The sequence below is a fragment of the Mastigoproctus giganteus genome, chromosome 4 (genome assembly GCF_048544385.1).
Source record: "Mastigoproctus giganteus isolate SK-2022 chromosome 4, ASM4854438v1, whole genome shotgun sequence".
In the NCBI taxonomy this organism is placed as follows: domain Eukaryota; kingdom Metazoa; phylum Arthropoda; class Arachnida; order Uropygi; family Thelyphonidae; genus Mastigoproctus; species Mastigoproctus giganteus.
Genome location: NC_143578.1, coordinates 51,916,119 through 52,204,476, shown reverse-complemented (window position 1 = coordinate 52,204,476; position 288,358 = coordinate 51,916,119). Strand labels below are relative to the sequence as shown.

General features: G+C 37.4%; 1 protein-coding gene across 1 annotated transcript; it reads left to right on the top strand.

Annotated features, from left to right (window-relative positions):
* Positions 1–73,497: 73,497 nt before the first annotated feature.
* Positions 73,498–205,201, top strand: und (methionyl aminopeptidase und). Its single transcript, XM_090372732.1, has 12 exons — positions 73,498–73,653; positions 100,743–100,850; positions 128,306–128,371; positions 135,190–135,301; positions 146,233–146,338; positions 153,002–153,057; positions 158,897–159,078; positions 168,585–168,679; positions 177,935–178,031; positions 185,180–185,283; positions 198,872–198,987; positions 204,120–205,201. Exons 1-12 carry the CDS (start codon positions 73,506–73,508, stop codon positions 204,370–204,372), a joined length of 1,443 nt encoding a protein of 480 aa, XP_090228858.1. The 5' UTR covers positions 73,498–73,505; the 3' UTR covers positions 204,373–205,201.
* The last annotated feature ends 83,157 nt before the right edge of the window (positions 205,202–288,358 follow it).

Below are 288,358 nucleotides of genomic sequence, written 5' to 3'. Positions count from 1 at the left end.
CAATTTTTTCGTTTATGAAAACACCCAAATATGAGGGGATTAGAACCTATAGTACTTAGTACAGTGCAAGATAAAAGAAGATATTTGTTGACATTACTTCTCTAGATTGACTTGAATTTCTCTAGATTGTAATTTTCCGTTCCAGAAAACGAAAGTTCAATGAATAAATGAGGAATAAGAAAAATTGGTTCTGTGAGTTGGCAGTAAAAGGACGTTGACTGATTGCAGCACGTGTTCGGACTACTTTGGAAGAGAGAGAGCAGGAATTATGCAAGCCAATTATAGAAGCCAATTCAGAAGAGCAGTGCCCATGGAAGAATCTACAGAAAAGGAATGTAGCAGAAACAGAACGACAATGAAACAGAGAGTGGAGTAACTCCGTTAGAGATAGGTTATTAGTTTTAGGGGCATCGCCCAAGATGTAGGAACAATATTCCATGGTAGGCGGATTTGCGATTTGTACAGAGTAAATAGCTCCTTGGAAGAAAAGTAACGCCGAGAGCAAAAGAGAAAACCACGTTTAGATGTAGAAGAAGCAGTATTTGTAATGTGCTCATGCCAAGAGAGAGAGATTAGAAGTCAGGGTTTCATCGAAGTTTGGAGTGTCATCGAAGACAAGCATAGGAGCAGAGGAATCCTTTTTGCGAAATATAAGACAAGACTGAGTTTTAGAAGGATTGAAATCATCTAAGTTAACTTTTCCCTACTGAAGAATTAACTGGAGATAGCATTTAAGCAATTAGCAGTGGATATTCGAGAAATTGAAGCTGATTGAACGGGGCAAGATTTCTCAAACTGGATGGTGGAATGGAATATGCTATCATCAGCAAAACTATGGATAGGATTTCCAGTCAGTGGAAGAAAGTCATTAATATACAAGAGCAAAATAGTGGGGGAAAGAACTGGACCTTGGGGAACACCAGCATTAGTGGAGAAGTTAGAAGACAGAGAGCCATCTACCATCACTTACAGTGGGTTGTCGGAGAGAAAACTGGATACCCATTTACAACAAAACAGTTGGCAAGCCATAAGATGGAAGCTTATTTAGAAGGCCTTTCTGCCAAACACGATCACAGGCCTTTGAAATGTCAAGAGCAACTGCTTCAGTTTCACCAAACCTTTCCACTGAATTTGTCCGTAGATGGGCTACATAAGCCAGAATATCACCAGTGGATCGACACTGACGGAATCCATACTGGTGATCGTTGATCAGACGGAAGGTTTCTAGGTAGTTTAAGAGTTGGCGGTTAATTGATTTCTCCATTACTTTAGAAAGAGTATAAGTAAGTGCAATGGGATGATAATTGGATTTATAATTGGGATTTATCACCCTTTTTAGGAATTGGTTGGATATGAGCAAATTTCCAAACAGAAGGAAAAACACCTTCGGAATAAGAAAGTGAAAAAAGGCGGCAAAGAATAGGAGTAAGTTCAGGAGCACAGGTTTTGAGAACAAGTGGAGAAATACCATCGGGACCTGGAACTTTCTTAGCATCAAGATTCGTCAAAATCCTTCTGACATCCTTTTGACGGAAGACCACAGGAGGCATTGAATGGAGCGTACTGGTAATGGTGGGAGGTGAGTTATCATGGTCATTAATACACGATTTGGAAGAAAAATAGGATGCTACAATCTGATTTTATTCATCCCAGAGTTAAGAGCAGAGAATGGGCAAAAGTTGCAGCCAACAGCTTTGACAAGAGACCAGAATTCTCTACTACTATCTGGACATGATGCAAGTTTTCTACCCTTAGTCTGTTTGAAATCTAGTTTGCACTGATTAATAACTGCTTTACAATTGTTGCGCGCTTTGTCAAAATAGCTTACCTGGTTAGTTAAACATGATTTTTCGCTTAACAACATGACTTAGTTAAGGTAAAATCAAGTTTAACTAACCTGGTAAACTATTTTGACACAGTTAATCATGAGTGGGATGTAGGGAATAATTTCTACATACTTTATTTGGATTTTAGCAGGGCATTTGACTCAGTTCCTCATGGGAGGTTACTATCTAAGTTGGATCATATTGGGACTACTGGAAAGATCCTAAGGTGGATTGAATGGTGACTGCAAGATAGAAATCAGAGGGCTATGATTAAGTGATATTCGCCAGATTGGTGAAAGTCAGAAATAAGATTCCCCAGATTGGTGAAAGTCAGAAATAAGATTATAAGGGATAAAGGGGTGATGTCAAAATTTGTTGACGACGTAAAAGTTGGGAGAGTCATTATGATCAGTGCTTCTTCTGGATGATTTGAACAGGCTTCACGAATGGTCAGAGGAGTGGCAGCTATGTTTTTGTGCAGCAAAAAGGCCTTCCATCGAAGGTCTTTGAAATGGAAGGCACTTGGGAATAGCTGTTGTTGTTGTAGGGTTTTTAGGCGCGTCAGCGACTAAGGCCATATTGCTCCATGTATATTGTCAAAAAATTGTATGTGTTCTGTGGCCGAATTTGTGTTTTCTGGTCGAAAAATCCGAGTTTCCGGGAGAAAATCATGCTACCCTCCCCCGAGACTGACCAATTCAGCCACTTTATGAAAAAAAAAAAAGGCTATAAAAATTTCCCAAGTCACCGAGGCTCAAACTCAGATCTTTTCCACTCGGTGTGGGAAGGACAGTGATTTTACCGACTGTGCTGTCCACGAGGACTTAGGGAATAGCAATCCCCAAATAAATTATACACTTGGTGGGGTTGAATTAAAAATACGTAGTACAGAAAGGAAGGTTATGGAGTTACAAAACTGGCAGATATTAGGTTTTCTGAGCAGCGTCAACAAGCGGCCAGTAAAGCCCATGGTGTCCTATCGATGATCTATCGAACAATATCGTGTAGAGATAGGAAGTCATAATCCCATTGTATAAGAACTGTGTCCAAATATGGAGACCTCATTTGAAAACAGATATTGAGATCCTTGAAAGAGCCCAAAGACTAGCAACTGACCGTTGGAGCAACCATAAGAGGAAAGATCCAGATTGTGTGGCCGGGGGCTACAGAGCTTGGTGTAAGAGTAGATCTTACATGATCTGGTGTATTTGAGTCTCGGCGAGAGAAAGTGTAATTAAAGAAGATTTAATTTAGCATCAACGAAAATGTTAGTACAAATTTAAGTGTTCTAAGTGACATTGTCACTTAGAACACTTAACCCGATGAATTTGTGTTAATTAAAAGGATAAGGTAAAGTTGCGACTAACGTTAGGGAGAGCAGAGTCAGTTAATGCTTTATAGCAGGGAAATTTTACGTAAATTAAGAAACCTGACACTTATGGAAAGAAGATCACAGCTTGTTACACATCTCTAGCCAATATCTTAAGGGTATTTAGAAATAGGATAAGTGGATTTTGTATTAAACTGAATTGGAATGGCTTCAAGAGTAGAAGATTCCCAAAATGGAATCATTTTGGGAATGAAATTCCCTTTCAAGAAATTCAAAGGTCAACTGGATAGTTATTATCTAGCTGGACAAAACTAACAACAAAAACGATTTCATGAATATTTTATTGTGAATAGTGTCACCGAAGGCGAATATTGATATTAGAGGCATCCTGGCACGCAATTTTCGAGTAGCCAATAGAAATCGTTCCACCACTGACTTGCACATTATGCAAATTATTTCATGCCTATAAAAACACAGATTGCGAACAGATCACTTCATTTCTCAGTGGGACAGTCACATCTCCAGTACTCAAGATGGCAAGTCATCGCCCTTTAGATGAGTTTTTGAGACCGAAGCCCGTTGGATGACTTGAAGCCGGGCAATTGCAGGCGGAGGTGGCACGTTGTGGCACTTAAAGTGTCACGCAGTGTCGCCGCGACACTATGAAAGCAGTTTCAGGAGACAGGAACCATTAAAAGGAGAACTGGCCAAGGTCACCCAAGGGCTACGTCAACCAGAACAGACCGCTGTCTGTCTCTAATAGCAAGACGGAACTCTACGATGTCCTGTAATCAACTGTCTCTTGAGGTTGCTTCAGCCACAGGTGAAAACATTTCCAACTGGACTGTGTTAAGTCCGGTTAGCTCAATTCAATTGGACTCTACGCAAGAAAGCCAATGGTTTGTATCCCATTAACCCCGAACCACCGTAGAGCTCGTCAAAACTGGTGCCATGAACATGTGACTTGGAGCCCTGACAAGTGGGGTACAGTTCTGTTCTCTGATGATTCCCGTTATTGCGTACAAACAGATTCTAGATGCTATTTTATCTGGAGACCACGAAGAATATAGTACCACGACTTCAACATCAGAGAAAAGACACCAACGGTGGACGCGATATGCTCTTGTGCGGCGAAATAATGATCAAGGCCGCACCCCTCTTCATGTTTTTGATAGGGGTACTGTAACTGCGCTGGTGGAAGAATGGGATTTGTTGCCACAGAATCTTACAGACACCCTTATATCGAGCATGGCTCATCTCTGTCAGGTCTGTTTGGCCATTGAAGGGGATCATACGCCGTACTGATGTCATGTGACCATAATTTTTGAGCATCTTGTATCGACTTCTGTAATGCGCCTTTTTTGGTAATTCTAATACAATCTCTAAATGTCTTATATCTCTCCGAAGTTTCTCGCTGTCTCCTTATTTCATCGTTATTCTGTGGTACACCACCACCATACCAAATTTTGTTCGGCTTCCTCGCAAGCTGTACGAGTTAACCACATTTTCTACGTGTTCTGTTAATTTTGTCGAGCAGTGTACACTTTCGCTGATTACTAGAAAATTCAATAATACAATAAACTCTTTAAAATCCGTCTCCCTCGACTACTGGGGATGTGTTTAAAATATTCCGGATTTTGGAGGGGTATACCTAGTGGTTGAACAGTCTTGGACAAGCACGTTTCAATGAATGAGCAGTGAAAAACTGAACTTATTTACATATGTACACGTTTATAACGTCTAAAAGCCAGGTGATAGTAGTTAAACTGTTAATAACGGTTCAGTAAACACGTGCTTAAATATCACGTGTATGAATTGCATGATTTTTGATTGCATTTTCAAGCAAGATTGTGAATGTGGCTTTAAAAATAATTGCAATCAACATCTCCTGGAAACTATATACTCCATGGAAAATGGTTTGGTTAACAACAGTGATTAACGAGGATTAACGTGGATTAACGAGTTCCTGGATGGGATTTTTGACAACAGATTAGTTTATAATTGCTTTCGTGAGGTGTATGGCAAAGGACTGGATTGACTTCCAATGTCGTTTGATTTAAACCCATGCGATTTTTTTCTCTGTAGTTAGCTCAAAGGCTTGTTTCCGAAGAATCCAAGAACCATTAATGCACTGTAGAAAGCGACTGAAGATGAAAATTTCCTCCTTGTTGGAGGATACCGAAACATATTCTTTGCAACTTATTGTTCCGACTATGACACATTGAACATGTTATTTCATGAATTTCCGAACGCTGCTAAATATAGTTAGTGTTTATTATTATTTTTTTTTTCTATACAATATTTTATGTTTTTCAGATGAATAAAATGGTATTGATGGCGAATGACATCGTTATTTGAATAGCTCATACTGTGCATTCGTTCATAAAGGGGAAAAGAAAAAAAAATACAAGAGGAGGAGAGAATAGAAGGTACAGAAGAGGGAGAAATAGGAAAAATATGAGAGAAATGAGAAACACGGTGAACAGGAGAAATACGAAAGAGAAGAAGAAACTGGATGAGAAAAGTAGGAAATGGGGAACACTGAATTAGGACTGACAAGAAAAGAGGAGTGGTATGGATCCGAGCGATAAGAAGAGAAAAAGGAGAAATAAATGGAAAAATAGAAGAGGAGAAGCGAATGAGAACAAGGAAGTCTTGTCTTGAAAAAAATAAAGGGGAGGAGAAAAAATAGGAGAGGGAAAGAGATAAGAAAGGAGAGTGGAGCGAAGGAAAAATAAGAGAGAGAGAGAAATAGGGAGAAATGGGAGAGGAGAAAAGAGAAGAGAAATAGGAGAGGAAGAAAGAGAAAGGAGAATTGGGATAGAGAAATGGAAAAAGAGGAATAGGAGAAAGGAAAGAAATATAAACCGAGGAAAAATGGGAGAGATAAAGCGAAATAGGAAAGAGAGAAAGAGAGGAGAGTGAAACAAAGAGAGAGAGGGAATAATAGGAGAGAGAAACAGAACGAGAGGAAAAGGAGAGGGAAATATAAAGAGAAGAAAATGGGAGAGACGAGGAGAAATAGAGAGAGGAAAAGGGCGGTCATGGAGAAACAGAGAGAGAAAGAGAGTTCATGGAGAAATACAAAAGAGAGGTAATTGGGAAACAGGAGAGGGGAAATACGCAGAGTTAATGTGGAAATGAGAGAAGGGAAATATAAAGAAAAAAGGAGAAATAGAAGGCGGAAACAGAGAGAGGGGGGGAGAGAAAGGGTGTAATGGGAATTGGAGAGATAGGTTTAGTTCTCGCTTGTTTCTGTTCATTCTATCTTGCAGATGGCGCACCTACTGCATGGTGAGTTCATACATTACAATGTATGAACTCACCACAAGGTGGACCGCACATTCCGTTCAGGACTATGGATTTAAAAAGTTTCTGTAGCACACGCATTGCTCTCCTGCAGACACTGATTGATTCGGTATGGCACATGCGTGCCTATTTATACGCAATTTGTGTATTGTGATCATTCGTCATGACCTTAGCTATTTTAAAACTTTCACTTCAAGAATCATTGGCGGCAGCTGCACAAGGGCACAAGTTTTTCCCATTACTGCTCACAGCCATTTCTGGGGGAGGGGGGGAGGGGGGAAATGGCAATTACGGAATGAACGCGGGGTCTGGTAACTTCCTTCTTTATCTACTGCAACTAATTGTCTAACCTAGATATTAATATTTGTGTGAGGATTTGTTGCTTATTTGATCGCACACACAAAGTGTCTCTCGAATCCCCTTTTTTTGTGGGTGTTTTCCCTTTTAAAGTAATCAAACCGTTGGTAAATATTTGCTAATGGGCCAATTTCCAGCCACCTTGTTTACAATCGTTCCAAATGTTACTAATCCTTAAAGCCTTTTTTTTTCAGGATATCATTGTCTGTCTGCGTGTAAGTCAATTTGAATAAAGGAAAAGAAAGTCAAGCAATGGAAACCAGCGAGGCATTCTCCAAGAATGAAGTCCTACACGGTTAATAGTTATTTAAAAAAAAGGAAAAATCCAAGGTTTCTCCTTCACGTGTCAGGCAAAAAAAATAAAATAAAATAAACAACAGTTTTTGACGGGATTACACAATGTTATTCGCAGGGATGAATCGACACGTATATGTCGAAAAATAGGAAGTAAAATCTGAAAAACCTTCAGTCTATTTGCTTGTATACAGTATATCTACTTCAAATTTCTCTTTTTTGCTCAATAAAGTGTCGGGGTGGTATTAAAAGTTTATATTTAATAATAAATGTTTTTGCAAACATAAAGATAAGCTTTTAATAGAAAAACATGGCATTTTTTATTAAACATCGAAAATAATATATAAATTTATTTTTTTAGAATTATTTAATTAGTAATTTAAAATTTATTAAAACACCTTTTCTTTTTTTAAATAAGGTGACCGGAGTGGTAGTGACAATCTTTCTACCAAAAGCATTGTGGGAAGTGCTATTTGAACAAAGTGAAAAGCATTCTGACCAAGTGCTATTTGATAATCTGCTCACGAAAGCATTGTGAAATTCGAGTAAAGATAACAATAACGTGAAGAATTTGCTATAGAGAATTCATTGTGAAATACCAAATAACCTTAACCTTTATAGTCCATGGAGATAATTCTAAAGAAGATTACAAGATCAAAAAATCTTGAATTTATTCCAGTTGCCAAAATAACAAACGAATCACAGTGCCCATTCGATCATCAAGCACTTCACGGTATAAATTAGTCCTTGACTGAACTGTCAATAATTTTTAATACATATTTGTATACTATATACCTTTAAAATATTTTTAAATTTTAATAGTTATTTGATTTATTAAATATATTTATTTTTAAAATGTATGAAATTTTATAAATCCTTTAAATGACTGCGAAAATAGTATTGCTTTTAAGGAACGTTTTAAAAATTAACTTCGAAATTTTTATATATGTATTTTTTAAAAAGAAGTTATAAAAAGTGATTTATGACTTGAGACTCAAAATTATTCTGCTCGTAAAAGGAACGAAAATCATGAGCTTTTTAAATGAGCATGACATTACCAAAATAAGTGATTGTCTTTATGAGCATAGACAACTTTGACAATGTCAAGAGAATGGAAGCTGGGTATATAATTCATATTTTAAATTTAATCGAGTTTAAAAATAAATTATATTAATAGAAAATTTCAAATTAAAAACATAAATGTATTTTAGGTTATTTTTTATAAATTTAATTTGAAGTGTTTAATAAATTAAATTTTTGAATTTTTAAAACCATATAAGAAAAACAATTTGAAATATATTAGAACTGCTTTCTGAACACAGCTATTTTTTTATTAAATAAAACGCTTAGTTTCATGTTGTTTTTTTGTGATTATCATTTATTTTTTTTCTGACCTGGATGTTTATCCTGTAGATCAAAACACAGGTCTCTTAGATGAGAAGCTGTCAGTCAAGATCTGTTTAAGTTATGAGTTATCTCACATCTGAAATATTTTAAAAGGGTTCTTCAACTGCCGAATATAGAAACAAAAATAAGGTTTTTCGCAAAAAAACACAATGAATCATTTTGTGCAAGGTTCAATTCACCTAAGAACAGAAACTATGACTTATATAGGCGTTCCTTACGCATGAGTAATGGCGATGAAATCACTATGGTTATGCACTTGTTTCTCATCCATCCATCTGTCGTCAGCATGGAAGCTCGTTGTGGTGGTAACCATGGGGTGATATGAAAACCCGAGACTTAGTGTTTGAGCATCTTTACAAAATCTAAAAAAAAAAAATACCATCAGTTTATTCAATTTTAAGGTTCAAGCTTTTTCCCTGAAGGCACGCAGGCCAGAAGGGCCATATTATTAAGATATGCGTTTTATAGAAATTTATTTAACTTATTTTTTAAAAAATTTGTATCCAACATATTTCTGAAAATCTATCTTTTTGGATGTTAAATACTTCATTTCCCTTGATGTGTTATTCTGTTACATCCATTGGATCGGTCAAAAAAACATTACTGCGTTGTTAGCTGGTCATTTTATAATTTTACAGATGCATGATTTCATTTGTAGCCCTAGTAACAGGAAGTTGATTCGAATCTTTCATGGTCATGGTTACGTTTAATTGCCATCTCTTCAATGACAGGGAACAGCCCACCAAGGAAGTACCTCCTTTCTTTGGTACCGAACCAATTGTTTTGTAAGATCTGGTTACTGTGGAAGACTTAAAACAGATATTGGCCTATGGCCAAAGAGTTTTATTGGAAGCACGAATCAGTGGACACCTGCAACTGTCTCTGAGTCTTCGAACAAACTTAAAAATGATGGATCATTTATTTGTTTATTAATAAGGAAAGTGTTTAACTTCATTATTGGTTACTGGACTATAAAAATTTGTTTGGCGTATTGCCGCGGATATCTCCACGAAAGTGCAATTAAGGCTTTGGGACAACCTCCAAGACATTTTGCTTTTAATAAGGTAAAGCCCAAATACCCTTACACAGAAACGATTGCTGAAATATTCAGTTTAAAAATATTATAGAGCATTTCAAAACATATCAGTATAATTTGAAAGAGCAACTTTCTTAGGAGAAAGGATTGGTTAGCTTTCAAGAGTATTGTGGAAAACGTTTTAGGCATTTATAAATAAGAAGATTACCAGGAGATTGTCAAAAACATGCTGGTTACTCTTAGCTTCAAAAAATTAAGGTGCAACACGAGTGTGAAGATTCGTTTACTGCACTGCCAACAAGGGTACTCTCCACAGAATTAATTAGCCTTTCTCATTTTAGCACTGAACTGCCCAGGTAGAGCATCCATGTGTATATACCCACCTGCTTTATATGCATGGTATTGCATATAAAGAAGTACTCCGCTGAATTAAAAGGATTAAACTCAAGTCTTTTGCACCCGGTGCAAGGATCAGGTGATTATAATTACTGTGCTGCTCCCGAATACAGTTTTCGGGAATTCACTAATTGCCTCACGAGATCCGTCTGAATATTGGTTATGTGGAAGACTACTAAAGCATGTTTTCTGCTCAATGGTCCCTCGAGTTCTGTCACTTTTGTCGAGTAGATGGCCAACGCAGAATTGTGTACAGCAACTTAGGACCATGCAGAACAGTACCGAAATCATTTTTATCGACTGGTGACTACAAATAACACCTGAATTCGCAATTTTTTGACCCCAAAACATTCTAAACAGTAAAAACAGTTTCAACCCATGAAGAAAGATGTTAGCATCTACTTTCAGACGTAGTGAGAACCCTTGTCTTGAAATGAACGCCAGCATCACTGGAATATATTATTCAAACCTTCTGTTCAAGTCGCCGGCAGTCCTCGATAAAAACCAGGAACATTGATTGAAAATCTGCTGTTGTTCCGCAATCGTATCTTCTACACACAATTCATGTTATTATATGAATGGAAAGCCATGTGGATATTTGCTGCGTCCCCTGAATTTTCCTGACTTTGCCTGTTCAGATTTCTTTCTCCTTCATTCCGTGTGGGTAGCACAGTTGGTTTAATCACCGTCTTCCTCATATCAGATGAAAAGACCTGAGTTCAGATCCAGTAAAATGACGAGAGGAATTTTTGTTGGCCTTTTTTCACAATGTGGCTGAGTTAACTCAGTCTCAGGCGAGGGTAGTATGGTTTTCTATCTTGGAAACTCGGGGTTTTCCTCCAGTAAACAGCAAACCGACCTCAGAACACACGCAGTATAAAGATAAATTATATATCGTGCAATGGCCTAAGTTGTTGTTGTTGTTGTTTGGTTTTTAGGAGCATTAGCAACTAAGGCCATATTGCTCGGGGATATGCGGTGGTCATTCCCTGACCTTTCCGCATCCCATATTTGGTGGTGACGGGCTCGAACCCCGGTCTAATCAAGAAGCGTGTGCTACGCACTGCTGCTCCTTCCCACCTGGCTACGGAGGCCCTAAGTTGTTTATGGGCCTAAAATCCTAAAACAACAACACCAATCCCTTGTTGCGCGTGCATCGACTGTGTCAGTCTTCTGTTTTAATACTCCAGCTTAAACCTGAAGTAGTTCCTAAATAATATTGATGCATTGATGAATATCAATACATTAATATTATAATCTGTTCACCACGACAGAGTAGGCCTCATACTGCTCTGTCCCGTTCATCGACTTTGCAGCGATTTCATTTGGAGTTCCAAAGAAACTCTTCTGTCATCGAAGATTGCTGTAAGGAAGCGCTCCATTCAAACATAGGTCAAGGTCACCGTACTTCCCGTCGTAAACTTCGCAAGTAGCCTAGTCACCCCAAAAGCATTCTTTCAGCTATTCACCAATGAAGGTTGGTGAATAGCTGAAAGTGAATATCACTTGTAATTATGTACATTACTTTTGTCTTTCTATACTAAGAGCCCTTATCTACATTAGTGACACATCTTGCCTGCCGGAAATACAACAAAAATATGCCCAACAAAACGGAGAGCTGCAATAAATCTGTCAGCATCTGGATAGCTACAGGCACCATTCAGCAAACTTTTTATGGAATTTGTAACAATTTAAAAGATTTGAAACCCCCCGAGCTCTTCTATTCGCTTGAAATGGCAGTGTATTGCCTGCAAAAAATCCGATTATGTAAGCGAATCTCTCATTTCCTCATAGCAGCCCCCTCTCGATCAGCCATCAACCAGGTTAGCGTTAGTGGAAGCAACAGTCGGTCCATTCAAATTACTGAATGCCAATTACATATACAATCCAGTAAAATTAAATCAAAGCACGCAATATATGCCTCATTCTGGATCGAAATTTCCACCAGAGATATCTAACGATGCCTTAGACAAGAGCTGTTTCCAACAGGGATCCTTCTCATGCTTTACTATGACACCATGAAATCCAGTGCAACATTTACTTTGTCAGGAACACTGACTAACTCTTTGGATTCATAGCTACAAACTCACTAGTCAATATCGGAATAGCCTCTATCGTTTAATATACATCAAAACGTGAAACCTATCATGTCAATCTCTATACCAATTTCAACCTCTATGTACCGAAAGTACGAAAACTTAACAATAAATTGTCTGCCCTACTTGCAATGCTGACTAACGCAGCCAACCAGATCATCTGTCTTGTCGAAACCAGGACAAATCTGCGTTCGAAGACGCTCTGCTTCTAAGTAAACCAACTCAACTACTGCTCCCCTTCCTCACGTCATGTAAATCTCGTAAAGGAGTAAGAGTAAGATCTGCAATCTTCATTAAAATCGATCTCACTATGGGAACATTAGCGACTCTGGCCATAGTGCTCTGTATACATTGTCTGTAAATTGCGTGTGTTCTGTGGTCGATTTTTTGTTTTGCTGGACGAAAACCCCTCAGTTTGCATTATAAAAAACCATGCCACCCTCGCCTGACACCGACTAACTCGGCCACGTTGTGAAAAAGACCCATAAAAATTCCTAATCACTGACCGCAATCGAACTCAGGTATTTTCCACCCGATGTGGGAGGACAGTGATTATAGCAACTGTACTAACAACGATGGCCACTTACATGTCTTGGAGCATGCCCTTTCCAGCTCTGGAATTTATAGAACTAAGACTCCATTTACCAGAAAAAAAACTAAATTCTTAACTTATCTTTGCAAACGTCACCAGTATATACAACGCAGATCTTCACTAAGTTCAAATCAGACCATAACCAATTGGAACTTGAAGCCATCTTATGACCTATCAAAAGAAGCCCTTCCATCGCAAGTAAATTAAAGTTAATTGCATCGCCAAATTTTCTTAATAAAGACAAGATGCTGGAACTTTTAAAATTCTATTCCAAGGATTTTCTGAACAACTTTTACATTCATCAAGCAACTCAACTCTTAATAAAATGGATTTAGATCGCCTGATCTAAAGTTATATTTCAAAAGCAAACAGAAAAGTCACAAGGAATGGAAGAAAAGAAGAACATCCACCTCATTATTAAACTTCAAGAAAAACAGAGCACTCTTCCAATTCAAAGAAAACAAAAAAGAAATGCAGGCATATAAGATCTTCATCTTTAACAGAATCCAGAGCAATAAGCGGACTTTCACTAAAGAAACTACACCCTACCTCGATCCCATTGAAGTCACCAGCCTGGTTTCAAACAACATCTGCAAATCTCAGCCCCAGAACTTTCTGCTTAAAGAAAATAAACAAAACCAGTGTCCACTCTTAAATTGGCTGATCAATCAGTCTACCGCTCAACAAATAATAAATTCTCTGAAACAAGACACATCCAGCGCAGACGGTATACCAACCTTTGGTATAATGTATTTTTGGAAAAGACTTTATTGACTGTATTTTTCGCAATAAATGATTATTTGTTAATATCAAAGTCCCTTTGAGTGGAAAACATTTCCTAATGATGACGTACTAATTTCTTAGACATTCGTGATTTCAAGAGTAAACAGAACTGCTCAGAGGACTTTTCAAACTGAAGACTTCTTTGTAAACAACCTTTTTGCCTATCGAAGTGAACATCTTATTGGCTTACCATTCAATAAGTCATCCGATCTTTTCTGCCTTCGAGACTCAGCTGAAATCATTTTGGATTCAAATATGTTGAATTCTAATAAAAATATTCAAGTTCAACAAATTTGCCATTGTTTCCGTAATCTTTGGAATTAAGACTATTTTAGGATTTTTTTTAGCAACATGGCCGAGTTAGTCGGTATCGGGCAAGAAAGCCAACTAAGACTATACGTTGTCGATAGATCCCGCCAGTAAATACTGTTATTCCATGCTGGATGAAAAACCCAAGTTCCTTTAATAAAATTGAAATAGAATACAGTAAGAAAAAATATTATTACAAGATCATTTAAGCTTTATCTTCAACATCGACATTCTGGTAATCACAAGAAACACTAAAAACAACAAAATCCATGCTCCAAAGTACAGACGTCTTTCAAAACTGCTCTTTTATAGAATTAGCTACAGCAACGGGGAATTAAGAATGGTTATGTGATTGTCATGGGAAACACGCAATCGTAATTTTAATAGATACACTGTATCTGATGGTAATAACTTCCCAGAATCCATTTGATATTATTGCTTGCATAACTCGTTCTATCCTTTTATGCGTCGACCCTGAATCGATTCTGATTATGATCTCAATACTTTATCATCATATAATTGTGCAGTCAAGATAAAAGGACTGTCTCTTTGTTCCTTGGTGTTTAATCATCATGTCCCCTCCCTTATACCTACGTCCTCCTCCTGTGGAATGTCTAAAACTTTTGCCTTAACACAGAAATGACCTAAATAAGGATCTCGAAAAGAGAACAAACCTCGTTCTACAGATAGTGGACAGAATAATGGAAACATTTGGGCGCTAGAGAACCTCTATCTAGAAAGTTGACTCCTTCGCACAGAACCATAACTGCTGTTGAAGAGGTCGATTGATCATAAGTCCACAACATCATGTCCAACTGAAGCTTTTGTCCTTTGTGTGAGGCATCGCACTTAACCCATCTTTGCTGATCTCTATGAGATTTCGCCTTAAAACCCTTCAGATATTTCAATAACAAAAGCCATCAAAGGCAAACTGCGATATTGGGGTTGGGGAGGATAAGGTCTTGACAGCGAGCGATCATATTAATATTAATATAATAATTATCTTGTGAACTAAGAGCGATTAGACTTTTTTCTAGGTTTTGCGCTCTCTTATGATTTTTGAACTTAAGAAACAGTTTGCTTCTTATGGGGAATAAAGAGATTGAGATCTGTCGTAATGAAAGGATGTACCTCCAAGCACATGCTCGACAAATGCTGATAACAAAAGATCTGCAAGCATGTTCCCTTCATTGTAAACCTCGAGTTTTCAATTAGGGATCTAGTTATCGTAAAGGCTGAATGTGAGTAACATTTTTTACAGTGAAGATAGGTGGACCGAAACTAGGGTTTTCCAGGAGCAATAAATGATGTTGGCAACAGTTGACAGATTTTAAGGGGTGTGAAGGGAGCATTATTATTCATATGGGAACCAGCGATGTTAGAGGAACACGAGCTAACAATTTGCTGGATAAATATACGACCATGGTGAAATGCATCGAGTTAGGTCAGGATATCTGTCTGAAATTCTACAGACTCAACGTGAGACATTATATGATGAAAGCCTTGTGAAATAACCCAAGACTTAAGGGATTTCGCAAGGTTTTAGGGAAGAAATTTTTATTAACGTTACCGCACTAGGAGGTAGATTGTTGTTGTTGGGTTTTAGGAGTATCGATGATTAAGGCAACGTTGCACCGTGTATATTGTCTGTAAATTGCGTGTGTTCTGAGATCGATTTTCTGCTTGCTCTACGAAGAACCTGAGTTTCCAGGAGAAAAAAAAACATGGTACCCTCGCCTGAGACCGACTAACTCAGTGACCTCGTAAAAAAGGTTCATAAAAATTCCTTCCGTCATCAACGTATCTTAAACTCAGCTGTTTTCCACCCAGTGTGGGGAGGACAGCGATCCTACCGACTGTTCTATCCACGGGGGGTAGCACTGAAATATAGCATCTAGTATACAGGAGGTGACCACCCAAGTGTGGACCAAGGTAAGCAGAAGTTGAGATGTGGCATTCACACCAACAGAGAAATGCCTCCTCTTTATTTTTAGTCTCCAGACCAAAGCTCCAGCAAGCCCCCCCCCCCTTCCATTTCTTCCATATTGCAGTATGACTGATGTATTTTGAGGTTATGATGAACATCATGGCGAGAGCCAATCTTCCTTACATTTCAAGGGTAAAGCTCTAAAACGATGTTCGCAGACCGGCCGCTATGTAGTCCCCAGGACCTTACCTATTGGTAACCCTCTAGGAGGCTTCCGGATCAGCTAGTGTATAATCTTACTACCTCTACCCTACCAGATAGTGACTATAGTGACTGGAGGGAGTCCGAGTACTGTGTATGCGGGGGTAGGGAAATGTCGAGGCCACGTTATGTCAAGAAGCTGGATATATTTTTGCTGTGTACATGCCATATTCAAAAATTACATTCTTCATACAAGATGTCTCCCACACATCGTTTTTCTACTGAAAACATCATCAAGCTAATGTCGAGGCCACGTTATGTCAAGAACCAGCATGCTTGATCATCAACCAACATGCTTGATCTTTTCCTCAGAAACAATCTTTCGAGAGCACAGTCGAGGTGAGTGGTCCTCTAGGCACCGCAGATCACAACTTGGTGATTGTCTCTTCTCCATTGGAGCCTTTCTCTCGCGGCCATTGTCAACTTATGTTATCTGGCATTACAAGAATGAAAAATGGGTTGTTCTTCGAGATTTGTTTTCTTCTTTCCCTCAGTCTGGTTACTGTTTCAAATCTTCTGATGTCAACGTTGCTCAGATAGTGTCAGTGAAATTCTTCTCGTAGGAATGAAATCCTTCTTTCCACACTCCACTTTAAAATCTCGTCGTTTTTCCAGTAAATGTGCTATGGCTGTTCAAGATAAGAATGTTGCATATCGCAACTTACTTGCATTCAAAACTCCAGCTTCATTGTCTGCCCATACCGAAGTTCGCAAAAATTGTAAAACAGTTATTAATCAGTCCAAACTGGATTTCGAACAGGCTGAGAGTAGAAAACTTTCTTCTTACCCAGATGATAGTCGAGTATTCTGACCTCTTGACACAGCTATTGGCCGCAACCTTTTCCCATTTCTATTTCGACCTCCGTCAAAACCAGATGGTTCTATTGCCACTTCAACCAAAGATAAAGCTGATCTGTTAGCATCCTACTTTTCTTCCAACTCGTGTACTGATGACCTTGGTAAACCACTTACATTGCTAGTACACTCCATTCAATACCTGCTGTGGTCTTCCGTCAAAGGACGTCAGATAGATTTTGAATAATCTTGATGCTAAGAAAGCTGTAGGTCCTGACGGTATTTATCCACTAGTTCTCAAAACCTCTACTCCTGAGCTTACTCCTGTTCTGTATCCAGCGAGTTCCTAAAAAGGCTGACGAATCCCTCACATTCAATTATCTTCCCATTGCACTTCTACGCTTTCTAAAGCAATGGAGAAATCAATTAGCCGCCAACTCTTAAACTATCTAGAAATCTTCCATCTTATCAATGATCGCCAGTAGGGATCCCATCAGTGGTGATATTCTGGCTTATGCTACCCATCTATGGGCAAATTCAATGGAAAATTTGTTGAGAAACTCAACCAAACAAGCAGAGGCTCTTGACATTTCAAAGACTTTTGGCATAAAGGTCTTCTAAATAAACTTCAAACCTATGGTTTGCTAAATATTTTTTTGTAATTGGGTAACCAGTTTTCTCTCTGATCGCTCACTGCTGGCGATGGTAGACGGCTCTCTAGCTTCTAACTTGTCTACTAATGTTGGTATTCCCCAAGGTTCACTTCTTTTTCCCTCTCTTTTCCTCTTGTGTATTAATTATCTTCTTTCAATAACTGGAAAATCCCAATCATATTTTTGCTCATGGTAGCAAATTGCATTCCACCTTCTAGTTTCAGAAACCTCGCCCTGCACAAACAGTTTTAACTTCCTGAATATCCATTACCACCTTAAATGCTAATCTCCAGGTAATATTACAGTGGGGCAAAGATAACTTTGTTACAGTAGTTTCAATCCTTTTAAAACTAAGTACTAAATATTGTTTTGTCTGCATGCAAAAAACTATTATTCTCTTTCACTCTTCACGTTACTCTTCTGCTTAACAATTTTACTGTGTAAAAAATTTAAATCCTCTGGACCATTAAATATTGTTGCCACATGTGTGGTGGTGCTTCCAAACCTCTCTCAAGCTGCTTGACTCCAATAAAAAGAAGTTAATTATTGGCAGTGAGGTTAATTAAAGACCAGTCTCTTACAAATTCTCTGCACTCTCTGTTTCATAGACGTTCTCTTTCTGCTGCATGTCGATTTTGTAGATACCTCCATGGGCACTGTTCTTCTGAATTAGCTTCAGCAATTCCTCCTTTCAAATCAGTCCGTGAAAAGGTGCATTAGCCAATTAACATCCATTTAACATCCAGGCGGGGATGTTAGTTAGCTAACATCCAGGCGGACAAAGAGTGCATTGAACCACTGAGGTTAATTATTAAGGCCTCATTGGAAATGGAAGAGTTCCTTGGATTCCCCTGGAGAAGCTGGTAGTTTTTTTAGTAAATAACATGTTTCACAAATCTGTAGTACACCATTTTGATGGTTTCAGCATACATTTTGAGGGTTTTTCTCCAGATATAAGATACATATTCTAGTCTAAGCGGCATCAGATTGTTATGTAGTTTAATTAGAACACAGTAATTAGTGAAGTAATGGAAATACATCTTAATGAACAAGCAATGTGACTACATATTTAATAGTTCTAACAAGCGCTAATAGAATTACCACCCGATTGGAACGGAACGTCAAATCTTCCATACTATAGACTTCAGAAGGGTGTTCTCAGTGTTATAATTGTGGTTGCACTGTTTCGCTTTTGTACACAAACGAAGCTGATATTGACGCAATTGATAATATTGAGCTGCAGCTTCCAATTCTTACTCCAGGAAACGAGCCCATTGAGCGATCCCTACAAAACGTCACCATGATCTTTCTCAGTAGCTCGGGCAAAGACTTTTACATCATCAGCAAAAAGAAGATAGTGCACTCCAGTGTAGTGGTGTAGTAGGAAATCATTGAAGAAAACAGGGTTCCGGGAAAATCCTGAGGCACATAGGATTATCTTATCACAGAGCAGTGCTGTTTGGCTAAAGTCCCAAAGATAGCATTAGCCATCTACGTTCAAGGGTTGGATGACATTTGGTAGTTTTCAAGATTTCTGGGAAAGTTCCAGAATCTAGCTGTTTTTGCTGAAACTGTATTGCTCATTACTTCAAGGAGGTATAGAAGACACTGAAGCGTTCATTAAACGTTACGGCAAGAGGTCAAGCAAATGCACCTTGTACGTTGACACCACGAACGATGAACACTACCTGAAGATGCTTAACATCTAGTGACAACCATTTGACAACGAGAAAATGTGAACAACTCATGCCAGACAGTTCCCGGTACATTTGAACATGCGCAGAATCTCCTCTAACTTGCAGTCAACTTTCTTTGCTTAAAATTCTGGCAAATGAGAAGAGAGTCCTGTTAATTTCTATCAAACCGAGTGTCCTACATTATTAATAGATTTAATATTACCATTGTGTGATCCACAACCATTCTTACTGGCGCTTTTCCAACCTCATTAGTTGTATTCCCAGTCTGTTTAAAAGGTTCCTGTAGCTAATTAACAACTCCCAAATCAACTTCGTTTTTAAATCTTCCAATCAAAATCGTACGTCTGTGTTTAGAGGATGTAAGTGAATATTTTGTCCGATCATATCGCTTTAAGGGAAAAAAAGAAAGTTAGAAAGCAGCAAAGAAAAAAAAAAGGAAACTGAGCCTTGGAAGACAGTTGAGTGTACATTCCGGAGATACGACGTGCCTTGTAAATCTATTTGCTACAACCTGCCCATACGACCTTCGTACCTCCATACTAGATGTCACGGCTGGCTCTGAGCGTAGTTGATAATCAGAACACAACGCAAAATCAGTTAATCCAGTCCAACAACTGAGCATATATCGCTAAAGATGTTACCAAATTTTCATAACTTCTTTTATTTAATTAATTATCGAAACCAAACAAAAAAAAAGTTGTTTACTGTAGCCCAGTTTGTTTAATTACTGTACACATAGGCAGAATAATTTTTTCCTTAATTAGAATGACGAAAGTAAACAACTTTTTCCCCCTCACCAAACTCTAAGGGTATTTCTTGCGAAGAAACGTTTAAAAAAAATAAAAATAACATTAAATGGTTTTAATACAACAGATTAATGAATAATCAGTTAACTCTAATCTTATATTGATCATGTTTAAGCTTATAATTTTACATCCCGTTATGGTTCTAAATCTTTTAACAATGAGCAGATGTAAAACTTTCTGGAAGGGTTCCAACTAATCGTTACCAGCTGCAACTCTTATAATCTTCAATCTCTAATACAAGGCGAGCAACTTGGGTTTGTTTCCTTATCTGATACAAGTTTTCTGAATACGATGTCTTATGTCAGTACATTTTTTTTTATAATTTATTAAACCTACACAGCTTTATCCAACCCATGTTACGTCACTTGGAGATGGAATTAGAAAGGTTCATTTTTATTTGAAAATGCTTTTGAAATATGAGTTGTTTCTATTTCAAGGTCTAATAAATTATCAACAGTACTTTTAGTAACCGTGTTGGTAAATGTTCAAAGTCCATGGTCTTAACAAAGACAGCAAAGTTTTAAATCTCCTTATTTTTGATATATTAAGTGTACAATGTATTTCTAAACAAAAGGAGTAACTTTTGTAGTTTTTCGTTATATAGAACCCCTCAGACGTCTTGGCAAGTTCGCTGACTTTACTGAGAGAAAGGGGACCTTATGATGACCAAACTAAGAGCATCAAAGACATGCTCTACTAAACTTAGCTCTGGGGATTTTATTCGCCAATTTATTCAGCTGCAATTTATACAGGCAATTATGGCTACAGGCCTGTAAACATGATAGCAGGGATTCCATTAGGTGGTAAAGGATATTCAGATCCACATTGACCATTCTTTCATTAGGATATTTGTCAGTTACTGTATTGTGGTCGGTTATGAATTGCAAAGCCAAACTGCCCTTTCAAACATATCTCAGGTATAATTTTTGTATGATGGACAGTTGGGTTGTCCTCTTTAACGAATTCCACTGCACTCCAGGTAAAAATGAAGCATGGTAGGTTGAAGTTTGTCAAATAGCGTTCAAAATTAAGACCACTGCATTATCTATGTAGCTTAAATCAAGCTGGCCGATAAACAGATTAAAGGATAAGATAGTCTGGCAAACATCTTATAAGGAGAGTAATGTCATCCTGTTCTACACGGATTCTTAAAAGTTATCATAAATATATTCAAACAAAAAATTAATAGATATGTGCTATTAACTAAACACATTATTAATAACAAAATTAGTTTATTTATTTTATTATAATTAGTACTTTTGTGATAATGTCATGGAAATAGATTTGTATGGAGTTGAAATCTTTGTGGATGTTTAGTCAGAGATTTATGACGTCAAACAAAAGGCTCAATTTTGAGTGGGTGTAACAAATTGTTGTATTGGCAAAAGCCAACGTAAAAACCCAACTGATACGCACTATTTCTAAGAATAATAGTTTCGATATCTCTCACCATTAAAAGAAATCTTAAAGGAGAAGACGTTTTTTCTTTTTCCATTCCATTTGTGGAGCTGCTCATGGAGGCTTTTTTTATCTCTGCTTAAGAGAAAGGAGAATCAGACAACTGTGATAATAGATTCTATGCAATTTTTTATCCAGCTCAGCGGGAAATAAGAGAATTAATTGGCTCATTAAAGGTATAAAAAATAATTAATAATTTCATGAAAGTATCGTTAATTGTGCTTGTTAGTTTGAATGCCGTTTATAAGTGTTATTTATGTGTTGTGTTCCAATATATATCCGTGTTTAATTATAACATTTGACTTTTATATAAAGTCGTACGTAAATGGTATCTATATACTGTCCAAAAATTTAGAAACCTTTGTTCTGTATCTAGTAGGACCACCTTTTGTCCGAATTACGGATTCCACTATGTGTCCGAGGGAGTCTAGTGCCAGATTTGACCATTCTTCCATCAGATTATTTGTCAGCTGCTCTATTATGGTCCGCAAAGCCGATCTGTCCAATCCAATCCAACACATTCCCATTCCAGACATTCTAATCTGCATCCATATCTCCAGAATTAGGCAGCCAGGGATATTCGAAATCTTGGGACTGTTCCACGAACTATTCAGACAGTTTTTGCAAACGTTGTCGTCTTGAAAGAATTCGCCACAATCTGGTAAAAAGGGTTCAGTTCTGTGATGCTAATGCATTTTGATTACGTTACTGAATTCGTTGTTGACCTAAGGAGTCTTAGATTTGATAATCGTGGCGTTCTTCAGATCTTCTACCCTCTTGCTTGCTTTCCAGCTCCTAGATCTCATCAAACTCCTACAAGGTGCATTTTCTATGTTCATAAACAACCAATTCCCTCATTGAAGACTATTGTGTTGTAATCTGATCTCCTCCATCTCAACTGTTTAATTTTCTTATTCGCAGGAGAACACTTGACTTCGCAATTTGCATTTGAATGATGTGATTAAATCCTTACTTGAGCAAATACACATCACATTATCATTAGTTACCTTTGAGTACACATCCATAGCACACCATTATCATTATGTCTTCTATGATAGACATTTATTTTGGTTTTTTTTTTTAGTAGTTACGCTATAAGGAAAAACTCTGTTTCTCCTTATACCGAATAACTAGAAACACATTATTTTTGAAGTCACACTCGAAGAGTTGAGAAATCATTTGATCATAGTTAAAAGATCATTTTCATTCAATTAAAGTATTTCAATAGAATGATAACATCGTTTATAAGATGCTGGGACATCACCCAGGTATTTTGTATGTACGAAAACATTATTTCCTTATAAATATTATTTCCTCAAAGGTTTTTTCTAAGTTGTTCTTGAAGAGACTGTCCAAAATTAAATAAAACCTGTTTCACTGAGAAATCTCATCAGGATTAAAAGCTAATTTAAGCGATAACTTTATTTGCATATTTTAATTATTAAAACTATAATGTCTTAAGAAATTCAAACCGATTTAATCACACGATAATAAATGACAAAGAAATTTTTAATTCAGATATTTATGTTATAGCTTGAGATGAAATCTGGGAGTCAGTGAAAGAGAAAAGAGGAAGCGATGCATGAGTATTATATTTTTAGCAATCTTACCTTTATGTTAAGTCTAGTATAAACAAGCTAATTAAGTACAAATGCATTGTCCTTGTACCAACATCAGTGTGTGTCCTAAGAAAACGTGACTTGACTAAGATATCAATCTTCGCGATTGTTTTGACTCCTACATGTTAGGGTTCTTTGAACGATGTTATATAATTGTGAATTTGGATGAGCATAGATCAACGGATGCTTGTAATCATTTTGTCTTTGATTAACCCCCAATTTATTAAATCTACCAACATTTATCAAGGTAAAGTTTTAGATTTGTCATATATAGAGAATGGAGGACAAATTTTTTGGCAACCAAGGTTAGACAATGTTCCGCTTCATACTAGTGTGTAATTTATCAAATATGAGACAGTCAGAACATTAATTATGATATGAATCATTGTACAGAACCTTAGTCACGCCAGTTCAATACAACCTTTCAATGTTATTTATTTATTTTTTGGTGTTGTCAAAAGCACATGGTCACCAAACTGTGGTATTGTTAGTCTAACTACTGAGGATTTCTGGAGTTCATAAAGAACTGACCATATCCTAAAACTACCAGCTACTATATGCGTAATCCTCATATAGCGACTTGACTCCAAGTTGAGAAAATTCCATGAAAGATTTGAAAAATATTTGTCGAGCGATTCCAAATTTCATTAAAACCGGACCAATAGAAACTCAAAACTTATTATTTCTTTGTCCGTCCGTCCGCACGAAATAACTCGATTATCAGTGGATAGATTCTTATTTAATTTTATATATAGTCCTTAAAGAAAGATTTGTAGAGCTGTACCAAATTTCATTAAAATTAGACCAATAGAAATACGACAATTATTATTTTTTGGAGGATAGATTTTTAGGTACCATAAAATTTGGTCTCCCTTGGTCAAGTTCTGATTTTGACCGCAGATGGCTAAACTGTACCACTGGAGAGACCAAATTGTACCACTCTCTCTCTCTCTCTCTCTCTCTCTCTCTCTCTCTCTCTGCATTGGTACAGTTTGTAATTTAAATTAATTCGGTTGCTATAAAATTATAAATTCAATATCTACAAACAACGTAAGGGCACCCAGAGATCAGCGAATATTCTAAGCAGCATATAACAAGACACATATAATAATCGCATTAAAATAAATGTTTAATATTAAAATAATTTTTTTCGGTATAATTTATTGATGTCATTTGATTTTAATGAAACTGTGGAATATTTAAACTGGTACAAGATTTGGCGGATATTGTGGGTAAGCGCAAACATAAAAGACAAAAATCAAATGTCATTGTCTTAAAAGGAGCTTTTACTCTTTCGAATGCACAAAAAGAAACTTCAAATGTCTGTGTTTACCTCTTTTAACACAAGCATTCATTTGAACACCTGCGTTACCTTTTTGACATATGTCCCGCCCAAGTCAAGTGTCTGCCTGACACTGTCCTCGGAGCAAATCGCACCAGGTTACGGAAACCGGGCACTCACACTTGATTTGTGTACCTGGAGGGTTCCTCTCCACTTCATCGACTCAGTTAAGAAACAATGAAAGTAGTAGTCGGTATAATTGATCAGCAGCTACTAGTTGACCAATACTAAACGTAACTTCACTTGGCCAAAATGAAGTCAACCTTAAAAAGGATCTTCCCTCTTTGCTTATTCTAGAAGAGCTCCTTCATTTGCCTGTGATTAAATCGCGAAGGATTACTCTATCAGGAAATTATTGAACTTCAGACACCTGTAAGTCATGTCCAATGCTTTTGGAAACTTTCATTCTGCTATGTTGAAATAATCGGGACAATTATGCTACTTTCCCTTGCAAGGATGGAAGCAGGTGGTTTAGGCCACTTGTCATTTAAATTAAGTGCAGTGTAAATTATTATTTTTTTACATTTTAGTAGATTGTGGAATGGACAGAATTTCGCTTCCATAACTTGGTTGTCTACTTTCATCCTATCTTTGCTCCACTCTTTGCTGAAAGAATCTTCCAAGACTTAAATCACTTCATCTTTTGTCGTTAATATAGCATATTATGATTTTTTGAGGTGCTTTTTGATCCTCAGCGCCTATAAATTGTGTATTCTGCAGTAAGCTTATCTTTCTTTCGGGATGAAAAGCTGCAATACCGGGAACGGAAACCATGCAACACTCAAACAGCATGTTGGATTCTTTCAGCATATAGAAAACTTAAATTTGAATAGCAGTTAATTTGCCCTATTTTTAATTAACGTCAAGGTAATTCAGGATACAAGGTGTCGGTGAACGGCGTCTGTAAATTACTTGTATTCTACAGGTTGATTTATCTGTTTTTAGAGGTGAAAAACTGGATTTCCTAGGTAGGCGAACTTCAAACGAGACGACATTGGATCCAAAACTCAGGGGAAAAACTTCATCCCATCATTTACGCTACTGACTCCAAACGTTTCCTCTTAGCAATGCAGTGGCTAATGATTAGTTCGCCGAAGCCATTGGCCATCAGCCAAAAGATGTTAAATCGATCTCGCCTCGGTTAACTGACTCGTTATTTTTATTCTTAAATGGTGTTGTATAATAACTTATACATCCGATCAATTACAGCGTGTTAAACACTCAATAAAATTTAAATGTACTGTACAATGTTTGTCCGAAGAGTGATACTAATCAAAACACTATAATCTTCCTAGATGGAAATCGTAGTATGAATTGTAGCATAAAGTATCAATCTTTTTTAATATACTAGTCAATCAACTGAGTAATTAAAAATTCTTAGACAATTCATATTAAAGAGCATGTTTAAAATCATTTTACAATCTTTAAATTTAATTTAAGTTATTATTGTTTAAAATTCATTGAAAGGCAGGAAATTATGTTTTTAAGTATTTATTTCATCAAGCACAATAATTACAATTGTTTTCCATAGTGTAAAAAAACGCCTGGGTTCGAATCCCGTGAGGACCTGAGGAATTTTGATGGCTTTTGACACCGTGGTGGAGTTAGTCGGTCTCGAGCTAGGGCTTTGTACGTTTTCCTCTGGAAATTTGGGTTTATTCATCAAGTAAAACACACAAACTCATAGAATACATGCAATTTACAGCCACAATACACCAACGCTTCATAACATGCATATAATTTCTAAAAATCTGCCTTGTAAATATTCAGTTATCAGTTATTTCTCATTTTATTTTACCATCCTGAAAGAAATGCAGCAGAAAGTTGACACACATTGGTCTTTTCTATAATAATCGTCCTCTCCACATTATAGCTATAATTTAAATATGCTTTGTACACACACTGGCCAAAAAATTCGAATTATTTTTTCTTTGTATTAAGACAGTCAAAGACAGAAGAAATAAAAAATAAATGCAAATGGACCCAAATAAAACTGTGACGGGAGGTGGGTGATGATGTCTTGCCTCGTTGAGTATAAAGACAGACTGTTAGATTGCAGTAATCTGAAACCAGAATGGGGAAACGCGTGATCCATCAGGCTCTGGAAACTGTCTTATTGTGGGTGTATATTTAGCTGGAGCTGCGATTCAAGAAACGAAAGACGTAACTGGTTTCTCAAGGGTATCCATCTCAAAGGTTTTTAATGAGTGGAGTAAATACTTCAAGAGCGAATTCATTGTACTTTAAGGAGGATTGTAAGGAAAAATAGGACATCCATGTGCAGCAAATAATATCTGAATTCAACCAAGCGCAGAACTGCCCTATTTCAACCCGTACCATTTTCAGGGAATTGAAGAAATTGGGTATTGGCAGCCTTCTGCCTTTTCGGAAGCCACTTGTTTCAGAGAAAAACAATAAAATCCGCTTGCAATGGTGCCGAGAACGTTACGATTGGAAAGCGAAACAATGGAAGGAAGCCATGCGGTCAGACGAATCACGATACACTTTGTTTTGCACTGATGGTAAGCAGAGAGTGCGGTGAGAACTTCACGAAACGACGGACCCTGCTTGCCTTGTTAGACAACCCAAGCATTTAGAGGTGGCATCATGGTATAGGGAATGTTTTGTTGGCACGGGCTGGGTCCGTTGATGCCGGTGGAAGATAGAATGTCATCCACGGAGTACCTAAATTTTGGATCTACCACCCTGCAATGTTACACTTTTATCCCGAAGGTGATAGCCACTTTATGGATGGCAATGCAATCCATAAAGTGGCCATAAGATGTTGATTGCCACTACATTCCCTGTTCTCCACATTCGTCTGATCTCAGTCCTGTTGAGAATGTGTAGGATATGGTGGAGAGTTATTCGACAACGAAGTCCTCTTTCTTGGACTTTGTCGGAGCTACGCGATATTTGGAACAATGGTTACAATTAGACCAAAACGCACTAAAACACCTTTTAGAATCCATGCCACGCCACGCACTTGCTATTATTCGAAACAAAGGTGGCCCGATTCAATGCTGAATAAAGGTTGTTTTTTTTAATATATTTATTAATTTTTTTTGGCCATTGCGTGTAGTAAAAACATGTTAACCGATACATACAAGTGTGTCAAGGTGGGGCTACCGGCCAGTTATTTGCTAAGTTTTGGATCATCGATGTTTCGGATAATCGAAGCTCCATTCTTATCGTAATGACTGAAACAAAACAATATATGATTTATCATTATAGCTAATACACTCACTGTTCAAAAAATGTAAACCCGTTGAAGTTACCGTCAGCAGGTAATTAAACGTACTTTATGTAAATATAACTTATTACATGGAATGATCAAAGTTCTTTAGTATCAGATAAATACTGTGCGCGTTCCTGGGGCTTCTTATTCAATCCATTCATGAGAAGGCAGGCGATCTTTCCGATTTTCAGAAAGGTGGTGGTGTTGTTGGAGCACATTTACCAAGATCTACAATTGAGAAAACAAGGGAAATCAGTGATGTGTCTGAAGCAAGATCACCTGTACCTGCACATCTCAAAACTGTAAGACGAAATAACAAAGGAGATTTCATCACAATGAGTGGAAGACGAAAGGAAAATGATGCTGTAAAAAGGAGAAAAGCAACAGAAAGTCGGTATCTTAAGGACGAGACGGCAACAATATAAAGCGAATTGTGCTTCCGAATCGAAGGTCGAAAGGAAAGAAAGTGTAAAATTCCATGTAGGCAAAAAAAGATCCATTTCCAACCGAACTATGCGGTGTAGTGGAATAATCTTGGGTTTAGTAGTTATATGCTACTAAAGCTACTTCTTTCTGTAAAATATCGAAAGATTCGGCTGGAGTGGTGTCGCCAGTATCAACAGTGGAAAAGATCATGTGGTCTAACGAGTCTCGACTTTTTTGCACCAATAGTAGAGTGAAAGCATGGCGTGAACTTCATGAAGCCATGCACCTAGACTCTCTCATGTCCACCACTCAAGCAGCTATCATGGTATGGGGTCTGTTCTGTTTGTACAGAGTGGTTTTGGTCAAATTGTTACAAGGTCGTGTTACATCCAATGAATATCTTTCTATCGTATCGGACTATCTTCACCTCGCAGTGATTAATGTTTACCCAGATTGCGATGGATACTTTCCAGACAACAATGCATCCTATCCACTGTGCAAAAACTGTATTCGAATGGTTCACGGAATAGTCCCAAGATTTCCAACGTCCACCTTTGCATCGTAATTCTCCAGATCTGAATCCAATTGGGAATGTCTAGGATATGTTGGAGAGTGCAATTTGGCTTCGCAGTTATCTGCTGACCACAGTAAAACAGTTGACAAATCCTACTAATAGTTACTAGTTACTAATAATGAGTATTGTTAATAGTACATAACTGAAGAACTTTGAATGATTTTGAAGAAATCATCTTTTATTTGAATAAATTTATGATAACTGCTTTATTCCGTTAGAGGGCGTAAGTCATGAGAAATATTATTTTCTGTACTTGAATAATTATTTAGAATTATTTTATGGAATCTATGAAATTAATTTTTAATATAATAGAAATATTTAATATAAAATAAATATTAGAAATATAATAGAAATATTTAATATAAAATAACTATTAGAAATATAATAGAAATATTTAATATAAAATAAATATTAGAAATATAATAGAAATGTTTCAATTAAATATAATATTTAATAGAAATTAATTATTTTAATTTTTTCATGATAACGGCCTTATTCCGTTAGAGGGCGTAAGTCATGAGAAATACTATTTTATGTACTTGAATAATTATTTGGAATTATTTTATGGAATCTATGAAATTAATTTTTAATATAATAGAAATATTTAATATAAAATAAATATTAGAAATATAATAGAAATATTAGAAATATAATAGAAATGTTTCAATTAAATATAATATTTAATAGAAATTAATTATTTTAATTATTTCATGATGACGGCTTTAATCCGTTAGAGGGCGTAACATTAACAAATTCTGTATCATTTTAAGTATTTAGGTAATTGCCATTTTATTTTAATACTGTAATCTTTGTAAAATACGCTACTTTGCAATCCAGAATTCTTTTAAATATGACACATATTATTTTAAAAAAAAAATCAACATTTCTTAATCCGGAAATATTCATAAATTGGTCCTAATATCAATGATTGCATTTACCTTTAAGAAGTCTTAATTTTCACAGTAAAACGAACTTTCCTTTGTAACGAGTTCCCTGGTATTGCACTACTTTCAAGATAATGGCCTAGAGAAGACTAATCGATCATTTGCTTAAAAGATGAGATTGCTATGACTCTGTCTTAGGACTAACTGGTCGCTCATGCTAGCTGGATGAAACAGGATGTCATAGCAGTCTCATCTTTTAAACAAATGCCAATAAACCTTTTGGCCAGGTCGCTTGTTTAAAAAGTAGTGTAATACCAGGACAACTCATTACGTAGGTAAGTTTGCTTCGAAAATTAAAACCATTGCATTATCAGTACAGTTTAAAGCCTGCTAAATGCAAAAACAGGTGGAATCTCAAGGTATTTCTGTAGACATTTGATAGTTTCTCTAGAGAAAAGACAGCTAACTAATGACCTTTCACCCCTTATAGAATCTCTCCACTATAGAACTATCTTCTAGTCAATATATAACATATGTGGACATGTGTTGTGTTTTATGTGCGGGGGCACCTAAACGTTAGTTCAACTCCGCCATAGTACAAAGTGATGAGTACAGAGGAAAAACATATACAGTCAATGATGGTAGCTGAAATCACAATTAAGTTATAAAACAGATATCCTGATAGTAAGGAAGCCGGTTAGCTGGCGACGTCTGTTAAAAATTTCTTTTGCAAATTCTTGGAAGATTTCCAGTTTCCTTATTTGTAATCAAATCGTGTTCGTTTCCAGGAGCAAAGTGATGAGATTTAGTTGAGATCTGTTGCCGAAGGTCTTGGTAAATTGGGCAAGAGTAAATTACGTGTTGCCAGTCCTCGATGCAACCGGAGAAGTAAGAATCTGTAGTGGTCAGATTAAACTGTAAGAGCTTCGCATTCAATAATCCATGACCCGTTAATAAGTAAGATGTGCAGAGACTGGGGAAGAACCATTTCTGTACAGTGTTGGAAGAGGTAAATGAGATGTCAAGTATAAACGACTTGGTTACAATACCTTTAGTAGAATAGGACCACCTGGATTGCCAACGGTTGGTTAGAAGATTCCAGCATTTCTCTTTTTCTTTCTTTGGGTCAGCAGCTGGATCGACAGTAATATTAAGGATGGTAATAGGGATTCCTTTCTTAATATAATAGCAGAGACCTTTATAAATAACATGCAGGTCAGCGGGTAAAGTGCCTGCAATAGCTTGTAGGGCCGGTGTGAAGACTGTACAGCATGTTCGAAGCAGCGTCAAGAGAAAAGACTTTTGCATAGTATCCAGTTGAGATTTTATGGCAAGAAGGCTGGCACTTTGAAACCAAATACAGGATAGAAGAGCATTGATGTAAAGTTCTTAATCTTTTTAGAGAGATGCTGTAAGTGTGATGAGGAGGCCAGACGGTCATCTAGGAGAACACCAAGGTGTTTGTGTGTGGAGACTAGAGAAAGTGAATTTCCTTGATAGTTTATTACTGGAGGCCTACCATAATTTAGTCTTCCCTTTAAAGATCATCATTTTGTTTTTGTCACTGAAACGGTGAGCTTGTTTTGCGTGGCCCAGTCGGATAGTCTGGAGAGAATATTATTTGCAGAAGTTTCTAGATCCCTTCTGGAATTTCCTTGCACAAGAATGGATAGGTCATCGGCGTAAGATATTGTATTTATATTAGTCAGGTCATTATTGAGGAGAAGCCAATCATTTAGGACTAAGTTCCACATTAGGGGTCCAAGAATAGACCCTTGGGGGCAGCCATGAGTAATATGTTTGGATATAGACTGGTGTTTAGTTTGCATTAAGACAGAGCGATTACTAAAATAGTCCTTTATGAGAAGTTATAATAACTGAGGGCAATTTGCAACTCTAAGACAACGAAGGACACTCCCCCACCATAGTTTATCGAAAGCACCTTCGAAGTTTTTAAATAAAATTAGAGTATATTTAAGTGTGTGACATCTCGGAAAAATTTTAAAATTCAGCGCCAACTCAATCCCCAAGGATGCTGAATTTTAAGGCGCTTACTGTGTTTTTTTATGATGACTCCTTTGTTCCATTAGAGGACGTGGGCAACTAAGAATGCCATTTCATAATATTTTCATAGACTTTTTGAAAACTGAATTAAAATTTCGAAACAGTAATCAACTAATGAAGTTTTCGTAATCGAAAACAAGACTATCATTCTAAAAATCTGGCTAAAATATGTACGTCATCATTTTTTGCATATTAAACTATTCAATTCGGTGGTTGTTGTTGTTATTATTGGGTTTTAGGAGCATTAGCAACTAAAGCCAAGTTACTCCGTACATACTGCCTATAAATTGCGTGTGTTCTGAGGTCGATTTTCTGTTTGCTGTACGAAAAACCCAAGTTTCCGGGAGAAAAATCCATGCTACCTTCTCCTGAGACCGACTAACTCAACCATGTTTTGAAAAAGGCCCATAAAAATTCCTCTCATCATCGAGAGGACACGAATCCAGGTCTTTCCCACCTAGTTTGGGGAAGACGGCGATTCTACCAACTGTGCTACCCACGATTGCTAATTTGGTGGATATGTACTAATCATTAGTCTAGATTGAGTTACTTAACACTTGACTTAAATCATACTTATTGTAATTACGCCAAAACAAATACAAATTTGTATAATATAACTTAAACATCCAATAGTTTATCAAGATTAGAACAAGGTTGAAACTGGTAATTATGACATAATTAATATCGTGTATAATCAGATGTTCACTGTCCAAATTCATTGGTGGGTAGCGAAATCAGTGACTGGCTCACTGAGAAGTGGAACAAAGCAGCTATTACAATCATCTTAAGCCAATTAAAATTTTTGCGTAGACCTTTTGACAAGGCTTCATTAAGAATACTTCTTGACATGCGTAGAATTAGGTCATTTTGAGAGACTGTTGTTACTAACAAAGTCCTATCGGAATATTTACACGCTTGTAAATATTGATAACATATTTTAAAATAGTGCGAGAATTTTGGAATAATCTGTGTCCTATTTTATACATTTAGAATTGAAATTGGCTCGTTTCTAGGAAAATGCGATTTAGATGTTAAATGATAAAATAATGTGTCCTTAATAGTTTTCAAGGTGTCTTAATTCTTCACGACTGATGATAAAAGTGCACTCGTGGGTAGTTCAGTTGGTAAAATCTCTGTCCTTTCCACAACAGGTGGAAAAAGACCTGAGTTCGAGTCCCGTCGACAACGTGAGGAATTCTTATGGGCCGTTTTCACAAAGTAGTTGAGTTAGTCGGTCTCAGCAAGGATAGCACGGTTTTTTCCTCCCGGAAACTTGGGTTTTTCATCCAGCAAAACAGAAAATCGACCACAGAACACACGCAATTAATAGACAATATAATACTGAGCAACGTAACCTTAGTCTCTAATGCTCCTAAAACTCTAGTACAATAACAAAACCAACTAATAAAAGTACGGTAACTATATGTAGGAGTAGGAACTGGTCTTCTACGTAAGTTGATGTTGGACGTGAACCAACAGAGTTGGCGAAAATAATAAATAAATAAAAACATAAGAATTAAAGCTCACATTTAATAAATGTTAAATGATCATATCAATCAAATATTAGTGAAATCCAAGGTCCTTTCGTGCATTTTCCAGACAGTTCGTGACCATATCATGAAGGAACCTTATCATCAGACACAATGGGAGGATTGGTTATATGCATAATTGTCTAGTCTTGTTATTGCACAGTTTTTTGTTTCTTTGTTGTAGTGTTCTTAAGGTGCATCTGCGACTTAGGGCCACATTGAGCTATATATATAGATAGATAGATTTGCCTGTTTTCTGGACAAGAAACCCAGTCTCTGGGAAGAAAAACCGTACAACCCTCGCCTGAGACGGACTAACTCAGCCACGTTATGAAAAAGGCGCATAAAAATTCCTCTTGTCATTGACGGGATTCGAACTCGGATCTTTTCTAGCCCAGTGTGAGGTGGTTGTAGGAGGGTTTAGAAGCATCAGCGATTAAGGCCATATTGCTAAGTGTTTATTGTCTGTAAATTGCGTGCGTTCTGATTTTATGTTTGCTGAACGAAAAATCCGCGTTTTCGGGGAAAAAAACCATGTCACCCTCGCCTAAGACCGGTGAACTCAGCCAAGTTGTGAAAGAGGCCATGAAAATTCCTGACATCATCGACTGGACTCGAACTGAGGTCTTTTCCACCCCGTGTGTGGACGGCGATCCTATTAATTGTACTACCCACGAGGGAAGGACTTAGGATGGACGGCGATGATGGACCTCAGGCACTATAATCATTGTCTGCTCCACACCCACTAGAAGTAATGTTATTCAAAAGGGTACCAGCAAAAATCCCGCACCCATAGCTGCTCAGACTAATGGAAATTTTAAAGTCCAGATCAGGACCTTGTAGTCGTATTTTGAATTTGTGTTGTAGAAGTACCAGGAAGTAGTAATTTTTTTTTGTTGAAAACTTCAGCAGAGAATTGCTGTAGAACTTGAGAGTAAACAGTGCTTTCAATAAAAACTGATTCATTACCTTCAGAATAACCTATCACCAAATTTTGTAAACAATTTCTTGAATCAGAATAAATCTCCTAACAGGATTCAGGATCCATAAACTTTAAGTTTATGGATCCGAATCTTGTTAGGAGACAAAGGACGATACTGTTCTGCAAGTCCCAAGCATGGCAAGAAGCGTGAATCGCTGTCTGGAGATCAGTTTAGCTTGTAGTTTTACAAGGGTAACCCTGTGGAACCAGGCCGCGGACGCAGAGGAAACAATCGGAATGAATCCCACATTATAATAAAGAAGCAATATTTTCCTGTTCAGGCCACACTCGGTATACAGATAATTCTCATAACAGCAGCTGCAAATTTCTTGTTCTTTATAATAAGATTGTTAATATGTGGTGTAAAATTTAGGTGATCATTCAGGAGGACGGTACTTTAGCTGTAGAACTAATGGAAGATTTGTTTACCTTCAATTTTGATATTTACGACTTGCCCAATTAATCATATTATAAAACATGTTGTTGGCTCCCTGCTCAAGATCTAGGCGAGACCTGCCAGGAAAGGGAAGAACCAGGTCGTCAGCATATGCAATGGTAGTGGTGTAGTCAAGTTGACGAAGAGGAACCACAGAACTGAACCCTGGGACTCACTTCTATGTTCTTGTTTAGGTGCAACCTGGATGAACCTTTGCTAAAAGCAGTTACGAATAACCTTGTACGGTAATTGCATAGCGTAGACAATAGAGGATGCTTTAGCACCAAAGGGAGTCAAAAGCGCCATCGAAGTTAATAAATATAGCTAGTTCATAGATAGCCCTTGAGTTAAAAATGTAGTCTCAATGTATAAAAAGAAACGATTTATTAAAGTTGTCTATGTAAGATGATTGGTCGGTTGTTTAGAATTAAAGCCAAGGCATATAAGGTCACCAGAAGTCTGTTATATTATGTCTGTAAAGCGTGTGTATTCAATGATCGGTTTGTCTGTTTTGCTGGATGAAACAACGAAGTTTCCTAGAGGAGGAAAAATCATACAAAACAGGACAGTTCACGTGGTAAGGGGAGCTGTACAGAAATTGCGTAGGGTGATTTTTTCACCTCTCTTCCCCCACCAAGCTCCATTCATTTCGACCATAACGTAATAAATTAAACGTTGCTCAGTCTTCAGATGTTCCACTACGTAGCTTCAAAAAATGGTTAGCACTTAAAGCGCATAACGTAAGGCCACTTTGCAACTACCAGATATTCTTCTGCCCTCTACCGACAGTTCGCAGAAACTTTAGTGGTTGTACGGTGGCGCTGCCATTGTCGAATTAAATGATCGCCTCTGTACATTCGTGATAAGGTAATTAATTTAAAATATTAACGACTCGAATATCAGATAAAATAGTCATATTATTTGAATTGTTTATTGGTGAGAAATAGATGAAATTATTACAACTTGTGCATAATCGGTGTGAATTAGATTCTTAAGTTAATTGTGTTAAATAACTATTGGAAATTAATCATATTTTGATGTGGAAAACTTGTGTTATTCTATATATAAGTGGAGCTCACAATTTTAGCTAGCTGATCACTAAAACGCATTTTTGTGTGCCATTAATTTTGACTTGTCCTAAATGTTCTTATAATTACAATTCGTTGGAATATGATTAGTTTAATTTTTTATCAAGAGATGGTGCTGGCGACTACTTTCGTATTTTAATATGACCATTGTTTTGAAGTAAGTGTTGGAGTACGTGTTTGGTGATGTTTATTAAAATTGTTTCTTTTGAGCTCTGTAGTCGCGACAGTGAGTTACTGAACTTTCATTGTACTGTATTGTGTTTGTAGTAAATATGCGTATGGTATTTATCTGCTTTACTGGATGAAAACCCGGATTTCCTGAGAGGAAGACGATTCTTAGAAAAGCACTCAAAACTATTTCAACCACTGTGTGAATAAAGCCATTAAATTCCTCTTGTTTTGACGAGATTCCAACCCAGACTTTTTCTGAACAGTGTGGACAGCGGTCTTGACCACTCGTGTATATTGTCTGTAAATTGTGTGTGTTCAGAGGTAGATAGATTTTCTGTTTGCTGGAAGAACAACCTGAGTTTCCAGGAGAAAAAACCATGCTACTCTCGCTTGAGATCGACTAACTCAGTCACGTTCTGAAAAAGGCCCATAAAAATTCCTCACGTCATCGACAGGACTCGAACCCAGGTCTTTTACACGTGGTGTGGGAGGATGGCGAACGTACCAACTGTGCTACCCACGAGGACACATAAATAGCAATAGATGATGTACTAATACACCGATGAGCCAAAACATTATGACCAGGGAGTAGTTATGCAAATCAGAGCAACTGCAGGTGAACTACGGGGTGCGACACGGTATAAAAAACGCCTGATACTGAGCTCCGTTAATCAGTGTTACTCTTGTTCTTCAGATGGGAAAGGCAGTGGACTTAAGCGAGTTTGACAAAGGCTAAATTGTAATGACCAGACAACAGGGTCAGAACATATCCGAAATGGCACGTCTGGTGGGATGCTCACGCTCAGCCGTGGTTAGGACCTACTGAAAGTGGTGCGAGGAGAGAAAACCTACGAACCGCCGGCGAGGTGTTGGACGACCACAGCTCATCGATGCTCGAGGTGAGCGAAGGCTCTCCCGGATGATACGTCGCAACAGAAGGGCGACTGTGGCGCAATTCGCTGGTAATTGGAATGCTGGTGATGGGAGTAATGTGTCACAACATCGAACTCTGCTGAAAATGGGACTGCTTAGTCGCAGGCCGCTCCGAGTGCCCATGCTAACCACGGTTCACCGGCGACAGTGCCTGTAATGTGTAGGCGAGCATCGAAACTGGACCTTGAGTGATTGGAAGAAGGTTGTCTGGTTCGATGCGTCACGTTTCTTGTTGGACTATGTGGACGGCCGAGTACGTGTGCCTGGGGAAATGATGGCGCCTGGGTGCACCGTGGGACGAAAACAAGCCGGTGGTGGCGGTGTCATGCTTTGGGTGATGGTTTGCTGGGATACCCTGGGTCCAGTCATCCATTTGCCTGGCACTCTGACGTCTCCACCTACCTAAACATCATAGTCTGCGCTACCATAGTGGTATCGTCACCGTCCTCCCCACACCGAGTGGAAAAGGCCCGGGTTCGAATCCCATCGATGACGCGAGGAACTTTAATGGGCTTTTTTCACATTTCGTGGCTGAGTTAGTCGGTATCAGGCATAGATAACAAAGTTTTCCCCCCCGGAAACTCGGGTTTTTTGCCCAACAAAACAGGCATATCGACCCGAGAACACACGCAATTTACAGACATAATACATAATGCACGGCAAAAGAATTTAATTATTTGGGTGACCTAAAAATAATAGTTTTTTTTTTACCTAAACATCACTGTTGACCAGGTACACCATCTCATGGTAACGGTCTTCCCCTCTGGCGGTGTCGTCTTTCAGCAGGATAATGCTCCACGCCACACCGCCCGGATTGTTCGAGACTGGTTCGCGGAACATGATGAAGACTTCCAGGTATTTCCTGGCCTCCAAATTCCCCAGACATCAATCCCATCGAGCATCTGTGGTTTTTGTTGGAACAGCATCTCTGATCTGCTGCATCTCAACCACGGGCCAGATCCTCAACAGGAGTTGAAGGATCTGCTGGTTACGTATCGGTACCAGATACCACAAGACACATTTAGAAATCTTGTAGCATCCATGCCTCGCCGGGTATGAGCTGTTTTGGCTGCAACTGGAGGACCAACATCATATTAGGTAGGTGGTCATAATGTTTTGCCTCATCGGTGTATATACTCAATCGTGATGGAAGTAATCGTCAAGTAATAAGAGTTATTAAATAAATGGAATCTTTAAAAACAATTTATCCAATAAACGTCTAACCGGATCATTTTTTGATCTAATAATCGGATTTCAGAATGGTTGCACCACATATAATACTTAACGTCATTGTATATGTGATCATGTGTGCGTGAAAATCAAAACACGAAGATTATAATGTACCTGGTTGGCAACATTTTCTTCTCAAGTCAAGCGGAAAAATATTGTCCAGCCACCATTAAGTATTCTACGTGCACCCAATGCATTCAATGACACATGTTTATTTAATTTGGAGTAACTGGAAATCAGTATTTGAGTGTGACCTTTTAAAATGAGCTTATTTTACGTCCTCATGCGATAAGCAGAAGCTGGAATATGACAAAGACCAAAAAATTCCCACTGATTCATTTTTCCATGTAATTTTTCAGAAAATTTTCCATTTTCCTGTTTACCATAAACTCAACTAGAATTTCCTTGTGTGTATTGCTGTGCAGAGTTATGCTACGATAGAGAAATCCAGTGATAAGCAAAACTTAAAGTAGGTCAACATTGTCATTGTATGGCCTCTGTCATAATGTCACAGATTACTGACGAGGATTATTACACAAATGACTGATATTTGCATATTCATTGTGTGGTAATTCTAATGGCACTAATTAGTTCTAAGTCCCAATTAAAACGTAACTGATGCAGAAAGCTGTCAAATATTATAAATTGGGTATGGCTAGGATTTAATAAAATTATTATTTGTATGAATTAACTAGATTAGCCGTATTGTTTTATTTAAACTTCCAATTACGTGCAATTTGTGATCGGTTCCACCTATCAGTTTCCCTTTCTGGAGAAGATTGGGAGGGGTTTTTACATGGATTTATCCAGTGGTGCATCATTATAAGCTTGAGATCTGTTGCAAGATAATTTACCCTCAGGTCTTTTTTCATTTTCCACTACCCTGAGTGTAACACACCACCCAGTTGGTACATTGCTCTGGGGTTACGTAACCCAAATGCAGTACTTTACAATTGTCAATGTTAAACTACATTTGCCCCCCCTCAGCTCATCTGCCCAGCTTTTCTAGATCCTATTTCAGTAGCGTACTGTCATTAGTGTCCTTAAAAACCCTGCCAACCTTCGTATCGTCAGCAAACTTAGACATTAAGCCTGATATACCATCATCAATATCATTGATGATAGCATGGGTCCAACACCCAATATATCAACTCTGGAGTGTTATAAGAGCCACCATGTTTGAGAGTAATTCGGTTACTCATTATCCACTTGGAAAGGTCCAGTTCTGATTCTGCTAGTAGCATAAGCGACCTTTCAAGTCGATTCAGTTTTCTAAGATTAAAATAAGGAAAATGTTTGCAGGTGTTTCATCCCGAAATCATAAAAGCCATCCTCTGCAGCTATCTAATTATATTTTCTCTTGGTATAATCACCGGTCGTCTCTACACTGGTTGCAAAAGACCCGAGTTCGAATCCCGTCAATGAATACAGGAATACTGTTAGCGAAGTCTTCGGGGATGAATTCTTTCTAGGAGCAAATAAACAAATTATTATTGTCCCACATGCTATTTCTGAAAAGGTTCTCAGAGGCCAATTGGAGCTGGATTTTGAAGTACTTATAGCTGACGATTACGAAAATGGTATTTCAATAGAAAGAAAGAAACCCCCTCTTGGGTAGCACAGTTGGTAGAATCGCCGTCCTCCCCACACCAGGTGGAAAAGAACTGAGTTCGAGTCTCGTCAATGACGTGAGGAATTTTTATGGGCCTTTTTCACAACGTGGCTGAGTTAGTCGGTCTCAGGCGAGGAAGCAGGCTTTTTTATCCCGGAAACTCGGGTTTTTCGTCCAGCAAACAGAAAATCGACCATACGGATAGTATACAAGGAGCAATATGGCCTAAGTTGCTGATGTTTCTAAACCCCACTACAACAACAATAGAAAGAAAATGTCTCTTGTTCATCTATGCATATTTTCGAATGGCATAATGAAAATTAAAAACATATTCCTTTACTTCCGGAAAGCAGCTTTTTCCCCATAAACGGTACTAAACCAGTTTACAAGGATTTTAAATAATAGTTAGCAACTAAATTTGACATTAAGAAGGTTCTAACAATTCCAGTTTAATAGTTAACATAAGAGCAAGGTAACAAAATCTATTTATAAAGTAAGGTTATGCACATCGTGATAACAAGAGTTTTACTACAAGTGTAGGTTCAAAACAAAGTGGCAAGGTAAATGCGAGGGTCATCAGCCATTGTTTTCTCCTTCGCTACCACTCATTATTCGTGAAGTACGCCTACGTTTCATGTTGATCCACCCAAGATAGTCATCATCCGTTTTGACCACTTTATTACGAGTAACGTTTTTCAAACAAGTTTTGCATAAAGGACTCTTTTAGCAGTCATCAGGAGAAACAAGCCAGTTCAGTGATAAAGAAGACAATTGTAAAACTATAATTCAGAGAGCAATCCCCATTGAAGAAAGTTAGCATTAAGCAGTTTTCCTTGAGTTGCTTATCAGTAGAACTCTTAATTTAAAAAAAAAAAATCTCTGATTTCAATGAAAACGGTAGAATTCAAATGAATGCGGATTTTTTCAAAAGCTTGGGTCAACAGACTTTCCTCTAGCAGAAACTCAAGAGTCTTTTGAGATAAGATCTTTTGAGATGATCTCCAAACGCTGAGAGAGTCTCAGCCATTTAAAAATAATAAGCAATACATTTTTACCATCTTATAGTAGACATGCCATTTTTTTTTTAAATACGATTACTTGGGCCAATTTGCCTTGGGCCAAGACAATTGGCCTTTCACCTGGAGGTTTAGTTGGCCTTTCACCTGGAGGTTACTGTTCCTGTTCACAGTTTTCAAATTACAGACTTCTTGAGATTCTCTTGTATTGGTTTTTCGTTAATGTTCTATTATTTGTTTTGCTTAAGATTTGGGTAACAATACTTCAGTTAAGTCATTTCCATTTTGAATTACTCTTTGTTGTTAATATTCAGTCAGCTGACACATAGCGCCATCTGTTACACAAGTTTTAAACTACATTTGATTTTCAACTAAATATTCCATATCTTTCGTGTCATTTCGCGGTATACTTTTCGAAGAAAGATTTATTATGAACTATTTATAGTTTTTTTTTTTTTTTCAGAGGATATTGCGTTATGTTCAAGAATGATTTTACAGCCTTATTTTCTTAAAATTCCTTTAATTCTGAAGATGTCAGCCACTCCAGAAAAACAGAAGCATCCCCAAATCCTGATGGAACGACTACCGTGCTCGACTGTAGACACTAAACAATGTGGTACCATTTTCACTCCAGTTGATCGTCTCACATAAACTTTATGCTTGGATTCAAAAATTTCAAATTTGGATTCATCCCTCCACGTTTTTCCACTCTTCAATTGTCCAATGCTTATGACTCTTAGACCAAAGCAACCATTTCTTTCGCTTTTCCGATTCTAATAAGAGTTTTCGGACCGCTACACGACCATGAAGTCCTGCTTGTTTAAAACGAAGTTTTATAATGGATGTGGACTCGAAAGTTTCTCAGTTCCTTTTGGACTCAGCTCAGATTACACCAAACACTCTTTCTGAATGATGGGTGTTCGATTTTAAGAGTTACAGCTCTTACTCCTTAATTTATATTATTTAAAAACACTAGAATCATCTACAATCTTCTATAATTTTGAAACAATACTCCCATTTTCTACAATATTCTAGAATCATCTACAAAGATTTACCACATTCAGGAATCTTCTACAACTTTCTGGAATATTCTAGAAAATTTCTTCAATTTTGTACTTCATAGAAAATATTTTAATAAAAATTTGTAAATAAGTTGGTTCTATTTTAATAAAAACATTGAAAATTAAGAAAAATTAAATGTGATTCGAAACTTTTTAGGTGGGAGTGTATACACATACACGCAGTATATGCGAGTGAGACTATCTGTAGTTTAGAGTCATTAGTTGAATAATCAACACTTCGGATAATCGATTTCCTGCTGAAATTTAAAATCATTTCCTGAAGGGAGTGGATAGAAAGGCTTTAAATAAAATTTTATAATCTTAAAATGTTTAAATTTAAAAAAAATATATTTAATATGGCAAAATATATAATTATATTTGATATAAATAAAATCGGTGTTTAATTTAGCTATTTTTGTCTTTGTTTATGAAATCTTTAATAGTCAGATTTGAAAATCACTCCCTTACACATTGATGCTTTATTTAGAATCTTTTAAGGAAATTCAATTTCCTCTTTTCAATATCAGGAAGTTCTATAAAAAGACTATCGTAAACAACTTTCAAATGGCTTTCGAAAAACCGATTTGCACTTTCATAAACACGTGCTATAAGTAGGTAAAAAGTTAGGTACACACTGCGTTTACATTTTAGGTAAGTTCAAATTTATTTTCTTTAAAATAATAATTATTTTAATTACTTTTATATGCATATTTCTAAATAGATGTATTGTATTATGGAATTTCATTATTATCAGATGAATATAAACCGAGATATGATTAAAAAAAATTAAATAATTAACCGCAGATCTGCGTTAACAAATAGCAATAATACATGATTTAACATAACGAAATACGTGATGGTGTGACAAATCTTTCTAAAAGAGCCAAATATAAAATTTTGCGAAAAGCCATCCATTAGGAGCGAGTTATTACATGCGGACGGACAAACTGACATAATGTGGATAATAGGAGTGCTACACATATATACTAAGCATCGTCAAGTTATTTACACTTTCGTTAGGTGTCGAATTTATTTATCTATTTAAAGGAATAGTTTTTGAAATAAACGAATTATTGAAAGTATTTAGAGTCCATTTTTAGTTTCCTAGAGAAGTTCATATAAAATGTAAAAAAAATAATTATTGCTATAGCATAGCAATGCCATAATATGAGCTACTTACATAGTTTATGGCCTTGGACACAAGTACGATAATGACTACCAGTTCTGTGATTCTTAGAGATTTATTTAGTTTTTCAAAGAAAGGCACCGCCCATATTGGCAAGTTTCCCATTTAGTTAAGACAATTTATTTATTTATTTTTATTTTTTCACCAGGTGCAAAACTACAGGTGATATAAATTAATTTTTGATGGTGGGAAATTTCATTCTCCTGGATTAACAGTAGTATAACATCATCTTCTCTACGTTACAAGCTGCAAAATGATCAAAACCCAACATATTTACATGTAAGTTCTTGAAAATATAATTATTAAATAAGAATAAAATGTAATTAGGAGCTTGTATATTTTGAAACTCAGATTAACCTTCATTTTTGATAGAATATCTGTAATGTCTGACTAATCGCAAGGCCTTGACAGCATCTACCAGTGGTGAAAAACTTCAGGGTCATGTCGGAAGAATTGGACAGTTGCAAACAATAAAAAAAAAAAAATGTCACGTTTTGGCTTCGGTTGGATTTGGCACCAATGAGAAACTTTTTATTTATTTATTATTATTATTATTTTATTTATTATTATTTTTTTTTGTCACATCAGTCCGCTCAGATAAAAATCCATGTCCCTCCTTACATCGTTCCCTAATGAAATTTAGTACAGTGGGGGCTTTTGAAAAAAAAAATTCACTTCTGGTCTGCATTTCACAATTTGTTTAGTGATGCGAATATAAAAAACAAAATGGTCGATCTGCGTAAAAACGTTGGGAATATAATCATTTCAAAAAAGGATTCTCATTAACAGTTTATTCACGTTCCGATTTTTAAACAAGGACATAAGGGATAGATATATCACTACACTGGGATATATTCTCCACCCAAAAAGGTATAGTGATATTTTCAATTTTAGTATAATAATTTTTATTTTCAGCTTTTTTTAAATATTTGTCACTTAACGATATAATCAGGGACGTTCCTAGGGTAATTTCGCACCCCCCCCCCTCTCCTTTAAAATTTCCTTCACATGTTTAAACAGTTTTCGGATAGCGATTGCATTTTAAAATGCTAACTTATGTATCTCTCAAAAAGGCTTTATGTATTTAATATAAAAATAAAAATAAATTAATTAAAAGGTAGTTTTATATTTCTTCCAAATATTAATTAAATAAACAGAATTTTGCTAAAACTATTTTATTTCTTAATTTTAAATTTCATATACTTTATATTTATATAGGAAAAAGTAGATTTTTATGTTAAAAATTACATTTTTTTTTCGTAGTTAACATTTTGGTAAATGATTTTAATTTTACATTTCATTAATTTAAAATTCATACAGTTGGAGTTGTATATAATGACCTACCCCAAGGGAATAAGGAAACGGTCGTTATATCGGAAGGATGCTATATCGATTGTTCTTAAATTGCATTAGGTTAATGAGAAATTGGCCTGGACCACATAGGGCGTTATAACGTGTGGGACGTTAAAAAGAGGGTCGCTATAAAGAGCTTCCACTGCATATTTACAGTTAAATTTCAGTTTATTATATATTGACTGTAGATTTGAAGCAAAGTTAATGGCCAACGGAATTGTTTAAAATACAAAATAAAATCTGAATTTCTATGGGTGCAAGTAATTTTTACCCCCTTTTTTAAGGCGCGTTTGCATCAGTGCCTAATGTAATCTCAAAGTCTGTTCGTCCGTCCGCATGTAACAGAGGGAGAGATTTTCATGAAATTTTAAATAAAATGAATAAAAGTTCTTGTTTATACTCCGGCACAACCACCAGGTCAGTGGAGTTTGCAATAAAACATTAATGTCTCTCTCTTTCTCCCTCTCCTCCCTCCCATCACAAAAATTGGCATAAAATAAAAGAATTTTTTTCGCATTAATCGACAAGAAAAATGCTGATTACTACCAGATTTTCAAAATATGTTCTGTATGATTATTTGTTAATCTTAGTTGAAAGATTAGACGAGCATGAAATGTAACGCATGCGTACATTACCTTGTTTAAAGGAAACTGAGAAAGGAAACAAAACAAAATTGTATTCACTCGCTAATTTTATTATTACGGATAATTTTAGTAGTTACGGTTAATGCTTGTCTTCTGAATAGCTGTGACTAATTACTTCAAATATTTTCCTTTTTTTTTTCCTCTCTCTGTTTTTTTTTTTTTTTTTTTTCTCTCTCTGTTTTTTTTTTTTTTTTTTTTTTTCTTTTTAAATGACATAATTGACTGCTGGCAATTTTGAATTTTCCAAGAAACTGATAGTGCTAAAATTATAAAAAAAAAAAAAATTGGATTTATTAAAATATAAGAAAAATTCAGACTCGTTTTCATAATAGCTATTTATTTTTTATTATTACTATTATTAAATTTATCCTTGGTCTTAGCGTATTAGCGTATTAGAACGCTTACACTAAATGGACACTTTATTAGGCACACACGTGCCCTTTTCCAGAAGGATAAAAACGCCATTGGATATAAAGTAGGCAGGCAGTTGTGTAGGGATGCAAAGAGATCCATATGAGTGATATCCGAAGAACGAGGAGGCCATGGAATGGAACCATCCACGTCAATCCATCGGTTAGGAAATTTTTTTATTGAGGAAATCGCGCACGTGCAAGTTCCAGTGTGGTGGTGGTGCCCCATCTTGCTGATAGAACACATGTGGCTGCACCTCAGCACAGGATATAGATTTTGTAAGACTTCGGGTAAACACTTGCTGAATCTTTATCTGCAGATACACTAGGCCTACTTGCTCCTTTCTAGTGCAACTACTTCCCGTTTCTTGAAAATGTTTCAACCATCGCCTAATGGTTGTTCCGTGGATGGATCTTTGTGAAATTCCAGCTGAAAACGTCTCTTTATAATCACTGGAGAATTCGTATCCCACAGCCATAACACTCACATTGCTTTCTCCTGCACTGTCGCCATTTTAATGATGTATCGTCGCAATGCATGCTGGGATCAAGGGTGCCAAAACAAATGAGAAAAAACTTACTGAGTTGCTTTGATAACTGCAGAAAACCATTTTAAGATACTTATTAAAAGAAAATTTTAATTGCTCTTCTTAATCGGGTGAATAATTTATAGACACTCCTGTATTTTTATTTAAAATTGATGTTATAAATTAAAATTTAAATAAATTAATAAACAATAATAATTTGTCACTGGCAAATTGGAATTCAGCTCAGTTGATGTAGGTAACTTCCCTTGAAAGAAAAATTGGCCATTCAAAAATAAGTAAAGCGCTTCTTTTCTTCGTCATGCTGTCCGTCCGTCCGTCCTCATGTAACAATTGATTTCCAGTGGACAAATTTTCATGAAATTTTAGAATTGGATTTATTAGAAAGATTTGTCGAGGCATCCCATAAAAATTCAACTTTTGTTTATTTTCCATGAAATTCGAGTTATACAGAATATCCTGTACGTCAGCTACCAGATGAAAATCATTTGACAGAACACAGAACAGTGGATGGCAGAAAGGTTGTTGCAAATCATAGGTCGTTAATTTTCCTTCTTTCATTTTTGGATAATTTGCTAAATATGGACTCTCCTATTGAAGCGGACTTATGGAACACCCTGTATATAAATGGAAATATATTTTGGATTTGGTATTACACGAAAATTTACATGGACACCACACTTTTATCGATGTCATACAATACCATTGCATATAATTTATACATCGAACGGTGCGCTGATTAACTGTGTGAAAATTAAAATCTTTTATCTCTTTCTAGAGTTAACCATAATATATCATGGAAATCCGTCCAATGGAAGTCGAGTTGTTACATGAGGACGGACAGACAACAGCTTTCAGCTTGTCTGCATGTAGTTTGGTGTATTGAAGTTAAATAAGAAACTAAATACGAACTCTCCGAGTAACTTTTAGATGTGGTCCATAGACTGCTGGGACGGGGGGGGGAGGGGCAGGATGGTCTGGAATAATCGAAATTTCAAATAAATGTTTAAAAATTTAAAGATTTTTTTTTTTTAGCATAGGAATCGGGGATTTTTTCAAGTTAAAAGAGGGTCCTCAGTCTCTAAAGTTTACGAATCAACCAGGGCCGCATTTAGACATTCTTTTTCATTTTCTTTTTCTCTGGAGGGGGATGTGCTTATGAAAGCAGGAATGTTTGCCAACTTAAAAAGTAAACGATGTGTGATACTGTTGAGACATCGGTAGTGGTGAGTTATATCCTTCAGATACGAATAAAACTGTGGAGAAAACAAAATGGATGTTAGTGAGTCAGAGATAAATTTTACCTTGCAGCACGCGAATACGAGCAATGATTTATCCACACGTGAAAGACCTGCGAGACTTTGGGTCACTTATAACGATTCTGTCATTATTATGGATATTATTCATATATGCAGGGCTCACCCTGTTTTTAAGATAGAATTAATGCCAGCGTATCATGAAGGAAAAAAGAAGTGTTCATGACCCAAGTTGTACTGGACTGAAGACCAGAAATCAAAAATATCAAGGTTAAAGATCAATAAATTTATATCTGAGAATATAATAAAAAAAGTAGAAAGAAATAAGACATCACAAATAGCTTTAAAGGGGAACGAGGTCAATCTTAAAAAAAGCGGTAAACAAACACCAAGAAGTAAAAATATAGAACTGTCACCTACATACGAGATAGCTTTTTAAAAAAGTCGTCTATGAAGTATTGACCATCACTCAACTTGTTTGTATACTTGATAAAGGCAAATGGAAGCAGTCCTTAAATGCGAAATGTAAGGGAAAAAATACACTACTTGACAAAAGTAATAGAACGCTTAAAAATGTGGTGTAACCCGTGCAGTTTGCGATGAAGGGGGACAAAATTTGATATGGATGAAATGAGGAGACAGCGAGAAACCCCGGACAGGTAAAAGGGACATTTATAAGGGTTGTACAAGAATTATCAAAAAAATCACATTGCAGAAGATGCTCGAAAATATGGTTACATTACATCAGTACGGTGTATGATCCTCTCCAACGGTTAAACAGGTCTGATAGTGTTGAACCATGATCGATATAATGGTGTCTATAAGGTTCTGTGGCAACAAATCCCATTCTTCCATCAGCGCAGACCTTAGCTCACCAAGTGACCGAGGAGTTGGTTGTCGGCGAGCAGTGCGACGCCCAAAGGCGTCCCACACATGTTCGATCGGGTTTAAGTCTGCTGATCATGCTGGCCACGGCAGTCGTTGGATATCTTCAGTTTCAAGATATTCCTCCACCACTTTAGTTCTTGAAATGAGGAGACACCGAGAAACTTCGGACATATAAGGACATTTATAGAGATTGTATAAGAATTACCAGAAAGGTCTCATTACAGAAATCGATAAAAGATGCTCGAAAATATGGTCACATGACATAAGTACTGCGTAGATCCTCTCCAACAGCTAAAGAGGCCTGACTGCGCTGAATCATGCTCGATATAAGGGTGTTTATAAGATGATTCTGTGGCAACATATCCCATTCTTCCACCATTCTTCCTTATCTCACCTCTAGCAGTGGATATTGAAGTTATCATAGACCTGATGATGAATTATACGAAAACTGAAATCGGTAAAAATATAAACTAAATACACTCGAGTATATTCCTAAGACTTGAGCTTATTAGCAGGTAAGATTCTTAAATGCGTATGAATTACCTATCCGATATCCGAACACCTTCAAAATTAAATTCCTCAAAAGGTGTACAGCAAAGTTACAAAGCAAAATTAATGCTCTTACCAAAAGACCATTCATTTCGAAAGTTCCCAATGATTCTTAGAAACGAACCTAAGTTAAATATATATTGAAACACCAACTAATATTACACGAACATATTCTACTTTACTCCTGTTCAATAGACCATTTAAATTAGTTCGTAGGATTAAAAAATTACTAAAAGGAAGTTATCTCTTCGATTTAAAGGAACATATCCTTATTACCATGCATCGTAAAACTGTTCCAAGGACATATAATAACCAGATTACGTACAGACTTCCAAAACCGTTATGCAATGATGAAATGAAATAGAAATTTTGCTATTTTATTTTATTTTTTGCTTTCTAAATACTGCGATAAATTGGTCTGTGAACGCATTGGATAATTATTCGAACTCTGAATTGTTTTGGAATTCGAAACCATGCTAAAATGTTCCTGTAGTCTTGAAAGATATTTTTAAACGATTTTTGTTTGCTGGACGAAAAACTCGAGTTTCTAGAAGAGAAAACCATGTTACCCTCACCTGAGGCCGACTAACTCAGCCACGTTGTGAAAAAGCCCATAAAAATTCCCGAAGCCATCGACGGGACTCGAACTCAGGTCTTTTCCATCCTGTGTGGGGAGGATTGCGATTCTACCAACTGCGCTATCTTCGAGGGCAGCGGTGGCAGTGTCCTTGGGGTCAACACCGTTCCCTTCAATGAAAGAGAAAGACATTTACAGTTTGTTTGCACTCCTGTTGCGTTCCAGAATTCTTAAAGCAACAGACGAAGCAGACAAATCGTGACTACCATACCACTTAAAAATTAATGCTAGTCGAGCGATTTTCCTATTCAAAGTGTGTATTATTAATTAGTTATGTTTAAGGTTACTGTAGTGATTCCGGACATCGGTAGCACGCAACCGAGGAACTTTAGAATTGCTCAGTTATATACAAACTCATGGAGCGTTTTGTACCTTAGAAAATACAGTAATTAATTTTTATGGGCTTTTTTCACAACGTGGTTGAGTTAGTCGGTCTCAGGCGAGGGTAGCATGGTTTTTTTTCTCCCGTAAACTCGGGTTTTCGTCCAGCAAACAGAAAATCGATCACGGAACACACGCAATACGGAGCAATATGGCCTTAGTCGCTGATGCTCCTGAAATCCTACAACAATAATAACACATCCATCAAATCCTCCCAGAAATCTCAACTGGGAAAAGGAAAGATGGCTGGCAGCCCCTGAGATGTGAGGATGGTAATTTTCGGAGGAGAGATGAACTGAAAAGAGCTTGCACATAATAGAGGGTTCTGTAATTTAGCTGTCAAAGCGGTCAAGGACCCTTGTGACCCAAGCACCATGGGATAAGTAAGTAAGTAACTGTGCAGCAGTATGTGAGTTACTTTCAAATGAACGTTCCTATCCTGAGGTGATTATTCAGCTGGCAACTCTCCACATGCGTGTAGAGACTCAGTCGAATTTCCTGTGAGCACCCTCCATCACGTTTTCCAGTCGTTGAACGTTTGGAGTAATGACTTTTGTGGCCGGGACAATGACTGAATTCAACCGAAGGCTAAAAGGGTATTGGGATGAAAAAGTTTGGGAAATGGAGTTTAAAAGAACAATAGCAGTCTGTAGAAAGCTAGTCAAAATTTATGGATTTCAAAATAACCACGAAAAAAAAAAAGGAGTATAATATCCTCCTGAATCATAAATAACTTTATTGTACAAGTCCCCAGGGAACTAGGAGCTGGATTTGTTCCTCTGGACCGAATAGGTAAGAAATTTTACGACATACATCATCCATGTCATAGTGATTCATCCCATTGGAAATATTTCTACTCCTGTCACCTCAACTTTAGTGATTTCTCTTTGTGCTATTACGTGATAAGAATTTCTCTATAGTAAGTAGCTTTTTGCTTTTTTGGCACTAGTCTTAGAAATGTGTGCCAAAAAATTTCTGTATTCGATATTCACTATGATCAGATTAAGCAGATTGTAGATCCTAAGAATCCTGCTTGTCTAGTCCCTGAGACATTTATAACCTTTAAAAGAGACAACCAGACGATTGTTTTTCTCTTTTTGAATGCAACAGCTGTAAACTGCAAATGCTGGTAAAAGTAGGTGTGTCTTACAAGATGTAGTAGTGTTCGTGAGTGTTCTATTAAAGAAAAATCAGTTGGAATATCGTTTCAAAAATAAACGATTATTGTTTCACCAGTTATAAGGGTTTTTTGCTTTCTTTATATTTAAGCGTTGACCACATGTCAGTTGGCTAAGTTGTGGCCCTTTTCTTTCAGAAAGCTTTCCCCATAATCTAAGAAAGTTCAAAGTATACATCTCTGAACCCTAATCCACCATCATTATTTTTCGGTCAGTGTATTTTCCGATTTAAAAATTCGCATTAATATCAAACAGCTTTCGCTCAGGAGTATGGGTAAAGTACTTGAAAAATTTCAGACATAAAATTATAACCCTTGACACATTAATGACATCCTGACACCAGCTCCATTTCCTTGCTTTCACCAATCATTGGGTGTAGTGTAATTAGAGGTACCCAATGTCAGATTCATAGTCATGCTTGTCAACAAATTGCTGCGCTCTTCGGGTAAACTTTCATTCCACATTGAACTGCAGTTTGTTCTGCCACTCAGTAAGTAAACGTAATTATAGTAATTACCATATTGTTAAAAAAGGATTCAGACCACAAAAGAGAGTGAGAAGCAAATAACATGGATACAGCTGGCGCTTAGGTTTCAAAGTCACGAAATAAGAGTAAACAAAATGGTTGATGCATGCTTTTCTCATTTCTTCTGGATGAAAAACCAGAGTTTCCAGTAGTAAATAAATTCGAGTTCCGGGAGTACAAAAAAATGCAATTATGCATCTTTGTCCCAGACTGACAAACTTAGCTATGATATGAAAGGAAGGAAAGAGAAAAAAAAAAGATAAATCCTCTCTTCTTCTCAACAGAATTCGAACCCAGACATTTTCCATAAGGGGTGGAAGACAGTGATTATAATATTTGTACTACCGCGAGGATAAATCATAATACGCGTATAAGGAAAGCTTAGGCGCACGTGGTACTAATCCGAAGAAGAATATTTTTCCATTGATACAGCCTCTTGCTTGTATTGCGTCTGTTTACCAGTTTTATTTCTTTAATTTTCTACGAACTTTTCGGGTAATTCCACTCTTCTTCGATAATTACACCACTAACTAGAAATTTCCTGTAACAACGAAGCTATGGAAAAAAAAAAAAACTGGGAGAGTTTAAACCTTTTTTTGATACCATTGTAATGTATCGACCAGGTTTCTGAGTCTACACATCAGGAAATCCAGAAATCTTTTACAAGAGTTTTTTTTTTAGGCTGGGATGCGTGAAGATATGTTACAAAATAAATTGCGGTGTCACTTTATTATTCATTATCAGGTAAATTTTATGATTCCATAACATTACTGATAGTTTTATAGGAAGCTTTTATTGGATTTACTACTAATAAATCGCTTATGATTGAGGAAACAATTTATATCATAACACGAGAAAAATGTTTAAAGAAAAATCTGCTAGATTTTCGGGGATACATGTGAACTTCTTTTCTTCGGCATCGTTATATAGATAATGGCTTATTTATTACAGAAAAGTGTAATTATACAACGTTAATATTAATTTTACTTGCATGTGGACATGTATGTATGTATGCATGCATGATTTGGTCACCTGTCTGGTTTCTGTATAACTGGCACCATCTGTCGGTTAAAATATTTGTTATTTGCCTATATTCAAAATTGATATCGATACCATGCAAACAGGTCTTCATACAGCAAAAGAGACAAATGAGAAACAACGCAGAAGAACAACATCGGAAGTGAAATATTTCATAGGATATATTTCACTTCCTATGAAATAGGAAGTGAAATATTAAACTAAATAAAAGAGGGGTGCACCACTTTTTACCAAGTTGTCGTTTATAAAAGAAAGATCCGGAACGGGGTATGAAGAACCAAGAGTCCCAACATACAAAAGAAGAAGACTTTGTTGACTGTCGAATAGAGAAGTAGTCATCACAAGAATAACTCCAGGGAAGAAATGAATAGATTCCAAGCCAATGTAATGAGAAGTGGAAATCCTAGTGAAATCCAAGAAGTTCCAGGGACGGCATTAATAGAGTCCAGACCAGGCATTCAGGCACAAGGTGGAAAAGAAGTTCCAGACAGGATGGCAATCCAGCTGACTTTCGATATTGTCATCATATTATCACGTAAGCCAACTGACGATGACAATATCGAAAATCTTACGTTGGGACTCTTGGTGCTTCATACCCCGTTCCGGATTTTTCTTTTATAGAGGACAATCTGGGGAAAAGTGGTGCACCCCTCCTTTCTCAGGGCATGTTTTTTCATCACGGATTTTGACGTGAGTGCTGCTATATAAGCCATTGCTGAACGAATTTATGATTAAGTTAACAGTACTCCAAGCCATAGCTGGATAATCATAATATAGCATAACACTCTTTGTCAATATCGAAAATTTAAAACTTGATTTCCTGTCTTGCATATTTCTACCTGTTTTGCAATGTGCTACAAAACCACACAATCTAATTAGTAGCCAAGACATTTATACCATAAACAAACAAAAGGAAAATCAACTCTTTGAAGAAGTAATGCATGACATAAATTAGAGTTAAGACTTTTTGACCTTGGGAGGGACAGTGAAGTAGACAGAAATGGAGACTGAAAACAAGCGAAGCATATAGACACACATTCACAAGTAATGCAATTGTTAACCACGACGCGACCTTGTTCCAGCCAATTCAGATTCAATGAAGTGATGGAGGAAGACCTACAGACGTTCATATTTACAACAGAAATATTTTTATAGTTGCTCTAAACTTGAAAGTAACGTGAAAAGTATTATATAGTCGAGTATGGTAAATAAAAATATAATACGCCAAGAGAAATTTTTATGGGTCATTATAGGCGAGGGTAGCATGGTTTTTTCTCCCGGAAACTCTGGTCATTCGTCCAGCAAAACGGAAAATCGACCACAGAATACACGCAATTTACAGACAATATACATGGAGCAATATGGTCTAGTCGCTGATGTTCCTAAAACCCTACTACAACAGAAACTTAGACTATATTGTGCCGAATATAATATGTCTGTAAATTGCGTGTGTTCTATGGTAGATTTGATGTTTGCTGGACAAAAATCCCAAGTTTCCGAGAGAAAAATGCATGGTAACCTTGCTGAGACCGACTAACTCAACCACGTTGTGAAAGGGCCCATAAAAATTCCTCGCATCATGGACGTGATTGAGTTCAAACTCAGCCTTTTCGACCCACGAGGGCTTGTTTTTCCTCTTTTTGTCCTTTAGCTAATCTACCCGGGTAGCGCAGTGGTTACAATCACTGTCCTCCTTGCACCATGTGAAAAAGGTGTGGGTTAGAATCCCGTCCATGATGCGAATAACATTTATGGGTTTTTTCATTTCATGTTTTAGTTAATCGGCCTCAGACGTGGACAGCAAATTATGGGCATAATATACATGGGCAGATGAATAGGTTCTCTGGTGGACCTAATATGAGAGTTTTGTCCTTTTATTTAGTCTCCTGCTTTCAGTTTTCTTTTTATTTTCCTGTTGATGACCTTGAAACAACTTCCAGGGCAGAATTTAACACCTATATTACTTATATGTAATATAGGTGTTAAATATATGTACTCTTGCAGGCAACGGAATGGAATCGCTATCCATCTCGCACTGGGTGGAAAAGGTCTCAGTTCGAATTCCATTAATCACGCGAGGAATTTTTATGGGCTTTCCTTTATTGGCTGAGTTATTCGGTCTCAGGCGAGAGTCACATGGTTTCCTCCTTTAATGCCCTCATGGGTAGCACAGTTGGCATAATCACCGTCATCCCCCATACCGGTTGGAAACAACCCGAGTTCGAATCCTGTCAATGACGCGAAGAACTTTTATGAATCTTTCTTCACAACATGGTTGAGTTAGTCAGTCTCGGGGGAAGGTAGTGTGGTTTTTTATCCCGGGAACTTGAGTGTTTCGTCAAGCAAACAGAAAATTGACCACAGAACACACGATTATCAATTTATTTATTTATATAATAGCGCAGATTTTCAAAGAAAGAGATGCTTCAGAAGTCTGCGAATTCATGAAATTTCTTATCAATATTTAAAAAAGAAAAAAATTTGTTAAGCGTGGTAGGCAGCGAAAAGTTTTTATGCTGAAAGGGAGATCCTTGTGTTACTAAAGTTTCCGAACCTCTGATTTATAACAAGATGATATATAATTAAATTATAGTACCGATAACAGCGCCAATTAAAAATAAGAATTTTAATAATCCATAGAAGGAAGTTAATCTGATTTAAAAAATATCATCACGGTGCTAACCCCTGAGGATTCCTTAATATACAGGCAAAGTCTTACATTTCAAAATATCAGTCTTTGATCTGACGCTGACTTGTTTTTAGAAAGCATAGGTTGTCGCTAAATAGGATAAGATTTTTAAAATTCATTTTTAAAATCGAAGGATTTTAAATTCAAAAATTTAAATAAATTTACATTTTTAAAGCTCACTTCGTAATATAGTCTCTCTGCCTGATACAGTCTATGGACTTAGAGAATTCGTGAGAATTCGATAACCAGATAAGACACCGGTTAAATAATCCGTTGAAGTGAGAAGCACTGGGTAAAGAAATAACTTCCAGAAATTTATGATCTCCCATCTTTGGGAGAAATTTCAATCATTCCTTGAGTTTTTAAGATACATTAAAAGCAAATATCTGACGAACGTTTGTGTATTAATCTAATAAAGGTTTCTAATGTTCCTTAACTTCTGAGCACCTTTGCTTCTGGGTTCCTTTGATCCTTATATGCAAAAGAGTTAGTTTGAATTGGTGCGAACAGCATGTAGACTGGACCCATAGCAATGGACCACCGTTCTCTTTTCTGAGGAGTCGAAAAAGCCTGGATTCAAATCTCGTCAAGATCATAGGAACTTTTATGGGCTTTTCTTCAACCGTAGCTGAGTTAATCGGGCTAAGAGAGGAGTACAAACTTTTTACCCCAAAAATTTGGGCTTTTCATCCAGAAAAACTGACCTCAGAATATGGGCAATTTACAGACCCAATGCATTGATGTCTTATAGGCTTATTTGCTTTAGTGCAATAACAAACAACAACAAACATATGTTTTATTTACAGTCAGCACTTTTTTTGATTTATTTGGAATAGCACAAATATGGTCAAAGATGAATTGTAGTTGGATTTACAGTTACCAGTCTAGCAGAAGAGTGAAGTAGTTCTGTCAGGTTCCTTCAGGTTTGGAAACAAGTGGTAGTTACCATGGGCTGTCTACAAAGCACAGCTGGCGGTCCATCAGTCCAAATACTGTAGTGCATCTCAGATGGTAGCATGTAATGCAGTTTTATCTTCTGATTCTCCTTTGATATCCTTCACAGAAATTTCCATATAAAATAAACGACCATTAATAGAACCATGAAAGTTTGTACGCAAACACACGAAGAACTGTATTAACTGCATATAAAATTTAATAGCCATTATCCTAATTGTCTAAGATTTAAGAAATTCCATCTTAGAACGTAATCTTTTCAATATTCATACTCTAAAACGGTAACAGTTAAAGGTTGAATCAAACGGTGTAATTTTTAGTATTTATGAATATTAAAATCACATTGGGGATAATACAATTTACGATAAACACACTTTCAATTGAATTTAAAAAAAAATCAATGCCCAATTTAAAAATTTCCAGTTCTTAATTACACGTTTTAAAGTAAAATAATCTTTTTCGTTTTCTTACTCATGGGTGAAAATATAAAATGCCCCACCCTTCCATAGCTACACTTGTCAGTCTTGTGCAGGTCATGGTCGATAATATAAACACAGTCTTAAAACGTTTTCCTCTAAAAGTACGGGTGTGTCTTTACCAGTTGACCTTAATTATCAACCTACGAAGCAGGTGAAAACTTGAAAAGAATGAATTAGCCATAGGGATGTAGTTTTTTTTTCTTTCTTTACAAATATTCGTGTGGAATTACGGGAAAAACCTGACGTAAGAGGGAAACCCTTTTCAAGAGGTATTTGATATTCGAAATGGAACATTTTGTCAGTTAAGAGAGCTGCGTGCACATTGTCACTTATAATGATAAATTATTAGACCGTTATTTTCTGTTGAAATGGTTACTATATTCCTCCCCTCCCAGCGGATACAATTACCTTTTCTAGGAAGTGTTTTATCTGAACTCCACAAGTCTCCTATGAGACATATTACCCATTAAAAATAACCATGAAATTTATTGAACCTGTACCCGAGCTATAAAGGAATTAATAGGGGAACACTTCTGGTACAATAACCAGAAGTGTTCTGTAGAGCTGTATATTTCCTTCCACTTCAACATCGACAAGTCTCATCAATGAGTTTGCAGTTACTATGTCCCCATAAAGCACAATTAATCATGTAGCTTGTTACGAAGGTCATCCTATAAATATCGATGTATAATAAGGGTAAATTTGAAGGAAATGTAAAACACCACACCCAATAACATAAAAGTTTTAACTGGTAACTAGATCTGACGGTGGGAAAAGGAGAAAGATTCCTAGAAACTTGGATCCACCGGGAAGTTCAAGAACCATGGACAAATTTTTTCACAGTATAACATGACCAGCATTAAGTTTTTTACATCGTTAGTTGTGCTATGTAAGAGAGCCTATCAAAACGTTCTGAACAAATTGAACTACTTACGCTGGTTGGTCACTTTATTAAGTACGCATACCCTTTTCATGAGATGCAGCGCTACTTCGTTGTAGTAGGGTTTTTATGGGCATCAGCAATCATGGCCATATTGTACCATATATATTGTCTGTAAGTTGCGCATGTTCTCTGGTCGATTTTCTGTTTGCTGGACAGAAAAAAACTGAGATGCCGGGAGAAAAAGCCATGCTATCATCGCCTGAGGCCGACTAACTCAGCCACGTTGTGAAAGAGGTCCATAAAAATTCCTCACAACGTCGACGAGATTTGAATGTAGGTCTTTGGCACCCGGTGTAGGAAGGACAGCGATTCTACCAAATGTGCTACCCACGAGGACGTAGGGCTCTTCATTAAGAAAAAGAAGAAGAACTCGTTATTATATACAGAAAGCACATTGCTGTATACAACTCCCTTCACGGCTACAAACCAGGGGTTACGAACAGCAACGCGTGTTCGTACAATGCAATATAAAGCTGGTAGGCAGATACTTATAGATTCTGTAGTAGAGAAAAAGAATTTAAGTGACTTCGAATGTGTCATGGTAGTCGACGCCAGACTCGCCAGTATGAGTATCTCGGAAATTGCAACACTGCTGGATTTTTTAAGTAAAGATTTTTAAAACCTTGCCTGGTTTGATGAATGCAGGATCCCCTTGTTTTCACGCTGATGAGCGAGTAATAATATGGCAAACATAACATGAATCCGTGGATCCATACAACCAAGTGTCAACAATGTAGAGTGGTGGCAGAAGTTTTCATGGTGCAGAAAAGCGTTGGAAATGCCAAGAGCATCCATTTGAGTTTCTTCAAGCTTTTCCATTGAATTTGTCCATAGATGGGTGACATGAACCAGTATATCACCACTGGATGACTGCGACGGAATCCATACTGGCGATCATTGATCAGATGGAAGGTTTCAAGATAGTTTAAGGGTTGATGGTTAATCGATTTCTCGATTACTTTCGAAAGAGTAGAGACCAATGCAATGGGACGATAACTGGGTGGAAGGGATTTGTCACCCGTTTTAGGAACTGTGTGTCTGCGTGACTACCACAGTGGTATCTTCACCGTCCTCCCCACACCGTGTGGAAAAGGCCCGGGTTCGAATCTCATCGACGACGCGAGGAACTTTAATGGGCTTTTTTCGCTCCGTTGCTGAGTTAGTCAGTCTCACGCGTAGATAGCAAGGTTATTTTTCTCTAGAAAATGTGGTTTTTTCGTCCAGCAAAATAGGAAAATCGACCAGAGAACACAGGAAATTTATAGACACAATACACACGGGTGTATGTAAAGAATTACCGGATAACCCTATACAATAGGTTTTTTTTAGGTGGGACCGAATGGGATCAAAAAGGACCCCAAGGACCACATGGGACCATAAAAGCATAATAGTTCACAATCTGTTTTCTAATGAATTCTTCTAAAAAAAATATTTCTTTTAAAGCGATACAGTAGTAACACTCTTTTTAAACGTGTGCTTTTGTGCATTTAATTAATCATGTATTGTTATTGAAACAGTTCAGTGCCATCTGGATATACGGTCACCATGTAGGGCAAAACTTGGTCCGAAACAATGCCTAGGTTGGCGGTAGCGGTTTGTTCAACAGGAATGAGGAAACCTAGCGATGTCTAGCGATGTCCATGAAAACATCCCCTAAGCCATGATATCACAGCCGCTGGCCTGTTTTCGTCCAAACGTGCAGCTGGTTGCAGCTCTTCACTTGCTTGTCGTCAACGCACTCGTCCATTGGCATAATGGAGCTGGAACCTTGATTGATCAGACAAGACGATTCTTTTCCTGTAATCCAATAGGCAGGAACGGTGCTCCCATTCCCGTTGCAGGTGGTGGTGTCGATGACGGTCAGTCAACATGGGCACATAAACTGGTCGCCTACTTCGTAAGCCCATGGCTGGCATTTCAAACTTCTTAATTCTGAAAAGTCTTTTCAACAGATAACACAAACTCGATTTTGAACTTTGAAATTACTTTAGATATATTCTTATAAAAATTAATCACTTTAACAGATAATAAAACGGAAAGTTATATGTTTATAATATAATAGGCTATATAGCTTTTTATTAGTTATAATAGTTCATTACGGACCATTGCAATTTTAATTTTTTGAACAAATATTATAAATGATTACTTATTACTGATTTCATGATTAGCATTAACATTAGTTGAGGCATATGATGCAAGAAAAAAAAATAATAATAATAAAATGAAATAATAAAACACAACCTTCCCATTTCACCCCTCCGTTCGTTCCAAATCTGTCCAGCTCAGCCTTAAATTTATTTAGGCTATCAACTTCCACAACAACAGATGGAAGTCTGTTCCAGCAATCAACTAACCGTTGGCTAAAGGCAAACTTCCGCACATCTATTCAACAACTGTCTTTCCTCAATTTGAATGTATGCCCCCCTCAGGTTTTTAAACTGAGCAAGCGGAAGTATCCCATCAGCATTGAGCCAGCCAAAACCATTAAAGGCCGTGTACACCTAAATCAGATCATCTCGCAGGTACCTAGTCTCCAGATGCTGCAATTTACAGAATTTAAGTATCTCCTGGTACGAGAACACCCCTTTGTTCCTCTCACCAATCTCATTGCCCTTCTCTGTACTCGTTCTAGCAACTCTACATCCTTCCTAAAATGAGGCCTCCAGACCTGTATGCAGTACTCAAGGTGTGGCCTGACCATTGCCTTATACAAAGGTATAATCACCTCCTTGTCTTTGCTAGCAAAATTCCTATATATCATTGACAAAACTCCATGACCTGTTCTGGCAGCCCGTCTGCACTGCTCAGAGAACTTCATATCCGACTGCAGGGTCCAGCGGCTAAACAACCAGAAGAACAACGGTACACGACACTACACTTGTACAATGTCCATACACTTTTAAATCTCTGGCATTTCCAGCGAACTGGTACACCCACAATGAAACCAACGCGGAGATGGGGAAACCCCTGATGCCATTTGACCCTAAACACACTTTACACTTTACTACAATACTGTTGTATGTGTTATCCATGTCAGGCCATTTTTCCAACAGGGAGCAGCTTCCCGGTGCCCGTTCGGTGGCATGTGGAGCCGGGTCTGTTCCAATAGTCTGTGCTATAGCACAAAGTCCCGCATCCACTGGTGGGTGTGCCATACCAGTGGATGCCAGCAAATCCCATACTCAGGGTGCCCAATTCTGGGCACCAGCAAAAAATAAATTAATAAAATTTAAAAAAAAAAAAAATATATATATATATATATATATATATATATATAATAAATAAATAAAACTTGTAAATAAATAATTAATTAAAAATATATATAAAAAAAGAAAAGAAAATGATAATATTAAAAATAACTAAAATTAAAATAAAACCGCAAATTATGGGTAAAAAAAAAACTAAAAACCCAAATTAAGGGTGATAAAAAAACAAACATAAAAACCCAAACGATGGGTACAATAAAAAAAAAAAAAAAAAAGGAGTGATCTCCTTGGAACGGGGACTTATACCAGGCAGCAGGTTATCCGATATTCGCAGCTAAGTGGATACCAAGGATAGATAGTTGGGATCCGCCACTGTTCAGCCTTACTTGTAGACTGTCTCCTCATGGTGTAGACGGGCATTGGGCTAACTTTTCAGATGATTGCCTTCCTGTTGGAAAAGTGGCCAGATACAACTAAATGACACAATAACACAGACTACAATTTTGGCCGTTTTACGACAAGGAGTACAGTCCGCGTTGTTGTGCCATTACAGAATGGTTGAAATTAACCATTCTGTAAAATTACAATGTACCACGGCAGAGTTTAACTAACGTTATGGAGCCTCCCAATGTATAATACTGTACCTGTCTACATGTCATGTCAATATGATCCTGATCAATGTATAATACTGTACCTGTCTACATGTCATGTCAATATGATCCTGAAATATTTATTTAACTATTAATTCCATTATTTTCCTGAAGCAGATGATAAGCTGACAGGCAATTTATTTCTTAAGGACGAGTTACTTAATTTGCGTTTTGATTCTGCCTTTTGTGAATTGGAGAGCCATTTGCCCATCATCTCACAATCTCACCAATGATGGCTAAATGTTTGCTTACCTTTTTTCTGCTTCTCTTAACATAAATGAATGTACTTCTTGTATTCTCATCACTAAAAACTTATTCACGCCTGAATATAGATCTGATATTTGAATATTTCAATAACTGAATATATATTCAATTTGTCAGCAACCAAAACAGGATCATCAAGAGTTATGCTATTTATATCTAGTGGGTCAATGAAGATTCATCTGTTTGCTTCTAGTATTAACATCGGAAAAGAATTTTCTGCTATTTTTCCTTATATTCTTAGCCAATGACTTCCTATAATCTTCTTTAGCTTGCTTAACCCAATTAGGACTTGATTGCAGAACAGTGTTAATTACAGTAGGTTTCTGCATTCCCTGATAATTTATTAGCATTAGCAGAGGTATATGATGCAAGAAAGCAAACTTATACAGCATCAATTACAAAAAAAAAAAAAAAAAAAAAAAAACCTCTTCCCATTTCACTACAAAACTTTGTACACTTCCTTGAATACCTTTAAGCTATCAACTTCCAAAGCCACAGATGGAACTTTGTTCCAGAAATCAACTACCCGCTGGCAAAAGGGAAATATCCGCACAACTATTGGACAACTGTCTTTCCACAATTTGAGTTTATGGCCAATCAGTTTGTAATCTGAGAAAGAAGAAGAATCCGATCAGCATTGAGCCTGCTCAATCCATTCGAGTCCTTATACAACTCAATCAGATCAACTCGCAAGTGCCTAGTCTTCAGACACTGCAATTTGCATAACTTAAGCCTTTCTTGGTAAGAGTACCCTTTTGTTGTCCTTCTTTGTACTCGTTCTGCCAATTCTACATCATTTTAAAATGAGGCCTCCGGACTTGCACGCATTACTCAAGGTGTGTGGCCTGACCATTGCCTTATACAAAGGGATAACCACCTCCTTATTCCTGCTAGCAAAATTCCTGTATATCATTGACAACACCCCATGACCTGCAATACTAGCCTATCTGCACTGCTCAGAAAACTTCATATCTGACTACACGATTACCCCCAGTTCTTTTTCATTCTCCACTACCCTAAGTTTAGTACCACTCAGTTGGTACATTTCTCTGGGGTTATTGCTACCCATATGCAGTACTTTGCATTTGTCAATGTTAAACTTCAGTTGCCACTTCTCAGGCCATCTGCCCAACTTTTCTAAATCATGTTGCAGTAGAATACCGTTATTACTGTCGCTAACAACACTGCTACCTTTGTATCATCTGCAAAATTCGACACTGAGCTTGATATAACTTCATCAATATCATTGATAAATATACAAAACAACAATGGGCCCAAAGCCGAACCCTGGGGAACTCCACTAATAACATTAGTCCATGAAGAGCAGTGTCCATTGATTACCACTCTCCGTCTTCTCCCACTGAACCATCCTCTTAGCCCTTGTGGGTAGCACAGTTGGAAAGATCTCCATCCTCCCCACACAGGGTCGAAAAGAACTGAGTTCGAATCCCGTCGATGACGGGAGGAATTTTTATGGATTTTTCTTTCTTTTTTTTTTTTTTTTTTTCACAACGTAGCTGAATTAGTCGGTCTTAGGCGAGGGTAGCACAGTTTTTCTCCCGGAAACTGAAGATCGTTCAGCAAACAGAAAATCGACCGGAGAACACAGACAATATATACGGAGCAACATGGTCTTAGTTAACAACAACAACCATCCTTTTATCCATTGTAGCAACTTCCCTTAATTCCACACTGCTCCAGTTTGTATAGAGGTTTTCCATGTGCAACAGTATTAAAATCTTTCCTGAAATCCATCTATATGACATCAATCTTTTTTGCATCTAGTTCCTTTGTGACCACATCATATTATCCAATCAAATTGGTCAGACAAGACTTCCCCTTACCATGCTATGTCTGAATTATTCCTGCAGTCTAGATGATCCTGCAATGCTTCTTTAACTAGTGACTCCATTATTTTCCCTGGAACAGAAGTCAAACTAAGAGGTCTGTAATTATTCGAGTCTGTAATTATTCGAGTCATCCTTTGATCCTTTGTTATTTGGAGAAACATTTGCACGTCTCCGTCTGTGGGGACCTCCCCTGAGTCCAAGGATGCTCTCATAATTATGGCTAAGAGTTTGCTTAGTTCCTTTGCTGCCTCCTTTAATAAGACTGGATAGATTTCATCCGCCCAAGGTGCAATGTTTAACTTTAACAATTTCTCCTCCACTTTGCTCTCAGTTATTACAAAATCATTTAGTTCCCTGTTAGAGTTTTACAAACTTCTGGCCTCCACTTCCCTACAGCATTCCTCGTGTGAGAATACAGATTCAAAATGCTCATTCAGTTTGTCAGCTATCTGAGCAGGATTATCAACAGTCAAACCATCGATATCAAGTGGATTAATCTGATTCATCCCCTTCCTTCTAGAATTTAAACAAGTAAAAAGTCTTTGCCGTTTCTATTTGCATGCTTTACCGAAGATTTCTCGTAATCTACCATCGCTTGTCCAACCTCCTTTGTGACTAATTTTACAGACTAACTTATATCTACCATACGCTTCAGGGTCGCCTGATAATTTATATGCATCCCATGAATTTTTCTTCTCTGCCACGAGTCTCATTAGTTCATCTGTCATCCATCTGGGTCTAAACCTTGAACAACATTTCTTAGTTGGCATGAAAAGCCTAGTAGCTTCCAAGATTAATTCCTTGAAAACTTCCCATTTAGAATTTGCTGTTGGTAACATCTTCAGTTGGTCCTGCTGTATAGAATTTAAAAAATCTCTGAGACATCCAATGCATTTGGGATGTCTCAGAGTTTGTCAACTATCTGAGACAGATAGCACGGACTATCAGCACGGACTGGAGATGTGCAAATGTATCCCCAATTCACAAAGGGGAGATCGAAGGTTGACACGAGTAATTACAGACCAGTTAGTTTAACTTCTGTTCCGGGTAAAATAATGGAGTCACTGGTTAAAGATGCATAGCAGGATCATCTAGACAAGACTGCAGCAATAATTCAAACACAGCATGTTTGTTAAGGGAAAGTCTTGTCTGACAAATTTGATAGGATATTATGATGTGGTTACAAAGGAACTGGATGAAAAAAATAATTTTGATATCATATATTTGGATTTCAGGAAAGCTTTTGACACTGTTGCGCATGAAAGACTATTGTACAAATTGGAGCAGAATGGTATTAAGGATAAGTTGCTACAATGGATAAAAGGATGGTTGAGTGGGAGAAGACAGAGGGTGGTAATCAATGAGTGGTGTTCTTCGTGGAATAAAGTTATTAGTGGTGTCCCACAGGGTTCGGTGTTGGGTGCACTGTTGTTTTGTATATTTATCAATGATATTGATGAAGGTATATCAGGCTTAGTGTCGAAGTTTGCAGATGATACAAAGGTTGGCAGGGTTGTTAATGACAGTAATGGCAGTGTGCTACTGCAACAGGATCTAGAAAATTTGGGCAGATGGGCTAAGAAATAGCAACTGAAATTTAACTTTGACAAATGCAAAGTACTGCATATGGGTAGAAGTAACCTCAGAGAAACGTACCAACTGTGTGGTACTACACTTAAGGTGGTAGAAAATGAAAAAGACCTGGGAGTAATTGTGCGGTAAGATATGAAGTTTTCTGAGCAATGCAGACAGGCTGCCATGGCAGGTCATGGGGTTTTGTCAATGATATATAGGAATTTTGCTAGCAGAGAAAAGGAGGTGATTGTCCCTCTTTATAAGGCAATGGTCAGGCCACGCGTTGAGTACTGCGTACAGGTATGAAGGCCTCATTTTAGGAAGGATGTAGATTTGCTTGGTGTGTACAGAGAAGGACAACAAGATTGGTGACGGGGATGAAGGGATCCTCTTACCAAGAGAGGATTAAGTTTTGCAAATTGCAGTGGCTGGAGACTAGGCACCTGCGCGGTGATCTGATTGAGGTGTATAAAGCCTTAAATGGTTGAGCACGCTGAATTCTGATGGGATCCTTCCACTTGTTCAGATTACGAACCCAAGGGAGCATAAATTCAAATTAAGAAAAGACAGATGTAGAATAGATGTGCGGAAATTTGCCTTTAACCAGCGAGTGGTTAATTGCTAGAACAAACTTCCATCTGTCGTTGTGGAAGTTGATAGGTTAAATAAATTTAAGGAGAAAAACTGGACAGGCATTTGGAAGGAATGGTGTGTTTTTTTTTGTTTTTTTTTTTTTTTTTTTGGCTGATGCTGCATAAGCTCATACACTTACTTTCTTGCATCACATGCCACTACTACTACTAGTATTTTTCTTAACTGCCAATATTCTCATTTGGTTTTCTGATATCTATTTAGATCTAATCTGGAGCAATATCTCTTAGTTGGCATAAAAAGCTTACTTGCTTCTCAGATTACGTCCCTGAATCTCCCCCCCTTTGGAATTTTCAGTTGATAACACCATTGGTTGGTCCCACTGAAAAGAATATTAAAACTAAACCCACTTCCAGTCGACTTCACAAAAGTAAAATTCTTCCATTTATCTTTTGACCGTCGTTATATCTTCAAGTAGATCCCAACAACAGCAGATTTTTAATAACAGAGTTGATAATCCGTTAGCCTGCTAATAATCTGATGGACAGTTCTGCCTTATCTTATTCCCTCTCTAAAAGCCTGTTGTAGAAACACTCATCTAGTGAATCGGGTACATTTTTTCAACTACGAAAGTCACCAGGCCACAAGTTCAGTATTTGGAACGTTAAAATTCTCAATTATAAGACATTCTGATTTACTGACCCACTCTAATTGACAGTGCAGTTTTCATCATGCTCATCAGAGTCAGTTGGCCTATAATACCGTCATATTTTTATTATAATTTTTTTTTCTCAGTGCGTATATGCTACCATATTGAATCAAAGTTGCACTGGCCATTCTTGTCAATCTGATCCGATATCCGATCAACCTTAGATCCGATATGGTTCTTAACCAAGAAATTTTTCAAGAACTTATCCAAGAAATTAACCAAGGGACTGTCCACATTGTGTTTATGGGTTGTGTTGTAATTATAATCATCTTGGCGGGGGGGGGATTCACAGACTAATAGATTAACAAAAGCCGTAGACAGAAGTGATAGTGATTCTTGCACTGCTTCTGTTGGAATGAATAGCAGCCTGGATATCAAGTTTCTGGGGATTTCAAGAACCGCTGGGAGCCATCATGGAACAAGTAAATGCATGGGCTGTGTTACAGTAACTAAGAGTAAGAACAGGCACATGTATACTTGTGGGTACACCAATATTAGGAGTATTATAAATAAGACAAGACTTGACTTCGATGTCTTGACCTTGTCTTATTATAAATAAGACAAGGTCAAGACATCGAAGGCGGATATTGTTGGGATATTAGAGACTTGGGTCACAGATATAAAGAATGTACAATTGGAATTTGGGGAATACAATGTGTACAGGAAAGATAGACAGGATGGGAAATAGGAAAGGAGGAAAGATTATGCTATTAGTTAAGAAACACAAAATCTAAAGCAGTGCATCCAGTTGGCATGAGTGGACTGTGCAATTTTGACTAAGTTTGATGTGACATAAGCATTGGGAGAGCAAAAATGAGAATAGGAGGATGTGATAGGCCTAATGCCTCTGATGAGTACAACGAACAATTGTACAGAGAAATAGAGTGAGCCAGTAAATCAGAATGTTTTATAATGGCAGAGGTTAACTTTCCAGATATTGAACGGAACTTGTGGATTGGTCATTCACACACAAGCAAGACTTTTGTGAATTTATAGGATGATTGTTTTCTACACTGACATGTTCGAGAGTCAACCAGAGGCAGTATAATTCTCTTAATCTGATGATCAGCAGTGATTATTCAGGCATTAAGAATCTGTAGCTAAAGGGGCCACTAGGTGGCAGTGATAACAGTGTATTGATGTGGGATTTACTTAAAGATGTAACTACATCAGGGATAAAGGGAAAGGTTTTTGTTTTCGTAAAGGTACTACAGTGGTTTCAGATAGTTTTTAAATTCTATACAGCAGGACCAACTGATGATGTTACCAACAGCAAATTCTAAATGGGAAGTTTCCAAGGAATTAATCTTGGAAGATACTAGGCTCTTCATACCAACTAGGAAATGCTGTTCAAGTTTTAGGCCCAAATGGATGACAGATGAACTAATGAGACTCGTGGCAGAGAAGAAAAATGCATGGAGTACATATAAATTATCAGGCGACACAGAAGCCTATGGTAGATATCAGCTAGTCTGTAATGAAGTCACAAAAGAGGAAAGGCAAGCGAAAGCAGATTAACAGAAATATTGGGCAAAGGATGCAAGAAAAACAGCAAAGACTTTTTCTTTGTGTAAATTCTAGAAAGAAGGGGGACGAATCAGATTGGTCCACTTGATATCAGTGGTTTGACTGTTGATGATCTGCTCAGGTAGCTGACAAACTGAATGAGTGTTTTACATCTCCTCACACATGAGGAATTCTTGTAGGGAAGTGGAGGCCAGATGTTTATCAAACTATAACATACAGCTGAATGATTTTGTGATTTTGAATAACTCAGAGCAAAGTGGAAGAGAAATTGTTGAAGTTAAACATAAGAAAGGCACCTGCGGTAGATGGGATCTATGAAGTTATCTTAAAGGAGGCGGCATATGAAATATGCAAACTCTTATTAATAATTATGACAGCAACCTTCTCCGGAAAGATCCCCACTGACTGCAGATATGCAAATGTATCCTCAATTCACAAAGGGTTACACGAGGAATTACAAACGGGTTAAATAGATGTTATTGTTTATAATCCGACACAACCACCAGGTCAATGGAATTTACAATAAATCATCATCACAAACGTTAATCGTATTTAGCCTTCACGGGTTTGAACCCCGGTGCACTCAAGGGTCGCGTGCTACAGCACTCTCGCTCCTGACCACTCGGCTACGTCGGGTCATTTAATTTCTGTTCTGGGAAAATAATGGAGTCACTGGATAAAGAAGCATTACAAGATCATCTAGACAAGATTGTAGTTATAGTGCAGACGCAGCATGGGTTTGTTAAGCGGAAGGATTGTTCAACCAATTTGATTGAATACTACGATGTAGTCACACAGGAACTGAGTGCAAAAAATAATTTCGATATCATATATTTGGATTTGAGAAAATCTTTTGATGCTGTAGCACATGAAAGACTGTTGTAGAAATTGGAGCAGTATGGCATTAAGGCAATTTGCTGCTTTGGATAAAGGAATGTTTAAGTGAGAGAAGACAGAATGTGGTAATAAATTGGCACTACTCTTTTTAGATTAATGTTATTAGTGGGGTCCCCCAGAGTTCGGTGTTGGACCCATTGTTCTTTTCTATCTATTCATGATATTGATCAAGTTATATTATGTATATTATGTCTATAAATTGTGTGTGCTCTCTGGTCGATTTGTCTGTTTTGATTGACGAAAAAAAAAACCCAATTTCTGGGGAAAAATAATCTTGGTATCTACGCCTGAAACCGACTAACTCAGCCACGGAGTGAAACAAGCCCATAAAACTTCCTGGCGTCATCTACGGTATTCGAACCCAGACGTTTTACACCCGGTTTGGGGAGGACGGTGACGATACCACTGTGCTACACTCGCAGACCGTTCAGTAGACAGCAAATCGACCACAGGACACACGCAATTTACAGAGACATATTATGTATGGCGCAAAATGTCCTAAATTTCTGATGCTACTAGAACGTTACAACAATCCAACCCAAACTCGCACAAGGCCCAAATTCGAAGACTTTCAATGACACGAAGAACTTTTATTTGCTTTTTCACTTCGTTGCTGAGTTACCCCATCTGAGGCGAGAATAGCAAGGTTCTTCACCAGGAAACTAGGGGTTTCGTCCAACAAAATGGGCAAATCGACTAGAGAACACAAGCAATTTACAAACAGAATACATACGGGTAAACGAAGTAATTCTTGGATGAGCTTAACATAACAGTTTTGTTGAGTACATATTTTACTTACCATGTTCAAATTCTGCATGCTTTATATTAAGATTTCTTAGTTTTTATTAATCGATTTATTATAAAAGTGGAGCTCATTCTTTGGTGGGCATAACCTCTTCTTTGGCAGGGGTCCGTGAGGTCGTTCTGCTTAAAGTGGATGTTGCTTTGATTTTCCGAATTTATATGTTTTGCTTTTTTTTTTTTTTTATAAAACTCTATGTCCATTGATTACCACACTCTGTCTTCTCCCACTCAACCATCCTTTTATCCATTGTAGCAACTTACCCTTAATGCCATACCTCTACAATTTGTACATCAGTCTTCAATGTGGAACCGTCTCAATAGCTTTTCTGAAATTCAAGTATATGATATCAAAATTATTTTTGGCGTTCAGTTCCTTTGTGACCACATCATAGTATCCAATAAAATTGGTCAGCCAAGACCAATTGGATAACAAACCCATGCGGTGTCCTAACTATTACTGCAGTGTCTTCTAGATGATCGTGCAATGCTTCTTTAACCAGTGATTCCATTATTTTCCCCGGAACACAAGTTAAACTAATAGATCTATAGTCACCTGTATCACCTTTTGAACCCCCTTTCTGAATTGGTGATACATTTGCACACCTCCAGTCCATGGCGACCTCCCCTGAGTCCAAAGAATCTCTCATAATTATGGCTAAAGGTTTGCTTACTTTCTTTGCTGCCTCTTTTAATATAACTGTATAGATCCCATCTACCCCAGGTGCCTTTTTTATGTGTAATTTGAACAATTTCTTCCTCACTTTGCTCTCAGTTATTACAAAATCACTTAGTTCCCTGTTAGAGTTTGATAAATGTCTGGCAATAACCTCATTGAATAACTCCTCATGTGTGAATGTAGATGCAAAATACTCTGATACAAAAATTCAGTTTATCATTTACCTGAGCATAATCATCAATAGTCAACTCATCTATGTTAAGTGGTCCAATCTGATTCGTCCCTTTCCTTTTAGAGTTTACATAAGTAAGGAACTCTTTGCTGTTTTTCTTTGCGTCCTTTGCCAAGGATTTCTCGTAATCTGCCTTCGCCTGCCTAACCTCCTTTGTGACTTGATTACAGACTAGTTTATATCTGCCATAGGCTTCTGTGTCGCCTGATACTTTATATGCATCGCATACACTTTTCTTCTCTGCCACGAGCCTAGTGAGTTCATCTGACATCCATTTAGGCCTAAACCTTGAACAGTATTTTTTAATTGGAATGAAAAGCCTAGTAGCCTCCAAAATTAAGTCCCTGAAGGCATTTAGAATTTAACATTTGTAACGCCATCAGTTGATCCCACTGTATAGAATTTAAAACTGTCTGAGACCCCTGTAATCACCTTTACGAAAGCAAAAGCCCTGCCCTTTAGCCTTGATGGTAGTTACATCTTTAAGTAATTGCCACATTAGTACATTGTGAACACTGTCACCCAGTGGCTCCTTTATCTACAAATTCTTAATGCATGAATAATCACAGCTGATAATCAGATCAAGAGTATTGCTCCCTCTGGTTGCCTCTCGAATATATTGCTGTAGAAAACAGTCATCTAATAAATCCACAAAGGTCTTGATAGTGTGCGAGTGGCCAATCACACGTACCAGTCAATATCTGGAAAGTGAAAATCCCCCATTATAAGACATTGTGATTTATTCCCCAATTTTTCTCTGCACAATTCCTCATTATTCTCATCAGATTCATTAGGCAAAAAACACACACCTACTCTCATTTTTCCCTTCCCAGTGCTTATGTCACGCCAAACAGACTCAACATTGCATTGTCCACCAACATCAACTGGATGCACTTCCTTAGATTTTATGTGTTTCTTAAGTAACAGCATAACCCCTCCTCTCTTCCTGTCCTGTCTATCCTTTCGGTACACACTGTACTTCCCAAATTCCAGTTCTGCACTGCTTATGTCTGTGATACCACGTCTCTGATATCCCAACAATATCTGCCTTTGATGTCTTGACTAGCACTTCAAGCTCATCAAATTCATCAAATTTATTAACTATACTTCTAGCATTGGTGTACATGCAATATATATGCACCTGTTTCTACTCTTAGTTACCCTAATACAACCCATGTATTTATTTGTTCCACTATGACTCCCAGCTATCCTAGAAATCTCCATTGCCTTTCTTTCCAGGCTGTTGCTCATTCTAATAGAAGCAGTGCAAGAATCACTTTTGCCTCTGCTTGCGGCCACTGTTAAATTTTATTCTGTGTATCCCCGAAGCTAGCCGTTTTCCGATCCACCTAACACTGCCTCGATAGCATCAGCAAATATTCTTGCACCCTTTATATTTAAGTGTATCCCATCCCTGTAGAAACAGTCTCTCCTGTTATCAAGCCCAGACCAGACTGAAAAAAACTCTACCCCCTTGACCCTTGCACAATCTCTCCAGGGCCGAATTGATCGACAAGGCTCTTATCATATACTCCCTACTATTGTCTCTGGGCAGAACTGCAGACAGTTTCACATTCAACTCTAATTCGCATTCAACCTACATTCGCGACTTTTTTTCAACATCACCTATATTTGTTGAGTAAATCTGCAGATGTCTTATTCTTAATATTATTAGTTCCGTGTACAACAATATCAACTTTTGTGCCTTAAAAGATATCTGCTCTACGACGTCAACTTTTGCCATTGGCAGGCATACCCTGGTCCTGTTTCACCTATCCTTCTTGCATAGTATATTCCCCGTCTCCCTGATAATAGTCACCAACAATAACTAATTCCTTTGGGACCAGCGCATTCTGCGTTGGAGATTGCCTCTATGTTACCTGATGCACAGGAGTGAGCTCTGCCGTTGAGCTGGGCAGCTGAGAGCTTGATGGGGCCCTCATATTAATTTCTTCGAGGGCATACCCCCTTCACCTCAAACTCTTATAGACCCCCATTAGAAAGCTGAGTTGGCGCCTAATTTCTTGCCACTTCTAGGCATCTAGCACACACACAGACATCCTCCTTGGTTAGATCACGTCCCGTTTTAGAAAATTCAGCAAACTTTCAACATTTCGCACATTTCTTGAGACTGTGATGCGTTGGAGAATTGCCGCCTTCATTTTTTCCCGAGTCACAGCACTCTCGCTAGTCTATGATCTTTGCTTTGCAGCTCTAGTCTGGCTCATGATTTCCGTTTAAATACAATTTAATTAACAACGAAGTTTATAAGATTAATAATATTTTAAAGTTAATAGATTCCTAATTGAGTGTTTCGTATTACGCTATCTAGTTTTACTTTATACCTTACGCTATCGGTTCAAGATATATATACGTTACGCTATTTCTTATCGACCACAATATGGCGGCTAGGTCAGCGATATTGGCGCCAACACCTGGAGTCGTAACTTCCAAAAATCGCTAGTTAAATTCAAAATAAGAATCCAACGAACGTTACTAAACCTATTTAATATCTCTGTAAAACAAAATGTAGTATGTTAATTAACGAAGAATACGGTAAAAATTAAAATACTTATCCCTTTAAAGCAGCCAAAAATTCACCGACTATTCTCTTCCGCGACTAGAGCGCCCTTCAATTGATGAGCTCTTGTTATTATTATTATTATTATTATTATTATTATTATTATTAGCCATATGGCGCAAGGAAGCCTGAGGTTTATGATGCACCAGCCAAAAAAAAAAAAAAAAAAAAATTCTGAGTTACCCTGAGAGAGAGAGAGAGAGAGAGAGAGAGAGAGAGAGAGAGAGAGAGAGAGAGAGAGAGAGAGAAGTAGAAGGAAATCACCAAGAAAAAGAAGAATGGTGATATCCAGCTCAGGACCCTGGGTGTGACAAGCCCATACTTACCAGATGTTAGTATTGATGAGCTTACAAGCGCTATTTTTCATATCAAACGGAAAAGACAAATTAGTTGGAGCAAAATGACTTTATTTTCAATTTCTTATTAGGTTTCAAAAATTATATTTTAATAGTACTGTGTTCCTAGCTACGACAATATCAGAATATAGATTTTATTATACACGTTTTACTTATTATTGTGTTATACAAGTTCCGTTATTAATAAGTAATAAATATTCTGCTATTAATCAATATGTGAAAAAAGTTATTTTGTCTTAAAAATTTTTAGTTTCGTGGAATCACTGATTTGGGCTATATCGATATTTTTAAAGTAAGAAAATATTAATTATTTTATTTCCTGAGGCTATTTTATATAGTTACTAGATATTTTTGAGATGGCGCTTTGATCACTTATTATAATTGTGGAAGTAACATGGCTGCTGTCGTGCAAGATCATGGTAAGGGAGATGAGGAAAACGATGTAATTTATGAAGATGGAAATGAGATTGGAGATTTCGAAGACGATGTCTCACAGAAGGACGGATCCAAGAAAAAAAAGAAAAAGAAAAAGAAGAAGAAAGGTGGACATTTTATTGGTGCATTTTGCTGTTATATTTAGTTCAACCTCTAAAGCCAAATTTTAATTTTTACATTTTTGAAAACAAATAGGTCATTTAATGCAGTGTTGGGGATTTTAAAATTATTATTCTCTCATGTGCATTAACTAAAATTCTCTTAACTCTTATTAAATTTGGTAGTATTGATATATCTTGAGACACGTGTATAACGATTTTCTCCACTCTGAGCAGAAGGAGCGGTTCGATGTTCTCTGCATTTTATTGGCACGTGGCCAGATTTCCCATATTAGAAAACGAACTCCCCTGTTTTTTTGCCATAAAAAGTTATAATTTAACCTTCCCGTTTTTGTACGTAGTAGTAATGGTAATAAGCTTACTTGTATATGCAAACGAAACTCAAAGCGTCTCACTGGAATAATACTTTTGCAAACCGTGTGATTCGTGGTGTTATGACGTCTTAAAATGATGATAATGACCATGGTGAGTTTAATCAAAATTCTAACTGTAATTATATTGGAAATTAGGTAATGGAAACGAATTTTGAATAAACAATAAGGCTAAAGCCAATTCGAGTGTCTAACTGAAGATTGTAACTGAAGGTACATGTTGCACATTGCTTAGACAGACAGAGAGAGAGAACCATAGAGAATAAGCATAGCAATGCTCAGTGGAAGTATGAATTTAACATCATTTTGGCATGTTATTCATAAGAGTACAGAGAATCACTTCAGTTGTGTGTGGTCAGTAAACAATGGACATTGCAACTGTGTCTGAGATGTTGGTACACTGCCATTATTTTTTGACATGTCAGTGGCAGACTTATCACTAAGTAAGTAGGAAGTGCATATTGAGTGAGGACCCCCCCCCCCCCCGGGTAAAATTTACTTACAAGTGCACCCTTCCAAAATGGCTGCAAGGAGAAGAGGAAGGTAGTGATTGACATGCCTAACCTGCTATGGTCAGTGTTAGATTTTAAAACTGCTGTTTTAAAATCAGGAACTCATTTTCCTATTTTAAAACAGCAACAGAAGTGGGGGGATAAACACCCTAAGATTGAGGCAGCCTGCAGGGTGTACCCGTAAGTAAATTTCATCCAGCCGTTGATTTAGGGTGCTCATAACTAATATTCATTTACATATGAGGTTGGGTATAACAGGGATTAACATATATCCAGGAACAAAGCCAAGTCCTCCCTTTTTCTCATTATATCCTCTGCCAGGCAGTCTTTTCATATATATAAATACATTAGATATTGTCCATCTTTTCTGCCCCCTCAAAATCTTAAATAAATATTCTTTGTAATGCCACCCATTTTACCCTATATGTCTCACCACAGTACAGCAGTGGTGAGACATACATAAGGTAAAACACCTGATTATGAGCATGGCCTTCATAACTTGAGAAATAAGTGCTGTACTTTATTTGCAAGTGTATGGTGATCAAGAAGTCACACAACTCAGACCAAACAGCTTTTCTCAGAATAACACTGACAGCATCAGTAAGCAATCACAGGACAGTATATTGCATTTCTTTACTAGAAACACAATAATTGTGTAATCAGCATAATTACAACATATGTTGAAAATGGCTCCATTCTTAAATGCATACAATTCTTTTGCCCATGTGTGAAGCTACCTTGTATATCACAGAAGGCAGTTTTCAGTCTCTCTTGCAGTGTTGGTCTTCATCCAGTTTGTATGAATTATTCTCTTAGAGCACTTCTTTTATATGTCCCAGAAGATGAAAAATCTGATGACCTTGGAGTCACAGTTCTCCAAAAATTAGAAGATTGGTACACAAGGGACATGGGGTCAGCAAATGTGTCCATATTGCACTGGCTTGCTGAAACTAACACTTGCATTCGTCTCCCTCTTGGAATGAAGTGAACTGTGTAAAGATGTTCTCTGTATACAGTACCATTCACCATGGTACCCTCACACAAGTATGCCATACTCCAATTTTTTGAGAGTGCAAGGACTTTTTCATGGAGCACGTATGATTTCAGTGGACCAAATCGTAGTATTTGGACTATTCACATACCCAATGTACTTCATCAGTGAAAATAACTTAAGCAAGGCCTGACTTAGCCAGGTGCTTAGGATAGCACAGTGGCAGGTGCCCTTGGAGTGGACTGTGGTTCCAGTGCATGACTGCTAAATACAATTAAAGATTGTATTCATGATTTATTATAAACTTCTCTGACCAGGTGGCTAAGAAGAAGTATAAACAAGAACATTACATATCTATTACACATTTGTCAATAAATGCCCTAAACCATCTACTGTGAGATAGGAGTTTTTCTCAATCCGGATTCTTCAGCTCCTATGGTAACTGCATCAGTCTTGTGTGTGCTTCATACAAACGTCCCTATTGCATTGCAAGTCTCCTGAGACATTTTGATGGGAACATGCAACTTTTACATCACTTCATCTACTTGAACACGGATCAAAACAGACAGTATTACTCCATATTTTGTTGTAAATAGTTCTACTTTTTACAAAAAATATCCACTTGTTATCTTGTGAGGAATTGTAACATCTGGGTATTTCCTGTTGCAAAATATTGTTAAATTGTGAACACGCGCTGCACCCAAGAAAATGGTATCTTCTGCCATAAGCAGTAGCACCACTAAACCCAAACGGGATGTCCCTATCAGCAACTCATACCTAACAGCATCCTTCTGATGCTGTCTGGCACAGCATTTTATGCAAATATATATCCACTTGAACTCTCAGTATGATTTCTTAGTCGCTCATTTGTATGGCTTGCCTGCTGAATGGAAAAGTTATTTTATTTGTGAAAAACTGTTGTTTGTTTATTCTAACACTTTCAGTATCTCAGGAAATAAATGCTACACTCTGGTTGCAAGTACTGTATACATATGGTTGACCTACTGAATTAAAGGTTATTTTATGACTAAAAAAATTGAATGGCAAATGCCATTAGGCATTTGCCATTCAATTTTTTTTTTTTTAGTCAGTTTGTCACGGTATTATAAGACTACTATAATTTCACTATCGTCAAAGGTTATTTTATGTTAATGGCATTCTGTTAATCCATATGTTTATTCATGGAATATACTATAATGTTCATCATCAAACATCATCACGGGTGTCCCATACAAGAACTGAAAAAAGAATAAAGAAAAAAAAGATTGTGGTGTTAAAAAAAGGGAAAAAAGACTTTTCTTCTGTTTCCAAAAAAAAATTAAATAGAAAATGACATGTAAACATGTGCATAAGTGTTTGCATTTGTTGTCCAGTGTCTGGTCAAAAGCCTGTTCTCCTTTTCTTGTGATAACAGGGATGCTGAATGTCTCTACTGCCCCTACTGACTCTTCAAGGTGAGTTCAGTGCATCAAATATTGTGAACGAGCTTTGTTCAAAAGTCAGTAAATAGCAATATCACAAAATGATTCTAATAAGTTGGAACAAGAGTGTTGTGTGATTATGCCATCAGAAATATTACAATAAAATAATAAAAACATGCCTAAATATTATCTAGGAGTATTCTTTGTGAAAATATATTAATTTTTTATTAAGATAAACCTCAGTATGTATTCCTAATGACTAGAACTATGTTTCATGACAGTACTATATTTCATCATGAGGCCTTACAGTTGTATTTGCCATAATTTGGTTGTTTCTTTTAATTGTAAGTGAATTTAAATCTTTTTTTTTTTTTTTTTTGTGTGGGAAAATTGTTACCAGTATTTTATTTCCTGTTGAGAATTAAGTCTTCAGGAGTAAATTTAAGAAGGTTCTTTATGCTTACTACAATCATAAAATGTTATTTGCATGATATTTATTTTGTTCTGGTCATCATTGCCAGCATCCATACTCACCATACCAAATTATGGTGTTTCCAGAATTGGACTACCTGTGGGCAAGGCAGGCAGGTCCCCTTAGAGCATCACTTGTGAAAGGCATGCAGTTTATTGGGTAAAGTTCTAGTATCAGGTATAGAGCAGACCCTACCACTGCTGGAAGATGTTACGATCTTCTGTATGAACTTAACTGGCCGCTAATTGAAAGATTTTACGTGTTTTTTTTTTTTTTTTGTGTTATTTTATTTTATTTATTATTTTTTTATTTTTTTGCGTGCGCACTTTATTATGCACTTTCTTGCATTTTTGCAGTAATTTATTATTCACTTGATTTTTAGTATGCTGTATGGATCTTTTTATGGTAAGCAAAATTTGTAAAGATGACCAAAGTGTACTTGATTATTTTCAAGAGCACCATCTAATTTCACAAGAAGTAAGATGTTTGCCTTGCAATCTGCCATATAGTTTACTACCAGAAAAGAACCAAGCTGTGTGGTTTCATTTGCCATTGGCTGAAGTGTCAGTTGAAGCAATCAGTACTGAAAAATAGTTATTTTGCAGGAGTGAAAATTTCATTAATTAAAATTCTATATTTAATGTATTACTAAACAATTCAAATTTCACTCCCAGCAATGTTAGAGCACACTTATCCTTAGCAAACCAAACAGGTGTTGACTATTATCAATTTTTAGAGATTTGTTCATAGAAGCTTCTGGAAGAACCAATTACGAGGCCTGGGTCACAGAGTTAAGATCGATGAATCGCTATTAGTGAAGGCAAAGGACAATTGGGGAAGAAATCTAGGGAAGCAAGGGTGGATATAAGGTATGTTTGTGTCAGACGGCACCTGGGAGTTCTCCCATCTCCGCATGTGTTTCGCTGTATCGAGGACAGTACATTGTCAAGCCAGATACTTGAAAGTGTGTGGGCTGTGTCTGTGCAGTGTGATATGTTGTGCCCATTGTTTATCCGGCTTATTGGCCGCCAGGCCCCTAGTGGGGCCCAACGTTGCCCATACCCTGCCACGTGGAGGCTAGCCGGGTGTATCCAGTATCACAAATTGCTCTGGCAGGTTCTGCCACCTAGTTTCCTGGGATTTCAGTGGCTAGGACCTATAAAAAAAAAAAAAAAAAAATTTATGCGTTTGACATTAATGCTTAATGGGATTGCTGTTAGGAAATCGCTGGTTGGGGTTGAATGCTAAAGAGATGTGTTAAAGGCCAAATAGGTCAGGCAAAATTTTGATGTTATTAAATTTAGATGTGTGAGGCTATACGCTAGATAAAAGCTAATAGTGTTAGTTGTCTTAGAGATTTACACGAAGCCGGTAGAATTTAGACGTTGATTAGAATTTGGCGGCATTGTTAAGGGTGTACTCAGTCGATTTAGTGAGAGAGGGGGACTGAAGACTGGGGGGAAACATAAAAGAATAGGGACGATAGAGTAGGCATCCCCAAAAGAGGTCAGTGGAGACGACCCCACCAGGCGAAGTATAGGGAGTAGACAGGGAGGAGAGGAGACAGAGATCCGTCTCCTCCCTCCCCTGCCTGGGGATGGAGTTTTAAAGGGAACCAGGTTAGAGTACCCAGTTCAGATTGCCAATGGCGCGTTGGCAGCAAAGCTGCAGAAAGTCTTCGTCGGTGTCATGTCCAAGGAGTGTCGAATCCGGTATGAAGGTCAAGCTCTCCCACCCCCTCGCCTGGTGGGTTTCCCACTGCCAGCTAACATATCCCACCCCCGTTCCGGGGGTGGGATATGTTAGCTGGTATACAAAATACGCATTGTATACATATACAAAATATGTATTAAAAAATGAGTTACGTAAAAAAGTTTTTTCGACGTCGATGGCTTCATAAAACCTAACAAATTTGTCTGACGACACAGCGCCTTCTTTTTTTCACGCAGAATTTCTTCGTAGCAAGCTAATAATTTTTTTATTTCTTGCTTTGTAGCTATAACGCGTTCTTCGTTGGAGTCTGTTTTCTAAAAATTTTAAGCCCTTTTCAATTGAGCTGAGACCTTCTGTCAAGCTTGCAATTGTTGTGTGCTTTTCTGGTGGAACTGGGTCTGAGTGTCGGATACTTCAGTGACGTTTTGGTCACGCATCTCTATGAGCTCATTCATTGTCAGCTCCTGACTATGTGAATCCAACAGCTCGTTGACATCATCACCATTGACTTCCAAATCTAATTGCCTGGCAAGATTAACAACTTCTTCTATCACATGAGCGACATGATCAGTTTCTGGCGTTGTTTTCGTTTCGTTTTTGAAAAAAAATGGACAGTTTCTTCCAGACACCATTCAATGTTTTTTTGTGAATTTCATCCCAAGATTCTTCAATGATTCTTACGGCATCTAAAACATAGAATTGTTTCCAAAAGTTTTTAACAGATATCTCAGTATTTTGTCTCATAGCTTCATTCAGACAAGCAAACGAACGCCTCGTGTAATAGGCCTTGAATGTTTTGATGACTCCCTGGTCCATTGGTTGAAGCAAGCTGGTTGTGTTTGGAGGCAAAAACACAACTTTCACATGTGGGTCGAAATTAATTAGGGTGGCAGGAGGGTGACCGAGTGCATTGTCAATAAGAAGCATCACTTTAAATGGAATCTGTTTAGACTTGCAATAACGTTCGACTTCGGGTATGAAGTGGTGACCAAACCAGTCCTCAAAAACGGAAGCTGTCACCCAAGCTTTATGATTTGACTTCCAAATCACTGGTAAGCTTATTTTAGATATATTTTTTAAAACTCTTGGGTTTTTGGAGCGATAGATTAAGAGAGGTTTTAACTAGCAGTCACCAGCTGCATTCCCGCCAACCATCACTGTCAATCGGTCTTTGGAAACCTTAAAGCCTGGAAAGTTTTTTTCTTCGTGAAAACGATGTAATTTCCGACAAAAGTTGAGCAAGAATTCGAACGTACACATATAAATATGACAGTTGGAATGCAAATTCTTGTGTGCAGCTCATGCGGCAGCAAAGTTGAATTTTGTTCATCTGTCGCTCTCACTCTCCGCCGTCACACCATATTTCGATAGCATATGAAAAATGACCTTGAAGATAGTGGGCGGCAGTGTTGCCAAATGAAAAAATCAAGAACCGCGTAACTCCAAGTTCGCGTAAGTCGGGGTATTACTGTACTTAACTGTTAGCATTTATGGTTTGTGTTCTTTTTCTCACACGCTTACACTTTTATTCATTCTTCTAGCTCTCATCTCATTTATTCAACTCTTACTTTCTGCACTGCACTCTCTGGGCACCGCAACTTACTGTTATTCTTCAGTTGTGGTGCAGGCCTAGCCGCAAGTTTTTTTTTTTTGCAGTGATAGTGTTTTTTATGTGGTTAGTAAATGTTTGTTGGTAAAGTATATATAAAGTAATGTAAGTTATTTTTAACTTTGTATTCTTTCGGCCAATTACACTTGCTCTTCCACTCATTCCCATTCACTCTCTCTTTCCAGCAAGGATGGATATTTCAAATCTATGATATCAATTTAAAGCAAGGGTACATTACCAAATATGTCACTTCTTGCATAATTAGAATGTACTCTTGAGAATAACAAAGTACACTTTGGTTTATGTTTGCAAATTTTGCTTAGTATTAAAAGATCCATATGAAATACTAAATCAGGTTTCTCAAAAAAGTAGGAAAGCACTTAAAAAAGCACGCAAGAAAACATGTGGCATCTTCCAATCAGCAGATAGTTAAGATCACACAGAAGATAGAGACATCTTCCAGCAGCAGCTGTAGGATCATGATTCCTTAATAATATCACCATTTATAGACAAAAAAAAAAAGCTTAGCTGTTTTTAAATGAAAACACCTTTGGCAGTGCCTACTAAATTTCAGACTGAAGTAAAACCAATTTGTCACAAAAGTGCGATGCAGAAATGCCGCAAATTATGTCACTTCCTAAATTACACTAATACAGACAGTAACGTTGATCCTTGATGTGAAAACATCTTTAGCAGCGCCTACTAAATGTCAGTCTGATAATCAGCGTTTGGCCCTTTGGTGAAAATGTGAAACGAAAATGACGCAAACTTTGTCACTTCCTAAATGACGCTAGCCCAGTCACTAACGTTGATTCGGTAGAGTAAGTAGTGGACATAAGCATAAAATGTTACATCATTTGTAACTTCAATCTGATTTTAAAATGGTTCTGATTTTTGTCAAAGATGTTTTCACGTAAAACATCTTTTTTGCATACAGGATACACATGCTTGCTTTTTTTTTCTTTTTTTTTTTTTTTCTTTTCTCTCTTGCATACAAAGGCATTACCAGTTCAGGTTTAATCAGAAAAAGTTTTTATGGGGATGCAGAGAAAAAACTGTTGGTAGCAAAAATTAGACACTGCACTTGTTTGGTAGATATGTGCAATGTTTAATCAATAAATATAAGAGCCTTCCATTATCCCTTTTCATTATCTCGTTGGGTAATGGCATATATTTAAAATAAATAGCAGTCTCTCTGTGGTGGTGTTTTTTATTTTATGTGCACAGTGCACTACCAAGTGATATGGCTACACAATATGAGATCAATGCATTTCTTAGGGAACTTTGTTCACAGCTATGTACAAACTGGGACTATTGTATTTAGCTACAATATTAATGTTTTTTTTTTTTATATACATTAGCAAAAAAGAAAAAAATATAGACGTCTGTATGTATAGGAGCAGGATGTATTAATACATCCTATTACTGTGTGATGAAACAGTGTAGCTTTCTTAGTGAAAACATGAACTGTATGTTTAGGATTACTTAACGCTACCATACTACATTTCAAATTAAGTTAACACCACTAAGAAAGTGGTGTTAACTTAATTTGAAATGTAGTATGGTAGCGTTAAGTAATCCTAAACATACAGTTCATGTTTTCACTGAGTGCAAGGTATCTTCCTTCATGGATTAGGTGATCTGCCTGTTCCGATCTCGAAGAGGTCCACCCATCTTTTCTTTGGTCTTCCTCTGTCTCTTTTTCATTTAGGGAATCTATTATTATTATTATTATTATTATCTACTTGGTGCAAGGAAGCCTGAGACTTATGCTGTGCCAGCAAAAAAAATTACTGAGTTACCTTGAGAGAGAGAGAGAGAGAGAGAGAGGGGTAGGTAGGTAGGTTGGTAGAAGGGAATCACCAAGAAAGAGAAGAATGATGATATCCAGCTCAGGACCTTGGGTGTGCCAAGCCCATACTCACCAGATGTGAGCCCCTGGGATAATCTTCCATTCTTTCTACATGTTCTTTCCATCTTTGTCTATATTCTATAATTTTTCCATTAATTGATTAAATCTTTAATTCCTTTCTAATATTTACGTTTGGTATTTTACAAATTGTAATTTGGTATAATTACACATAGAAAGATATCTTTCTTGTGTAATTCCATTGGCTGTAGATAGTCAATACAACTTACATCCAAATGGGAATCGAATATCCATGTAGCGCTTTTTTTTTTAATCCCAGGGGAAAAGATTAAGATTGTGAAGCAGGTTGTTTGAATACCGTGTTCCATTTAACTTAGTTGTTATTGGGTTTGCTGCATGTGAACAAGCATTGTCAAAAAGGAAGATGATTTCCCTTGTGAGTTTGCATGCTGTCTTGTTTTAATGGATTTAAGCAGTCACATCGGTGTTTTTTTCACGTTATTTGGTAGCAACAATAGAACCAGGTACCTTAAATGTAAAAGAACCAATAAATCACACAGAAATTTCAATTATTTGTATTTATATTCTCTTGCATTCCTTCTTATAAAAGATTTTGAAAGCATCTTCAAAATGACACTACATACTTGATGAAATACTTATCTGTGTTGCTGGCTAAGTACAGTACAAAAGATCATAAGATCATAAATTTTTAATGTAAATAGAATACACTAAGAGAATATTCTGTGAACCTGCCAAAACTTTGTCTCTTTTTCTTGCTAGTAACAAAAAACACTTCAGGGAAAATTTTAGAATTGCACTGTAGGGAAATTTTGGTTTAGCTCACTATTTTGTTTAGACCTGGGGGGGAAAAAAAGAGGTGGAAGTTAGCTTGGCAGTAGAATGTTCTCTTAGTGTGTTCCACATATTTAAAAATTTAAGCATTTTTCAATTGTGCTTCTACCAGCAGAAGAGGCAAAGTTTTCTTAGCAGGCACAGTCACTTTGCAGGTTCATAACCCAACTGTTGTATAGAATCATATGCAAATATTGGAGGATCATTTTTACCCGATCTACTTCCCACATCTAACAATGCTTTCAAGTTCTGAAGCAGGGAATCTTAGTTTCATCAGAAGCTACTGATAAAACCAGTTACAAAGAGCCTGCTGAAATTCAATCTGAATTGACATTTTATGAATGATATAATAATAATGTATAATCTATTATACACTGAGTGATTACTGAATTATTACCACCTACCTAATACTTCATAGGTCCTCCTTTTGCCCTCAGTACAGCAGCTATCCGACGGCATTGATTCAACAAAATGTCGGAAGCGTTCGGGAGGTATGGCCAACCAAGCTGTGTGTAATGCGGCTAGCAATGCAGGTATAGAGGTGATTGGTGTGTCCAGATGCCTGATATGCTTTTCCATAGTCTCCCACAAGTGCTCTGTGGGATTGATATCAGTGGAGTTTGGAGGCCAATCAATATGCTGGAAGTCAGAACTGTGTTCTTCAAAACCATTCCTGCACAACAAGTGCCTGATGGCTCGGCGCATTGTCATCTTGGAAGACACCATCACCATTCGGGAAAAGGTGTAACCTAGCAGGGTGTACACAGTCAGCAAGCAGTAGCAGAGTCCAGTGATACATTGTTCCACATGCACCAGGGGTCCAAGTTCCTGCCAGCCCCACACCGTACAACCTCCTCCACTGGCCTGCACTTCTGATACCAAGCATTCTGGATGAAGAGCCTCATGTTGTTGACACCAAATTTGTACACGACCATCCACGGTGTGGAGTAAATAACGTGACTCATCCGACCAGTACACCTTCTTCCAGTCTTCTAACGTCCAACTTGCAGATCTTTGCACCAGATGAGTCTTTTACACCAATGAACCTTGGTTAGGAGAGGATGCCGTAATGGTCATCTGCTGGTATAGCCCATATGTGTGAGCATGCAATGCATGGTAATGCCAGATATTGTTCCGGGTTGGCCCATGTTGTATTGGGTAGTTAACTCTTCAACAGTGCTGCTCCTGTACGAGTCGTCGGACCAGGCACTCACCTCTAATATCAACCTTTCGCTGACCTTTGCAGTTTTGCCATCTGGTCGTTGTTTGACCATTTTGATGCCACTCCCGGTACACTTTAACAACGGCAGCTCTCAAACACCCTATTCAGTTGTTTGAGAAATTGAGGCACCAGCTCGTCGAGCTCCCACAATTTGTCCTTTCAAAGTGCAATAAATCCTTCCTTTTACCCATCACACTAAAAATTTTACTACCTACTGAACCACTGACACCTTATCTGTGCTACATAGGTCAACTGACTACGGACTCTCGTACCTCACATGGTCAACAGATCGATTCAGTGTTCATAGGGGTGGTGATTCAGTGATCACTCAGTATATATTATCCTATCAAAAGTCATGAGAAACTTGTAGTTGTGAACAAAATGTATGTATTCAAAGAAGTTAATAAAATGTTGGCCTGCTTGGATGTAATGACTGCTTAATCAATTGTGAAAGACTTTTTACTAATTAGTGGTGGAAGGTTGGTGGTATAGGGCTCTACTTTTCCTTTATCTCATTTGCGAGTGAGTTTCTGGACAGTATGCACATGACCAGGAGCATTTTTCTTTTTTAAATAAATTCTCAAAAGTTTTTAAAAATTTGCAAGTATGCACGTAAATGCTTTTAAAAGGGGCTCACATCTGGTGAGTATGACCTTGGCATACACGGGGAACTGGATACCATCATTCTTCTCTTTCTTGGTGATTCCCTTTTACTCACTCACTCACTCTCTCTCTCTCTCTCTCTCTCTCTCTCTCTCTCTCTCTCTCTCTCTCTCTCTCTCTCTCTCTCTCTCTCTCTCTCTCTCTCACTCACTCACTCACTCACAGGGTAACTCAAATTTTTTTTGGCTGGTGTAGCAAAAGCCTCAGGCTTCCTTGCATCATATGGCTAATAATAAAAATAAAATGTTAATATGTTCTTATTCTGATTTTGTACCCAAACATTCAAACAGGATTACTGTCAAAAATGAAAAGTTTGATTTCTTTACATATACAGATGTAATTTGTTGGTGCTGTATTGAAAGAACCTTTAAACATATACATTCATATTCCTTTGGTCCCTCACACAAACAAACATATACATATGGATACTCATAGAAGGGATGAAGCATATAATTCCATTAATGAAGAGAACTCTCTTGTCTTTTCTGAAATTCTGCATTCCGTTTCATTGGTTGTGGTTAGCCTTGAAGTTGCTGGCTCGGCATTTTTCCAGTGTTTCTCTTTAAACCACACATTCACAGCACTTGCTTTGTGGTAAGGGACCTTATCATGATGGAAGCTACAAGGGCCATTTCCATAAAATTGTCACAATTTTGGACACACAGTTGTTCAGAACATCAGTATGGGCTGTGGCTTTCATAGTGCAGGATGACACACTCAGCAAATGTTCTTCAGGCATCCACCATACTCAGATAACTCCATCAGATTGAAAAGCATGTAGCCTCACTTGTAGTTTCATAATGCTGATTTCCATTGATCCTTAGTTTACATTCTGGGTGCTTTGTACTGTGCCACTTGATGGTCAGTTTTTTTTTTTTTTTTTTTTTTTTAATGAAAGGCCAGCAGACAGCTCTTTTAAAATTTCATGGAATGCAGCTGTGTTGTAGAAACGCATATAGCTGTGATTGGTTACAGCTGCAATCTCAAATTCTGACAGTATCAAGTGACTAGAGATTGTTGGCTAATATAAGGGTGCCTACACATTGGCAATCAGGTGCACAAGTGTCAGAGCAATATTTTACTGCACATTGGTTTGAATGAGAGCCTTCACATTGCTGGCGAGCACATGAATAATCTACAGAGAAATGTTGCTGATTCTCAAGTGAGAAAAGTTTTGTGCATGCATGCTAAACTGCCCCTCCCTGCCTTGTGCACATGTTGATCTTGTGAAAGATGGCAGAATTAAACAAAGAAATTTTTAATGAGTGAGTGTTTTAGTTCTGCTTTTAAGTAAAACGTCTGTGTCTTTTCCCTGTCCGTCTGTTCACATGCAACAATTGGTGTTAGTAATATTTTATTTATAATAGTAGTGTTAGTATTTTTTATATATTTTATTTTATCTATTTTTATTTATAGTAGTATTTAATAGTAAAATATATCCTATATTTTATTATTATTAATACAATATGAATTTCTTTTGTAGCTTTAACAAACCAGTGTCTAGAATGCTCAAGGATTAATTATTTAGGAATTAGTGTATTGGAAAGCATGTGGAATGGGGACAACCCCTAATGGGTTTAGGATCCTTTTCTCTGAGTGTTTTTTATGCCAACCCAGGATTCATAAATTTATTTCTTAGAATAAGTTTGCATATTTTATTTCTCCAATTTGAATGAAATTTGGATAGGCTCTAGTTTTTTTTAATGCCCCATTTAAAATTGGAAGTTTATTACATGCAAAAAGCAGAGAACAAAATAAATTTCTTTTATTGCAATTAAAAAACTTATTCTTTAAATAGGTGAATACAATTTATTGTTCTAAAATTCCATCCTCAGAATTTGCAGACAGCTCAGGTTCTGATAATTTGCAACTTGTTGCTAGCTAGCTCACTCAGCAATGTGTAAGCACTCTTAGTCAGTATTTTATGTCTAGTTTGTTGTTTATTGAACTCTTTACCTTTGGATTTCCATTTCTTGCATGTTTCCAACTTTTGACTTGGGAATGTTTAATTTCTGAGCAGTAGCATGCACAGTGCACAGACATTTTCCCCACATGACCTCCAACTGCAACCCCCCCCCCCATAAAAAAAAAAACTGCATCAGATATTTCTACATGCTCAAAATTTGGCATACACACTTGAAATGAATTTTGGACTAACTGTTGTTTACTTTTTGACACAATTTTATGTCAGAATGTTGGCTTTTAGAACTTTTGATAGATAGTGCACATCATCAGAACTGTTCTTATGTAATCTCTCATTTATAAACACCAGATGTTCTTGAATAGTAGTTCATATATCAAAACCTGAGAAATTGTGAATGATATTTCCCAAACATATACAGCCAGCCACTCCCTGGCTAACGTAATACTCGACTTATGGAAATTTGACTCTGCGTAAGTTTTTGCCGGCTGGTGCAAACTTAAAAAAATCTTGGAAACATAATTTGCATCCTGTAGGAATAAATGGAGGTATCATGAAAATATCATAATATGAACCCAATAACACATTGTGTTTTTTTTTTTTTTTTAGTAATTTGTTCCAAGTCCTTGGAAGTTGAAATTCTTGTTTTATAACTAAGCTATTTATCTCTCTAAGAGGTCATTTTTATAATGGAAATTGTACCACACTTTCATCATTATCATATGTTCTGTTATAAGAATCAATTTTGAATGCCTTTGTGATATTTTTCTAAAACACATTTCTGGAGGTCACTACCATAAAACAATAAAAACAATTTCCGGTTTATTGGGCTTTTCTTTTAGTGCACTCTATTATAAATAGGTAGTAAACTCGATCTTATTGCATTTGCGATAATACCAATAATTGGAAATGTGTGGGTTTTTACGTTACACTATTATGGTGAAATGACTTCTCCTTCACTGAAATCTTCAATCATATAAAAACAAATTTTTAGAATCTTCTCTTCATTCCTATTTACTTATTACATTGGTGAAGGGAAAGGGGTCAACAGAAAGTGCAAGCACTGGCATTGCTAGGAAATGAAACAAAATTGATTTAGAAATGAAGATGATTAATTAAGAAATATGAAGCGGGATAAAGTTTGTCATCTATTGCACAAAGTTAGGTCTCATTGCTTCAGCAGTGAATACTATTTTAAGGGACAAGTGTGCGTATAAAAGAACACGTTAAAGGATCAACGCATTTAAGATCAGCAGTGATCACAAAACAGCGTTCAGGTGCTATATTGAAGATGGAAAAGCTATTAATATGGATTGAAAATCAGATTCAGAAGCGAGTGCCCCTGAGTCCAATGGCCATTCATCTCTCTTCTGAAGATGTTAAGGATAAGTATGGCGAACCCCAGGCCAAGTTCGTGGCAAGCAAATGGGTGGTTTAATAGGTTCAAGCATCGTGCTGGTTTCCAAAACATTAAAGTATGCAGTGAAGTCGCCAGTGCTGATTCTGCAACAGCAGAGAAATTTTATGATGTGTTGGGAAAAACCCCTTCTAAATCTCCACAGCCCTCAACTTCCGCAGCAGCATGCTTATCAACTGGAGAGTTAATTCTGGCAACTATGCTCGAAAGGTAAAACCTGCTGACGTTATGCCTGTCTCCTCTCTCTCTTTTTGTAATTTTATAATTTTGAAATTTTTGTACATATGTAATTTTTCCTACGCATGAGATAAAAAAATTGAATAAATAATTCTATTTACATGTTTGTTGAACATTTCTTTTTTGCTTCAATCAAATTTGCAAGTGCTGCATAAGCATTTAGGGAAAAATCCGACTTACGTAGAGTTCCACCGAATACAACCCTTACATAAGTCAGGGAGTGGCTGTAATACAAAGTAGATGTATACTAAAAAATTTTTCACACACATCTTTCTTTAACTATGGTTGATAACGTTCTTTATTTAATGCATATATTTTTCTATATATAGTGCAGTGTTATATCACAGCAAAACAAAGTTCAGTGCATTATTATTGTATTGTGCATTGCTATTTATGTAATTGAATTGGAGGATATCAACAACCAGAATGATAATATTTTGCAAAAAAAAGGCAAAAATTAAATGTTTGAAATTGTAATCAGAAATTACCATTTTAACATTTAGGATGTTTAACAATTGGAACATATACTTTTATGTAAAAAAGTATATTTACAACCAGTATTGTGTTCTGGTGCATTTTGTTCTAATTTGAGCACTGCATATACAAATTGGTATAAGTGTCAATAAGATTTTATTCCAAAATCTGGCAACAGTCTAGCCCCATATTTGCCAGATTTGAGAGTTTGCACTGTATTTATTTAAAATTTTTCTTTTCTGAAATGTCTTGATTGTTGTAATGATGTACTGTACTGCATGCTAACTGGCGCCTCCGTAGCCAGGTGGGCAGGAGCAGCAGTGCGTAGCACATGCTTCTTGATTAGACCGGGGTTCGAGCCCGTGAGCCACCAAATACGGAGGATGCGGAAAGGTCAGGGAATGACCACCGCATATCCCCGGAGCAATATGGCCTTAGTTGCTAATGCTCCTAAAAACCAAACAACAACAGCATGCTAACTATCAGGAAAAGTTTTTACTGTGCTTGGCAGAATGCAGTAATCATGTCAAATGAAGCCTTTATTCCTGTACTCATATTAAATTGATTGTATATAAAATGCTAAATACATGTAATACTAAATAAATACATAAATTATTATTATTTTTTGTGACTTCACAATTCTTTTAATCATGCCCTCAGTAGTTGGTTGATGACACAATGCTAAACAAGATACCACAACAGTATTACTATTATGGTATCTGTACTGTTGTTGTTATTATTATTATTATTAGTTAATTTAGTATATGTTCCCTGTTAGTTTAACTTGTGTTCCGGAGAAAATAATGAAGTCAACTGGTTAAAGAAGCATTGCAGGATCATCTAGACAAGACTGCAGTAATAGTTAAGACATGGCATGGACATAGCATGGGTTTGTTAAAGGGGGAGGTCTTGTCTGACCAATTTGATTGGATACTATTGGTGTGGTCACATTGGCAGCTTAAATCCCAAGCCCGGATAAATGGTGAGGGTTGACGTCAGGAAGGGCATCTGGTCGTAAAAACTATGCCAAAACCAATAGATGTGTTCCGGTTAAGAAGTTAATCCAACTAGAGGAGAAGAAGAGGATGTAAAGTGTGAATTGGGAACATTGAATGCTGACCACATAACGTGGGAAAAGACAAAGAAGAGGAGGAGGTGTGGTCACATAGGAACTGAATGCAAAAAATAATTTTGATATCATATACTTGGATTTCAGGAAAACTTTTGATACTGTTGCACATGGAAGGCTGCTATACAAATTGGAGTGGTGTAGCATTAAGGGCAATTTGCTACAATGGATAAAGGCAGTGGTGAGCTATAGTGGGCTCACAAGAGCCCATTGTTATTTTTTTTGAAACGAACATTTATTTTACAAATGAAATCCTGAATTGCAATTATTGAGCATCCAGAGCCGAAACTACGGTGGGGCGAGCGGGCCCCATTCCCAGCATTTTAATGGCGCATTTAATGTTATGTATTTTAAAATTGCTTCATTTTTGATTTAATTACAGTTGGACCTCTGTTTAACCAACTTCTTTATAGCAAATTTTTTTTGAATTCCTCTTGGTAATTACATTTAAAATGGTTTCTGTTGAACGAAGAAAATTTCCATGTAATGACGGATTAGGAGAGACAACTTTGTATGCATCGTTCTCACCTCTGGCCTTTGGGAAATTTAGGTAATTAGAAAGTGCGAATTTAGGGTGAAAGGGATTACTGTTTCACAATGTTAGTGGTGTCTGTAAAACCTATGCAGTCACATACCGAGAAGCTAGTCAGTATGCTTTCCATAGCCAGTCAGAGGATTAAGAAGATTCCTGACATGGATAATAGCCCCTGGTCAACCTGTGTTGTGGTTCCCTTTTAATCCTACAAATGGGCATATGTTTTTTGGAGAAGTGAGTGATCCACGCCTTCCAGTAAATTTCTCCAACTATGTTTACACGGTCACAGTATAATTTTTTTTAGGAGTTAGTTTTTAGGAGCATTAGCAATTAAGGCCATATTGCTCCGGGATATGCAGTGGTCATTCCCTGACCTTTCCACATCATTCGTATTTGGTGGTGACGGGCTCGAACCCCGGTCTAATCAAGAAGCGTGTGCTACGCACTGCTGCTCCTTCCCACCTGGCTACAGAGGTGCCGTCACAGTATCTGAATATCCTAGTGATTCCGACATTTTGCACAGTATTCAAAGAACTAGTGACAGTAGCAACGTGGGGGGGGGAGAATTGAGGCAACTAAGATATTATATAAACTTTATGAAGATGAAATGTTGGCAGATTTTGAAACTTCGTCAAGGCTTTCACTGTGTAGAAAATGTTCTAAACTTTAATGGCATACAGGCAATAATTAACAAAAAAAAAAAAAAACTGTATACATTATATCACCAATCTCCAAAAAACCAGTTCAGATTAAGGATGATTGCTAAAGAACTTGATGTGGAAACTGTAAAGATCAGTCGTGTGTTCGGCCACGATGTACCTTGTCAACGGCAATTGCGGGTTGGAAGAATTATCCTGCTTTGTGCAAACATTTTTAAATCAGAAGTTAAATATTCTGGATTATTAAATCGACTTTTAATCTGGAATTTCGTAACCATTTAGCACTAATGATCGACATCTTGCAGGAGCCCTCTTACCTTTCAGAAGCTTTACAGAATCACTATGGTAAAAGCAGATAAATTAATTATTCGAACTATCAATGCTATTGCTAATTTGAAAAATTCTGAAGGAAATTATGAAGCTAAAATTGAGAGCATGTTGAAGTGGAAAGAATTTGAAGGAATCAAATTCGAAACTAAGAACACATTTAAAAAATTACCTTGTGACAAGGATAAGTTATTAATGCAACAGCGAGTGATTTTAAATTAAATAATGATACTATTGAAAGAAATTTTAAACGTATGCTACCAGAAATCATGGAATATGAAAGAACTTTTGTCTCGGTGGCAAGACGGTGAAAACCGAATAAGAAATTTGTTTTCTGGTAAAATATGGAATAAAAATTAATGATTTTAGAGATTTTGTCAAAGACATTTTATCTTTAAAATCGAGTGAAATTCCCTTTTCAATTAAAAAAGCCAGAAATATCCTTGAAACCATTGCGATTAGCACTGCTGAAGCTGAACGAGCTTTCAGTGTAATGAATAATATTGAACGAATAAATGAATAATGTTGACAATTAAGCACATTGCAGATTACGATGACCATACATCTAAACGGAAAACCATTGCTTCAGTTTGATCCGGATTGTTACATCAAATCTTCCTCTGTAATCATTGCTCAACTATTGAGCAAAGCAGAAGATCGACAACAAATATTAATAAAGAAGTAAATTGCATATGGCAATTTTTAGAATAAATTTTTCTAGAATATTTGTGTAATCATTTTTTTTTTCGTGTGAGCTGTGATTTTTGTGTACTTTTTCTAGAAAGTTTGTTTTTTATGTAATATTTATTTTTATATTGTGGAATGTTTTGTGTTAGTTTTTATCTTATTTGTGATATGGGAACTATTTCATGTTATTTTTTATTTGCAGTATTAAACTTTTATTGTGAAAAAAAATGTGGCCATTATATTTCCCTAGTTGTTAAAACAAAAAAAAAAAAAGAATAAAGTTGCGTGTGTGTTGAGTACATGCAATAGATGGTTTATAAGAAATATCCTTTGCGTTTCTTTTAAGTATTTTGATTTGTATATATTGATTACAAAATAAAAGAGCTTTTTTATTGTAAATATTTTATTGATCATTCACAAGGTTACATAATTTCCGGAAGACAAGATACAATGGATTTATGATAACTAAAGTAAGAGGTATATACTTGCGATTGCAATGTATCTAAATGACTCTGGAAAACAGCGTCGATTGAAGTATCAATCTTTGTAGTTGAAGCGACATATGCAGCTGTGGGGCATCTAACAGTGGAATGTAATGAAAATGCGAGACGAGAAAATGAAATTGTTCACAAATACTTGTATTGTTGCAGTCATACTTACTGCAGTAGTAACTTCAGGAAATATGATTGTGATGTCATACTGTTCAAGAATTCTAAAAAGTTAGAACTCCAGACACTATTGTATCTAGTTATCATCGTAAGGGGAGGCATGACGACCAAGTTTTTTTAGATAGCCCTAGGAACGTTTTACACATTCACTAAAAGCATGGTTAAGGGGGTAATAAGCCCCATCTGTCCACCCCCCTGACTCGAAATATCATGCTGGTCATGAAAACTGCGTTCACACGCTCTAATCACACTACTAGTAGTTTGTTTGTTTGTTATTTGGTTTTTAGGAGCATTAGCAACTAAGGCCATATTGCTCCGGGATATGCGGTGGTCATTCCCTGACCTTTCTGCATCCTCCGTATTTGGTGGTCACGGGCTCGAACCCCGGTCTAATCAAGAAGTGTGTGCTACGCACTGCTGCTCCTGCTCACCTGGCTACGGAGGCGCCCACTACTAGTAGTGCGAGCATGGGAATCACCTCTGGTGGAATCCATGGATGACGTCACTTCCGTGACCAATCAGATTTACTGGGTAAAAAATTGGAAAAACTGCGAGCCCATTGTTAAAATATATTCACAGCTCACCACTGGATAAAGGGATAGTTGAGTGAGAGATGACAGAGAGTGGTAATTCCGGGGTTCGAGCCCGTCACCACCAAATACGGAGGATGCGGAAAGGTCAAGGAATGACCACCGCATATTCCCGGAGCAATATGGCCTTAGTTGCTGATACTCCTAAAAACCAAATAACAAACAAACAAACAGAGTGGTAATTAATGGACTGATCTTTGTGGACTAATGTTATTAGTGAGTTCCACAGGGTTCAGTGCTGGGCCCATTATTTTGTGTATTCATAAATGATATTGATGAAGGTATATCAGGCTTAATGTCCAAGTTTGCAAACAATACAAAGCTTGGCGGGGTTGTTAATGACAGTAAAGATAGTATGCTAGTGCAACAGGATCAAGGTAAGTTGGGAAAATGGGCTGAGAAGTGGCAACTGAAGTTTAACATTGACAAATGCAAAGTGCTGTATGGGTAGCAGCAACCCAAGAGAACCGTACCAACTGTGTGGTACCTACAGTCAGGGAGGTGGAGAATGAAAAAGACGTGGGGGTAATTGTGCAGTCAGATATGAAGTTCTCTGAGTAGTGCAGAAGGGCTGCCAGAGCAGGTCCTGGAGTTTTGTCAATGATATATAGGAATTTTGTTAGCAAGGGACGAGGAGGTGATTATACCCAGTGGTGAGCTATAGTGGGCTTGCGAGAGCCCATTGTTATATTTTTTGAAAATTTGTGAGTCCATTGTTGAGACCATTTATTTTACAAATAAAATCCTGAATGCAATTATTGAGTATCCACAGCCGAAACTACGGTGGGGCGAACGGGGCCCTATTCCCAGCATTCGATCGGTTATGTATTTTAAAATTGATTAATTTTTGATTTAATTACAGTCGGACCTCTATTTAACCAACTTTTTTATACCGAATTTTTTTAACTTCCCCTTGGTAAATACATTTAAAATACAGTAGTTTCCATAGAACGAAAATAATTTTCATGTAACGAACAGATTAGGAGAGACAACTTTGCAAACATTGTTCTCACCTGTGGCCTTTAGGCAATTAGAAAGTCCGAATTAAGGATGAAAAGGATTATTGTTCCACAACATTAGTGGTGCCTGTAAAACTTATGCAGCCACATTCTGAGAAGTCACGCTAGTCAATATGCTTTCCGTAGCCTGTTAGAGGATTAAGAAGGTTTCTGACGTGGATAATAGCCTCTGGTCAACCTGTGTTGTGGTTCTCCTTTACTCCGACAAACGGCATATGTTTTTCGGAGAAGTGAGTGATCCACGCCTTCCAGTAAATTTCTCCTGTCTATGTTTACATGGTCACAGTAGCTGAATATCTGAGTGATTCCGATATTTTGCAGTATTCAAAGAACTAGTGACAGTAGCAATGTAGGGGGGGAGGAATTGAGGCAACTAGCATATTATATAAACTTTACGAAGATGAAATGTTTGCAGATTTTGAAACTTTGTAGACCCTTTCACTGCGTAGAAAATGTTCTAAAATATAATGGCATACAGGCAATAATTAAAAAAAAAACAAAAAACTATTACCACTCTTCAAAAAACTAGCACGAATTAAGGATGATTGTTACAGAACTTGATGTGGAAACTACAAAGATAGGTCGTGTGTTCAGGCTATGAAGAGCAGCCTGTAGCTTGCGAATGGTAATTGCAAGTTAAGGGAATTATCCTGCATTGTGCAAACATTTTGAATCAGAGGCCACTGTAGCCCGGTGGTCAGGCGCGCGAGTGCATAAATACACATGCCTTGAGTGACCCTGGTTCAAGCACAGTGACTGTTGAATACGGTGCTGTTTCTTGTATTCTCTCTACCTTGTGAACTTCTCTGAGCATGTGGTCGCCCTGGAGTATAAACAGAAAATTTATTTTTATTTGGGATTGTTAAAGCGACTTTTAAATCTGGAATTTCTTAACCATTTAGCACTAATGATCGACATCCTGCAGGAGCTCTCTTACATTTCAGAAGCTTTACAGATTCACTATGCTTTTTTTTTTTTAATCTTCAATGACAATTCAATTTATGACATATTTAAAAAGTCTCAACAAGGAACACAGTGTGATGGTAAAACCAAAATTAAATTACAAATACTGTATATCCTAAACATTTCAAGCAAGCTGATAATTGTAAACATGTAATCTCACATGTACTGCAAGTTGTTCATGTTCCTCTCTTCTGGTTTAAATGAACGTTTTTTTTTTTTTTTTTTTTTTTTTTGTTCCTAATGTTATGTCAATGTTTGAAAATTTAAACATAGCTCTTCAACCAAGTGTGCTTTTTACCACATTTGAAATCAAGTCAAATTCTTCAAATCATTACTCTCCGTTTTGAAGAATTTAACGTGCATTCATTTATTACATTAACAGTTGTTAAATCTTTTGTTCAAATTTGGTAGTTGATTACTATAGCAGACTAAATTAATTAGAAAGATGAATCTGACATTTTTAAGTTTCTGCTATGATCATGGAGAGTCTGAAGTGGAGAATTTTTTTTTTTTTTTTTTTTTTTTCCCTCTAGTGTGGAAGTACATTTCCTGCATGTTGACCATGGCATGCACAAGTTCTCTCTGAACTGTGTTTCTATAAATTCTGAGTTAGCATAAATTATGCCTATTGGCAGTGCGTGATTTTCAAATTTAAAATTTTTTGTTGAACTTGCAAAATAAATGAAGCAATAGATATTTTTCAGTAATCATCTCAGTTTCAGTGGTAAAATTACCAGAAGCTGTTATGAAAGAATTGCTGTACATGTTCTTGAAATATAACAAATTATCTAAAATTGTGTGTCCTTTTAATACTTCTTTGTAATGAGCATTTTTAAAGTTATATTGTTATATTGAAAGGATATTCAGCCTGGGGAAAAAAAAAAAAAAAAACCAGTTCAGATCTTTTCTTTCTAGTGAAACTCTGGTAATGTTCTTGAGAGCTAAGCCTAGACAGTAGGGTCATTGTTATAGTTAAAACTTGACTCAGCATGTCTGAAGATAGCAAAGTATGCAACAGCATCTTTCTTGAAGTAATTATTAGATCATGATTTGTGTGGTAGACACCAATCATGATTGGTGTCTAACAGACCCACACAAAAATCCAGTCAAAAAATCCTAGGTACACTAATGTTTAAAAGCATTCTGTAATGGTAAACAGTATATGGATGTATCTTAATATACAATGCATATTGACAATGTAGTAAAGAAGCTATTTCAATGTAGGTTATCGAAAAACTGAAATAGTTTTATAAAATTATACTATTAAGTTATGTTTTGTGATCACAAAAGTGCCTTTGAATCTAATTAATTAATTTATTTATATATATGTTTCTCACACACAGGGCACACAGACCCTAAATAAAGGTGAGAACGCTAGGAATTATATAAAATACAAAACAGTAGTAATCGATATAGAACTAGAATTAAAATATATACAAAATTTACATTAAGAAAACATAGTAAGGAGCAAATTCTTATAGATAGATGGATTAAGAGTAAAATCAGTATTGTAATAATTCATTACCTGAAGGAAACAAAACAGAGGACTACTGATTAGTGATGAGTACAAGGAATAGGCAGTGAGAAATTAATTTTATTACAAGAATTCAAATGGGATATAGCGAAGGGTATTTGTTCAAGAAGAGATGGGGAATCGATAAGAGTTTATGATATTGTAAACAAAAAGAGACCCATGGAGTTGTCATCTAGAGTGAGGAGGAATGATTCTGAAGTGACCACAAAGAGCTCCATATTTATTTATTATTTTTTTTTGTTTGTTTGTTTTGGTAGTTGGCGCATCGGCTTCTGTGGACATAACGCACCTTCCAAGGTTTTTGCAGTACTTCGAACCCGCGACCTTTGGATTGCCAGGCAGGCACTTCACCCACCCGGCTAGCCCGTTCGGCAAGAGCTCCATAATTTCGTCGGTGAGAGGCATTGTGATTTCGATAGCATAAGGATTTAATGAATTTAATTTGAATTCTCTCAAGTCTGCAAGAAAGATATTCCTGTTGTGGGGACCAGATAATAACACAATAATCAAAAATGGGAAGTGTAAGCTGCTTGTAGAGAAGAATTATAACTTTGTCACTCTCGAAAACAGAGGGAGAACGCTTGATTAATCCAAGAAGTTTAGAAGTGTGAGATATTACATGATCGACATGAGAAGAGGGATGAAGGTTAGATTGGAGTAGGATACCTAAATCCTTAAACAAATCAGTACTTGCAATTAAAGAGGTTCCAATATAATAATCAGTAAGGATGGAGGGTCAAACTACACGATTCCAGCGAAAGCGACATAATTTACATTCTAACAGGTTTAGAAACAAGTTATTTTTATTGAGTCAGAGTGAGAGGGAATCAAGACAGGACTGGAGTTCATCTCTGTCAGTTGAAGAACGGATAACTTTGTAAAGTTTAATATCTGCATAGAGTTGCCACTCAACATTAACAGACTGAAATAAGGTTGACAAATCAGTAGTATAAACAGTAAAGAAGAGCAGACCCAATGGTGAGCCTTGAGGAACCTTGAGGAACACCTTGAGAAACAGTAAACAGAGTCGATGAAGTACCATCAATTATTACGGATAGTTTACAATTTCTAAGCAATGGATCAAACAAATCTAGTAAGGGGGGCGTCGTAGACCATACGATGACAGCTTGAACAGCAAAAGATCGGTGTGGACAGAATCAAATGCATGTGAAATATCAAGGAAAAGCAAATCAGTTTGATTTCCTTTGTCCAAGTTAGTTTGTAGGAAATGAGAAAACAAGGCAAGATTCGAAACATTTGATTTCCTAGGAAGAAAAGCATACTGATGAAAAAGGGTGAAGATAGGAACTAAGATATTTCTAAAGTAGGAGTTCAAAAATTTTTGCAATTGTATTCAGTATAGTGATAGGTCAATAGTTATTAGGCATAGCTTTATCACCCTGTTCTTTATAAATCGGGAGGATATAAACCTCTTTGAACAATGAAGGGTAACAGCCGTGAAGAAGACATTAATTGAAGAGATTTGTATAACTAGAGCTAAAGACGGAACTACTTTTCTTGAAGAAAAGGGCAGGGAGGGTATTGGGGCTAGGAGAAATGAAATCTTTAAGCTGAGAAATGGCTGACTGGGCGTCATCAGTAGTGAGAACTAATATATCAAAACTGTCATTACTATTATATTCAAACGGATAACAAGGAATAGAGCATTGCTGTTCGGAAGAACAAAGTTTCGAAAAGGGCATAGCAAACATATTAATGCCAAGAGGACAGTTGATAGAGATAGGAGTCTCCGTAGCCAGGTGGGCAGGAGCAGCAGTGCTTAGCACACGCTTCTTGATTAGAGCGGGGTTTGAGCCCGTGCCCACCAAATACGGAGGATGCGGAAAGGTCAGGGAATGACCACCGCATATCCCCGGAGCAATATGGCCTTAATTGCTAATGCTCCTAAAATCCAAATAACAAACAAACATTGATAGAGATATTTGAATCATTAATTAGCATAGGAATTCTAGGCGATCTCGATAGCCATTTGAGATAGGACCACAATGGTCTCGAATTGAAATTCCGAGTAAGTTCGGCTTCAACTGAGTGAAGATAATGAGAATATTGAGATTTAGTAATTCTCTTAACATATAGTGTCTAAGGGAAGAAAAGGAAAAGTAGCTAAAGTTAGTTTTGAGTTTTTTAATTGATAACAGATTTGCCTACTGGGTGATATTTTCTGATTAAAAATGGCATTGGTTATTTTAGGTTGACTATTTGGACAATTGTAATAATTTCAGAAGAGCTGAAATCCAAGCACTGTTGCTACAATTAAGAGGGACAACAGAATACCCAGATCTCTGATGAAATATAATGCAATGTCAGTGAAATTTAATTTCAATCTAAATTTGCTATTTTTCTTGCTGCTTTTGATAATTTATTGCATTCTGGAAGTTAAAAGTTACTATGTCTGAAGTATTTTTGACTAAGGGAGGAAAAAGTTCATAAAGGGTTCCGTACAAATAATACTACTCACTTAACACTTTTGCTGTTAAGTGAGTAGTATTAAATGTGAAAGAACCCATTCAATGTGCCGTAATTTTTGGAATGAAAAATTTAACACTGACGTCACCAACGTTCTGAAAAGTCATACATAAAAATTGAAAATTAAAAGTTTGGAATTTGTTACTAAATGCAAACACTTACTTTTGTGCCGAGCTGTAAATCAAAAAAAAATCTTAATTTTATTCATATACATAAACTAACAGCAACACATTCAAAAAAACAAAACTGCATGCCAAGTCTGTGAACAACTGCAATGTGTTCAATCAGTGTGCCAATACTGAGTGGTTTGAGTAGTTGTTCATTTCACGTGCCTTTATGTTTATTGCACTCATTGGATCAGTGCTTAAGAATGACTGCTTATGGGTATTTTGAATGCATATGTGTGTTGCAGCACTGCACTCCCAGTGCTTTTGTATGCTTATATGTGTTGAAGCAGCAAATATGTTAATGGGTTAAAATGCACAAATTGCTGTTGGTATAAGCAGGGACAGATCTGCACTGTTGTATTAAGGTGCTTTGAAAACAGCTAACAAAAGTTTATTCTTAAAAAATTCATGAAATAATTTTTTTACTGTTCTGGTATTGTTTTTAAGTATTTTAAAAATTATGCTGGCCAGTTCCCACTATCTGTCCATTTTAACTTTTGTGTGTATATTTTGCATATCAGATAAACTGGCATAAATTATTGTTAACCATTTATCTGACAATTTCAGGTACACATGATGGGGATTCAGAACTAGCTCCAAATATAGCAGATGGAAAAGAAGCAGATCATAATCAACAATCAGTTGAGAGTCAGAAAGAAAATAAAGATGAAATTTGTGAGTATTTGTAAAAATGTCACTTTTTTGTGATTTGGCATTTAAAAATAGAAATTCAAAACAATCTTTTGAATTTTTATTTTATTTATTATTTGGTTTAAATCAGTTTCACAACAGGGTGAATTTGCCTGTCTCAATTCAAAACTGAAGTGTCCAAAATTTGTGAACTCAATTTAATTGTCTTCAAATGATCTGATATTTCATTTTATTTTCAAAATTTTTGATTATCACGTACAGTGTTAGGTGCTCTATTTATCAGCTGCTTTTAATAAACAAAAAATTTTTAAAAACAGTGTGACAAGAACAAAGAAAATTTTTCTACCACTGGCGGGAGTCAGTTGATCCCCATGTAACTTGCAGTAAGTTTCAATGTGAGAATTCACTTAAATTAAAGTATATCCTACACTGTCTTATCTAAGAATAGCCATTTAGAAGAATATGAGCCTGATCTAGTTTGACATTCTTTCAGGTCTGCAATATTTCATGTTTTATGCCATGCTAAAATGCTTTCAGTTTTTTATTGGTGTCCTGATGGGCTTCATATTAAGAGACTGCTGTCTCTGCAAGGACCAGGCTCTTGAAAATGAAATCCATTAGACATATTATAGTTTTTAAAAAACTGTGGATATTCCCAAAATCTCATTACTAGATCAACAGTGATCCATATACAATCTCCTGAAAGAAGGTAAACAGCTCATAACCATTCCCTTTGCACCTCAAATTAGTGAAGAAATTGCAGAATTGTGCAATTGTTCAGAAATTGCACAAAACCCATCGTTGTTAACTATAATAAAACTGCCATACTTAAAATTAGGCTAAAAACTCCAACTCAGCCTATTTCCTATCCAGGATCCCTACCAAGATTGCTACGTCAATGCTCTCAAGTAGGCCAATCTTTGCTGCTGTAAAAGATCAACTGTAGCTTCAGAAAAAGGGAAAAAAAATTTAGAGTTCACACCTGAGTTCAAATAAGCATCTGAGAACTTTGTCACTTGCATACTGCACTGCCCATTGCTTCACATCAAGACCAAAAATAATCTGGAATTTCTACATCTAACGAAGTTGGCTTTTTATTATATTGTCAGTCATTCCTTTTGACTGTTGAAACATTTGCTTTGATGGTCTTTAGAACGTGTGCCAAGGCAACTATGGACATGGTCACCTGTATATCGTGTAATTTTGTGTAAACTGATTTGTTTGCCACTTTTGTGGGGTGAAACACCTGAGTTTCTGGGGGTGGGGCATGTGATTCAGATTGGGGCGAGACCATTGATTTGAGAAAAAGTCAATAAAATTTCTCCCATCAAGTCAAATTCAACCCGAGATCTTTTCAACGTGGTGTAGAAGAGCAATTATAACCACTGTACTGGATGAAAGCTTCACTTTTTTGGCGCCTCCGTAGCCAGGTGGGCAGGAGCAGCAGTGCGTAGCACATGCTTCTTGATTAGCCGGGGTTCGAGCCCGTGAGCCACCAAATATGGAGGATGCGGAAAGGTCAGGGAATGACCACCGCACATCTCCGGAGCAATATGTCCTTAGTTGCTAATGCTCCTAAAAAAAAAACAAAACCAAACCTCACTTTTTTTGCAAGAGCTTGTCTGTGATCATTGAGTCATTGAAGTACATATGGATAAGAAGTCCTGCATATTCTTCCATCACAGTTTTTGTGGTTAGTAAAAGCTGGTTGCTCTTATTAACAATAAGAGCAACCAGCATGTTTTTCTTGAAAATACAAGTTAATAAGGTTAAATTATCTTCACCAGCTGTACATCTAGGTAAAGGATGAAAGACCAGCATGTTTTCCTCTACTGTTAAATTGTACAAATACAAGTAAAACAAATAGATTAGAAATGTGTGTGGACTCATTTAACATGATGGCAGTATTAGTATTTAAGGAAGCCCCAGGCTTTTACTGCACCAGCCAAAGATATAAATAGTATTAATGTAGTGGCAAACGATGCAAAAAAGCAAGCTTTTTTTTTTTGCATAATTTGGCCAAAAAAAAAAATCACATTTCACCTATCCATCTACTGTAGTCTGTCTAATTCTTCCTTGAATTTATTTAAACCATCCACTTAAGCAACAGATGGAATCTTGTTCCAGCAGTCAACCATCCTTCCTCAGGTTTGGCCAGGATAAATCAGCTAGTGGGTTAGCCTGCAAGGATCAGTGGTGCCAATGCCATTCCCCTAATCTTGTGGTTCAAGGGACAGAATTCAGGCTGATGGTGGTGCAGGTATGGAGTTTAGGTAGCCCAGGTGTCCCACTCCGGAGAGCATTTATTGCTTGCCAGGGTAGTTGGGCATCCCATTTGGGATCCATGGTGGGTGAGGGGGAGCCTGGGCACTGAACCAAATTAAAAGCAACTATGAATCCTGATAAACTTTTTTCTTCAGGGCTCCCAACACAGTCCCTATCTGAAAATAATAATGAAGATCCATACAATGCCAATGTAGCAAAAAGACCAAGAACTGAAGTACTCTCAGACCCACATCAAGATTTCTAATCATGCATTAAAAAACTCAGAAACCTATCAGGGGGAAATATTGCCCTTCTTCATACAGAAGAGATTAGTGGATTCCTGAAATTACTTAAGAGGCTTCACTCTGGGGATCTCTTAATTGAAGCCAAAAATGACACGCACTCTGAGCAACAACAATTGGAGGAATACCAATTACTGGCTGGACACTGTATAGAACATTAAATTCATCCAGAGGCATCAATTCAGAGTGGGACCTCCTTTAAGTCACTGAGGAGGAAATCTGTTCTAAAGCCACAGGGAATGATAGCTGTTAAAAGAATTTCTGCACTTGGGAAGTTAGTACCAACCAGATATATCATCCCTACATTTAATTCTCCAATATCTCCTAATTCGATAACAGCTGGGTACATAGATTGCAATGTAAGGCCATACATCCCAAACCTGCTGCGATGTTTCAAATGCCTGAAATATGGGCATTTGCAAATGGTTTCCCATGGAGCCTTTGTCCTTGCTCATTGCAGTGAAAAAGATCATGAAAGCAAAGCATGTGCAGCCACCAAACCCAGTTGTTTCAACTGTCTAGGTGAGCACTCTACTCAAGGGCATGCCAGCGGTGGAAACAAGAAAAGCAAATACAACAACACAAGGCAGAGCTAGATATTCCGAAGCAAAAAAACTGGTAATGCCAATAAGTAGCAATAAGTCCACATATGCTCAGAAGGCTGCAGGTAAGCAATCTGTTGGAACCCAAACTGATATGACAGTTTCACTAAAAGATTCTTTTGCTCCCATTGCACACTACTTATTGAACACTCAAAAGCCAGTACAGAATAGTCAGTTTCCACTCCCGTATTGATACCATCTACTGCTCCACCTCTAACTAAACAAAATAATACTGAGAAAACTAAAAAAACCTGACTCACTGCCCACAACAAATGATAAAATGGAAATAGAGGTGAAGGAAACAAATGACAACATGGTCTTGAAACTTTTTCTGGAGGAAGATGTGGACACTTGACAACGTCCATACTTCCCAAAAAAGGATTATTCCAGGACTGAGAGAGCAAAGCCCTTGGCTACTCGGAAACCCATAGACAGGCCCAGCCGATCTATGTTAATGTCCATATTTAAATTTCTGCAGTGGAACTGCCATAGTTTCTGTCGAAATATTGAAGACATCAAGGCCCTCCTGCATAATACGAGCCAGCATGCTTCTATTTACAGGAGCCATATTTAAAGGCAAGTGAGGATTCGCCATCCTTATGGTAACCATACTCCCTTTCAAGCTATGCCACTGACCTCTAATATAGAGGCTGTAGCCATTTGTCTTTCAGTAGGGTTCCTTCAATCTGTTCAATCTATTTGCCACCTGGGATTGATATCCCCCATGCAGACCATGATGATTTTATTATGCAATTGCCATCCACTTTTCTATTACTAGTGGATTTCAATGGACATAATCTGTGGGGTAGTGCTGACATCAAAAATGGAAGGGTTCAGGCTATTGAGCATATGTTCAGATGATGACCTGTCCCTTCTAAATGTGGGTTTTAACACCTTATTCCACACCCTATCTGTACTTTTACTGTGATAGATCTCTGTATGCTCCCCTTCACTCTGTTTGTATGTGGAAGGTTGAGGAAAACCTTTACGGTAGTGATTGTTTCTCCATGATAACCATTCTTTTCAATGGGAGACCATGCATACTGTCTAGGAAATCATGGTGGAAAATCAGTATCATGCTGATTGGAATGCTTCAAACATCTGGCAACGTTTAATACCACTACAGGAGCCAATTAATGGCAGTTAAGTCTATCACAAAAAGTATTGTCCAAGCAGTGGCAACTGCAATTCTGAAGACATCTTGGTTTCCACCATTTCCAAAACCATAGTGGAATGTACAATAGCAAGAAAGGCACAAAACAAGGCATGGAGGATATTTTGTCAATATCTTACCACAAAAAAATCTAATAGCCTTCAAACATGCACATGCAAAAGCACATTAGGTCAGAGTCAGAAGGAATCTTGGATCCTCTTCACATCCTCCATTACCCAGGTGGAAGCACCAAAAGTCTTCTGGGGAAAAGTCCAGAAAATGAAAGGTAAATATACATCACTCCCTTCCTCAATCCTAGAGCATATAACGGATGTGCATTTGTCAACACTCTTGGGGATATATTCACTAAAGTTTCTTCGGAAATATCCTACACCCCGGAGTTCCCTGTCCTCAAGCAGAAATCTGAAAAACATCAATTGAAGTTGGTTGGTTGTTGTTGGTTGTTGTTTTGGTTTTTAGGAGCATTAGCAACTAAGGCCATATTGCTCCGGGAATATGCGGTGGTCATTCCATAACCTTTCCGCATCCTCCGTATTTGGTGGTGACGGGCTCGAACCCCGGTCTAATCAAGGAGCGTGTGCTATGCACTGCTGCTCCTTCCCACCTGGCTACGGAGGTACCTAATTGAAGTTGTCCTCAAATGGCTGTGAAGGATATAACCAGCCTTTCATACACTGGGAACTGAAAGCAACACTCACTTTATTGCACGTGAGTGCAATCGAGCCAGATGACATCCATTATGAGATGATTAAACATCTTATATCAAAATCTGTGGCTTGTCTGCTCTATCTCTGGACAGTTTCTGGACTACTAGCACAATACAATCATACTTGCCATTCCAAAACCAGAAATCCAAAAATACCAAATAATTATCATCCTATAGCCCTGACCAGCTGCTTGTGCAAGATCCTATGAAGAATAGTCATGCTTGACTTGTGGTATCTAGAAGCTAATACCTCCTTTCCAAGACACAGTGTGGCTTCTGAAGAAACAGGTCAAAACTAGACCATTTAATCCAACTAGAATCTTCTATTCATGATGTTTTCTTGAAGCTTGAGCTCCAAGTGTCTATTTTCTTTGATATGGAAACGCATATGATGACACTTGGAGATTCGGTGTTTTAAAAGATAACTTTGGTCTTAGGGGACACATTGCCATCTTTATTAAAAACTTCCTCTCAGACCAATCATTCCAAATTCTTGTAGGATCTCTCTCTCTCTCTCACACACACACAGCCCTTTTTCCAAGGAGTCCCACAAGGATCAGTTTTAAATATTTTGCTTTTTGCCATCAAAGTTAACTGTATTACTCAATAACTTCCTCCAACCATAAACAGTGCCCTTTTTTGTAGACAACTTTGGCATCTTTTCACAGTCAAATTTTCAATATTAGGGTCGTCAAAAGGCAACTGCAGCACCCATTGACCATGTCAACTCTTGGGCAATGGCTAATGGTTTCGGGTTCTCACCTCAGAAGATCATCTGTGTACACTTTTGTCACAGACGGAATCTTCACCCTGAACCAGAACTCAAGCTCAGACAAAACATCATTCCAGTAGCACCTGAGACAAAATCCTTCTGCCTTATATTCGATAATAAGTTGACATTTCTACCATATATCCGTCAACTCCGGACAAAGTGCACAAGGGGATTAAACCTCCAATGTGCCATCTTCTGCAATAAATGGGGAGTGGACTGCTGCACTTTACTCTTCCTCTATCGTCTACTTGTGCAATCTGAATTAGATTATTGGTCTCAAGTCTACACATCTGCAAGAAACAGCAAACTTCAGTGGCTAGACCCAGTTCCTCATTAAGCCATCTGCATTGCTACTGGGGAATTTCAAACGTCCCCTGTTCAGAGTTTATATGTTGAGGCAAATATATCACTACTGTCACTTCAACAAAAATAGTTGTCACTAAAGTATACTTTCAAACTGAAATACCTGCCAGATAACCTTATGTGGCCATCCGTCTTTGAGTCACAATGGGAAAATCTATATAACACCCATCAGAGTGCCAATCGTCTCTTTAGTATTTGTGTTCAAGAGTTACAAAGAGAATTGAACATCATGGTAGACAATGTTGCCGAGTTACCACAGAAATTAGTTCCACTGTCGCATGCTTGCATACCACCATACGACTTCTCCATTAAAAATTGTGGTAATGCCATCACCTCATCTTCTGTCTACCAAGAACTCTATGCTGCACACCAAGCCAAATACTCTTGACTTCTTGCCTGCCTTCACTGATAGCTCTGTCTGAGTCATCTGCTGGGAAGCTTCCCCACAAATGCAGCATATACACGGCTGAGTTGCATGCTATGGAAATAGCCTTAGGCCACATTAAAACCCACTATTACCAAAGGTGTATACTTACTCATTAAGTATATTAGAGGCTTTATTGAGGATGAGATATAATCCTCATCCACACCTGACCCAGATCCAGCAGACACTTCATTCTCTTTCTGAGTGTTCTTTTGACATTCGTTTCTTCTGGATCCCGAGCCACACTGGGATCAAGAGTAATGAACTTGCTGATGCTGCAGCCAGATCACTGCGGTCCCCTGCACAGCCTACAGGTAGCTAATACACTCTACATTACTCTCCCACTCACGGCAATCTTGGCATGGGCAGGTTTTGAACAAGCTATATCAGATAAAGCCTGTAATCCAACACTGACAGTCGAATCTGTTCTGGTATTGTAGAGAAGTTGTTTTAGCTCACCTCCACATAAGGCAGTCATCTTACGCATGCATTCCTGCTAAGGGCAGATGACTCTCCTATGTGTGGGAATTATGACACCTTTTTAACCATTTGTCATATTTTTAACTGAGTGTCCATGTTTTAGGCAGGAATGTGTTTCATATTTTACCCATTTTGGTGATTTGGCTGAGTCTTATACATTCAGTCAAATTTTTATCCGGCAGTCAGCATGTGTCTGCTCTTTTCGGCAATTTAAAAACCAACCTTATTTGGTTGGTTTTTAAACTCATAAAATTTACCCATTTCTTTATTGATATATATTTTACACTTATACCTGTATTGTTATTTGTTCTGACAGTGACATAATTCATTAGGTCACTGAAAGCTTAATTGTTTTGTTTTATATGACCTGGTTTTGGCACATTATAGCTTTTGTTGCTAATGTGCCAATAAAACCCAAACCAACCAACCAACCTTCTTCAACTTGAATTTATTTCCCCCTCCTATGCATAATCTAAGTGAGAGGAAGAATCCCATCAGCATTGAATTTGCTCAAAGTCTTAAACACTTCAATCAGATCACTTTGCAGGTGCCTACTCTCCAGCTGCTGCAATTTGCAGAACTGAAGCCTTTCTTGGTAAGATCATCCCTTTTTCCTCTCACCAGTTTTGTTGCCCTTCTCTGTAACCCATTCCAGCAGCTCTGCATCCTTCCTAAAACTTGACCTCTGGACCTGTATGCAGTGTTCAAGGTGTGGCCTGACCATTGTCTTATAAATTGGGATAATCACCTCCCTATCCCTGCTAGCAAAATTGTATTAACAAAACCCCATGAGCTGTCCTGGCAACCTGTCTATACTGCTCAGAGAACTCTCTAACTGCATTATTACCCCCGGGTCCTTTTCAGTTTCAATTACCCTGAGCATTGTACCACAGAGTTTGCTACATTACTCTGGTATTACTGCTACTCATATGCAGCACCTTGAATTTGTCAATGTTAAACTTCAGTTGTCATTTCTCAAGCCCGTCTATCTAATTTTTCTAGATCAGATTGCAGCAGCATGCCTTCATTACTGTCATTAACTACCCTGCCAACCTTTGTATCATCTGCAAACTAAGATATTAAGCCTGATATACTTTCCTCAATATCATTAATAAATACAGAAAAAAAAAAATGGGCCCAGCACCAAGCCCTGTGAAACCCCACTAATAATATTAATCCACAAAGAGCAGTGCCCATTGATAACCACTCTGTCTTCTCCCATTCAACCATCCCTTTATCCATAACTTACTTAACGTAATGCCACACTGCTTTTTCTGTGTAACAATATCAAAAACTTTCTAGAAATCCAAGTATGTGAAATAAAATTATTTTTTGCATCCGCTTCCTTTGTGGCTGCATCATAGTATTCAATCAAATTGGTCAGACAAGGTCTCCCCTTAACAAACCCATGCTGTGACTGACGTTTAACTGCACCACTGCCTAGATTATTTATTTCGTATGATGTGATCAATACACGAAGGAACCAGTTTTTTCCTGCTTCCTTCGTGTATCGCGGCCGGGATATCCAACCAACCGGTTGGTTCGGCACCATCGAGATATCCAGCCCGAGGCGGGAATCGAACCCGCGACCTTTAGGTTGCCAGGCAGGCACTTTACCTACCCGGCTAGCCCGGTCGGCACTGCCTAGATGGTCCTGAATCACTGCTTTAATCAGTAATTCCATTGTTTTCCCTGGAACAGAAGTGAAGCCAACAGGTCTATAATTACTCATGTCACCTTTTGATCTCCCTTTCTGGATTGGGAATACATTTGCACATCTGCAGTCCATAAGGAACTCTCCTGAATCCAAGGATGCTCTCATAATTATGGCTATGGGTTTCCTTGCCTCCCTTATATAACTGGATATATCCCATCCACCCCGGCTGTCTTTTTAATGTTTAACTTCAACAATTTCCCTTCCACTTTCCTCTCAGTTATTACAAAATCATTTAGCTCTCTGTTAGAGTTTGATAAACCTCTGGCATCCCATTCCCTAAAGAATTCCTTGTGTGTGAATATAGGTGAAAAATACCTATTCAGTTTGTCAGCTACATGAGTAGGATCATCAACAGTTAAACCTTTGATATCAAGTGTAACAATGTGATCATCCCCTTCCTTCTAGTGTGTACTTAAGGAAAGAAGTGTTTGCTGTTCTTTGCTTCCTTTGCCGAACATTTCTCATAATCTGCCTTGGCTTGCCTAACCTCCTTTGTGACTTGATTGTAGACTAGTTTATATCTACCACAGCCTCTCGAACATGCAGTAGCATGTTTGAGAGGCTGTGGTAGACCAAAGAGAGGATAATATTCTTGATCTGGTTATCAGCAGTGATTATTCATGTATTTATTTATCTGCAAAGAATTTGTAGATAAAGGAATCACTAAGTAGCAGTGATCACAGTGTGCTGATGTGGGATTTACTTAAAGATATAATTACCGTCAGAGGTAAAGGGAAGAGTTTTTGCTTTCATAGAGGTGACTACAATGGTCTCAGATGGTTTTTAAATTCTGTAAAGTGGGACTAGCTGATGATGTTACCAACAGCGAATTCTAAATGGAAAGCGTTCAAGGAATTAATCTTGGAAGCTACTAGACATTTCATACTACTGATTAAGAAATGTTGTTCAAGGCTTAGGCCTAAATGGATGTCAGATGTACTAATGGGACTCGTGGCAGAGAAGAAAAATGGGTGCCTCCGTAGCCAGGTGGGCAGGAGCAGCAGTGCGTAGCACATGCTTCTTGATTAGACCAGGGTTCGAACTCGTGACCACCAAATACGGAGAATGCGGAAAGGTCAGGGAATGACCACTGTATATCTCCGGAGCAATATGGCCTTAGTTGCTAATGCTCCTTAAAACCAAATAACAAACAAACAAACAAGAAGAAAAATGCATGGGATGCATATAAATTATCAGGTGACACAGAAGCCTCTGGCAGATATAAGCTTGTCTGTAATCAAGTCATAAAGAAGGTTAGGCAAGTGAAGGCAGATTACGAGAAATATTTGGCAAAGGATTCTAAGAAAAACAGCAAGGACTTCTATACTTATATAAACTCTAGAAGGAAGTGGATGAATCAGATTGGTCCACTTGATATCAATGATTCAACTGTTGATGATTCTGCTCAGATAGCTGATAATCTGAATGAGTATTTTGCATTTACATTTACACATGAGGAGTTATTAAGGAGGAAAATGCCAGAAGTTTATCAAACTGTAACAGGGTGCTTAATGATTTCATAATAACCAAGAGCAAAGTGGAGGAGAAATTGTTAAACATAAGAAAGCCACCTGGGGTGGATGGGATCTATCCACTTATATTAAAGGAGGCAGCAAAGGAAGTAAGCAAATCCATAGCCATAATAATGAGAGCATCCTTCGACTTGGGGGAGAAGTCCCTACGGACTGGAGATGTGCAAATGTATCCCCAATTCACAGAGGGGGATCTAAAGATGACACAAGTAATTACAGACCAGTTAGTTTAACTTCTGTTCCAGTGGAAATAGGCGCCTCCATAGCCAGGTGGGAAGGAGCAGCAGTGCGTAGCACATGCTTCTTGATTAGACCAGGGTTCGAGCCCATCACCACCAAAAACGGAGGATGTGGAAAGGTCAGGGAATGACCACCGCATATCCTGGAGCAATATGGCGTTAGTTGCTAATGCTCCTAAAAATCAAATAACAACAACAACTGGAAAAATTAATGGAGTCACTGGGTAAAGATGCATTGCAGTATCATCTAGACAAGACTGCAGTAATAATTCAGACACAGCATGGGTTTGTTAACAGAAAGTCTTGTCTGACAAATTTGATTGGATACTCCCATACATAAGGGTGGCTCTAAAAGTGAAGTTGGAAATTATCGACCTGTCAGTCTGACTTCAGTAGTAGGGGAAAATCATGGAGGCAATGATCAAGGGTGGAATTCAGGATCATTTGGATCGAATTGAAATTCTCAAGGATACTCAGCATGGTTTTGTAAAGGGAAAATCATGTTTAACAAATCTGGTTCACTATTTCGAAAGGGTCACTCACGAGCTGGATTTAGGGAATAATTTCGACATTGTTTATTTAGATTTCAGCAAAGCTTTTGACTCAGTCCCACATGAGTGGTTGCTTTATAAGCTGGAACAGGTTGGAATCACTGGGAAAATCCTTAGATGAATAGAAGGATGGCTTCAGGGCAGGAAGCAGAGGGTTGTGATAAATGGCTATTCCTCAGATTGGGTTGATGTAAGAAGTGGGGTTCCCCAAGGATCAGTATTAGGACCACTGTTGTTTTTAATTTTCATAAACGACATCGATGAAGGGATAGAGGGTGTGATGTCTAAATTTGCAGATGATGTTAAAATTGGTAGAGTAGTTAATGATCACTGTCAAGCTGAGCTTCTTCAGAGAGACCTAGATAGACTTCAGGAATGGTCAGAAAAATGGCAGCTGTGCTTTAATCCAACAAAGTGTAAGGTATTACACCTGGGAAACAGTAATCCCAAAAAAACGTATTCACTTGGTGGAGTTCAACTAAACCCAGTACTGGAGGAAAGGGACTTGGGTGTTACGATACGGTCAGACATAAAATTCTCTGAGCATTGTAAACAGGTTGCAAGGAAGGCCCATGGTGTCCTATCAATGATCACTCGAACTTTTGCAAGTAGAGATAGGGACGTGATAATCCCATTATATAATGCTTATGTTAGACCACACTTGGAATACTGGGTTCAAGTATGGAGACTGCACCTAAAGAAAGACATCGAGCTTCTTGAAAGGGTGCAAAGAAGGGTAACTCGCCTGGTGAGATCGGCAAAAGGGCATTCTATGAAGAAAGACTTCGAATATGTGGGTTGCAGAGTTTGGAAACGACACCTTAGAGGAGATTTGATTGAGTTGTTTAAGGCTCTGAGAGGCATCAGTAAAATGAATGAGGACAAAATTTTCAAGATTATAAATGATGCTAGAACTAGGGGACATAAATTCAAGTTACGGGGGGGAAATGTTTAGATTGGACTGCAGGAAGTTTTATTTTAGCCGAGTTATAAATTACTGGAATAAGTTGCCTTCATGGGTGGTAGAGGCCGACAGTATGGGGAAATTCAAAGGTCATCTGGATAGTACTTTCGGGTAAGGGAAGCGCATAGGATGATAGGTTTAATTTCCTTTTTATTTATTTTTTATTTTATTTTTTTTATTTATTAATTATTATTATTTAGTTATTTATTTATTTATTTTTTGTTTTTATCATTGTTTTGTTCGGATTTTTTTTTTTTTTTTTGGCTGGTGCAGCATAAGCCATAGGCTTTCTTGCTATCATATATTTGGGTTTCAGGAAAGCTTTTGACCCTGTTGCACATGATAGACTACTGTACAAATTTGAGCAGTATGGTATTAAGGATAAGTTGCTACAATGGATAAAAGCGTGATTTAGTGGGAGAAGACAGAGTGGTAATCAGTGGATGCTGCTCTTCGTGGACTAATGTTTATTAGTGAGATCCCAGGTTTTGGTATTGGGCCCACTGTTGTTCTGTATATTTATCAATGATATTGATATAGGTATATCAGGCGTAATTCAAAGTTTACAGATGATTCAAAGGTTGTTAATGACAGTAATGGCAGTGTTCAGCTGCAACAGGATCTAGAAAATTTGGGCAGATGGGCTGAGAAGAGGCAACTGAAGTTTCACATTGTCAAATGCAAAGTACTGCATAATGGTAGAAGTGACCCCAGAGAAACATACCAACTGTGTGATACTACATTTAGGGTGATAGAAAATGAAAAAGATCTGGGAGTAATCGTGCAGTCAGATATGAAGTTTTCTGGGCAATGCAGACAGATTGCAAGAGCAGGCCATGGGGTATTGTCAATGATATACAGGAATTTTGCTAGTAGAGAAAAGGAGGTGATTATCCCTTTGTATAGGGCAATGGTCAGTCCATGTCTTGAGTACTGTGTACAGATCTGGAGGCCTCATTTTGGGAAGGATATAGAGTTGCTTGATCGTATACAGAGAAGGGTAACAAAATTGGTGAGCGGAATGAAGGGGGTCCTCTTACCAAGAAAGGCTTAAGTTCTACAAATTGCAGTGGGTGAAGACTAGGCACCTTTGAGGTGATCTGATTCAGGTTTATAAGGCCTTGAATAGGTTGAGCACTCTGAATTCTGATGGGATTCTTCCACTTGCTCAGATTACGAACCTGAGGGGGCATAAATTCAAATTGAGGAAAGACAGTTATAGAACAGATGTTCGGAAATTCGCCTTTAGCCGGCTAGTGGTTAATTGCTGGAACAGACTTCCATCTGTCGTGGAAGTTGATAGCTTAAATAAATTTACGGTGGAACTGGACAGACTTTTAGGGGGAATCGATGTGTGAAATTTTTTTTTTTTTTTTTTTTTTTGGCTAATGCTACATAAGCTTATATGCTTGCTTTCTTGCATCGCATGCCTCCATTACTACTACCTGATAATTTATATGCATCCCATGCATTTTTCTTCTCTTTCATGTGTCTCAGTAGATCATCTGGCATCCATTTAGGTCTAAGCCTTGAACAGTATTTCTTGGTTGGTGTAAAAAGCCTAGTATCTTCTGTGGTTGTTTTTCTGAATGCTTCCCATTTAGAATTTGTTGTTGGTAACATCATTAGTTGGTTCAACTGTAAAGAATTTAAAAACTGAGACTGGTGTAGTGACCTTTACGAAAAGGCAAAAATCCTTCACTTAAACCCTTGGTAGCTACATCTTTAAGTAAATCACACATCAGTGCACTGTGATCTCTGCCATGTAATGGTTATTTTATCTGCAGATTCTTGATGCATAAAGAATCAATGCTAATAATTAGATTAAAAATATTGCTCTCTGTTGTTGCCTCTCTAACGTGCTGCTATAGAAAATAGTCATCCAATAAATCCACAAAAGTCTGCCGATGTTTCAGTGAACAACCAAGTTCCAGTCGATATCTAGAAAGTTAAAATCCCTCATTATATGACATTCTGATTTTCTGGCCCACTCTATATGTCTTCATATGGTTGTTTGTTGTACTCTTCACAGTCATTAGTTCTGCAACACACTCCAATTTTTGTTTTCCCAGTACTTATACCATATATCTATGTCACCTGGATGCACTGCCTTAGATTTTAGGTGTTTCTTAACTTAGAGCATTACCCCACCCTCCTGTCCTTTCTGTATACAGGGTGTCTCAAAAATATTGGTACAAACGTTTAGGGGAGGTAGGTAACATCTAAAGGAATGTGAATCGCATGGGAACTCATAACCGGAAACATCACGGGAAAGTAGTAGCAGAGGCACAAGAAGCAGAAATGACACAAGACAGTAATTAGTGGCAAAAGTTTATTTGACATAATATTAACAATGGAGTACGAGATGGATGCATTTCATGACGTTACAACAGATGCTCGAAGGTTCCACTATGAGACGCGATGCATGCGTGACACCGACGCAGCATGGATTGGCAGACACGGTCGAACACATCTGGAGTTTCTTTGACAGTAGCAGCAGCACAGACGAGTCTCGCCACGAGATCCATTTCCGTCTCCACAGGCGATTCATACACGATAGATTTGAGGGCCTCCCACAGAAAGAAATCGTCTCGATAAATCAGGTGAGTGTGGGGGCCATGCAACAGGTCCACCACGGCCAATCCATCGACGCCCAAAACGTCTGTTCAAATGGTCACGAACACACCTTCCATAATGGGCAGGTGCCCCATCTTGTTGAAACGAAATGTTGCGTCTCACATATGCTGGAACATCGTCAAGTAACCCTGGAAACACTTGTTCAAGAAAGATCTGATATTTAGCGGAGTTCTCGCAGGATGGTAACAGGTATGGGCCGACTAGGCAGTCACCGACCATACCTACCCACACATTTATTGCGAAGCGATGTTGTGCCGCATGGGGGTGCACACCATGTGGGCCCTCTGCTAATCCATACATTAGGTGCATGTCTGCCAGCTCACAGTTCGTATATCGATGCATGCTCTTCATGTGGCGACTACTGCTTACATGAGTAAACCAGAAATTTTCCCTCTCGCGAACTGATGAAAGCGCCATGTACCGACTTACGGTGACGTTTCCGGTTATGGGTTACTATGCGATTCACATTCCTTTAGATGTTACCTACCTCCCATAAAAGTTTGTACCAGTGTTTTTGAGACACCCTGTATATTAAATAAATAAAATTTAATGACTTGTGTTTCCCTTCTCAATACCTTTCCAGCTGGCTTTGAATTTTCCTACTCTAGTAGCCTCAATTACCCATAGAGATAGTTTATTCCTGTAATTAGCAACAAACTAATGCTGAAAGTTAGCTTCACGAATTCCAATCTAAACCTCTTCTACTACTAATTTGAATTTATGGACCGTAGACTTCATTCATTTTACCATCCCCTCTCAGAACCTTAATTCTCAATCAGTGTCACAGGGCTTTACAGCCTACCTTAAAAAATATCTGTTGTGTATCCTTCACCATCTTGTGATTAGTGATTCTTCTTTCTCTATCTAGCTTCCTAAATATGCAGTGTTTTATTCAATAGTTTTGGATGTGATGTTTATGCAGAGTTAAGTGATATAAAACATAGTAATTTGTGCACATGCATTAGTTTGAATTTTTGCATTCTTAGGAGTTTTGTTAACTTGAAAAAGGAAGTGTCCTACACTTATGTTTAATTTTTTTTCTCCCAAACAGTATTAATAAAAATATTTCTGTGTTAATATAAGTGTACACCTTTTAAATTTAAATTCTTCATTATTTCATTAAAAAAAAATGTTTGTATACAAAGGACCTTTTTCAAAAAAGTTTCTTTGGATTCAATATTGCTAGCCATAACTTTTGCAATAGTGTGTTAATAAAAAATATATCAAATCTAGTTTTTTTTTCTTTGCCTTTTCACTAAGTACAGTCGGTCCTCGTATAACACGTGTTTGCATTACACGAATTCGATCATACACGATTTATAAATAGGGGAACGTTATCTTATATAACACGAACCGAATTCGCTTATACACGATTCGCCTTTGTGTTTACAAGAAATGGCAGTCGAACGCGGAATCACCCCAACTGAACGCAACACGATAGGAACGAAGAAGATTCCGAAAATGTATTTATGTGTTTTATATCAGTGAAGGGGAAACACATTTCACCATAATAACGTAAAAACCAACACAATTCCAGCTATCGATATAATCGCAAATGCAATTAGATGGAGTTTACTACCAGTTTATAACAGATTCCACTAGCAGAAACTCAACTGGAAATTGTTTTTATTGTTTTATGGTAGTAACCCCCAGAAATGTGCTTTAGTAAAATGTGAGGTGTTAATTAATAGTGTATCTCGGCCTTTACGGTGTTATTCATTCAGTTGCTACACGCGCGCAGCTTTGTTTATGTGTATCAAGCGTGCCTCCTCATTGTGTAATTGTGCTTTATTCCCAAAAATGAGTAAAATACTTAAAAGGTGTGAAAAGGAAGCGTCCTGGCTAAGACACTGCAGATTCAGAGAGGAAAAAAAAAAAGCAATATCGATAAACAGAGGCGGACTGGGTCAAAAATTCTGGCGTCTCCGTAGCCAGGTGGGAAGGAGCAGCAGTGCGTAGCACACGCTTCTTGATTAGACCGGGGTTCGAGCCCGTCACCACCAAATACAGAGGATGCGGAAAGGTCAAGGGAATGACCACCGCATATTCCCGGAGCAATATGGCCTTAGTTGCTAATGCTCCTAAAAACCAACCAACCAAACCAACCATCAAAAATTCTTACCCGGAAAAATTTATAGTGGCCTCATACTACGGTTTATGGCCAAAATCACACCGGCCTCCGGCCCACCGTGGTTTCCTCCGTAAGGCTTATGGCCAGTCCGCTTATGTCGATAGAGAAAAAATATGAAATTGTGAATCGTTTTGAGCGAAATGAAAGACCATGTGATATTGCACGTGCTACAGACCTAAATGAGGCAACGCGGAGAATTACAAAGAATGCAGAGAAAATAAAAACAACTTTCATAGCGGGAACAACTCAAAGTGTAATTAAAATCCATTAGATTAAGACACAAAGAATTGGAAGAGATGGAACGGCTGTCATCTCTTTGGATAGAAAATCAAACAAAAAACAAGTTTGCTTACGATAGAAGCAAAAGCATTAGCAATATTTTATTACGACTTACGTATTATAATTTATACTTACGTATTATAAAATACGTAAGTATTTTATTACGACTATTTTATTTAATATAATAAATTTTTTACGAATAAAATACGTATTTTATTCGTAAAAAATACTAAAAATACTTTATTATAATATAATATTATTTTTATTACGTATTTTAATCGTTATAAAATACGTAAGCATTTTATAACGATTAAAATTACCCGATTATTTATTGTGTTTGGTAATGTTTTGGTTCCAAATGTGTGTTCAATCTTGGGTGGTCGGCACCTAACCCTACTTTACCCACAGGGCCTGTTGTTTATATTGCACGATTTTGCATTGCACGAGGGTTTCTAGGAACGCAACTATCGTGCTATACGAGGACAGACTGTATATAGCAAATAATACTTTGTTGCAGGTGGAGCAGTTAGTTTTTTTTGCAGTATGTGGACACCAGCAACTTTTATAATTTATAATTTTATAATTAATTGGCACCTCCGTAACCAGGTGGGCAGGAGCAACAGTGCGTAGCACACGCTTCTTGATTAGACCGGGGTTCGAGCCCGTGACCACCAAATACGGAGGATGCGGAAAGGTCAGGAAATGACCACCGCATATCCCTAGAGCAATATGGCCTTAGTTGCTAATGCTCCTAAAAACCAAATAATAAACAAAAAAACTTATAATTAATTTCTTAACTTTCTTGGCAAGATACTCCAAATGCATTTATCATTTTGATTGGCAACTGATAAAAAGGGTATATTGCAAATTAGGATAGTCACCAAGAAAATTTGGCAATCCTTTCCAATGTACTTAATTTTTTGTTTAGAATCTCTGAAATGTAAATTTAATTGCTAATTTAATTCTCCAAAGCTACTGAGGAAGGGACTGAAGTAAGTCACATAACATATAGCAGTACATTAAATTATCTTTTCCATGAGCCCAGAGTGCAGCGTTGTGCTTTTTGTCCCTCATAGAAAATCATTTGATTCTTCAGGGTTGCTACCAAACACCGACTATATTCATTGTTTTCATTCTGCATTCTCCACAAATGTTTAGCTGAGCTGTACTTCCCTCAACAAAAGGGATTGCTTGTAAGAGACATGATGTAAAATCACTGACGGTTCTGTGTTTCTCGAGACAGTGAAATACTTGAACTGCTGTCAACGAATTTTAATTTTTCTTTTGCATGTTGTTAGTGAAGGCTGCTTGTGTATACTCATTTAATTTGAGTTGTTTCAGAAAATAATTAGAAGAGCAGGGAAAATGATCAAAATATACTTAGCATTTATAAAAAAAATTTAACTACTGTAACTATGACTGTACAATTTATATTTAACCCTTTCATGAATATATATATATACGAGTTTCGTGTGTGGAATCCCTTGGAGTGTATATATTTTTAAAAGTTGTTTCAAGTATCCTGTAATGTGTCTGTTTATATGTGTAGGATTTAGGGCTAAAATTCTTCGGACTGCAGGAATAGTTTATTGTCATAAGTTAGTCCATTAGCATCATTTCTATGTGCACTAAACCAACCGAAGTTTTGCAATGGCATCATTACATAAAATCTCATATTGTGAATTCCTTCACAGCAAGTTGCCTTGCTCATTATACTTTGAATAAGTAACACTTCCCTAATAGAGAAGACTTATTACTTATCCTCAGGTGGGCACCACTACCACCACCACCCAGATTTCAGGGCTGTTTTAGAGCTATTTGGTCCCCCATCAGTGAGTGAGTAGGTATAACAGCTGAAAACCCAGTTATGATTAATTTCACAATATGATGCTAATGCACTAATTTATGACAGTAAACTCTTCTTGCAGTCTGAGACTTTTTAGCCTTAAATTCTAAATGTATTAAACTGCACCCCACTTGACATTTCTCGTATTGTGAAATTAATCACAACTGGGTTGTCAGCTGTTATACCATTGGGATACCTACCCACTCACCAATGAGGGACCAGATAGCCCTGAAATGGCCTTCTGGGTATTGGTGCCCACCGAGAAAAAGTAACAGTAGCCTTCTCTGTTGGGAAAGCATTACTTATCTGAGATATAATGAGATAAGGAACTCGTGAAGGAATTCACAATATGAAATGTTATGTAATGGTGCCTCTGCACAACTTCGATTGGTTTACTGTTTATAGAAATGATGTTAATGCACTAACTTATATGATGTGCCTGTTTATGTATGAATTGTCTTAATTTTCCATTAAGTGCTGTTGTCTCTTATTGTGTTTCAAAGTAATGGTAGATACAGTTTTGGAATAGATGGCAGCAGAAAAAGTCTTAAATTATCGGAGGAGGAGGTTGCATTTGTCAGTCATTGTACTCCAAATTAGACTTACAAAAGCTGAAATTCTCTCTAATTCATACTCAAAGTTGATGAAATTGAATCAGGTGATTAGATATAAATGGATGGATGTAGAGCAGCAGTTCCCAACCTTTTTTGCCTCGCAAACCACTTTCAACGTAATATTTTTATCGCAAACCTGCTAAACTTGTATTCTCTGAAATCGTGTAATAATAGTTCCGAATTTTTATTATAAAATATTTCTGGTACTACATTTTCATAAGCGCTATTGTGTAGTAATGTAAAATTATTATTAAGTACCTATACATAACAATGGTCTTTGAGAATGAAAAAAAAATATATATATAGTATGGAAAACATTTTATTTAACACGATATATACAGTACTGTGAAATAATAAACTAATTACAGGCAACCCCCTTATAACACAGTACTTCTACAACACATTTTTTCTCTTTAACACGATTGCTAAATTGCGGTAATCCTCACAGAACACAGTACTTATAACACAGTTTCACTCTAACTCAGTTAAGGAATTGCTGCAAACCTCACATAACACGGTATTTTTGAGCTTTTGTGCAGGAGAAACCCTGCTATTATGTTGGATGTAATTTTTCAACACTTCCATTCTTTTTCATGAATCCCCACTGTTGACTCGCTAGTAATTGTGCAAAAAAAAATTTTTGGAAAATCCCTGTATTTTATTTTGTTGGGAAATCCCCATGTTAGGTTCTGTGCTTGTTTGAGATCATAAAAAATTGCGACTTAGAAGCATGCAGTTCATGATTTTTAAGGTTTTTGTATTTATAAATTTGATCGTTTATAAATTTTTCCAGGTATTTATTACTAAACTTTGTTCTTAGAACCATATTGGAATAATTTCTTTTGTTGTGAATTAAATTAAGCCCTAAATTATGCCTAAGGAACTTAGGAATAATTTGGATAACTGTCGATTTATTTAAAGAATGGTTTCAAAATGTTTTGTGCCAGCTGTGGAAATCTATTTAAAGCGGAAAAATCTAGATTTCAAAGTTTTATTACTATTGGATAAGCACCAGGCCATCCAAAAGATTTAAGTCATCCAAACGTTGAAGTAATGTTCCTACCACCTAATACAACTTCTTTAATTCAGCCATTAGATCAGGGCATTATATCTACCTTTAAAATTCATTACATCAGAAAATTGTTACAATGGATTTTGGAAAAAAATTGATTCCGAATCTATTGAAGTTCTGGAAGCATGGAACCATTTTTCAATTGTGCACTGCATCGGAATCATAGCTTTATCACTAAAAGAATTAAAGCCGTCGAAATTAATGCATGTTGGAAAAAGTTATGGACAGAGTCAGTTCATTCAGGAAATATGGTCGAACCGGCAGAAAACAGAATCGGTGCCGTAGTAGAACTTAAGTCGGTAGGAAGGTTTTGATGATATGACTACTGAAGATGTTCAAGAATTACTGGTAGAAAAGTCTGGTGAAGTGGATTTGGTGGAAATGGCATTGGTGGTAAACCAAATCAATTCAGAGGATGATAGCGCAGATAAATTCTGAAGTTCCAAATTTTACACCAAAGAGTATACGGGAAGGCATAAACTTAGCTGAGCAATTAGAATCTTATTTTTTGAATGCAGATCTTTCGACTGAAAGGAGCATAAAGTTCAAAAGACAACTGCTTCAAAAATGCTTAGCATCATACCATGAAATTTACAAAGATCTATCAAGCAAAAAATGAACAAACCCAGATTACTGATTTTTTAAAGAGAGCAGAAGATACACAATCTAGATGCTGGAGAAGGTGAAGATATTCTGCAACAGAGAAAATGTTCTCGTTTGATTGTGCTTAGGAGCGATGAAGAGGAAGAAAATTAAGTGAACGTACATTATCTGACGTATATGTATCACAGTATATCCGACACATGTATCTCACAGTTTGTTCAGTTATTACTATTTTTAATAAAAATTAGGTTTCCGATTGTTATAATAAAAATAATGTATTTTTGTTAACTTTTGGAATGTAATCCTCCCCCTTTTTGTACTGGTTCTTAATCCCATATAACACAGTTTCTCACTACATGAGATTTTATAGGAACCTAACTACCGTGTTATACAAGGGTTACCCGTATAAGGAATTGTGGTAGATGTGGTTTCTTTAATTGGCAATTCTTTACTTTATATTTAATTTTATTTTACTTTATTCTACCTTTGTTTATCATCAGTTATAATTTTTATAACCCTTTTACTACAGCCAAAGGATGCAATACATATCGGCACGTTCACACCCAATCCCTACCACTAACATCCTGTCATGCATGCTTGCTATGTGAGGGTGCTTCACCCAAACCACAACTAAATATAAATTTTGAACTGAACCACATTAATTATTAAACTATTCTGTAGTTTACAAAATTTTGCTTATGTAAATCTAAGCAGATGCCATTACAGAATTTTTAGTGTGAACCCACTGTAACACTTTTGTGAACTGCTGATATAGTTGATAAAAAAAAGTAACAGTTATTTCTGTTTTTAATTCTAATTTGACAATAATTTCACTATAATATTGAGAAACAAAGTAAAAATAATAATGTATTAATATATAAAGGCATTTAAGTAAAAACTTTTTCATTTTTACAAATTTTCAAAATTCTATAAAGGAATCACTCAACAGATTGGTAACTAGTGAAGAAACTCATATTTGGAAGGGATTAAGGTGATCATCATAACATTAATAACAACCAAGAAAAAAAATTAATTCAGAAATATTTCACAAGTGACATTGTTATAAATGTTTGAAGGATGATATAAAAATTCGCAATTTTGGCCATATTGATTGCAGAATTAAAGGGTAAAAAATTCTGCTTGTGCATTTTCAAAATCATCTGCAATTTAAAAAGCATCCAAAGATTTTTAAAATACATTTGTTCTCCACAAAATTGTGTAATTTATAGCCTGATTTTGTTACGGTTTCATGTGGAGTTGTTCCTGTAGTTGCTTTATAAAGCTGGAAGCCAGAATTGATATTTTATTGAATGTTAATTTTTAATGAAAATATACCAATTTATAAATAAATAAATTTTCTGTTTATACTCCGGGATGACCACACAGTCAGAGGAGTTCACGAGGTAGAGAGAATACAAGAAACAGCACTGTATTCAGCAGTCACAGGCTTGAATCCGGGTCAATCAAGGCATGTGTACTTGTGCACCCATGTGCTGACCACTCAGCTACGGCGATAATTTTTATTATGTAAACATGTATGATTGTACAGATTACTATTTAGCCAAATTTCAAATCAGAATGTAATCAGATTATTAGAACTCATTCAGTTTCTCATCTTTTGATGAGAAACTGAATCAGTAATTTTCCAGTGAATTTTTTGAGATTTTTATTTATTTTATGTAAAAACCATATTAGATACTTTTTGCATTAGTGAGAGGGTGGTTGAAACTTTTTTTCTGTGCAAATTTTAAAATTATTTTTTTAATCAATAGAAAAGTAATATTCATATTTGATATGAATATATTAAAAAAAACTTCCATAATTTCATTTGTTTCCTCAATTTATTTTTCCATTAATGGACACATTGTTCAATTTTTTTTGTTATTCGACCATTCTTTTCATTGTTCTGTATCTGTGTGGATTTTAAAAAACTTACTATGAAATACTTGTATTGTACAGAAACTTGGAGGGAGTACCTTTTAATTTAAATTAATAAATCTTATTATTTGAATATTTGATGATGGACTTATTTTACTTCTTTTTATATATACTGGTAATAGTTAAATAATTTTTTTAACTGGTAATAGTTAAACTTAGCTGAGCAATTAGAATCTTATTTTTTGAATGCAGATCTTTCGACTGAAAGGAGCATAAAGTTCAAAAGACAACTGCTTCAAAAATGCTTAGCATCATACCATGAAATTTACAAAGATCTATCAAGCAAAAAATGAACAAACCCAGATTACTGATTTTTTAATCATATTTTATCATATCATATTTTATTTATAATTGATTAAGTTTGATGACACTCCAAATATTGGAATTTTGCCATTTTAGCTGTACTTATACATTTTACATACTTCATTAACAATCTTCATTGTAATTTTTTAATAATGCTTTGGCCATGATTAGGCAGTAGAAGCCTTGTCACATAACACTAGATAGCTTAGCTGAAGTTAAAGTGAGCAGTAATCTTTCTATTTCAAGCATTATGTGATATTATGGGAATTTTTTGGGGTGAGGAAGAATGTTAGAAATGTCAGAGATGTGGCAATTCTGAGCCCTTATTGAAGAGCCTTATGCAGCTAATGTTTTATTGATACTGTTTCTACAAGTGAACCCATTAATTGGAAGTAAAATTACAGAAACTTTCCAAAAACAGTTTTTTAATAGTGGTAATATACTAGTGGATTAACTTTCACTTTTGATCATCATTATGCAGTCGAACTTGGTTATATCATCATTCTTCTCTCTCTGGGTAACTCAGGAATTTTTTTATTTTTTTTGGTTGGTGCAGCAAAAGCCTCAGGCTTTCTTGCACCTTATAGTTAATAATAATAATAATAAGCATCAAGGGGCCAACAAAATTTCCTCGCTCTAATCGTTACTTGCTATATCAGTAATATCAGAAATGGGTAAACCCCTGGGGCCATTAAACAATGAACACTTTATATCGGTGATGGGTTAAATCTACCTCCTATTTTTTTTTTTTAAATTCTCAATAACTTAATAAAAAGATAGATTCAAAAAACAAAAGAAATATTAGAGAGAAAAATATAAGTATTAATATGCTTGTATAAACTACAATACACTTAATATTAAACACTATTTGTTTGTCTAATTTTAAAACCATACGCTTAATAATAAACACGATTTCAATTAGTCTTTATTTATGAATCTTAAAATTGATGTTTGTTTTAAAGATTTCACTTTGATATTTCTTAAGTTTCCTCCTAAAACACTCAGCACGTTAAAAGTCTCATTACTTGCCTCATTTCCTTCAACAAAATTGACTAAAGTGTCCATTGCACCCTGAGCTTGTGAGATTGTCGGCAATGATTTTGATTCACTTTCAGTTGTCATCATATCATCATCGTTATTGTTTTTGTTGAGCACAGCAGCTACAATGTCACTCTCTGTGGAAAGACCACTAGTTAATAAGTTGTCATCGATTAGTAAAATCGATGCTATCTGTATTAAAACCTACAACGTTGTTACGTAGCAACCATTCGGATAATGGTAAGTTGTTTTCTTCATCTACAATTGAAATTTCATTTGAATTTAATTTCGATTTCTTGAAGCAATTCAATATGGTTGTCAGAGTAATGTTGTTCCATGCATCATTCAATAAATTTACAGCATCCAATATCGATATAGACTCGATAAGTTTCTGTTCTCTTTGACTGATCAGATATAGAATTAGAAATCTTTTATAAAATCCTTTCAAACCTATGTCCACTGGTTGTAAAATTGATGTCGCATTAGGAAGCAGAAACACTAGCTTAATGTTGGATAAATTTTGAATCTGGGGATGTGCAGGACAGTTATCAACTAACAAAATATATTTCTTCTTTTTGAATAGTTCCTTATTCCAATCATTTATGTATTGCCAAAAAGTATCTGAAGTCATCCAAGCTTTCTTGTTTGCAGTATAATCCACAGGAAGTTTCCTTACGTTTTTTAAACACTGAGGTTTTAATGATTTTCCGATAACAAACATTTTTTTTTTATCAGTTCCTGTCATATTTGCGCATACAAGCCTTTGACGTTTTTCCACCAACACATTTTTCCCCTTTGAATTTAAATGCGTTGTCAGGTGTCAAAATTATAAAAAAGTTCTGTTTCATCGACGTAGTAGTGGCATGTGATGTGCGAGAAAGCAAGCATATGAGCTTATGGAGCATAAGCCAAAAAATAAATAAATAAACAATTTCACACAACCATTCCCTCTAAAAGGTTGTCCAGTTTCTCCTTGAATTTATTTAAGCTATCGACTTCCACAACAGATGGAAGTTTGTTCCAGCAATTAACCAGCCGCTGGCTAAAGGCAAATTTCCGCACATCTATTCTACAGTCTTTCCTCCATTTGAATTTATGCCCCCTCAGGTTCGTAATCTGAGCAAGCAGAAGAATCCCATTAGAATTCAGCGTGAATTCCATTAGAATCCCATTAGAATCCCATTAGAATTCCCATTAGAACTCAACCCATTCAAGGCCTTATACACCTCAGTCAGATCACCTCACAGGTGCCTAGTCTCCAGCCTCTGCAATTTGCAGAACTTTAGCCTTTTTTGGTAAGAGAACCCCTTCGTTCCCCTCGCCAATCTTGTTGCCCTTCTCTGTACACAGTCAAGCAACTCTACATCCTTCCTAAAATGAGGCCTCTAGTGAATATGAGGCCTCCAGACCCTGTACGCAGTACTCAAGGCGTGGCCTGACCATTGCCTTATACAAAGAGGATAATCACCTCCTTTTCCCTGCTAGCAAAATTCCTGTATATCATTGACAATACCCCATGATCTGCTCTGGCAGCCTGTCTGCATTGCTCAGAAAACTTCATATCTGACTGCAGGATTACTCCCAGGTCTTTTTATTTTCCACCACCCTAAGTGTAGTACCACACAGTTGGTATGTTTCTCTGGGCTTTCTTCTACCCATATGCAGTACTTTGTATTTGTCAATGTTAAACTAAACTTCAATTGCTACTTCTCAGCCCATCTGCCCAAAATAATTTCTAGACCCTGTTGCAGTAGCACAACTGTTGTAGATGTCTTCGTTGTTGAAATCTTTCCTGATTTCTGCCCAGACACGGTCAATCCACTCATTTGCCATTTTGGATCTGCAGATCAAGATTCTCCACTAATTTTAGCATAAACGATGTTATATCGGTTTTTAAATTGATCCAGCCAACCATTGTTACACACAAAATCGTCACATCCAAATTGTTTAGCAAATTTTTACACTTGAGCTTTCAAGATCGGACCGTCTATTGAAAACCCAGCTCTTCTTTGTGTAGTGAACCATTGAAACAATGCTTCATCATTTGTAACCTCGCACTTTCCAATTTTTTTTTTCACCTATGTTCTTTTCCACTGCCAATATGTAAACATCTTTATTCTTCCACAATGTCGATACACATGAAGAGGACAAAGAAAACTTTTTACACACTTCAAAATTTTTTCACCACATTGACTAACTCATGAATAATTTCGACTGTTTCTTGAATCGAATGACACTTTCTTTTGTTAGTAGACAGCTTCCGAATGAAGGGTTTGTTTCTAATTGATTTTACTTTAAAATGATAAAGTGATCTGCATACAAAGTTCTTAGAAGTCCCCTTTCCGAAATCCTTATAAGTCCCGAAATAAATTTATGGTTCAGTGAATACAATACAATCTGTATATAAAGTAATGCAACAAGAGGAACACCAATGCACTATTGCATAGCCCCGTAGGTCATAAAGGTCATAAATTGGCCTTTAATCCGAAGAAGGTGGTTATAAAGCTAAGTCGTCCTTTTCATTTTTGTCTATTTAAAGAATTGGGTTTTTCCGACTACCCAAGCAATTAAGAATGTTTGCATAGTTACCAAAATTTGTTCGGCATATCTGTGTAGTATGCTTGTTATAACAGTGAGCGATTGTATGGGAATACACGTAAATTAAATCATTATGCTTTTTGCTCGTTACAGCTGTGACCTTGTTATTTCCATGCTCGTTATAACCAAGTTCGACTGTATTATATAGCAATTGGTGTTCAGTCTTGCCTTCTAACAATTAATTGAAAAGATCTTGATCTAACAGAAGAATCCAAAATTAAGAATAACTAAGTGATGTTTGGAACACTTCAATGATGATAATTATACTATCAAATAAGCATCTCCCATGTAAAAATAAATTTAAAAAATTAATAAATTATTCCTTTTAGGTGATGATGAAAAGGGAGAAATTACTGAAACTAGCAGTAAGAAAAAAAAGAAAAGGAAAGGAAAAGGTAGTTGGATGTTTAACATTTCCTAAATGCCATTTTATTCAGATTTACTTTCTAAATATGAAATAATAAATGTGCAGTAACTGGCTCATTATATTATGCTTTTAAATAATGAAGTGGTGTGGAGTTGAGTTTTATGGAGCTTGAACTTACACTTATTTCTCCATGATTTAAATCGGTAGCCATATGAGTTGTGGAGCATGGCTTCAACGTGCTGTGTTATCTCAAAAAATCTCTTATTTATTCATCACAAAATAAGTGATACTCTTTGTTCAAGAGCAAGTGTGAGTAACAATTTTTAAGAAACAAAATGATGCTACTACTAAACATATTTTACTATTTCTGATTTACAATATTCAGTACTGTTAATTGTATGCTTTGGTTAACAATAAAATAAAATAAAATTCTTTTCTATAAATAAAAGTACAGTAGGGTTAAAAATGAAAAAGTTTATTAGCATGAAGTTTATATGTATATAAACGTGCTGTGTATTCTGTCTTCTGCTGGGATAGATTGAATGTACATGATCATATCAAATATTATGGAACACTTGTTATGAACAAAAAATGTATTTATTCCAAAAAATTAATGAGTTACCTCACCTTTGGCCATAATGATGCTTCATTGCATTATGGACAAATTTTTACAAATTTCTGGTAAGACATTGGTGGTATCATCCTACACTCCTCCCTTTAATCCTTTCAGGAGTATATACATAGATCTATATTTTGAAAGTTGCTTCAAATAGTGTGTCTGTTAGTGTACAAATTGTTTAGAAATTTTTCTAGCATATGTTGCAAGAAAGCGAGCTTGTACAGCATCAGCGACAAAAAAAAAAAAAAATTCTCATTTCATGCATCCACTCACTCCAAATGTTTGTCTAGTTCTGCCTTGAATCTATATTTAAGCTATCAACTTCTACAACGACAGATGGAAGTTTGTTCCAGCAGTCAACCACCCGCTGGCCAAAGGCAAACTTCCACACATCTATCCTACAACTGTCTTTCCTCAATTTGAATTTATGCCCTCTCAGGTGATTATTCTGAGCAAGAGAAAGAATCCCATCAGCATTGAGCATGCTCAAACCATTCAAGGCCTTATACACCTCAATCAAATAACCTCATAGGTGCCTAGTCTCCAGTCACTGTAATTTGCAAAACTTAAGCCTTTCTTTGCAAGAGCAACCCTTTGTTCCATTCAATAATCTTGTTGCCCTTCTCTATACTTGTTCCAGCAGTTCTACATCCTTCTTAAAATGAGACCTCCAGACTTGTATACAGTACTCAAAGTGTGGCCTGACCATTGCCTTATACAAAGGGATAATCACCTCCTTATTCCTGCTAGAAAAATTCCTGTATATCATTGACAAGAAACCATGAGCTACTCTTGCAGACCATCTGCACTGCTCAGAAAACTTCATATCTGATTGCGCAATTAACCCCAGGTCCTTTTTGTTCTCCACCACTGTCAGTGTAGTACAACACAGCTGATATGTTACTCTGGGGTTATTGCTTCCCATTATGCAGTACTTTACATTTGTCAATATTAAACTTCAGTTGCCACCTCTCAGCCGATCTGCTCAACTTTTCTACATCCTGTTGCAGTAGTGTACTGTCATTAGTGTCATTAACAACCCTGATATACCATCATCAATATAATTAATAAATACAGAGAACAACAATGTACCCAACACCAAACCCTGGGGGACTTCACTAATAACATTAGTCATTAAAGAGCAGTGTCCATTGATTACCACTCAACCATCCCTTTATTCATACCAGCAATTTGACTCCAATGCCATACTGCTCCAATTTGTGCAGCAGTCTTCCATATTCAACAGTATCAAAAGCCTTTTTAAGATACAAATATGATATTAAAATTATTCTTTGCATCCAATACCTTTGTGACCACATCATAGTATCCAATCAAATTGATCAGACAAGACTTCCCTTTAACAAACCCAAGGTGTGTCTGATCTATAACTGAAGTCTTGTCTAGATGATCCTGCAGTGCTTCTTTAACCAGTGCCTCCATTAATTTCCCTGGAACAGAAGTTAAACTAACAGGTTTGTAATTACTTATGTCACCCTTTGATCCTCCTTTGTGAATTGGGGGCACATTTGCACATCTCCAGTTGATAGGGACCTTCCCTGGGTCCAAGGAAGCTCTCATAATTATGGCTAAGGGTTTGCTTATTTCCTTTGCTACCTCCTTTAATATAACTGGATAGATCCCATTCACACCAGGTGCCTTCCTTATATTTATCTTCAACAATTTCTCCTCCACTTTGCTGTCAGTTATTACAAAATCATCTGGCTCACTGCCAGAGTTTAATACACCTCTGGCATTCTCCTCCCTGAATAACTCCTCATGTGTGAATGTAGATGCAAAATACTCATTTAGTTTGTTAAATACCTGAGCAGGATCATCAACAGTAGAACCATTTAAATCAAGTGGACCAATCTGATTCATTCCCTTCCTTCTAGAGTTTACATAAGTAAAAAACTCTTTGCTGTTTTTCTTTGCATCCTCTGCCAAAGATTTTTCGTAATCTGCTTTTGCCTGCCTAACCTCTAAGTCACATTGTGACTTGGTTACTGACCAGCTTATATCCATTATAGACTTCTGTGTCACCTGTTAATTTATGTTTCCCCATGCAATTTTCTTCTCTGCTGCATGTTTCATAAGTTCATCTGACATCCATTGAGGCCTAAATCTTGAACAATATTTCTTGATTGGTACGAAAAGCCTATTAGCTTTCAAGATTACTTCTTTGAATTCTTCTTCCCATTTTGAATTTGCTGTTGGTAACATCGTCAGTTGGTCCCACCGTAACCACTGTTAGTCACCTTTATGAAATCAAAAACCGTTCCCTTTACCCCTAATGGTAGTTACCTCTGAGTGAATTCCACTTTAGCACACTGAAGATCACTGCCACCTAGTGGTTCCTTTATCTGCAGATTCGTAATGCATGAAGAACCCTACTGATAATCAGATCAAGAGTATTACTCCCTTTAGTTGCCTCCCGAACATGATTCTGTAGAACACAATCATCCAATTAATCCACAAAAGCCTTGCTAGTGTGTATGACCAACCCACAAATTCCAGTCAATATCTGGGAAATTAAAATATCCCATTATAAGACAATCTGATTTACTGGCCCACTATTTTTCTGTACAGTTGTTTATTATACTCATCAGAGTCATTAGGCCTATAACACACTCCTACTCTCAATTTTGCTTTCCCAGTGCTTATGTCACACCAAACTGACTTAACACTGCTCTGTCCACCCATGTCGACTGGCTGTGTACTCCCTTGGATTTTGTGTTTCTTAACTAATAGCATAACGCCTCCTCCCTTCCTATCCTTCCTGTACACATTGTACTCCCCAAATTTCATTTCTGCCTTCCTTATATCTGTGTGACACCATGTCTCTGATATCCCAACAATATCTGCCTTTGATGTTTTGATCAACACCTCAAATTCATCAAATTTATTTACCAAACTCCTAGTATTGGTGTACATGCAAAGTATACATGCACCTGTTCCTATTCTTTGCTACCCTAACACAGCCCATGTATACATGCACCTGTTCCTATTTTTTTTTGTGCCTGCCTGGCAACCCAAAGGTCGCTGTTTCGAAAAGTATTTACTTGTTCCGCAATGACTCCCAGCAGTCTCTGAAATCCCCTGCACCTTGTTTTCCAGGTTGCTGCTCATTTCATAGAAGCAATGCAAGAATCACTTTCACCTCTGCCAGTGGCTACTGTTAATCTTAGTCCATGTATCCCCCTGAAAGCTAGTAGTTTTCCGACCCACCTAACACTGCCTCGATAGCATCAGCAAATATTCTTGTACCCTTTCTATTTAAGTGTATCCCATCCCTGTAGAAGCTGTCTCAACTGTTAACAAGCACAGACCAGACTGAGAAAACTTCTACCCCTTGAGCCTTGCACACTCTCTCTAGTGCTGAATTGATTGACAAGGCTGTCGTTGTATACTCCCTCCTATTGTGTCTGGGCAGAATTGCAGGCACTTTCAAATTCAACCCTAACTCACTGCTTCTTTTCAACATTGACTTGTACTTGTTAAGTAATTCCACTGATCTCCTACTCTTAAAATCATTAGTGCCAATGTGTACAACAATATCACCTTTTGTGCCCTTAAAAGATGATATCTGCTCTACATCATCAACCTTTGCCCCTGGCAGACATACCCTGATCCTGTTCTTATCTGAGTGTCCAAGTAATTATAAACAGTTTGTAATAGATGGTAGCATGAAAATACAGGCAACCCCCATATAACACGGTACTTCTACAACGCTGTTTCGCTCTAACATGAGCGATAAATTGCGGTAATCCTTGCACAACACAGTACTTACATAACATGGTCTCGCTCTAACAGTTTGAGAACTGCGGGAAATCTCACATAACACTGTATTTTTGTGCTGGGAAAACCCTACTATTATGTTAGATGTAATTTTCAGCGGTTCCATTCCTTTTTGTGAATCCCCACTGTTGACTCCCTAGTCGTTATTGCCTTCGTGATATTTTTCTAAAGCACATTTCTAAATGTCACTACCATAAAACAATAAAAACAATATGCAGTTTCCAGTTTATTGTGCTTTTCTGTTAGTGCAATCAATTATAAACAGGTAGTGAACTCGATCTTCTTGCATTTACTATAGGTTTTCACTTTATTATGATGAAATGTGTTTTTCCTTTCATCAAAATATTCAATTATCTAAAAAAATGTTCATAAACTCATTACAGTACTCCTTATCTCACTTGTGCACATCGTGTTCTTTGTTATTAATTGCGTATCATTTTTAATATTTTAAATTTTAGAACCAAAAAAAAAAGTCACTGAACAGAAATATCAATTAGTATGTACATAATACAGTATGTATTAATTAAGCTATGTGTGTAAGTGTAAATTTATTTATATTTTGCTAACTGGAAAATATTCTTCCGATTTTCACATATCATTTAAAGCAGGGGTACATTGTATTTTGTTGGGAGAGCCCTGGGTTAGGTTCTATGCTATTGAACTTGTGCTTGTTTGAGACCATAAAAAATAATTGTGACTTCGAAGAGTGCAGAAGTACACGAAATCTAGGTGCTGCAGAGGAGATTGTGCTTAGCAGCGATGAAGAGGAAGAAAATTAAATTAACGTACATTATCTCATATATAAGTATCACAGTTTGTAAAGGTAAGACGTTTGTTCAGTTATTGCTATTTAAGTTACTACTGTTATAAAAATAAAGTTAAAATATTAAGTTATTACTACTATAAAAATTAAGTTCCGATAGTTATTAAAAAAAATGATTTTTGTTAGCTTTTGGAACGTAACCCCCCTTTTTGTACTGGTTCTTTGTGCCGTATAACATGTTTTCGCGTTACATGAGATTTTGTAGGAACCAAACTACTGTGTTATACGAGGGTTACCTGTAGTCTTAAAAATCGGAGATCAAGCCTGTCTGATTTGGGCATACAAATGCAGAAATTGAAAATTTTTTATGACATTAAGTTCTAGAATTTGAAAAAACCAGAGTAATGCATGGTAAGTTTTTTTGTTTTTTTTTATCTATCGCCATACTTTTTACGTAGGCTGCTGAACATTATCCGATACAGTAAGTCCCTGACTTGTGTAGCTTTGGACTTATGTTATGTTATTTATATATTTTTTTATATGACTGAAAATTTCAGTGAAGGGGACATACATTACTATGATAATGTAAAATCCACAGAATTCCAGCTATCAGTATTATCGCAAATGCAGTAAGATCGAGTTTACTACCCGTTTATAATTAATTGCACTAACAGAAAGGCCCAGTAACCCGGAAAGTGCAGATTGTTTTTGTTTTATGGTAGTGACCTCCAGAAATGTGCTTTAGTAAAATGTGAGCTCGCGTGGAGTGATAATAGTGAGTTTTCGCCTTAACCCTGTGAAGTTCTTTATTTCATTTATTTCAAAAAGAAAATTTCATTTTGACCGTTATCACAGTGCCGACTAAGAGAATAAGCGACAGCGGTACTAGTAAATCTATCAAGAAAAGGAAAGCAATTTGAGTTGGATCAGAAAATTAAAATAATAAGGATATATGAAAATGGCCAAACATTAACAAGTATCGCACAGAATTCAGATATGTTGGTGGCAATAGTGAACACAAAGAAGAATGACAGAAGCGATCAGCACCAATGAAGGTCAACTATAATAAAAACCAAGGCTACGAAATACACATCAATTTTTACAGTTCAGTAACATGCGTTTTTCTTCCTTTTATGTTTTCTTACGTGCCACTATATATTTATATATGAAGTGAATTAGCTGTCATGGTTGCAGTACTACAGTACATCAAACAGCATTGCACATCTTGAAAAGAAAGTACTGTTTATTTTCGTACAACATCAAGTCAACTTGTGGCAATAGTATCAGTGTGAGAGATCGGTGCCTTTGTAGTGTATTCAGAACTGAATGCTTTTGATTGCAATTTATTCATTGAAGCTCCACACATTAAAGCTAATGGGTATCTATCTCTACTATTGTATGATGAAGTTAAGAAATTCAAGATTGCTGTATTATGCATGCCTCAGACTTTAAAGATCTTTAGTAGATAGAGGGGCATGAAATATCTGTTTGATAATAATATAGTCATGAAATTATAGTAAAACATATTTTTTAAAAGCAGTTTTCATGATATATTGCTCATAATTAATATTAGTTTTTATAAGAAATATTTCTAAAATTTAAATATATGCTGTGAAAACTTGATCTCACTTGAGCAGGAATTTTATTGTAATTTTGTTCTTTGAAATAGGAGGTGGGCCTAAACAGCAAACTAATCCTCCATCAATTCCTATTGCTGATTTATTTCCCGATGGAAATTTTCCAGTTGGACAAGAAACAGAGTATCCTGTCCTTCAGGATGGGTAAGGAAAAAGTACATGTTTACTTCATCATGAAAAAACTCAGTGTTATCCAAACGAAACATTTTTTTTAACAAAATAAAAATTCTAATTTGAGTAATTTAAATTTTGTAGAATGCCTCAGCACACCGAACTCCTAAATTCAATCGAACATAAAATTATTTAATGACTTCTCTTCTCCAAAGATGCATGAATGGCTCGACACATCTGCAACCAATAGCTAAGAACCCCCCCCGACCTGATTGCCAACACATCAAACCACCACCACATAACCTTGGACGACAGAAGGCATTATGTCCAATAAAATCAATAAAAATGTTGTGCAGACTAATAGTTAAAAATTAAATTAACTAATTTATTTTTTAACTATTGCTCTCCGCAACCCTTTTATTGAATTCATTAGACATAATGCCTTTTGTCGTCCAGGGTTATGTGATGGTGGTTTGATGTGTTGCCGGTCAGGTTGGGGGTCCTTAGCTTATCACTCGCAGATGTGTCGAGCCATTTATGCGTCTTTGGGAGAGAGAAGTCATGAAATAATTTTATGTTCGATTGAATTTAGGAGTTTGGCGTGCTGAAGCATTCTGCAAAAGAGCATTGAGGTAAAGTTTCTTATTTTTTATATATAAAGTGCACAATTGTAGAATTCATTGAGCATCATAGCTCTGTCAATATTTACGATATTAAACTTTAAAATTTACTAATTGTTTCTCCAATATCTGAAAATGTAATTTTGGATTAATCAGCTTTTCAGTTAACTGATTTACTCTAAGATTCTATTTGAATAGGATAGAGTGATGGTAACAAATGATTAAAGTGCAGTGAGTTTAAATGATTTTAGATTAAATGAGAGAAAAAAAGTGCAGAAGACTGATATGGAAGTGTATACTAGTGTCTGAAAGCTAATTCAGCCATATGATGTATTAAATCTGAAAAATATCCTCACTTTGAGGGAATTCATTGACCACTTGAGTCCTATTTGGAAGAGAATTATTGTCCATGAAAATGAATTCAGAAAAAAAATAGGCAGCTAATGGAATTATATTAAACCTTTTATAGAATAGTATTATAAGTTATATTGAGTTTAAAAAGAAATCTCTCCCTTTTCATGAATCATAACTACCCTGCACTGAAGGATCAGGCATATGTAATGCAGATAGGGAATATGGTCGCCAGATTCAGAATGAGACCTCTGAAAAAGCAGATCTTAACACAAGAGAGTTCTGGGAGATATAGGTTGATTTGATTCCCTAAAGCTTCCTAGGCATGCTCAGTTGGATTCACTTATGAGATCTGGCTGGCCACTCTATGTGAAAAATGTCCTCACTTTGAGGGAATTCATTGACCACTTGAGTCTTATTGGAAGACAATTACTGTCTATGGAAATGAATTCAGACCAGTGAAAAGTCCTAAAGTGGGACTTTTCCCTTGAAAAGCCACACTTAAGACTCAAAGGTCTCATCCCTATATTTTTGAGAAGTGTTCCCTAAAAATGTTGAGTTTGATTTGGCTGTATATTATTATACCACTTCTGTTAATTGTGGTCTCTTTTCCTAATTTAGAAGGATAGGAGGCATTCCATTTTCTTTCTAGATGAAAACATATTAAGAACCAGTTTTAAGATTAAATTTTGATTCATCTGTTGGGCTTGGCTTCATAGATGGTAATTGTATACATCAAGTCAGACAGACTCAGCTGTAGGAGAGGGCACACACTCACATAGTATTGCCTTTCCCGAAGTTGAATTTGAAAGTGTCTGCAATTCTGCCCAGACACGATAGGAGGGAGTATATGATGAGAGCCTTGTCGATCAATTCGGCCCTGGAGGGATTGTGCAAGGCTCAAGGGGTAGAATTTTTTTCAGCCTGGACTGTACTTGTTAACAGGAGAGATTGCTTCTACAGGGATGGGATACACTTAAATAGAAAGGGTGCAAGAATTTTTGCTGATGCTGTCGAGGCAGAGTTAGGTGGGTCGGAAAACTGCTACTTGGGGGGGGGATACAAGGACTAATAGATTAACAGTAGCCACTGGCAGAGGTGGAAGTGATTCTTGCACTGCTTCTATTGAAATGAGCAGAAGCCTGAAAAACAAGATGCAGGATATTTCAGAGACTGCTGGGAGTCATTGCGGTACAAGTAAACACATGGGTTGTGTTAGGGTAGCCAAGAATAGAAACAGGTGCATGCATACCTGCGTGTACACCAATGCTAGGAGTTTGGTAAATAAATTTGATGAATTCGAGGTATTTCTCAAAACATTAAAGGCAGATATTGTTGGGATATCAGAGACGTGGTGTCACACAGATATAAGGAATGCGGAACTGGAATTTGGGGAATACAATGTGTATAGAAAGGATAGACAGGACAGGAGGAGAGGAGGAGTTATGCTATTAGTTAAGAAACACATAAAGTCCAAGGAAGTGAAGCCAGTCGACATCGATGGACAGGGCAGTGTCGAGTCAGTTTGGTGTGACTTCAGCATTGGGAGATCAAAATTGAGAGTAGGAGTGTGCTATAGGCCTAATGACTCTGATGAGTATAATAAGATATTGTACAGGGAAATAGAGTGGGCCAGTAAATCAGAGAGTCTTATAATGGGGGATTTTAATTTCCCAGATATTGACTGGAATTTGTAGGTTGGTCACTCGCACACTAGCAAGGCTTTTGTGGATTTATTGGATGATTGTTTTCTACATCAGCATGTTCGTGAGGCAACAAGAGGGAGCAATACTCTTGATCTGATTATCAGTAGTGATTCTTCATGCATTAAGAATCTGCAGATAAATGAACCACTAGGTGGCAGTGATCACAGTGTGTTGAAGTGGGATTTACTCAGGAGGTAACTACCGTCAGAGGTAAAGGGAAGGGTTTTTGTTTTCGTAAAGGCGACTATGATGGTCTGAGACAGTATTTAAATTCTATACAGTGGGACCAACTGATGATGTTACCAACAGCAAACTCAAAATGGGAAGCATTCAAGGAACTAATCTTGGAGGCTACCAGGCTTTACATACCAACTAAGAAATATTGTTCAAGGTTTAGGCCTAAATGGTTGTCAGATGAACTAATGAGACATGTGGCAGAGAAGAAAAATGCATGGGATACATACAAATTAATGGGTGACATGGAAGCCTATGATAGATATAAGTTGGTCTGTAACCAAGTCACAAAGGAGATTAGGCAGGCAAAGGCAGACTATGAAAAATCCTTGGCAAAGGATGCAAAGAAAAACAGAAAAGAGTTCTTTACCTATTTAAACTCAAGAAGGAAAGGGATGAATCATATTGGTCCACTGGATATTGATGGTTCAACAGTTGAGGATCCTGCTCAGGTGGCTAACAATCTAAACGAGTATTTTGCATCTACATTCACGCATGAGGAGTTATTCAGGAAGGAGAATGATGTAGGTAAAGTAAACATTGGCAGTGAGCTGGATGATTTTGTAATAACTGAGAGGAAAGTGGAGGAGAGATTGTTGAGGATAAACATAAAAAAGGCACCTGGGGTGGATGGGATCTATCCAGTTATATTAAAGGAGGCAGCAAAGGAAGTAAGCAAACCCCTAGCCATAATTATGAGAGCTTCTTTGGACTCAGGGGAGGTACCCATAGACTGGAGATGTGCAAATGTAACCCCAATTCACAAAGGAGGATCAAAGGCTGACACAAGTAATTATAGACCTGTTAGTTTAACTTCTGTTCCAGGTAAATTAATGGAGGCACTGGTTAAAGAAGCACTGCAGGATCATCTAGACAAGAATTCAGTTATAGCTCAGACGCAGCATGGTTTTGTTAAGGTCAGGTCTTGCCTGACCAATTTGATTGGATACTATGATGTAGTCACAAAAGAACTGGATGCAGGGAATAACTTTGATATTATATATTTGGATCTCAGAAAGGCTTTTGATACTGTTGCACATGGAAGACTGCTGCACAAATTGGAGCAGTGTGGCATTGGAGGCAAATTGCTGCTATGGATAAGGGGATGGTTGAGTGGCAGAAGACAGAGAGTGGTAATCAATGGACACTCCTCAACGTGGACTAATGTTATTAGTGGAGTTCCTCAGGGTTCAGTGTTGGGTCCGTTGTTGTTTTCGGTGTTTATGAATGATATTGATGATGGGATATCAAGTTTAATGTCCAAGTTTGCAGATGATACAAAGGTTGGCAGGGTTGTTAAGGACACCACTGACGCTATGCTGCTGCAACAGGATCTGGAAAGGTTGAACAGATGGGCTGAGAGGTGGCAAATGAAGTTTAACATTGACAAATGTAAAGTACTACATATGGGAAACAGTAACCCCAGAGCAACGTATCAACTCTGCGGTACTACACTGACAGTGGTGGAGAATGAAAAGGACCTGGGGGTAATTGTGCAGGCAGATATGAAGTTCTCTGAGCAGTGCAGACGAGCTGCAAGAGTAGCTCATGGTGTCTTGTCAATGATATACAGGAATTTTTCTAGCAGGGATAAGGAGGTGATTATTCCCTTGTATAAGGCAATGGTTAGGCCACATCTTGAGTACTGTATACAGGTCTGGAGGCCTCATTTCAAGAAGGATGTAGAGCTGCTGGAACGGGTACAGAGAAGGGCAACAAGATTAGTGAATCGAACAAAGGGTTGCTCTTACGAAGAAAGGCTTAAGTTTTGCAAATTACAGAGTCTGGAGACTAGGCACCGGCGAGGTGATCTGATAGAGGTGTATAAGGCTTTGAATGGTTTGAGCATGCTCAATGCCAATGGGATTCTTCATCTTGCTCAGAATAATCAGCTCAGAGGGCATAAATTCAAATTGAGGAAGGACGGATGTCGGATAGATGTGCGGAAATTTGCCTTTGGCCAGCGGGTGGTTGGTTGGTGGAACCGACTTCCATCACTTGTTGTTGAAGTTGATAGCCTAAACAAATTTAAGGCTCAACTGGACAGGTATTTTGATCGAACGGAGGGGTGAAATGGGAGTGGTGTGTTTTTTTTTTGTTTTTTTTTTGGCTGATGCTGAATAAGCTTGCTTTCTTGCATCATATGCCTATGCTAATGCTGTCTGTATCCAGTTTGTTCTATGGTGCCTGAGAGCTCTTTGGCTATCACTGTGGCTAGCATTTCTTAGCATCTTGTTGTTAGAACTAGATAGTGGTCATCCTGAGTTGCTGTAACCCTTGGTCTTAGCTTGCCTATCTTGCCAATAGCTACCCATGCTCTGAAGATGTCTGTACTGCATTCTACAAAAATAACTTTTCATCTGCATCAAAATTAGAAATGAGTGGTGCTGTGTAGTTTGCATTTTATAGTCCTGATTTACATGAGTCACAGCTTAGATTATGTTCATTCTGACATCAAATTGGATTTGTTGTCCTAGGCTGCCTTAGAACATCAAATTTTGTATAAGAAATTTATGCAGTTACATACACTAATGTTCAAAAGTTTAAACTTTTGAACACTAGTGCATTATGTTTGATGGTAACAAATGATTAAGCAGAATAAGTTTAAAGGATTTTACATGAAATGAGAGAAAACAGCTGCAAAAGACTGATATTAGGAATGTATGCTAGTATCTGATATTGTTGATGAGATTGAATTTATCTACAGTTAAATTCGATAACATAATTTCCTAACAGTGTTGACATTCATTTTAAGAGACACATTATTAATATTAAATTAAATTTCATGGGAAAGGAAACTTAAATGAAAAGAGGAATATTTTAACATCAAAAATGCACTATTAGAAAATGTTAAAATTTTAAGTAGTGGTTCTAGTTCTCAGGTTTTCCAAAATAACCATTAAGTTTCAGTATGATGATTCTGAATGAGCTGTGGGAAGAAATAGATGGCAATTTCCCATAATTTGAGTGTTGATAAAATCTTAGCATTTTGCCAAATGAGAATGAAGGCACAGATCTTTTATTTCTCCCCCTACTTTCAAACACAAGGGACACGAGTGCCTCATGATGATTAGATCTTAATTCTATGAGCTTACAATCAAAAAATTTAATTTATCTGGAACCATTGTTAAAATCATTAACCCAGCAGTGGTGGGCCAATCATTTTAATATTAACAGGCCACTTATGAAATGTTTATTGCATGTTAATAATGGTCACTTCAAGATTAGTGGCTCTTTTTCTATCTACCTTCCTAAATATACATAGTTATGTGAAACATCCTGAGAAATGAGCCGCTACTATAACTGTTACCATTTTTGCCCCTGTTCTGTGCTACTGTTTTTGGTTTGATCATAATACACTAAACCCTTGCTTATCTATATTAATTGGGGGAAAAGTCATCTGGATTAAGCAATAATCTGGATTAGTGAAGCAAAAGATAGCCCTAAAGGACAAAAAATAAAAAATCCTAAAAAGACAAAAAAAAAACATAGTACACAAATTAATGGAAAATTTAATGATATAGGCAGTGCTCATGAAAATAAATTTAAAAAATATCACTGTAGAGCCTTTATTTAAAAACCGTAAAATGACAATACATTTTTCCATCAATAGATCGATAAATGTAACTATTGTCTTTTTATACATTTATCAGATGGCGTTGGCGTCACGCACCAGCGCCACTTGATCTTTGCTGTGAATACCACTTAATACAACTTCCAGCAACACTTCTTTTGGCTTTTTTAATGTCTATGTATTTGATACACTGTTTTTATCACTTCCCACATCAAATTTTAAAGCAAATGTCTTTTTGTTTTTTAATATCTGACACAGCCTATGTGGCCAATACCAAATTTTTCAGCAGTTTATTTTTTATTTTTTGAGCAACTTGAAAACGATGTTCCAGGAACACTGTTTTCAAGTTGTTCTATCACTTTGAGCTTGTTAATGATAGTTAAAGTAACATTTCTTTTTATTCCACTTTTCAATTCTTTAGAACCCATAATTATATAAAATATGTTAACTTATGTACATATATACCTATAAAGAAGTACACAAATGAAGCGATATAAGCAATAACATCCGTTCAACTCAGAGTCAACAATGATACTGAACAACACGCAAGACGATGAAATGTATAGTCCATCTCTCACTCTCTCTCTCTGGCGCCTCCGTAGCCAGGCGGGCAGGAGCAGCAGTGCATAGCACACGCTTCTTAATTAGACTGGGGTTCGAGCCCGTGACCACCAAATACGGAGGATGTGGAAAGGTCAGGGAATGACCACCGCATATCCCCAGAGCAATATGGCCTTAGTTGCTAATGCTCCTAAAAACCAAATAACAAACAAACAAAACAAACTCTCTCTCTCTGCACAGTCAGTGACTCATCTGCCTTCCTAAATCCTACATGTCTTTCAAAGTACTCAGTTGTGAACGAAATTTTTCATATTTGAATCCAGATTAACTGGAACCGGATTAGCGAGGGTTTATTGTATACGCAAATATTTCTTGCTAGACAGCTGCTGCTACTGTTACAGGAGTTAAGTACTCTTAGTTTTATGTATTTATTATTTAAAATGGTTTATTGATAGAATATAGTAATATGTATGCATACATTAGTTGGAGTTTTTGTGTGCATAATAGTTTTCTAAACTTGAAAATGGAAATGACTAATAGCTTTATGTTTATATTTTGTTTATAATGGATTTTTATCCCAACAGAATTAATAAGTTTCATTATTTTGAAAAAAGTGTAAGATTTGCGTTTTTAAGTTTTTGAATTTTCCATTAAAAAATGCTTTAATATGTATTCCAATTTATTAGGTAAAAATCAAGCATTAATATACTACAAGCAGAATTCAAAAAAAAAAAAAAAAAAACTTTTCTCAGAAGTAAAAAATTAATTGATGGGGCCTGCCAGCCCCTTTGCAACCATACTATTTGCAGGTTGTTGATAATTTTCATTACTTGCTATGTTGTATGTGATGAATTATTGGGAAGCTTTGCTGTATATTTATTTATTTCTCATATTTAAATGTTTATTCTTTATAAGCTTACATAATAATAAATAGGGTAAAAGATTTAAAAAAAAAAAAAAAAGACTACACTACATTATCAAATGCTGGTGAGGAGTTGCACAATAATTTAGGCAAGTCCATTGGCAATGATGCATGAGCACAAGATAAATATCAGGAATAATTGCATTAAATTAGCAAATCGGATGTTTTGTAAGCTCTCAAATAATATTGGTTTACTTCATCAGTGACAAATTAGAAGCATTTAAATAAAGACACACTTATGACAATCAACATAAGCATTTGTCAGTAATAAGATTGGGTCAGTAATTCACTGTAATAAGATTTCTTATTACAGTGAATTTTTAGTAAACACAACTAACATTTATTAAAAATTAATATAAATGGCTTTGTTTAGAACATTTCACTCTCCTTATAAATAATTAGATCACTTACTAGTTTTAGTCCATATTCATAATTTTTGCTCACATAGAATTTTTTTAATGTAATAGGATATGCCCCCTTTAAAAGATCAAAACCTCTCTGTTTTTATACCAACCCTACAGCGAACAGCAAGAAATTTCATTTCTAAAAAAAAAAAATCAGCATGCAGTCAATGTTAATGCCCAGGAAAATTATAACCAGTACCCCAGGGGAAATCTGCATACACAAACAAACTTCATAAGTGGCTACTTAAATGCTCACCAGTGGTAAGTGATGGCACAGGGAAATTGTCATCATCATTCCTCAATCAAAAAACTAGACACTGCTGTCACTAAAGCAGTTTTTGAAGGTAATGAAGCATCACATTGCATTTTTATTGAATGTACAAAGCTGTCCACAAACCTCTTTTTCAAAACTAAGACATTATTGTGTGAATAAAGTAGACGATACAAACCTGAAACTGCTTACGAGTGACAGAGGATATCTTCAAGTTTTTATTTCACAATCAGAAAATCTGCATGTTTCAGTAGATGGCAGCATAATTGCAAAACTGTAATGATGGAAAAATTTGGTTTTGTCATCGATCAAAAGCTTTTGTACGAGCTTTGTATAGTTTCATTCTCAGATGGTAATATAGCATGTTACACACTGTTGACCTTGACATGTTAAGGTCAACAGTGTGTAACATGAATTAACATACATAACTGCCATGTTGTATGGATTGCTATGCATAAAAGTTCCTCGAACCAGCTCCACTGCACCCTCACTGACTTGTTCAGCCACCACATTTCCAGGATGATTGCACAAACAGGCATCCTTTATGAATTTTCGCTACCATTGCATAGCTCTGTGGGTCTACTCAGTGGCTTCTTTTTAAACCATGTGTGAAATTTGCACATAAGAGTGGTGGAATATTGCAGCTCGTTGAATCAAAGTACACACTGTGCCTTACCAGTGTTGATGAATTGCACTATGAGTATGCTTATGCACTGCAAAATTTGAGTGTCACCTAAAATAATCCTGCTTTCAGCTGCTTTGGGCTAATTTAGTACCTACAGATATGGCAGAAGGACTCTTGAGAGATCTTTATTACCATAATTAGTTCTGATGATATGGAACCAAACAAGTCTGTATGCAGTTAAAAGTAAGCCATTTGAGAAGTAAAGTAACAGATGTGTTTGTGACAATAGATTTAATTACAGAACAAAGAAACATCGCAAATGAGGGTGCATCGAATGGACTACTTTTTGACATAGTCACCCATTACATGCAGACACTTGTTCCACCGTGTTATAAGTGCAGTTATACCTAAGTTTTAAAATTCATCGCCATTTCTGTTCAATTAAGTTACATCACTGAATTTATTTCTTGCCAGATGCTTTTTCAGTGACTTATTCTTCCTATCATCAAGAATAAATGTGCTCATTGAATTCAGTATTGTGGTTAGTGGTGCCTGCTGAGGGGATCACACATGCCTTGGGCTATCTTCAAGGTTTGTTTGGCCTTAGTTGAACTGAATGTACCAAAAACACTTGTTTCTCGAGCATGATTTTATTCAACCTAGAAGGCGGAATATGGTGCGTATTATCAACAAAACTATGGATATGATTTGGACGCCTTTGGTCATTAATAGATTCTTCATCACAAGAAGGTAATTAACATACAAGAGGAAAAGAGTGGGAGAAAGAACTGACTGTTGTGAAACAGCTGCGTTAGTAGAGTTTGTGATGTGTTTACTCAAATCTTGCAGGTGCTGATAAATATCTATGGGCTTAGTCCTTTTGGCATGCAGAAATCAAAGAACCATGTGCAATTCATTTATCCATATTTCAAGTGCAATTCAAATGAACTACTTCAAGTAGTTCATTTGTCCATGTTTCAAGTAGTTCATTTGTTCACGTTTCAGTCATTTTAGTTTATTCACTTATTGTCATCAGAGGTATGCATCACTCTGTAACTAGAAGAAAATAAACATGTTTTGTGTGACTGTTGGTGGGGGAGGGGATTGCATAGTTACTTGCCCAAAATAGCTGTTACATTAATTTTCAAACAGTCCTCATTTGTGTAACAAACATAGAAATGGTGAAGAGTTAAATTGATTAATCTTTGCCAAATATCGTGCCTATACAGGCATAATTTGAAAATAATCAATGCAAAGAATTAAAAAATCACTGCCAAAATTGTGTCAGTACACCTAAATTATGAAACTCAGAAAAATCATATGAACGAGTTTTTATTATACAGCATGATCATTGCTAGCAATGCAGTTCTGTTTTATTATCATAGCATGCTTATGGCTCAGGAAAATTAAGTGAACATAAACTTCTCTTATTCTCACTTGGTTATCTCCCAGATATGTTTTATATTTTATTATTATATTTTTTATGGCATTACAAATGAGTTTTGCAATATCTAAATATGTCTGTGTCATGCATGGCACTACCTAGCTGTGAAATACATTTTTTAATTACTACTTTTTTGTTTAATATTCATTTTAAAGTTAGAAAAATTTGTTTTCCTTGGAATATAACTAAAGCATGTGTGTATATATATATATATATGTGTGTGTGTGTGTTTTTTTTTCCCTTTTTAATCAGTCGCACAGCAAAAGATAGATTCACAAATGAAGAAAAAAAGACAATCGAACAGATGCAACAAGATATTTATAAAGATATTAGGCATGCTGCCGAAGCTCATAGACAGGCAAGTTCATGATACAGTTTTATACAATATTTAGTGTTTAGTTGCAATTTATTGATTCAATTGTTTACTGAAGATTTTGTCTGCTGAAGTTCAAATCCAGTTGATAGATATTATGCTGAAGCCATAGAACTCAGAATAAAGTAAAATGGCTTTTTTGTTGTAGATATCTTCCAGTGCATGACCTTCATTACATTTATATGGCAGCTATATGCTATGTTTTCCACAATACAGAAGACAAGATGTGAATTGATGTGTGGGAAAGTGATGCTTCTGCACAACAGTGCACATCCCATTCTGAAAGTAAGAAATGTGCCTTGCTGAGCATAGCCCAGTATGGCTCCATTAATTGTTAAGGACTGGTTTATATCACATGGCACAAAACAACACTACTAAATAATAAGTGTCTGAGGACACTTATTATTTGGGTTTATACTCTTTAGAAACAATTATCCATGAGTCAACCTAAAGTTAATAACATTGTTTTTAATCGAAAAACATTACCAAGAAGACACTTGGTAACGTTTCTAAAAGTAGAAGATGATTCCCTTCTACTTCTCTCTCTCTCTCTCTCTCTCTCTCTCTCTCTCTCTCTCTCTGGGTAATTCAGAATTTTTTTTTTTGGCTGGTGCAGCATAAGCCTCAGGCTTCCTTGCACCATATGGCTAAAAATAATAATAATAAAAATAAAAAAAACTCGAATGAACTTTTATAGCTGGTTTTGAAACTATTGGACAACAGGTAGCCACAATTAGTGACCTTATGTGCAGGAGAAAACTTCTTGTGTAACAAATTTTTATGCCAAATTCTCTACCACCTATACATGATTTTATTTAAGTACTAACTCCCAAACACAAAAGGTATTAGACCTTTTGTGTTTGGGGGTTACTACTTAATACCATACATGGGTTTAAGGCTTAGAAGACAAAGTATACTTGTTGACATTAGACTGGAATTTCTGTAGATTGCAATTTTTGAGAAACATGAAGAAAGAATGTTCCAGGACAGAAGTAGAAGGGACAAACGTGGAAGAGGAAAAGTTAGTATTACGAATTTGAATTTGGACAGTGAATGGATGTTGACCGGTTGTAGCACATGTTCAGACTGGTTTGTAAGAGTTTGTTGGAATTACAGATGTCATTTCAAAAGAATGGTGCCCATAGAAGTGTGCATAGAAAATGCATGAAACAGCAACTGAACATCTGTGAGACAGAGTGTAGAGACTTTAAGAGACTGCTCATTAATTAAACTGACTTCCCTCTTTTAAATAGAATCTAGAAAAAGAAAGGGGGTTTTGGGGGATTCCATACTCCGTCAGGGTAATCCCTCATAGAGATGTGTGACACTTGTATAGAAATCTTAGCGTCCTTAAAGGTTTGCATAGGAACAGCAGACTCTTTTGCAAGAAATAATATGATTAAGTTTTAAACGTTTGAATTTAACTAAGTTTTCTTTGTCCCATTGGAGAATTATCTGCAGATCAGCATTTAAGGAATTGGTGATGTATGTTTGAGAAGTGAGACACTTTTTGCTGGGTAAAATTTCTCAAATTGGAAGACAGAATGTAATGAACTGTTGCCAGCAAACCTTTGGATAGTATTTGAAGTCTTTGGTCATTAATAAGTTCTTCATCAATAGAAGATAGTTGATATACTAAAGGAAAAGAGTGGGAGAGAGAACTGAACATTGTGAACAGCAGCTATAGTTAAGAAGTCAAGAGATAGTGCCAAAAAATCAGTTGACAGTCCACAAGGTAGGAGGCCATTTTTAGAAGACCTTTGTGCCAAACATAATCAAAAGATTTAGAAATGTCAAGAAGCAGTTCTTTTGAAGTTCACCAGACTTTTCCATTGAATTTGTCCAAGGTGAGTAACAAGCCAGTATCTCACCAGTGGATCAACACTGTTGGAGTATATAGTGGCAATCATTGATCAGATGAATGGTTTTGAAATACTTAAGGGAAGGGGTGGTAAGTGAAATGGGATGATACAGTAAACAGAAGGGAAGGATTTGTCATTCTTCTTAGGAACTAAATGGTTATGAGCAAATTTCCATGTGAAAGGGGAAAAAACAGTAGAAAAACAAGCTGAAAGGAGACACAGAACAGGAGCAAGCTTGGCATCAAAATTATTCAGAATTATTTTAATATCCTGTCAGGAGACCACGGGAAGCATTGAGTGGAGTGTATTGGGTATGGTATAAGGTGGTTTAACAAGATCATAGATAACTGAAAATAACAAAACTTGAACAGGCACAATATAGCCGAAGCAGCTTTTGCACCACAAAACTACAAACAACAACAAAATCATAGATATAAGAGTTAGAAGAAAAATAAGGTGTTTTTAAGTCAGCTTTATCTTTTGCCTTAGAATGCAATAGAACCATCAGCTTCTAACATTATTGTTACCTATCTTGATAGGTGTTCCAGTAGCTTATCTAACTGTGTGTGTCCTGAATCAATGACAAGCACACAACAGGGACATTTTTTGATCCCTGGTGATTTCTAGCAAGTACGGCTCATGCATGATTGTTTTTTCCTACCCTAGTGAAAAGGTTTCAGCTTCTAATTTATCCACTTTGGTTGACTTAGTCCCATATGAGTGGTTCATTCTTGTTTGTTTAGTAGCCATATAACTGGCTCCCTTCTAATAAGTTATATTACAAGAAGGTGAAGAATGAACGCTAGACATAGACTCCGTTTGGTTCCCCACAAACTTAACTTGGGAGAGGTTGGAATCTCCTTCTGGTTAGATAGCCTCAGACCCTTCAGTAATCCTTATATCTTTAAATGATAGGGATATTATGCTGTATGCTAAAAGTGAGTAGATTCAGCCATCATTTCTTGAGCATTATAGGTTTATTAAGAATGGAGTGAATAACTCAATCATGAATGTACTATCTACACATGTTAACCCAGTACACAACTAACGAACTAGTTATTGAGACAGTAATAAGATGAATACTGCTTAGATGCTATTTATGATAATATTGGTATATGTTGTTGCTTTTCATATTATACTAAGTGGACCAAAATCATGAGATACCTACCTAGTAACTGGTAAGCCCACTTTTTGCCCGGATAAGGGCAGTCACACGCGAGGCATTGAGTCCACTAGTTCACAAAAGTGTTCCACAGGTATTTCCATCCATGCTTGCTGCCTTGCTGTCCATAATTCTGTCACATTCCTTGGTGGAGGATCCAAAGCTTGAACAGACCTTTCCACAGCATCCCAAAGATGCTCCACAGGGTTCATGTCTGGTGAACGGGGAAGCTATTCCATGATGGTAAATTCTGCAGAGTGCTCTTCGAACCATGTTCTAATCACCACATCTCTGGGGAGGTGCATTGTCCTGCTGAAAGAGTCCATTGCCCTGTGGGTGCACGATGACCACAAAGGGATGCAGGTTGTCTGCAAGGACAGGTGCATGACCTGGATGTGTCTAGACATACCAGAGGTCCGAACGTGTGCCAGTTGAACACACCCCAGACCATTATCAACCGTCCACCTGCCTGAATGCTGACCGGGCTAGCCAGGTGGGTAAGGTGCCTGCCTGGCAACCCAAAGGTCGTGCGTTCGAATCCCGCCTCGGGCTTGGATCAAAGTACTGCAAAAACATTGGGAGGTGCACTATGGCCACAGAAGCCGATGCGCCAACAACTACCAAAAAAAAAAAAAAAAAAAAAAATCCTGCCTGAACAGTTCCTTGTTGACGTGACAGGTGCATAGCTTCGGGCAGTTTCCACCAGATATGCACCCTCCCATCTGCTAAAAATAACTGGAAATGGGATTCATCGGACCAAGCGACCCTTCTCTAATCATCCAAGGTCCAGTGTCGGTGTTCTTTCACCCATTTGAAGCATAGAGTCCTGTGTCATGGTGTTACCAATGGGACTCTGGTGGGTCGGCGGTTCCCATAACCTATTGCGGCTAATGATCACCTAATGGTCTTGGTGGAGACATTTCTGGCACCTCCCTCGTTGAAGTCTGTGGTGATTTGTGCCACTATCGCTCTCTGGTTGACTTGAAACAATGTGAGACAGATGTTGACGGCCACGTTCATCCACCACCTTTCTCTGCCCACAGCGCTGTCCACAATGAGATTTTAGTCCAGAAATGCCATATTCCTGATACACTCTTGATACCGTTGAATGGGGACAGTGCAATTTCTGTACCACCTCCGCGATACAGTGACCCATGTGTCAGGCACCCACTATCATCCCTCTTTCAAAGTTGGTTAACTCACGATGTTTATCCATATTGATATCAAATTGCTGTCTATGTGAATGCAGTGTACCTGTGTACCTGCTAAGCGGTGGATTCGTCCATTAGTGAGAGGGGTGACAGCATTGCATCACCCAGAAACCAGGTATCCCATGAATTCCATCCTTTCAGTGTATTACATTATGCTACACAAAATAGTTTGCATTTTCTGCTGTCTGTTGGCAAATGACATAATGAATATTATAGTGTTATGCAAATATATCTTTACCTCTCAAGAGTAAACACATTAATCTATGCTTTCAGTTTGTGGGCTCTGAGGAGTACACATGTAGATCTATATTTGAAGGTCATTTCAAATAATGTGTCCCTTTACATGCAAGTTGTCTTAAATTTTCTTTTATTTGCTGCAGTCTCTTATCTGTTCTTCTAACTAATAGTATACATGGTTTTATTAGATGGCAGCATGAAAATAGCATCAGGTTTGCATGAGGATATTGCACTTGTTAGCCATTGTTGTCTGATTTTGGCTTATGAAAGCCGAAATTCTCTGGAACTCAGATCCAGAAGTTGATGAAATCGAACAAAGTGATATGTAAATAGATGTAGAGGATATTTTTACTTAAAGTAATAAGTTTTTTAACATTTCTTATGATTTTTTTAAAATTGTGAGTTCATTTTGGCAACAATATTACGTTAATGATGCTCAATCAAATCAAAATTAGAAGGAATTACTATTTAAAAGCATTTATGTACAAAGTTTTTATTTTGCAAAATAAAATTACGAAAAAATGCTGTGGGGAACCCACGTGTTTGAGGATCTCACTCACGAATGGTTAATGGGTCAGCATTGTTGTAGTAAAACATTCACCAAAACAGTGTTAAATAAGACCTGGCTGTCTGTGAATTGCTGTGAAATTCAATTTTAATATTGGTGGGGGGAACATATAGCCTTGTTATAATACGATGTCTTAACTTTCTTTCTCGGGTAATTCAGACAATAAAACTTATTACTCTGATTAATTTTAACATTTTTATGATATGATATGAATTCCCCAATTCTTCTAAATGTTATAGGTTATATGCAATTTTTGCTTTCAGTAATTGTGACATATTAGAAGGCATGATTGGTATAGAAGAGTCTTCATGTACCAGTTTTATCAAATTTATTATGACTATAATTTGTATTTTTTATTGATGTTATTGCTGATCATGCTTGTTTGGATGATCAGCTTTTTTTTTTTTGGACTGATTTCTGTATAAGCTTGCATCATTTGCCACTATTAATACATAGTTTCTTTCCCTCCAAAATGCAAATGAATTTTATATCAATCAACTGTTTTACAGTTAGTTTGGTTGTCACCTGAAAGAAATTTCTGCAACACAGACATTTGGCTTTCCTTTGCCTTTTACAGGAATTTAGGCAGAATAGCTAATATTTTATATTTTCAAGATTGTCTTTGCAAATATATTGACAGTACAACAACCAGAAAAAGAGAGAGCTGTTACCATAATTACAGTTTGCCCTCCGAATTCTCCTCAGTTCAAACTTACCACTCACAAAATTCGCAAAACACATTCCCCTTGCACAAATGAAATGCAATTACTGCCCTCAATATCCCCTTTGCTAGTGAATTTAAAATTTTCTGAAACCCTGTCTGTTAAAATATTTCAATTTAATAACTTTTCTCTATTAAGTTATAGATTACTGACTGACATCTCCAACACTTAAGCCCTTGACTGAATTGTATTTTCACTTGAGGAGTTCAAAACATGAACTCCTCAAGTGAAATTGCATTGATGCATTGAACATAGAATTTCCAAAAATAAAGTTGTTTTCTTACCTCCCTTCTCACAACAGCAGAAGACTTGTTTAAAAACTCCTTAATTTTGAGAGAAAGAGAACATTGCTTAAATATGACATCTTAAGAAGACCAGAGAAACAATAACAAAACTTCAGTGGATTGTTTTCCATTCACCATGAGGCCCATTTTGTATCTTCAGACCATCACTGTAGCCCATAGAAATACCAAATACAACTGAAACTTTAGGAATGAGAGCAGCAAAGTTGTTCGTGGGATAAAGTCTTCAGGAGGCCCAAGTTTTACAGCCAAGTAAAACATGCTAGTTTCCCAATGCCATGTCATTGATATAAAAGGAAATCATGTATAAAAGTAATATGAACCAGTTTTATATAGTTATCCTCAATGAAATGGTTCTAAAGTATTGATTGAGGAATGATTTACCTATGGAAATGAAAATATGTACTGTAGAAAAATGAATTATGTGGAGGAAACAAGTTTAAAGCATTTAAACTTTAAATAGGTTTTCTGACTTGAAAGGGAGTTAAGTTTCCTGAAAGTTATATTAAGATTTAATTATTGATGAAACATTTTTATCTATTTTTTTCCAAAAAAAAGTAATATTATATTTTCCACATTTTCAGACAAGACAATACATAAGAGAATTCATCAAACCTGGTATGACAATGATTGAAATATGGTAAGTTGCATAACTATATTTAAGTAATTGTGGTAAAAATCTCATTCATTCAATGTCAGATAAGTCTATATTAGTAGTAGGTCCACTGGAGGAGATGTTTTAAGATCAGATAACTAAAAATATTGGTTAACATTTAACTGACACTACAGTTTAGTTCTCACAAATAGTACAACCTGAGCACATTCATTTCCATGGAGTACTTTTTTTTTTGGTAGTTGTTGGCACATAGGCTTCTGTGGCCATAATGCACCTCTCAAGGTTTTTGCAGTACTTTGATCCAAGCCCGAGGTGGGAATCGAACCCGCAACCTTTGGGTTGCCAGGCAGGCACTTTACCCACCCGGCTAGCCCGGTCGGCCCATGGAGTATACTAGAAGAACTGTCACCATTGTCACACTCATGACAGTCTGCTGTGATTCACATCAGTATTTTGCTGGTTCATTTTAACATGTGCCAGCCTGTGAAAGGTAGATACATTTATCATTTTCTGTGATTCTAATTAGCTTAATGTAAAAAGAGCACACGTACCATTTTAGATACAGATGTATAATCATTCATAATGGCAACTTCCAGATCATAAAAATGATCATATTACCAAGGTCCTAGCTCTCTGTGACATGGCAGTTTAATATTACTATTAGCTGTATAGTGCAAGGAAGCCACAGTCTTTTGATGCACTGACCAAAAAAAAAAAGTAGATAAGAAAATCATTAAATTATGTGTAGGTAACTGTCCAATAGACCTTTGAATTTCTACAAATAGTCGGCCTCAACTACCTGCTGGGGCAATGTTCCAGTAATCAGTAACTCACTAGCTAAAAGAAAACTTTCTGAAATATAGTCTAAGCCTCGTACCCCATAATTTGAATTTATGGTCCCTAGTTCTGGAACCCTTTATAGCATTGAAAATTTTGGCTTCATTCATTTTACTAACCCCTCTCAGAACCTTATAAACCTCAAACATGTACCCTCTAAGGTGCCTGGTTGTCATACTATGTAGTCCACATAATCAGTGTTTCCTTGTATAGTCATCCTTTTTCTGACCTAACCATGTTGCCCCTCTTTGAACTCTTTCAAGAAGCCAAATGTCTTTTTTAGATTTTGGGTGTAGCCACCAGGAGAAATCTAGGTTAAAGTCCCATCAGGATCTGGAGGAATTACTAAATGAATTCTTCACTTGTGGCTGTGACCAGCTGATCTCACAAAGGGGATATAACTTTTTTATCTTGCACATCATGAAAATTGACTTATGAATATGTATGTCACAAGCAAATGCACAGTCTGTCTGCTTCTACAATAAGAACTGGCGTGTTATGACCATTGCAGCCAGTGTATCAAAAAGCCTCTCACCAATCAACCACCCACCCAAGGTCCTGGTGCAGCATCACTTTTTATTTATGGTGGGCAGCACAGAAATAGTTCAAATATAGTTGAATCAACCTCAGTTATCAAACATATGAGTATCATATTTGGTTTAGTTTTGTACTGGAACCTTCTTTCTGAAAGAAAGGAAAGGCAACCCTAACTGATCATAAAGGTATGTTTTAACACAGGTAGTAATGACTGAACTCTGAATTCTTGACTTAAGACTAATTAATTTTAGAATTAAAATAAAATGTAAAAGTGACATGTTTCAGGCTTTACATCAAGCCTTTCTATGGCTCTTTTTATTAGAGAATGTGGAACCACTAACTCAAAGAGTTGGTGGTTTCACAAAGTTTGATAACAAGGGCTTAAACTCTCCCGCATCTGTGGCATCCCCTGATGACCCTGCATTTCACTTCTATCAGAAGATTTATGAATTTGACCATTTTCAATTCCCCACTCCCATCATTGTCCCTTTTCATCTTATGGATTGCCATCTTGTTTTCTGTAGTTCGGTATTTTTTTTTCTCTATCTTCTAACTTTTCCACTAATGCTGGCATTCCTGAAGATTCAGTTTTTTGTCCCACTCTTTTCCTCTTGTGTATTAATGACCTTCCATTGACTGGAAATTCTATCTATAGTTTTGCTAATGATTTGCACATTGCATTCCACCTTCTAGTTGAGAAACCTTGCCCTGCACAAACAGCTTCTCAAATATCCACTGCCAATTCTTTAAATGCTGATCTCCAAGTGATTCTCCAGTGGGGCAAAGATAACTCAGTTAATTTCAATTCTTCAAAAACTCAGTTCTGTCTTATATCTTGCCAAAAGAAGGATTTTTCTGCTCCTATGCTTATCTTCAATAACACTAGGATTTCTAGACAGGATTACATATTTCTATTCTAGGGATTACCCAGACTTCTAATCTCCCTTGGCAAAAGCACATCATAAATATTGGCTCTGCATCTAAAAATCTGGGCTTTCTCTTTTGCTCTGTGTTAATTTCCTTCTGAACTGAACAACTACTTAACTCTGTACAAATCTTTCCTATTGTGGAATATTGTTCCCACATCTGGGGTGGTGCCCCATAACCTCTCTGACTTCTAAGACTCCATTCAAAAGAGGGCTGTTGGGTTAATAGTGACCCATCTCTTACAAAGTCTCTGCATTCTGTCTCATAGACCCTATTTTTGCTGCATGCCTTTTCTATAGATACTTCCGTGTACACCGTTCTTCTGAATTGGCTCCCTCTCTCTCTTCTAAACTAGTCTGAAAATGTGCAATTAGTCAGCATCCTTTTACTGTCCAATTTGCAACTTACATAACCAACTTTTCTTCTTCCTCATTTATTCCTTCAACTTCCTTTTTCTGGAACAACCTCCCTTCATGCATATTTCCTGAAAATTACAATTTGCAGAAATTCAAATATAATGTCAAGAAGTACCTTCTTTCGTCTTCTCAACATTCAACCAATGCACGGTACTAAGTACTATACATTTGAATACCGTTTGTTTGGAGTTTTCATATTTAAAAAAAAAAAAAAAAAAAGCGCTGGGATGAAAAGTTTGTAAAATTAACCAGGAAGCACAACTTTAAAATTTTATTTCCAAGGAAACATAAAAATAAAATGGATTCTGATGTCTTCACCCCCCCCCTTTCCACCTTCCTTGTTTATGATTCACTGGTGGAAAGTCCCAGCATTGAAGAGAAAGCTGCCAGTAAAGTAAAAGATCCAGTGAACAGCATCCACTTGAGATGCTAGCACAGTAAAAAGATCAGCATGAATAGCAGCCATGGAAGACAATCCTGTAGTTGTCTCTATTTGCATTTGACAGTCTAGAGTTATATACAACTTTCATGTGGGCTTTTTTTTTAACACTGCTAATCACAATTTGGATATTTTTACTCTATATGTTTTACTTTGTGTAATCTTAATACATTTAATTAATTTTACTTAATATACTTAATTTATTTAATATATTTAACCATATATAAACAAAATAACAGGCTTAAGACAAAAATCTACAGTAAAAAAAAACAATACAGGCCAATACCTACATTTTCTCTCACATCATCCCCATAGTGTAAAGAAATCAGTTCTTTACAATCAACCACAGTTATCAAACATATGAGTATCATATTTGGTTTAGTTTTCTACTGGAACCTTCTTTCTGAAAGAAAGGAAAGGCAACCCTAACTGATCATAAAGGTATGTTTTAACACAGGTAGTAATGACTGAATTCTGAATTCTTGACTTAAGACTAATTAATTTTAGAATTAAAATAAAATGTAAAAGTGACATGTTTCAGGCTTAAAGTTGACTTGGCGCATTATGGCCTTAGCTGCCAATGCGCCATAAAAAATCAAATCAAATCAGGCTTTGAAGGCATTAAGCCTGAAATGCCTTCAAGTACTGCCAATCACAGGATGATCTATCTTTCGAGCTAAAATATCTCACTGAAAAATTTACAGCCAGAAAATATCCCATCAAACTAATCCAACAAATTATTTAAACTGTTAAAAGTAAGATTAGTAGTTTAAGTGTTTCTAAACCCAGTTATAAAAAATCCAACCCGTCCAACATTTGTGTTGTTCTCCCTTACCACTGCCAAATCGCTAGACGTTACATCTTATCTTCACTAACACTGATATCTCTATAATTTTTTCTACCTTTAATAAGTTAGAAGCCCATTTTAATAAATATAAAGAAACCCGCATTTGTGACACTAAAGACATCAACAACATAGTTTATTTAATCAAATGTCAACCCGACTGTAACGCATGCTACGTCGGGAACCACAACCCCTCAGTTGATACCGCAATAACCATTGTCAAATTAAATTCAAGTTACAAACTCCTTCTATACGAAACCCTCGTAATAGAATGGTATCGTCTCAACACTGATCTTGACGTCTTAAACACAAAACTTCCGGTTACTTTGTCTACCATTTGGAATCTCATGCGAATTAATTTACCACGTGTCCAGCAAACCATTTCGGGTACTTAAGATCTACAGCAACCCTTTCGCTCTGGCGCCTCCGTAGCCAGGTGGGAAGGAGCAGCAGTGCGTAGCACACGCTTCTTGATTAGACCGGGGTTCGAGCCCGTCACCACCACATACGGAGGATGCGGAAAGGTTAAGGAATGACCACCGCATATCCTGGAGCAATATGGCCTTAGTTGCTAATGCTCCTAAAAACCAAACAACAACAACAACAACAACAACCTTTCGCTCTTCTTTTTATTGCCAACTGAAGACGAACCATCAAAAGTCCGTCATTCTCGACTATTTTATTTATTTTTTAAAATTTTAATTTCAGACAACTAGAGGACGATATGGTGCACGTTACTGTTTTTAAACCACGCTTCCTTATTGCGATTTTTAAACACCATTTTTAGTTTAACCAATGATTTCTCACACTACTGTTTTATGATTAATATAACCACAATGGATTATTGAGGTGAGTGCCATCTCTTTTTTTAAACTTTGACTGAATTCATATTTCTTGTCATGAACTTCGGCATCTTAAGCTTTTGCTAACCCTTTTATGGTATATTTAATTAGATGATAGCAAACTTAAATATATCATTTTGTAATTAAACTGTTTCAAATAATTTGTCTGTTTTAATTTAGTTAATAAATTGATTTCAAATAATACAAGAGCAAGTCAGATGAAAACATGATTTCTGGTACCCAGAGTTAAATCGTGTACTGTATGTCGTGTGACTTATTTTATTACTTCAGAAAGTGTCTCACTTTTACATAGGAGGGATCTGCATAATGTATCCACAAGTGTATGCGTGGGCAGATCAGACAAAGACAAGTATCTCTTTAGGATGATCCTTGTCTTGATCAGTCACACAAATTCCTTGTGGGCTTCATTATGACTGAGTGAGACATGGCACAGGCACCGTAAAGCAGAGGGCAAGTGATACAGTGCATAATAGAAATATCCGTCATGACTGTATCCAAAAAACTTCAGAATTTTTAAAATGTAGTAGGAAAATGCCCATGCTGTTTTCAGTTCACAAGGTTTATTGCTATGTCATTTTGTGTGCTATTGTGAAGCAATCATATCAGTTTGATACCCAGACATTCCCTTTGGTGATTGGCAATATATATCATAAAAAACAAAAACAAAAAAAAAAATTGATTGCAGAATGCATTCACAATCCTCTGACTCCATTAGGAAGCCCTTCACTGTCCTCTGTACAACCTGTCTTTGTGACACATGTTTATGGAGAACTGGAAAGTAATCTGGCAGGAAGTCTATTGCAGAGAATGATGTGGTGAGGGCTATCTTATGATAGTGTTACTAGAAACCAGAAGACTTTGCAACAAATTAGTGGATGACTAAGTATTGATGGAGAGTGAAAAAATGAACTTGGTTGGTAAAAAAATAAATTTTGTTCTCATCTGACTCCCTTGTAACAGACACCATTTTGGATTATTTTTGAATTTTCATTGTTTCCAGTGAGGAACTAGAAAGAGTAGCACGCACACTAATTGGTGAAAATGGACTCCAGGCTGGACTAGCATTTCCAACAGGTTGCTCCCTTAATAACTGTGCAGCTCATTATACACCAAATGCTGGAGATCCAATGACTTTAGGTGTGGATGATGTGTGTAAAATTGATTTTGGAACTCATATTAATGGTAAGATCTAATGTCATTTTACCTCACTTTGTTTTTTATTCTTGGGAAATTGATAGAAATCATTTATAAACATGTTGATTTGTATTAATTTAGAAGATAAATTATTTTGCAAAATGTTTAGTTGTGTAGTTCAATAATATAGTTCCTAATTATGTTATTGCTAATCATATTAATTTAATATGATTAGTAATAACATTTTTAACTATATGTTAAAAATGTCATAAAAGTACAAAAGTATCATATCAGTGGTTAGTGAGTAAGATGGTGGGCATTGGATCAGTGCAGTGACTCACCATATATCAGGTTGGATCAAGTTTTTCAAATCTTGAAGAAATGTTTTCATTCACATTAAAAGCTGAAGTTGACAGTATTATACGTTAAAATATATTGATTCCATGTGATATTCAAATTTAAGTTTGTTTCATAACATAGAAGGTACAGAATTCATACAGAACATTTTATGTTATGTAGTTGTTTTTGTAGCTGTAGTAGCAGTGTAGTGGTGGTAGTAGTAGTTTATGTAGCTATTTTTTAATTATATTCAATAATAATGAGTGTAGTAATAGAAATAACGCTTGTAGATGGAATCCATGTTGCATTGCATGCTCTGTGAATATTAAAAATAAGTCTTCTGATGCAGCTGAAACATCTTTGGTGTATATGGAGAAGATGCCTTTGATAGCCTGAGGTGTCAGCAGTAGTTTCCAAAGTTCCGACCTAGAAACTTTGATCTGTCCAATTCAGCATGTTCTGGTCAATCAGCTGAGATTACTATATCTGTAAACATTGAAAGTAGACCTCAGGATTGCAACTTGGAATATTACTTCGTGTTACTCAAGTGAAGCACGGTCATATATGAGTGGTTGTACTACCCTCGGTAATCGTAGAAAAGCCCCCCCCCCCCACACACACACACTTCTGACAAGGCATTGATGTGAACCATTTTTGGAACTAATTGTAACTGGAAAAGACATGTATGAGAGGTGAAGGGCATAATTCATTTTGAACTGTCACTGCCAAGCGATAATGTCAGAATGTGGTGAAAGTTTAGCCAAATTTTAATTGTAGTAGTAGTAGTAGTGGCATGTGATGCAAGAAAGCATGTGTATGAGCTTATGCAGCATCAGCCAAAAAAAAAAAAATCACACCATTCCCTCCAAATGCCTGTCCAGTTCCTCCTTAAATTTATTCAACCTATCAACTTCCACAACGACAGATGGAAGTTTGTTCCAGCAATTAACCACCCGCTGGCTAAAGGCAAATTTCTGCACATCTATTCTTCATCTGTCTTTTCTTAATTTGAATTTATGCTCCCTTGGGATCGTAATCTGAACAAGTGGAAGGATCCTATCAGAATTCAGTGTGCTCAACCATTCAAGGCTTTATACACCTCAATCAGATCACCGCGCAGGTGCTTAGTCTCCAGCCACTGCAATTTGCAAAACTTAATCTTCTCTTGGTAAGAGGATCCCTTCATTCCCCTCACCAATCTTGTTGCCCTTCTCTGTACACGCTCAAGTAAATCTACATCCTTCCTAAAATGAGGCCTCCAGACCTGTACGCAGTACTCAAGCCGTGGCCTGACCATTGCCTTATACAGAGGGATAATCACCTCCTTTTCCCTGCTAGAAAAATTCCTATATATCATTGACAAAACCCCATGACCTACCCTGGCAGCCTGTCTGCATTGCTCAGAAAACTTCATATCTGCCTGCACAATTACTCCCAGGTCTTTTTCATTTTCTACCACCTTAAGTGTAGTATCACACAGTTGGTACATTTCTCTGGGGTTACTTCTACCCATATGCAGTACTTTGCATTTGTCAAGGTTAAACTTCAGTTGCCACTTCTTAGCCCATCTACCCAAATTATCTAGATCCTGTTGCAGTAGCACACTGCCATTACTGTCATTAACAACTCTGCCAACCTTTGTATCATCTGCAAACTTCGACATTAAGCCTGATCTATCTTCATCAATATCATTGATAAATATACAAAACAACAGTGGACCCAACACCGAACCCTGTGGGACTCCACTAATAACATTAGTCCACGAAGAGCAGCACCCATTGATTACCACCCTCTGTCTTCTCCCACTTACCATCCTTTTATCCATTGTAGCAACTTACCCTTAATACCATTCTGCGCCAATTTGTACAATAGTCTTTCATGTGCAACAGTGTCAAAAGCTTTCCTGAAATCCAAATAGATGATATCAAAATTATTTTTTGCATTCAGTTCCTTTGTAACCACATCATAATATCCTATCAGATTTGTCAGACAAGACTTTACCTTAACAAACCCATGCTGTGTCTGAATTATTGCTGCAGTCTTGTCTAGATGATCCTGCAATGCATCTTTAACCAGTGACTCCATTATTTTACCCGGAACAGAAGTTAAACTAACTGGTCTGTAATTACTCCTGTCACCCTTCGATCCCCCTTTGTGAATTGGGGATACATTTGCACATCTCCAGTGCGTGGGAACCTCCCCTGAGTCCAAGGAAGCTCTCATAATTATGGCCAAGGGTTTTGCTTAGTTTCTTTGCCGCCTCCTTTAATATAACTGGATAGATCCCATCCACCCCAGGTGCTTTTCTTGTTTAACTTCAACAATTTCTCCTCCACTTTGCTCTCAGTTATTACAAAATCATTAAGTATCCTGCTACAGTTTGATAACCTTCTGCCATTTCCAAACCTTAATAACTCCTCGTGTGTGAATGTAGATGCAAAATACTCATTCAGTTTGTTTGCTATCTGGGCAGGATCATCAACAGTCAATCCATCGATATCAAGTGGACCAATCAGATTCATCCCCTTCCTTTTAGAATTTATATAAGTAAAGAAATCCTTGCTGTTTTTCTTAGCATCTTTTGCCAAGGATTTCTTGTAATCTGCCTTCGCCTGCCTAACCTCCTTTGTGACCTGATTACAGACTAGCTTATATCTGCCATAGGCTTCTGAGTCGCTAAATTACTTTCAAAATTTTGAAAATTACTTTCAGTGGTAAATTTAAAAGGCATAATGCCAAAGCCCATTCACCATATTTCCTGTCATAATTCATTAGTATTGGTTGTGGCAAATGATGCAAGAAAGAAAATTTATACAGCCTTGGTAAAAAAAAAAAAAAAAAAATTCCCATATCACCTGTCCAACCCCTAATAGTTTATCTAGTTCTTCCTTGTATTTATTCAAACTACCCAATGGGTGAAGGCTAATTTCTGTAGATCTGTCCTGCAACCATCTTTCTGAAATTTGAATTTATGTTCCCCATGTATGTAGATACAATCAGTTGCCTCTCGAGTGCCTAGTTTTGGATCAGTATATTATTGAGATCTCTTCAGCACCTCTTGGACAAAAAGAGATAGAACAGTTCACTGTTGATCAAAACTGATCTACAATTGTTTTTTGTTTTGAAGCCTGCTAAATTTTTCTGTTGGATGAAAAGATGGGACTTAGTAATAGAGAATTGGAGAAACTATATTCTTGAGTGATGTTATTTATCAAGACTGTTGCTAATAAAAGCAAAACATCTTAAAAGACAGCTTTCTTTTCAATCTGTTTGTTTCTGTACCTCCCCAATCTTCCTCTTTCAATTCCTATTTTTACTTATTTTTTTTTTTTTTATTTTTATTTTTTTTTATTTTTTTTTTTCTTTTTATGAGAACCCCAAACACGAGAGGTATTAGAACCTATAGTACTTAGAACCGTGCTTGGGTTGGAGGTTGAGAAGACGAAAGAAGATATTTGTTGATATTGGACTTGAACTTCTGTAGATTGTAATTTTCAGGAAATACGTATGAAGGAAGGTTGTTCCAGAAAACGGCAGTTGAATGAATAAATGAGGAAGATGAAAAGTTGATTCTGTGGGTTTGAAGTTGGACAGTAAATGGATGTTGGCTAGTGGCGGCACGTGTTAGGACTGTTTTGAAAGAGAGAGAGGGAATTATAGAAGCCAATTCAGCAGAACAGTCCCCATGGAAGTATCTGTAGAAGAGGCATGCAGCAGAAACAGTGCATCTATGAGAAAGAGAGTGGAGAGACTCTGTTAGAGATGGATCATTAATTAACCTAACTGCCCTCTTCTGAATGGAATCAAGAAGCCTGAGAGAGGTTTTGGGGGCACCACCCCAGATGTGGGAACAATATTCCATGGCAGGGCGGATTTGCGATTTATACAGAGTGAGCAGCTGTTTGGGAGAAAAGTAACGCCGAGAGCGAAAGAGAAAACCAAGTTTTTTAGATGCAGAGGAAGCAATATTTGTAATGTGCTTGTGCCAAGAGAGATTAGAAGTCAGGGTAATCCCCAAAAGAGATATATCATTTTGCCTAGAAATCGGAGTGTCACTAAAGATAAGCACAGGAGCAGAAGAATCCTTTTTGCGAGATATAAGACAAGATTGAGTTTTAGAAGGGTTGAAATCAACTAAGTTGTCTTTGCCCCACTGGAGAATTACCTGAAGATCGGCATTTAAGGAATTGGCAGCAGATTTTCGAGAACTTGAAGCTAATTGAGCTGGACAAGGTTTCTCAAAATGGAAAGTTGAATGCAATGTGCTATCATCGGCAAAACTATGGATAGGATTTCCAGTCAATGGAAGAAGGTCATTGATATATAAGAGGAAAAGAGTGGGGGAAAGAACTGAACCTTGGGGGACACCGGCATTAGTGGAGAAGTTAGAAGACAGAGAGCCATCTACCATCACCCTCAGTGAGCGATCAGAGAGAAAACTGGATAACCAATTACTAAAAACAGTTGGCAAACCATAAGATGGAAGCTTGTTTAGAAGACCTTTATGCCAAACACGATCGAAAGCCTTTGAGATGTCAAGAGCAACTACTTGTGTTTCACCGAACTTTTCCATTGACGTAGTCCATAAATGGGTAACATAAGCCACAGTATCACCAGTGGATCGACACTGGCGGAATCCATACTGGTGATCGTTGATCAGACGGAAGGTTTCTAGGTAGTTTAAGAGTTGGCGGTTAATTGATTTCTCCATTACTTTAGAAAGAGTAGAAGTAATTGCAATGGGACGATAATTGGATGGGAGGGATTTGTCACCCTTTTTAGGAACTGGCTGGATATGAACAAATTTCCAAGCAGAAGGAAAAACACCTTTGGAATAAGAAAGTGAAAAAAGGCGGCAAAGAATAGGAGTAAGTTCAGGAGCACAGGTTTTGAGAACAAGTGGAGAAATACCATCAGGACCTGGAGCTTTCTTAGCATCAAGATTCATCAAAATCCTTCTGATATCCTTTTGACGGAAGACCACAGGAGGCATTGAATGGAGCGTGTTAGGAATGGTGGGAGGTGTTTTACCAAGATCATTAATACATGAGCTCAAAGAAAAATGGGATGCTAGCAGGTCAGCTTTATCCTTGGCTGAAGTGACAACAGAACCATCTGGTTTGGACAGAGGTGGGAGCAGAGATGGGCAAAAGTTGCGGCCAATAGCTTTGGCAAGAGACCAGAATGCTCGGCTACCATTAGGGCAAGAAGCAAGTTTTCTACTCTTAGCCTGTTCAAACTCTAGTTTGGACTGATTAATAACTGCTTTACAATTGTTGCGAGCTTTGGTGTAGGCAGAAAATGAAACTGAAGAATTAGAAACAAGCCAATTACGATATGCAACGTTCTTCTCTTGGACAGCCTTAGCACATTTATTGGAAAACCAAGGTTTAGATAAAGGACGAGATTTTAAAGTGGAGTGTGGGATAAAGGATTCCATTCCTGCAAGAATAATTTCACTGACACGATCTGAGCAAACGTTGACATCAGAAGTTTTGAAACAGTAATCAGACCAAGGAAAAGAAGAAAAGAAGTCTCGCAGGTCATCCCATTTTGCATTCTTGTAATGCCAAACAATACGAGGTTGGGAATAGCCATGAGATAAAGGTTCCATTGGAGAAGAGGCAATCACCAAGTTGTGATCTGAAGTGCCTAAAGGACCTCTCACTTCAACCTTGTACTTAGAAGGGTTGTTTGTGAGAAAAAGATCAAGCGTATTGGCTGTATGATTAGGATTGTCCGGTATTCTTATAGGTAAATGAACAATCTGTGCAAGGTCATTAGTAATTGCAAAAGCCTCAGCATCTCGACCTGCTGGGTCGGTGTGACTAGAAAACGGAAGCCAGTTGGAGTTGTGAACGTTAAAATCACCAAGGAAAATTACCTCACTGTTAGGAAAGTTGGACTGGAGAAAGTCAAGCTGCAAAGAGAGGAAGTCAAAGAGCTCCAAGTGATTAGTGGAGTTGGGAGAACGGTAGAGACAACAGATGAATTTTACACAATGAGGTAGAGAGATTTTAAGCCAGAGAAGATCAAAGAGAGGAGATTCCAAATTGCCAAGTCTGACAGGGAATATCAGAACGGACATATGCACAAGTACCACCTTTGAGGCGAAAGGAATCATACAGCAAATAATTTGGACATCTGAGATGAGCAGTAGTTGAATCAACTGATAACTGAGATTCGGTCAGAAAAAGTACATGGGGTTTGGAAGACTGCAAGTGGAAATGGACATCGTTGAGATTAGAATTGAGACCACGTATATTTGTGAAATGAATTAGGAAGTCCTTGGGAGGTTTAGATCTTTTCGCAGATAAGCTTACTCTATTATTTTGACAATTCATGGTGTATTGAATAGTAAGAAAAAGTGGGTGGGACATGCTGTATGAAGTAATGAAATTTTTGGATATGGCGTACATGTGGTAAGAATATACCCAGATCCTTGACATAACGTGGCCTCGACAATGCTCCCCGCATACACACTACTCGGACTCCCTCCAGTCACTATCTGGCAGAGTAGAGGTAGCAAGATTATACACTAACTGATCCGGAAGCTTCCTAGAGAGTTACCAATAGGTTCAGTCCGGTGTACTAACTAGCGGCCGGCCTGCGAACACCGTTTTAGAGCTGTACCCTCGAAATGTAAGGAATATTGGATCTCGCCACGACATTCATCATAACCTCAAAAGTCATCAATCATACTGCATGATGGAAGAGAGAGGGAAGGGTTGGCCGGAACTTAGCTCTAGAGACTAAACATGGGTTCCACCACTTCAAGCCTCCAATAAGCAAAGTGGTGGTATTTCACCGGTTGATGAGAGTCATCTACCACCTAGTACTGCCTGGTAACATAGAGGGGCGGCGTTCCTCCATGTGGTGTGGGCGCCACACCTCGACCCCTGCTTACGTTGGTTCACAACTGGGTGGTCACCCACCATGTACTTGTGCATGAAGGTTATACCCAGGATTACTAACAGTCCCACCATCGTGAAGGTGCAAGCAGAGGATTTGGCTGTCATAGACCGTCCGGACTTCGCCGAAATTGGGTCCACTTTGACTTGAGTGTCACCCGAATATCAGTTCCATCAGCGTTTTAGACTCCCAGGTAGCAAGAACAGCTTGTCTGGCATATTTGAGAGAATGTCTATGACAACCTCAAGGACCCAATGTCTGAGTGAAAATGTTATGCTGAAATCCATTTTCTTAATCATCAAGTTTTGCAAGCTTCTAGATAATTGTATGGTTATCCTCTGGTTGATAATCTATTGATCATTCTATTCATTGTTTATGTAATATCCAAAGACTTAAGAATAATATATTGTTTTAATCCCTTTTTCCAGGTACCTACGTATGCGTATATACATTTTCAGTGTATAGACTATGCGGAGTACATACGTATACATGTTGCAAGGTTGTTTCATATAATGCGTCCTTTATATGAAACAACATTATATGGTTGTCTTTATTGAATATTTTTAGGATCCAGTGAATTAATACTGTTGTTTAATGTAAATATTGCATTTTATGCACTTTAAATATTGGTATGCAAAATATGCAGTTATCTTAATTGAGTATATTCCTATTGGAGATGACTTAGTGTAAATCTTAATTAAAAATAGCTCATCGGCATTGGTCCATAAATGCTTATATGCGTATTGCATAAAGTTTATGGCATATATAGTGAGCAATGCATTCAGAAATGTGGAAAACATGATTCACATTTTTGACTCCAGAGTGCTAGGAATGACAACTCTTGTGTGTGTGCATTATTTAATGATGGTTTAGCTCTGGTTGGAATCTTTGAATTTATGTTCCTCATGTATGTAGATACAATCAGTTGCCTCTCGAGTGCCTAGTTTTGGATCAGTATATTATTCATTGCCACATTGCCATCTGCACTCATTGCCACAGATGGTCCACCTTGGTATGCACTTCCATATCACACACAGCAGCTTTATGTTTTTCAGAGCTAGATTTTCATTAGGATCCAGATCTGGAAAATATGCTCAGCCATACTGTAGCTGTATTGCATAGTGCTGATAAACAAGTGCTTTTGCACTGCAAGCAGTTCATTCCCGATAGGTGTTCTCCATCAGGAATGAACCCACGTGCAGGTAAGCATTATTGTTTATAAGATGACGAGGCAGCATGTAAACAGATGATCATTGGAACAGGGAGGTGGAAGCTTGGAATTCCATCTCTTGTGAAGTACACTGTATTAGCAAACAGAAATTCATGTGGTATGGACACAACATTACAGCAGCCACTGGTAGGACTCTCCATGAAGGGTTATTAATTGATGGCAGGTCTCATCTCATGTAGTTGATGCTCTGTGTGTACCGTTGCACAATCAATATTGCATTACCATTGTCCGAGGATTGAAATATGCCAGTATGGCATGGCAGACCTTGAAATATACTTCAAGGTCTACAGTACTTATTCAAGATCTGTTGTTGCTCATGGAAACTAAGGCAGAGTGCCGCATTTGTTAAAATATTCACCTGAGGTTATCTCTAAGGGAATGTACTTAAGAATTGCTATGCTGTGTAGAAATTTTGAAATTATAAAAAATAAAAATAATAAAAACTAGCATTCAAGCTGGTTCCAAGGTGAGGAAGCCCCTCCCCCAAGCACATGCTTTTATGAAGCACTTTTTTAAACAAGACATGAACAAACATTTTTTTAAATCCTTTGTTTAGTTGATGTAGTTATCACACAGTACCATCAAATTCAAACTCATAGAGCCTTGACCTTAGAGTGGCCATCTTAAAATTACAACCTCATTGTGATAAATTGCTTCAAAGGGCAGCCACATCGATTTCCAATAATCCAAGTGTGAAGTGTGTTTCTATCTTTGAAAATAAATGTTTTGAAGTAATGTTTATATTTCTTATCAAAATAATTAATGTATCTCTTCTGACCTGGTGGCCATGACTTTTTTATACGTTAATTTAAAAAATGTTCATGTTTGGAATACAAACAAGAAATTTTTTTTTATATTTTAATTTATAAAAATCATGTATTTTCATAGCATGAATTATATTAAATCTGTTTATTTGCACTTGTTTCTGGAGGGGCTAAGGATAATGTGAAATTTGTGAAAGATTTTAAGAGGGGTCACAAGCTATAGAATTTTGGGGTCCTCTGATCTAATTTAAAAATATTATTTATTATACTTCTTCTTGCCAATTAAAAACAAAAATCTTTTCTTTTAGGGCGCATTATTGACTGTGCCTTTACACTGACTTTTAATTCAAAGTATGACAAGTTATTAGAAGCGGTTAGAGAAGCAACAAATACAGGCATTAAAGTAAGTATAAAAATGGATGTCAGCATTTTTATTAGTTTTAACTGAACAGATATATTTGTTGATCTTTATTGTTTGCGTAATAGGCAAGCCAGATATAGATACACCTTGAAAAAAAAAAATTCTCAGTTGGATGAGGTTTTTTTTTTTTTTTTTATATATATATATAAACCCCGAACACGAGAGGTATTAGAACCTATAGTACTTAGTACCTTGCTTGGGTTGGAGGTTGAAAAGATGAAAGAAGATATTTATTGACGTTGGATTTGAACTTCTGTAGACTGTAATTTTCAGGAAATACGTAGGAAGGAAGGTTGTTCCAGAAAACGGCAGTTGAATGAATAAACGAGGAAGACAAAAAGTTGGTTCTGTGAGTTTGAAGTTGGACAGTAAATGGATGTTGGCTGGTGGCGGCACGTGTTCGGACTGTTTTGAAAGAGAGAGCGGGAATTATAGAAGCCCATTCAGAAAAACAGTGCCCATGGAAGTATCTGTTGAAGAGGCATGCAGCAGAAACAGTATGTCTATGAGACAGCGAGTGGAGAGATTTTGTTAAATATGATTCATTAATTAATCTAACTGCCCTCTTCTGAATGGAATCAAGAAGCCTGAGAGAGGTTTTGGGGGCACCACCCCAGATGTGGGAACAATATTCCATGGTAGGGCGGATTTGCGATTTATACAGAGTGAGCAGCTGTTTGGAAGAAAAGTAACGCCCAGAGCGAAAGAGAAAACCAGGTTTTTTAGATGCAGAGGAAGCAATATTTGTAATGTGCTTGTGCCAAGAGAGATTACAAGTCAGGGTAACCCCCAAAACAGCTATATCATTTTGCCTAGAAATCGGAGTGTCACTAAAGATAAGCATAGGAGCAGAAGAGTCCTTTTTGCGAGATATAAGACAAGACTGTGTTTTAGAAGGGTTGAAATCAACTAAGTTGTCTTTGCCCCACTGGAGAATTACCTGAAGATCGGCATTTAAGGAATTGGTAGCAGATTTTCGAGAAGTTGAAGCTGATTGAGCTGGACAAGGTTTCTCAAAATGGAAAGTGAAATGCAATGTGCTATCATCGGCAAAACTATGGATTGGATTTCCAGTCAATGGAAGAAGGTCATTAATATACAAAAGGAAAAGAGTGGGGGAAAGAACTGAACCTTGGGGGACACCAGCATTAGTGGAGAAGTTAGAAGACAGAGCCATCTACCATCACCCTCAGTGAATGATCAGAGAGAAAACTGGATAACCAATTACTAAAAACAGTTGGCAAACCATAAGATGGAAGCTTGTTTAGAAGACCTTTATGCCAAACACAATTGAAAGCCTTTGAGATGTCAAGAGCAACTACTTGTGTTTTCACCGAACCTTTCCATTGAATTAGTCCATAAATGGGTAAAATAAGCCAGAATATCACCAGTGGATCAACACTGACGGAATCCATACTGGCGATCGTTGATCAGACGGAAGGTTTCTAGGTAGTTTAAGAGTTGGTGGTTAATTAATTTCTCCATTACTTTTGAAAGAGTAGAAGTAATTGCAATGGGGCGATAATTGGATGGGAGGGATTTGTCACCCTTTTTAAGAACTGGTTGGATATGAGCAAATTTCCAAGCAGAAGGAAAAACACCTTTGGAATAAGAAAGTGAAAAAAGGCGGCAAAGAATAGGAGTAAGTTCAGGAGCACAGGTTTTGAGAACAAGTGGAGAAATACCATCGGGACCTTGAGCTTTCTTAGCATCGAGATTTGTCAGAATCCTTCTGACATCCTTTTGACGGAAGACCACAGGAGGCATTGAATGAAGCGTGTTGGGAATGGTGGGAGGTGTTTTACCAAGATCATTAATACATGAGTTGGAAGAAAAATGGGATGCTAGCAGGTCAGCTTTATCCTTGGCTGAAGTGACAACAGAACCATCTGATTTGGACAGAGGTGGGAGCAGAGATGGGCAAAAGTTGCGGCCAGTAGCTTTGGCAAGAGACCAGAATGCTCGGCTACCATTAGGGCAAGAAGCAAGTTTTCTAGTCTTAGCCTGTCCAAACTCTAGTTTGGACTGATTAATAACTGCTTTACAATCGTTGCAAGCTTTGGTGTACGCAGAAAATGAAACTGAAGAATTAGAAACAAGCCAATTACGATATGCAACATTCTTCTCTTGAACAGCCTTAGCACATTTATTGGAAAACCAAGGTTTAGATAAAGGACGAGATTTTAAAGTGGAGTGTGGGATAAAGGATTCCATTCCTGCACAATAATTTCACTCACACGATCTGAGTAAACGTTGACATCAGAAGTTTTGAAACAGTAATCCGACCAAGGAAAAGAAGAAAAGAAGTCTCGCAAGTCATCCCATTTTGCATTCTTGTAATGCCAAACAAATACGAGGTTGGGAATAGCCATGAGATAAAGGCTCCATTGGAGAAGAGACAATCACCAAGTTGTGATCTGAGGTGCCTAAAGGACCTCTCACTTCGACCGTGTACTTAGAAGGGTTGTTTGTGAGAAAAAGATCAAGCGTATTGGCTGTATGACTAGGATTGTCCGGTATTCTTGTAGGTAAATGAACAATCTGTGCAAGGTCGTTAGTAATTGCAAAAGCCTCAGCATCTCGACCAGCTGGGTCGGTGTGACTAGAAAAACAGAAGCCAGCTGGAGTTGTGAACATTAAAATCGGCAAGGAAAATTACCTCACTATTAGGAAAGTTGAACTGGAGAAAGTCAAGTTGCAAAGAGAGGAAGTCAAAGAGCTCCAAGTGATTAGTGGAGTTGGGAGAACTGTAGAGACAACAGATGAATTTGACACAATAAGGTAGAGAGATTTTAAGCCAGAGAAGATCAAAGAAAAGATATTCCAAATTGCCAAGTCTCTGACAGCAATATCAGAACGGACATATGCACAAGTACCACCTTTGAGACGAAAGGAATCATACAGCGAATAATTTAGGCATCTGAGATGAGCAGTAGTTGAATCAAACGATAACTGAGATTCTGTCAGAAAAAGTACATGGGATTTGGCAGACTGCAAGTGGAAATGGACATCATTGAGATTAGAATTGAGACCACGTATATATCTGAAATGAATTAGGGAGTGCTTGGGAGGTTTAGATCTTTTTGCAGATAAGCTTGCTCTATTAGTTTGACAATTCATGGTGTATTCAATAGTAAGAAAAAGTGGGTGGGACAAGCTGTGTGAAGTAATGAAATTTTTGGATATTGCGTACACATGGTAAGAATATACCCAGACCCTGGACATAACGTGGCCTCGACAATGCTCCCCACATACACACTACTCGGACTCCCTCCAGTCACTATCTGGCAGAGTAGAGGTAGCAAGATTATACACTAGCTGACCCGGAAGCCTCCTAGAGAGTTACCAATAGGTTCGGTCCGGTGTACTAACTAGCGGCCGGCCTGTGAACACCGTTTTAGAGCTGTACCCTCGAAATGTAAGGAATATTGGATCTCGCCACAATGTTCATCATAATTTCAAAAGTCATCAATCATACTGCATGATGGAAGAGAAAGGGAAGGGTTGACCGGAGCTTAGCTCTAGAGACTAAACATGGGTTCCACCACTTTAAGCCTCCAATAAGCAAAGTGGTGGTATTGCACCGGTTGATGAGAGTCATCTACCACCTAGTACTGCCTGGTAACATAGAGGGGCGGCATTCCTCCATGTGGTGTGGACGCCACACCTCGACCCCTGCTTACGTTGGTTCACACCTGGGTGGTCACCCACCATGTACTTGTGCATGGAGGTTATACCCAGGATTACTAACAGTCCCACCATCATGAAGGTGCAAGCAGAGGATTTGGCTGTCACAGACCGTCCGGACTTCGCCGAAATTGGGTCCACTTGACTTGAGTATCACCCGAATATCAGTTCCATCAGCATTTTAGACTTCCAGTCAGCAAGTACAGCTTTTCTGGCATATCTGAGAGAATGTCTGTGACAACCTTAAGGAGTGGATAATGATGGTACTTTGTGTTGTTCAGGAACCTTTTGCCGTCTAGTGTATTTTTTTTTTTTTTTTTTTTTTCTGTACTAACTAGCATTGCATGAAAATTCGCATTCACTTAGAAGATTAATGTTCATTTTGGGTTACTGTTCTGTACAAAATTCAAATGCCAGATACCTACAGATAAATATTATTTCTAAAAACTAACAGTGAGAGGTATTTTGTTACTATTATTTTGTATGCCATCTGGTTACAAATGCATGCATTCCACTAATGTGCTGATCAATGTTGCATCATGGTATTGTGAAAAACATTGCACAGTAGCATAGCAGGATCAGTTTTATATGTAGAGCCACTAGTAGACCAAATTTACCATCATATGCATCAATCTCATATTGTGGAAGCATATCACCATCATTGTACCTGCTATTTAAATAAATAGTGCTACAATTCTTCCAAAGCAGTGTTTTTTTTTTTTTTTTCTGAAGAGTTTTGGAAGAACTGTACCACTATATATTTTTAAATACATGCTATTAGCTGGGTGGGAATTTTTTTATACATTTTTGTTCCAACTCACATAATACTTTTTTTTTTTTTTTGTCATTGTTTACCAGTTCCTGTAATGAAGTAATGGGTATCAGTGCTAAGTGATGATTGTTATAACTCAGATAATACATTTTTTGCCATTCTTTTAAAATTAGAGGTGGTAGAATCACAATATTTAATATTTCAGCCTGATCAGCACAATTTCAAACTAAATTACGGTACTTCATGTGAAGCATTATATCAAGTGAAGAGTTTCCCATGGGTGAGCCTGAATGGAGCAGATCAGCCCCTAACACACTTGTGCAGACATAGTAAACTGCGTAATGCAGCTTTAGATACTGAGGTGTATATAAATAATAATAATAGTCTCCTAAGTGAGGCATCTAGCTTTCTATGTGAGTGGAAAATACATGGTGCAGTCAAAAAGTTCCCAGACTATTGTATTAAATGTAACTAAAAACCTAGACATGGCCACCTTGGGCAGTAATGTACATTTTCCACCATTAATGCAATTGGTGGTAGCAGTTATGGGACTTTTCCAGCTGGATAGTGCAGTGGGCAATTTCAGTTACATTGATAACCTCTTGTTCGCTGCCTACCATTCTAAACACTTTTGCCAAATTACTACCATAGCCAACACAACAGCTATATGTATCTTGCCTTATTTTCAGTGGCATTGCAAGGAATGAATTCATAGTACATAATACCATGATCATCAAATAACTCCTGGCATCACTTTCCTTGTTGACCATCTTGCCAAAATTTTTTGTATTGTGGAAAATAAGGCATTTCCAAAGCGATGATCATGCCTTGTTTATGGTTGTAGAGAAAATGCCAAGTCTCATCCCATTGATGATGGACTTTGGGAATAGTGGATTGTCATTGTATGTCTTTAGGAGATCACTGCAAATTGTCATCCACTCATTGCATTGATCGTCAGTTATTGCCCAAGTCACAGCATGCTGAGCAACCTGATTCATGTTCAAATCATCACTTAAAATGACAACAATTTCCATGCAAAAAAGTTTAAAGCTTCTGCAAGTTTTTAAGCAGTTTCATGAGAGTGCTGACATAAAAGTTGTCTGGTTACTTTTTCAGACATACAAAGTTACTCTTTCAGCACATTCATTACCTGCTAAACTTTTCAAATCTACAGTGTCATTTAAATGTGTCATTTAAACTGCTAGATTGGGGGGATACAAGGACTAATAGATTAACAGTAGCCACTGGCAGAGGTGAAAGTGATTCTTGCACTGCTTCTATTGGAATGAGCCGCAGCCTGGAAAATAAGATGCAGGATATTTCAGAGACTGCTGGGAATCATTGGGGTACAAGTAAACACATGGGTTGTGTTAGGGTAGCTAAGAAGAAGAACAGGTGCATGTATACTTGTGTGTACACCAATGCTAGGAGTTTAGTAAATAAATTTGATGAATTTGAGGTATTGCTCAAAACATCAAAGGCAGATATTGTGGGGATTTCAGAGACGTGGTGTCACACAGATATAAGAAATGCAGAACTGGAATTTGGGGAGTACAATGTCTACAGAAAGGATAGACAGGATAGGAAGGGAGGAGGGGTTATGCTATTAGTTAAAAAACACATAAAATCCAAGGAAGTGAAGCCAGTCGACATCGCTGGACAGTGCAGTGTCGAGTCAGTTTGGTGTGACATAAGCATTGGGAGATCAAAATTGAGAGTAGGAGTGTGCTATAGGCCTAATGACTCTGATGAGTATAATAAGAAACTGTTCGGAGAAATAGAGTGGGCCAGTAAATCAGAGAGTCTTATAATGGGGGATTTTAATTTCCCAGATATTGACTGGAATTTGGGGGCTGGTCACTCACACAGTAGCAAGGCTTTTGTGGATTTATTGGATGATTGTTTTCTACATCAGCATGTTCGGGAGGCAACTAGAGGGAGTAATACTCTTGATTTGATTATCAGTAGTGATTCTTCATGCATTAAGAATCTGCAGATAAATGAACCACTTGGTGGCAGTGATCACAGTGTGCTGAAGTGGGAGTTACTCAAAGAGGTAACTACCATTAGGGGTAAAGGGAAGGGGTATTGCTTTCGTAAAGGCGACTACAATGGACTGAGACAGTATTTAAATTCTATACAGTGGGATCAACTGATGATATTGCCAACAGCAAATTCAAAATGGGAAGCATTCAAAGAACTTATCGTGGAAGCTACTAGGCTTTACATACCAACTAAGAAATATTGTTCAAGGTTTAGGCCTAAATGGTTGTCAGATGAACTAATGAGGCATATGGCAGAGAAGAAAAATGCATGGGATACATACAAATTAACACGTGACACGGACGCCTATGATAGATACAAGTTGATCTGTAACCAAGTTACAAAGGAGGTTAGGCAGGCGAAGGCAGATTACGAGAGATCCTTGGCAAGGGATGCGAAGAAAAACAGCAAAGAGTTCTTTACTTATGTAAACTCTAGAAGGAAGGGGATGAATCAGATTGGTCCACTTGAGATCGATGGGTCAACTGTTGATGACCCTGCTCGGGTAGCTAACAAACTAAATGAATATTTTGCATTGACATTCACACATGAGGAGTTATTCAGCGAGGGGAATGCCAGAGGTGTATTCAACTCTAGCAGTAAGCTAGAGAATCTTGTAATAACTGAGAGCAAAGTGGAGGAGAAATTGTTGAAGATAAACACAAGAAAGGCACCTGGGGTGGATGGGATCTATCCAGTTATATTAAAGGAGGCAGCAAAGGAGGTAAGCAAACCCTTAGCCATAATTATGAGAGCTTCCTTGGACTCAGGGGAGGTACCCATTGACTGGAGATGTGCAAATGTGACCCCAATTCACAAAGGGGGATCAAAGGCTGACACAAGTAATTATAGACCTGTGAGTTTAACTTCTGTTACCGGAAAATTAATGGAGGCACTGGTGAAAGAAGCACTGCAGGATCATCTAGACAAGACTTCAGTTATAGCTAGGACACAGCATGGTTTTGTTAAGGGGAAGTCTTGCCTGACCAATTTGATTGGATACTATGATGCAGTCACAAAAGAACTGGATGCAGGGAATAACTTTGATATTATATACTTGGATCTTAGAAAGGCTTTTGATACTGTTGCACATGGAAGACTGCTGCACAAATTGGAGCAGTGTGGCATTGGAGGCAAGTTGCTGCTATGGATAAAGGGGTGGTTGAGGGGGAGAAGACAGAGAGTGGTAATCAATGGACACTGCTCATCGTGGACTAATGTTATTAGTGGAGTCCCTCAGGGTTCAGTATTGGGGCCTTTATTGTTTTCTGTATTTATAAATGATATTGATGATGGTATATCAGGCTTAATGTCCAAGTTTGCAGACGATACGAAGGTTGGCAGGGTTGTCAAGGACACTACTGACACTATGCTGCTGCAACAGGATTTGGAAAGGTTGAGCAGATGGGCTTCGAGGTGGCAAATGAAGTTTAACATTGACAAATGTAAAGTACTACATATGGGAAACAGCAACCCCAGAGCAACGTATCAACTCTGTGGTACTACACTGACAGTGGTAGAGAATGAAAGGGACCTGGGGGTGGTGGTGCAGGCAGATATGAAGTTCTCTGAGCAGTGCAGACGAGCTGCAAGAGTAGCTCATGGTGTATTGTCAATGATATATAGGAATTTTTCTAGCAGGGATAAGGAGGTGATTATTCCCTTGTATAAGGCAATGGTCAGGCCACACCTAGAGTACTGTATACAGGCCTGGAGGCCTCATTTCAGGAAGGATGTAGAGCTGCTGGAACGAGTACAGAGAAGGGCAACTAGATTGGTGAATGGGACAAAGGGGTTCTCTTACGAAGAAAGGCTTAAGTTTTGCAAATTACAGTGTCTGGAAACTAGGCACCAGCGGGGTGATCTGATAGAGGTGTACAAAGCCTTGAATGGTTTGAGCATGCTCAATGCTGATGGGATTCTTCCTCTAGCTCAGAAAAATCACCTGAGAGGGCATAAATTCAAATTGAGGAAAGACAGATGTAGGATAGATGTGCGGAAATTTGCCTTTAGCCAGCGGGTGGTTGGTGGGTGGAACAGACTTCCATCCCTTGTCGTGGAAGTTGATAGCCTAAATAAGTTTAAGGCTCAGCTGGACAGGTATTTCGAACGAACAGAGGGGTGAAGTGGAAGTGGTTATTTTTATTTATTTATGTTACTTTTTTTTTTTTTTTTTGGCTGATGCTGCATAAGCTTGCTTTCTTGCATCAAATGCCTCTACTAATGCTAATGCTAATGTGATAGTACAAGATGGAGAATCCTCTCTGTAAGCCTGAGGTATCCTTTCCAATATTTCAGAAGCAGATTTCTATAAGAATTGCCAAAATTTAATGTTTGCATAATGTTTCAGATTTGATATTTTTTGCATTCAGAAATTGTGGGGGACATTTAATGTACACAGTAATGAAACTTGCTGAATGTTTACTAGACTTCTATACATGAAAATTAAGGCTGAAACTCTAATTTGGAAAGCATATCATACTGCATTTGTTGACTGCAACACTGTGTAGTTAGTTTGGAACTTTTTGACTGTACTGTGTTAAGCTTAATGTTTGTATTATGAAAGACTTGTTTGTTGCATGTGGTGGTATAGGAATGTTGTGTTAATAGTATGATTGGTAATTTGTTTACTTTGACTTCTTTGTATAGGTGCTTGGGCATTTCATTTTTGAGTAGTGAAATTTATTGCTTTTTATAATAATTTTTGATATAATTTAATGCAACCATTATTTTAGGAATCTGGCATTGATGTTCGACTTTGTGACATAGGAGAAGCTATTCAAGAAGTTATGGAATCATATGAAGTCGAACTAGATGGCAAAACATACCAAGGTTATTATCTTTATTCATCTTTTAAGATAAATATGTATTTTTGTTCGGTGCCCCTGTGAGTTCACTGCAGCACCCTAAGTTAAATTAGCCTGTATAAAATTCAGGTAGGCCTGCTTTCAGCCAGAATACTCATCAGCTGTAGCATATACTGATTAGGTGTTCTGTATATGTGTTTAATCATCTCATTGATATCTCATGAAAGGTGCATTTAAGTTATAGGTACTTCAAATTGAATTTTAAAAAAAATAATAATAAAGTATATTATTGTGACTGCTTTAAAAATGCTGGGAAGTTAGTTTATATTGTGGTCAAAAGAAGGCAGCATGATACAACATACCACATCAATTGCAGTGCATCTTTTATTGCATCTTTAGCCAAGGGGAGAAACTGGGTGTTTAGAGTAATTAATCTCTGGCAAGTCCTCTTGTTTGCAAATATATTTTTAGCTAATTTCTCCTCCCAAAATACAGTATTCACTTTTTCCAGTTTTCAATATGAAATTGCTAGTTCTTTGAACACTACTTTTTTCCTTAATTTGTTTTGGGGGACATGATCATACTTATGGTATAAAGAAGCATGTTATATCAAGGTTGCAGTATACTTAAAATGGTGGTCTTCAGTCATCAAGAACAATATGCAATTATCTGGTATTTGCATTTCATGGGGAACTACTATTAAAATTCATTTGGAAATGTCAGAAGTTTGTATTGATAGCATTATGTGTGTAAAAAATATGCATAGCTGAGTGTGAAGGACAGGAGTCTTGCAAGAACCAAACTTGTCACTAAGACCCTTGTCATGTAAACCCTTTTAACACACACGGATGTTAGATAGCAGTCACACGTGGCAAAGTAATTACACGTTTATTTGAATTAATTTTTTTTTTTTTTGTTGATCATTCTGAGGCTAATATCTTCCAGTTGAAAGAAATTTTTTTTTTTTTTTGGCCATTGTGATCAACGGTGAGTGAAATTGCAACAACTGGGCATTTACAAAGAAATCTGTTGGCTCTGTGCATATCGTTCTTCATGAAGATCTTAGAATGAGCAGGGGGTCAGCCAGCTTGGTTCCATGGCAGCTTTCTGAGCAACCAAAAGGCAAATGTCAAGTTGCATGAAGTAATGCTCACTTGAGATGCTTCAACAAATGGTTGTTTCTTTTTGATTATAACAATGGATGACATATGGAATCCACTATTCATTCTGAACCAAGATGATTCTAGCCAATGAAAGCATGCCAAGTCACCACTCCCCAAAAAAGTTCTCTGTTGTTGTGTGGAGAAAATGATGGTTGCTGTTTTCTGGGATACTGAGGGAATAATCTTTAACACTGTTTTCTTGAGGGCACAAAATCAATGACAGGAAAATTTTTGGGCCTTATTACTCGCATCAAAAATATATGTTTTGATATCTCATGGACACATTGCAGCATTCGTAGACAAGCTCTAGCGTCAAGATGAATGTCTCAACAACTTAAAAAGTGCACTTGATGATGCTTTCAAAATAGTTAACGTTATAAAGTTGAGACCAACAAATTCCAGACTATTCACTTCTTTATGTAATGAAATGTAGTGAGCATGTAAACCCTTTTAACACACACGGGTGTTAGATAGCTGTCACGTGGCAAAGTAATTACACGTTTATTTGAATTAAGACAAGAATTCATTATTTTTTTCGTGGATCATCCTTTTCATTTCAGTGGGTGTACAACAGACCAAATATGGCTTCAAAATTTAGCTTATTTGTCAGATATTTTTTCGAGGATAAATGAACTCAATCTATCATTACAAGGCACAAATACAATGGTTTTCACTGTTCAAGACAGTGGAAAGCATGATAATAAAAAAAATTTTAATTTTGGGACGACTTTATTGATAACAGTACCGAGTGTTTTAGCAATTTACACACAAAATTTTAACTGAAAATGAACTGACTTTGGACAAAGTCAAGTAAAATATTAAAGAGCATCTTAACTTCCTATAGATCACTTTTAGAGAGTATTTTCCTTGAATATCAAAAAATCTGAACTGGATTCATAATCCATGTGACAAGTCTTTTGTGGCAATGGTTGGCCTAAAACTGACAGAAAAAGAAAACCTTTTTGTTATATCAACAGCATTTGAACTTCAAAACTGAAAATCTTATCGCATTTTGCTTGGATTAAAAACAGAATATCCATTCACTTAGCAAAAAAGCTGTGAAAATCCTGCTGCCATTTTCAGCTACATATATATGTGACAGAGCTTTTGCAATTTATACCTCGTTGAAGTTGCACTACCAGAACAAACTATGCAGAATTAAATTTGTGGCTCTGTCTGTCTTCTGTCAAACCAAATATTGCTACACTTTGTTCGGCAAAAAAAACCAAACCCAACAATCACATTAAATTTATTTTGATTTATAGCTACATATTAATATTATGTTTAAGGATTTTATTACATACATTCTGTAAGACTGTGATGATTGGACAATTTTAGTATTAAATTAAGTGTTTCATTTGAAAAGGAGGAAGAGAGAAACCTTGATCATTATTGGTGCCCTCGTAATTGCTCATAAGCTATTGATATATTTTCCCAAAAAAAGAAAAGTAGTAAATGACATTTATTACCCAAATATCTTGGGCCTTCTGATTGTACAAAGCAGTCAGGTAGCTTGTGGGCTGCGGTAAAAGGGTTATAAAAAATAACTAATGATAAACAAAGATAAAATTAAATTAAATATGAAGTAAGGCATTGCAAACTTGCCTTACTTCATATTTAATAGGAAACATCTCCTATAATTCCTTATAATTACTTTACTATCTTACAGTATATGGTGTTAAATAAATACTAGCAGTACCAATTGCGAAAATTTTGCAATTGGTACTGCTAGTATTTCTCTCGCAGCATTTTTCTCTAGCTGTCCTAAAGAAATGTAGTTTGTATTTTGTTGTGAGCAGGTAAGCCAGTATGCATCGAATCCTTTCTCATTTCTTGTATCTGAGGAAACTTATAAATTTTCTTTGGTTTCACCATCTTTCCAATTCAAAATGTGCATGTTCTGTGCCTTTTATATTTTCCCATTTTTCTGCACATCTAGGAAGAAGTAGCTTCAATTGGAGACCACTTTCAGCCCAATCAGTTAGGCCTATCATTCACAATTGTCTGCTCAAGAAAACGACTTCCATATATAGATTGGAATTTTTATATTTCTCATTTTTCTGCACACTTAGGAAGAAATATCTTCAATTTGAGACCACTTTCAGCCCAAACAGTTAAACATGTTTCTGATATTTCTGATAAACATAGGTCTTGCCTGTGCCACCAGGACCATCTATAAAAAAGGCATTATTAACTGAGGTATTATTGCATTGTACTGCTGTCGTAACGACAGCAGTACAATGATAACATTTTCCCTGATATTTAATTGGTCTTCATTAGCAGTTTATATGATGTTTTTGTAGAGTTGCAAATAGTTAGCTGAGCTGAAGGTAGTTTTGTTGGTGTGAAGAGTAATGAAGATTTTCTAAAGATATCAGTACATTCCTTCGAATGTACTGATATCATTATTCACCATAAGTCTTTATTTCCCTTCCGAAATTAACTCTTATTTATTACTTACCTTGGTGACAGCACTGTTTTTTAATATTTATTGTTTAAAAAAGCACTTTTAAAACTTTAAACTAGTATGATTATATTAAACTAGTATTAATAAAGAAAGATAATAGTTTTGTACTGTATAACCATTAAGGAAACACCTTTAACATTCGTGATGGTGCCATCTACTGGTGAGAAACTTAACTTTGTTTAATGATCGCTTACTTCGATCCTCCGAAAACGGCTTCTGTATTAATATATAGATCGGAATATTTGTATTTTCCCATTTTTCTGCACACCCGGGAAGCAATATCTTTAATTTGACCACTTTCAGCACTGTTCACAATGGCTGTCTCAAGAAAACTGCTTCCATATTAATACAGTAAACCCCCGCTATTCACGGGGGTTACGTTCCTGAGAAATGCCGCGAATACTGAGTTATGGCTCCCATAGTAATTAAGGGGTTCCGTTCCAAAGTATGAAATATATAAGAAAAACTAGTCTAAAATTTTGTTTATGTATGTATTATATGTACCTTCATAATATGACTATGTACATAGACAGTACATAGTGAAATGCAAGCATATGGCATTGAAATGAAAATAAGAAACAATTTAATATTAAATGTAATATTTATTAGAAATTTCAAACAAATCTTTCAAACCAGCGCCTTTGCTAGCTAAAAAACTTATCCCGCCAGTGCTATCACCAGTTTCGCTAAAGTGTTTCGCTAAACCATAAAGGAGTTTTGCCTTTTCGCGAATGATGAGTGAACTTAACAGAATTTTATTTTGAGTTCGGGCTTCTATCCACAGATTTAAAGCCTTTTCCATTTTTTCTAATTTAACATCACGAGTTACAGAGAAAATTTTTGAAGCAATTAGTGCATTTTCACGGACACTACAGCGGATTTTTTCTTCCGATTTTTGGATTGATCGTACCGTTGACTCAGTGATTTTATGTTTTGCCTCTGAGGAGACACTTTCACCATTAGAAATTTTGTCTAATAAGTCAATTTTATTCGCTAATGTCATCACCTTCTTTAATCTTTACGCATTTCCCTTGTTATTTGTAGCCACATTTTTGTACGGGTTAGAAAGAACTTGTCCACAATAAAGTCACTTTCTTCCACTAGAAAAAGTCTGTTTTACACTGCAAAACGGTAGATTATCACTTTTGTAATCATATCAATTTATAAATTGATAAATTTATTCAATTTATAAGCATATAAATTAAAAAGAAATGACGAAACCTTCCATGAAAAGCGCATAACACATACTGAACAAGGATTAGCAAGAAACATCCACGCTCGCGATTTTGCCACCCCTCTTCCCCCACCCACTGAGCGCTGTTTTGATCGGGAAAGATAATTTTAGTCACGCCCATGTATGTTTTTTTATGGCGGAAAATGTTCACAGCGCTTTAAAATTCACATTATTTTAGGTTTCATTTTATATTAAATCAGCGACCGCGAATAGCTGGGGTTTACTGTATATAGATGTTTTCCATACTACATTTTTTTTTTTTCTACTCTCAAAGACCATTGTTATGTATAAATACTTATATTTTATTATAAAAATTCAGTACTATTATATGGTTTCAGAGAATATAGACTTAGGGGTTCCCGATAAAAATATTATGTTGAAAGGGAGTTTGCAATAAAAATATTACATTGAAAGGAGTTCGCAAGTTAAAAAAAGGTTGGGGAACCTTTTTTTAACCTACCATACAGCATACATATTAGCCCATTAACACATGTTTGTATGGACATCATACACACAGGAAACCATATGAACTAGATTACCTTTGGAACTAGCACACTGTGGCCTGAGTAACAGATGTGTCAAAAATTCCCAAGAGCAAAAACCTTCACCTTGCACCTAGATTCCAACTACTTATGTAGAAAAGAGGTAGTCATTAAAAATGCGGCGGATAGGGGAAACCTTGGAGCCCGCAAAACTTTAATAAAATACTTTGAAGTCATTAAAAATGTAGAAAATATGTACAGAAAATGCACATGTACTAAACAAAAATGTGAGTTTTCCCATAGATATTACAGATTTTCAATACTGTGTGTGTGTGTGTGTGTGTGTGTGTGTGTGTGTGTGTGTGTGTGTGTGTGTGTGTGTGTGTGTGTGTGAGAGAGAGAGAGAGAGATTTTTAAAAATTTCTAAGGTATAATTAAGTCTGTGGTGGAAAGAATTAAAGAATGAGAAATAGACAAATGAACAACCAAATTTCTGCCAAAAAGTGACTTGCAAAGGGGACTGCAATTCAGGCAGGTGTTTTTGAGTCTTGTACAAGAGGATCATATAAATTTAATATGGAAAATTCCACATCCGCATTTATGTTTGTTATTTACAATGTCATATAATACCAAAATATTACACTCTTGTAACTCTTTTTGGTTAGACTGGGGTTCAAGCCCATCACCACCAAATACGGAGGATGCGGAAAGGTCAGGGAATGACCACCGCATATTCCCGGAGCAGTATGGCCTTAGTTGCTAATGCTCCTAAAAAAAAAAAAACCAACCAAATTAATAAATAATAACACTCTTGTAACGTAATGTTAACATAGTGAGAAGAATGTGCGTACAGGGTTGTTAATGCATCCAAGGCACATTCTTGCATCATTAATGTTATAAGAAAATAATATTTTAACATGTGACATTATATTTATGTACACAGACGTAGCCGAGTGGTCAGGAGCGGGAGTGCAGTAGCACACGCTCTTTCAGTAGACCGGGGTTCAAGCCCCTGACTGCTGAATACGGTCAATCTGCCAACTCGCACTGGACCAGCGTGACAGATTGTGGTCCATTTCCCTCAGCATGAATTGTTGAGGAGGCTTCCATCCTGCAGTGGGATGATAGTGGCTACACTTTACTTTTTTTTTACACAGACGTTGATGCGAAATTTGCTGTATCATATTTACATAATCATATTGTATGGGACCCTGATGTTATTAAAGTCGTTTTATTTTAATTCAAGCAAAACATTTTAGAAATAATTCACACTGGCTATAAGCCATTTGCACTTGGAGCCATACTTTTTTGGCCTTGGCCGTTTATAGCCCATTGCCACTGGTTCACCTAGTCTCGACTGTACTTTATTTGTAAAGATTGGTATAAATTCCCTGTTTAGCTTACCAGCCACATGTGCTGGGTTAGCTGCCATTTTAATCTTGTAAAGGATCTGATTTACTCTTGCTTTCTTTCTATTTACATACAAGTAGAACTATCCTCATCTTTAGCACCCTTCACCAAGGACTTTCATACTCAGCTTTCACCAGTCTTACTCACTCCTGTGTGGTCATGTTACAGTTCGATTTGTACTTATATGAATCAGTGTCTCTTGACAATCTATAGATGGCTTATGCTTCCTCATTTTGTTCTGTAGAACTTGTTGACTCTCATTGTCTGTTATGGCACCAAGTAGTATAAATGTGTTTATGGCTTCCAAAACTAATCCTTGAAAAAATTTCCCATAATTTTTTTTATTTAGATGTGTACATGTATTGGTCCCATAAGTATAAAATAAAAATAAAACATATAATTATTTATTTTTTTCAGTGAAGTCTATTCGAAATCTTAATGGCCATTTGATAGGACAGTATCGCATCCATGCAGGTAAAACTGTTCCGATAGTTAAGGGCGGAGAGGCCACTAAAATGGAGGCAAGAATTCTTTTTTTTTCTCTCTATTAATAGTTTAAAAATCTCTATTTGCCATTTCATATCTTATTTTTGCTCAAATTTTTTTTTTAATATTCTAAATTTCTTTATTCTGTTTTCCCAGGATTCATGTGGTGTTAATGGCATTCAGTTACAGTACTTAATGCTGTTGTACTAAAACTTTTAATTGCTCTTATAGTATCATTACAACTGTAGTCAGTGGTGAAACTAGACCACTAGATTTGCCATTGTGTGGGGGGGGATAAAATATGTATTATGGTATGGTTTTGGGGAGGGGTACTTCAAAAAACTTTGTGGGAGTACTATTTGTAGTTATGCCTCTGACTATAATTATCTTCAGTTACACAAAAAATTACAAATTGATTTTTGATGAAGAAATAACCTGTGAAAAATGGAAGCCTACTGTGGGCAAGGTAAGTGGGCTGCATCAGTAAATACATGGAGAATAACTTCATTATATGGAAATGATACTGCACTGAAGTACACAAATGTGACACTGTAAAACCACTGTACTGACGTCTACAAAAATATGAAGCAAAAGTTCTCCGTAATGATATAGTGGCTTAGCCACTAGTCATCTATTTAGAAAAGATTCAGTTTCTATCATAGCCTGAATAGTTATTAAAAAAAAAAAAAAAAAAAAAAGCGGCCTTCATAAAGATTTTTTTATGAGAACCACCTCCCTCACTTTGCTGGTATAATTAGCTATTCTGGGACTAAAGTGTAGAGTATCTCTCCCAGAAGCTGGTTTTTCCTTCTGCATGCACAAATCAACTAGTCTTTGTACAACTTACAGGCATGATATACTGACTGTTCGTGGCCTTAGTTGCCTTGCTGTGTTTACCTTAAACCAGTGGTGTCCACTCTTTTCTTGTACAGGGGCCATATTCAATGTTAGATTTGTTTTGCGGGCCACACTGGGTGATTTGAGAAATATTAGTGTGTTACATTTTCAATGAAGGGTACTGTGCATATGCTTTTGTGCAGCCACCAAGATCAAGCAGAAAGTGTGCCATAATTGGAATCCCAGAACATTTTTGATAGCAGCTTGTATATACACATGCGTCTAGTCGGACACGCACATATTTAATACAAAACATAGATAAAAGAAACAGAATTCATGACACCAACATGTGGCTTCGTAACTTCACCACTCTCACATATTTGCTGCAACAAGTGCCGCAGTCTTTTAAATGCGTTTATTTCCACTTATTTTAATGTTGAATATACACAGTTCTTGAAATAATTAACAAAATTTAAAATGCTGTTTTTGTTCACTTTCTGCACAGGCCCTATCCATCCCACAGAACATAGGTTTTACACCACTGCCTTAAACAATCCAACTCACTAGAGAAAAGATAAAAAATTTGCATAAATTTGAGAAGTGATATAGTGAATAAAATAAAAGAAGGCTGAAATAGCTTTCTTTCTACTGTAATACCAGTCTAACAGTTCCTGTTTTTTTAACTGAATCATGTTGACATTCATGCCTGCAAGCAGTGGTACTTTAATTAATGCGCAGTGAGGTCAGAATTAAAGGAAAGTTGCATAGTCATATGCTTACATTATAACCAGTGATGATATATTTAAATGAAAATAGTTATTAAACTGAATGAATGGCTAACTAAACAGTTAATTGATAATGGAAAAATATGCAAGTAAAACAATACAGCACAGCAAAAAAAAAAGACTTTTCAGTTATTTGCCCATCTATTCTAATAATTTTAAATTTATTCAAATTTCTCACCTCACAGCACTCAATGTAGAAGTCATTCTGTATATCTAATCAGCTACCTCCCTTTTTCAGCTTTAAATTTGTCCCCTTTGTGCATCACCCAAGGAACAGTAGAAATCATAGCCTTTATTTTTTTATACCCTTTTAAAGCCTCAAACACATCAATTAGGTATACTTAGTTTCTAGATATTGCAGTTTACAGAATATAGTCTTTCCTTGTTATGATTACTTTCTCTTCAATTAATCTTGCTCTTCTATGCATCTTTTTAAAGAGAACTGTATCCTTCCTAAAATAAGGTTTCCAAACCTGTATGCAGTACTGCAGCTGTAGTCTCACTGTTGCCTTATAACATAGGATAATCACATTTTTATTAATTACCGTATGTTCCAGCACATAAGTCAATTTATAAATATAAAATCATAACCTTGAATTAAAGGATTAGAAAGACATTAATAAATTGGAAATTATTGGAAAGCTATAAATAAATAGCTTTGGGTTACAAAGGCATAAATTAATACCAATATATTTAGTTTATGTATATTTACAGAAATATACATTGTTGCACACCTTTGAAACCCAAGAAATTGTATAGAGTTATGTTTATTGGTTTATTTCTCAAAAAGTTAACTTTTGATTGCTAGTTTCTTAGAGCAAATGTGCTTCCATATTGAGACATTGTTTATAGTACTGAACAGGTAAAAGTAATGATTATGTAATTAATTTCCTATATAGTGTTGATATGTGAGATGTCATGTTGGTACCTATGCTCTAGGTCCTGTCATTTTCTACATAAAGGAGTACTGTATGTGCTTACTGCTTTCTTTACGATTTATTTTGCAGTGTAATAAAAAATGTCACAATACAAACTTAATACTGTAATACACAATAAATACTGTTATAGGAGTGTTGACTGTATTTTTGTTATATGAGTCAACTTATATGACAGAATATATGATAGGCAATTTAGTAATTAGAGGCTTATGGGGGGGGGGTGTGATAAAACAAATAAAAGCTCACTGTCAACAGTCAGCTGTAATATTAGAATTGCTAAATGGATACAAGGAGGAATAATTTTTCCTTGCCTGCCAAAAAAATAATAAAAATCCTCAATTGCTCAGTTTTCCCATTACCAAAAAGTGACTGTCCAATTCTGCTTTGAACCATACTAAACTCTCTGCACAAAGGTAAGCTTCACAAGTTCCAATTTTATATATGATACTCATCCTTGTCTTTCCCATGAGTGAGAATATACCTCTCCATTTATTTTACTGCTTCCCTGACAAGTCTAGTTGCCAAGCTTTACAGTTCACACCTAATCTATTCTTCATATGGATACTGATTAGCAGTCCTCACCAGTCTAGTCATCCTTTTATGCATGCTGTTTTTAGCTCTGTTCTCTCTCTCTGTTTTTTTTTTTTTTTTTTTTTTTGTTACCTTGAGATCCAAATGCAGTATTGCAAATACAATTGCACCAATTTCTTATACAAAGGAATGATAATAATGCCTTTTTTTTTTTTTTTTTTAGCTACTACTGCAATTTAAATTATATTATGTAGCTCAAGTCTTTAAGAACTTACTTTTTTCCCTCCACATAATCACCATCACTTCATATATTTATCTACTGCTGAACCATTTTGGTGTACAGCAAGGTTCATTTCTTTCTCCGACACTTTTTCTCTTACATGTTAATGACCTGCTTCTACTGACTCCAAATCCTATCCATAGTCTTGCTGATGCCAGCACACTACATACCACCATTCAGTTTGAGAATGGTGGCATGTAGTCCTGCACAGACAGCATCATCCACCAGCCCCTTAAATGCCTATCTCCAAGTAATTCTCCAGTGGGGCAAAAAAACTTATCCTTCTAAAACTTTTCTTTCTTGCAAAAAAAAAAAAAAAAAGTTTACTGCTCTTATGCTCATCTCTAGTAACACTCAGATTTCTAGGCAAGATCAAATGTCTCTGTTAGGATTACCTTGGCTTATGCACATTGTGAATGTTGCCTCCTCCGCACCAAAATAATTGGGCTTTTATTTTTTCACTCTCAGAATTACTTTTCTTGAAAACAACCACTCACTCTGTACAAATTGTATTATTCCCACATATGGGTAGTGTCCCCAGAACCTCTCTCAAACTTCTAGACTCCATTCAAAAGAGGGCAGTAATGATTATTAATGACCAATCTCTTACAGAATCTTACTACATTCCTGTCTCATAGATGTTCAAGTTTCTACTCCATGCCTTGTCTATAGATACTTCCATGGGCATTGTCTAATTTCCCTGGTCTCTTCCAAACTTCCAGACCTGTATGCAGTGCTCAAGGTGTGGCCTGATTGTTGCCTTATTAGTATTAGTAACGGCCGCATGGTGCAAGGAAGCCTATGGCTTATGCTGCACCAGCCAAAAAAAAAAAAAAAAAATCCGAACAAAACAATGATAAAAACAAAAAAAAAAATAAATAAATAAAATAAATAACTAAATAATAATAATTAATAAATAAATAAAAAAATAAAATAAAATATAAATAAAAATGAAATTAAACCTATCATCCTATGCGCTTCCCTTACCCGAAAGTACTATCCAGATGACCTTTGAATTTCCCCAAACTGTCAGCCTCTACCCCTCCCCCAACTTGAATTTATGTCCCCTAGTTCTAGCATCATTTATAATCTTGAAAATTTTGTCCTCTTATACAGGGGACAATCACCTACTCATCCCTGCTAGCAAAATTCCTGTCCAAAAGTCCAAAGACATACCAAAACTAGTCAGCATCCATTCAGTGTAGAACTCCAAACTCACAAAAACAACTTTCCCTCTTCCTTTTTTTCTGAAATTTACAATCTACAGAAATTCGAGTCTGACATCAAGAAGCACTTTGCATCTTTTCAACAGGCGCCTCCATAGCCAGGTGGGAAGGAGCAGCAGTGTGTAGCACACACTTCTTGATTAAACCGGGGTTTGAGCCCGTCACCACCAAATACGGAGGATGCGGAAAGGTCAGGGAATGACCACCGCATATCCCCGGAGCAATATGGCCTTAGTTGCTAATGCTCCTAAAAACCAAATAACTAACAAACTAACAAGCATCTTTTCAAACTGCCAACCCATGTATGTTATTAGTACTGTAGGCTTTAGTACCTTTTGTATTTAGGATTTAACTCCATTCTAATACCTTTTATGTCCATCCACACATCATTTCAAGATATTTTTCATAAAAAAAATTTTGAAAGTAAAGACAAAGTTCCACACATCTATTTCTACATTTGTCTTTCCTCAGTTTGAATTTATGTCCCATCAGCATTGAGCTTGCTCAAACCATTCAAGCCCTTATACACCTCAATTAGATCACCTTGCAGGTGCCTAGTCTCCAGATGCTGCAATTTGCAGAACTTAAGCCTTTCTTGGTAACAGCAACCCTTTGTTCCATTCCCCAATCTTGTTGCCCTTCTCTGTGCTCAATCCAGTAACTCTACATCCTTCCTAAAATGAGGCCTCCAGACCTGTATGCAGTACTCAAGATGTGGCCTGATTGTTGCCTTATACAGGGGACAATCACCTCCTCATCCCTGCTAGCAAAATTCTTGTATACCATGACAAAACGGGCTACTCTTGCAGCCTGTCTACACTGCACAGAAAACTTCAAACCTGACTGTACAGTTACCCCAGATCCTTTTCATTCTCCACTACCCTGAGTGTAGTACCACCCAGTTGGTACATTACTCTTGGGTTATTACTACCCATATGCCGTACTTTACATTTGTCAATGTTAAACTTCAGTTGCCACCTTTCAGCCCATCTGCTCAACCTTTCCAGATTCTGTTGCATCAGTAGTGTCCTTAACAACCCTGCCAAGCTTTGTATCGTCTGCAAACTTAGACATTAACCGTGATATACCTTCATCGATATCGCTGATAAATACAGAAAACAACAACGGGGCAAACACCAAACCCTGGAGGACTTCACTAATAACATTAGTCCACGAAGAGCAGTGTACATTGATTACCACTCTGTCTTCTCCCACTCAACCATCCTTTTATCCATTGCAGCAACTTGCCCGTAATGCCATACTGCTCCAATTTGTACAGTAGTCTTCCATGTTTTTTTTTTTTTTTTTTTATGAGAACCCCAAACACGAGAGGTATTATAACCTATAGTACTTAGTACCGTGCTTGGGTTGGAGGTTGAGAACACGAAAGAAGATATTTGTTGATATTGGACTTGAACTTCTGTAGATTGTAATTTTCAGGAAATACGTATGAAGGAAGGTTGTTCCAAAAAACGGCAGTTGAATGAATAAATGAGGAAGATGAAAAGTTGGTTCTGTGGGTTTGAAGTTGGATAGTAAATGGATGTTGGCTGGTGGCGGCACGTGTTCGGACTGTTTTGAAAGAGAGAGCGGGAATTATAGAAGCCAATTCAGAAGAACAGTGTCCATGGAAGTATCTGTAGAAGAGGCATGCAGCAGAAACAGTGCGTCTATGAGAAAGCGAGTGGAGAGACTCTGTTAGAGATGAATCATTAATTAACCTAACTGCCCTCTTCTGAATGGAATCAAGAAGCCTGAGAGAGGTTTTGGGGGCACCACCCCAGATGTGGGAACAATATTCCATGGCAGGGCGGATTTGCGATTTATACAGAGTGAGCAGCTGTTTGGGAGAAAAGTAACGCCTAGAGCGAAAGAGAAAACCAAGTTTTTTAGATGCAGAGGAAGCAATATTTGTATTGTGCTTGTGCCAAGAGAGATTAGAAGTCAGGGTAATTCCCAAAAGAGATATATCATTTTGCCTAGAAATCGCAGTGTCACTAAAGATAAGCATAGGAGCAGAAGAATCCTTTTTGCGAGATATAAGACAAGATTGAGTTTTAGAAGGGTTGAAATCAACTAAGTTGTCTTTGCCCCACTGGAGAATTACCTGAAGATCGGCATTTAAGGAATTGGCAGCAGATTTTCGAGAACTTGAAGCTGATTGAGCTGGACAAGGTTTCTCAAAATGGAAGTTGAATGCAATGTGCTATCATCGGCAAAACTATGGATAGGATTTCCAGTCAATGGAAGAAGGTCATTGATATACAAGAGGAAAAGAGTAGGGGAAAGAACTGAACCTTGGGGGACACCGGCATTAGTGGAGAAGTTAGAAGACAGAGAGCCATCACCCTCAGTGAGCGATCAGAGAGAAAACTGGATAACCAATTACTAAAAACAGTTGGCAAACCATAAGATGGAAGCTTGTTTAGAAGACCTTTATGCCAAACACGATCAAAAGCCTTTGAGATGTCAAGAGCAACTACTTGTGTTTCACCGAACCTTTCCATTGAATTAGTCCATAAATGGGTAACATAAGCCAGAATATCACCAATGGATCGACACTGACGGAATCCATACTGGCGATCGTTGATCAGACGGAAGGTTTCTAGGTAGTTTAAGAGTTGGCGGTTAATTGATTTCTCCATTACTTTAGAAAGAGTAGAAGTAATTGCAATGGGACGATAATTGGATGGGAGGGATTTGTCACCTTTTCAGGAACTGGCTGGATATGAGCAAATTTCCAAGCAGAAGGAAAAACACCTTTGGAATAAGAAAGTAAAAAAAGGCGGCAAAGAATAGGAGTAAGTTCAGGAGCACAGGTTTTGAGAACAAGTGGAGAAATACCATCAGGACCTAGAGCTTTCTTAGCATCGAGATTCATCAAAATCCTTCTGATATCCTTTTGACGGAAGACCACAGGAGGCATTGAATGGAGCGTGTTAGGAATGGTGGGAGGTGTTTTACCAAGATCAATAATACATGAGCTCGAAGAAAAATGGGATGCTAGCAGGTCAGCTTTATCCTTGGCTGAAGTGACAACAGAACCATCTGGTTTGGACAGAGGTGGGAGCAGAGATGGGCAAAAGTTGCGGCCAATAGCTTTGGCAAGAGACCAGAATGCTCGGCTACCATTAGGGCAAGAAGCAAGTTTTCTACTCTTAGCCTGTTCAAACTCTAGTTTGGACTGATTAATAACTGCTTTACAATTGTTGCGAGCTTTGGTGTAGGCAGAAAATGAAACTGAAGAATTAGAAACAAGCCAATTACGATATGCAACGTTCTTCTCTTGGACAGCCTTAGCACATTTATTGGAAAACCAAGGTTTAGATAAAGGACGAGATTTTAAAGTGGAGTGTGGGATAAAGGATTCCAATCCTGCAAGAATAATTTCACTGACACGATCTGAGCAAACGTTGACATCAGAAGTTTTGAAACAGTAATCAGACCAAGGAAAAGAAGAAAAGAAGTCTCGCAGGTCATCCCATTTTGTATTCTTGTAATGCCAAACAATACGAGGTTGGGAATAGCCATGAGATAAAGGTTCCATTGGAGAAGAGGCAATCACCAAGTTGTGATCTGAAGTGCCTAAAGGACCTCTCACTTCAACCTTGTACTTAGAAGGGTTGTTTGTGAGAAAAAGATCAAGCGTATTGGCTGTATGTTTGGGATTGTCCGGTATTCTTGTAGGTAAATGAACAGTCTGTGCTAGGTCATTAGTAATTGCAAAAGCCTCAGCATCTCGACCTGCTGGGTCGGTGTGACTAGAAAACGGAAGCCAGCTGGAGTTGTGAACGTTAAAATCACCAAGGAAAATTACCTCATTGTTAGGAAAGTTGGACTGGAGAAAGTCAAGTTGCAAAGAGAGGAAGTCAAAGAGCTCCAAGTGATTAGTGGAGTTGGGAGAATGGTAGAGACAACAGATGAATTTTACACAATGAGGTAGAGAGATTTTAAGCCAGAGAAGATCAAAGAGAGGAGATTCCAAATTGCCAAGTCTCTGACAGGGAATATCAGAACGGACATATGCACAAGTACCACCTTTGAGGCGAAAGGAATCATACAGCAAATAATTTGGACATCTGAGATGAGCAGTAGTTGAATCAACTGATAACTGAGATTCAGTCAGAAAAAGTACATGGGGTTTGGATGACTGCAAGTGGAAATGGACATCGTTGAGATTAGAATTGAGACCACGTATATTTGTGAAATGAATTAGGAAGTCTTTGGGAGGTTTAGATCTTTTCGCAGATAAGCTTGCTCTATTTTGACAATTCATGGTGTATTCAATAGTAAGAAAAAGTGGGTGGGACATGCTGTATGAAGTAATGAAATTTTTGGATATGGCGTACATGTGGTAAGAATATACCCAGATCCTTGACATAACGTTGCCTCGACAATGCTCCCCGCATACACACTACTCGGACTCCCTCCAGTCACTATCTAGCAGATTACAGGTAGCAAGATTATACACTAGCTGATCCGGAAGCTTCCTAGAGAGTTACCAATAGGTTCAGTCCGGTGTACTAACTAGCGGCCGGCCTGCGAACACCGTTTTAGAGCTGTACCCTCGAAATGTAAGGAATATTGGATCTCGCCACGACATTCATCATAACCTCAAAAATCATCAATCCTACTGCATGATGGAAGAGATAGGGAAGGGTTGGCCGGAACTTTGCTCTAGAGACTAAACATGGGTTCCACCACTTCACGCCTCCAATAAGCAAAGTGGTGGTATTTCACCGGTTGATGAGAGTCATCTACCACCTAGTACTGCCTGGTAACATAGAGGGGCGGCGTTCCTCCATGTGGTGTGGGCGCCACACCTCGACCCCTGCTTACGTTGGTTCACACCTGGGTGGTCACCCACCATGTACTTGTGCATGAAGGTTATACCCAGGATTACTAACAGTCCCACCATCGTGAAGGTGCAAGCAGAGGATTTGGCTGTCATAGACCGTCCGGACTTCGCCGAAATTGGGTCCACTTTGACTTGAGTGTCACCCGAATATCAGTTCCATCAGCGTTTTAGACTCCCAGGTAGCAAGAACAGCTTGTCTGGCATATCTGAGAGAATGTCTGTGACAACCTCAAGGACCACCAGTATCAAAAGCTTTCCTAAAATCCAAATATATATCAAAAATAATTTTTTGCATCCAGTTCCTTTGTGACCATGTCGTAGTATCCAATCAAATTTGTCAGACAAGACTTCCCCTTAACAAACCCATGCGGTGTCTGAACTATAACTGCAGTCTTGTCTAGATGAATCCTGCATTGCTTCTTTAACCAGTGACTCCATTATTTTCCCTTGAACAGAAGTTATACTAACAGGTCTGTAATTACTTGTGTCACGCTTTGATCCCCCCCTTTGTGAATTGGGGACACATTTGCACATCTCCAGTTGATAGGGACCTGCCCTGGGCCCAAGGAAGCTTTCATAGTTACGGCTAAAGGTTTGCTTACATCCTTTGCTGCTTCCTTTAATATAACTGGATAGATCCTATCCCCCTTTGTGAATTGGGGACACATTTGCACATCTCCAGTTGATATGGACCTGCCCTTGGTCTAAGGAAGCTTTCATAATTATGGCTAACGGTTTGCTTACTTCCTTTGCTGCCTCCTTTAATACAGGTGACCCCCGCTTAACGCTGATAATTCGTTCTGTAAAAACAGTGCGCTAAGTGAATTCGCGCTAAGCGAGTGCCACATTCCCATAAGGTTTGTGAGTTGCAGTCGGTGCCATAGGATATTGATGAATTTAATCATGAAAAATGTATCGATTTTGGGTTGAACTTTGGCCCTCTTCCAAATAAACTAAAAGAGGTATTAATTTTAAATCCCCCACAGCGTTACCACCCAACAATAAAGTCAACCGATCCTTTGCCGCTTTGAAACCTGGCATGTTTTTTCTTCTTTCAATATGAAACTTCTTTTAGGCATTCATTTCCATAAAAGTCCTGCTTCATCTATGTTAAAAACTTGTTGAGAAGTATAACACATAATACCCCTCTTCAATAATTTTAACAATTTCTTTTTTGAAAGTTTCGGCTCCTTAATCTGCACTTGCGGCTTCTCCCTGAATTTTAAATCTATTCAACCAGCCCTTACTAGTTTTAAATGGTTCCACATTTTTTTTTTTTTTTTTTTTTAGGTGAGTTTTCTTCAGATCATCATATTGGCCAATCTCTCTCTCTCTCTCTTTTTTTTTTTTTTTTTTTTTTTTAATAATATTTAACTTAACTGAATTCTGGATTGGATATTATCTTCAATAAAATTAGTTAAAGTATTTCCATTTCAATCCTAATAGCCGGCCTAGCACTAGTTGCTTGCAGTGGAACAGCTATTTTTCCCGCTGCTAAAATTAATTCTTTATTTTTTTTATAATTGTTCTTACAGTTAAACTTGCAAGTCCTAAATTATGGCACACATCCGCTGTGCCATTTGAAGCAAATCGATTCCAGTCTTTGACCGGAATCGATTTGCTTCAAAACGTCTAATTTAATTTTCAAATTCAGTCTTTTTCTTACATTTATAGTCTTCGTACTCCGCTCAGACGTTGTTGCTTTTTCATTCTTATTGGCCATTATTAACTCTTCGAAAATGTAACTGCGTTGGTTGCATTAATCATGATACAATGTTCAAGTAAACTGTCCGTTTCGCACGATGTCTAATACGGTACTGGGTGATGACTAGACTTCGGATAAATGCATATAACGCAAATATTACAAGCAATATACTTGATCATTTTTTAAAATGTTGATCTCAGAACTACGTAACAAGTCACTGTACTGCAATTAAATTAGCGTGCGAGAAAATTTCACTGAGCGTGGGAAAATTTCTCAAGTCAGCATGGGAAACGTTTTAATGCTGTTTTGGTATTCATTTTCAAGCTGTCGACTCCATCAAATTAAACGATTTCGTTAAATATGCCAAAAATGCAATCTGTGAAAGAGTGTTATAGTGATCTGTGATAGCGTTATAGTCAGATAGGGGTTACAATATAAGAACAGCGTAAAGCGAACTGCGTTATAACGGGGGCTTGCTGTATAACTGGATAGATCCCATCCACCCCACGTGAATTTCCTGTGTTCAATTTCAGCAGTTTTTCCTCCAATGGCATATTAGGTGTTGTAAAAGCCTTACAGTTGCCTGGTTGAAGTTCCCAGTCATGATATAATTAAAAGTCTTTCCAATTCCTGTTTGGAAATGCTCTTAGATTTGATTCCCATTTCAGACAATAGTAGTTCTCTGTAAAGACTTTTTTCACATCGGATGGTAGTAGCTGGTGTCAGGCAGAGATGCAGGTCTCACCCCTCCAGGAAACTTAATAGTAGTAGTAATAGAGGCATGTGATGCAAGAAAGCAAGCATATAAGCTTATGTAGCATCAGCCAAAAAAAAAAAAAAAAAAGTTTCACACATTGATTCCCCCTAAAACATTGTATTCAGTTCCACCTTGAATTTATTTAAGCTATCAATTTCCACAATGACAGATGGAAGTCTGTTCCAGCAATTATTAACCACTAGCTGGCTAAAGGCAAATTTCTGCACATCTATTCTACAACTGTCTTTCCTCAATTTGAATTTATGCCGCCTTAGGTTCGTAATCTGAGCAAGTGGAAGAATTCCATTCAAGGCCTTATACACATCAATCAGATCACCTTGCAGGTGCCTAGTCTCCATCCGCTGCAATTTTCAGAACTTAAGTCTCTCTTGGTAAGACGATTCCCCTCACCAATCATGTTGCCCTTCTCTGTACACGCTCAAGCGAATCTACATCCTTCCTAAAATGAGGCCTCCAGACCTGTATGCAGTACTCAAGGCATATCCTAACCATTTCCTTATACAAAGGGATAATCACCTCCTTTTCCCTTCTAGCAGAATTCCTGTATGTCATTGACAAAATCCCATAAGCTGCTCTTGCAGCCTGTCTACATTCTCAGAAAACTTCATATCTGATTGCATAATTACTCCCAGGTCTTTCATTTTCTACCACTCTAAGTGTAGTACCACACAGTTGGTATATTCCTCTGGGGTTACTTCTACCCATATGCAGTACTTTGCATTTATCAATGTTAAACTTCAGTTGCTACTTCTCAGCCCATCTGCCCAAATTTTCTAGATCCTGTTGCAGTAGCGCACTGCCATTACTGTCATTAACAACACTGCCAACCTTTGTATCATCTGCAAACTTCGACGCTGAGCCTGACATACCTTCATCAATATCACTGATAAATATGCAAAATGCAGTGGGCCCAACACTGAACCCTGTGGAACTCCACTAATAACATTAGTCCACGAAGAGCAGTGTCCATTGAAGGAATAACTTCAGTTATTCCTTCAGACTGGCCTAAAAATGCACACACACACACATGCACAATTTACAGACTTAATTACCATGGTATTAGTATCCCTGTTCTCTCCATTAGCAACTTATATGGAACAAGTTGTAAAGTGAGATGGATTTGAAAAAAGTGCCTTGCAACTTATATGGACATCCTGTGTGAAGCTGTTTAATGAGGACATCAATAAGTTATATATAATTTGCATAATGCAAAACATTGTATGCTACAGTCTGCAGTTCAGGGTAAATGGAGTGATGTAGTATCAGGATGAAGTAATCTTGCATGATCAATAGGATGATGTGTGGTTTAGACACGTTATTTTGCAATTCAAGTACAGTTGGGAGTAAAATTTAATTTGAACATGTGAAACAGTGAATTTGTAATCCTTTTGCTTGCTTCTTGTATTGCTAAGATGGATGGGCATTGAAAAAGCAATTTTTAGTTTCACAAAAAATTTGTTTTTGAAAATGAAATTAAATATATTGATACACACAATATTAGATATTGTATATATGCAAATAGTAAAATATAATATTGCTGATTTTGGAATTTGTGGAAAGGATAATTGTTTTTTTTTTTTTTTTTTTTTTTTTTGTTATTGTTGTTTTTCCAAATTATTTTTTTTTTTATAATAATATTAATCCAATTTAATTGCATTCTGCATAATTCTCATTTATATTTTTAGGAAGGTGAATTTTATGCCATAGAAACATTTGGAAGTACCGGTAAAGGATTTGTACGTGATGATATGGATGTCTCACATTATATGAAAAATTATGACGCAGGGCATATTCCACTCAGGTTAGTAGTAGTGGCTGTGGTAATTCTTATACGATTGTGTTTTGCTTCAGAAAAATTCATTCTTTTTTCCTACTTGGGTTGGTGCCTTGGTCTGTATCATAGTAAAAAATTTATACAGTAAGCTTTTAAAATCTGTCCTCCATGGGGATTGAGAGGTACCAAGTAAACTTTTAAAATCTGTCCTCCGTGAGGGCTGAGAAGTTTTGACAAAGCACATTCCACTGAATATTAAGGAATAATTTACAAAAGTAGAACAGTCTTTGTCGGTTTGCTTGACATTTCATTCTTAATACTTTATAGAAATTGGAGAAATTCAATTTCTTGCACCTAAAAACAGATTACTGAGTTTTGTTTTTGCTGCCATTATAAATAGTCATGTAGTTGATAAGCTGTACAGTAAAATAAGTGCTATGTTGTTTATGTATGATTGTATGTACCTAAAAAACAGAAAGTGCCTATAATTTGGGTTATTATTTTCTGCAGTAATCCATGCAAAAAAAATGACAGTTGTTTCTTTTATAAATCTTGTAACTTAGTATGAACTGCTCTTGCCAGTTACACCTGTGTAACAGATCATAGAGCACTTGCATAGGTTCACGAATTTGATAACACTTGAGAATAGCTGAGAGCAGAGATATAACAGCACGATTACATTTGTAAAATTTTACCTTGTTGTATCAGATTACATCTATTTTATGTGCATGTCATTATGGTAGGATTAACCATAAATTTAATTAGTCATTCCAGCTTTACTTATGTTGTACATTCTCCACCTCTTCACTCTCAGCTGTTCTAAAGTGACATCAAACTGGTCAGTTCATGCAAGCATTGTATGATCAATCTTGTATCTGTAATTTGTAAGAGCAGTTTGCACAAAAAAGCTTTGTAACTGTGTGTGTATTGTGTGCAGGTGAGTTATGCATTAAACAGATTACTAGTACCATGGCTGCAAGTGTATAATGTAATAAAATACAACTTGGACCATTTTAATCTTCTTAGCTGTATGTATTTGCTGAGAATGTCCTGTTGTTAAAGACAATAATCTTTATTAACTTCAAAAGGTATGACACTGTTTCCTAAAACAGACATCTTCCACAGGAATCTTAAAGTTGAGTAGCAATAGCTTACAATTTACTTAAATTCACTTGTGGGATTTTTTTTTTTTTTTGGTTTTTTTTTTTATTGTGATTACAAATAGAAAAAGGTAAGTAAAAAGCCCATCAGCTGTTGCATTCTTGTGGACATAAGGTAAATTAGCAGTTACATTATGAATAGAAATGGTAAAAACTGAATTACATTGTCAGAGTAGGTTTATTGCTGGCAGTAACAGTTTGCCTCCTACATTTATTATGTTTTTCTTTGGCTCAATCCTCAAATTAAGGATTGAACCAGATTTTCCAGCCAGCAGTTTTCTGCAGATATTGAGCCAGGTTTAGAAATGTCTTTACTACTTTTTGACATGAGACTTATGTTGAGGTGGGGGACTGAAAGACCTAACAACTTTTTATTTACCACAGAGCCAATCTTCGAGGCAGTGTATTGTAGATTAATGGTCTTGTGTGGCAAGGGATGTTGGGAGAAGTAATTCCAGTTGTCATAGTTCCATTCGAACTGAGGGTGAGACCAAAGAAATTGATATACATCAAGCTGTCAAGTTAATTATTTTAAGTATTTACGAATCCTAGATTTGCATGTGGATCCAAGTCTTTGTGATCTGGACGTAGAATGTAGCAGACATTGTCATCTCCATATTGCCAGAATGGTGGAAACTGAATTTAGCAATGGAATAAATATTGCAGTATATAGTGCACTTGATAGAGATCTGCCTTGCAAAATTCCCTTGGACAATATTATTGTTTGTCTATAATAGTAATGGCCTTTTTATTAGTCTTGAGTAGGTAATAAATTTAGGCAAATATGCAGTAAACAAAGTTTCTGCAAAAGGTCTTAAACAAGTCCATCTGGACAAAGTTGGAAAACCATAAAATATACTGTGTATGTATTCTGATGACGAGAAGTTGATCCTTCGTCATATCTGCTAAGTCATTAGAAGAGTCACCAAAGACACTGATTGTCTTGCCAAATGAATTAATTTATTGTTAATTAACAATAAAGCTGTTGCCAGTAAAAATACTGGTGATGGTAATAAGTTATGTTTTCTAAATTGGAGGATTATCTTTGATTAATAAATGCCTGTAATGTAAGGCCATCCTTACAGTACAGGCGCCTCCGTAGCCAGGTGGGCAGGAGCAGCAGTGCGCAGCACACGCTTCTTGATTAGACCGGGGTTCAAGCCTGTCACCACCAAATACGGAGGATGCAGAAAGGTCAGGTAATGACCACCGCATATCCCCAAAGCAATATGGCCTTAAGTTGCTAATAAAACCAAATAACAATGACAACAACCTTACAGTACATGAGTTCCAAAAAAAAAATTTTTTTTTTTTTTTTTTTTCCATTTCACGTTGTTTTATATGTTCAGTTAGTATGCATATTTTAATTCCGTAAATTTTCAAAGGTTGTTACATTTCATATCATATAAATGTGAAAGGTGATTTCTTTAAATAGAATTCACTTCCTCCATAATCTGTATTTTTAAAATATCTGTTTATTTCAAAGGGAGAAATATAAGAAATTCGATGCATAAAACATTTTGCAGTGTTTCGTTTTGCCTTTTCTGCATAACCTATAGGACAAGTATTTTCAGTTCTACTTAAATTAATATTAGTCCTGTGGATTATGCCTTAAAAAAAAAAGTTAGGTGAAAGAAGTGTTAACAGTGCCATTTAGTGTATAAATAGTGTTTTGTTCCTTCCTTGAATTGTATATTATATGAATCATTAAATGAATGCTTTATACAAGTCAAATTACTAAATTACTCTATCAGATGATGTGGGTTTTCCTCCTTGGATGTTTGATATTAGTTCATGGTATGTGTATATATGCACTGATATAACTTTACATTAGGAACAACTTCCTAGTACATGGTTGTGTTACTTTGGCATGCAGCATGGCTTATGTACATCACAACAGACTCTGCAGGGTGCTGGAGAATGTCCATACGTTAACCCATGCTAATAAAACTGCATACCACACTTGCTAGACATTTTGCACTAGATTCAGGTGCTGAATGGCTTTGGCATGCAGCATGGCTTGTGTTTTTTTTTTTTTTTTTTTTTTTTTTTAATGAGAACCCCAAACACGAGAGGTATTAGAACCTATAGTACTTAGTACCGTGCTTGGGTGCATCACAACAGACTCTGCAGGGTGCTGGAGAATGTCCATATGGTAACCCATGCTAATAAAACTGCATCCCACACTTGCTGGACATTTTGCACTAGATCCAGGTGCTGAATGGCCCATTGTACAGTTTCTCTACACATGTTTAGTTGGTTAGAAATCAGGAAGATGGAGAACTTGTGGGAGTTCTCATCCTGTCCAGTACCATTGCAATCCTGTGACATGAAGCATTGCCTTATTGAATGATGCCTTGGCAATCTGAGACAGTGATTATTGGAAAGCAGTGGTCACCATAAACTGGTGCGTATGGTTATAGTGGATGTCATGCCACCCTTTTTGTTTTTTTTCCCCAGGTACAGTCAGTCCTCGTATAACACGTGTTTACACTACACGAATTTGATCATACACGATTTATAAATAGGGGAACGATATCTTATTAACACGAACCGAATTCGCATATGCACGATTTGCCTTTGTGTTTACAAGAAATGGCAGTCGAACGCAGAATCACCCCCAACCGAACGCAACACAATAGGAATGAAGAGAATATTCTGAAAATGTATTAATGTTTTTTTATTTTTTTTATCAGTGAATGGGAAACACATTTCACCATAATAACGTAAAAACCAACACAATTCCAGCTATCGGTATAATCGCAAATACAATTAGATCGAGTTTACTACGTTTATAACAGATTCCACTAGCAGAAATGCAACTGGAAATTGTTTTTATTGTTATGGTAGTAACCCCTAGAAATGTGCTTTAGTAAAATGGGAGGTGTTAATAGCGTATCTCTGCCTTTACGGTGTTGTTTATTCAGTTGCTACACCCACGCAGCTTTGTTTATGTATATCAAGCGTGCCTCCTCGTTTTGTAATTGTGCTTTATTCCCTAAAAATGAGCAAAATACTTAAAAGGTGTGAAAAGGAAGCATCCTGGTGAAGACACTGCAGATTCAGAGAGAAAAAGAAAAGCAATATCGATAAACAGAGGTGGACTGGGTCAAAAATTCTTACTGGGGAAAATTTATAGTGGCCTCATACTATGGTTTATGGCCAAAATCACAGTGGCCTCCGACCCATTGGGGTTTCCCCTGGTAAGGCTTATGGCCAGTCCACCTCTGTCGATAGAGAAAAAATATGAAATTGTGAAACGCTTTGAGTGAAATGAAAGACCATGTGATATTGCACATGCTACAGACCTAAATGAGGCAATGCCGAGAATTACAAAGAATGCAAAGAAACAACTCTCATAGCAGGAACAACTCAAAGTGTAATTAAAATCTATTAGATTAAGACACAAAGAATTGGAAGAGATGGAATGGCTGTCATCTGTTTGGATAGAAAACCAAACAAAAAACAAGTTTGCTTACGATAGAAGCAAAAGCATTAGCAATATTTTATTACGATTTTATTTATTGTGTTTGGTAATGTTTTGGTTACAAATGTGTGTTCAAAATTTTGTGGTCGCCACCTAACCCTATTTTTCCCATAGGGCGTGTTGTTTATATTGCACGATTTTGCATTGCACAAGGGTTTCTAGGAACACAACTATCGTGCTATACGAGGACTGACTGTACATGGTTATTAGCCCCACCATGGTACGTGTGTTCTACTGGACAGTACATGGAATTCTCTCTCTCTTCCCTTTGGTCAACAATGGTTGGCTGGTCTGTATGGGAATACTGAACAAAAGCAGCCATGTTTAAGATGCTCATCCCTGTTAATCAGTACGTCCTAACAATCATTCTCCATTGGAACTTGAAGAGATTGTGGTTGAAGAGAGATGTACCTGGTTCAAAGCTTTCTTTCTTTCTTTCTCTCTTTCTCTCTCTCTCTCTCTCTCTGTGTGTGTGTTCATTATTAATTTATTTTATTTTTTTTATTTTTCAGGTTAGCTCGGTCTAAGCAACTGCTGAATGTAATCAACCAAAATTTTGGTACTCTAGCATTCTGTAGACGTTGGTTGGACAGATTAGGACAAACAAAATACCTTATGGCTCTAAAAGACCTTTGTGACAAAAACATTGTTGATCCGTATCCACCACTTAGTGACAACAAAGGTTGCTACACTGCACAATTTGAACATACGATTCTATTGCGCCCCACATGTAAAGAAATAGTTAGTAGAGGAGAAGACTACTAATGTGCTTGACTTCTACTCCAGATTTTTCCTTTATTCTTCAACAACTTTATTTTTTTCATTTGCTTTAATGACATCTAATTTTCATTGTATGTTGAAGAGTTGGCTAAAAGTTTTGCATAATATATATAATAGCTTTTATTACTAAAAGTTATTTTAATAAGTCTTGTTTTTTTTACAAGAGTATTGTCAGTAATTTCAATCAAGATGACAAATTTACTTAATTTGAAAAGTTAACTGTATCAAAATTGCATTGTAATGTAAAAATCTTTAAATATGTTAGCATCATATAGTAATTTTTGAAAAATAATTACTAGCAAATATAACAAAAATCATAATGTATCTGGCTACTGTAGAGGAAAAAACGTTTGGTACCACTTGGTGATGGGAAGAGAAAGTGATTATTATAATAAATTGCTTTCTTTTTCTCATGCACGTATTCATATTTTTAATTATGATAAGGAATAAAGTGACAAAGCTACTAAATCTCTACTAAAATTATTTATATAAGAAAGTAGCAAAGAAGTTCAACTATAATTTATATTATTGTTTCTTGCAAGTCATGTATTATTTGTTGATTCTAGCTATGCATGAAAATAAACTTGCTTAACTTAAGGGCTGATACCCTAATTAAGAACCACCTTAAGAAGTAAAAATTGTTCTTAATTTTTACTTTTTTTCCCTTACAACTTTTAATATCTGTGCAATGCTTCTTTCTAAATATTACACCGACAGATTCTGAATACCACCATGTATAATAATATCAAGACTGAAGTTGTGTAATGCATATACAGTATTTGGCTCCAACTTAAACCATTAAAAAAAATTAGTTTTATATCGGATGTCCTTAACTTAAGAATGCAAAAGCATTCACTTGTTTGATTTTGTACTTGTGCATAAAAAGATGAGTGGAAAAAAAAACTAAATATTTTATTGAACTATACACTTGATAGTTCAGAATGTATTAATGATTAAATAAAATTATGAATTGTTTGTTGCTTCTGTGTTCACAAATATGGTTATGTAATACACCATTAAGTCACATTATTTTACCCCTAAAGTAATCATCACTGAAATTTTTTATAAGCAGGTACATAGAGCTTAGGCAAAACCTTACAGGATTCAACACTTATCTTTTTGGGATATTTTTCTCTTTTGTTAAAAATGAAATATCATTTTAATATTGTAAATGTGTTTATTTAAAAAAATAATAATAATGATTGCCTGCCTAAGTAGATGTGTTGGTGAGCTTTACTTTATACAAAATTAATGCTTTCAAAGCATTTTAGCATCCCCAGAAGGATATTCTTGTTGAATTTTTTCTCATTGGCATTATTATTAATAAACTTTATGAAAATGAAATATACTCATAAGTGTAGTAATTACTTTTTACAAAATTCTAAATTAAAAATTATCAAAATGGTCACTATAAATAAGCACACAATACTTGCTTTCAAGAGGGTTGTTTAAGATGTAATGTTACCAGAAGTAATTCTGCAAGTTTTCTAACAGTTTCTTATATGCTTGACTGCCATTCTCTCAAAGGAAGTCAGTAACAGTCATGGCTTTTGACTTGACTTTTCCTCATTGTCACAGCTGACAAATTATACTGATACAAAGGCAAATATAATTTAATTGAAAAGTACTCAAGATCCTAGCTAGCTACTATTGTTATTTTCTATGTGCAGCTTGTTTCATTCCCAAATTATAAATATGAAACGTGCATTTTTAACAATAGGGTTAAAGTTCATGTTGCAATTGAGGTTATTTTGTACATACGAATGCATGACACATCAAAAATAATTGTTGTGTTTTTTAATATTTTTCATTAGCTTATGCAAAATAAACCCATAACTGATATACACATAGGTATCATTTGATCATTGAATTATGACTACCTGCCTACCTAATACCTGTTGGGACATTGTTTGCACAGATAAAAGCTATGATTTTCCTCATCATTGACTACTAGATGTCCAAAGGTGATAGGAATCTGGAGCCGTGCTGCCTGCAAGGCTTTCCGCTGTGATGGAATAACCTTCACTTCCCGTTTCAAAACATTCTGCAAATATTCAATTGGATTGAGGTCGGGTGAATTTGCAGACCAATTAAGATAGGTGATATCTTTGCTGTGTTCCTCGAACCACTTGTGAAGAGTGCAGACCTAATGACAGAACATCTTGTAAGATCCCATTTAAACATAGTAGTAGTAATAGTAGTGGCATGTGATCCAGGAAAGCAAATGTATGAGCTTATGCAGCATCAGCCAAAAAAAAAAAAAAAAAAAAAAATCACACCATTCTCTCCAAATGCCTGTCCAGTTCCTCCTTAAATTTATTCAACCTATCAACTTCCACGACAGATGGAAGTTTGTTCCAGCAATTAACCACCCGCTGGCAAATTTCCGCACATCTATTCTACATCTGTCTTTTCTTAATTTGAATTTATGCCCCCTTAGGTTCGTAATCTGAACAAGTGGAAGGATCCCATCAGAATTCAGCGTGCTCAACCCATTCAAGGCCTTATATACCTCAATCAGATCACCCTGCAGGTGCCTAGTCTCCAGCCACTGCAATTTGCAGAACTTAAGCCTCTCTTGGTAAGAGGATCCCTTCATTCTCCTCACCAATCTTGTTGCCCTTCTCTGTACACGCCCAAGTAAATCTACATCCTTCCTAAAATGAGGCCTCCAGACCTGTACGCAGTACTCAAGGTGTGGCCTGACCATTGCCTTATACAGAGTGATAATCACCTTTTCCCTGCTAGCACAATTCCTATATATCATTGACAAAACCCCATGACCTACCCTGGCAGCCTGTCTGCATTGCTCAGAAAACTTCATATCTGCCTGCACAATTACTCCCAGATCTTTTTCATTTTCTACCACCTTAAGTGTAGTACCACACAGTTGGTATGTTTCTCTGGGGTTACTTCTACCCATATGCAGTACTTTGCATTTGTCAAGGTTAAACTTCAGTTGCCACTTCTTAGCCCATCTGCCCAAATTATCTAGATCCTGTTGCAGTAGCACACTGCCATTATTGTCATTAACAACCCTGCCAACCTTTGTATCATCTGCAAACTTCGACATTAAGCCTGATATATCTTCATCAATATCATTGATAAATATACAAAACAACAGTGGACCTAACACCGAACCCTGTGGGACACCACTAATAACATTAGTCCAAGAAGAGCAGCACCCATTGATTACCACCCTCTGTCTTCTGCCACTTAACCATCCTTTTATCCATTGTAGCAACTTACCCTTAATACCATTCTGCTCCAATTTGTACAATAGTCTTCCATGCGCAACAGTGTCAAAAGCTTTCCTGAAATCCAAATATATGATATCAAAATTATTTTTTGCATCCAGTTCCTTTGTAACCACATCATAATATCCTATCAAATTTGTCAGACAAGACTTTCCCTTAACAAACCCATGCTGTGTCTGAATTATTGCTGCAGTCTTGTCTAGATGATCCTGCAATGCATCTTTAACCAGCGACTCCATTATTTTACCCGGAATAGAAGTTAAACTAACTGGTCTGTAATTACTCGTGTCACCCTTCGATCCCCCTTTGTGAATTGGGGATACATTTGCACATCTCCAGTCCGTGGGAACCTTCCCTGAGTCCAAGGATGCTCTCATAATTATGGCTAAGGGTTTTGCTTAGTTGCTTTGCCGCCTCCTTTAATATAACTGGATAGATCCCATCCACCCCAGGTGCTTTTCTTACGTTTAACTTCAACAATTTCTCTTCCACTTTGCTCTCAGTTATTACAAAATCATTAAGTATCTTGCTACAATTTGATAACCTTCTGCCATTTTCAAACCTTAATAATTCCTCACATGTGAATGTAGATGCAAAATACTCATTCAGTTTGTTTGCTATCTGAGCAGGATCATCAACAGTCGAACCATCGATGTCAAGTGGACCAATCAAATTCATCCCCTTCCTTTTAGAGTTTATATAAGTAAAGAAATCCTTGCTCTTTTTCTTAGCATCTTTTGCCAAGGATTTCTCGTAATCTGCCGAACCTGCTTTGTCACCTGATTACAGATTAACTTATATCTGCCATAGGCTTCTGAGTCGCTTGATAATTTATATGTATCCCATGCATTTTTCTTCTCTGTTACAAGTCTCATTAGTTCATTTGACAACCATTTAGGCCTAAACCTTGAACAATATTTCTGTCCAGAGGAAAAAAAAAAAAGCAATATGACAGGGTGCACATGGTCTCCAAAGAGTTGCTGGTAGGCCTCACCCTGAGTCCATACACACCAGGAGTCCTAGTTCTTGCCAGAAAAACGTCCTCCATATTAAGCAACCACCATCATCTGCCTAAATAGTGGACCCCATGCATGATGGGTCTGTGGTCTTGTGTTACTTTTTTTTTTTTTTTATGAAAATCCCAAACACGAAAGGTATCAAAACCTATAGTACCGTGCATGGGTTGAAGGAGGAGTATGGGGGGAGGGGGATGTCGGAAACTTTGCTCTAGAAACTAAACATGGGTTTCACCACTTCAAGCCTCCAATAAGCAAAGTGGTGGTATTTCACCGGTTGATGAAAGTCATCTACCACCTACTTGAACCATGTAAAGGCATCTGTTGCACCACATGTATGGACACGTCCAACCAACATACTCGTTTCCAGTCCTCCAGTGTCCAATCATTGTATTGACACTACAGTGTTTGCCATTGACAGTGATCAGCAGTGAGGAGAGGGTCTCTTGGGTCGTCTGCTGTGAAATCCCATATGTCTGAGTGGGAGACTCTTGTCATTTGGGATATTCTTGTATTCCCCATATTGTATTGCAAAGTGAACTGTCACACAGTGACCTGCCATTGAATCCATACAATTCACTGCACCCTTCACTTACCACAAACATCTGCCTTGTGTAATCCTTTACAGTTCTGTTGGCGGGAGGTGGTTTGACCCATGTATCATGTTTTTTTGAAACTCCATGATATAACTACTACTTTATCACTTTGAATGCACTACCAGATGCAAATTTCCACTGCTCTAGCATATGAAGCTGTTCAGCTTTTTATGCCACAAGCTGTGGCATAGTCTGTTAATGGGATAATTATAATTGACTCCCATTCATAGTGAATGAAATAAATCTTTCTTTTTAGAAAAAAATTAGTAAATTCTAGATAAATAATGTGTCAAAATTGAAAAATTCATTTCAAAAATAAATTGGGAATTATTGGAATCCTAGCCTGAACCTATATTCTGAACTTGAATTTTCTTGAAAAAGCAATCTTAATTATGCCTTCCTTATTTTCTTTGAGGAAGAAAAAAAATTCTCATAATAACTTGAACAGTTGGCATCTATCTTTTTCATGTACATTGTTTGCCTGACTTCATTTTGGTACCACTGTTTGTTTCCTTACCTACTATGCAAATGTCAGAAAGATGGAACGGGTTATTTCTACTAGCTTCATTGGTGTGCTTTACGTGGAAAGCATAGCTCTGTCGTATAATGTTGGTGATAAGTACAGTTAAAATGCAAACTACAGCTTTAAAGGGTTTTGTGTTTAACGAATTATCTACTTTTATTTTAATTATATTTGAATCACTGCATTTAAAATATGTATTTTTAAATGCATTGTCCATCACTGGAAATATCTGAATTTACCATAACATCTTTCCTTTTTATACAAAATGTCTTTCAAGCAGCAGAGGATAGTTAATTGTTTTAACTTGTGATGAACAAGTTTTCCCATAATTATAATTATTTGATTAAAATTTGAAAATGATTGCAGATTACAAGTCATTGTGGGAGACAGAAATTGATCCCCTGTATATGAAGTTTATTATAATAATGTTCAGTTTGTTTACTGATTGATTGATTGATTGATTGGTGATGATTTTCACAAAATGTGAAAACTAGATTCTTAAAATTACATCCTAGCCATTAATGAAATGTTGATTTTACAAGAGAAAGTGGGTTGTTAATATTGACTTTAGTAAATATCAAAGAATTTTAGGATACTAGTTTTCACTTCATAAATTTGCATTGATTGTTATAAGCTATGATACAATGTGGCAAGATTTTAGAAATGGGAAAGGGATTTCTAAAATTCTTTGTAACATGAAACTAGTATACTTTATCGGGTAACTTTTATGATCACATATTTCATCTCTTAACATCTTTAGTGTGGGCTAAGGAAAAAATTGTTTTTCTCCTGTAAAGTAAACATTGCATCACTTTCTAGCATAAAACTTCCATTAATTTTAAATTTTAGGAAATGCTCTCTGACTCTGAAGGAACTTATAGTTCCTTTAGTTAAACTTATATTAATTATAATAAAACAGTTTGACAGCTTCATTTTGAAATTCAGTTTAGTGTTTGTTTAGTCTTAAGTAATCACCAGTGTGGATCAATGCTGTTGAATTCAGTTTCTTTTTTTGTCTTATGCTTGAGAAACTGCATAAGAGTTATGGGGTGGGATCTCCACTTGAATGATTAATACACTTGAATATAGGTTTTTGATACTGTTGAGTTAGTGTTTGGCTCACAGCTAAAAGGGAAAGAGAAAATTTTGACAAGTGAGTGATATTTAGATGCTGAAAACAAATCTGATTTTTATTTAAAACAAAATTATATAAAAATACTTTTATTATAAGTGATTTTCCATCTGAGAACAGTAGTAATGACAATCATCACAGTGCAACTTGGTAAAATGAATACGAATTAAACCGCATTACTAATTAGCATGGTAAAATGTGGGAAGTAACTGGAGAACCAGTACTGGGTATATGTTATCAATTATAAGTAATTTTGATAAAATAATCAATCACTATTGGACATTTAACTGCAGTTCTATCTGGAATTTAATAGAAAAAGATTCTAATACAAGCAATTATATGGGTTGTTCCTTCACTGGTACTATGATGCAAGCAAGTAAAACTTGCTTGCATCCACGGCCTGTGCCTCCACGTCGCCCAGTTCCTTGCAGAGAAAGTCATCTAGAACAAAGGCCAATTGATGTTTGGAAAGTTGAGGGTCTAACGGTTCCTGGGATTTCTCCCATCTCCGTGTATGTTCTTTGTATAGATCAAGCCAGAGATTTAAAAGTGTGTGGGATATGTAGTATGTTGTGCCCATTGTTCATCCGGCCTGTTAGCCGCCGGATGAACAATGAATATGCTGAAAGTCAGAACTGTGTTCCTCAAACCATTCCTGCACAAGTTCCCGATGGCTCGGTTCATTGTCATCTGAAAGACACCATCGCCATTCGGGAAAAAGTGTAACATAGCAGGTTTACACAGTCAGCAAGCAGTTGACCATAGCGGAGACCACTGATATGTTGTTCCACATGCATCAGGGGTCCAAGTTCCTGCCAGTGAAACATGCCCCACACCATACAACCACCTCCACTGGCCTGCACTTTTGATACCATGCATGATGGATCAAGAGCCTCATGTTGTTGATGCCAAATCCGTACACGACCATGGTGTGGAGTATATGTCTCATCCAACCAGCACACCTTCCAGTCTTCTAACGTCCAACTTACATGCTCTTTGCACCATGCGAGTCTTTTACGCTGATGAACCTTGGTTAGGAGAGTGCCGTAGGGGTTGTCTGCTGGTATAGCCCGTGCGATGCATGGTTATGTCAGATGTTGGCCCATGTTGTATTGGGTAGTCAACTCTTCAACAGTGCTGCACCTGTTTGCCTGTACGAGTCATCATACCCAGCGCTCACCTCTAACATCAACCTTTCGCTGACCTTTGCAGCTTTGCTGTCGAGTCATTTGACAATTTTGATGCTAGTCCTGGTACACTTTAACTACGGCGGCTTTCAAACATCCCACCAGTTCAGCCATTTGGGAAATCGAGGCACCAGCTCATCGAGCACCCCCAATCTGTCCTTTATCAAAGTCTGATAAATCCTTCCTTTTACCCATCACACTCGGAATTTTACTACCTACTGAACCACTTACACCTTATCTATGCTACATAGGTCAACTAACACTGCACGCTTGTACCTCATGTGGCCAGCTGGTGGCATTCAATTATAGGGATGGTCATAAGTCAGTGATCACTCAGTGTAAGTGTCTATAAGATATTCTGCGGCAACGTTCCACTCTTCCACCAGCACAGATCTCAGTTCACCAAGTGACCGAGGAATTGACTATTGGAGTGCAGTGTGAACCCAGGGGGGGGGGTCCCACACATAATCGATTGGATTTAAGTCTGCTTACCATGTTGGCCATGGCTTTTACTGCTCGAGCTCTGTGCACAGTGGCTTTGTGCATGAAAAGAAAATATGGGACAACCACACACCTAAAAAGTCACACATAGGGTTTGAGGATCTGTTCTCGGTACCCCTATCAAAAACGAAGAGGAGTGCGGCTGTTGATCACTGTTCCACCCCACACGAGAATACCGCCTCCACCATAAGTGTCCCTTTTTCTGATGGTGGAGAGATGGTCTGCATTCCTCGTTATCTCCAAATGAAATAAATTTTCTGTTTATACTGCGGGACGGTCAGAGGAGTTCACAAGATAGCCAGAATACAAGAAACAGCACTGTATCTAGCAGTCACTGGCTTGAACCCCGGTCACTCAAGCCATATATACTTATGCACCTGCATGCCTGACCACTCGGCTTTGGCGGTAGCTCTACAATCTGTTTGTAGGCTAAAACAAGACTCATCAAAGAACAGAACTGTACCCTATTAGAGCTCCAAATCACATGTTCATGGAACCAATTTCGACGAGCTCTACAGTGGTTTGGGTTAATGGGATACAAACTACTGGCTTCTTTCCATAGAGTCCATTTGAGTTGAGCCTTCTTGACACAGCCCAGTTTGAAATGTTTCCACCTGTGGCTGCAACAACTTCAAGAGAAAGTTTGACAGGACATAATAGGGTTCCGTCTTGGTGTTATAGCCATATAACGATCTCTTCTAGTTATCGTGCCCTCGAGCGACTTTGGCCAGCTCTTGTAATGGTTCCTGTCTACTAAAGTGGCTTCCATAGTGCCGAGGTGACGCATTAAGCCAATGTGCGACTTCCGCCTGCGACTGCTTGGCCTCTCAAAGAATCATCTAAGTGTGCTATCCTCAGTTCTGGAGATGTGACTATCCCACTGAGACAGCCAAGAAACGGGAATGAAGTGGTGCGGTCGAAATTCGTGTTTTCAATGGCATGAATAATTTCCATAATGTGTCGTGTAAGGGAAAAATCGATTTCCATTGGATAGTCCGAATTTGCATGCAAGGATGCCTGTTATATCAAATTATATTTGTTTGCCTATTATATTCCCCTTCTGCAATACTCTTCACCTTTTTCATGAAATTTTGTTTTGCATGGGTAATGCAAACAGTATTCGCCTTCTGCGATACTGTTTGCATTACCCATGAAAAAGATTTCGTTGTCTTAATTTTGTCGAGCAGTGTATAACAATCTTATATGACGATCAGGTATATGAACAGAAAAATCAGCAATTCAAATAAAAGTACTGGCCACAGAAACTTCGCCCTGTGTGTCACATGCTGGCTCTCATCTCTAGGGTAGCTATGACCACTGTATATCAACAGTGGCTGAGGTAATCTCCAGATGGAAACGTCACGGTGCTACTACAGTCTCCGTTCTGGAAGCTCAGGCGACCATGACGGAGACCTGCCAGAAAATAATGGGCAGCCTGGCTGCCTCGTGTGTGCGAGCAACATGGGGTTCCATCAGGGGCCCTGTGGCCGAATGCCAGGACACACAACAGAACCCAACATAATAGTACACATTCAACACACAACACTTTTCTGGCATTTATAGTGTTCTATATTTCTTCACAGTGTACATATGGTGCACATGTGGGAAACCACAGGTGGCGCCCGACCCTAACACTATGCTACTACAGCCAGAAAACGTTTAAGCCCAGGAGCTCACATTTGGCGAGTATAGGCTTGGCACACTCAGGGTCCTGAGCTGGATATCATTCTTCTCTTTCTTGGTGATTCCCTTCTATTTCTGACTCTCTCTCTCTCTCTCAGGGTAACTCAGGAATTTTTTTTTGGCTGGTGTAGCATAAGCCTCAGGCTTCCTTGCACCATATGGCTAATAATAATACTGAAATTGATAGAAAGAGGCTTTAGGATGCTCAGAAGAGTGGTAAGTAGATCCTGTCAGTCCTAAACTCGTATTTTGTGTCTGTAAATTGCCTGTGTTCTCTGGTCGATTTGCCTGTTTTGCTGGACGAAAAAACCTTGCTATCTATGCCTGAAACTGACTAACCGCAGAGTGAAAAAAAAAACCCCATTAAAGTTACTCGCGTCATCGACGAGATTCGAACTCGGGCCTTTTCCACCCGGTGTGGGGAGGACGGTAATGATACCACTATGCTACCGAGCAGACGGTAGCAGCAACACAGTATGAGTAAATTTTAAAAAAGAGTTGCTGCACACAATTTGCTGACCCTGAAACTTTGGCAAGCTGTGGTCTGCGAGTGACAAATTGCAATGCACAATTTTCTGCTCTGGTGGCCATTTTGAGTCTGACGATGCTCAGAGAACGTTGTTACCGTATTGTGTCATCCTAATTTATGAAGTTTGGCAGAATTTCTGTCAACATTTGAGGTTTCTCGGTTGTTCCAAGAACAAAAAAATAATTTGGATATCATATACATAAAAAAGGTTGTTTATGCATGGGTAATGCATTTCCATCATTTCTATTACCCAGGTAGTATGCATGCATCGTTCAATTATATCTCATATTGTGAATTCCTTCACAACGATGCATGCATAATACGTTAGTTGTTATTTGGTTTTTAGGAGCATTAGCAACTAAGGCCATATTGCTCCGGGATATGCGGTGGTCATTCCCTGACCTTCCTGCATCCTCCTTATTTGGTGGTGACGGGCTCGAACCCCGGTCTAATCAAGAAGCGTGTGCTACATACTGCTGCTCCTTCCCACCTGGCTACGGAGGCGCCCCAACATAATACCATACTAATCAAACGATGCATGCATACTACATAGGTAGTAGAAATGATGGAAGCGCACTACCCATGCAAAATGCCTTATTCCTTTTCGGACGATGCACATACAGGGCCATAAAATTAAATTGAAATAGGACGGTTCCAGAATAGATAAGCTAAATGTTATTTTCTGCTAGAGTAATTGATTATTGGAACACATTTAGATCTGATGTCGTGGAAGGTGGACAGTTTGAATAAATTTAAGGAATGATTAGATGTTATGGACAATTCTGTTACTCCTATACGGTGACAACAGTATGGGGAGAGCCGCTTGTCATCTGTTTGAAGATGACAATGCACATACGATGTTGTGCAGTCTGTAGTGACTTTGAAGGCGCACGCACATGCTTGTTGATCTATCAAGAGCCTCAATTTGCTGAGTGTGTATTGATATAATTAGCAAAAAACTGAGCAAATATGTTGCTAATATGAATTGTATCACGGATTCTCCACTGTATATGATTGATTTCAGTGAAAGATTATGCAAGATTATCAAAATTTAGTTACTATTAGAGCAAACTGTACACAACTTTTTGAAATGATAAAGCTACTATTAACATATAAAGAGAAGTTAAATTTCTATCACAGCCAAAGAATGTGGAGTGTATGGGACACCGTGATTTATTCAGCGTGAATTACGCAAGGTATTAATGTTATTATTATTAAATGTATAAAATACGTGTAGAAACCATATCCAACTATTCTTTCTTTTTAACTGATAATACAATGTACAGCATAGAGAGATCTGAGTTTCCGAACTAGTCCTTCCTCCATCTAAACGCAATGTCTGTTCTCTGTAGACTTTTATAACAAGAGAAAAAGAATCATTGTTTTATTTAACATTAAGATTATTTAACATAAAAGCTTCAAAAGTTAAACAGTATTAATGTTGTCACCCTATATCTTCTAATACACACAAGCACATATGCAATTTACAGTACCACGTTTATCGAGTATAATGCTAATACGTTGTACTTTATCAGTGGAATTAAGGAATTCAGACTTTACGAAACGAGATGCCCAAAATACATATTCAGCCATATGTTATGACTAAATAGGAACAAACCATTCTTTTTTGTTATTATGTACTCCAAACTGATTTCTCTTTTAAGTATCTCTTCCCCAATTGCACCATAATATTAACGCAGTGTTGCTTAATATATTCGCCTGTCTTTATTAGATACATCACATGCCACTACTGCTACTACCACAAGAAGGCACATACAAACTGACTGAAACGTCATGGGAAAATGGAACTATATATTTCAAGGGAAAAGGAACCTCCTCAGAATTCTTGTAGACATTTTAGGCGACACAATAAAAAAAAGAAAGAAAAAAAAACGGCATAAGCTCACGATTGAATATGGAATGTTTGTTGGAACACAGAGGGCAGTCCGGAACGATGAAATGGCGGAATATGTATGCAAGGACTGCAGCAGAAAGGGTATATAAGGAGTGAAAGACAAGCAAACGAAATATTCTCAAAAACCAGTAGCAGATATCCAGAGAATGCACATCCGTACAATCACAGGATTGTACGAATCAACAGAGGCGCATCACAGGAAACATAGCGGTGAGCATCCCTGCATACGATGCATCAGACACTGCATTGGTATTTTATTTGTTGTTTGTACACAGAAAATAGAATGCCTATAATGGCCCTGGAACACCAGTATTAAACACTGATTGACTGAAAAAATTTTTAACGATTTGATGAATCCCACTTCCAGCTGCATCGTACTGTTGTTAAGAATAGGGAGATGGTGACAGCAAGGGGGAAATTTTTGTCTAGCAGAGAAATTGCAATGGTTTCATTGTATTTTTTTGGTAGCCTATGATCCTTTGATTCCTAGAGACCACTGGCTGAACGCTAGAGCCCATTTAAACATCATTAGGGACCTGTGTCCCATCATATTGATTGACTTTCCTCTCATAAACAGTTACTTCCAGCAGGATAAAGCACCATGTCACAGTGCTCCCTCCTGGGTCTGACTCGTATGCAGATCATGATGGAGACTTCTGCCTTCTTCAGTGATGTCCATAATCACTGTACCTAAATCTTACGGCGCCTCCGTAGCCAGGTGGGCAGGAGCGGCAGTGCGTAGTACACGCTTCTTGATTAGACCGGTGTTCGAGCCCGTGACCACCAAATACGGAGGATGCGGAAAGAACCACCGCATATTCCCGGAGCAATATGGCCTTAGTTGCTAATGCGCCTAAAAACCAAATAACAACAACAACAACTAAATCTCATCGAATATTTGTGACATTGAAAGAGCCATCCGTCATCGAACTATTGCCCTTCACTCCAGTAGCCACTCTACCGTTGTACGGCAGAGTGGCTACTGGAGTTGCACGACGCCGCCCAGTTATAAATGCTAACCATTTATAACTTATAACTATTAATAGTTATAAGTTATAAATGGTTGGCTGGTCTGTTAAAAATCTTTAGTATTCCTGATCTGTCAGTTCCACGAAACTCTTCGAATATACTGTATACCTACTTAATATACACAATATTAAGTAGGTATACCTACTTAATATTGTGTATTAAGGTAATTGTGTATTAAGGTATACCTACTTAATACAAGATACCAAAATACGGTTAATAAATCAGCCACTGAGAGTAGACTTTTAAATATTTTGATTATACAGAGCGAATCACATCGAAGAAAGTTAACTGCGATTTTCGGCTATGATAAATGAGCATCGGAATTATATCATTCTGCTCTGATACCAAAATAAATAAATAAAATTTTATGCATTGATTATACGAAATCGTTTTGTAGCTAGAATACTAGAATATAAACGAAATAAGTTCTGCTCTCGTTCTAATATGACCAGACCTCGAGTCTGCATATGTAAATAGCAATATAATAATATTAACTATAAATTTCATTTATTACGAAAAGGGTAAGAGTCAGAACAACTTCCGTAATAAGTTAGGCCTTTTATGAATCCTGTGTGATTAGAGATATTATTATTAAATCACTATAATATAGCTGTTTCAGATAATTTGAATATTCTTTAAAGAGAGAAGTGAATGTTGGGAGTAAGGTAGCAACTGAATAATAAGCTTATCTGGCAGTCGCGGTATGGCTGTCAGATAACAGACAGAGTGGTAGATAATGTTAGCACTTTACAAGGGAATTAATGATAGGAAAGATAGCGTTAACACTACTGCACGAACTGTAAATAACCTTGCAACTCCGCAAGATTTGCCTTGAAAAAATTATGTTAAAGGAAGTATGTGAAAGCCCTCATTATGTCACGGTTTGCTAAGCGATAGAGTATATTTTCTCCACGAATATGGTACTTCTAAGAGTTTCGTCACTTTCGCTTCACTTTATATGCACTTAAAAACTTCCCTTTAAACAATCATGAAAAGTCCTCAATAAAACAAATATATCTGCAAAAAACACCAATCTTCCAAATTCACTTCGCAAAGATACATAATCTACTTTTCACCTTTAACCACTTCCATTTCTGTTTAAAGTATTGCATTGTACTTTAGTATTCCTGATTTTGATCTGTCAAATCTTTAATATTCCTGATTTTGATCTGTCAGTTCCACGAAACTCTTCGAATATACTGTACTCGCTGAAACGTAGTTGAAAAATACTAATGTAGACTCAATGGAAGCTGTATTGTTTGTATCGACTGAGCTGTCTTTGGGAACACATTTGAACGGTTGAAATTCAGTGTTTTCTTTGATGAATGAATGCAGACTGTCGGTATTTTCATTTTATGATAATTTCTCAAGCAAAACATTTTTCAGCAGTTTCATGAAACCAACAAATTTTCATTATTCAAAAAACCCCAGGGGCTCATATCTGGTGAGTATGGGCTTGGCACACCCAGGGTCCTGAGCTAGATATCATCATTCTTCTCTTTCTTGGTGATTTCCTTCTACTTCTCTCTCTCTCTCTCTCTCTCTCTCTCTCTCTCTCTCTCTCTCTCTCTCTCTCTCTCTCTCTCTCTCTCTCTCAGGGTAACTCAGTATTTTTTTTTTTTTTTGGCTGGTGCAACATAAGCCACAGGCTTCTTTGCACCGTATGGTTAATAATAATAGTCTTTGAACAACAACGGCTCGGATACGAAGAGTAAATCCATCACTTTGTACTGTGAATGCAATGAAATACATTGAAAAGTAGTAGTTGTTGCAGGGTTTTAGGAGCATCAGCGACTAAGGTTATATTGCTCCGTGTATAATGTCTGTAAATTGCGTGTATTCTGTGGCTGATTTTCTGTATACTGGATGAAAAACCATCCTACTCTTGCCTGAGACCGACTAACTCAGCCATGTTGTGAAAAAGGCCCATTAAGATTCCTCACGTCATCAACGAGACTCGAACTCAGGTCTTTTCAGCCATGTTGTGAAAAAGGCCCATTAAGATTCCTCACGTCATCAACGAGACTCGAACTCAGGTCTTTTCCACCCGGTATGGGGAGGACGGCGATTCCACCAACTTGTGCTACACGTGAGTCTTGAAAAGTAGTCTGAGTTTTGGTTTCTTCGTATTTCTCTCATTTAATAAAAGTTAGTTATTACAAGTGAAAATTCAAAGCCAAATACAAATATAAATAATATAAGACAGATCTGTTAGAAGACAGGGTAATAGTGAAGTTTTCTTTCTTTCTCTCAGTTACGGTTATTGTGTCCGTGAAAATTATTTAATAATTTTTTGATACCGGTAGGATTTCAGAATTTATAAGAAAGTTTTTTTTTTCTACCATATAGAAATAATTGTAGCTTAAAAATATGGATATCTATTTTTAAAAATTAATAAGCAATTTTCAGTCGTGACCATTATTTCAAAACAGTTAATAATTTATTAAAAAAATTTGAATTTTTATGAATGCATGCATGCAGAGTCCAGTAAGTGACGCGCGTGTAGATTGTTCTATGGAACGCAGATTCAGCGTCTTCCTTCATTCCTGTGAACATTTTGTTGGTTGTTGACAATCTTATTTAAAAGGCCTGCTAACGTAAGTAGTTTATATACATTTATTATGTAAAACCGATCATAGAAAGGAATGTTTTTTTTTAACTTTCAGTATCCAATATAATAAAAACAAACTCGATTTTAATTATAATGGCGTTATGCAATTTTAATCTTAAATTGAGAGTTCAGTCACATAAAAGTTATCCGTTACAACAGTTATCGTAGTAACTTGAAACTATGTATATTGACCGGTTGTATTTCATAATTTTTGCTTATTAAATTCATTTACAGAGTACCAACTCAAATGAATTACTTCAGATTGTTGTACTTTCCCCTCCCTTCCCCTTTTTTTAATGCAGAATGTTTGAAATCTTTAGTATAGGAAGTATAATCGAAATGCAGCCATTTTTGAATTTCACACTGCGCTATGTTTCATTTGAAGGTTTTAGGCTTTCAAAAATTATGTGTTTAATTAAGGTAGTATTATTTAGCGATAATTTTTAAACTTTTATTTATGGAGAACAACGAGCCTTTATTTTCAAATCAGAATGCGGTTTCTAGCAGGTAATATAGTTTTGAAAGTGTGTATGTATACGTATATTTGTGTTCGTCGTTCGTTTTCTGTCACTAAACAGAATCCGATACAGTATCCATATTTTTTATGTTCGGATAGAAAATTCCTAAAATAAATGCAGAAACTAATATATAATATATATAAAAATGAATAAAAAAGTATTTAAAAATGCATCGGGCAAAATTCCAATGGTTTTTTTTAATAGACGTTTCAGCAGTTTCATGCCTAAACTGATTGGTAATTTCAGTTATTTTGAAAATGTTTTTCTGATTTATGTGCAGTATTAGCCATCTGGCAACTGGAAAATTGGGAATTCGCCTTTGAGAGCGATATCTAATTGCATAAAAAAATATATATATATAAATAAATAAAAAAGAAATTATACGACGAAAGCATTGTAATCTGTAAGTTAGAGGGAGAGAATAAATATGTGTCATTAATTAATTATGCAATTAAGGCTTAATGTTTAACACACGAAAGCAAGTACTAAATCACGGGGGGGGGGGTTAAAGCTTTTTTTGAATTTTGAAAAAATGGTGGTCTTTAAGTTATTGGTTTGCATATGAATAATTTCTTTAAGGTATCTGTGTACTTGCTTTTCTGTTACTAAATATTAGGCCTGCGCTGAAAATATATTGATTATAATGATTTGTAAATATAGTTTGAAATACAAAAAAAAAAAAAAAAAAAAAAAAGAATTGGTTTCAACCAGATTACCAAGTTTAATATAAACTTTACGCAATTTAGTTCTCTAAAAAAAAATCGAACATTGCTCAAGGGACAGCTAATATTTTTCGGAACAATTTTAAAGTATAATGGGCGCACAACAATATATTAAGAAAATGAATGGTTAACTTTAGACTCTTACCATGGATCTTAACGACAGCAAATGAAGGTTAGATCTAGCTCCTTCCCCTTCTTCGCACTGATTGGACGATCTATTCCTTCGTGTAATTTCGTTCTCCGATTTAATTTCTGTAATTTCGTTCTCCGATTTAAAACCAGCAGTAAAGGGGTAAATCGTTTTCTGATTTTCAACCAGGGCCCAAGGGATCCCCCTCACTCTTACTACTGGTTTAAAATCGGGAAACAGAATTATTCAAAGGTGTAGATCGTCCAATCACCTTGAAGCAGTAGGAGCTAATCTTTTCTATTGCTCCGTGTCGCAAAGATCCATGGGTAGCCGTCTCTTTTGGAAGTTTAACCAAATGAATTAAGTTTCACTTAGTATTTCTAAGAATTATGAAATTACTGTGTTATAAAAATACGAAGCTTACTACCGCTTAGTCTCTTCAAGTAGTTAATTTTGCCTTTGCCCATTTTACCACACATTTCATTTCTTGAAAAAATTGAAGTGTAATGCAGTTATCATTACTTTTATTTCTTTATTTGTTTTTCATCTCTATATTTATTAGAAGATGCTAATTTTTAATTCAGTGAAAACTTTGTGATATTTATTGCGACGCCCTAAAGTGATTAATGAAATTTGTGCAAATTAATAAAAATGATGAATTCATTTCGATTCGAGTCGAACAAAAAATAAATATACTGCTTTTAATAATTAAAATTAAATTTTAATCTATATTTCAAAACAAAAACGTATATTTTAAAATAATGATAGACCTTTACAACTTTATACAATAAAATAGTTTCACTGGAAACAAATAAAATAATCAAATTTAAAGCATAATTGTAATGGGATGAGCTGGCTTGCGATCCCACTGGGGGGGATACGACCCACAGTTTGAGGGTTTTAATAAGCAATTAAGAGTTAATGAAGAGATGACCTGACCGAAGAGTATCTATTGGCTATAACTTTTGTACATCATTTGTACAAGAAATTAAAATAATTTCTGAAAAGCTTAAAAAAGGAGAAATTTTGTTTTCGAGAGATTATTTATTTTCCCTCCTTTACTCATTAACAGTGGCTATATTGATGGGCAAAGGGGGGAAAAAACCTAAATACATATCTGGAGTGCAAATCAGCTTATTTTATTTATTTTTATTATTTTTTCAAGTTTCTAACTTTAACTGCTTATTAATATGCAGTTAGGGGTTAGAATTACGACAAAGTGAACAGTTTCTGTTCATTACTAAATAATTTGTTTGAGAGCAATTAAAATAATTTCTGAAAATCCTAAAGGAAGGAATTTTATTTAATTTTTACAAGAAATTTTTGTTCGTGCTGAATCTAGCAATTGCTATACAGTTAATTTCTTTCGAAAAAACTGAAGAATTAAATTTGAATATCGAAGTGTTGTAATGGAGTTTGTTTTTATTTCAAAATTTTAGAAAATGCTTCATTGATTGTTATATGAATGAAGAGTCAGAGAACATTTATGACGCTGATAACGGATTATGTAATCATTACTAGACAATTTATTTCGGAAAAATTATATAATTCTTTCAAAGACTAAAGGACAAAATTATATCTAGTAATGATTACATACCAATATAATTAAAACTTAAAAGTATAATTTAAACATATAGTATAATTATAACATAATTAAAAATTATACATAGATAGTTTTAACTTATCTTCCAGTGAAAATAATGGAGTCACTGGTTAAAGAAGGATTATTTAGACAAGACTGCAGTTATACTTCAATGTTATTATTTGTTTTTTTAGGATCATTAGCAACAAAGCCCTATTTGCTCGGGGGATATGCGGTGGTCATTCCCTGACCTTTCCGCATTCGGTGGTCACGGGCTCGAACCTCGGTCTAATCAAGAAGCGTGTACTATGCACTGCTGCTCCTGCCCATCTGGGTACGGAGGCGCCTGTAATTCAATCATAGCATGGATATGTTAAGGGGCAGTCTTGTCTAACCAATCTGATTGGTTACTATGATACAGTGATCAAGGAACTGGATGCAAAAATATAATTTTGACATCGTATACTTGGATTTAAGGAAAGCTTTTGATAGATACTGTTGCACATAAAAGACTTCTGTAAGAATTGGAGCAATGTGGCATTAAGGACAAGTTATGCTGCGGATAAAGGTATGGTTGAGTGGGAGAAGACAGAGAGTGGTTATTAATGGGCACTGCTCTTCATGGACTAATGCTATTAGTGGAGTTCCCCAGAGTTCACTGCTGGGCCCACTGTTGTTTTCTATATTTATCAATGGCATTGATGAAGGCATATCAAGCTTAATGTCCAAGTTTGCAGAGAATACAAAGGTTGGCAGGGTGGTTATGATAGCAGTGACGGTATGCTACTGCAACAGGATCTAAAAAAAATTAGGCAGATAGGTTGACAAATGGCAATTGAAGTTTAGCATTGGCAACTGCAAGGTACTGCATATGGGTAGCAGTAACCCAAGAATAATGCATCAACTGTATAGTACTACAGTCAGGGTAATGGAAAATGAAAATGACCTCAGGATAATTGTGCAGTCAGATATAAAGTTCTCTGAGCAGTAGAGAAAGGCTGCCAGGAAAGCTCATGGGGTTTTGTCAACGATATACAGTAATTTTGCTGGTAGGGATAAGGAGGTGATTATCCATTTGTTTAAGGCATTTGCTAGGCCACATCTTGAGTATGGATACAGGTTTCGAGGCCTACTATTAGGAAGGATGTAGAGCTGCTGGAACGAGTACATAGAAGGGCAGCGCTATTGGTGAGGGGAACAAAGGGGTGCTCTTACCAAGAAAGGTTTAAGTTCTGAAAATTGCAGATTCTGGAGACTAGGCGCTTGCGAGGTGATCTGATTCAGGTGTTTAAGGCTTCGAATGGATTGAGTAAGCTCAGTACTGATGGGTTCTTCCTCTTTCTCAGACCACACACATGACAGGGCACAAATTCAAATTGAGGAAGGACAGTTGCAGAATAGATTAGCATTAGCATTAGTAGAGGCATATGATGCAAGAAAGTAAGCTTATATAGCATCAGCCAAAAAAAAAAAAAAAAACTCCCATTTCACCCATCCATTCACTCCAAATATTTATCTAGTTCTGCCTTAAACTTATTTAAGTTGTTTACCTCCGCTACAATAAATGGAAATTTGTTCCAACTATCAACCACTCGTTAGCTAAAGGCGAATTTCCGCACATCTATTCTACAATTGTCTTTCCTCAATTTGAATTTAAGCCCCTCCAGGTGAGTAGCTTGAGCAAGAGGAAGAATCCCATCAGCATTGAGCTTGCTCAATCAAATTACCTCGCAGGCGCCTAGTCTTCAGAAGCTGCAATTTGCAGAATTTAAGCCTTTCTTGATAATACCAACCTTTTGTTCCGCTCACCAATCTCGTTGCCCTTCTCTGTACTCGTTCCAACAGCTCTACATCTTTCCTAAAATGATGCCTCCAGACCTGTATACAGTACTCAAGGTGTGGCCTGACCATTGCCTTATACAAAAAGGGACAATCACCCCTTTATCCCTGCTAGCAAAATTCCTATATATCATTGACAAGACACCATGAACTACTCGTGCAGCCTGTCTGGACTGCTCAGAAAACTTTATATCTGACTGCACAATTACCCCCAGGTCCTTTTCATTCTCCACTACCTTGAGTGTAGTACCACCCAGTTGATGCGTTGCTCTGGGGTTGCTGCTTCCCATATGTACATTTGTCATATGGGAAGTACATTTGTCAATGTTAAACTTCGGTTGCCACCTCTCAGCCCATCTACCCAACTTTTCCAGATCCTGTTGATGTGCTGTAGTTTGCCTATGGCCAACGGGTGGTTGATTGTTGGAACAAACTTCCTTCTGTTGTGGAAGTTGACAGGTTAAGTAATTTCAAGAAACAACTAGACAAACGATGGGAGGGAATGAATAGGTGAAATGTTTTTTTTTTTTTTTTTTTTTTTTGGCTGATGCTGCATAAGCTTGTTTTCTTGCATCATATGCCACTACTAATGCTAATTCAGTACACAGAATTTACTCTTGACATAATACTCAGTGGCAGTTCCAAAATCTAAAGCAATGTTACTGAAAATCATCACGCTTGAATCATCATGCAGCAGGTTAGAGAAAAATAATAATCCGCATTAGTTTGATCACAAGGGAGGGATATAAACCCTATCTGGAATCACCCCTGACAAACATTGAGATTATTTTGACGGAAACTTGCATAATATCTAAATCTCATCATAATATTTAACATGCAATTTCCCTTACTATATGGTTCTCTTTATTATTTTTTTGACTTCAGTGTAGTTCCTCGTTGACTCCAATACAGTTCCTCTCTCTCTTTCTCTCTACACGCACGCACGCACGCACGCACGCACGCACGCACGCACACACACACACACGCACACACACACACACACACACACCCCACTTCGTATCTCCGTCATCTTATTCCTCTATATTTGTTTCCAAAATTCACATTATTTCTGTTGCATCCCTCTATTTTCTTTTCCGGAACCCATATTATTCCTCTCCTATCATTTCGTCCATCCTCCATCACTTTTGCTACATGCAGTATTAAACCATCATGCAGCAGGTTAGAGAAAAATAATAATCCGCATTAGTTTGATCACAAGGGAGGGATCAAAATCCTTACATTTCATTGTATGCTTTTTCTTCTCTATTTGGAATCTTAATGCTAGTCAGAAAAATCATATCTAAATCTCATCATAATATGGGTAGCAGTAGCGATTTTCTCTTCTCTGTATATCTGTATGCATATTCTTAAAGAGCTTGGAAATTCAGGGATCAGTTTCCTAACCCATGCAATTTCCATTATCCCATGATTTCAGCTGCCTCTTTCTTATCCTCATTCATCCTCAATATGAACCTTATTTTCTCTTTAACCTCTTTCATATAAAAGCTCTGTATATATTCACTCCATCTACTCAGTACATCGTCGTTGCTTTTAATAATTCATCATTTCTATCCACAGTTGTATTCTGTCTTAGATTCATTATTTAAATTCAGACTCTTAATTCATTATTTAAAATTCACCCTTTCAAACATTAAATAATATCATCTTTTCTTTTCCACACTATTTCCCTACACTTCTCCCTTAGACATTTCCGTTCTCTTTTCATCTGTTCTGCTTCTTAGTCCAGCAGTTCCCAAACTGTGCGCCGTGAACTAGCTCGAGGTAGTTCACAGTTTCAACATTACTTATTAAGTATTAAGCTGTTTGGACCTAACTACTTAATAAACTGAACTGTTATGTATTTCTTTTGACCTAGGGGCCCCGTAAAAAAATTACCGAGAAAAGTTTGGGAACCTCTGTAAGGTCTATTATTTTATTCGCTATATGTTTTTTTGCCTTCCTCACGTTCACATTCTTTCATACAATTTTTTTTCTCTAGTTCTTTCATATATCGTATTACTTACTTTCTCCCTAACCTCAATAACCCTCTTCTTTGTTTCATTTAATTTCTTAACCACATTTTTAATATCGACCTTATCTCCCAGTTTCTCTTCAGTCATTCTTTCCATGTCTCATTTACAATTTTTCTTTGTCCTCGCAGTTCTCATAGACTTTACTCTTACAGCATAATACGTTGTGATTGCTATCAGTCAGGTAATATGCATGCGAATTTTTCATATGTGAATGTACAGTAGGTGCAACATATTTATTCGTAGTTGGTCGGTAACTGTATAGGATAATGAATATTCTTAGAGATAAGGATGCTACACTGAAAATTGGTAGAGAATTCTTTGGTACTTTTCTTTGCGCTCTTACTAAAAGACTTATCATAATATAATACTTTAGCATGCCCAACGCCATCAGTAACCTGATTCTAGATTAATTTATGCTTACTGTAGGATCTGTGTGCCCTAACAATTTGTAATCATATCTTGCATGTTTCTTCACTGCTACCTTATAAGTTCATCTGACATCCATAGTGTAAACTTTGAATAAAAGCTAAGTAGCTTCTAAGATTATTTTCCCGTATGTGTTAAAAGTATATTAGTTTCGCTGAAAAGAATTTATTTTTAAAATGTCTAAAATAGATTCAGCGCTGAACCCCGTGAGATTACTAATAACATCAGTTCGATAAGAGTAGTGTCATTGATAACCACTCTGTCTTTTCCCATCAACCATTCCTTTATCCATAACAGGAATTTGCTCTTAATTCCACACTACTGCAAATTGTACAGCAGCCTTCCATTTGCAACAGTATCAAAATATTTTCTGAAATATAAGTTATATGATGTCAAAATTATTTTTTGCATCCAGTTCCTTTGTAACTGCATTACTTCTCTAACTGGTGACTCCATTATTTTCCCTGGAAGAGTAGTAGTAGTAGTAGTAGTGGCATGTGATGCAAGAAAGCAAGTGTATGAGCTTATGCAGCATCAGCCAAAAAAAAAAAATCACACCATTCCCTCCAAATGCCTGTCCAGTTCCTCCTTAAATTTATTTAACCTGTCAACTTCCACAACGACAGATGGAAGTTTGTTCCAGCAATTAACCACCCGCTGGCTAAAGGCAAATTTCCGCACATCTATTCTACATCTGTCTTTTCTTAATTTGAATTTATGCCCCCTTAGGTTCGTAATCTGAACAAGTGGAAGGATCCCATCAGAATTCAGCGTGCTGAACCCATTCAAGGCCTTATACACCTCAATCAGATCATCGCGCAGGTGCCTAGTCTCCATCCACTGCAATTTGCAGAACTTAAGCCCCTCTTGGTTAGAGGATCCCTTCATTCCCCTCACCAATCTTGTTGCCCTTCTCTGTACACGCTCAAGTAAATCTACATCCTTCCTAAAATGAAGCCTCCAGACCTGTACGCAGTACTCAAGGCGTGGCCTGACCATTGCCTTATACAGAGGGACAATCACCTCCTTCTCCCTGCTAGTAAAATTCCTATATATCATTGACAAAACCCCATGACCTGCCCTGGCAGCCTGTCTGCATGCTCAGAAAACTTCATATCTGACTGCACAATTACTCCCTGGTCTTTTTCATTTTCTACCACCTTAAGTGTAGTACCACACAGTTGGTACGTTTCTCTGGGGTTACTTCTACCCATATGCAGTACTTTGCATTTGTCAAGGTTAAACTTCAGTTGCCACTTCTTAGCCCATCTGCCCAAATTATCTAGATCCTGTTGCAGTATCACACTGCCATTACTGTCATTAACAACCCTGCCAACCTTTTTATCATCTGCAAACTTTGACAGTAAGCCTGATATACCTTCATCAATATCATTGATAAATATACAAAACAACAGAGGACCCAACACTGAACCCTGTGGGACTCCACTAATAACATTAGTCCACGAAGAGCAGCACCCATTGATTACCACCCTCTGTCTTCTCCCACTTAACCACCCTTTTATTCATTGTAACAACTTGCCCTTAATACCATTATGCTCCAATTTGTACAATAGTCTTCCATGCGCAACAGTGTCAAAAGCTTTCCTGAAATCCAAATATATGATATCAAAATTATTTTTTGCATCCAGTTCCTTTGTAACCACATCATAATATCCTATCAAATTTGTCAGACAAGACTTTCCCTTAACAAACCCATGCTGTGTCTGAATTATTGCTGCAGTCTTGTCTAGATGATCCTGCAATGCATCTTTAACCAGTGACTCCATTATTTTACCCGGAACAGAAGTTAAACTAACTGGTCTGTAATTACTCGTGTCACCCTTCGATCTCCCTTTGTGAATTGTGGACACATTTGCACATCTCCAGTGCGTGGGAACCTCCCCTGAGTCCAAGGACGCTCTCATAATTATGGCTAAGGGTTTGCTTAGTTGCTTTGCCGCCTCCTTTAATATAACTGGATAGATCCCATCCACCCCAGGTGCTTTTCTTATGTTTAACTTCAACAATTTCTCCTCCACTTTGCTTTCAGTTATTACAAAATCATTAAGTATCCTGCTACAATTTGATAACCTTCTGCCATTTTCAAACCTTAATAATTCCTCATGTGTGAATGTAGACGCAAAATACTCATTCAGTAATTCCAGTAAGACCAGTAATTCCCTGGAATTACTGGTCTGTAATTACTCTCTCACCATTTGATTCCCTTTATGAATTGGGGATACATTCACACGTCTCCAGTGCATAGGCATCCCCCAAAATCTAAATATTCTCTCATAATTATTGCTAACCTCTTTGGCTGGCTGCCTCTCTCAACAGTATAATTGGATAGAACCTATCTGTCCCAAGTGCCTTATTTACATTTAGTTTAAACAATTTCTCTTCCACTTTTCTCTCATTTATCAGTTGGATTCCCTCTAAATTATTTGCTAGCTTTCATTAACTAACACAGCATAGCACCTTTTATGAAAAAAAATTATTTTAAAAAGTGTTATGGTCAATCCAGTTTTAAAAAGGTAAAAGCAACAAACTTTTTTGCTATAAAATCTCAAATATGCTGTTGTTATCTAATCAAATACAAATATGGATTGTTATCTAAACAATGTTTCTGTATCTATAAAAGCGTAAATAGCCTAAATATTTATCACAGATAATTCATTTGTATGGAACTTATAATCCCGGAAAACTTAATTACAGTTTATTACACGTGTCGCTTGCTATAGTTTAGTTTACTAAGTGATTATTCGCTATGGTACTCTGTAAATTTTGATACCCACCCAGAATCGTGTTCCGCTCTCCTGGAACAGCACAATTCTGGGGAGGAGTTAATCATATGTAAGTATAGGGATGACGCAGAGGGCCCATCGAAAAGAACTTTTTAATACAAAATGCACTTCAATCAGATTTTCCACATAACTGTAACTCAGTGCATGCCTTCAAATGTGTGTTCTTTGATTTCACTATTTAAAAAGCTGATATATTTGATCTGTGAAAGGAAATGAATTTATGCTTAATTATCTGATGGTCATTCTTTTTTTTAGAATAAACAGCAACCTTATATTAACATAGCTGTATAGAAAACATGCGCTGCTTGCATACTGATTGTAACTTTTGTTGGTCGAAGGGATGACTGTTTTAACCGGGAATGATCCTTATCTGAAATTCTTGGACAAGCTCTTTGTTAGTAAACTGACACCCCATCTATATTCCTTTGTACTTTACATTATGTACGTTTCCTGTAACAGGGTGGCATCCATCTCCACCAATATATAATTGTAGGCATAATACTCATCTAAATATGGATGGCGGCCTGTTAATGTAAGTGTGTGTGGTATGTTATAGCGACCAGGCCACACAGCCACCAGGTGATAGCCACAATTGGGCAGATATCACCCGGTGCCCGCCCAAACACGAAAAGCCAGGCCTGGGTCTACTATCATAGACGGTACGATATGTACCTAACTCCCGCACCCACTAGTGAAGTGCAAGACTAGTGGGTGCCAGCATCCCGCCCCTGGGATGCCCATTCCTAGGATCTCGGGGAAAAAAAAAAAAAAAAAAAAAATATATATATATATATATATATACACACCCCAGGAAATAACTCCCAAATACGGGGTAAAAACATCCCGCAACCTGAATTCACAGGAAGCCAGCTTTAAAAAAAAAAGAAAAAATCCTCCAGGGACAACTCCCAAATATAAGGGCAAACAGGAAGCCAGCGAGGAAAAAAAAAAAAAAACGTACAGTCATAATAAGTAATGTAAGCATATTAATTAGAACATCATTAATGCGATTATTCAGTAATAGTACTAACTGACAACAACCTCCTCTTTCTAAAAACCATTCTACAAAAATGCTGTAATGCATCATAATGAACAGCTGACGACAACACTGTCTCATTCCCCCTGCCAGAATTAGCCACCAAATGTATCAGCTCGCATCTGAATTCATCATACAAATTACAATCGTATAACACATGATCCCCATTCCACAAACACAGTAAGGCTCATCTTCCAATCCTAACTGATGTAATTTCGCTTTCAGTGAACCATGTCGTGTAAGTATGTATGAATCGTCCATACAAGGATAAAACCACTCGTTTAATTTATTCTTATAATTAAATTGTACTATAAATAAAAGAATGCGTTTTCCTACCAGTTACGTTTGAGTCCCAACGCTCCTGCCACAAATAAACTAACTTAGATAATATATCCCGCTTGTTTTCTGTAATTGTTAATGATGGATTTACAGTAATACCCAAAAACGTTATTTGACCTCCCTTACGTAAATAATAACAGAATGATCTATATATAAGAAATAAATCCAAAGGCATCACCCCAGCTAAAACTTGCAATGCATTGGTCAATACCGTCATACATGACCGTAACATAGTTAATAACATAACTCTTTGTAGAGACAATAATTTGTGCTTAAATTTTACCCGAGCGGTTCTTGCATACCAAATAGAGGTAGCATAAGTAACTATTGGTATAAAAATAGCATTATAATATAAATGTATAACCTTCTTACCTGAACCCCAATCGTTTCTAGTTAATCTAATAATGGAAGTAGTATAATTTTTATCCTTAGAACTCAGGTAATCTAAATGCGGTGTAAATTGCAATTTATCATCAAGAATTACTCCTAGGTATTTAACTTGAGAAGCTAAAGGAATCTGTTTACTATTTATTGTTGATCTAGGTGGTCTGTTAATTCAGCTTTCCTTTTAATAACATCATAACTGTTTTATTGGAAGAGATCTTTAATTTGTTTTATTCAGCCCACTTAATTAAATCCGGGATAATCATATCTAACCTACTTTCCAAAACTGCCCTTGACTTTCCAGTCACGCATAAAGCCAAATTATCTGTATAAGCCAAGCCATCTACTCAACCACTGGTTTAAAACAAGGTTCCACAAAATGGGACCTAAAACAGAACCCTGTGGGCAACCACGATTAATATCTATTTTTTACCTTAAATGTTGAGATTTAATTATTACTGTATTTTCCTCCTCATCAGATAATTCCTAATAATCTGATACAATAGCTTGGAACAACTTAAACCTCTAAGTGAGGCAAGAACGCTTTGATACCAAACGGTATCAAACGCTCCCTCAAAATCGACGAGCACAACAAGTGCATATTTGTCTATAGTATTAACACTAACTAATTAAATCCTGTTTGGCGTCCTCAGTTGAACATTTTTCTTATAACGAAATGGGTCTATACCCACGTGGATCTGTAATGAGTTTACCAGGTTTCTGCAACAATTTTAACAAAGCAATCTTCCAAAAACCAGGGAAATCTTCCTGTAAAATACACTTATTATACATATTCATCAAAACTTCTGGGTATAATTTAGCACACTTACTAATACAATTATTCTCAATCATATCAATTCCTGGCGTCCTATTTTCATTCACATTAGAACAAATTGTTTTCACTTTACTAATACTAAACAAATAAAACTCCTCCCCCTCCACATAATGCTCATTCAGCTACCTAATTGACCTTTGATCAACAGTATCCTCGTCACACTTATCCTTCAAAAATAAAACACTAGTAATCGTATTAATGGTTGTATACCAATCGGTAGATTCACAGTCATTGTTGTACACAGTGTTAATTAAATTATTAACATTCAGTTCATTCCTGGTAAGCTTTATTATTATTATTAGCCATATGGTGCAAGGAAGCCTGAGGCTTATGCTGCACCAGCCAAAAAAAAAAAAAAAAAATTCCCGAGTTACCCTGAAAGAGAGAGAGAGAGGAATCACCAAGAAAGAGAGGAATGATGATATCCAGCTCAGGACCCTGGGTTTGCCACGCCCATACTCACCAGATGTGAGCCCCTGGGGTTTGAACAATAAACTCCAAGGGTTACTATTTCCAACTGTACCAAGTCTTTCCATGCATTTAACTTATGTACATAAATGGCCTTATGGCCTCATAGTTTTGTAATCTGTTCGAAAAAATTAAAAGGTAGAAAACCTTTTAATTTTTTCTCGCCTTTTAATTTTGTACATCTCTTTATAGTACAATGCATTTCTATTCTACTTCTAAATCTCTGAAAGAGCTTCCTGTAATTAACACCTCTTTCCTTAAATCGGTTAACTGTAAAGGCCACCAAGGTACCTTGTGACCAAACATTTTGTTGCTTCTTAGAAGCCAAATTTAAAGCATTAAATACAGAACTCTGGACATATTAGGCATATTCACAAGCATTAAGTGAGTTTAACATTACCTTAACTTCAGTAGAAAAACTAATATTCAAAGCATTACTAAATTTATTCCACTTAATATTTTTATAACAGAATCTTGTCACATCATCAGCTGACTCATGTGTCACATTATCCTTATCCAAATTGACTAATTAAAATTGCTCTGTGATTACTGTTGGACATGTTTGCACTCATTATCGATCCCCATTCAGTTCATCAACGCTATTAAAGCATTAAGCCAGTGGTTTTCAACCTTTTTTAATAACGGCAACCCTAAGTAATTTATTTTATTTTGCGGCACCCCTACTCAATTTTCTGCCTGTTAGATCCGATTCTCTCTATATATATTTGTATATACAGGGTGTCTCAAAAATATTGGTACAAACGTTTAGGGGAGGTAGGTAACATCTAAAGGAATGTGAATCGCATAGGAACCCATAACCCGAAACGTCACCGTAAGACCGTAGACGGTTTCTCCAAGAAAGTGTTCAAGACTTGAATTTTCCAGCCTATGTTTTGTTAACGGATGAGGCTTATTTCACTCGGGAAGGCTTATTCAATCAGCACAATGCTCATGTGTGGGCTCACGAAAACCCACACGGTGTGCGCCCCCATGCGGCACAACATCGCTTCTCAATAAATGAGTGGGCAGGTATGGTCGGTGCTGCTTAGTCGGCCCATACCTGTTACCATCCCGCATGAACTCCGCTAAATATCGGATCTTTCTTGAACAAGTTCTACCAGGGTTACTTGACGATGTTCCAGCAAATGTGAGACGCAACATTTGGTTTCAACGTGACGGGGCGCCTGCCCATTATGGAAGGTGTGTTCGTGACCATTTGAACAGGCGTTTTGGGCGTCGATGGATTGGCCGTGGTGGACCCGTTGCCTGGCCCCCACGCTCTCCTGATTTATCGAGCCTTGATTTCTTTCTGTGGGGGACCCTCAAATCTATCGTGTATGAATCGCCTGTGGAGACGGAAATGGATCTCGTGGCGAGACTCGTCTGCGCTGCTGCTACTGTCAAAGAAACTCCAGGTGTGTTGGACCATGTCCGCCAATCCTTGCTGCGTCGGTGTCACGCATGCATCGCGTCTCATGGTGGAACCTTCGAGCATCTGTTGTAACATCATGAAATGCATCCATCTCGTACTCCATTGTTAATATTATGTCAAATAAATGTTTGCCACTAATTACTGTCTTGTGTCATTTCTGCTTCTTGTGCCTCTGCTACTACTTTCCCGTGACGTTTCCGGTTATGGGTTCCTATGCGATTCACATTCCTTTAGATGTTACCTACCGTCCCTAAACGTTTGTACCAATATTTTTGAGACACCCTGTATATATATATATATATAATATTTAAAAAAAAATGTTATATGGCATTTATTACAATAATATAATTATAAAAAATACATTTCATAATACAAATTATATACTGTATATACAGTATATAATTTTATTCTTTATATAGAGGTACTAAGTAAACATCAATTATAGACCACCAAAAAATTAAAAAGATACTCTACGCCTTTTTATAATGAAATAAACATATAAATTAAAAAATAATAATAAGTTTAAGTAACTTAAACCAAAATTACGTGGTACCCCTGGAATGTTGTTGGTGCCGCGGCACCCCGGTTGAAAACCACTGGTTTAGGGCAAGTGAGGCAATCCCGTCGTGACTTCCCTGCGTCATTTAAATAAGGGTCCCACCGATTTGATCCCACCCTTTCCTATGGCTTTCCAGGTAGCGAACAGCCCAACCATTTCTGGATATATTTTAATAGTTACAATTCCGTCAATGGCGCAAGGAATTTTTATGTTTTTTCACAACATGAATTAGTCGATCTGAGACGAGAGCTGCAGCCCTCGTGGGTAGCACAGTTGGTAGGATCATCGTCCTCCCCACACCGGGTGGAAAAGATCTAAGTTGGAATCCTGTCGATGACGTTAGGACTTTTTATGGGCCTTTTTCACAACTTTGCTGGGTTAGTCCGTCTCAGGCGAGAGCAGCATAGTTTTTCTCGCAGAAACTCGGGTGTTTCGTCCAGCTAACAGAAATTCTACCCCAGAAAACACGCCATTTACAGACAATATACACGGAGCAATACGGCCTTAGTCGCTAATGTTGCTAAAACCTTTCCACAACAACAACAACGAGAGCTGTGTGATGATTTCCCTCCCCTCTGGGAAACTCGTGTTTTTCGTTCATCAAACAGGTAAATCGATCGCAGAATACACACAATATACTGTCTCCTCATAGTTGCTTCAGCACTTATAAAACACACTTCAGTGCACTGTACTGGCTATCGAATGATTCCTTTACCCGAAGATTCTTAATACATGATGAATCGCTGCTAATAAATAAAGAATATTGCTTTCTCTTGCAGCATTTCTAACATGCTTTTGTAGAAAACTGTCGTTCAGAAAATCCAGAGATGTTCTGCTACACAGCAAGTGGCCAATCCATAAGTTCCATTCAGTATATCTGGAAAATCAATTATACAAGCAAAAAGGTGCGCCAGCAAATCAAAATCAACTGTTGATTTACTGCCGCACCCTATTTGTCTGTATAGTTGTTAATTGCATGTATACCCATCGCAGGCCTATAATATATTTTCGTTTACTCAAAAATTTTTCCTTACATATTTGAAAGTAGTACGTTTCGGACGTTCGTACAAGTCGAGAATAAAAAGTCAAATGGCCACTAAATTTTCACCATATTTCATAATCTCTATTACTGTCTGAAAATGCTTTGGCCCAAATTTTGATTCTACATTCTTCCCTTCCCTCCACAGAAACACTGATATAGATCTGAGACGTCAACTCTAATCTTTTTCCAAATTCGAGGGTTACTTAAAATATCCTTAGGGAACTTGGTACCGAAATTCATGATGGTAGTCTAATCCATTTCTCCCCTTAAGAAGTGTAAATCGTGAAAAGAAACTATTTCACTACTACCATTCACGATTATTTATTTCAATCCAAAATCCATTTTCTTTTTTTTTTAAACCACTTCAAAACATTGAGTATATAATATACATAAATGATATGTGCTATTAAAAACTGAACTACTTTGTTGTTATTTGAACTTTATAATAATGATAAAAATAATAGTCTTTCCTTTAGTTTTTCGTTAAATTATTTTTGCCTTAACTCATATAACCTGTCTAGTAGTTTCTTGCAGTTAAATTCCTAAAAAAATACAACTGTACTGTACTGTACACTGAGTGTGCACTTTATTAGGTACACCTACACTTTTAATGAAATGGAGCACTCAATAACAGCACCTCATGTTCGTACCGTGCGATATAAAGTAGGTGGGCAGATAGAAATGCTATATGTGTACAGTTCAGTGCGAGAGTGGGCAAGACAAAATATTTCAGTGACTCCGAAAGCGGCATGATAGTCGGCGCCAGCCGAAACCCTACTTAGAGTTCTCATGCCACTGAAACCCTGCTGAGGATTTCAGCTAGGAATATGTCTCAGATGTATCGAGATATAATAACGAAATGACGTCTAGCCAGCGGCGATCCTTTCGTCGGAAACAACTCATCGATGCAAAATTACAATGAAGGCTGACAAGACTTTTGCAAGGTAACAATGGAACTGTCATTAAATAACAAACCAGAACAACAGTGGCAACCAAAGAAGCATTGCAAAAGGGACAGCACACTAGTCGTACTTACTCTTTTTAGCATTAGCATTAGTTGAGACATATGATGCAAGAAAGCAAGCTTATACGGCTTGCTTATACATCAGCCAAAAAAAAAAAATAATAATAAAACCTTCCCATTTCTCCCATCCATTTGCTCCAAAGGTTTGTCCAGTTGTTCCTTGAAATTTATTTAAGCTATCAACTTCCACAACAGCAGATGGAAGTTTGTTCCAGCAATCAACTACCTACCCTCTGGTTAGTTGATTTCTAAAGACAAATTTCCGCATATCTACATCTATTCTTCAACTGTGTTTCCTCAATCTGTATTTATGCTTCCTCAGGTTCGTAATCTGAGCAAGGGGAAGAATCCCATCAGAATTGAGCCTGCCCAAACCATTCAAGACTTTACACAGCTCAATCAGATCACTTCGCAGGTGCCTAATCTCCAGACGCTGCAATTTGCAGAACTTAAGCCTTTCTTGGGAAGAGCACCCCTTTGTTCCTTCACCAGTCTTGTTGCACTTCTCTGTACTTGTTTCAGTAGCTCTACATCCTTCCTAAAATGAGGCCTCCAGACCTGTACGCAGTACTCAAGGTGTGGCCTGACCATTGCCTTATACAACGGGATAATCATCTCCTTATCCCTGCTGGCAAACTTCCTGTATATCATTGGTAAGACCCCTTGATCTGCTCTGGCAACTTGTCTGCACTGCTTCATGTCTGCACTGCTTCATGTCTGACTGCACAATTAACCCCAGGTATTTTTCATTCTCCACTACCTTGAGTGTAGTATCATACAGTTGATACATTTCTCTGGTGGTACTTCTATCCATATGCATTACTTTGCATTTTTCAGTTTAAACTTTAGTTGCCACTTCTCAGCCCATCTGCCCAACTTTTCTAGATCCTGTTGCTGTAGGATACTGTCATTACTGCCATTAAAAACACTGCCAACCTTTGTGCCATCAACAAACTTCGACATTTAAGTCTGATATACCTTCATCATCAATATCATTGATAAATACATATGCAAAACAACAATGGGCCCAACACCGAACCCTGGGGGGACTCCACTAATAACATTGGTCCACGAAGAACAGTCTCCCTTGATTACTACCCTCTGTCTTGTCCCGTCCAACCATCCTTTTATCCATTGTAGCAACTTGCCCTTAATTACATACTGCCCCAATTTGTACAGTAGTCTTCCATGTGCAACAATATCTGAACCTTTCCTGAAATCCAAGTACTGTATACTGTATATCAAAATTATTTTTTGTATCCGGTTCCTTTGTGACCACATCATATTATCCAATGAACTTGGTCAGACAAGACTTTTCCATAACAAACCCATGCTGTATCTGAATTATTACTGCAGTATTTTCTAGATGATTCTGCATTGCTTCTTTAATCAGTGACTCCATTATTTTCCCTGCAACAAAAGTTAAACTAACAGGTCTGTAATTTTCGTGTCACCCTTTGATCCCCTTTGTGAATTAGGAACACATTTGCACATGTCCAGTCCATGGGCCCTCCCCTAAGTCCAAGGAAGTTTTCATAATTATGGCTAAGGGTTTTCTTACTTCCTTTGCTGCCTCCTTTAATATAACTGGATAGATCCCATCCACCCCAGATGCCCTTCTTATGTTCAATTTCAACAGTTTCTCCTCCACTTTTCTCTCAATTATTACAAAATCATTTAGCTCCCTGCCAGAGTTTGATATGTTTCTGGCCTCCACTTCCCTACAGAGTGCCTTACGTGTGAATGTAGATGCAAGATAGTTATTCGTTTGTCAGCTACCTCAGCAGCTTCATCAACAATCAAACTGTCGATGCCAAGTGAACGATCTGATTCATCCACATCCTTCTAGAGAAGTGGTTCTCAACCTTTTTTGTCCCATGCACCCTTTTCATCATATGTCAGAATGTCATTCCTCCTTTCCAAAACTGTCTGACTCAAAAGGTGCTTTCCAAAAAGATAAAAAAGTGAAATATTGAGATATATAAGAGATAAAAAAGTGAAATATTTATCTTTATTTTTAATTTAATATGTGACATCCAATAAAGTGTGATGTCCTGTAGATTATGTACAATCTGTAGTTTGTAGAAAGATCAGTATTCCAACAGTTTGAGTCTGTCAATCTGTGGTCCAAATTCCCCCTGACACCCCAAAATTCCTCTCTGGGAGGGAATTCCCCCCCCCCTGGTTGAGAAACCCTGTTCTAGAGTTGACATAAGTAAAGAAGTCTTTGCTGTTTTCTTTGCATCCTTTTCAAATATTTCTCATAATCTGCCTTCGCTTGTCTAACCTTTGTGACTTGATTACAGACTAGCTTATATCTACCATAGTCTTCTCTGTCACTCGATAATTTATATGCATCCCACGCATTTTTATTCTCTGTCACGAGCTCACTGTAACCGTAGCAAGAAGATTTTGGCTGATAACCTGAATTTTTGATAACCTGAACTTTGCGGTATTTCTTAGTTGGTACGAAAAGCCTAGTAGCTTCCAAGATTAATTCCTTGAATGCATCCCATTTAGAATTTACTGTTGGTGACATCATCAGTTGGTCCCATTGTATAGAATTTAAAAACTGTCTGAGACCATTGCGAAAGCAAAAACTCTTCTCCTCTGATGGTAGTTACATCTTTAAATAAATCCCACATCAGTACACTGTGATCACTCCACCTAGAGGTTCCTTTATCTGCAAATTCTTAATTCATCAATAATCACTGCTACAAGTCCCGAGCTCACTGTAACCGTAGCAAGAAGATACGATTACAGTGAGCTCGAGAACACGAACACTAGACAGTAGTAGATTCGAAAAACGTTTCCTGGTCTGACAAATGCTGTTCTTGCCTATTCACGCTGATGATAAGTCCAGAATATGGCGAGAACAGCATCAATCCATTTGGACTCATCCTTCCAGGTGTCAAAAATGCAGCAAACTACGGTGGTGGCGTTCGCAATGTAATTGTAGGGAGTGTTTTTCTGGTGCACATCGGGTCCCTTGATACTAGTGGGGCAAGATTTGGATACCAGGTTATCTGCAAATTATTTCTGATCAGACATATCAATCCATGGCTGCAGTGTATCCATCCTGCGGTTTGGTTTGTAGTGTATCCATCTGCGCCATGTCACAAGTCAAGAATTGTACAAACCGGTTTCAAGACATGAGAGTGAATTCTGCCTACTGCAATGGCTTCCCCATTCAAGAGTTCATAATCTAAATTAGCACCTCTGGAATGATATGGAAGAAGTTCTTCGGAGTTGAGATCCGCAACCTTCCAATTGCAACAACTGTGTTAAGCAATTAAGTCAATATTGGCTAGTGTCCCTCTGGCACGCTTTTGGCACTTCACTGAGTCCATGCCACGGCAAATCCCAGATGCTCTGAAGGCTAAAGGGGATCTATTTGATATTCGGTAAATGTACCTAATAAAGTGGCCACTCAGTGTATTTTGAATTGTTTTATTTAAACCAAAAATGCAGGTTTATTTTCTTTTTTAAACATTCAGGTGTGAACATCTGCAAAAAAGCGTTTTATTGGATTATTTATTCTGGATCAACTGAATAATTGGTGAGTATTTGATGTATCTATTTCAGGTTGAAGTTTGAGATTCATATTTGAACTTAAACTTGATTATATAGTAAACTTTCATTATTATTTAAGCAGCTGTGCTTTGCGTTTTAAATTTTATGAAGAAACTTTAAAATATTGAAGATTTTCACTGCTACATGCAAAATGTTCTTAAAAGTTTCGCATCATAAAATGTGTTTATTAACGCATTTTGTGATGTTCTTCATCAGTTTCTTTTAAATAAATGGGCGGTGATACGATTATTTATAATGTTTTCTCCTACCCAGATCGAATATAAATGACTTAATGTATTGCTTCATTAAAATTAATTCCGAAAATTCCTTCAGAAGTTAATGAATTATCTCCGCATTTGCCACTACTGATACTAATATTTCTGTTGTAAAATTCAAGGGTATTTCTATTCAACTAGGTGTGAAAGCACTGCTTTATCTTCATCGCTCCATCCCCGAATGGGTTTCGGGGTTCAAAGGCCCCGAAAGTCAAAAGGAGCGAGGCCAGGATTGAGTGTGGATAGGAAAGTTTCCATCCGTTAATAACCTTAACCACCGTCATGTACAGACGGCAGTGTGGCCTTGTGTTAGTTTATTGCACAGAAAACAGATTTCTTTCTTCAATATGATCATTGGTGATGAACCTGCATGGTTCATCTGTGAGCCGTGTATACATACCATACACGGCTCACAGATGGCGATGAATTTCTTTTTGTTTTATAGCTATCTAATGTCAAAAGGGACGTACATACGTGGCGTATGATTTCATACAGTATTAAACTATTAGGAAACGTACGGTTGTAATCCAACAGAGCTATTACCTTACTTTTCAAACAGCCCTTGTGCATACAGGATCTCGAGAAAATCTCGGATCAGCACGAGATGGAACGGTATCCATTGGAAAATGAAATGTTTGAAAATTATTACGAACAGAATAAGTAGCACCACTCTGCGAGATCTTGGGGGATAAAATGTAATAGTCATAACGTAGGGTATGTTCGGTAGCTTTGTTCTAAATTACAATTAAGTTCCCTTTGCTAATTTATCTGAATTATTTTGCCTTCATATGACTACGTTCTGTGTCTATTCAATTTTCTAATTTAATAAAATTTCTAGGGTAAATCTAGATGCCAAATTATCTTTTGCTTTTTATTGTTCTCAAGTCAGGATTTCCTTGTTAGGGTATTCTGGGCAATTTAAGATGGAATTCGAACTAGTTATCTGTAATAAGGTTATATTGAATTATATTCATCTTTACTTATTACCTGTTTTTCTTTATGCTGGTTTAATGTATTCTTCCTCTTTTAAAACAACTTTACAACCTACACTTTCGTGTGCTTTTTTTTTTAAATTTTTTTTTTATCCTTAAGTGGTTAAATTTAAATTAAGATGTCCTGTACAAGACAGATGCTGTTTCGTAATATCAGTTTTGTTCCTCTTGTGATTAAGCGGTAGTTAAAACAGTTTATTGGCTCTTAAAACATTAATGGAAATGCAAGATGGCTTATCATGCTGAAATTTTGCTCCTTGAGTTTTGACTCTTCAAACAAGATCTGTGCTGCTCTTTCAAAATAATCTCACTAGTATGAAGAATTTTAAAAGCACCTTTCTTAATACAGATGTGTGTCTGTATATTAAGTTTAATTTGGGTGCTGAGACATGATGATATGAAATTAGGCTTTGCACCCTCACTGAATTTGTTCATGTTGATTATTGAGCTAATTTTTCATTTTTTCTGTTGTAACAGTTGCTGCACCAGCAATTTATTTGTTTTTGTTGTTTTATTTGTAAGCTCATGGATATTGCCTGTCTTTTCTTCTTTTTTTACATATTTGCTGACAAAGAAGGATTATATATATATATATATCTGTGTGTGTGTGAATTTTTAATTCGAAAAAAGATTGAGTAAAATTCATTCATATCCTCGTGATTCACAATTTAAATTTTATTTCTCGTCGTAGACGCGTTATTTATCATTAGGAAAAGAATCGGATGTTATTTATGGTACGTTAATTGTAGAAGTCTTTGTTGTGCGAGGGTACGGTGGAAATTTAACAGAGTTTGTGACTGTTGTTGTTGTAGTAGGGTTTTAGGAACATCAGTAACTAAGGCCATGTTGCTCCGTGTATATTGTCTGTAAATTGCGTGTGTTCTGTGGTCGATTTCTGTTTGCTGGACGAAAAACCCCACTTTCCGGGAGTAAAACCATGCTACCATCGCCTGAGACCGACTAACTCAGCCACATTGTGAAAAAGGCCCACAGAAGTTCCTCACATCATCCACAGGACTCGAACTCAGGTCTTTTCCACCCGGTGTGGAGAAGTTAGCTATTCTACCAACTGTGCTAGACATGAGGCAGTTTGCGATAGGAAGATAATTTTCTTTGTCTGTTCTTCTGCTGAGGTACACATCAAATATTGAACGACAGTCATGGGAAAAAAAAAATTAAAAGAAATAAACACGTATTGCACTTGACTTACTATTATACACATATACGGTAATGTAACAATCGAAAGGTTTTTCTTTTGATATTCGTATATTATTTATACAGTGCATTAGCAGCTGCGTTAAACACACACACACACACACACACACACACACACACACACACACGTGCATTAGCATCTAACGCCATATTGCGATGTGCCTTATTACTTTTCTACAGGTGTGTTCACTGGCCGATTTGCATGTTGTGCGGGCTGAGAAATTCGGAATGACCCTACCTTTCGGAATGACCCTAATGAAAGGTAGAAACCCTACCTTTGCCTGAGATTCGCTAACGATAACCCCGATTTGAAGAGGATTTTAAAAATTCCTCCAGTTTTAGAAATTCGAACCAGGATCTCCTCAGAGGCCTGCGTTTTAATGTTGCACATGAAAAGGGGATGCTTTAAGTACTATACGGACACTGTACAGTGTCCGTATCGTATCTGTGCCGTGCCGAATATGCGAATGAAAGCAAACTATGATTTGGTAATGACGTAGCTTTTAAACTCTGATTATGAGTGCTTGCAGATGACTTTTTGAGATGAGTTTTTATAGCCAGTTGAGTTTTTATGTTCTGAACAGTGAACGTGTAACAAAAGTACCCTGGTTGCTGTCACTGGTCAGTATAAAGACTGTAGGACACCTGGAGTTATTTTCAAAGCGTTACAACTTTTGGTTGTCATTTATTTACCTATTTCTTCAGTATTCGTTAGAAAGATACCCAAGGAGTATAAGACCATGGAAAAGCTAGTCGGCTATGCATTGGCTGTAAAAGTAGACAGACAGTTTCACATGGTGAAGTCCTCTTTCGCGCAATTCTCCGAGATTTTTCTCCGCGTGAAATCTACAATTTTGTTGGATAACGCCACTTTGAAGTGCCACTTATCGATCGTAATGACATTCATTTTTGATGAAATTGCAGTCTCTTCACACTTGCGGAGCAACCACCTACAGAAATTGCGTCATATTCCAAAGTCACTAGGTTTGAGTAATTGCACAATCCGCATCTTCTAAGGTCACAATGCAATTTTGGTGGAGTATGCGCTATAGACTTTGCGCTGACAGACAATTGAACACTCACTTTGTTGGTATTTTCCCAATTGCTTCAGCAACAGTAGCAACTGCTTCTGGCCTTCTCTCTCTCGGTTGACTGTAATATTTGTGGACTGGCCGAAGAAACAAAACACAGGATGGTATCCCGATAGGGAGAGAGAAATCTCTTTCCTGGCCGGAAATATTCGTCGACATGAGCACTGTGTTGTATGGATCCTATTTGAAAGCGATATGTTCACAGTGAGGCCATAAGTCTAACTTGCAAAACCAAAAAGAAGAAAAAAAAAAAACAATACTGCCTCGATCCACATAAACGTCTCTTAATATAAATGCCCCAATATGTATTACGATATTTGTATTCATTTTTCTAAGATTTTATGTAAAATCTTTCTGGATTCTGTTTATAAGATTTCTAACTTTTTTTTTTTTTTTTTTTTTTTTTCAGATAAGACTTCAAGGCATTGGAGATTACATTAAAGCTATATGATGACTTGGAAATCTGCAAGCAGACTCCTTCTGCTCTTCTTTGTTCTTCTGTTTTGTTTAAGTAAGATATTTTCTGATCTCTCTCTCTCTCTCTCTCTCTCTCTCTCTCTCTCTCTCTCTCTCTCTCTCTCTCTCTCTCTCTCTCTCTCTCTCTCTCAAAAGTATTGGGAAGATAACGAATATGCATAATTTGTGAAAACTTTTGATTACACAAATATTGTAGTGAACAGTGCTGTCATACAGATGAATAATGGTGTCATGATCACCTGTACTGGTCTGTTGGCCTCTGGAAGTGCAAAATAGGGTTCCTAGGAGCCCCATATGTGTGTGTGTGTGTGTATATATATATATATATATATATATATATATATAATACAAAGTAAGCAGCAGTCCATAATAGCGATTCCAGGAGTTTAACAAAAACAAAACATTAAATTAAATAAGTAAATAAATAATAAATGCAGTCATTTGACTGTTACTCCGGGTGTGAAGAGTTGATTATTTGAACCTGCTTATCGTGGCATGGCTTATCGATATCTTTTGTTGGTAATAACTTGCAGAAGTGATTGTATGACATCACAATATAATGCCATTCTCCTAATATGGATGTAATTTTATGGTACAGGGCTTTCGTTTATCAACAGAATAATTCTGTCACTCAGCTTAGTGTATGACGGTTTCATTTGGGAAGAATGATGGGCCTCTGATCTACTGGTGTAGTGAGAGCACAATATGGCAGAAATGGAAAAGAGTGTGAGAGATCATCCATGGAGGCTGAATAACACCTTTTTTGATGATGAAGAATGGCAAAACATTTACATTAACTTGTTCTTTGTTCACGAAGATTACTTGCTGTATTTCAAGAAAAATAAATTCTTGAAAACCTGGATCCTTAAACTGTTATCTTTCTCTTAGTGTTACACAGTACCATGTTGTTAAAAAAAAAAAAAAAAAAAAACTTGTTTTAATTGAAAAGATAAGGCATAGGCCCCTTTGGCTTTAGTGACATCATCAGACCATCTTGGCCAATTGACCAGTTCCTTATACCAGGCAACAGTTACTTTATTTGTGTTTATCCCTCATTCAGTGCAGTCGCCAGTTCAGCTGTATAAAAGGGAAAGATTGACCACGCCTTGATTCGGCATTCCAGTTCATTCCAAAGATGGATTCATTTTTAGACCCTGGGCCAGCCAGAAGAGTTACTCAATTAAGTTTTTTTTCAGACAATGTTTTTAAACTGCTCATTATGTGGGACGGAGCATTATCGTACTAGAACATAAGAGGCCCATTCCCATTGATTACCAGTGGGAGCACCACGAAATTGTCAAAGATATCAGTGTATGACTTGGCTCTGATATAACTTGACATTACAACCAATAATCCGAATCCATATCATGTGAAGCAACCACCACAGCATGGCGCCACTTCCTCCTCCGAAATTCATTGTTGGCGCATTGTACCGGTGTAGATAAAGTTCTCCTGACTCGACCGTCTGATCTGAGGCCTGTAACGCGACTCGTCACTCAGGACCTGCTTCCAGTGTTCCATGGTCCAAGAAAGGTGGACGAGGCACCGCTACAAACGACATCTGATGTTCGTTGGTGTAATAAGGATCCTGTGAGAAGCACCTCCTCAATGAAAATTATACCGTGAAGCTACCTAAGGAAGGACTTCAATAAGAAGCTGCACGTATGCACTTACTTACGCACACACAGATACTCCTGTGGACATCCGGAGCTCCAACGTAACGTAATTTTTTTCCAGCACGTCTCTGGGTTCGCTTTCATCACTTTATTTAGTGTTTTCGGCCTACCCTTTTTCTTGCATCTTCCATTAAGAATAGACATTTTCACTAAAATGTCTATTCTTGACTTTGCAAGGTTCAATGTTACTATCGGTCGCAATGGTAAATTTCTGTTATAGCATCTGACTTTCTACAGTCGGAAACCTTTCTTATCTTCGAGGGGCATTTGAAAAGTAGAAGGCCTGAGTATGATGGGTTTATTTGAGGAGTCAGGTAACATGTTAATTTTCAACATGGTCCACTTTTGCCACCGATGCACTGGCTGAAAGTGATGGACCCACGTCTTATCCGTTTTCACAAACCTTTCAAGAAAATTTGCTGGATCTGTATTGATTCCAGCTGCGAAGAAAGTTTTCTTTTGGGCCTTCAAGTATGCATCCATGGTCAGCAATTCGTTACTGTCGGTGAGAAAATGGATGCTAGGTTATTTTATTTATTTTTTTAAATTAGAAAATAAGTGAAAATCTGATGGTGCTAGATGTGGTGAATAAGTGGGATGGTCCAAGGTTTCAAAGCCGCACTCATGCAAAGCAGCGATAGCAATGACAGACTAGTGAGCAGATGCATTGTCCTGATGGAACAAGACTCCTTTTCTGAATTTTTCTCGGCAATTGCCTTTGATGTTTTCACGCAGACATCTCACAAGGTCTGCATAATGTACTCTTGTGACTGTCTGGCCTTTCTGAAAGTAATAGACTAGCAACATTCTATTAGCATCCCTGAAAGCCGATGTCATCGACTTGGCTTTCTTTGGAGGGGAAGAAGAACTGTGTTTATACTGTGTTTGGACTGCTCCTTTGTCTCTGGCTGAAAATGATGGAACCACGTCTCATCCATGGTCACAAACCTTGCAAGAAAATTTGCTAGATCTGCTTGAGAACGATGTAAATTTTCACTTGACTTGACACCTCTCGTGCGTTTTTGATCTTTTGTCGACAACTTCGGGACCCATCGTGCTACCGCCTTTTCTCATAGCGAGAAACTGTGCTATTATGTGATACACACGTTCAGATGAGATGCCCAAGACGCTGGCATTGTATCGAACTATCACTCGTCGATCACTGATCACCAGATCGTGCACACTGTCAAAAACTTCTAGAATGATGGGTGTTGCATGTCTTCCACAGCGTTGGTCATCTTCTAGGCTCTCTCTCTATCCTTGAAGTTCTGCTGCCTACTTCTTAACCATAAATACGAAGGGGCATCCTCCCCCATTGTTCTAACCATATCCTCATGAATTGCGTGTTTGGCGTTAGTCTATTTTTCCCCAAATATTAAATGACTGCACGCTGACTGATTTTATTCATCTTCCCTCATTCACACTAACTTTTTAGACTTCAGTATAATAAAAAAAAGGCTGTGTTTCAAAAAGAAAAGTCAACAAAGTAGTTTGTTTAAATTTTCCGATAGAGAGGAAAGCACGCTGTTTCTACTACGGCGACTTTAGCACCCTATGATGTCTCCTGTTGCTTATAATTAGTACTTAGTAGCATTTAATAATAATAATAATAATAAAAAAGTTTGTTTTATATGTTTGCTTGAAGCGGATCAGTTTTCTTCCATTCATAGCACCTGAGGAATTGTCATCTTTGACAACTCTCTGCTCCATATAGAAATAGCTTCTCTTAATAAGAAGATATTTCTCTGCAAATAATACCCGGAACTGTAAGATCGTGAAAATGTCGCTGATGAAACAGCTTTGCTGGATGTTTTATGTGACCATGTCCACATAACTCGTTGAGCAAAACAAGCGAACAAGCGGTCGTATTGTATGAGAATGGCGCTCCTTTCGTTGTTCGATTGATATACGGGTGTTTATTAGAGCACCACGAAATAAGCCATACGTATTGTGTGTGTGTGTAGCCATTATGCGGAAGATAAGCAGTGGGGTATTTTTAACCACTGGCCGCAGGATAATCAGCTGCGCAGAACTTAATTGCAATTGCCCACTACTTCTGGTGAGGACTGTGCCAAGTCATGAGTATATTTCTGCTAGAGGGATAAAAATTAAATAATTTTTAAGTTATAGGTGGCGCAAAACGAACTATTTTCCCCTGGTGCTTAATTATCTAGTCACGGCCCTGCTTCTTGACGCGGCATAAGATAATTTCTTTCATCATTTCGTTTAACGTTGCAGTAGCACAGTTGCTACGATCTCTGCTTACCCAGGTTGGAAAGTGCTTTCGTTCGATTCGGTCGGTCTCGTCTAATTGTGGGTTGAATGATTTTAATACATCTTTTGAGCAATGAAGATATGAGGATCAAGCATTATGGAGTTGAAGGCTACTTCACTTGATGAGGATAGGAATCGTTGGTCATCCTGCCGAAACCTTTTATGCCATCGTATAATTGATTTCTTGTATCACTTCTCGGTATCTTCACTCTACCACTTCTTCAACACTGGTCCATATTCCAACACGATAATCATTCGTCCCTTATTAAAGTCGTGCTTGTACGCACCTATTCTGATGGAAGCAAGATACCATAAATGGCCTGGACGTTCTGGAGTCCAGATATAATTGTCGTAGATAATCTTTAGTAAGAACTGGGACGCCGGATCAGAGCAAGGCAATTATACAGTATACTTCGGCCACTGCGATTGCGACAATATTGAATAAGGAATGGCGCTGAATTCCAGTTGGCTGCTATCATGAACTGATTAAAAGTCTTCCATAGAGGATCCTTACTGTCATTCTGGTCAACGATTAAGAGTTCGACTACTGAGCGGTATGCCGGCTCAGTAATTGAACTCTTAATGAACTCTACAGTGAATAATGAATTATAAAGTTCATTAGAAGTTTCATCAAAATTTTTGTACTAACCATAATTTTAGGAAATTCCTATCAAACTGCAAGATTCTGTCAAGCATTTTGTCTGGGAGGGTTCTTCGACCGAGCTCTAGGTGATCTCGAATAGTTAATAAGGCTGACTTGACTGAGTCGTCGTGCCCGGGGGATTCTCCACTAGCAGATGTCCCAGAATGTAAGGCTTCAGCACCCAGCAGTCCATTTGATGGTGGTTCTCAGACGAATGAGGTCAAGACACTTTTAAGGGCCACTATTAAGCCGACTGTGTATAACGAAGCGAAGTCGGAGCAGCTGAGACCCAGATTTCTGCATCGTAGACTATTGCAGGCTGCACAATGGAGAATATGTAGGTTGTGAAGATCTGGGGACTGGAGTTATGTAAAAGATTACATAACTTTACTTTCTACCAAGAATGAAGCCTTATGAGTTTCGTGTGCAAGATGGCAACATGTTAGTGACATTTTTATTGTCAGAAATTATATCAAGTTCCTTTTGCTGGGTCACATCACATACTGAAGGTCACATCATCAGGTTGAGGAGCGTCAGCTGGATAGTACCTGAATTATTTTTCATTCTTTCTTATTACTTGGTATCTTTTACTGTTCAAAACATTTACTTTTCATTTTTTTTTTTTTTTTTCACATTCAGCAGTATCCCCTGGCATTCGCTGAACTTTTTTTTTTTAAATTTCTCTTGATGTATGCTCCAGTTTTTTCGTACGTTGTTATTTTATGGCCCTCCTTACTCTCAGATAGCATTCCCAGGCGATTTCAAATGGTAGTGGCAAAATAATTGTTTTGTTAGAACATTGCTTTTCCACAATATTTAAATTAGATGAAAGTCTTCCTAATAATTTAATTTGAAGTTTATCATCTTATGACAACGACAACATTGTAGCAACATACAGTATATAACATCAGATAACTTTACCATCCACTGGCTGCTTGAGAAGCGCTCCAAAGTGTCACAGTGCGCATGCGTGAGTTGTCTGCCATATGGATACAATGAAACCCAGTTTAAAGTGGGTCGTCGCTTCGTTCTGTGACTTACGAATACCACTGTATAATATTTACTCATTTGGCTATAAATGCAAAACGGTACTTTTACTTTTTTTAGTGTTTCCGTTACAATGTTTTATGCAATTTTTTTAAATTTTTTTTCGTTTTCTTTAAAGTGCTTTTCTCCCTACCTTGGAACATAGGAATGAATTTCCCTAAATGTTTTTGCTTATTTTGCACATTTTTATATTCCTTCATCGTATTTCCACATATTCCAGTATCCGTTCCGGATAATGTCCTTTCACCGAGTTTCTATTATTTTCCTCTGAAAAAATAATATGCCTTTTATTGATTTTCCGATATCTAGATCATAATTTCTATTTTAATGATTATAGCTGCTTTCCAATGAAAGCCTGTACAAAGATATGAAACAAGCCCTTCACAATTTCGAAATCCATACTGTACGCAAACTTGAACACAGCTCCGTGGATTCAGATGATCACAATACGTAACAACTGCACTCTGGCACAACTTCTGACTGGGAGTTTAGATGCCCCTCAAATTGAAAATCTGGTAGTTAGGCCCCGCCCTGGAGCCCGCCTCCACAACCCTCATAGTCTCCGAAGCGCTCTCCACCACACGGACGGATTAAAGCGGATGTTTCCTGCCAATACTCTGCCAATACTTTAGAGACCTCAAAATAGACCCGGACAGGTACTGCCACGAGAAAACTTACAGGAAGCTCATTGCAGCGGATCTGTATACGAAACTACAGATATGATGAAGAACGTAATTGAAGAGAGACTTCAAGTGCCCTCGAACTCATAAAAATCTTAAATGAACGATATATTATATTCCAAAAGATTCTTATAGGACTGAGGGTATTCCTTTTGTTCAGAGAATAAAAATGAGGACCAATTCATAGTGTAAATGGCGATGTCAGTTTTCTATGTATGTACATTGTTTTGTAATTTTGTAATTTTTCTATGTACATATATTGTTTTGTAATTTTTCTGTGAATGCGTGATTTCTGTATGTAAGTAATTCTTCCTCTATGTTTATATATCTTATGTATTTGCTGATATTTAATCCTATGTTACACTCTAATAAGTTTAGTTGGATGTATGTATGCGCCACCCTCCTAGAAAATTTCTGTACAGGGGTGTTTCTTGAATAAACTGATGATAATAACAATAATAATAAAGTTATAACTCATTTTTCTCTTCGAAATCATTTTAAATTAAATGTGAAAAAAAAATTTGAATAGCTCAAAATATCAGCTTATCTGTACACGTTTCTGAGACCGTTGCACTCGAGGGCAGCACAATTGGTATAATCACCGTCTTCCCATACACCTGATGGAAAAGACCTGAGTTCGAATCCCATCAATGACGCGAAGAATTTTTATGGGTATTTTTCAAAACGGGGCTGAGTTGGTGGTCTCAAGCGAGCGTAGCATGGTTTTTCTTCCGGAAACTCGGGCTTTTCGTACGGCAAACAGAAAATCGATCACAGAACGCGCGCAATTCATAGAATATTATGTACGACACAAAACGGCTTAAAACGCCTATAATAGGGCTTCTCAAAGTAGGCGCCTCCGTAGCCAGGTGGGGAGGAGCAGCAGTGCGTAGCACACGCTTCTTGATTAGACCGGGGTTCGAGCCCGTCACCACCAAATACAGAGGATGCGGAAAGGTCAGGGAATGACCACCGCATATCCCGGAGCAATATGGATTTAGTTGCTAATGCTCCTAAAAAAAAAAAAAAAACCAAAATAGCTTCTCAAAGTGTGAGGCGCGTGGGGGCACACTTGGTTGTCTTGGAGTGGTTGTTGTTGGACTTGAGCAGCATCGGCGACTAAGGCTATACCGCTCCGTGTATTTTGTCTGTAAATTTCGTGTTCTGGGGTCGTTTTCTGTTTGCTAAATGAAAAACAAGTTTCCGGGAGAAAAAAACCATGCTATCTCTCCTGAGACCGACTAACTCAGACACGTTGTGAAAAAGGCCCATAAAAATTCCTCCCTTCATCGATGGGACTCGAACTCAAGTCTTTTGCACCCGGTGTGAGGAGGACGGCGATTCAACCAAACTGTACTACCACGAGGGCGTTTGTTTGAGGAGTGCGTGTTGTTTTTATGAAGCAGTTGTTTAACGAAATATGCACTAACCCAGGTATGAAACGTATTTCATTTAAATCTTTGCGATTAAATGTATTTATAAAAGAATGTATGTCAAATCTGTTTATTTGCACTTGTTATGAAAGATGTACGGCGCGTGAAACGTAGGAAATATTTTAAGGGAGCGCAAAGCATAAAAGTTTAGGAATCTCTGCCCTACAACACCCAACGAACTACTGAGACTGTTACATATTAATTTTTGTAATTCTTATAAAAAAATATTTACGAAAAATTCAGTAAATATCATATCATTAAATATTTTTTATATGCAGGTTTCGTGTCATGTGATGAAGAACCTGCCGCAGCAGACGCTGCTGCAACAACTGCAGCTCCAGCAGCTCCAGCAGGCGGTGGCGGCGGTGCAGCAAAAGCATCAGCTGAGAGTCATATAATAAGTAACAATAATCTTACTTTTTGCAGATTAATGGCAGTTTGGTTTGGTTTTATGTTAATTCAAATTTTGAGTAAGGATATGTATATGTAAAACCAATCCTATTATTCCTCCATTCGGATTGAATCGTTTTGTTATTTGCTGTAAATTTTTGTAAAACAGTAAGGACTGAACTTGTATCAGTTTCAAATACTTTCTTCTTCTTCTTTTTTTTTTTTTTTTTATTAATTTAGGACCTTATTGTGCTAATAGCTTTCTGATATTGGTATATCCAAATTAAAATTTTCAAACTAAAATACTTGTTTTTTATTGTTTCATATTTTTGGTTTCATTAAAATTCTGACTTTTTCTATACGGCACTCGTGGTTAACACAGTCTGTATAGTTATCGCCCTCACCACACCTAGTGGAAAAGACCTGAGTGCGAATCCCGTCACAGATGCGAGAAATTTTTATGGGCCTTTTTCAGATCGTGGCCGAGTTAGTCGGTCTCAAGCGAGGACAGTGGTTTTTCTCCCGGGAACTCAGTTTTTCGTCCAGCAAACGGCAAATCCACCATAAAACGCACGTAATTTACAGACATATTCGGAGCAATATCTCCTAAGATGTGATGCACCTAAAACCCTACAATAGCAACAACTTTTATATATGCTGAAATGATATTGAAATGGGCCCTCCTATTCCATTCGGAGCAATTGGATTTCATTACGGGAATAAAAGCTTAGCCAGGTTGACAAATAGTCTACTTTGCAACATCGTATTCCACATATGCTGCAACAGAGCAAACGGCCAACTCGACAATCCTCCTCCATCTCACCTGATTTTGCATTATTCTTGCAGAAGGATGGCGTGTATGGCGGCCACTACAGAAGGAAATGCAGTACATTGTACAGGAGATTCAGTACATCACCATAAGGAAAGAACTGGTGTATACACCTGTTCTTTCCTTATGGTAATGGTTGCTTATCATGCACCATACCACCAGCCAGTCGTGTGCAGAAATGGTTTGCTGAACACTCTGAACACTTCCGGCGCACTGCCTACCAATTTCCACGATTTGAATTCCTTCGAACATTTGTGGGCTGAGGTCGAATGGACTGTCAAATGAGTAGAATCGGCACACTGCAATGCGAGACAATTATAGGACGCTCTGCAGGTGTGTCATGGCTATCTAGATGTGTTCAGGCTCCTTATATCAACCATGACACGACGAATGCATCCCATGGACTCCAGACTCGATATTAGGTAGACGGTCGTATTTCAGTGTCCTCAGTTTATCTAATACTGTATACGAAGCTGCCCCCAGAGATGAACCGAAAGATAATTGAACACTTGAATTGTTAGAAATCTAGTCAAAAAAGGACTATTACCACTTTCTTTGGAATTACGTAACCGTGAAATATTTTTCAGTGGCCTCTTGTAAAATATCATACACTTACTCTTAACAAGCGTTGCAATATCCCATTTAGGATCAATGTTTATCTTTAACTTTGTTTTCTAACTTTATCAAGAATATTAGAATAATAATTCTGGATAAAAATCTCTAAAATATTGCTGATAATTTATTATTATTATTATTATAAAAAATTTCTTCTTTATGGGTTTTTTCCGGCCTCTGACGGGTACTGGTACCAAGTGCATGGGGTGGTTGGTTGTGTCCGGTTATTATTATCATTCTTGTTACTGCTGGTCGAGGAATCCTCTTACTATTCTACAGGTGTTCAGAATCGCGGCTTGCTGGAGTTCTTGTAAGTGTTCTCCGGGAAGCCTGTTGCTGCAAGACTCTTATGGAGGCTCTTTGGGACCGTGTTGGTAGTTGACAATGTGATAGAGATGGTCATTGCGTGTTCCATATACCACACGTCGTAGACTTCCTGTCTTAGGTCTGACTATTTCCTGATCTTTTTCTCGTATGTTTTCTACAGGTTACGTGTGTTGGGCTTCCCCTAAGGAAATGGCTAGTAGGTAGCCATTTCCTTCTTGTCGATTAGGGTTATGTCTGGTCTGTTGTGCGGGATCTTCTTGTCCATTATTATGGCACGGTCTTAGTATATTCTGTGAGTAGAGGTCTCTAGTATGGCTGAGGCTCATGCTTCTATTACGGTAAACTCTTTGATCACCGGTATCTTTGCACTAGCTTCTGATGTATTATCCTGGCCACCTGGTCTTGTCTGTGAGTGCACTCTGTCTTGTTTGATGAGCCTGAATCCTGCGGTGATGTGCTGGATTGTTTCTGGAGCCAGGTGGCATCGACGTGTGACATGTCGACATGTGTGTCCTTGGCAATGTATTTCCTGTAGTTCCTGGTTTTGATTACCTGATCTTGGATAGCGAGCATGAATCCTTCACTCTCGGAGAAGAGCTTTCCTTTCGTGAGCCAAGTGTTGAAAGCCATCTTATCTATGTAGTCTTGGTTGAGGTCATTGTGGTGTCTGCCAAGGACTGTCTTCTTCGCCCATCTTTCTGTCTTTGTTTCTTCTGTCTGTGTTAGTGTGGTCGGTCTCCATGTTGAGGTTAAGTGTTGTGTGCCGTTTGTTATCTTTCTTATGGATTGGTAGATTGGTGCTGTGTTTTCCTGGAAGTAATCCCTTAGTTTCTTAATCGCCTTCTTCTCTTGTTCAGTGAGGTCAGTAAATCCCCTCCTTCTTTACGGGCTATGGTGAGTCTCTCGATGGTCGTTTTCTAGTGGTGCGCCTCTTGATAATAATTTTCCTGGTCAATGTCATAATCCCCTCCAGCTCGGTGTTGGTGCAATCTACGATCGCGAAGTAGTACGTTAGTACTGGGACTGCGTAAGGGTTTATGGCTGTGACCATGTTACACCATTCAGCTTTGATTTTAGCAGACTCCTCAGTCTCTGATGGTATTTTTCAATCAAGCAGGCTTTGATCATCTTATGTTCTAACTAGTGGGCCTGCATCAACCCCAGATATTTGTGTCTCTCTCCCTCTGTCATGGCTTCAATCTCTTCACCGGTCTTCGGCTGGTAGTTTCGTCCCACTGGATGTCGTTGATGCAACCCATGGGTCTTGCATTTGTCTAGGCGAAATTGCAGCCTGATATCAGTGCTGAACTCTTCGGTGATCCGGAGGAGCTGTTGGAGTTGATTCGCAGTTGCGGCACATATTTTAATGTTATCCATGTACATCAGGTCAGAGAGTATGTACAGGTTCTTCCTATCTGCTTTTACGGTATATCATACTTTCTGTAATTGAGCGTGGTGGACAAGTGGGTTTAGTGTTAGACAGAACCATAGTGCGCTCTGGGCATCTCCCTTGAAGATTCCTCTTCTGATGGGGATCGTTCTGGTCGTGATATTCTTGACCTTGATGGCGGTCATTCATTTCGCCATGGTTGCTTCTAGGAAGTGTGTCAGTGTCGGGTTGACTTTGTAAATCTTCATTGTCTCAATCAGTCAGCTGTGGGGAACGGATTCGAATACTTTGCGGTAGTCGATGCAAGCCGTGTACAGGTTGCGGTCCTTTTTGTAAGTTTTCTCCGTAACCGCAGCATCAGTGGTCAATTGCTCCTTGCATCATCGGCTCATCTGCTTACATCCCTTCTGCTGTTCTGCCATGGCGTTCTGGCTCTCCAAGTGGTTTGATATCTTTTTAATTATGCAGCTGGTCAGAATCTTGTACATTGTTGGGAGACAGGTGATTGGTCTGTACTTTGCTGGGTTTGTGGTGTCTCTGTCCTTAGCCTTCAGGTAAGTGATTCCTTGAGTCAGAAACTCATTTTTTTTATTAGTTGTTGGCGCATCGGCTTCTGTGGCTATAATGCACCTCCCAAAGTTTTTGCATTTTACTCTGATCCAAGCCCGAGGCGGGATTCGAACCCGCGACCTTTTTTTTCTTTATTTATTTATTTTATTTTTATATATTTTTTTATTTTTTATTTTATTTATTTATTTTTATTTTATTTATTTATTATTATTTTTTTATTTATTTATTTTTATTTTATTTTATTTATTTATTTTTTTTAAGATCCTAGCCGCCGAAATCCCAGGAAATTAAGCGGCAGGACCTGCCAGAGTGAATCTACAGCTACTGGGTTCCTGGTCTGCCTCCACGGGGCGAAAGTGGGACAACGTTGGGCCTCAATAGGGCTCCAACGGCTAAATGACCAGATGAACAACGGTACAGAACACGACACATGAACAATTCCCACACACTTTTAAATCTCTGGCATTTCTCAGTGAACTGGTTCACTACAATGAAAGCAACGCGGAGATGGGGGAAACCCCTGGTGCCGTATGACAACAACACACACTTACCTTTGGGTTGCCAGGCAGGCACTTTACCCACCTGGCTAGCCCGGTCGGCTTAAGAGACTCGGAATTGTGTCAGGGTGCATTATTATCTAGGTGAGCTGCTTGGCTCTGTGCCTGTGTATGTAGTTGAACTTCTTGTACCGGTAGTTGTGGATGTTATCAATTCCTGGGGTTCTCGAGTTGTGGAAATTCCTGATCGACTCTTGTACATCTTCCTCCCGAATCTCCCGTTCTGTCATCTCTTGTACTCGCATGGTTTTCTTCCTTTCTAGATTTGTTCAGGGGCATGGCCGTTATGGCTAACTTCTCTGATCCACAGGTTCCCCAAGAACTTTTCCGAGGACTTTTCTCAGGATACTCCTGGGTCTCTGCTTCGGTATGGTATGGGTCTTTTTGCGGTCCATTCCCTCGAATTCTGCTGGGACTTTCTTCCACTCTTCTATTCCTGTTATTACGATCTCATCTGTTTCCACTTCGTTATTGTTATCATTAGGAGGCTCCACAAATCAGTCAACTCAGTGAATGTGTTTTGAATCTTGATGAGTAAATTACAGAGAATTTTGTTATTCGATTAATAATAATTAAAAGATAAATTGAAAAGTAAAAATGCGTATTAACCCTATTTCTTAGCTTGTGAATATATTACTAAAACCTTTGTGCACAATATTACGAAAGGGATTGCTCTCCACCAGGTTTATGGCACCTGTAATTTGAATTTTGATGAGCGAGAACAACTTACTGTATCTAAAGATAAGCTTTTTGGACACAGTAAGCTTTATGTAGCCACTTACACACTGCAGTAATATGATTTGCAACTGCCTGAATCTAAGATAAAAAAATATTTTTTCAATAAAACACTCTTAACTGAAGGAATAAAATTAATAAATACGAATTTGTTTTCATTCGCTTAATATGCTCAACAGAGGCTCAAAGGTTATTTGTTTAGATAATACCAACTGTAGCAATCTTAAAATGAATTCTATGTTCTCTTATTCGAAGCCTTTTTTAACTCCATTTGGTGCTCATAGGAGACGCTACTGGCGTCGTTTGTGGCCAGTGTGGGCAGAAGCGTAACTAGGGTATGGTCACATTCGCCATACCCTAGTTACGCTTGTCACATAATATTTTATTATTATTTATTATTTTTTCTGTTTATGCTCCGGGACAACCAAACGGTCAGAGGAGTTCACAAGATAAACAGAATACAAGAAACAGTACCGTATTCAGCAGTCACGGGCTTGAACCCCGGTCACTCAAGGCACGTGTACTTATGGACCCGCGCGCCTGACCACTAGGCTACGGCGATAAATAATTTGAAATTCAATTTGAATTTTTGTGACTTACTGCACGAAAGTGATAACAATGATAGTATATAAAATAATTTACTTAAGTCTGACACAGATGATAACTTTAGGAGACAACGCTTCTAATTTTCATAAATTTGTGAATTTATGTTTATTGCTCCATATAACATTTAGCAAGTTAGTTGCCAAAGCACTTTTAATTTATGGATCATAAATGTTGATGATATATTAAAGGTATCATAAACTAGAAAACAAACAGCGCAATATCGCCTCATTGTCAGGGCCTTATTAATAGCTCGTATTTAGTGAAGAAAACATGCATTTTTAAGATGCTTGAACTGATAAATTTTATAAGAAATTCTGAATTTTTACTTATCGTTGTTGCTGGGTAAAATTTATTTAACAAGTGCACATCTGAATGAATTCTGTTTTATCTTAAAGAAGCGTGGTGCTTGAACAAATTGGAAGTGTCTACGTAAGCGCAGTGGTTCAAATTTTTGATTCCAGTGCAAAATGCAATAGTACTGTAACTGCTTTGCTATAGTAGTATTTATTTAGTATTTTAGTCTTCCTGCTATTGCTGAAATTCCCGAAAACGGCAAAGTAGGGATCTTAGTAGCTTTTAGGTTGTAAAAATAAATATGACCCTCGCGGTAGCACAGTGGTTATAAATGCCGTTCTCACAAACCGTGTGGAAAAGGCCTGGGTTCAGATCTCGTTAGTGACGCGAGGAATTTTTATGGTCTTTATTTCATAACGTGGCTGACTTAATTGGATTTGGCCGATTAGTTGGATGGATTTATCTCTCGGAACTCCGATTTTTCGTCCAGAAAACAGGCTAACGAGAATACATATAACTATAGACAGTATACTGATCCCTAGCAGCAGTTGCTTTGACGCTTATCGCACGTCACACACATCCAATAGATATACGAAGGGAAGTCTGTAAGCTACAATGTACAGAAACAAAACTATTATATTAGGTCATCCGAATAATTAAATTCATATGCCGTGCTGTGTGTTATGGCTGTTAATTGAGTGCAGTGGCGGATTTCCGCACAGGCGCACGAGGCGCGCGCCTGGGGCATCTTAAATCGAGGGGGCCTCAAATCTCAGGTCTCAAAAAAAAAAAATTCTTTCATTTTAAATTTTTACACTCATCTTTATTACCGTTACTGAATAAAACTATAATTTAATATGAGAAGTTAGTAAACTCTTATGCGAATATCCCCACATATTATATGAAATATCTATGCGAACTAAGTGAAGCCGAAGTAGAATACATATTATCATTAATGCTAGATTTTATGTATTAATTTTATGTATTAATGTTAGATTTGGGAGGGATGGTAGTTGTGTCATTTTTTCATTTAAACATTAGTTAAAATATGTATGAAAGAATTGCGCAACCAAAATGAATAAAATCGCAACACCAAATCTAGAGCGCGTGCTATAGTAAAAACGTGCGCATACAATGCACACTGTAGTGGTACCTCTCAAGTGGTACCTCCCGCCTGGGGCCTCTCAAGTGCTAAATCCGCCACTGATTGAGTGTGTTCTATGGTCGATTTGACTGTTTTGCTGGACGAAAAACCCCAGTGTCTGGGGTTTTTCGTCCAGCAAAAACCTTGCTATCTACCCCTGAGACCGACTAATTCAGCTACGGAGTGACAGTGTACAGAAAGAAAGCAGGAAACTGAGTTGAACACAATGGCATACATGCACATCATTTTCAACTTATGCATCGTTGGGAGCACTTCAGGACTGTCGCCGAGTGAATCGTGGATTCACCACTTTTAGCCCGAATCCAGATGTGCATCAATGAACGAGAATCCCGGTTCAATCCCCCCCACCTGCAAATAAAGAAGTTCAAGGCTCTGCCATCAGCAGGAAAGAAAGGTAATAGTGACTGTTAAAAACAATCGCTATTTGGAAATGCCATCAATTCTTGTACATTTTCAGAAGCCTGGAGATAATGTGGGTGCTGCATTCTATTGAACACTTCTGAAAGAGTTTATGGACCCAATTTGAGGAAACCAGCCTGCGATATTGAGACAGAGTGCTGCTGCTGCAGACAAAGGCATTGACCGCATCAGCACGTTCAACCCGAGAGACAGTGATTTTGGGTTGGGACTTATTAATCATACTCTCTATAGTCCGAACTCGCCTGCAGCGTTTTCCATTTTTTTTGTCTGTGAAGTAACAAAATTAATGATTTCACGATACTAAAGAACATTAGAACCAGGGAGCGTAAACTTAAACTGAGGGAGATAGCACGATCAACTTGAAGTGGACCTGAACGTAGGATAGCATTATACACCATTCGTCACTAAAATTGCCCCACCTAGTAAGAATGAATAAATTATCCGAAAATTGGCATGCATAACTGTGACGTGTATGGATGTAAACGATTAGTAAAAAGCCATTCATGACCGTAGAGCGTTTAGTTACGCATCTGTCACCGCTCTGACATAAGAATCTAAATGTGCTATGAAAACGTGTGTAAACGTTAGCAAGCAAACAAAAAGGTAAGCGAATAACCCTCCAAGAGTGCAATAGCTTAAACACACGGAAGATGACATTATGTGTACGGCTCATAAGCATTGAAAGGGGTCAGATCAAGTTGTCAGAAACTGGATCGTCAACACGGCAAATCGCTGTTCATGTGGATCGTGATTTCCGATGGATGCCGTTGGCAATAATAGGTACAGAAAAGTAGTCGGACGTGTCACCAGGATGTGGGAGATGGAACAACGGATCCGCTAAAAAAAACTGCTAAATACAGTGGCGGACAAAAAAAAAAAAACTGCATCACTAGTGAATTTTGCAAATAATGTGTTTTGCCTTGCATTGTGGGTTGCAGAAATGTTCAAAATGCATTTGTTAGATGGGATATATATCTCTGTGAATGAAATCCAATAAAAAGACTCCACCTGATTACCTAATTGCCATAAATATTTTCACAAAGGGTAAAATGCGTAATTAATGGAAATATGAGAAATCATACAAATGGTAATCATGACAACCAGACATACATTTTATTGCATTTACGTGTACAAACTAAAATGACAAGTTAAAGTAATAGTATTATGTACTGTAAATCAGCAAAATAAGTCCTCAGTATTTTATTTTTCCTCCTCCAGCTGCAATTTCAACCTTGCAACGATCCGGCATACAGTTAATCAACTTCTGGATATACAGCTGCCCAATTTCGTGGTACCACACCATTACAATGCTCTCCTGCAGCTGAATCTTACTTTTTGGCTTCTTCTGAGCAATTTTAGACATTATGTACCAGCAATTTTCAGTAGGGTTCAAACCTCGAGTGTTGCCGGGCCAATCGAACACTGTAATGCCAGCATTTATGAGGTATGACTACACCTTAAGGGAGAAAAACGAGGAAAAACATTGGTGTATGTTTTAAGCCTTGCTAGACAAGAAGACAAACTCATCATTAAATCTAAATAGCATAAAACTTACTAATTTTGCTGTGTGACAAGGTGCTGAGTCCTGTTGAAAAATGCAGTTTTGGACGTCTGTGTAGTGATCCCTAATAACGTATTTCAAGCACTCCTCCAAGATAGCAGTGTAGGTTGCAGTCGGTGTTATGCAGTCAGGATGGTATGCCTCTGATTCCCATTGTTCTTTTATCCATGAAACATGCGTTTTAGCCCAAGCAAGGTGCTTTTTCCTCATTTGTTGGGTCAACAAAGACATCTTCTTGAGCTATAGGCATGTAGACGACATTCAGAAAGCCATCTTTGGATATTCAAATTAAAATTATTATATTAGGGCTACCCATAATCTCTTACATATACCCATATATGTATTATGACTGTAAATTGTGTGTGTTCTCTGGTCGATTTGCCTGTTTTGCTGGACGAAAAAACCCCCAGTTTCTTGGAGTAAAAAAACCTTGCTATCTACGCCTGAGACCGACTAACTTAGCCACGGAGTGAAAAAAGCCCACTAAAGTTCATCGCGTCATCGACGGGATTCGAACCCGGGCCTTTTTCCACCAGGTGTGGGGAGGACGGTGACGATACCACTGTGCTACCCGCGCAGACCGTCTTTGTATAGTTCGTGTACATGTTACACCAGAGGACATCTCAAAGTCCAATTTTAGATCAGAAGCGCTAGCATGGCGCCTCCGTAGCCAGGTGGGCAGGAGCAGCAATGTGCAGCACACGCTTCTTGATTAAACCGGGGTTCGAGCCCGTCACCACCAAATACTGAGGATGTGGAAATGTCAGGGAATGACGACCGCATATCCCCAGAGCAATATGGCCTTAGTTGCTAATGCTCCTAAAAACCAAAATAACAACAAGCATGGCGATTATGTAGGCATAGCCGTTTCAAATATCGATCTTGGGAAGGCGTTAGTCACTCTCTTATGGCCTGATCCATGTCTTCTCTTCACATCACCGGTTTCACGCTTTAATTTCATCACCCGGGATACTGTTGACTGGTGGTAGCTTATTTTATCAGCGATAGCACGATTTTAAGATGTTAAGATGCTATAACAGTTTAAAGATATTAAAGAGGTGCCCTTGTTGGTAGCACAGTTGGTAGAATCGCCGTCTATCCCACACCGGGTGGAAAATACCTGACTTCAAATTCCATCAATGACGGGAGGAATTTTTATAGTCCGTTTCACAACATGATTGAGTTAGTCTCAGGCGAGAGTAGCATGGTTTTTAACCCCGGAAACTCGGGTTTTTCGTCCAGTAAACAGAAAATCGACCACAGAACACGCATTTTACAGCTATATTAGTACTGCGTAATATGACCAAAGTTGCTGATGCCTCTAAAACAACCATTCATGAAAGATGTATAATCGAAGATAGCACGATTTCGTACCTGAATGGAGAAGTCTACTGCCGCCTTTAGACTGGTGGGGGTTGGGATTGCCGCTTGAGAAATTCACAGATAGCCAGGGGTTTGTGGCGGTTGCACAAGCTCTGGAGTAAGTAATCTGATCTTGCTTGATGTCCTTTCTGTTTCCAGATTCGATAGAGATCTTGTTTTGTTTTAAAGATGGTGACTATCGCATGCAGGCGCCAGACCTGCATACGATAGTCACTTTCTTGGTTGTAGTATAGTTACTCAACTCAGCCATTTAACAGTTATCGATAACTGGATGCTGTTAAGGAGTGGGCACAAGAGTACGATAATCTGTATAATTATTTGTTTTTCTGAGTTTTATTTGGTTTAAAGTGCCCTCAAGTGTAGCATAGTTGGTAGAATCATCCTCCTTCCCACACCAGATGGAAAAAAACTGAGTTTGAGTCCCATCGATAACGTGAAGAATTTTTATGGGCCTTTTTCACAACATGACTGAGTTCGTATTTTTCAGGCGAGGGTAGCATGTTTTTTTCTCCTGGAAACTCGAGTTTTTTGTCCAGCTAACAGAAATTGGACCACAGAACACAATTTACAGGCAGTATATACGGAGCAATATGACCTAAGTCGCTGATGATACTAAAACCCTACAACTGGTTTAGAAACCTACTTTAATCCAGAAAAAAAAAGAGTATAATTTCTCGATATATATTTTAAAAAAAAAGTAGCATATTCTTTTATGTTTATGCATCTCTATTTATGACAATGCAAACACACAAATCCATCGAATTATGAAATGTCTGTGCCAAGAAATATTAATTTTATCTGTTTATATGAGTTTTATGAGTGGATGGATCATAAATGCTTAAAACTTCTTATACAATTTTTAATCTTTAGAATATTCCTAAAAACGACTCATACTGAACTTTTTTTAAAACATTGTCCAAAAAAAACTCTTTTAATTAAGATGAATAGGTTTCTCACAGTAGTCATGGATGCAATCATTTCTAAAGATAAAAATAAATAAATTTATTACCCCGTTAATGCCTTAAGTGTGGATTGCAGTAAACATCTAGTGAGTTGAAATGATATAAAAGTGATCTGATTTTGGCACTGGGAATAACTTATCATCATACTTCAAACACCCCAGAAGAGTTAGCCGAACTGTAAGTTTTAGTGCTTTGTGCCCTGTACTCGGAAGAGAGAGAAGACCCGTTGTTGGCAGGTCAACAACGGGCGTTCTCTCTTATAAACTAGCTCTCTCTCTTATAAACTGGCGTTGATCTTTCGAAGCTGAGATGTTTATGTCATTCATCTTCCGAATATAAACAACGTTTTTACTCTTCTGCTCAAGATTGAAGATAAAATCAGACTAAAGACAAGAAATAGTGTGTTACTGAATGTTTATATCAATGTCCAACTCTGAATTGATTCTTGGAAGAGCATTTAACGCATATCCCAACATGAAGAACCAAAAGCTATGAGTATGAGTGGGTAAAATCCCGAAGAATTTTTCATTCTTTGCCCTAAAAAAATTTAAAAGTATTAACAGCAACCTAAATTTCCTCCAACTTTTATTTTCCCACAGTACCATCTTCATTTCATTTCTGGTGATATAAAGAATGAAAATAATACGGAAACAAAGAACCACCCCTCTGCAATATTTAAAAAAAAAAAACTGAAGAATATTATCGAGTGTACGTGTCTGGATTATTAAGTCGAATAGCTCTTCTAGATGTGAATAGAAGTTCTAAAGAGTATTAATGTTGGTGTTCTTAAAATTAGCCACTAATTGTATATCATCATAGTCAAAAATCATCGTATATACACTGCTTTGCCAAAATATTAGAGAATACAATAAATGAAAAGTTGAACCTCCAGTTGTGATGATATCAACAGTTCTTTAATTCTCCGTAGGTATGAGAAAACCACTACACCTACCTCCAGTCGTGTCCGTGGACAACGAAAGGAGTGAAACAGGATTCATCGGATTGCATTATTTTTTTACTGCAATCCCGACTGCACTGTTCAATGTGCAATTACAAACGAATATTTGGTCTGCTCATACATGAGAGACTTCGGAGTTCTTTTGAGTTGAATAGCCCATTAATATGCAGCATATTATGATTCTAAAAATAGCACACAGTCACACAACACTTAAACGAGTGAACAGACCATTTCCTAAATGTATTCAATGGCAACAGATATGATGAACGCACAGACCACGGAAAAGAAAATGTCCACACACGTAACCAGTGTCAGAATAATGTCTTGCCATGTGACATCAGTAACGACCAGAGATGAATGGCTATTGTAACCTATGGTTCCCAATACGATTGGCCCAGTATGGCATTCTCTGAAGCAGGCTAGATTACTTCTATCTCAGACGTGCATACCGCCGTCAGTTGATCCCACACAGAAAGGTGATCCATCACTATAAACGACAGGATACCATTCTTGTGTCCCCAAGAAGCTTTCTTCCAGATCCCCCCCCCCCCAACGGACTACGAGAATGCGGCCCACTTCGCTGTTTTTTCTCGGCAGGTGCAGACAAAGATGGCATTGATATTGGAAATCTGGCAGATTGTGATAAATCTGTTTCCTCTCGCTGGTCGGTGAAACCTTCAGTCCTGTTCTGACGTTCTCATGATGCCACCAGAGTCCTGGTGGCATCACGAGAACGTCAGAACAGGATTGAAGTTGGTTGTCTGAGTTTTGGCGCATTATCAACTTTGGCCATTTTGCACCGTATATAATATATCTGTAAATTATGTGTGTTCTGTGATCGATTTGTCTGTTTCCTGGACGAAAAACCCAAGTGTCGGGAAGGAAAAACAATGCTTACCTCTCTTGAGACCGACTAACTCAGAAAACAAGCAAATCGACCAACGAACACACGCAATTCACTAACATAATAAATACACTTGGGCAGATGAATGAATATTTCAGGTGGCCCTAATGTGACATTTATTTTTTTAGACCGTTCAATAGGTAACGGCTTTCAGTGACCAGTTCTGTAACTCTCCTGGACAATGACTTCTGATTAATAGGGTTAAAACCAGAACCTATGGGTTTATGACCTGACTGTTTAACCCATTGAGCTGCCTTACTTTCCCTAATGAGAATTCTGAAGTTTTCTCGATACACTAAACCACAGTTCGATACCACCAATTGACAAGCACAACTATAAACAACAAACTCGGATATCAGTTATATTTCAAATACAGATTTGTAAAACTAACGGATATGCTAAATTATAGCTGCTTCTATCATCAGTGATAGAAGATGATTTAAACTTTGCCATCTTAACTACTGTATATGTGTCATATTTCATCATAAAGCTTACTGTCTATCCTGCAACTGCCACAATCTTTACACGCCATATTGAACCTTCATCTCTCAACTTTTGACCCTGAACTTTTGATTCAGCGCCAAGAAAAATAGTTCTAGAACATCCCTACCTTTGCCAGATGTCTTGGATCTCAGTTTTCTCCTTTCCTGTTAACAGTAATCCCAAACACGAACGGTTGCTGAAACCTATAGCAATGTAGTGTCATGGATTGGTTGGTTGAGGGTTGAGAAACCGGAAGTTTTACAAAGATGCTGGTTTGCGGTATATTTGTATGAGAGACCGTTTGGTAGTGTATAAAGTAGTTAGTTTAGCCAAACTTACGCCATTATTATCGTGTGATTACTAATGCCATTCGAATTGCAAAACTTCGCATGGTATTAAGAACTTTGTTTCCAAAAATGAAAAACTATTTCAATACAAACTATAATCCCAAACGTTTACTGACACCTATATTTTTCAAAAAACCTTTTATTGGTACATTATTTAATAATGTGTCGGCTCATCTTTGACCTTACCGTATCTTCGTCCGTATACTTCGAACTCGTTTTTGATAACAGAGGGTCAGTATTTTGCTCCATTCCTCCTTTAACACAGAAGTAAATTTCACTATTGATTCTAGCGTATTAATCTAGTCCAAAGCTGACCTTCAGGTTCATCCTAAAGGTACCTCGTGTGTAGCACAGTTCGTAGAATCACCGTGCTTCCTTCACCGGATGGAAAAGACCTGAGTTCAAGTCCCGTCAATAACGGGAGGAACTTTTATGTGCCTTTTTCACAACGTGGCTGAGTTAGCCGGTCTCAGGCGAGGGTACAATGGTTTTTTTTCCTCCCGAAACTCGGGTTTTTTGTCCCCAGAGAACACAATTTACAAAAAGCACACACGAAGCAATATGGCCTTAGTCGCTGATGATCCTAAAATCTTCAAACCAAATCACCACAGGATATACAGTGTAACATTGCATTGTCATGATGAATCAAGAAAGGACCCCCGTATTGCCACAGTGTAGAAATAACGGAATTGTCCAGATTGTTGGGTGGTTAATGACAGGAATGACGGTATGCTATTGCAACAGGATCTAGAAAAGTTAAGCAGATGGGCTGAGAAATGGCAATTGAAGTTTAACATTGACAAATGCAAAGTACTGTATATGGATAACCAGAGTAACATACCAACTGTGTGGTACGTTACTCTGGAAAATGAAAAATGCGGGGGGGGGGGGTAATTGTGCAGTCAGATATAAAATTTTCTGAGCAGTGCAGACAGGTTACAAGAGTAGCTCATGGGGTTTTGTCAATGATATACAGAAATTTTGCTAGCACAGATAAGGGGGTGATTATCCCTTTGTATAAGACAATGGTCAGGCCACGCCTTGAGTACTGCGTTCAGGTCTGGAGGTCTCATTTTAGGAAAGATGGAGAGCTGCTAGAACGAGTACAGAGAAAGGCAACGAGATTGATGAGGGGAACAAATGGGTGCTCTTTTTCGATTCTGCAAATTGCAGAATCTGGAGACTAGGCACCTACACAGTGATCTGATTGAGGTGTTTAAGGCTTTTAATAGATTGAGCAAGCTCAGTGCTGATGGAATTCTTCCTCTTGATTAGACTACACACATGAGGGGGCACAAATTCAAATTGAGAAAGGACGGTTGCAGAATAGATGTACGGAAGTTTGCCTTTAACCAGCGGTTGGTTGATTGTTGGAACAAACTTCCATGCGTTGCTGTGAAAGTTGATAGCTTAAATAAATTCAAGGAAGCAGAAAACTATTGGAAGGAATGAATAGGTGAAATGCCCGAACCACAAGAAACAAGCCCAGACGTTGACAGCGCCTCCCGCAGCAACTTCACGGCTGGGATGACACGCTGTGGTAAATAACGTTCTCTGGACATCTGCCTGGCCAAACGCGGTAATCAAATCGGAAACACTGCACCGCGATTCCTCACTCCATAGCACAACTTTCCACTATTAGGGTATTAATTAAGATGGGATTTGTGTTCAACTATTATCAGTTCTTGCTAGCAGTTGGCATTATTCAATGGTAAAAAAAAGGTAAACTGCAGCCATTATCAACCCACTGCAGAATGGAAAGCCTCCTCAACAATTCGTGTTGAGGTAAATGGACCATAATTCTGCCAACCCGCACTGGACTAGCTGGTCCAGTGCGGGTTGGCAGACCGACCGTATTTAGCAGTCAGGGGCTTGAACCCCGGTCTATTCAAGGGGCGTGTGCTACTGCACTCCCGCTCCTGACCACTTGGCTATGGAGGCCTTGAATGAGTGAGGACTAAATAAATCTGCGTACCACCTTTCTAAGAGCCCTCCGATCTCTTTCCATCTATTTCTGCAGTTTACTCGAAGGTGTTTAGCACAGCGGTATCGTCACCATCTTCCCAACACCGAGTGTAAAAGGTCCGGATTCGAATCCAGTCGATGACTCGAGGAACTTTAGTGGGCTTTTTTTACTCCGTGGCTGAGTTAGTCGGTCTCAGGCATAGACAGCAATGTTTTTTTCCCCTGGCAACTCTGGTTTTTCGTCCAGCATAACGGGCAAATCGACCATAGAACACACGCAATTCGCAGACAATACACAATGCATGGTAGATAAATAAAAATATTCGGGTGGCCTAATATGATAATTTAATTTTTTTATATTTTTTTATTTACTCGAAGGTGTTGTGCCCAAATGGAATTTGGTGATTACGTCAGCTACCGTTGATGCAGGGTGCAGCAGTTTTTCAGCAACAGCATGAGCAGAGTGATTGCTAGTTGTAATTTTCCTTTGGAAACTACTAAGCTCAGCGCTTTGCCCAGCTACTATACGTATTTCTTTGATCTGCTTCTAATGTAAACGCAGTTCCTTTTATACCCATTCCAGAAACGTGAATGGCAGGTATGGTTCATTTTTCCGAAATCTCAGGAGTGTCCAGATACTTCTGCCAATATAGGGCATATGCGAGCAAGTACAGTAAAGTTTTTTTTTTAATAATCTGAACCATTGATAAAATTAATACATTGCTTTTTTTCTAATAATTATACACTAACATATTAAAATTATGATATTAGGGTCCCCGTAAATGATTACATCTACCCATATTTATTTTGTCTGTAAATTGCGTGTGTTTTCTGATCGATTTGCCTGTTTGCTGGACGAAAAAATCCCAGTTTATGGTGGGGAAAAACCTTGCTATCTACGCCTGAGACCGACTAACTCAGCCACGGAGTGAAGAAAGCCCAATAAAGTTACTCGCGTCATCGACGGGATTCGAATCCGGACCTTTTCCACTTGGTGTGAGGAGGATGGTGACGATACCACTGTACTACCGCGCAGACTATTATACACTAACACTGAGAGCAAAGTTGATCGTACAGTACTTTATCGGCTGTTTTCTAACGTCATCACCCAATATACTAACTTACGATCATGAGATATGAACCGTGAAAGAAGGGAGAGGGTGGAAGAGACTAGTGGAGGGAAAGGGTGCAGTAGTTGTGAGCACGAAGATTGATCTGTGTTATCTAAGAAAACTTATTATTTCACAAATTTAGATTCAATGGAAGATGCTCTCACAAAGTTCAGTTTGTATTGTAGACATCGTTTTACACATTTTACAGAATATACTAGAAACCAGTACTATTTCTTCTATTTGGAGGACAGTAAGTCCTCCAAATAGAAGTGTGTCAATCGTGTGTCAAACCGATCTCAAAAAACAAACAACCAGAATTTACCAACAGACTTCCGTCCTATATCCATTGGTGCATTATAGCCAAGTAGCTTATGCGCCATGAAACCCCCATATCCATTGGTTACCCTCTGCTAAAAAATCTTTGAAAATCTAATGCTCCCTAAAATCGTCGACCACTGCTTCAGGAATAGACCATCACATCTCCACACATCACTGCAGCAAAGAGGTACCATAATAAACCTTGATACGTATCAACGTGCTTTCGGATGCAACATGCCCTCTGCAATAAGTCTCAAATAGACATCATCTTTCATCTTTGAAATAAAATCAGCTTTCGACAATGTATCAATTCAAGCACTTCTTCATGTATTAGAAAATTATTTCACGGCAACCGACTCCATATTTGTTCTCCAGAACCTCATAAAAGATAGGATATTCATCATATCGCATGGCAATTACGAGACTACGACTACTGTAAAAAGAGGTATACCACAAGGCGGGGTATTATCCACTACCCTCTTTGCAATCGTCCTAGAACCATTTCTTGTAAACCATCCCCCACTATACTTCAGATATCCAGTCCTCTGCATCAGCACGTCAAGAAGAAAAGATATTTAGCATCGAATATTGGATCTTAAGATAACTAAATCGACTGTGAGAGATGCTGTTCACTATACCTCGAACGATATTACACGCTAACATCAATAGACACCATGGAAACTCCTTGTCCTGGGGGGGAAAATCACCACTTTGTCGAAATTACTGACCAAAAAGATTTGATGTTCCTTACATAAATGATATTGTCACAGGAGCATACAGAATCCTCTCATTCACTTAAGGATGACAGTTAACAATCTTGTCTGCCTGAACAATATATTTCCAGCGAACACCATAAAATATCTTCAACTTATCTACAAATATATAATTTGATTTATTATTGTAAATCAATACTCCAAATTGTATATATTATTATAACTGAACAAATAACTTGTGAAACTATCCTTTATGCACCCCTCTAGCTTGCATGCTGTACAGGGAGTGATTGTAAAAAGCAATAAACTGGATAAATAATAAAGATGGTCGATTTTCTAATATTTTGGCAGGTCGGTTTAGTTGGGCGAGAGACGTCCTACGCACACTATGCTACATTTTCACATTTGAGAATCTTAAAGCGGTTGGATATATCAGTATTTTTAATCAGTGTCTGTAAAATCTTGCGACCTTGACCATGATAGACGCAGGAATATTCCACAGTCGGTCACAGGAGTATTACACACTATCTTCAATTTTTACGTAACCCTTCCAGAGAGTTTCTCCGTCTGCCATTTGATACTAAACATTCTCGCATACCAAATGCTTACGTATTCGATCAGCAGCATGGATTAGATTATATCCGACCCCTCTTTTATTGCACTTTTAATAAAATATATAATTGCTGGTTATTTGTCTTTGGTTTAGCAGTAACAAAATTTATCCAATGTCGTATTATGGAAAAGTTGAGAAATCTATTGATTTGTGGACACCAGTTTGCTCCTTAAAAATTTAAGGAATATATATTACACTATAATACACTGCCTTACCTATTAATATCCGGGCACCTGCATATCTCCAAATAAGCTTTATTTACAGAAAAACTAATAATGTGTACTGAAACCGCTAGCCTTTATGACAGCCTCTGGTCTCTGTAGAACACACTCCACCAGTTTTTTGTAAGTGACCACCAGTATTTTCCTCCGATTAGTCTTCAAAAACGGTCCGTCACAACGCGATCAGATGAATTGAGCGTTGTCCTACTGATACAGGTTGATACCGATCCTGCCATAATGGAGGTAATGCATTATTGTCCAGGAATTTTGGATAGACATCAGTATTCGTGGTTTTGTCCAAAACAACCAATGGTCCCAGGCCAAATCGTGGAACACAGCCCAAGATAAACATGCTGCCTCTCTCAGACTTCATTGTCGGGACGATAAAGTCCGGCAAGTAGCTTTCTCCGGGCATACGCCACACTCAAGATTACGATCAGGCTAATAGATTATGTACCGCCACTCGTCACTCCAAAGCACAGCTTTCCATTGATCTCAAGTCTAAGAACGGCAGGCTTTATACTGAGCTAGACGACATGATTAGCGGCTTCTGGACGGCTCTACGACTGTGATAACTCAAATCATACAGCTTCGTGTTACAGTTACTGTACTGGTGCTAAGATGAATTCCAATCTTGTTACTGAGGGCCTGTGTGTGTGTGTGTGTCTTCTCGAGCCCACTGCGACCTAGGGCCCTGGAGCAACTGCAACACTGCACTTCGGTAAATCCAGCCTTATCTGTAACAAAAGCCTTTTTAGCCTAGCGTCGGTTTTGATATTGCAAGCCGCATAGCACTGTTTTTTTTACAAGTAATCTCTTCTTGTATTTCTTGTCTAGTTTTCGTTAGTGACCTAATAGTCGCTCACACAGATCTGGAAATATTCTCAACAGTTTATTAATATCAGTTTCCAGTTTATAACGAGACCTGCTTCATTTCGTTTGCTCTTTGTTACAGCTACGTGTGTTATTTTTCCATTTGAAATTAGTTATATTGATCTAGAATCAATTTTCTAGAATCTACAATCTAAAAACCTCCACCATTAACCATTATTACCAGCATAGTCGTACGAAAATTTCATAAATAGGACCTTATATCAGTAAATATAATCAGGGTCAGATAAATGGAGACGACAGGAAGCCGGGCCCAATACGAGTGTAGGCTTACTGTCTCCTGCCGCCCACCATCATCCCATTTCAAATGGTGTTTGGTAATCGTTCAACAAAAATTAACTGGAAATTGGAGATCTACACAGATAAAACGTTATGTAAACGAATCAGCTATCTTGCCGGATAATATCTCAGCGACATCCTCAGACTTAAGAAATTGATGTCTCACAAGTCAAAAATCAAAAGTAATAATAATCAATTTAAACTAACTAAAGAGTACGTTTACGGAGATTTATTCCTCCACACTGATTTGCATTCTGCTCACATCGATGCTGTTAAAAGTAAGGTATTTAAATTTCGACAATTTTATCATTCGTGAAATGTTTTGGCTATAATTCCTCACTTATCGTTAGAAAATGATCACAGAACCTTGTTTTTCCCATAGGCCAACGAGACCAATCAGAAGGCAGAGTGTGTGTCTTTGCCAATTGCCAAATACCTGTTATGGCAGTTAGAAGAAAAGATTAGAAAATATCTTGAGTGAGTCGGGATAAATATCCTATTTGTCTATCCACAGATTCGACCCTTCTTGGACGTACTTCAGATAAAAATATCCGGTAAAAACATATATGCAAATACAATGAAGATTGATATACAAAAAAAGGAGTGGGACTAAATACAAATTCAAAGGTGGCCAGATAAATACGCACATGAAAAAAGCCCACACGGAAAACTGCTCACACGGAAGAATGCTCACATTATTTTTAGTTTACAAAAAACAAATTATTTCATATTTCAAAACGCAACAAAGTGTTACATTTATATATTTTATTTCTACTTCTATACGATGTAGCTTTTGATTTTAATATAAAGTAGAATATTTGGATGTAAGTGTTTGTAAAGGAAATTACAGGAAATAAAATGCTCTAGTTTTGTTGCAACTAAAGCCTTTTATTTTATTCATAAAAATGAATTATGTTTTCTCTGTCTTACAAAGTGAACAGTCAACGCTTTTTGGTTTTTTATCAACAAACAACTATTTCAGATTTATTTATTTGTCAGGGATTTGAATAGAATTTTCATTACTGTAAGTTAGCCAATGTCTGCAAGTATTTCAGTTTGTCTTGTACCTGCTCATATTCCTGCACAAAAGTGGCAACCAAGTCATGCGGTGCATCATATCTTCTCTTTTTCACCTCTGTGCATTGGCCAGTGTCAAGCCAGGTCCCTCTTCAGTCCATCAAACAAAAACCACACGCTGGGATGACTTCAGTGGAATAGGGAATTAAGTGCATTGAGAAATCCCCCACAGCAGTTTGTAGTTTTAGGTGACCGTTCAAGAGCTGCATCATCATGATTCCATATTCTTATTGGAAACTGGGGATCTCTACCTGCTGCACCCTCAATGTATATGGAAAAGAAGTATGTGAGCACCTCATTATAGCTATCTTCGTCCGGAAATGTGGCGGCAAGCTCAAAGACACTCCTCACATCATGGACTGGGACAAAGGTTAATGCAGCAAGAGACTTCAGCTTCAGTTTTATATTTTTATCAGTTTCAAATTCAGTTTTCAAGCCAACATTTCTGAGTTTCCTGATGAGACTCTGACACAGGTGGAAATAGCACCCTTTGACCTCAGCGTGTGGAAAGGCAATCTTCACTGCATTCATGCAAGCCTTCTCAAAATCCACTAAAACCATTTGAGGCACCAGATTTTGAACCAACAGCTTCATGATTTCAAACATTCTATTATAAGTATCCAAGTTCTTTTTCCAGTAACAAAATGTAAAAACATGGCGGACATAGGCGGATGAGTTACCCACCTTGGCATGCCACGTATACAGTTGGTAAAACATGTTTGGAACTTTATCAAAGGTGCCATCTCCATAAATTGTATATTTGTTCAATTCAACCAAGAGTTTTATCATATAAAACCAGAATTCTGTCTGGATCGTCCACATCTGAATCATGAAGTATCAGTTGACGGTACTTCTCAGAAATGTCAAAATTTATTGTTGTTGGATTAGACAAATGACTCGCTTTTCCTGTGATTGAGAAGATTTCTCGCAAGGGATGATTGTTTGGGCATATGTTTGAGCCAGTACATCGTTACTAAACTCTGACAACACATTCCCCATCACATTGCGAGGAGTAGAACTAACTACTCTCATGTAGTGCCTCATTTTGCTTCTGGCAACGTTGGCTTCTGCTTTTTGAGGACAGGAATCATGACAATGTTCGGTTGGTTGTTGTACTACGTTTCCACCTTTTGTCTTCATAACTGAATAACAATTGAGGATGCAGTAGGTAGAGATCCCCAGTTTCCAATAAAAATATGTAATCATCATGATGCAGCTCTTGAACGGTCGCCTAAAACTACAAACTTCTGTGAGGGATTTCTCAATGCACTTAATTCCCTATTCCACTGCAGTCATCCCAGCGTGTGGTTTTTGTTAGATGGACTGAAAAGGGACCTAGCTTGACAATGATTGACACTGGCCAATGCACAGGCAGGTCCGTCTAGAGGTGAAAAAGAGAAGATATGATGCACCGCATGACTTGGTTACCACTTTTGTGCAGGAATATGAGCAGGTAGAAGATAAACTGAAACACTTGCAGACATTGGCTAACTTACAGTAATGAAAATTCTATTCAAATCCTTAAAAAATAAATAAATCACTGAAATATGTCTGAATTAGTTGTTTGTTGATAAAAAAAAAAACAAAAAAAAGTGTTGACTGTTCACTTTGTAAGATAGAAAAAATAATTAATTTTTATAAATAAAATAAAAGGCTTTAGGTGCAATAAAACCAGAGCATTTTATTTCCTGTAATTTACATCCAAATATTTTACTTTATATTAAAATCAAAAGTTTTATATCAAAAGTTATATTAAAATACATCGTATAGAGGTAGAAATAAATTATATAAATTCAACATTTTGTTGCGTTTTGAAATATGAAATAATTTGTTTTTTGTAAACTAAAAAGTAATGTGAGCATTCTTCCGTGTGAGCATTTTTCTATATGAGCATTTATCCGTGTGAGCAATTTTTCTTGTGAGCATTTATGACAGTGGGGTATTTTCTATGTGGAATTTTCGTGTGGGCTTTTATCAGGGAACCGAATTGAAAATAGTCACCAGAGACCGAATATACTTGTTACAGCGTTCATACGTTTTGGAAAGACTTGAAAGACTCATCTGCTGTGATGGTATTTAGTTTTGCTGCACATTCTTCTGCATGTTAAACATTATCAAATCGGAATCTTTTCAATCTCAGTTTACTGGCTATACGGCGCAATTGGCCTAAGTTGCTGATGTCTCTAAACGCTAACGACGACCATTGTTCCATTGTTTGACTTCTGATGGTGACATTAGACACGATGCACAAAGAACCTACGTCTGATTACTTATTTGCTGCAGTGTATATTTATTAACAATAATTCATATACAGTACAGTGATGGCGTTTCTTAAGCTAACAAGTGGACATGCTAGTTCATAATAAGATCCTCTTTGTTTCATTGGTTCTTTGTTACAATTGTGTGTAATTTTAGTATGCAATTTCAAACAGATAGTGCGTCTAAGATGGAACTAGTGATTCAGTTTTTAACTGAAGGCCAATAACCACAAGGAATTCGTAGGTGAATTTGCTACTCAAAAATTTTTGTCGAAAATAGTCAAGAAAGTTTCGAGAAAGAACACAACTCAGCCATGCGCAGTCCCGTCAGCTTTTGTAAATCACTACAGTTCTTGTTGTTGCAATAGTGTTTTAGGAGCATCTGCAACTAACCCCAACCACCATGGTCTTTGCTGTTAGGCTATAAGAACCTGGTGCCAACTTAAGTTGAATGGTATGATGAATATAAAAGTAAAATATTTTAAACGCTGCCATCGTGTTTTATTTAAACAATCCAGTTTGACTCTTAGAATTATAGTAATTGTAATAGAGGTTATTTTGGAATATTTTCACAACCTCGCACTTAGCACATTTCCTGAGGGAAATTTATCTCAATTTACTTGAATACGAATTCTTCCACATTCGAAATCTCTATGCATCCTATTACCGAATAAAAAACAACTAACCCTGTGAGGAGTTTAGGCAAATCGTTAATGGGGTAAGTAGAGCTTTTTTTTACTACTAAGACTTGCATCTTCTTTAATGCAATAATTTACTGATTTCGATCCCATCCTTCCTGCCCTCATCAAGGCCGGAGCTCGAGGATGTTGCTGCATTCCCTTCCCATTTTCCCTTAATTCGACACTGATATTGATAATGATTGTGAAACAAACGGTTTCTGCAATCAGGAAACTCATTAGAGTAACTTCATTGCTTTCAGTCATAAGTGTTTACATATTACAAATAGAGCAGAAATTACTTCGCTGAAGAAAGTTGATATCCCTAATTGATGTAGATAGGATGAATAAGGGCCCACGTTCTTGTTGATTCACGAGGAGAGAGGGAATGACAGTTTTAATCAGCCGGCATATAACGACCTTGGAAGTTCAGTAGACGTCCCACTTCTTTTTTTTTTTTTTCTTTTTTTATTGCTACTACGTGTACCTCATTGCCAGCAGCATGGGTCTGGTGTTCACCCATTGGCGGCATAATGGTAATTGCTCACACGCCGAGATCGCAATATTTAAATACCAAAAATGAAATCAGTATAAAACGTATTTATTCCCATATTTAAGACTACCAGATTACGTTACTTAGCGGATAGTTACAAATTCGTGCAGTGTATAAAGAACTTAATCAGTCATCAGGGATAACGCCTTCGACCAACTATTAAAAGGCAATAAATCCAACTCTTAATCACCTGTGACTAAAAGCTCTTATCGGCATTTATAGACCACACAGTGATGTTTCATATCCTGAGTTGCCTTGTAAAAACTTAAAAAATGATTTTTCCATACCTTTTCATAGGTAATTTCTTGTAGTATAGTAACGCAGATATCGTCACCAAAACTTAGTTTCCACTGTTCAGAAACCAGGAATAGTTATAGTAAGTTGGTAATCGTGTACAAGTACATAGCTGTTTTTTTTTTTTTTTTTCAATGAATAATCTGGAAAGAATCTGCAATAGTTAATACGAAAATGCTCACTGCTTGTTTCAGTTTCTACCAACCGATGCCCTCGTAGGTAACATAGTTGTGAGAATCGCCGGCCTTCTCACACCGGGTAGTAAAAGACCTGAGTTTGAACCCCATCAATGACGCGAGGAATTTTTATGGGCCTCTTTCACAGTGTGGCTGGATTGATTGATTTCAGGCGAGGATAACATGGTTCTTAAAAGTTCGATATAATAATTAAACCTCTATACATGCCGGTTACGATACGCATTATCTAAGATATTGCAGTTTGGCTGTAGGGGATATCAACTTGAACAGTATCATGAACAGTTAGACCATCGACATCAAATAGATCAATGTGATTCAACCCCTTCCTTCCAAAAAAAATCTTTGCTGCTTTTCTTTGCATTATTTGCCAGAGATTTCTGGTAATCTACTTTAGCTTGCCTCACTTCCTTCGTTCCTTGATTACAGACTAGTGTATGTTTACCATAGGCTTCTGTATCACCTGGTAACTTATATGCATCTCATGCATTTTTATTCTCTGCCAGAAGTTTCATCAGTTCACCAGACATCCATCTAGGTCTAAGCCTAGATGGATGTCTAGGTGAACAAAAGCCTAGTAATTTCTATGATTATTTCCCTGAATGCTTCCCATTTAGAATTTGTTGTTGATAACATCATTAGTTGGTTCAACTGCACAGAACTTAAAAACTGTCTGAAACCACTTTAGTCATCCTTACGAAAGCCAAAGCCCTTCCCTTTACTCTTAACGGTAGTTACATCTTTAAGGAAATCCCACATCACTGCCGCTCAGAAGGTCTTTTACCTATAGATTCTTAATGTACGAAGAATCGCTGCTCATAATCAGATCAAGAGCATTGCTTCCTCTTGTTGCCTCTCTAACATGCTGCGTAGGAAACGGTCACCCAATAAATCCACAAAAGTCTTGATAGTGTGTGAGTAACCAAACCACAGGTTCCAGTCAATATCTGGAAAGTTAAAATCCCCCTTTAAAAGACATTCTGATTTACTATTACTAGCCCACTTTATTTCTTAGTGCAGTTGTTTTTTATACTCATCACAGTCATTCGACCTATATAACACACTCCTACTCTTATTTTTGTTTTCGCTGTGCTTATGTTGCACCAAACTGACTCAGTATTGCACTGGCCACCCAGGTCGACTGTATTAATTTCCTTAGATTTAATATGCTCCTCCGAAATCCAAAACAACTCGCAGTTGTTCTGTCTGTACACATTGTACTCCCCAGATCCTCGTTAAGTAGCACAGTTGGTAGAATCGCCGTTCTCCTCACGCCGGGTGGGAAAGACCAGAGTTCGAGTCCAGTCGATGCCGGGAGAAATTTTTATGGACCTTTTTCACAATGTGGCTGAGTTAGTCGGTCTCAGAAAAGTAAAGCAAGGCTCTTTCTCCCGAAAATTCTGGTTTTTCATCCAGCAAACAAAAAATCGACCTAAAAAAAAACACGAATTTTACAGACAATACACACGAATTAATATGACCTTAGTTGTTAATGCTCCTAAAACTCCACTACAATAACAACTCTCAAGACTCAAATTCTGCATCCCTTATGTCTGAGTGATACGATGTCTCCGATATCCCTACGATGTCTGCATTTGATGACTTGATCAGTACTTCGAATTCGTAAAATATATTTTGAAATGAAGAGCGATATGAAGGAGAATGGAGGCAGGTCAAAGTCAATTTGAAGTGGTCAAATGGTAAAATGTGACTCGCAGTTGTAAGTAGAAGTATACATAATTTCAAAAACACCGAACTGTCTTTCGAAAAGTCCGAGACATTTCCCATGTCATCTCCATTAAGATGACCTGTGAAGCATCATTGCAATTTCAGAGTTTGTTGGATCTATATTAGGTTATGTCTAGACGTATCTTCTCTAAAAAGTTTCATAAGAGAGAAATTGATCGATGACGATCGTATGAATAAATCTTGATTATCATGATTTAACAAATCATGGTTATTTATTAATTCAGATATCGTATCAGATGAATTAATCTATGGAAATTATCTAATATTTCCGATTGTTTCCTTAGATTAAGCATAATCTATGGTAATAATCTGATATTTCCGATTTTTTTGTTAGATTAAACTCCTGATACGATATCTGGACTGTCAGATCCGAGGAGACAAATATTAGGAGATTACTCTTTGTAAAGGTTGAGGAGAACGTAGGTGAAAACATTTTACTGAGTCTTTTGATTATACCTAGAATCCTTGAAGCGCAAGAGATCATGATGTTTATATGTGCTCCAGGAAGTAATTGAAATTAGAATGTTTAATCGGAAATTGTCTTCACCCACTTTAGTGTTGTTGTCAGACCTATAAACATGGGAAAACTTGAAGTTGTATGAAGCTAATTACTGATTGTATCGAGGGTGCTTTGAAATTATAGTAAACGAAATCAGAGATGTAATTCTAAGAGTTTCATATCATCGGCAAATATTGATACAACAATATCTCGGCATTAAATTTATTGATACAATTATGTATATCTCCCAGATATACATAATTGTATCAATTTACTCTTACATTTAATAATTTATGATTTGTGAGACAATTTTAATATCTATTTACATAAAATAACCAATAACTTTGAATCCTAACCTTCTTTGCGCAAATATTTCCCATCTATCACTCCCTCAGATTCCAAAATGTAAGTTTTTTTTCGCTTTTCCTTCTGGCGTTATTTTTCATGTAAACACCCATTAACCTTGAACAAATCCCAAATATGGACTGCCATAAAATACTGTTCCCACATCTGGGGTAGTGACCCCAAAACCTCTATCGAAATCCTCGACCCTGTTCAAAAGAGCGAGCAGGTTAATCAAGAGTCTCTCTCTCTCTCTTAAATTATTTTTACACCGATGTTCTGCCTTTCCTGCTGATATTTTTGTGGTATTTTTCTTCCGAACTGAAATTTATTCATTATTTTTGAATTATAAAATTTGTATTTGTATCACTCTTTTCGAAGCCCAAGTTCAGACATAATAAATTGATGCCTCATAGACTTAGTTGCCTCGCATAAAATTCAAACTAATTAATTATCTAAGCTAGCTACTGCTGGTCGGTATTCAGTGACGATTTCACGTTTTTTTATCTCCAGAAATAATGGCTTTTCATCCCACAATAGGGAAACCAATCATAAAATACATACAATTTACAATCTCAGTATACTAGTGTCTAATGGCTTGTTATTTATTCTAAACAACTCAGTTTTTTGGGGGGTTTTGTCTTTTTGACAAAAAAAAAAAAAAAAAAAAAAAAGAGGAGCTACCTTACCATTTCTGACACTGAGCCCACCCATAGTAACTGAACTGTCCTAGAGTTCAGCAAGGATTTAAATGTAGCACTATAAGGTATCTTGAACTATACCATTATTAAGTACCGTACTGATTTTTCCGATACCACTGTACGCCTCTGAAATTTTGTCATCTCTTCTAGCCTCGTATATACAATAATTCTCAGATTAGAACATTGGATTCTAAGATGGACGAAGCGATTTAAGAGTAATCCTCTCATCATTTCGCAGTGTATCCTCCAAGAAAACCTGGGTACTAGTTCCTGGAGATGTTAGATGGCCGCAAAGCATCTTCTCACCATAGAAGAGTTCATATCTGCAGATATGAACTCTGCAGATAAAGGAACCACTAGGTGGCAGTGATCACAGTGTGCTGAAGTGAGATTTACTCAAAGAGGTAACTACCATTAGGGGTAAAGGGAAGGGTTATTGCTTTCTTAAAGGCGACTACGATGGTCTGAGACAGTATTTAAATTCTATGGAGTGGGACCAACTGATGATGTTACCAACAGCAAATTCAAAATGGGAAGCATTCAAAGAACTTATCTTGGAAGCTACTAGGCTTTACATACCAACTAAGGAATATTGTTCAAGGTTTAGGCCTAAATGGATGTCAGGTGAACTAATGAGACATATAGCAGAGAAGAAAAATGCATGGGATACATATAAATTAACACATAACACGGAAGCCTATGATAGATATAAGTTGATCTGTAACCAAGTTACAAAGGAGGTTAGGCAGGCGAAGGCAGATTACGAGAAATCTTTGGCAAGGGATGAAAAGGAAACAGCAAAGAGTTCTTTACTTATGTAAACTCTAGAAGGAAGGGGATGAATCAGATTGGTCCACTTGATATCGATGGTTCTACTGTTGATGATCCTGCTCAGGTAGCTAACAAACCAAATGAATATTTTGCATCGACATTCACACATGAGTAGTTATTCAGCGAGGGGAACGCCAGAGGTCTATTCAACTCTGGCAGTAAGCTAGATAATCTTGTAATAACAGAGTAAAATGTAGGAGAAATTGTTGAAGATAAACACAATTAAGGCACCTGGGGTGGATGGGATCTATCCAGTTATATTAAAGGAGGCAGCAAAGGAAGTAAGCAAACCCTTAGTCATAATTATGAGAGCTTCCTTGGACTCAGGGGAGGTACCCATAGACTGGAGATGTGCAAATGCGACCCCAATTCACAAAGGAGGATCAAAGGCTGACACAAGTAATTATAGACCTGTGAGTTTCACTTCTGTTCAAGGAAAATTAATGGAGGCACTGGTTAAAGAAGCACTGCAGGATCATTTAGACAAGACTGCAGCAATAATTCAGACACAGCATGGTTTTGTTAAGGGGAAGTCTTGCCTGACCAATTTGATTGGATACTATGATGCAGTCACAAAAGAACTGGATGCAGGGAATAACTTTGATATTATATACTTGGATCTTAGAAAGGCTTTTTATACTATTGCACATGGAAGACTGCTGCACAAATTGGAGAACTGTGGCACTGAAGGCAAATTGCTGCTATTGATAAAGGGGTGGTTGAGGGGGAGAAGACAGAGAGTGGTAATCAATGGACACTGCTCATCGTGGACTAATGTTATTAGTGGAGTTCCTCAGGGTTCAGTATTGGGTCCATTATTGTTTTCTGTATTTATAAATGATATAGATGATGGTATATCAAGCTTAATGTCCAAGTTTGCAGACAATACGAAGGTTGGCAGGGTAGTCAAGGACACTGTGCTACTGCAACAGGATCTGGAAAGGTTGAGCAGATGGGCTGAGAGGTGGCAAATGAAGTTTAACATTGACAAATGTAAAGTAGTACATATGGGAAACAGCAACCCCAGAGCAACGTATGAACTCTGTGGTACTACACTGACAGTGGTAGAGAATGAAAGGGACCTGGGGGTGGTTGTGCAGGCAGATATGAAGTTTTCTGAGCAGTGCAGATGGGCTGCAAGAGTAACTCATGGTGTATTGTCGATGATATATAGGAATTTTTCTAGCAGGGATAAGGAGGTGATTATTCCCTTGTATAAGGCAATGGTCAGGCCACACCTTGAGTACTGTATACAGGTCTGGAGACCTCATTTCAAGAAGGATGTAGAGCTGCTGGAACGAGTACAGAGAAGGGCAACAAGATTAGTGAATGGGACAAAGGGTTGCTTTTACGAAGAAAGGCTTAAGTTTTACAAATTACAGTGTCTGGAGACTAGGCACCGACGAGGTGATCTGATAGAGGTGTATAAAGCCTTGAATGGCTTGGGCATGTTCAATGCTGATGGGATTCTTCCTCTTGCTCAGAATAATCACCTGAGAGGGCATAAATTCAAATTGAGGAAAGACAGATGTAGCATAGATGTGCGGAAATTTGCCTTTAGCCAGCGGGTAGTTGGTTGGTGGAACAGACTTCCATCCCTTGTTGTGGAAGTTGATAGCCTAAATAAATTTAAGGCTCAGCTGGACAGGTATTTCGAACGAACGGAGGGGTGAAGTGAAAGTTTTTTTGGGTTTTTTTTTGGCTGATGCTGCATAAGCTTGCTTTCTTGCATCATATGCCTCTACTAATGCTAAAAAAATATAGGGTCGATTATATGCTCCATCTGTAACGATTTTAATCTCTGGTACAAAGCAAGCACGGAGAGATCACAGCTTGCCTATGCTTCCGTATTCTGCTGACACACAAATCCGACGTGTCTTGAGGATTATATTCTGGTTAATAGCCTGTAAGTATTCAACACTTTCTAAGTACAGTACTCAATCGAATAAATACTGCAAGATAAATTTTACATAAAGCATCTCTCAGTTTTGATTAATTTCTGACAGACATAAGCACTTGAAAATGGTGCTTCATGTAGGAGTCTAGTGTCGTTATGAATATTCTACAAATCAATACAGTGCCTAGATTTGAAGCTGGAAAAGTAAAAGACTGATCTGTAAACCTTATCTTAAGACTTATTCTAGTGCATCGAATTAGAACATGTAATAGGAAAGGTTGGCTGGTTGCAGTAGGGCTTTTAGGTGCGTATTTTTTGCTCTGTATATAACATGTCTGTAAATTGAGTGTGTCCTATGGTTGATTTGGTGTTTTTTTGGAAAAATGACCGGAGTTTCCGGGAGAAAAAACCATGCTATCTTCGATTGAGTCCAACTAACTGCTAACTAGTAGCAAAGCATTTGACTCGGTCATTCATGAGAGGTTGCTGTATAAGCTTGAACAGGTTGGGATTACTGGTAAGATCCTAAGATGGATTGCTGGGTGGCTGCAAGGTAGAACGCAGAGGGTTGTGATTAATGGATATTCTTCAGATTGGTGTAATGTCAGAAGTGGGTTCCCTCAGGGATCGGTTTTTGGATCACTGTTGTTTTTTTCGTTTTCATAAATGACATTGACGAAAGAATAGAGAGCGTGATGTTAAAATTTGCAGATGATGTTAAGATTAGCAGAGTCGTTAATGATCAGTGCCAAGCAGCGCTCCTTCAGGATGACTTGAGAAGTGGTAGCTATGTTTTAATGCTGCTAACTTGCACTTGAGGAATAACAATCTGCAAATGAATTATACACTTGGTGGGGTTGAATTAAAAACAGTGGAGGAGGAAAAGGATCTGGGAATTACAATAGGGGTAGATATGAAGTTTTCTGAACAGTGCAAACAGGCAGCGGAAAGTCCATGGCGTCTTTCGATGATTTATCTAACGATATCCTGTAGAGAGAGAGAGAGAGGGGGGGGGTCATAATCCCACTGTATAAGGCAATTGTAAGACTGCATCTGGAATACTGTGTTCAGGTATGAAAACTCCATCTCATCTAAAAAAGGCATTGGCTTCCTTGAAAAGGTCCAACACAGGCAATTTGATAAAACCGGCAGTTGGACGATCGTATGAGCAGACTCCGATTATGTGGGCTACAGAACTTGGCAACCAGGCATCTCAGAGGTGACCTGATTGAAGATTATAAGACTCTGAGAGGGATTAGTAAAATGAATGAAGGTGGAATTCGTTATAAAGAACTCTAGACTAGAGGTCATAAATTCAAATGACAGGGATTGAGATTTAGATTAGATTGTAGGAAGTTTTCTTTTAGCCAGGAGGCATTGATTGCTGGAACAAGTTGCCCTCGCAGGTAGTTGAGACTGACAGTTTGAAAAATTCAAAGGTCAACTGGATACTTACCTGTGTGAGGAGGGAAGCGTATAATTTGCATTTTCTTATCTACTTGTTTTTTGTTTTTTTTTTTTTGCCAGTGCTGCAAAAGTCTGTGGGTTCTATGCACTGTATGGCAAATACTATTACTACAAGTATTACTATTAACTCAGCCACGTTGTGATAAAAACACCCATAAAAATACCTTGTGTCATTGCGGGATTCGAACTTAGATCTTTTCCACCCGGTGTATAGAAAACGGTGATTATATCAACTGTAATACCCACGAGACCAATAGTAAAAGAATAATATGTGTCAAATACTGGTTGTAAACAGGATGCTGCAAAGATCCCTGACCTATTGGAAGTCAGAGGGACTGATTTCTCCGGCCTACATGTTATTTGGTAGGACTGATTGTTATAGACTATGAATATTTCCTTCATTTTTTTTCTTATTACGTCATTTCCTGTTTCCAATTGAACATAAAGTAGATGCCTTAAATTATCTTGACCTACTTGCTTTCCAGTTTACTATTTGATGTTTAGTATTATTTAAGGTAATACATAACAGCTACTACAACCATGGCTTCAGTTGATATATTAGATTTAATTCTAGTTTATGTATGCATGTATATATCACGTGTATTGTTATATTTCATGTACAATTGGCTTTTTCATGTACAAGTTGAATCCTTCTCGCCAACTGGGCGTCCCTGTAGTGAACCGGACCTATAGGAAATAAACTGAGTTTAATAATAATAATTTTATCTTTAAAAGAACATATTCTAATGTAAGAAAGAACAATAACTAAGATATTCTAATATTCTAACTTAATTAAAAGAGGACAATATAAACAGACAAACTTAATCATCAGGATCATTAAAAATCAAATCCTAATTAAACATTTTAAATTAGAAACAGGATAATTTCACCTAAATCTGAGGTCCACATTTATCAAACGCTTATTAGTAATAGTATTTAAAATTAGTATTAGTAAAGCCGAATGATGCAAGGAAATCAATCGAAAAAAAAAAAAAAAACCCAAAGAAATCAGTATTCCATTTCCACAAGGTAATCACCCAATTCTTCTTTAAACTTAGAGTGACTGCCTCCAGCCCTCGTGGGTAGCACAGTTGGTATAATCGCTAGCCTCCCCACACCGAGTGGAAAAGACCCGAGTTCGAATCCTGTCAATGGCACTAGGGATTTTTATAGATCTTTTTCACGGTTAGTCGGTCTCAGACAAGGGTAGCATAGTTCTTTCTCCCGGAAACTTGTGTTTTTCGTCCAGCAAACGGCAAATCCACCACAGAACACATGCAACGTGTGTTGCTGTACTTCCGCCTCTGACCACTTTATTATTTTGAAAAATAGTAAATCTGTGCTAAAGCAAAGCCCTCTTATGGTTGCGTCAGTACATAAATTTAATTAAACCTATATGAATAAGTGCAATTAGATGAAATTATATTGTATATAATCACTCGCCCGTCCTTCTTTTTCTTGTCGTGGTCACGTGATGATGATATTAATATAATCATTTATGTCTGATGATTGATATTTTGCGATATCTCGTCAGTCATCAGCCCCATATCGCTCTCTAGTGATACGGCATATCAGTATGAAAGTCAACACTTATAAATTGATATGATAGAAAAGTATATATCAAAGTTGCCAAACAAGATATAGGTTCTGTAAGTGTCTCTATTAAATATTTCTAATTAAGAAAATCAACTGGAAATATATAAGTTCGTCGTGTTGAAATGCAAGCCGAATAGTGCTCATTACGTGATAGGTGGATGGTCAGGGAAGACAGGAGTTTTGAAGGATTCTTGAAAGATATTACCGATATCTTCAGCTACAACGCTATGCCCTTCTAGTGTTTCCCATAGCTTCATTGCTCGCATTTGTAATTGACTTATCTATTTACGGGATGAAAATCCCACACCTCGGCCCAAGTCCAATCAAATCGAACCAGTGTGTCTGTGTAAAACTAATTGCTTATACTAATAAAATAATAAGAAAATCTATTCTGAGATAAACGTGTCAGCCGAAAAAGTATATTCCTCTAGATGCTGATCCCCTGCTGAATCAAGATGCAGCTTTGCCCTACATTTCACTAATCCTCGAACTCTAATATGATTCGTCTCTTTTTGTTTTTATATAAACACCACTGCATTTATACAATATTCTATTTACTTAAGTTTTTCCACGCTTCTGTTATTTATGCAACCTAATACAACACCGAATAATGAGGAAACAGAATGGGAAGAGGACACAGTCTCCTTCATTTCTTTCGAAAACTCCGCTGTCAATGCTATAAATAACTTTACATCTATTT

Coding starts and splice junctions, on each gene's coding strand:
- und (XM_090372732.1), top strand. CDS start 73,506: ATGGCTGCTGTCGTGCAAGATCATGGTAAGGGAGATGAGGAAAACGAT. Junction 153,058..158,896: donor ATGACAATGATTGAAATATG/GTAAGTTGCATA, acceptor CATTGTTTCCAG/TGAGGAACTAGAAAGAGTAG. Junction 178,032..185,179: donor AGATGGCAAAACATACCAAG/GTTATTATCTTT, acceptor TATTTTTTTCAG/TGAAGTCTATTCGAAATCTT.